The sequence below is a fragment of the Aythya marila genome (assembly GCF_965140915.1).
Source record: "Aythya marila genome assembly, chromosome: 2".
Taxonomy (NCBI): Eukaryota; Metazoa; Chordata; class Aves; order Anseriformes; family Anatidae; genus Aythya; species Aythya marila.
In genome coordinates, this window is record NC_139043.1 from 40,469,099 (window position 1) to 40,757,456 (window position 288,358).

At 41.0% G+C, this 288,358-nt stretch overlaps 2 protein-coding genes across 15 annotated transcripts; one reads left to right on the plus strand and one right to left on the minus strand.

Annotated features, from left to right (window-relative positions):
- The first annotated feature begins 9,604 nt into the window (after positions 1 to 9,604).
- On the plus strand, positions 9,605 to 32,734 carry NR1D2 (nuclear receptor subfamily 1 group D member 2). The gene is made up of 8 exons (XM_082753983.1): positions 9,605 to 9,754; positions 11,938 to 12,198; positions 14,187 to 14,275; positions 15,253 to 15,397; positions 17,039 to 17,655; positions 20,996 to 21,181; positions 25,015 to 25,225; positions 29,688 to 32,734. Exons 1-8 carry the CDS (start codon positions 9,739 to 9,741, stop codon positions 29,882 to 29,884), a joined length of 1,722 nt encoding a protein of 573 aa, XP_082610109.1. The 5' UTR covers positions 9,605 to 9,738; the 3' UTR covers positions 29,885 to 32,734.
- Positions 32,735 to 63,577: 30,843 nt separating this feature from the next.
- THRB (thyroid hormone receptor beta) lies at positions 63,578 to 229,427 on the minus strand. Of its 14 annotated transcripts, XM_082753511.1 has the most exons (12): positions 229,351 to 229,427; positions 225,918 to 226,044; positions 191,285 to 191,418; positions 188,999 to 189,028; positions 173,856 to 173,959; positions 115,911 to 115,975; positions 85,537 to 85,637; positions 81,110 to 81,257; positions 78,451 to 78,656; positions 75,226 to 75,372; positions 70,725 to 70,983; positions 63,578 to 69,246 (listed from the first exon to the last, which is right to left on the minus strand). In XM_082753511.1, the coding sequence occupies exons 6-12, from the start codon at positions 115,915 to 115,917 to the stop codon at positions 69,005 to 69,007; spliced, it is 1,110 nt and encodes a 369-aa protein (XP_082609637.1). In that variant the 5' UTR covers positions 115,918 to 115,975; positions 173,856 to 173,959; positions 188,999 to 189,028; positions 191,285 to 191,418; positions 225,918 to 226,044; positions 229,351 to 229,427; the 3' UTR covers positions 63,578 to 69,004. The 14 variants fall into 14 exon arrangements, with proteins under 14 accessions (XP_082609637.1, XP_082609636.1, XP_082609635.1 ...); XM_082753510.1 differs by lacking the exon at positions 191,285 to 191,418; XM_082753509.1 differs by lacking the exon at positions 173,856 to 173,959.
- Between the last annotated feature and the right edge of the window lie 58,931 nt (positions 229,428 to 288,358).

Genomic DNA, 288,358 nt, shown 5'->3' on the forward strand with positions numbered 1-288,358 from the left:
CAGAGAACACTTCTGCGGTGTTGAAGAGCAGCATTTTGATTTACTCAGCACGCTCAGGTGTTGAAACAATCACATTCGGATGACAGACTGCTATACATGAGTGTTACAGGCTGTGTTTTGGGAACTTAGTATGACCTTTCAGCATGAAGTTAACTTGTACATACACACCGAGAGGAAAATAACTGCAATTTCTGGTAAATTGACCTGTGCGGCTGTTTTAGCTTTCACAAATTTCATACCATTTCCATTGGGTAGTGATAGGAGAAGGGATTGTTAGAAGGCCTAAGAAGTAGCTTGTTTTTTCCCAGACGTTCAACTTGGGTTGTGTGGAAAGGACTTAAAAAAAAAAAAAAAAAAAAAAAAAAAAGTTTTGGGACTGAAGTGTCCAAGATTTCAACTGAGAAATTGAAGAACCTAACTCATTTGCTCTGATGGGTCTGTTTTTCAGGAGTATGATCTGAAGAAGAGGCTTCTTGGCAGTGTGTTCTAGTCAGGAAGAGCTCAAGAGACAAATCCTTTCTTTGATGCCACATTTAGTTTGGCTCAAACAAGAAAAAAAATCAAAGGATTCTTCTGTAGCTATGTTAAAAAGTGCTATCTGCTCCTTGAAAGAAGGGTGGGTTGTTTTTGTTTTTTTGTTTTTTTTTAACCTTTTTTGTGGGGGGAGGACCGAAGAGCAAATTCAGTGAATGAGACCTCCCTTGAGCGTGGAGGGGAGCTGGTGCTTCCCTGCATTTTAAGGCTTAAGGGCTTAAAAAAAAACAAAACACTGGTGTGCGTGGTGCAGGGAGAATCCTCAGTTAACCTCACGTGAGCTTTCCCCTCACATTCCTTCAGCATCTTGAACTCTAAAATAAAGGGCGGAAAAACCCATCCCCTTCAAAGGGTTCGTTCAAGTCCGCTGATGAAGATGCATGTGAGGGCATGGTATGTACCAGGCAGGCGAAGTAACCTGAAGCAGGGGGTATTATTTTCAAGGGAAGCTCAGAGTACGTACAGCTCATCTCGGGTCTCCAGGAGATCAGGTTGCCCTAGCATCTCCTCACCCTGGGTGTTTCTTGTGCTTGGGATTGGAAGGAGGGGGAATTACAGCACAATTTTTGTGTGAAGACAAAAGGCAAATGATCCCCTCTTACTAAAATCTGAGAAATTAAAACCCAGAACACCGAGGACGTTTTTTTGGGGGGTTGTCAGCTAGGGAAACCAGGCGTAGAGGGGTTATGTGATCCCTGCCTTTCATAACTGATGATTTTTGAGCCTGTTGTGCAAGTTCAACAGAGACTGCCAATCTCTGTTCCTTACGAGTTTGGTGAAAATCAGTGAAGTGAGACTTCACAGTTGTCCTGGGGAGAGGAGTTCAGCCCTACTTGTACTCGAGTTATACTCACTGCTGAAATTTATGAGACACCAAGGAATTTGGTAAATCGTTTCCAAGCCATCTGCCTCACTCTGCTTGCAGGACAGGACTGCTTATTTCCCTCTCCGAGCAGACATCTCTTTTACCTACTCGCCCTCCGAATGGCAACACCACCTTTTAGCCCTCGGACAACTCTTTCTCTTTGTAGCACCTACAGGTCTGGTTCGGAGGGTACCGAGCCCAAACACCCGGAGTGCTGGAAGCGCTGCTTCAGCCACGCAGAGGCAACCTGGAGCCCACCTGGTCGCCGTCCCGGGGCTCTGAGCAAATAACCAACGTGTTGATCCAATCCTCCTCAGATAATTGCCTGCAACATGTGGCTGTGCAGAAGGATGGAGAGCCCGTGGGCTGCTCTTATCTTCGTGTGTCAAGCTTCTGAATCAGCCCCAATTTAGCAATTACACACAGGTTGCGAAGTCTCGCTCCCTGAAGTTAGGAAGTGCCGGGCTGTGCTGCTTATGCTACCTTCAATTCGGTGGCTCTCGTGCTCTGAGCTAACGTGCCAGGAGAGGCCTCAGGCGAAGCCAGGACGGGCACCCAGTCTGGCTGGGCCCCTTCTCACTGCCTGAGATTTGGAAGAGCATTTTCCTCACTATCAGGTGATATTCAGCAATAATATGCATAATTAAAGGCTCTCGTGTAACGAAGATGCCATTTAATGCCATTTAATCTCATTCTGTCAACTCTCCACCACTCAGGGAATGGCCGTGGCCGTGCTGGGGGCACGCAGCGTGCTGAAGCAGCAGCAAATCGTGCCGGACCCAGGCTCCCCCAGCACGGAAGCAGCTCGGTGTGTCTGCGGTGCCTGCCTGCAGCCCTTGTGCGTGTCATGAAAATGAGTCGCCATCGCCGAGAGCTCACGCGCCACGTGTAGGAAGTAGCTTATTACTCCGGCGTTCACTCATTCATCTATTCATGCATTTTTCTTCCAGCATTGCTTTCCGGTGACTAACGAGCAATTATCCGAAGCCTTGCCTCGTGTGAGAACCACGGCCGTTCAACTCATCCGCCGTACCAACCCACCTGTCTCCTCCGCGGGGCTCGTTGTGAGTCAGATGGGTTCGGAGAGGGGGGAGGCAACCTCCACCAACCCACCGGAGAGGAGTCCTGAGCTCGGTGTTTCAGCTTCTTCGGAGCTAGACATAAAAGCGGTGCCGTACAAGTTGCTGTGTCGTTCGCAACAATTTGCATAGCAGCTCTGTCAGTGTGTGGTTAAACAAAGTCACCGGAAAGCTTTTAAGTAGAGTAGAAAATCCCATCTTATTTTCACTTTGTTTACAAGTTATTGCTGCAGTTGTCGATGGAGAACATCTGCTTACGATCTCGTGAGAGAAGACACGAGGTTTGCTTGCACTGCAAGAACTAAGGACAGAGATAAACCAGCAGATATTCATAAGCTTAGGAAAAGAGCTGGAAATAAATGCAACTTTCTTCATTTTTTTACATATATACATTCATTATTTATTCAATTTATATGATTCAATTGATTCTATTTATCTAGTTCCCAATCTCAATGTAGATGGTTTTATTTCTGGCAGGTGCCTGCCTGTCCATTCTTAATAGAGACAAAATAAATAAATACATAAATAAAGCACGAACTGATAATGAGATAGCAAGTTCATCATGTTAAGGCCAATGACTTGTACTGGGAAGATGGTATCTGCCCTTTATGAACAATGCATATTTTAGATTACACTTGATGTTTGGGTTTTGTACCCAGTTGTACCCAAACAGCAATTTTAAAGCAGTGGTTACACCTTACCCATAGGAAACAAAAAGTAAATGAATTACTATGATGGGTTACACTGCAAACCCAGTTCTTAGCTTTATGGTACTTCTGTTGCTGAGAAGAAAAAAGGGATGAAATAAAGCAACCCACTGTGAACAACTGAATCACTGTTCAGACTCCTGAAACTAAATGAAAACTTGGCTATGGTTACTATTTTCATTGGCTGGTTTAATAAAAATGCAAGTATCATAAAACTATGTAAAATATAGGGAATAGAGGACTTCTATTTTCTCCGTTGATGGTCCGTTACACTTAGGGCTGAAAACTGTTAAATACCACTCTGTTAAACAGTCTTGCCTTGTAGCGGGTACAATTCAGGAAACACTCTTCATTTATTTTAAGAAAAATAATTAAAAAAATGAGGAAATAAGAGTTTTGAGTCTGAATTAATATTTTAGCCATTTATGATTGAGCCATTAAAATTAATATTTTAGCCAAATTATGATTATTAATTATCATTATGAATGAGATAACTGGAATGTTATCCAAACCATAATGAACACTGAAACTTGATGGTTTTGCAATTTTTGTCCTAAAATTATATCAATTTTATTACAGTTTAAGTGTTGCCTGGTATGATCCTTTTGTAGCAGCTTTGTGATGATGGTAAAGATTGAAGAAACTGCATTGTACGTGGGGGAAGGAGAATCAGGAGAGGGGTTACTTTCCACCTTTCCCCCCCGTTCCCCCTGGAAGTGATAACACCAGCCTAGCTCTCTCAGCACCTACCAGCCAGCCTAACCCAACCAGTCTTGTTTTTCCCAGTTTTATTACAGCCCTGCTTGCTGCTGACTCAGTTTTTTTGTTTTTTTTTTCTTTTTTCTTTTGGTCGTGGTGTTCAGTACGAGTGAGATGGCCATAGTTGAGATCGGTCGGTTTTGTGAAAAATGAGTTCCTCAGCTTTGCTGGTAGTGCAGATAGCTCTACCTGTCCGTCAGGCACAAACTTGGAGGCAGGAGATCTCCTCATCCAAAGGTAGACCCCGTGCACTGCACCCTGCTGAGATCTGCGACCCGTGGCTGGATTACGACTTGGCTTTGCCTTGAGGGAACAAAAGAAGAGTGAGCGAGCTAACCGAGCCCCCATGCTGGTGACGGTAGCGGGGACACGGTGCTTGATGGCATCCGTCGTCACAGCGGAGGGCTGACAGCAGGGTGAGGATCTCCTGGCCCCACGGATGCCCTGGGTTGTGCTGCTCGATGCCCGCAGGCGAGTCACCAGCAGCGAGCTGTGAGCCCCAGCGCTTGCTGGCAACTCCCACGGGGCAGCCGGCACGGGCCGTGTCCGTGTGCGGGATGACACAGAGGGCACCTCCTGTAATCTGAAATGGGAAGTGGAAATCCAACCTGTCGGGACGGGTCTGCTCCTGGAAGCTCACGGAGCCGGAGACTTTCCAGATGACTCAGAGCAAGGCGATTGCTCGCTGGGAAGTGCTGCATCAATGGTTTGGAGGGATTATATAATGAGCAGCTGTCCTCCGCCGCCAATCACGTGCCGGCTCTGCAGGATTTATGCTCACAATTGACTGTTTTTGAGGAGTTGCGATAAAACAAGAGGGCAAGGGTCTGGAGGCACTTCGGGATGTGGCTGAGCTCCTGCCTGGACAGACGTATTGGCTTGTGCTGGCTAGAGTGTTGGTGAAAAACTGCCAGTGCTGCTCACTGGAGGTGAACGAGATTCCTTCTCTCCTCAAAATAATAATAATAATAAAAAGTGTTTACATTCTCCCAGCTCTGAAAACAAAACAAAGCAGAACAGGAATGCTTCCTTGTGTTAACATCTGATATGTTGTTCAACATTGCCTTTGGAGATGATAACTGATTGTGGCGGGGAATTCCAGGAGTGTTCAGTCCCTGGCGTTGTCTTTTAGACCCCAGCTGGGAATTGCAGGCGTTCGCCGATGTTCATGTAACAATAGATGAAGCGACCCTGATGATTTGATTAAAACTGTACATGCCTCACCAGGAGGTTTTTGCTCATCATCGCTGGAATGAAAGAGAGATTTTGCTTTATTCATTCTTTTTTTTGGTAATGGTTTAGGCCATTTCAAATGGCCTCTGACTTTCAGCAGAGAGCCAGTTCTGCCCCACGTGAAGCTGGTGGCTGACTGATGAAACACATCTGACTCTACCCACCAAGCTGATCGTATCCAGCTCTGTTTCCACCCTCGCTACGTCAGAAGCGATCTGGGCAAGCTGCTGAGGCATAGCACGGACAGCCCCAAGATGCAGGGCAGCCGGAGAGCTCAGCATTTCCTCTGTTTGTTCAAGCACCAAAATTACTGGTGTAGGTTAGCCTGGATCCATAGCAACGTTTGTATCCAGACATATCCCACAAGCATATTTCTATGACCATAGGAACACAATTTCGATCTGACTGGTGTTATGGGATTATAACCCTTTTCCTTCCAACAGAGCTTTTCCAGATTTACCCAGAATCTGAGTTATTTTACGAAGGGCTGTGTATTTTCAAAATAGTTTGGATACCTCTGGTTTGTTTCTAGCAAGTTTTCCCTCTAACCACCAATGCCTCGCATAGAATTTTATGAGAAACTACATTTGTTTTAGTGGTTAAATTTTTATAGCTGGAAGCAATTTTCTTTACTGTAACATTTCAGAAGCCCTTTATGGCTAGCGATATCTCATTGTAAGCCTGAAGATTGAGAGCGACTGCATGACTTTATCATGTATAAAGCTTATTATCTGACATAATTTGGTGCATAGCAGGCTTATTTATTTAAAAGGTCACACAATCGTATTTCACCACTGGTAATGGCATTTTTATCCATTTAATAGGTTTATCCTAAAGCATATTTATTCCTAATGCATTTTATTCTGAAGCCAGTTAATAACTTTAACTCTTCGGGCTCTTGGCAGAACAGGGAAGACAGCATTTAGGAACTGAAGTTTCATCAGCTGGGCCTGATCCAGGAGGATACAAGGTCTGATGGGGTATTTCACGCTTCACCTCCTGAGGCAACCCAGCACCACGAAGCATCAGACCTTAACTCATCTAATGACCTCCAAGTTAGCCACACTGAGACAACAACAACAGTCAGGAAAAAACTGCTCTACGCAGAGCTGATAAAAGCATGAAGCTGTCCCGGCTCTTAAATTGCCAGCTATCCTGTGGGTAGTTGCATGTGATCATTCTCTGGGCAGGAATATGCTTTGGTTTGTCCCCCAGAGAAATTTCTCTGATTTCAGTGTAGTAGCTTTTGTTCTGTCAGGATGTAAAAAGGCAACCCTCTTCCTCTGGACCAATGCGTCAGAACCAATGGTCCCTGTAACATAGGGTTGGGATGCTGTGGCACCAAATCTTGGTGTTTCAGTGAAAGTAAGGGGCAGTTTTTGTGCATCCTTAACACAATCTGCTCTGCTCATCTCCCCAGAATTGTGATCAGCCCAATCAAGCAATAAATACTCTCATCTTTGTTTCATTAGCTGATGATTTCCTTGCTGGATAAGCAGCTGATGTAGCAGCAGATGAAGTAATTTATAGCACAGAAAGGAAAAGGTGGGCAGCGATATTACTGCCATTAAAAAAAAAAAAAAAGAACAGGCTTTATTAATGCAAAATAATGTTTTGTCTTTCTGGAATAAAGGTCCAAGTCCTCACTGTCCATGAAAAACTGCAGGGGCAGCTGAGGCTAGGTGTAACGTGCCACTTCTACAAGAGATTATTTCCTGTACTTTTAATTCTATTATCACTTGTATTACCAGTTTCTGTGTATAAAAAGCACATCTGAAGTAACACTTGGTTAAGACAGAAAAGCTTAAGTGTTACATGCTTCAGGCCATAACCCGGCTGCTAAAGAGCTGAATCAGGAAGAAAGTTACCCTATGGGCAAATTAGCATTTAACTGGCTATTATGAGCTTTTATATCTTCCTCCAAGCCTCTGATACTTGGCACGGAGAGACAGGATGTGTGAGCGGGTGAACAATTTGCGAGCCAGTTCCTCTGTTTCGGTTATACTTAGCTCCATGACTACACTGCTCCTGGTACCTAAGCAAGTTGCATTCGTGTCATGTAGGCATGCCCTTAATGGGTAGGCTTTAAACCGGTCTATATTTAGCTTTTGCTTCTTCCTAAAGCGTTCTGCACACATTCAGTCCGCAAAGGGATGCGATGACAAGCTGAAGACCCCTGGGACCTCCTTATCAGGATTTTGCTTCAACATGGAGAAAAACAAAGTGCAGCCAGCTGAACAGTTAGACGTGTATGGGAAACAGAAACAGAGAATAAGTAGGGCAAGGGGTCAGGAAACACTGTGTAGGGCTTGACCCACTACAGTCAATAGAAAAATTTCCACTGGCTTCCAGAGGCTGAGATTAGTTAGGCGAGTTATTGCTATTTATATCATTAATGTAGGTAAGAAGTCATGGCTATAGCTATCATCATAGCGACTTTTAGAGGGCAGTGTTTAAGCTAGTGACAGAAGATAATAGGTAAATCTTTGCTGTAAAGAAGCTGGAAACGTGGGTATAGGGTTTGGTATCAGCTGCCTCACCTAAGAGAAGCGTGCTTGTATGAACTGGTTCCACCTGCAGCTGCGGAGCACAAAATCGATCAGGACAGATTACTGCGTGTTTCAGAAGGACCTCGGGAAGCAAACCGAGCAGACAGAAAAGCATTGACAAAGTATTTCATGTGGGGCAAAAATAACCTTCATTATTTGTAAACCATCGTTAGCTGTGAATTAGCAGGGAAGAGACCTTGGAGTCACTGTAGATCTGTGAAAACGCCAGCGTAGTTGTGAGCATCAGTCAACGAGAGAAAGAATAGGTTATAGGATTTTTTTCCTGGAGTAATAGGAACAAAGAAGCAGAAAACACTGGGAGGTGTTGAGGCTTGAAAAGATGCTGCTCCTTGGCAGGCTTTGCGTAAACATATTTTTCCTCTTTGCAAAGTGGGTGTTTGGGGATCAAATGAATCCCGCCGTACGTGTTCCAGGCACTGGAGAAACCCAACCCTTCCAAAAGCAGGCACATCCCTGCTGACAGAAACTGGTGGGTCCCTGGCTGGAGTGGGGTGGGTTAGGAGGGCCTCTCCGCACGGACCGGCCTCCTGTCCTGACCTCAGCAACCACCAGGCCTGAGGAAAGAGGAGTCATCGGATGCCGCATACCTCTGGTGAGGTGGCCAAGGCGCATCCTGTCCCACCGTCCAGCTATCAGCTGCAGCTGGCAGCCCAGCCGGCCCTCGTTGCGGCAATGCCGCTGTGCGGTCTCCCACCCAGGGGCAGGGGAGTGTTTAGCACAGGCGGGGAGTCGCTCGGCTATCTCAGGAATTTAAGGATGCAGCTCGGGCTGCTCCCTGAGTGTGGGGTGAAGGGGGAAGAGGGGAAATTCTTGTGTTTCTTCCTGGGGCTGAGAAGGGAGGGGAGAAGCTGCAGGTGGAAGCCTCCTGTCTCGCTTTCTCTGCTTTTGCCCATTTTCTGCTCCTTGGCGTGTTGATACCCTGCTTCGGTCTCTTCTCAGCACCGCAAGCCTTCCGCAGGGAACAGCACATAGAGTCACAGAGTCATTAGGGTTGGAAGGGACCTCCAAGGTCATCTTGCCCAACCACCCCCTACCACCAATGTCACCGCTAACCCATGTCCCCAAGCACCACGTCCAACCTCTCCTTGAACACCCCCAGGGACAGTGACTCCACCACTCCCTGGGCAACCCGTCCCAGTGCCTGACTGCTCTCTCTGAGCAGAAATGGCTCCTCATTGCCAGCCTGAACCTCCCCTGGTGCAACTTGAGGCCATTCCCTCTAGTCCTATTGCTGGTTATTTGAGAGAAAGGGCTGACCCCCAGCTCCCCACACCTTCCTTTCAGGTGGTTGTGGAGAGCAACGAGGTCTTCCTCAGCAAATGGAGGCTGAAGCACCAAAGGCGTGGGCTCTAGGCATCTCTCTAGGTGGTCACCAGCAGCCTCCCTGATTTTTGTGTGGGGAGGAGAGGCCACAGGAGCACAAACGCTGTCAGGAGAGGCGCCACACGAGCACAAACGCTGCCTCTCCGTGACAGGATTTGTTCTGCCCTGCGTGGAGGGGCACACACAGAGGGAACCGTGTCCCTCGGGGGGTTGGGGGGTGCTTTTTGAGGGACACACTGGCGCTGTATGAGGGCTGGCCCCGAGGCGCAGCCCAAGCATCGGAGCTGCGGTGCCTCTGGCGGCTCCCCCAGCCCCCGCCGCCATATTGCCACCCCCCCCCCAACCCTCAGCACCGCACGCGCCCGCCGCACGTGAGCGCGCGCGGCGCGGAAAACTGTGTCACTGGGTGAGGGGGCGTGGCCTCGGCGGGGGGGGCGTGGCGTGGCTCGGGGAGGAGGGGGCGTGGCCTCGCCGCGGGGGCGGGGCGGGGCGGGGCGGGGCGGGCGGCGGTGCCGCACTGTGCGCGGCCGCCGCTGGCTTTTGTTGTGGAGGGGCGGGCGGGCGGCAGAGCGGGCGCCGCGCTGACAGCAGCCGGCACCGCTCCGGGCAGCTGGGCGCGGAGACACGGCCGGGAGGGGAAGCAGGGCAGGACAGAGCGGGGCGCCGCCATGGAAGTCAGCGCGGGTAAGCGGCGCAGCGCGGTGTGGTGCGGCGGGTGCGCGGTGGGTGCACGGTGCACGGTGCAGCGCGCGTCCCCCCCCCCCCCCCCCTTTTCGTTTTCGCCTTTCCCCTTCCCCTGTGCGCGCCCCCGCGGCGCCGTGCGGGCGGCTCACATGTCCGGCGCGGCGGGGCCATGTGCGCGCTGTGTTTACGTTCCGCGCGGCGCGCCCGCTGATTGGCCGCGCCGCGCCGTGACGCGCAGCCTTGCATAATCGGCGGCGGCGGCGCGGGGCGGCGGCGCGGGGCGGCGGGCGGCGGGGACACGTGAGGGCGGCCGCGCGGCTCTGCCCTGACCTACATATGGGGGGGGGGGGGGAGGGAGGTGACCGTTGGCGCGGAGGGCGGCGGCCGTTGGGGAACGGGAGGGAGGGGGGGGCGCACGCGCGCGGCCGTGTGCGCGCGCCCCTCACGTGGCCCGGCCCGGTGCCGGTTGGGGAGGGGGGGGCAGGAGGAGGAGGAGGAGGAGGAGGAGGAGGAGGAGGAGGAGGAGGAGGGGGGGGGGGGGGGGGCGTTGTGTAACGGCGTTGTGTAACGGGGCCGGGCAGGGCCAGCACCGGCCCCGCGCCGCGCCGCTGGTTGGGTCGGTGGAAAGCCAGCGTTTTTGATGGAATAAATAAAATCAATGCGTTCTTTATGATTTTTTTTTTTTTAAAAAACGGGGGGTGATGAGCGAGGGGCCCCCTCAGGTGCTGCTGTCAGGCGGCCCCTCAGGGAACGGCCGAGTAACGGCTGGCCGCGCTAAGCCGTTGGGTTTTTTATTTGGGGACACACAAACCAGGGTTCCGAAATCCCCCAAATATTGCAGACCCGCCCGGAGCAGGGTGGCGCCTGCCGGCAGCACGGCACGGCGGACTCTGAGCTTTGCCCCGGCGGCTGGCAGCGGAGCCTTTTCCTTAGGAATGGGGATAAAAAACCCCACGGAGGGGTGAGGGCGGAGGGGCGAGGAGCAGCCGAGCACACGGGCGTGTGCCGGGGCTGACCTCTGCCGTGGGGCTTCCCCGGTGATACAAACCACAAGGCCGGGAGAGCTGGTGCAGAAATGCTGGGAGCACCACTGCGGGTGATTCAAACTCCAAAATTTGTCGCAGAACTCAAAATTTCTGCCCGCAGGAGCAGGTTGTGTGGCACCCCCAGGGCCCATCAGCCTTTGGCTGTGAGGGGGCAATGCCGGAGCTGCCACACGAGGTGGATGCTCGGTGAGGGCTCCGCTGGCACAAACGCCGCTGACCCGTGAAGGAAGCCAGCCCGTGGCTGCCCTCACGGCCCGTAATGCCTGCTGGCCTGGGGAATCCCGGTGTGACGAGGCTGCTGTCGGACCCCTGCCTGCGAAATGTCGAGGGCTTTCCTACTGGCTTTGGAAATAGCGAGTCGCAGGGACGGGCTCGAAATGAAGTGAGAGCAATTCCTCTCGCTTATAAAGCAAGGAAAAGGGGGCTGCGAAAAGCCGCGGCTGCTCCCGTATCTGCCTGAGGACAAAAAGCTGTTTCATCTGAAGGATCCTTGAGTGTGTCAGATTGCAAGCGGTCTCTGCCCTGCCATGTCTTGCAAATAGCAGCCTGGCCATCGGAGCTTGGCTGCTGCTCGAAGTGCTACAAAGGCTTGCCACAGGACAAATGGCATTTAATAGGCTAACCATGCTGCAGCGCTACTTCTTTCCATAGCTTGCTTCCCTTCTGCATCGGGAGCACCTCCCAGCCCTTCCTTTCCGTGCCTGCAGCTTGTAGCCTGCGTGGAGCCTTGTGCTCTGCCCTATTTCTGTCCCTCACCTGTCCTGACCTCGCAGCGCTGAGGTCCTGTCTCTTCCCTGGCCTTTGCCTGTGCTCTGACAAGGTCTGCTCAGGGGGCTGCTGGGGAAGCCCTCCCTGCACTGTGCCTTTCTGCTCTGTTTTCGGGTGCCGTGGCTGCGTGCGGTCGCGGCGCCGACTGAAGGCAGCTGATAAGGGGAGAGAGGCGGCTGGGGCAGGCGGGGAGGTCACCCGCTGCGGGCTGATGGGGAGACACGAGCGCGAGGGAGGGCAGGGAAGGAGAGCATCCAGGAACACGTGAGAGCCGGGTCTGGCGGTGCTGGGTCATGGCGTGGCTCACATGGCCGTGGTGCATGCCTGCTCGTTATGTCACTACATGCCGCCTTTTTTTTCTTGCCTTAGGGGGTGTGATAGCTTACATCAGCTCTTCAAGCTCGGCATCTAGCCCAGCCTCATGTCACAGCGAGAGCTCAGACAGCGGTTTCCAGTCATCCTCCTCGCCTGTACCATCTTCTCCGAACAGCTCCTCCTCAGAAAGCAGCTGCAATGGCCGGAGCAGCGAGGGCTCTGACGGGGCACCAAAGAGCGACCGGCTGGAGGAGACTGTTAAACCAAGCCAGTCGGGTGTTGCTGGCTTGACAAAAGGCCATAACGGAGTCACAAGTATGTTTGGTGCCTCTTGGTGAAACTGCCAGTTTCCCCTTCACATCCCGACAGTCTGGAGCTATGTGTGTGTTACAAGCAGGTCCTCCCTGTGCCTTCCTTTGCTGGCGTGTAGCAAAGCCTAGTTGTTTTTTTATTTTTGTGTTACATTGCTGACAACACATATGGTATGATACTACCATACAGATGCTCGTAGATGGGGGTCTCGTTGCTGCTAGCTTCAAACAGTCCAGAAATACGGTCCTGCTATATCTCAGGTCTTCACTAATGAAAACTGATCTTTAATAAGAATCAAACCCTCAGTTACAAAGATATGATGAATTAATCTTCTATAATCTTGAAGTGCTTTGAATAATGCAGTGATAATAGTGATCAGAAACTGCCTTAAGGAGTATTTATGGAACTGGTTTGCAAATCTAGCTTGTCTGTTTTTTTTTTGTTTTTTTTTTTTTTTTAATACTCCCTCCTTTGCCCACTTACCTTCCTTCCCCCCTACCCCCAGATTTCTTGAGGAACAAAATAAATTACCAAAATGTTAAGTTATACCTACATAGCTGCTGCTTGGACCTGTGTGTGTACGTGTGTGTGTATGTGTGTAGATATATATATATATACACACACACACATATATATATAATATATATATGTGTGTGTGTGTCTGATCCTAGGTCTTAAACTGTGGATGTTAAAGCAAAGTAATCATAAGTTGGGACTAAAGCATAGCCTTTTAAAATGCGTTTAACAATTAGCTCCTGCTATATTTGCTTCGTGCTTTTTCTGATACTCACAGAAGACCACAATAAGGAAATACATTTGAAGAGTTTTAGAAGGGCAGGCATCATGCTAAGTTCTGGAATGAGTATTTCAACAATCAGCTGGTTTTTTGAAGGCTGGATTCTTTTAATTGGCAGAATTGTTTTATCACTTTGAATTGTTACAAAACAAGAATTACTATCTAACAGTTCTACCATAAAAATCTGTCAAAATTATCTTTTTTTTTTTCTCTTCAAAGTGTTACTACTCTAATTCCTTAGTAAGAAACTTTACTTGCTCTTAAATTTGCTAGCAGCTAGGTTTATGGTATTGACAGAGGAGGTTTCTGAAGACAAAACCTGCTGTAGACTGTAGAGGTGTGTGGATAGATAACGTTTTAGCTCAATACAAGTTCTGTAAAATATGGAAATTTTGTGGTTTGGTTCTCTTTCAAAACTTAAAAAAAAAAAAAAAAAAAAAAAAAACTTTACAAATGAAACCCAAATGTCAAAGAAATTTGCTCTTCTGGTAGAACATGGTTCTGCTGGAGTAATTCCAGCTGTGTCTGTTACTCAGTGCTAAGGTAACTTTGTGGTTTCTGAAGTCATTGGTAAAATTCCCATTTGCTTAGTAAAACCAGCGTTAGGCCAGTGCCGAGGATTTGCAGGAGTTCTTTATTGATAAACTGAAATAAAACTGGGCAGGAAGAAACTTCAAAAACCTAAGCTATGAGCGTATTTACAGAGCTGAGGAGGTATTTTCAAGCTGAAGTGTGTAAGAAAAGATGTCTGTTTTCAGTTGAGGAAACTGCAGCCATTATGTGGGCTTCCTTGTCCTGATGCAAAGACAGATTGAGCTGAAACTTTGGTGGCCTAGTTACCTAAATGATCCTTTTAAAAATGCGTAAATGTAAGCAGGCTCGTTTTCTACAAATGAGTACAGTGCTACTGTGATTGAAAGTCCAATGAATACATGTTTTCTCCTTATTCTGTTGAGTGCTTCGTGTTTTTTTTCTTTTTTTTTTTTTCCTCCCCTCCTATTCACTGGTACCTTCTGAACTGTTCAAGGTTTTTGTACACCCTTGTTTTCTGTCCCCTTGCTGTACTTTTTTGTATGTTGGACTGACCTGACATATTTTGTTTTTAGACTAGGTTTTAAAAAGCTGGAACCGTGTTCCCGCAGTTGTTACTGATTTTCTACATCCTCGACTTTTTTTGTTGTTGTTCTGATTCTAGAATTCAATGGAATGGTTCTTCTCTGCAAAGTCTGCGGCGATGTCGCTTCAGGATTTCATTATGGTGTTCACGCCTGCGAGGGCTGCAAGGTGAGGTATATTTCTGCTCACCTTCCTGCTGGCGAAATGCCCTAGTTCTTTCTTTGAGGGAAAAATGGTGATACTGCTGACAAAAATATGTATATACTCGCATATATATATTGGTATGATTCTCTGTTAAAAATCTGAGAATTTTCAGACAGAGTACAAGCTGTAGGAAAAGGCAAACTAGTTAATGATATGCAGCATTTTCCAAAGGGTAGTACTTTCTGTCCTTTCCCTTTTTCCAATCCTGCCTGACCTGGAGTGCATGGCAGGGAGCAGAAACTGGAGACAGAGGTGGTAAGGACCACGGTGCGCAAGATATGCAAATGTTATCTGCATTAGGAGGTGGTGGGTGTGAGTTGTAACCTGGGATGGGACACAGAACAAAACAGCTTTGGAAGAGCAATTCTTCACCATGGCGGGAAAAAAAAAAAAAGGATGCATGTATGTTCATGCATCAGTAGATGTGTATTTTCAGATACTGTAGCACTGCAGATACTATGTTCTGTGAAGGAGTTTGTCAATTCATAGGTTGTGTGGAAGATCCACCTTTGAAAATCATATGGTGCAAGAGGATGGTTTTGTTGCCAAACTACGGAGGCTGAAGTCAAAATATCTGATTTTGGCTTTCACCTTTGCAGCGAATGTCGTTAGGAGGCTGAGGAAGTATCTCACAAACTGTCAGTACAGCGATGAAAATAATACAGGAGATACCGTGCTCTTAGGTGCTGACTATGCAGGGAGGAACTTAGCATCTTCTGTAGTTAGAAGTCGTAACTAGATTGCTTTATATGCAGATCACAGGCTGAGGGGAAGTAAGTCACGAGGAGCAGCAAGTTCTTTAAAATCACTCCAGGCTGTTGGCCTGAAGCAGACAGTGAGATGAGGTGAAATTCTCCGTCCTTTCAGAGGGGTGAATCTTGACAGGAGGATTTGATATGTGCTGTAATAATAGTTGCGGGGGTTTTGTTGTTTGTTTACAGGGTTTCTTCAGAAGAAGCATTCAGCAAAACATCCAGTATAAGAAGTGCTTGAAGAATAACAACTGCTCTATAATGAGAATGAATAGGAACCGGTGCCAGCAGTGTCGTTTCAAAAAATGTCTGTCTGTTGGAATGTCAAGAGATGGTATGTTCCTGCGCAGCGATCCTCTGCGAGTGAATCTGCTGCCCACCACAAAACCCATTGCTGAGGGTCTTAATGACAGAAAACACAGCTGACCCTATTGTCAGGGCCAGATTCCCTGTCAGAATGCGTTTAGATCAGCTTGCCACCTTGCCCTGTGTCTGTCCCGAACTGGTACCATAATGCTGGCCAAGGAACCGTCCTCCCTTGCCTGGAGGTTGATAGGGTGTGGTGCACTGCAGTGGTCTGTTAGGGGCATAGATGGAACAGGAGTCTTGATCTTGTTTTACTCAGTTAATATTTGAAGTGGTTCCTTCCTGAATCCAGACAAGATTCTTTGTTGCTGTTGTTTTTTCAGTAAAAGGGAATTCTGCCAGGGCTGTTTCTTGTTGAATTGAACAGAACAGCTTTTTAATATGAGTTGGATCAGGCTCACTGGATTTTATGCAGTTGGGATAGCCTTAGACTTAACCATTATGGAGCCAAATGGGTTAGTTTTGGGTGCACGGAGCATGTGTATATCATCATGGTTTTGTTTTTTTGTCTTTTTTTTTTTTGTTGTTTTGTTTTCTTGAGGGAGCAGGGAGGAAGGGAATAATGCTGAGCTGAGTGGTCACGTTGCTGACTATCTAATCCTTGTGACTTTTTAAATGTAGCGCTGAAAGTGTAGCTTTTAGTCTGCTACAACTCACTGTCACAAAACACAACTCTTCCTTCTGTTTCACTTTTTAATTTTCTCTGGGTTTTTATTTCACAAGAACTAGGAATCTTGGGCTGCTAATAATTCTGTGGGTGGGGTGTTAAAACTTATTTTAAATAATTGTTCTGAGTTCTTGTCGTGCATAGGAGTTATTTCATCCCCTAGGCGCTTGTTTGCGCACAAGGTTGCACCTGCTTTAATGAAAGAGATTTAGTTACATTAATGATGGACTACTGCATGAACATAATTACATCAGTCGAAACTGGTTGCAAGCCCTTGTAAGGCTGTGGTTGGACGGGGTGGTAGAGGCAGGTGCAGATTCCCCAGGACAGGGTCAAAAGTGCTGCAGCCACAATGATGCCCATCCCTTTGCCAGCAGAAAATGTCTTTGTCAAGGCAAAGTTATCAGGAAAGTTTGCCAAGGTAAGCTTCATTCAGCATTGATTCTCTCCACTGTTTTGGCAAGTTACATAATTGGTCCACGAGGAGCTGTCTTGCAGAACTTGTGTACAAATATGATATGAACTGTGTTTAAATAGAGCTAATTGTCAGCACACAAAGTTGTGCTGATTTAATTGATCCAACCTCAAAGCCTGCCACTTAATTAACTGACTCAACTGTGTGTATAGTCCATAGCTAAATTTGTAGAAGAAGGGGGAAGGACTTCAGTGTTTATGTGCTTTATAGCTGCCTTTTCTTTGTATGTAAACGGCATCATATAGGTCATATCTCATGCCTATCCTGTGCCCAGGAAACTCTTTGACTTAAGTGGTAATACCCCTGCAGCAGCGCTGCTGAAAGCAGTAAAAGCCCTCAAGCAAGGTTGTTGGTCGGGATGTGTATTTTGTGCATGTTCACGCTGTTTTTTTGTTCTGGTTTGATGTCTGTGCCTGCTCTAATGCTTCCAGGATTGACTTTAACTTTTTATTTCTCCTCCTTGGTAGCTGTTCGATTTGGCCGCATTCCTAAACGCGAGAAGCAGAGGATGCTGATTGAGATGCAGAGTGCCATGAAAACCATGATGAACAGTCAGTTCAGCGGCCACTTACCCAATGAAGCATTAGCAGAACATCAAGATCAAACACCTCAAGAAGAGCTTTCCTCTAAACCCAAGCAAGAGCGGGAAACCCTCAAAAGCCCCTCTCCCCCTCCTAGCTCTGACATGGCTAAGGAAGAAGTGATTGGTATGGTCACTAGGGCCCACAAAGATACCTTCATGTACAACCAGGAGCAGTCCCAAAACCCAGCAGAGATGATGCAGTCCCAGGGTGGGGAGAGAGTGTCAAAGAACGCCGAACAATATATGATGAGCAGTGAGCACTGTGTTAGTGGGCTCAGCGGCCCTCAGTACCCTGAAAGTGAGCAGCACCTTGGCGGACAGTACAAAGGGAGAAGCACGATGCATTACCCAAGCGGGCACGCCGTATGTTTCACAAATGGCCACTGTATGAACTTCAGCAACGGTTACACTCAGAGGCTGTGTGATAGGATCCCAGAAGATGTCTTTTCTCCAAACAGGAATACCACTTACTCTTGCAGCACTGGAGGAAGAATGCATCTGGTATATTGATATCAATTGTTTGATGGGGTGAAAGGCTTAGCCAGAGGTGTGGGCTTCTGTTGGGTTGGTTTTTTAAACCGTTAATACTTAATGGATTGAGCTGTGCACCTTCGGATTGCGAAGCTCCATACAATTGGCACAGCTGCTGAAACTTAACATAGCAGTACAAGTTTGACAGCACAAGTTGTGATGAGGGCGAGTAATGGCTTGAGTTGTGTGTAGGATCTGAAATCATACAGGCGATGGAGCTTCTTGGATCAGTTTCTAGACAATTATAAAATAGACTAATCTCAAAGGGCATTGGTTGAAGAAAGCTCCGTTTCTTTTCTTGATTTAGAAATGAAAAGGGATGTTATGAGTTTACAAATTCCTGTCTTCACTGAATCCTTTTGAAGACTTCATTTTAAAATAATCTACACAGTCAGGTGTGCTATATTTTCCTTAAAAGATATTCAAAACAAATTCCTGGAGTGAAAGCTCAGGGCTAGGATTTGAAGTCAATCCAGTTGGATGCCTTGCTAATGTGTTCTCAAATCTCTCTTCTTGTGTAGGCTGTATTTTATTTATTCATAACGGGTGTAGGTTTATTTTGTTACAGGCCGTGTAAAATAGAGGTTCGATGGGGGACCCATTGAACTTGGCTAAGCATCCTTCTCATGTAGAACATCTTCAAATCTGAACAGAGACAGAAGGAAAATGCACTGCTAAACCAGTTGAGAGAAGTTCAAGGTTTTTTCTATAGTGCTTGCACAAGTGAGGGTCTGAAGACACTTCTAGGTATCCTAGACAACTTAGCCAGACCATTTTTTCACTGCATTAACAGAGATGCTTCCTAGTTTCTTGCATATTTTTTCTTCCTCTTTCCTTAACAAAGGTCCCTCCCCTTTGCCTTGCACCTGCTGTTTCCCTGCCATTCAGGCAGGCAGTTCTGTAAGCCCCTTAAAATAGATTGTCCTTCTTTTTATCATTGGGACTGCCTGGGATGAGGGAACATAACATCCTTGTCCTCATCCTGTCTTACTGTCGAGAACTGCAAGCCCCTGACCTTTCTGAAGGGGTTGAGCTCCCCTTGTTTTTCGTCTTCCTAGTTTATAAAGGTTCCTCAGAGGTTCTTGCAGGCCTCTGAAAAATCTCCACGTCCTGAAGGTTGTTTGTTTTGAGGCGGGATTTCAGTGTTTCTCGGACTGTGGCATATGTGGGTCATGCCATCCCTAGCAGGCTCTGACCTCTAATTGCAGACTCAGGGCACTCCAGAGTGGCAAATAGTAATCATTCCCAACCTTTCTTCCTTGCAGGGAAAGTATGTGGAGTCATTGTGACAGCATTCTTGGCACTCCTGAGAAGCAGAGGTTAAACCTGTCAGCATGGGCGGGCAGGGAGTGGCTGTGCCTGCAGAGACCCAACCAGTCAGTTTGACCTGCCTGTAGCAGCTGCAGGGAGCTTTAACGTAGCCGGCAATGAGGAAACAAAACCAAATCAAACAGAGAACTGCAGGCCCCCGCTGCAGCCCTGACATTAAGGAGAGTTTTGCCAGAGAATTCACGGCGAGCAGGATCTGACCAAAAGGAGTCGGGGAGTGTAACTAGACTATGAACCAGTGCAGAGGCAGATGTTCAGGGGGTTGGCGATTTTTATTTTGGTTGGTTGGTTTTTTGCTCAATGACACCCGGACATGCACACCTAGAAACGTACTGCTTGCAGTCGTTCCTGATACAGGTTCCCCGAAGAGAGCCAAAAACTTCCATAGGAACGACTCCTGGGCAGAGATCTCTCAAGAGAATGTGGACATAGCACACGGTGGGGGGAAAAGCGTCAGCTTCCCCTCAGGACCATTTGCCATGAGGGTTAGGATGAACAGCCATAGGAGGAGAAGCTGAGGTGTTTTTTGTGTCAGGTCCACAGTGGGATGCTGAACCAGAGATTCCTTATTTTTAGAGTACTGTGTTTTTAACAATTCCTGCATGAACCTCGGCAGTGGTGCCTAGACCTTTCCTTCTGTCAGAAATATTGCCAAATGAAAAGCATTTTGTTTTGATTTGGAATGATTTTAAGCTTAAGGAAAAGGTCCTCTTCCAGCCCAGAGGTAATGATTTGGTTTTGGGGGTTGTCCTCGGAAACACAAAATGCCGTTCTGATTCACAAGTGAACCAAAAAATCTGCAGTTCTCTTGATTCTTAAAAGATGAGAGCTTTCTGCATGTTGAATGCCCAGTTAATAGCTGATACGTGGTGGGGGGAAAACACAGAAATATCTGATTATCTTGTTTTCCCTCTCTGCTACCAAATACACACACATACCCACATTGAGTATGCTCTTGTAGTGGATCTCAGGACATTACAAGCAAAAAATTGCTAGATCGTTAACAGATTCAAGACGCCCTGCAAAAGCAGTATAGCTCTGTGGAATTATTAATTTATTTAATTGCTTTTTGTTTGCTTTACTGACATTACGTAGGGTTTCGTAGACCATTTAATATACTTTTTGAAGAGCGCTTGAAGGAATTATTGTCCTCGATGACAGGTGAAATAAACATTAAAATGGTTAAATTTCATTAAAAGATGTAAGTTTTATGAAGCAGAACTGAAAGTCTCTCAGAACACGTGGCTGAGTTTTATGCAGGGAATTTCCTGGCAGTCAGCCTTGACAAATGTGTCTTGATCTCATTAAATGGATTCAGACTTCCTTATGAAAAGTTTCTGTAAGTTTGCTTAAAAGAGAGAACATTTTATCTTTCTGTGATTGAGCAAAACTGGAATACGAGTTCCTGGGTCCTACCTTGGTGATAGGAGTAAAAGCAAACATTTAGGATAGGAAGACTCGTCAGTAATAAGGGTGTAAGCCTGTGACTCAGTAAACCAAGGCTCGGTTCCTTGCTCTGGTGTTGACATCTTTGTCACCTTGGCTGAATTACTTAAGGTGCGTGCAAAGCAAGAAGGATCTTTGAGAATACATGTAGTAGTGATTGTGAGATTACAATCGATTTTGAAATCATGATTAATGGTGAGATGACAGTGATAATGCGAGTAAGAGAAATCCAGGTGTCAGGAATGTGAGAGGTCAGGGAAGAATAACATGTATTCTCTCAAGTCTTTCACCATGAACAGTGTTTAGAAACAGACTGCTAATGGACATTTTTTGATTGCTTTCCTTTTTTTTTAAAGGGAGGTGGAGGGAAAAATCTGGTTGTTTAGGGGGCTGACTGAGAAATACTATGTTTTTTTTCTCCTCTGTGCGCTGTTGCAAAACTTTATTGAAGAACAGACCTGCTTCTTTCAACTGTTTGTCAATATTTGGAATTATATCTATGAGTTGTTTTCTGTGTATGTTTTGTAAATATTAGGTCTGCCCGATGAGTAAGACTCCCCACGTGGACCCAAACAAGTCTGGCCATGAAGTCTGGGAAGAGTTTTCCCTGAGTTTTACCCCTGCAGTGAAGGAAGTGGTGGAGTTCGCCAAGCGCATCCCGGGTTTCCGAGATCTCTCCCAACATGACCAGGTTAATCTTCTGAAGGCTGGGACCTTCGAGGTGAGACCACTGTGTGTGTATTGCCGACTTGACAAGCTGTATGTCAGTTTGACCCCCCTGAGAACAAAAATCAATAGAGCTGGGTTGGGTAGCACCAGTTTGTTCACGGATGCCAGCTCTGAGCTTTCCTTAAGCTGGTGGTGTCCAGTGCTGCTTGGTCAGGTATTGGTGAGCTGTCTCTTTTCCAACTAGACAAAAAGTACTCAGCCCTCCTACTGTTCCTGCTTCCCTGGGCATTAATAAATGACTAACGAGGAGCTTCTTGGTTTTATATAGCAGCAGTTATTCTGATAGCTACCTTTGCTTAGCGTGGAGAGAAGCAGACTGCATCTGGAAGGGTGGATAGCTTAGAAAGCTATCCATTGACTTCACAATTTTGCAGAGGAATGCATTTATCACTCTGGATGTCCTCCCTTCTTCCACGATGTTCCATACCCTTGCTGGAGCACCCATCCTGCGGTGGCAGCTGGGGATCACTAAAGCCCCCATCGTTCTCCAAGGCAGCTAACTGCTCCTGCTGCAGCTCTCTAAATCCCCTGTACCAGCTGCAGCCTGGTTTACAGTAGACATTAATCCCACCAGGTCCTCACGGTTGGTTTCACCCACTAGTGGTCATGACATAAATGTGCACTAGTGGTGGTAAATTGGAAATGATGCCAGAGGGCTCGGTGCTGCTTTGTAATTAGTGACCTTTGTGAGGGGACCTTTACTTAAGGTTCTAATTGTTCTTCCAGACTCTTGTGTATATTTATAGGTATCGTGCACATTTTATAGGTATACAAGTGTGAAATGTAAGCATAGAGATGAGATGGAGCCCAAAGTATTCAGTGTTACTGTGCTTTTCTGGGGAGGGCAGGGTTGCTGATGCTTTTGCTCTTGTTTACCTGACTTGCCCTTTCAAAGAGGAATGCTTTTGTATTTTGTATTTACCTGATCTGAAGACGTTTCTCTTGTAATGCGTTGGGTCTTTTAAGCAGCCCAGTTCTAAAATGGATAATAGTTAGGATGGAAGGTACAAGTTATACCGGAAGACTTGGTGTCTGGGGTGTGTCAGTTTCTCTCTGTATTTCCATTTAGTTCTCATGTATTTTTTTCCTGTTATTCTTGACCTTTTAATCTAGAACTCTTCTGTAGTTAGGGGCAATATTTTTACTCCTTGAGTCTCAGCCTCTTACATTGCTGTAAACATTGCACAAAAATGTTGGTTCCTCCTCTGCAAAGCCGAATAGTGTCCTGTGTCCTCAGAGGAGGTGGAGGGTGGAAAATCAGGCTCTAACTGGTCATATAAGTTAAAGCCAAACCCTCATGTTTTGCAAGTAAAATGTTTTGTCTTGGCATTTCTTCACCTCCAGCTTTTCTAAACCTTCATTCATATGCCTGTTTGCCAGTTACAAGCACTGCTGATAAAAAGGTTTCTATGTTCAGGGGAATTACTAATGTCTGGCTGCACGCTTATCCCTACTCACCCATTTAGAAGAAACACTAATACTGATTTCTGTTAGTGGACTGGTACCTGTAGTTAGAGGCCTGTGTGGCATTTTAGCAACAGAGAAAACATCAAAAAGATAATGTTGCAGAGCAATGAATAAAACCTACAGGATTAATGAAACCATTTCAGTAGAAGCAAAAGCATCTTCAAAGCCTGGTGTCTACAAGGTCATTTCTGTCTTCTGGGTAACTAAACTAGGATACCCCAGCATCTGCATGTTAATAGAAAAGCCTGAGAAAACTCCTGCCTCTGACCCTGTTTTGTTTCCCTCGGGCACTGGCGTGTAGCTGTCTTGGCACTGTGCTTAACAGCAGCTTGTACTCAAGGAGTGCTTGTTCATTTGAAGATGAGAAGATGCATGGACTCGGTGTGGGTGCAGAAGCAACATAGCTATATATATATTCACACGTGTGAGCTACAAATCCGCCTTAGAACGGGGAGTACTGTGGAGCTCAGTATATTGTAGTTGCATTTGCATGGCTTTGTGTGGGAGCCAGCTCAGGAGGGCAACAATGAGCCTGAAGTAAGATCCTCAGCTGGCCTTGAGCTGGTCCTCTCCCACCCCAAATGTAATTAACGGTAGAGCTAACAAGCTCCTTAGATCCACGGGGCTAGTGGCTCGATTTACGTACAGACTCACTTGGTAATTTGGCTGCAGGTGGTGGGGAAGTGAGCAAACACTTGACTGTGGGGTTTTATGTTCTTGTGTTGCTATGGTCAGGTGGTAGGGTTAATCAGGTATGTCCTCAGCATGCACAAGTACGAGTCTGGCTTGAGGTGAAACAGGAAAAATTAATCACGTGCTATACCATAGTCTAAACTGTGCTTCCCTGGGTTAGAATTGTGATGCTGAAATCCCTAAGAGAGGTCTTTGCCATATAATAAATCATCACAGCTTCGTGGGCTTCAGTTTTGAAGATCAGCATTTATGCTGGTTGGCCATTATCCGAAGTTAGTGATTTGTGCTTCTAAAGCCCGTTCCAGTAAGGGGAGTAGTGTTTTGAATGGGAAAGTTGAGTATAAAGTGGTGGGTCCCTGCTAATGCACGAGTTCAGCTTTGTCTGCACTTCCAGTCTCCTTTTGTTGCATTTTTGAGGGCTTCTGTAGAGCCTAGGTTTCTAGGATTACCCTGTAGTAAGTGTCATCCAAAGACAAACAGCTTAGGTGACAAAGGTGAATAATATATAGTGTTCATGCGTTCATCAAGATTGCTGCATGTCATGTGGCTGTTTAAATGTAGCATCAGGTCACGTAATGTGCATGAATGGTGTTTGAATTCTCAAACCTTTTCTTTTTTCCCTGAACCCTCCTGTTTTTTAAGCTTGTCAAAGGCACTAGTCTTTTCTGAAAACCCAGTTCTTCGCTCATCTGTAGTAAACATCATTTAAATTAATGCAGTTATGTAGCGTAAGTGAGAAGAGATGACTCATGCCAAGAAGGTACAGCAAGTCTGAAGTTTTAACCAGTGCCAGTTGGTTCACTTTCTCCAAATAAGAAGGCTGTTGTGTGCAACTTAAACCTTGAAAATGTAAATGAGGTTGTTGAACATGAGCAAATGAAACTTTACAAGCCATTCCACAGGGAAACATTTCACAATACGGCTGAGAAACCACAAGAGAAATTTCAGCCCAGAGGGGTAAGTTCAGCACATGTCAACTGCTCCAGCCCAGGTGCTTGTACCAAAGGGGTATTCCCAGCTGCAGCTACAGACCAGGTGCCGTTTCAAGCCCCGCTTCTGTAGCCTTTTGAAGGCTGTATGTGTGGCTCTTTTCTACCAGAGCTCATTAACATTCCTGTGGAAACAGTGATGCAGCATGGTACTTTCCCAAAGAATGCCTAGTGGGCCAGATCACCAGGTGGTGTAAATCAGCATTGTTCCGATGGAGCTGCTTCACTTTACACCAAACGAGAATCTGGTTCAATACCTTGACTTTGCTGCTCCTAAGTGTGGCCAAGAAAACAGTTCTTCTAATGCTCTGTATGCCTTTGGCTGTTCAGTGGCTTAAGCAAGTTGTCCTCCTTGCGTATTTATGAATGGCATTGTGCTCATGGCTCAGGCTGTCTGAGGCTTAAATTTTAATTTTCCTCCCTTTTGTGTTCCATAGCCCCTTTCCTGCATCCACTCCCTAAGTTTTTTGCTCGTTTCTCTAATACTACTGTGGCAGAGCTTGCATTGTTTCCTATAACTCAACAGCATGCTGGGAGTTTCTATACAGAATGCTTGTACGGTAGTCAATAAGAATGAGGCAGTTTTGAATGATGTTAAATAGCTAATTTTTTTTTTTTTTTTTGAGAAATCCACCTTTGTTTCTCTGCTTTTTGTTTTTGTCTCTTCCTCCACCAGGTTTTGATGGTACGGTTTGCATCTTTGTTTGATGCAAAGGAGCGTACCGTCACCTTCCTCAGTGGAAAGAAGTACAGTGTGGACGACTTGCATTCGATGGGAGCCGGTGATCTGCTCAACTCCATGTTTGAATTCAGTGAGAAACTAAATGCCCTGCAACTTAGTGATGAGGAGATGAGTTTATTTACAGCGGTTGTCCTGGTATCTGCTGGTAAGGAGAGAAGAGTAATTTACATCTTGGCTAAATTTTGAATATGGTTTCTTTACTAAAAGATCTCTTTAAACAATGTATCTTGTTATTTCAAGCCTAAGCCCCATTTAGTAGGTTTCACGCTACTAGCAGCCTATAATTTGCTTTTTTCCTTATCCATTATGTCTAATATGGTCTTTTGGAAAAATGTGTCAAGGGGCTTATGTTTTCCTTCTGCTTTCTGTAGAATTCAAAAATACATTGCATAGTTACCCAATGGCTATTCAGGAGCTGTCTGACTCTTCCCTGACTCATCTAAGTTTCACAGGACAGCATCAATGAAATTGCTCCTGACTTGAACAGCCTAAGTCTTGGGATAAGGTGGTATTTTTACTTCTGAGTATGGTCATCGAAGCCTTCTGCCTATCTTACTTAAATCTAAATCCAACGGTTTGATCTCTGCCCATGTCAACAAGAAAGCCCTATTTGTGTGCATCGTGACTTCTTACAGCTGAAGGTCTGCCAATCCACTAACATCTCCACCAGCCTCGTATCTTGTTTCAGTCCCTGGATATACAGAACACCCTGGCCCGGATTCAAAGAAGGATTAAGCACCTACTTCTGTAGTATTATCTAAAGCCTCACATTAGGCACATTAGCTCTGCATATAATGCCTGGAATACAAGATGCAGAATCCCTGCTTGGTGGATAAGGAGCTCTCTAGAGGTAGCTTGGAGGAATGCTGGCAGTGCCCATTATACAACAAGCCAGTGTCTGGGAGCTGTTCACCTCTTGGCCAAGAGGTTTTCAATGTGAGTGGTGTAGGCCCATGTCTGTTATCAGGGAGGGACACTGCAGGCATGGTGCTGTAGGCACATGAAGCCTCTGTAAACAAGGTGGGACAGTTCAGTCTAGCAACATCGTGCATGGCCTGACTGAAATGTGGCAGCAGAGGATGCAGCAGCCGTAGCCCCTTCAGTTTGTAAGCGGTGGTGATGAGCGGTGGGTGGTGGGGAGTTTGCAAGCTTCAAAGCTGGAAGGAAAGGCAGCGTGAAAGAAGTGTGGTACCATAGTCTTTTAGTGAAAATGTTCAGGTAGTGGGCAGAAATCTGCGGGTTTGGTTGCTTTTCCAGATTCTGCTTTACATGTATTGTTCCAAAAATAAATTGACAAGAACTGAAGACAACCTTCAAAGTGAGGACTGAGAACTGGGCCTCCTCCCTCCTTGTGCAATGTCATAACTAGGCCACAGCCGTTCTCATTGCTCAGCTGCAGGGCCCTAGAATATCATGGTGTCTGTACTGCCTGTTTTGAGTGTAAGTGCTCTCTGCTCTTTTAGGTGTCCAAGCACAGAGCCTCTCTCCCTCCCCCCAGCCATTTAAGCACTGCTCCATGCTGTTGCTGGTTCTCAGTACAATTTAGCCAAGGAATGGTATCTAGCTTGAACAGTTCTAGGCAGCAACCACAGTGTCAGAGCCACAGAACAGGACATAAAGATGAAGTGTTCGGCATTTAGGCTTCTTGTTGCAGCTGAGGTTTCTTCACATTACGGTTTTGGACATTTGTGCTGCCTGTCTTAGCTTCCTTGGGACCCAGTCTGGAGTCTGATCACCGCTTCACTGGAGTTCTTCACAAAATGTTTATTGAGTTTTACAAAACACAACTTCATTGGTCTTTAATGTTTGGGCCCAGGCTTGAGTTTGTGCCATGTATTCAGGCTCAGTGGTAACGTTGGCTGTCACTGGGAGTTCAGAACATGCAAGGAATACAACAATGCAAGGAAACAACTTTACGTTGTCGCTTGCAATAGAACCAAAATGCCACAGTCATGACATCCACAAGTAATCAAGCAATCTTCATAATTGAGTGTGTGCCTGAGAAGTGCTCCCTGACAGAGCTTGGGGAAAAAGAAGAACCTTCTGGTATTCCTGAGGAAGATGCTTGCAGTGTGGGGCTTGCCAGAAGTAGAAGGGACCTGTAGGACTGTGCACTTGCTGATGAAGCGGATCTCTAAAGGCAGGTCCTCTGCACCCTACCCCTCAGGGAGAAGCATGACCCAGGGAGTCATTTGTCATGAAGTGGAGGAAGAGCTCAGTTAAAGGAGGAAGAAGAGTTTGAGGGTACGGCATTAGAGAAAACGACACGGAGATGCAAACAAAGGGAGAAGACGCTGTAGCTGGAAGACGAACTGAAGGTAGAAGAGTAAGGCTATTAAGATGTCTATTTCATCTATGCCTACTTCATCTCAGAATGAAAGGTAGAAAGAGAAGATAAAAAAAGGATGATAGTCAAGATTCACATCACTTCCAGAAACAGACAGGAATGTGTGATTGTTGAATGCTCATTAAGTAAACCGGACTAAAATTCTGTGCTGTGCTATTTAAAAATCCTCTAAAAAGACTTTAACTTGCTTAAACTGTGTCTATGAAATTGTCAGTGGAGGGAAAAAAAGGAACATTCATAAGCCTCTAAATAATGCTGGTAGGGAGGACATTTGTCTGAAGCGTCTCTGCATGAGGCTGGTTGAATAACTACTCTTACGCGGGACATTCGGAATAAGCAGGGTGAAGAAGCATGGTAGTAGCAAGGAGTGTAACTGCATATAACCCTTGTTCTGGTGTCAAATGTCAAGGAAAGAACAACCAGGGTCTTGTGAGGCCATGGAAGTGCTTCTGGTGGTGTTGAGGAATTACACTGGTTCCATTCCAAAACGAAATGAATGCTTGACCTCTGGCTTCAGTTAGCTGGGATTGTTGAAGATGGAGAAGTGGCAGGACAGATCACTGGCACTGAAGAAGGAGGAAGTGCGATGGAAGCAAAGCTGAAAGAATGTGGTTTGTGCAGGTCTAGAGACCAGATAATCTCTTTAACTGAGGGTGATGCTTTGTGGTAGAATATAAAATACACACCCTCTATTATTCTCTTATTTGGATAGCACTAAGGAAACCTTCAGCTGGCCATTGGGAGCAACCAGAAATAGACTGAGAGGGCGAAGAAATACTTAGATTTATTGAGCTGAGGAGGTTACAACAACTCAACCAAGGCAACCAGGAAAGTCTGGACTGCCTCTGCTGAGGTGAGGAAGCACTAATGTCATTGTACAGATTTCTTGAGGAAAAGTCAACCTGGCAAACTTGATGCAAATGTCATCATCCCTGCTCAGGGCAGAGCAAAGCTAGAGGGTTTGCAGAGGTGGGGAAAGAGGAATAGTTTGCTTAACAAAGGCAGAGAGGTTTCTTTTTGCTTACATTCTCATACATTCTCTCTTGAAGAGCAGCTATCAAACCTAATAGACAATTTGTACAGAAGAGTGGAATGAATGCTAATTATCGTGTCTTGACATTAATCGAGGTTCCTAACTGTTAGAGTAAAAGGTTCTGGAACCATCTTCCTACAGGAACAAAAAAAAGGATAACTGCTTTAAGATGGATCCTTAAGTGGATTATATAGTACTTCTTCCCATAATGGTAGGGAGCTGCACCGAAAATAGTCCAGGAGGACTCTGTGCACTCTCTTCACCTGAGAACTCTGATCAGATTGGTGCTGACAGCGTAAGGCAGGGGATTCCCACTCTGACTGTGTGATCTGACTCAGTGCTACACCAGGAAGCTGCTGTAATGCTGTGTCCCAGTGGTTAAGTACACGTACGCATCGAAGTGCATTTATGTTCGTGTCTGTCACTCGTGTGTGCCCTGCTGAATTTCCATGGAGTTTAGGAACAGCTGGCTACAGCCTGGAAAAAACAGCTACTGTGCATGATTAGTAGGTGAGGTATCCTGCTTAAAGTTTATCATTTTAAGCTACTGCTTCCACCCAAGGAAAACAGGCATGTACTTAAATACAGCTTTCTTGAAAGAGAAGCTTCAGAAGCAAGGTGAGTGCAGTATGTGAAGATGTATTATTTTTCTTGATGTTGAAATTTTTTCCTTTTGCTGGGGATTTTTGGGTGCATTGTGTTTCATTTAGTCATTGCTTGCAGAACACACTCAGAGATAGTGCCCACTCATGTCAAGGCTTGTACTCCCTTTGCCACTGGGGATCCCATTGTGCAAAAACAAGCAGGACTTGTCCTGAGTGGGATTTCCGTAACCAAAGGTAAATCACAAGTTTAGGGTTCTGTGTCCTGCCTTGAGAATTAATTGAAAAGTCTACTTCAAAGTGCCTTCCTTGTCTCTTCTTTGTGTTGAAAGTTATGATTCAGCAAAACATTTAAGTGCATGCTTCTGTCCTTTTCTGGAAAGGTGGGTAAGTGATTACAGGAAAGGTGACTGAATGCCACCAGTTCAGCATGGTGACCTTAATTCTTTACAGAGCTGTTGCTAAATAGTGTTTGAAAAGGTGTTTGGTATCTGTGTTTTAATTGTTCATTTGCTAATGGATTAATTCTTACAGTGGCTTTATGTTGCAAACTACATCTGTTCAGTTCTCTTTTTTCTTTTTTTTTTCTCCTTCTCTCTTCTCCCCCCTCTTTTCTTTTCTTTAGATCGCTCTGGAATAGAAAATGTCAATTCTGTGGAGGCACTTCAGGAAACACTAATCCGTGCATTAAGGACCTTAATCATGAAAAATCACCCCAATGAAGCCTCTATTTTCACAAAACTTCTTCTGAAGTTACCCGACTTGCGTTCCTTAAACAACATGCACTCTGAAGAACTCTTGGCCTTTAAAGTTCACCCATAGGCCTTTAGGTTTCATTCGTACCCGGACTTGCCTCGTGTTAAACTGTTTTGTGCTAAAATATGTATTTATACAGTTGTACCACTTGTTGGAGAGGGAGTTCACAGACTGTGAGCAATTGATAGCTGTTCCATAACCATGCAATAACGCTTCAGCAGGTGCTTTCAGCTAACAACAGCACGGCATTCGGAGTCCTCCAGGATGGCCAGACCCAGCTGTGCTGCACTTCTGCAGAAGAGGTTGCAACGAGCCTGAGTAAATATGGACTGTTCTTTCACTTGGAAGAAGAACCACCACTGCCCTCTCATGTAAACTGAACGCAGAATAGCTGTGTGTGAGCATATGGAAGGTGGGAATGGGGGGAACAATCCTGTGTTAATAGGAAAAATGGAAGAGCTGATTTAATTGGTCTTTCCCTTATCTAATATATGTGTGTCTGTGTCTCTTGATAACTCACTCATGGTTTCACTGTTGTTGTTCCATTAAACCTGATGGAATGATTTCAGCCTGCACCAACTCTTCACAGAGCGTGTGTTCATGCCATGTGTATATACTATAAATAGCTAAGTAATGGGTGTTTATGACTATATAAAGTACAGAGTTGTGTGTATATACGTGTATGTATATAAATAGTTCTATACATAAAGTATACATATAATTTCTTCACAATATTTTAAACTGTGAAGGAATTTAAACTTACGAAAGAAGGCGATCTATGGAAAGAACCAAATAGATGCACTTTGCATATTGCTGAACTAATAATCTGAGCATTTCTAATTTTTAGAAAAAAAAAATCAAATTTGCATTAATACGCTGTGTTTGTTAATTTAAAAAAAAAAAAAAAAAAAAAGAGTGGCACCAAAGGGGCAGAGTCAGATTCAACTTCTAGAAAGGCTTTGTAGAGAATCTCAAGTGGAGGTGGTTGTTCGTGGCACTAATGAGGTTGATTGTCCATGGCCACTGAGGTTCGTACACTCTGATAATGGTTAAAGAAGCACCAGATGCTCTTCAGAAACTTCAGCACAGCCAGAAAGAAACTATCAGATGAATAACAGCTTTTGAGGAAAAAAATGTTAAAAACCTACCCATGGTTGCATTTGAGTGTATGTGTGTTCTGTGACCATTTATTTCTTACCACGTGTCATTTTGCTGCTTCATTGCTAAATGAGAATTTAATATAGAAATGAGAGATTGCCCATGTCTCTTCACAGTTTGAGCTTTGTGGTTCCCATGCCTGTTCTTCTGGAGCTCTCCATCAGTGTGTGTGTGTGTGTGTGTGCGTGTGTATGTGCAGAGAAGGTGCACTGGATGGTCTGGATTTTTTTCTTAAAAAAAAAACAAACAAAAAACACAAACAAATGGGACTCATTTTGTTTATGCCAGTAGCAAATTACAAAGCAGATCCTTAAGGTTTAAGATTCTGCTGCTTTCCCACCTAGGAAGGCGGTTGTCTGTGGGTTTTCTCCATTTGTAGCAGGACCCAACGCCACAAAAGAGATTAAAAAAAGTCAAAGCAATTGTGTTAGCTGATGACGTTTGTTTTGCTAATGTGAGAAGGTGATGTTCTGCTACCCTTGTGTTTAGCTAGCTTACCCGAGAGGTTAAGCCCTCTGGGTCTTTCATGTTTGGTAACACTACTCCATGGAGAGGCATCTCCTGTTCGTTCGTTCCTGCATTCAGACGTGCGCAGCAGCTGCGGCCACAGCCGGGCAGCCTCCTGGCTGCGGGGCTCCTCAGCAGCAGCAAGTCGAGGGAGCCCTCAGCCCCGCAGCAGGAGCAGACGCAGCCCTTCCCCTGCCCACCAGCACCAGGAGCCAAGGGTCTCGGGTCGCCCCAGGTCTGCAGGATTGCCCTTGGAAGCTGGTAAGCCGTCCTGCCCGAGGGTGGAGAGCAGGCAGGGGCAGGTGCCCCACCAGAAGGGAGCTGGGGACAGCCCAGCTTCAGCCCTGGCTGAAGCAGAGGAGTGTGCCCTTTCCCCTCCTCTGCACCGCGGGGAGGGTTGTCCTGCTTCAAGCTGCTTTAACCACTGGATCCTAGCCCCCGAACACCCATAGTTTTGCTATCCAAATATGCCGTCAGGGCATATTGTCCTAATTTCTGTTAACAGTCTGCATCCTACCAGTATTATTTGTATGAGAGCTTCACTGAATTACGCATTGAACCATTCAGACTTTAGAAAGGACACAGTCACATGTTTCGCATTATCTAGGAGCTGAAATGACTTCTTTGTAGACCCCATTTCAAATGCAGAAAGTAAAAACACTCGGTTGTTTTCAGAGGGAAGGAGGCTTCTTACAGAGGTTGCCACCCTACAACTGTGTTCTGTTTTGTTTTCTTTTCTTTTAAAACTGTATTATTAAGCCTTTAGGAATGTATAACCAGGACTGAGTAATTACCGCTTATTAAATTTTTAGTTAGATTGACCATGTATGCCTATAGATAGATATTCTGACTTGTGCAATTTCATTTGAAATAAATCTTCCTGTACATAATGGAAAAACTCGTGTAACAGAGAAAAGCCCCAAACAGATTGACTGAACCAAAAAAGTGGATTAAAGTACTGTTTCGAAGTGACCCGTGTATCACAAACCCTCGCTGGACTCGTAGAAGAAAATCTAAACTCATCGTATTAGCCATGTCTTGTGAGCTCTTCTTTTACTGTGTCACTGGTTATACACTTGTTAAACGCTGAGATAATAGACTTCATGCCAGGCATTCGAGTACTGTAGATTGGGTCATTGCTGAAAGATTAATGTACTGTATGACTTAAATGAAATTTTTATTCTTGATTTTATTCTTGATTTTGTTCTTGTTTTAAAAGATTAAATATGGGCATTATGTCAGCAAGCTAAACCGTGTCTCTGTGTTCTGTGCATCTCTCTGTACAAAACGGGGAGGGGAGGACAAGGCGCAGAGTTGAACAGAGCAGCTGCTCTAAGGTCACAGGGCCGTGCTGGAGCGTGGTGGCTGGGGGACCGTGCCTTGGTCTCCTCTGGTATGGGTCTGTGCAGGTGACCGAGTGGGGTTTACTGCACTGCATCACACACACTGTGTTTACTACAGTTAATGGGCTTTTTGGGGTTGCTTCGTTAAAATAGACAGCAATTTAAACACCTTCACGGCATTTCAAGAACATGGTAATTGGGAAAAAAAGACACATGGCTTAGTTTTAGGTAAAGGCAGTCTTAAAGATGGGTTGTGAGAGAACTGGGTGGAAAATAGTATACAAAGGTGAAGGTCTGCTTGGTGTTTTTTTTTGGTTTTCTTTTCCCAGTGTGATTTCCTAACTTGATGTGTTTACTGTTTTAGGAGATAAGCTTTTCCAGAAAGCGTTGTATCTATCAGTGTTTTAAAAGAAAACAACAAACCAAAATCAAAACAGAAACAAAACTGCAGCTACCAACACTGGAAAAAAATAACACAAAAAAAAATTTTTTTTTTGTTTCTCCCTTGCATGTTCTCTGTGGAGGCTTTTTTGTGTGGCTCCCCTTGGAGCTGCCATGTCCTCCTATTCCCACCTAGCAGGGCCGTGAGCTGTGTGAGGTCCCAGGGCCTGGGAGGCCCTAGGGCAGGGCTTGTCAGCTTCAGGTGAGACATTGCTGGAAGCTCAAAAGTAATTTTTCTCTTAACACAGCACATGTTGGGGGTTGGAAGAAGATTCACAGTAAAAATCCCGTTCCTGCATCTTCCATCAGATGAGGTTCCCAGTTTGGCAGGATGCTCTGGGAGCTGGGTATTCACTATTTGTTCGTATGGAGCTTGGAGGTGGCAGTGCTGCTGTGAACTTGCCCCTGCCCCACTCCCCGGGCTCTGTGCATGCTCTACAAGGAAATGGTGAATTTTGCAGGGAAACAAAGGTATTAATGCGGTGCTGTGAAAGTATGAAGAGAGCAGGGCGTGGGCAGTTGCCTCATCCTGGAGTTTGTGAGCGACTGCTTGTACATGGGGTGGGAGGGAATAAACGTTAATCAAAGCTCTCTTCAGTTCAGTTACAGAAACAGTTTGTACCAGGAAATAATTGGCACTTCCTTCTCTTTGATGAGTGCAGCAGGCAGCTGCATGATCCCTAATCACTTTTTTTTTTTTTTTTTGGTATTTTTTGTTTTATGGTTGAAGTGGGGAGGAAGGGGGAGAGGAACATGCAGGCAGCTCAAAAGCCTGGAGATGCCCACCCCTGGCAGTGGGCAGCTTGGGAAACCCTGCTGGGGCTGTCTTTGCCAGGCAGGAGGGCTGGTGAAGGACACGGCGGTGTCACCAGCAAGAGAAAGAGGAGCCGAGCAGACATCGGCGGAGCCCGCAAGGCTGTGGATGCTTGGTTATCAGGAGCAAATGGATCAGTCCTCTCTGACAGTCTGTACAAATGCTGCGCTGCCATACCGGGGCCCTTCGCAGAGCAGTTGCTACCTGCTGCAAGCGTACACAAGCCCGAGCACTTCTGCTTTTAATGCAGAGCTTGTGACAGCACAGGGCTGAACCTCCGCTGCTCTGCATTTCGTTTGCCTATAGCTATGGAAATAACTGCGTCTGGCTGCCCTGAATCCCAGAGCAGGCTCTGTGGTTACGGTACAAACTGCACTGCTCTCCCAGAGGGCCTCTGCTTCTGCCTGGAGGAGGAACTTTGGGTGGTTTCTGCCAAAGCAACTGCTGTCTTGTGTTGCATTTACCTGAATGGAGATACTGAAGGCTGTGAGGTGTGGGAAGTGGTGATGGTTTATAAAACGAGGCTGGCACTAATTCCCCCCGTTATGCCTCTGTGTAGTTTCACCTGCTGATGCACAGCTGAAGGTTGCCTCTGACTTAGGCTGGAGGCTGACTCAGTCCCTGTGTAGTCCACAACAGGGAGAATCTGGAGAAGAAACTCGGGTACCCTTCAGTGTCCCCTTCTCCCTCCTCCTGTGGCCCTAATGCTGGTGCAGAAGCCCCAGGAAGCAACCCAGGGCCATGCATGGCTATAGCATCCTGGTAGCCAACTGCACGATGCTCTGGGAAAGAGAAAACACATGGATGAATGGCCATGTAACACATGCACCAGGGCCCCTGGAGACAGATGACACGAGTTATTTAATAACACCGCATCTCCACAAGGTCTGAACTGGGACCTCTTTGCCTGGCTTGGAGCAGGGAGCCCTTAGTCCCCTCGGAGTAGCACACATAAAACATCCAGGTTAACGCAACCAAAACCAAACACTGGTCTTGTGTTTGGCCAGGGGAATTTAGTCATCATCACTTGCAGCCACCCGGTGCGTGCCCAGCTGTGCTAAACCCAAACCAGGGCTTCTTGGGAAGCCCGGTGCTGTCAGTCAGTCAGAATGACTTTTTGTCATTCCCCTTCTTTCAGGGAGCCTTGCGTGGCCACGGTCAGGCAGCATGACAGCAGTGGTGCACATCGCCCTGGGGAGGGCCTACCTGGCACCTGCAGCCAGAAAAGTCCTCGGTATAAGTGAGCAGGCGGCAGGGAGCGGTGCAGGCTCTGTCTGGTTCCTGCACTGCACCCAGCACACGTCCAGCCCCAGAAAGCCTTGAACCGGGACAAGAAATCTTCCCTTCCTGTTTTCCGTGGCTGCCACAGGGCAGCTGGGTGCCTCCAGCAGTGGGACCTGCACACAGGGTTGCTGTCCTCCAGAGACCACCACCAGGTCTGAGAGAGAGCAAGGCTCCCAGGGCTCAGCTCCTCAACACACCAAGACTTCAATACGGTCTAAAATGAGCACCTCAAAGGAAAATGGCGCTTCTCATGTATGAATACAGGTTAATCACGGTAACAACAAAGGGTTGCATAATTTTTCTAACTCACCTTAAGCCTAGTGTTATGCTTACAAAGGAACTGTATGGGGCCATACCTCCCTCAAATGGGCAGCCAGCTTCCTTCACACTTCCCCTGGTACAGGTACAACCACAGCCTCCCCTGAGCTGAGAGCAGCGGCAGCATGAAGGGCTGGCCTGCTGCCCCTGGTCTGCCTTTCAGGGGGCAGAAGTTGCCAAACCAAGCTTTAGAAAGTGCTGCACACACGTGGCTGCTGGGGTGAATTCACACAACCCACAGCTCGAGATCTTGGTCACTTTGGTGGTACAGAAACCAAACTATTCATGAGGACTTTGCTTCAGAGTATGCTGACAGGGCGAACACTGGCAAACCTACAAGCCTGCAGGTTACAAGAGCATCATTCAGGAGAGCTTTGTAGTCCTGTCACCATCCCACATCTCCACCAGCAGCAGGCTGTGCCCTACGGATGCCATAAAGTCCGGAAACATGGCCAGACCCCATCTCCTCAGCCCCTTTAGCCTGAGCTGCCAGCTGCTGTTGGGCAGCGCCTGAAGTTGTAACCCTGCAGCAAAACTTGGTGCTGGGCACAGCCCAGCGTCCCGTCCAGAAGCTCAGCGTGAAATAAGCTATTGCAAAGGGAAAAAAATAAAAAATAAAATAAATATATATATATGTATATAAATACAATAAAATTAAATACAAATGAATACAATTTAAAATAAAAAATAATAAAAAAAGAATAATAATAATAATAAAAAAGAAAATAAATAATAAAATGAAATTTAAAATTAAATTAAATTAAAAATATATATATAAAACCTGAACCTGCGCAGCGCGGCGGCAGGGGGCACTCTGTCCCCAGGCTGGGCGGCCCGAGGCTGGTTTGCAGCCGGCTTTGAGGAAGGAGGCGCTGGAAGAGGCTGAGCTGCAGCTCCAGGGACAAGGATAATGTGGCAGGGAATTTATTGAAATGTCAGGGCAAATGGGAATGACATAACCGAATAATCAGGGAAAGAAAGTAACAGAGATGATAACAAATTAAAATGGCAAACCCAGCACGACGAGGAGCAATTACCCCGGGCTGGGAGGAAGGAAGACGCACGGCACGGGGATGCACCGACGGCAGCAGCAGCAGCAGTGCGAAATGAAAACAATAAAACACAAACATAATTAAGAACGATTCAAGCTGCGCGGATGCGCAGATAGTTCAGCCCCGGTGCCAGGCCTGGTTAATAACCGCTCCCAGCTGCTCAGCCCTGCGTGGCCATTCCTCACCCTGCCAGGCCAGGCCCTGGAGGAGGCTGGGGTCAGAAAGGGGCCCAAGTGGTGCTGAGCACAGCCGTGGGGGCAAGGACACAGCCTCAGCAGCCAAAGCCCTCGTGGGGTGGTGGCCGGGGGCACCGTGGTGTGCCGAGCCCTGCTGCCTGCCCCATGGTGCCCTTGTGTTCAGCTTCTTCCAGACAGAAGAGTCCCTAAGAGCAAGCCTCTGGGCTCCTTCCCAACATGGGGACAGATAGTAATAATACCAGGTACCTGCACCAGCACCAGGGACATGATGGAGACCATCATCCATTGGAGTTCAGGCATGGACCTGCAGCATAAGCCTCTCCTAGGCTTCCCCAGGGGATGATCTTCGATGACAAACAGTTCCAGGAGCATCACACGACTCTCATATCTGCTGGGAGACAGGGCATGAGAGTGAGGACAAAGCAGACAGAGAAGAGGCAGGAGGGGAGGTGAATAACATCTTTTTCCCTCTCCATCCTCTTTCTGAACTAGCAGAAAGTGTATTAGGATGAGATGAATAGTAGTAGCAGACCTGTTCTGCAGAAACCCCATGACTCCAACATTGTCCTTTGGGTCTGATCTGAAGTTAAAAAATGTCATTATACCATGTGCAAGGGTGAGCAAGATCACATCTACAGAAAAAAGTAATGAGTCTGGGAAAGTACTTGCTAAGATTTAAAGAACCTGTCAATGGTGTGTTGTTGGGCTCAGGGATGTAATGATACAGAAGGGAGCCTCCATGGAGAGCTCTGCCCGTCAGACCCGTCTCTGCTGAGGTGGGCTTCCATATGCTGCACTGGTGTCTACTCTGAATTGAAGAAGTCTCATTGTCTCTTGGAGCATGGCACGCTGCTGCTGTGTGGCTGGGAGAGCAGCATCCCATAATGAACAGCAGGAGCTGCTATCCGAGGTTAGAAATAGGGCCATTTAAATTCGTAGTCATCGGATGATTGCAGATGAGTATGAGAAGCCACCAAAGGTTTAGCAGGTACGGGCTCTCCGGCCGTGCTGCGGTGATTCATAGCTTTGTATCCTCATTCCGTGCCTGACAGAGATTTTACGTCAACAGGAAGGGGTTTTTCCTCCATCATCCCAGAGCCATTGTGGACTACCTCAGACATTTCAACGCCCTCAGAGCTATATGGCCAAGTCAAGGAGACGGTGCTCAGCTCTTTAGCAATATGTGGATGTGGCAATGTGGTTGTACAAGGCTAAGGATTTCTGTCATACAGTTTTCATCAGTGTAATACAAAGAAATATCAACTCGATCAAATCTAATAATGATTATGCCTCTAATTTTTTTTTCAGCCGAAACAACGCCAAGGACAAGTTTTTCAAGAGCCCTTGACGATGGCAAAGAAGTGCTAGCTCTGTTTTTTGGCTGCTGCTGTCATTAATTAACATGATTTTTGCTTCTGTTGTGATGAGAAGCACTTCAGAAAGATGCCAAATATAAACATGAAAATTAACAGCAAAGTGAGATGAAGCCAGATGACTGGATGGGGGAGACACAGCTAAACTTTCCCACACCATCACTTTATCATATTCCTTTCCTTATCTGTCCCTTCCCTTCAGAGATCATAAATCCCCCAGCGAAGAGAAACCTTTACGGTTGAGGCTGCTAATGTGAATAAAGATTGCTGAAGGCCCCGGCCTTCTCACCTACCTGCAGAACATCTAGAGCCCTTGGAGAGCAAGGGCAAATGAAGAAAAGGCATACACCTGACAGGTCGGTTTTAAGGCTCTTCAAAGGTAAACTGTTTTCCCTGAACCTTCTGAAACCACAGAACTGCACAGAAATAATATTTAGATAAAGTTCAAAAGCATCCAAATCCCTTTTCAGACTCCAAAGTCTACCACTTGAATGCCACACATCAGTGAAAACCACTACAAAGCCACCAGGGCCCAGCGAGCACGTGCCCCTGAGCATCCCCTCCAGCCAGCAGTGTGAACCTTGGGAGGCGGAGTTCATCCCAAAGCCCTCTTCTTCCAAACCTCCCTGGCAGCCCTTGTAACACCGGGGTGTGGCATCCTGAAGTAGTGCAAACAGCTCACATCATCCTTATCGAGAGAACATAAACAACAAATTCATCACTGGGCCTGAAGTCCTAAAATAACTCGTTAGCCTCCTTTTCCTCTTCTTGTTCTCTTTCCCCTCCAGAAGTTTATACCTCCATCTTCTCATCCAGCAGCCTCAGAACTAAAGTATGGGCATTTAATCTGACTTTATTAATTCCTGTGAAACAGTATACTTCATTTTTGGTAATAAAAATATACCATGGGCTGCAAAAAATGTTGAGGGTGGTGATAGTAGTCAGCTGTGGCTTCATGTAATTTTAACCGGAGCATTTCTGCAACCTGGGTGTTCGTTTGCTCTCTCACTTTTCTCCCCTCCCACTTGGAAGGAAGCCTTTCTGTTGAATAAGCACTGAGTGCCTCTTACACCATTGCAAGGGGAACATGGCCTCTCCTTTGTCTTGAGTCCTCATGACAGGCACTCTTGAGACCTCTGTTCCTCTAGAAAACACCATGAATCAAAAGGTGATGGGAGGGAAGGGTAAAATTGACAGAGGTATGCGAAAGCAGAGAGAGAGAGAGACATGCACACAGGGCATGATTGCGGGCACCTTTAGAAGCTGGAATAAAAAATAATATAGTAAAATAAAATATTATTTTATTTTTAATAATAAAAAATACCTGTATATTTAATTTCCTGTGTGTTTCATTTCCCTTATTAATTTCTTCATGATGCTTATGCTTCCACCACCTTCCTGCTACTTGCAGGACAGAATTCAGTTTGCTGCCCTCTGGCAGAGGTCAGAGAACTGCTGATCACACCTTTGGTGCCCACCAACACCCAACCCACAGTGTGTTGATGTCCTCCAACTCCCCATGTTATGCCTCACATCCAGCACAGAGATACCAGTCTCCTGAGGCGGCTGGTCCTTTCCTGAGCTGAAACCAGTGACAGCAATTTGCCCAAGCTCCCGAATGGCAGAGTAATGAACTCACTCTGAGATTGATCTCAAGACCTTATCTTGCTGGTACTGTCAGCCATCAATTAGCATAATGGGAAGCACATCCGGAACCTCAAACTTGTGTGCTATGAGCACTTCTTCCTCAGCATTTATGCACACCCGCTAATGCCACAGCCCAAGAAATCACAGGGGAAATATTGGTGGAATTTAAGTTACCTGACCTTTGAAAAAAAAGCATCAAATGTAGCAGAGGCAGAAGCAAACTTCCTGCTCCTTGTGGCTCATTCCTGGCAAGAAGACCTGCCATTAACACGGGACCATCCTGAGATGGGAGGTGCTTTTGTCTGCTGAGGACACGGCAAGGTGGCTTGGGCATGTGGACCAAATCACTGTCTGCTGGGGCAGCAGCAGCCTTCTTCACTTCACTGCTTCTGTTTCTGTGTCAGAACAGCACACCTCACGTGCAAAATGCCTGCACTTGCCAGAAGGAAAGGTCTTGTCCTCTCTAAGACTCTTAATTCTTAATTGAACTCTGTTCAATTAATTTTATTAGCACCCTGTAGACTCAGACCTCGAGTCTTCAGGTGACAATGGCTCATCTTGACAATTGTTTCTTAATAGGAGCCATGCAAAACGTAGTAATACTGCCTGTGCTGCTATTAATTGCTGTTTTAAATCCACCATCCAGAGAAATTCATTCAGAGAAGCAAACCTGATTCTAAGGGCTGCAGGGAGTTTTGCTGACAATGTTATACTCAAGGGGTGATATTCAATGTAACATGTATAGGAGAGACCAGTCTGTCCCTCACTGCTCTTACAGGTGTAAATATGTCTCTCGCTGTGCTATTGCTATATCATCGGTGCTCCAGGAAGGCAGGGATATGTTGCTTCCATCTGGCAGGCAGGTAAGTGAAAGACACGTGCCCAAGATCCCACAAAGAAACCTTGGATAAGGCAGGAATTTACTTTGGACCTCCTGAATTCCAGTCCTATCATCATCATCATCATCATCCCTTTCCTATCTCAGCCTCAAATAATGCTGAACAAGCTCTGCACCCAAATTGCAACCATGGTGTGTCACGTAAGCCAGGTCAGAAGTCAGAGGGCAACAAGGGACAACTGGGGAAGCCGTGGTGCAGGCATCACCTCCTGGTGGGCCTCAGATCTGCAGGCAGAGACACTGCCCATAGGTGCCCTGGGAGCAGATACACTTGGGATGGTCATGGCCCAGGGGAGGAAGGAGAAATACATGAAAAAAAAAACAGGAAGGAATCCCTCACTGACCCACACTCCTGGGTTCCCATTTACAGACAATATATCTGAGGCAGGACGGTCCTCTAAAGCTCATTTTGTGGCAAATTGGCAAACATTAGCTCTCCAGACACAGGGCTCTGTGAGGAGAGGGCATGATCCAGGGTGCAGCAATGGACAGGTACCAAGCACAGGAAACACTGTACGACTGGAGTGCTCAGCTGAGGGCACACAGCTTCGTGGTGCAGGACTTGGAATTTCTTTTTAGCTCTCTGGTACATTTTCCTACTGGACTGGGCAAAACTTCTCTCTTTAAAATAGCAGAACTTGTGATGTCAAATGACTTCTGAGAAGTAACAGAAGGGTAACACTGTGCAGGCAATTTCTAAATCCAGTTCATGGTACAGTCTGGCAATCTCCTTGTCCTGGGGTTTGTGGTAGTGTAGATTAGCTGGAGTCACAAATGTTGATCCAAAGAGTGATCCATGTTGATCCATAACAACTATCCAAGCTTCTCAGTGCTCTTCTGTGTCAACACTCCTCACAGGGATACCTGCATCCCACAATTTACAGGTCCTGTCTGGAGGCTGTGATCATTCTCCTCATTATTTCTTGGCTGAAAACCAAAAAACCTTCCAAGGTGAGTCAGTGAAATACGCACAGCGTTTCAAAGCAGGGCAATCAACCTGTTATGAAGTGTGTTAACTAACACTCACATCGTGAATGCTGGTAGGCTGATGCTAGACTGATAGGGAGATGATGCCATCAGGCCTCAAACAGATACTGAGGTGGTGATGCTGGGATGCTCGATTTGTCCATCCCGGGTGTTCTTCTGCTGGCATGGGAATGCACCCCAGGCCTCCTGGCTGTGGAAACAAGTCAGACGTGTGGGATGATCAGAACAACAGGTTTGCCTTATTGGCCTGCTCCAGGCTGTAGGGATAAAGAACAGGTACCACAGACAGCTGGGATTACATCATTTACATCTATTACCTCTTTTCCCATGTCTTGATCCTCCTTTTCTCCACATCGAATAAACAAGTTGTTCATAATTGATTTTCCCCCTCCCCTCAATCCAAATTTGATTACATCCATACTGAAATTCTGTATTTCTGATAATGAAATGTAGAAACTCTTGACTAAATGTGATATGACTGATATGGTTACATAGGCACTATGGACCTTGCATGACCCCACTCCTCAGAAGGTCCCTAACACCCCCTTACAGTTGTCTTTGAAGTTTGGTTATTCTTTTGGTTATTCACTTTTAACCATCTGTGAAATCCAACCATTTCTTATACATCACTTTTATCGGCTTTTCACGTTGGTAGCTGTCGTGTCTGGCAATCGCTTAAATCATGTCTAGTGGCTTCTTATGTAACGTTCAGTTAGCCCAAAGGCAGGTCAGGATATAGTCATCTACTTATGCCATTAAAAATAGTACAGGATCTTCAGGCAGCCCATGATGTCCACCTCAGCTGTGTGCTGCAGGAACGATGGAGTGGTCCACAAAAATCTGTGCAGATTCAGCCTAAAATCCCCCTGGATCTCTGACATGAACCCAGGTGCATCAGCCAGGCTGTATTTCTCAGCAAGGAGAATTTGGATCATAAACAGTTCCCCACACCTGTTTGTTGGTATGTCTGTCACAAAAGCTGCTTTATGTTACATAGGTGTACGGCCAACATTCACACCACAACGAACCAACCACTCCATGTCAGGAGAACGTTTTGAGCAGCTGCAGTGCCAGCTTTGCCCCACAGCTGCCACGGTCTGACCAAACACCCAGCTTCCTAGTCACAAATCAGAAGTTTAGGTCAAGGGCAAAGGCAGGATTCAGTAACATCCATCCCTGTACTTCCTCTGGCTTTTTGCAAAAGCAACAGACACGTTCTGCTTTCTGACAAAGTGATTTTTTTGTGAGTGCAGTACTTTTAGAGTGCAGGTGGCTTTCATTCTCCAGAGAGGACTGGCGTACACCCAGAACAGCCCGCTCTCTTAGAAAACCTTGGCACTTGACCTCTGACCAGGACCATCCCTTCGCTAAGAAGGAAATTGCCCAGCAGTCAGGGCATGCAGGTGTACAAGACACAGGAAAGAAGACTAAATGATCAGTGCAGAAAAGCATCTCCTCTATAGGTAAATCCCTACATAACATTCACATAGAGCAGGAGGAAAGTGTTTCCTCTACAACAGACACCACTAAAAGGGATTCTCAAATCTGGCTGTTACACACCTCAAGAACCTAGAGGGGCTCACCAGTGGAAGTTAAATATCTTCTAAGATTGTTCTGAATCCCAGAAAAGGGGAAAAAATCTTCTTTACTTCCTTAATAATATCAGGGGAATTGCACATATTCCTGGGATTGGCTTGCTGCAACAATTGAGTAGATGTGCAGCACTGCAGCTACTGGCTCATCAAAGCAATTCTGAAACCTGATTTATTTGCCCCAACTCTTGTCCTGTCCTAGACACCTGTCTTGTCTAGATACCTACGGATTGAAGCCTTTATAACCACCCCTTTTTTGCCACAAAAAAAAAAAAAAAAGAAAAAAAAGAAGAGAGAAGAGAAGAGAAGAGAAGAGAAGAGAAGAGAAGAGAAGAGAAGAGAAGAGAAGAGAAGAGAAGAGAAGAGAAGAGAAGAGAAGAGAAGAGAAGAGAAGAGAAGAGAAGAGAAGAGAAGAGAAGAGAAGAGAAGAGAAGAGAAGAGAAGAGAAGAGAAGAGAAGAGAAGAGAAGAGAAGGATTATGTTGCTGGCTTAGTTCAGAAGCTGAAAACACTGTCATCATCTCCAGTTCGGGAAAAAACACATGCGTGGGAATAATGGCATGTGTAGGTGCTCTCAACTGTCTGAAGCCAAGGCTAGAGGCAAATCAGATCAGATCAGATCAGCACGGTGAGAAATGTGACAAGGTGTAATTAACACTGGATGACTACTTAATTTCACTATTGATTCTTTTAATGGATCTTTAAACACAAATGCGATTGAGAGGAATCCCATGCCAGTGGCCCCAGTGGTCTCAGTGTGTCCTTTGTGCTCTTTCTGCTGCAAGCCCAGCTCAGCAGCCAAACTCCTGTGCCCTGCTGCAGGGCACCTCTAAAGGCCCCCGGATCTCCAGCTGCTGCTCAGGGCGCATGTTGACTTCATGTGTTGACTTCACGTGGTGATCTCATGTGGTGACTTCACGTGTATGTTTCCAGCCTGGGGTTCGCTTGCTCTCGCTCCAGGGCAGCCCAGGACTCAGGGAGGTCCTCGGCACCTGAAAAGAGCACCAAGCCCCTGGCATCATACAGTGCAACAGTCATTACTTGCCCACTGCCCTCTCTTTGGTCAAGCCTGGGTCTCACCTCATGCCTTCAGCTATAGCTCGGACTTCAGGGTGCACAAGATCTGCCCGCTGACATCCAGCAATCTTTCCCCACCTTTTGCTCTAAGGAGCCTACCCAGGAACTTGGCACTCTTCACCCTGCACAAGTGAGGGTCCTGGCCTGGAGGATGCTCACCTGTAATGAAGTGGCACAACCCAGGAGGGGAGGTTGGCCCCTTCAGCCTCTCTCCCTCCCTTCCCAGCAGTTTTGGCACCACTGCTCACCACATGTCCCCTGATGCAACACGTGCTTGCAGACGATCACTGACAGAGTGCAGAGCCTGTCACCTGCGCTTGTCACAGCTGCTCTCTTGCACCTTACTGATCCAAGGGACAAGCCTAGCTTACCTTGCCCTTTGTGTTTCCCAAATTCTGCAGAGACAGAGTGATAGCCTACAGCCAGCATGTGTGTTTCCATCTTGAGCAAATGGGTTGCTCAGACCACGTGAAGTCCCTGTGTTGAATTGCTCACCCCTGGGCACACATTTTGTCTGATCTTTGTGTTCTCCTATTAGTGCTGTTTCCTCTTCCTTTCTTTCATCAGTCTCCATTTTTTCAGATCTTTATCTTCTTGCCAGGACTTGTCACAGCCTCCGATATTGCTGTATTGGTGTAGTTTATCCAGATCTTGGGCTCCTTTTTTCATTTTATTTTCCTGTTCTTCTGCTCCTTAGAGTGGAGAGTATGTCTCTGTGATTTCACTTCGGACATGTTTTCAGCTTTAGACATTTTTTTTTTTTTTTTAAATATGTACCTTGAGGTCACTCAAAGCTCCAGTAAGTTTTTTCTCTATGCTCAAAGTAGTTTTTTGTCTTCAAACCTGTACAGCATTTTTAGATAGACATCCAGGTATGCACCAGCTCTCATTTCCATTTTAAATTTTAGATCAGGCAGTGAATATTCCTACCTCTATAAGGCGAGCAGAGAGATGCAAAGACTGATCTCTCTTCTTGGAAACTATGCAGCATCCCTCTGAACTGAAATGCTTTAAGCTATGTGTTTTTCCATATCCACTCATACTGCCTTTTGGAAATTCACATTCTTCTGGCATTTGGGAAATTACTCATTTGTGGTTTTGCTTTTGATTTGCCTAGGTCCTTTCCTATGTTTTTTTAACTGTGCTTTCCAAACACAATCTACTATAAGTTTTCCCATATTAAAGGCCACCCTCATCCTGCAGAGCAGGTAGTGAACTGGTATCACTTTTCCAAGTTTGAGATTTTCCCAAGGTCATGAAGACACTGCAGGGTCAGGTTGGTCCCAGTAACATGCACCATAATGGATGTTGCTTTTTAATTCAAAAAATAATAAAATAAATAAAGTAAAGTAAAATAAAATAAAATAAAATAAAATAAAATAAAATAAAATAAAATAAAATAAAATAAAATAAAATAAAATAAAATAAAAACAGTTTTTAATATACACGCTAGACTGCAGAGCTTGTCTGGTATGATTTTGGCAGCGACCTGTTGCCCTGCGATGCAGCCCAGTGCAAGATGGGGGAGTGGAGAAGGGTGGTGACCACTGGGATTCTTCTGAGCCTTTGGACAGTCAGGTTTACCCACAGAGATGACCAGAGACACGGGTCACCTCTCAAACCATATAGTCCATATATTCTTGGTCACTTTAAACCAGCTTGTTCTCTCCTCTCTGGTGCCATCTGCTGAGCTAAAAGCAACCAGCTAGTCCCTGGTGCTACAAAAGGCAGCTCACAAGGCTGAGAACATGCTTGTTTTGGCAGTACCCAAAGCACAGCCTTCCCCAGCAGTACAAGCAGCAAAGCCTGAGAAGATCACAGCCAGCACACTGAGGTCTATGACAGCAGAGTTATCTCCTCACCTCCAGCAAACAAGTTTGAAAAGGGATTTGATTTAAGGGAGAGCAGCATGGATACGTTGCCTTCCCCCATCTATGTGAGGAAATATTGTCCATCAGGTAGTTGACGATGAAACACAATGTTTAGCAATACAAGATGTTTGTTTGGACTTGAGCTTCCTTGTAGTGCTATTACTCCGTCCTTCTGTAAATGAATGATTGAAAATGTATTTTTCATATTTAAATATTTCCCCCTCCAAGTTGCATTTAAAGATAGTTTTTGGTATTTGATTTATACCTTAATTTCATTAAGATAGCTGCCTTTCAACACTCACCCTTTTAGAGGTAGTAAGGTCACAACTTGCCTACACTTTGGAGCTGATAGCTCTTCACTTTCTGGGACAATTGAGCTCATTCACAGTGATGTGGTGACGAAGCAGCTTTGACAACACCAACACCAGACAACACCAGAGGAGCTCAGAAGGTGCTCCTCTTCAAAACTGCAAGGCATGCTTTATCATACGCTTTGTATGATTCAGGCAAATGTGGGCCTTAAAAGACAGTATCAATGAAAGTGCCAGACATGAACTCCTAGCTATATGTGTTAGAGACAATACTAAAGTAATATTAAATAATGACTTACACTGATACTCTTAAGATATCTCAGGCTCTTCTTTCAATTGTTACACCCTGGATATATTTTGGAAAAGTACTGGAATTATATTTCCTACAGTACACTTCTCTAGACTTTCCAGTTCAATTTTCTTCCACTAAGAAAATTCTCTTGTTTAATTGTGTGTCTCTGGATGGTCCAAATTACATCTATAACCTACATCCTGAGTTCTTATCTCTGAATAGTAGTGCCCAGTGGATGTACTTTTTGGTAAGATATTATCAATTGGCCTCTACTCTTGACTTGAAAAAACATCTTCCAGCTCTGACATGGCATTGTCCAGGTGGAAAATCTGATGCATGCCTCTATAAATGAAAAGAAAAACAGAACAAAACAACAACAACAAAAAAAAAAACAACACACACACACAAAAAAATTAAGCAACCAGAATAGACTTTGTTTAACAAGTCCTTCAGAAAGAAACTTTTAAATGGACTTTTGATCGCGAATTCTTCTAAACAACAGCAGTTTGGGAATTTTAGCTGCAGGCCACATCTGTTTTCTTGAATAGGTCTTCTAAATCTTTTGCTTTGTAACAGCTGTTGACTACATAAGCACTAATTGCACCACTGAACAATAGTTGTCTCTATTGAACTGCTTGGTAGATAATGAAAATAGACTGCAGAGATAAGAAAATGCATCTTCAACTTCTTCTATTCTGCTAGGCATCTCCATTCAAAAGGTTTATCCTTTCCTGACATTAATGTATACTTTTGATGATAATAAGTGAAAATTACTTCACAATTACTTCAAAAGCAGTAATTATGTTTTAGAAACAATGCCTAGCTTCTACTTAGATTTGTTTACCTTTGTCTGGAGTCATTTTCATTAAGGAAATGGCATTGTCAGACTGCTGGCAGACCTCTGAAATACAATGAGAAGGCTCATTTCTATTATTACCAACCTCCATTTCACTTCCAAGTACTTCACCGTCTCCAGCAGCATATTGTGGAAGTCCTTCAAGGAAAAACAAAACAAACAAACAAACAAAAAGAAACACTAGAATTTAATGAACAGCAGTATTTTTTAGGAGAGCAATCAATTGCTACTGCATTGAATTCTTTTACTTTTCCAGTCAGAAAAATAATTGTGCTGTATAGAATTTTCAAATGTAAATACAAGTCTCTGAAATTACTTAGTTGGTTCATAATTATATTAGACTAAGCTTTCTAGTTTTTCTAGCCAAACAGCAGCTGGCCTAAGCAAAATAATAGTTCTTCCCAATAAACTTTGCCTTAGTTATGGCTAACACATTTTGCATTTGGTCAGCTAGCAATTAGTGGTTTCTAGCAATGCTGATAAGGTCGTTTAGCCATTACTCATGCATGTGCTTCACACGAATACACTATGATTAAATGGACTGTGTTTGATTGCTTTCCTCTTTGCCATCCAAAAGCCAGTCCTAGTAACTTGCTCTCTTTTTTCCCCCAAGTATGCTTAACAAGATAAAATAACTTCTCATCACTTTTTTCTTACTACTGTTTTTAGTGGTACTGACAAAGGTAGTTGCAGCTCAGACACACTTCAAGCTTTGTTTCTAAATTTCTAGGTTTTATATTCTGATAATCTCCTCTTTGTTTTAACTGTTACCAAACTGGACTTATTTCTACATTACTCATATCTTAAAACATTTGCATTTCTTTGTTACTATATTAGCTTATCTGCAAGCTACCTCCTTTGTATTATCTGGTACTATTTATAATGTCTCTTGCCTCTTTCTAGCTTGATTGACTCTACTGGAAGCAAAATAAAGTTTCTCTCTATGAAGGCTGATCTTACATTATGTCTGGAATAGTTTATCACAAGTAGGCGTAATCATGTGGCAGAAAGTTGTTACAGTAATGGGAGGATTAAAAGATGCAACCTCAGCTCAGGTTTGATTTCACCTCACCAAGGCACATGGGCAGAGTTGCATCATATAGTTACGTTACATCAGGAGAATCAGAGCTGTGGTGCTGGGAGCATTCAAGGCATTCCTCACTGGAATTCGAGTCTGAGTGTGGTGTTACATACTGTTGTCCAACACATGGTGCTAGAGGGCCAACTAAAGGGCTTTCAAGTCAGAAAAAAAATGTTTTTCCCATCTAAGCAAGCAGTTGGATCTGAAGTATCCTATGTAATACTAATTGGTTGCTTTAGTGAGGCTTTAGTAAGTCTCAAAATAAGTGGATTCATAACATTTTTATTAATGTGTGTAAAAGAAATCAAAAATCCAGCCCTTGGTAGAACATAGTTTAAAAATTCACACTGACTTCGAACAAGGGAGCAACTTAAATCACTTCATGAAGTCAAAGGGTTAAACTCACTGTATTTGGCTGTGTGAACTCACTTTCAGTGATGTCCATTGGTCATGTAGGGAATGACCAGAGCAGAAGGGCAGCCATGCACTGGGGCCCCACTGCAAGTGTTTGTTGAAGGGGTATTTTCATGTTTTCTACCCTTGGATAGAAGGAGAGGCTGGTTAGTGAATGGCACACAAGGTTGCTGTGCTTTCAGATGCCTTTGTAATTATGGAATATTATTTTAGTTCCTACTGTTATATTTTTAATGAATTTCTTTAAACAATTTATGTTTTTTGTTTTTTGTTTTTTTTTTTCTTTCTATCTAAAGCTTCTGAATATTTATAATTGAATCTGCACATACAAAATAAAAGCAAACAAGCATGAGCTAGCTGAAGATGGGCCAACATATGTCTTTTTAAGATAAAATGCATATGCTCTAAATTATCATAGCTGCATTAATTATATCAATGTCTTCCTGATGTACAGATTTGTTCTGAAACATTTTTAGTTATTCACCAGTTTAGAGTAAATAAGTAGATAAATTATGAATAAACATTTTGATCTACTTATGGAAGAAATTCCAGAGAAGAAAATATATACAGGGGTTATCAGATACAGTTGTCTCTTCCACTAGACATAATTTATTATTAATACTTTGACACACACTCATCTAAGTTGCCACAGAAACTGTCATTTTAGATTCAGATAAAATCTAGAATCCCAGGAGGATACCCTAATCCTATGGCACTGTTACAAAAATACATATGCCAATTAATAACACTGGTATTGTTAGTAATAGAATGGTAACACGTATGTTACTATATATAATGAGCAAAGGGGGAAACAGAAGTCAATAAAATGTATAATAGCACTTCTTCTGGATTTTTTCACTGGGGGCATGTCATTAAATCACCCACCAGTTGACTAGACTCCCAGCTATCTCCATCACACGGCAGTAATAAGCATGCAGTCAGAAGCCAGCAAAAACAAATTTCCCAATACCTCCAGCTCAAAGCACACCGCAAACACCATCACACCCACATACACACATACTGCCCTTGATGACTGAAACAAGACTTTTCTCAGTTTCTAGGTGGTTTTAAGTAAATGGCTTAAGGACTTGTTGTCTGATCTTTCTGTGGTCCCTCTGACTTTCTTCCCCCTTCTGCTTGCAGAGTCGTTCTGCCTTCTCTTTCACCTCATGCAGTCTTTTCAAAGGACTGTGAAACAGAGCACAGAAAGCTGCATCATCTGTGTTAGCACCCATATGTGCCCATGTTCTCCACTGTAGCTATGGACCACAACAGACTGTAATACCCAAGACATTAAATGCAACTATAATAGCTTATACATCTCTCCAGCATATTATATGTGAGTTCATGTGTGCACCTGTGAGTATCCGTATGTTTGAGTTTACAACAGTTAATTTCCTGGTTAGCCTGCATACATTTGGTTAGTGCTACCAATTTGTTTCATTTGTCTCTCTGACAGTAATTGACTGAAGGACTACTCTGACCTACAGAGTAGGGACTTGCTTCCTCTCTTCTGTACCTTTTCTCACCCAAAATGACAAAAATGCAAATAATAACAATGGTAAAGGAAATCCTACTGTCTGTGGTAAAATTTAATTGACTAGGAAACAAGTGATGCCAAAACAGCATCAAATGACAACATCTATCAAAACAGTTTCAGATCACAGCATATATACTTTTCCCCACACTTTTATACTTGTAAAAGATTACGTGTGGGATTTGAGTGGGTTCATAAAGTTGGCTTCCAAAGCAATCTGTTTCACTGTCCTGTGCATAATTTATCCCTGCCTTTCAGCCACTTCACTCCTGTCCTTCAGCATACCTTTTCTTTCAAATATGGTTATGCAGAACAGATAAGAGAACATCCTGCCTTATGGCTGCATGACAGTAAGCTTCTCCACTTTGTCTGAGACTTCCAATGCATGCTTTTTCAGACCTTTGTATGATGAAGACTGTATAGGATGGTAAATTCTACACTCCTCTCATGTTCCCATCACTTTCCTAGAGGTATGTATCTTGCCCATCATCTGGAAAGCTCTGAAATTAATTTGTGGGAAACAGTCTGTTTTTCTTCAGCCCCACTGTGATTTGTTCCACGGGTATTACTGTTGCAGTAACAACAAATTTATCACTTCTGTAAAACAGTTTTCAGTGTTATCCAACAGGCATGGTGAAAATAAGTACTTTTCAGCATCCTAGCATCTTCATTTATCACCTAAACCACGGCAAAACAATCTAAGGGGCATGAATTATTGGAGCTAAAAGCTCTCCAGTGAAATACCAATGTTACTGGCTTGTTGCTGTGTATAGTGCCAGACTCATATCATCTTAGCTTCAGGTGTAGACTAGCAGTAACAGCAATTGTCACTTGATGGAGCCAGATTACTCTGCAACTGGAATGTGCCTTACAAATGGCTTGCAAAAATGGTCTCAAAGTCAGGATTTATAAATAATCCATTGGAGAAAGAAAGTCGGGAATCTGTGGTCTTAAATATTTTGAGAAATAAAAATATTTTATGATTTTGCTTATAATTATGCTGGCATTAGAAAAGTTAGGTTTTTGTAAGCTGAGGGAATGGCTATTACCTTTTGGTGGAACAGAATAGAAATGCAGTACAGATGCATTTGGTAATTTATGTGCAAACATGTGAGAAGCAACCAAAAGCTGTCAATTTCTGGTTTTCTACAGTTTAAAGCAGTTCAGATGGTTGATGTTAAACTGTGCAAGCTTTTTACAGATTATATGTTTTTAAAAAACCTCTACCATTTGTTTCTGTCTCTCTCTTAAATTCTCTTAATGAGAGAGAAAGAACCTAATTTATTTACACAGAGCATCCTAAGAGGAAAAAATGAGAGGGTGCCAAACTATAAACACCTTCTCTATACTCTGCTGAGATTAGAAATGCTTTCCTCACGGTATGTTCTTTCCTTTCCTGTCTGTGTGTATATACTTTAATTAAAGGGGTGTTAATAGTAAAAGCTCTTCTGATTCTGATCTGGCTTCTGATTCTGTGTTATATTTACTGTAACTGTTGTAACAGAGCTCTGGCAACTCGCATCCCTTGATGTTCAATGAACAGGAGTTACTACTGAGAGTACATATGATCTCTGGCATTTCTGTATTTTCTCATTACAGTGTTTTTCTTTGCACTGGATTGCTCCAAACCAGAGAGGTAATGCTAGAAGGCAGGTCTGCATCTGAGGACATGTACTGACTGGCACATAGACAAAGTCTTACCACTTCTTTCCTTATACATTTTTAGACCCATCAGATCTCACACATTAGGAACAGACTGCTAGATGACTCCAGACTAATATTTTTCTTCATAGTATGACTAATTATTTTCTTCATATATTGAAAGTGAGGAGAAGAGAGCTCTTTTTTGGTCAGTGACCCCCACAAGCCAGAAAAGGTTGTTTGGCTTTTTCTGATGCCAGCAACAAAATGCCCAGCAACATAACGGCATCCCAGCCCCACTCTTTGGATAAGCTCACAGCTCTCATGCCCAGCTGGAAGTGCATCTCCTTCCATGGCACTTCCGTGATCTGATGGCAGTTGAGATTTTCCTGTTCTCCGTTACTGGCAAGCCTGGCACTCAGGCTAGTTTTAACAGGTCCTGTCCTATTATACAAAGAGGTGAGAAAAAACAGGAAATTCTTGTGTTACAGCGTTGCAGTTTTTAAGCACAAATGCGTATTAAGGACATTATTAAATTCTACCTAAGATTTCCTAGATAGTTAATTTACTCAATTATTTCTACATAAATCCCTCTCTTTCTAGGTGAATGAAAACATCATCATAAAAGCAAACTGTACATGATGAACAATTTAATGTATTACTACAGGCAGCAACAGGACTTCAATGCAGAATTAAAAGCTACTGCATTACAGCTGTCGAGGAAAGTAAATAGAAGAAGTGAAAGTTATACCTGCATGTAAGGCACACATCACATTTTATGGAAAAGTAGAATTAAGTTAATGATAAAAATCAACAAAGATCAAACAGAATAAATGGAACTAAGGGACATAAAGAAGTGACTTTCCCATGACCATAAGGGCAGCAGGAGCTCTGCCAATTCTGTATGATGGAGTAGGAGCAGGATGAAAATGGAGCATTGGTGCTGCATATACACGTGAGCTGGAAAAAACCTCTATGATGGCAAAGACCAGGTGGGAATTAGCGTTCTCAGCTTGAAAGTTTGTGGTTTGTTCCCTCTGATGTGCGGCTTGGGCTGAGGACAGGGCTGGGATCTGGGCCTGGGGTGGGAAGCACAGCCCCACAGTTGGCTCTGGAGACCAGGGGGGGCCCACAGAAGCTGCAGTTAAGGCTGAAATGTCTCTATCTTGTCCCAGGCCAGTTTGGGATCCCACATTTTTGGGGAAGGTGGTTGTGTCTTGGTGTCCTTTTCAGATTTAAGTTTGGTAAAAGAAGAAGTGACAAGATATGTTCCTGTATGATCCCATGCAGTGGCCTTGGCAGGATGTGGTGTAGGAACTCCAGACCTGGTGGTACAGGAGCTCCAGACCACCTCAGTCTCATGGGGCCTGTTTGGTACTTGAAGAAAGTAAATGGACATTTTCTGGCCTTTATGGCACAGCTTTGCAATCCCTTTTCAAATTTTAGAGGTTTCATGAAGCCTAGTATTTAATGGAGCTCCTCAGTCTGTGAAGTTTTAAACTCTTACATATGTCAGGCTTTTTGCATAGTCACAGGATTTCAGGTTTCCCCGAATGAAGGACAAATCATGCTTCTTAGCTGGACTGCCTTACTCTTCATTTAGAAAAAAATAAAATAAAATAAATAAAACATAATTTATTTTCTGAACATTTATTATCTTTATAACCCTCAAGTCAATATTTAGCATTTTCCAATGGGTGAATCCTCTTTAAACTGAGCATTCAGGATTCCTGTGGTGTAAGTTTCCTGTTTTTCACTTTAAGAGGTTTTCAGCTCTCCAGCGCTTTTTGCTACCAGTTTGGGCAAAGCTCCTCTATGTAAATGACAGCGTTCCTTGCAAAATTTGTGAAATCAAATGACTGTGGGCAGGAGGCAGAAGGGTAAGTCTGAGTAGATAATTTCTAAACCTTGTTCATCATGTAGTCTGGCAAGCTCCTTTTCCTAGGGTTTTCTGTAGTGTAGATTAGCTGGATTTTTCCTCTTTCTGTGACTCTTGTAGCTTTGGCAAAGTACTTTGGTGAGGAAGGTAGCTGAAGGAAAAGCTTTAAATTCCCCTTCCTCCTACGGTTCTCTATCAGAAATGTCAGAGAGGCTTTCTGGCAGCAAGTGGGGTGGGTGCTGTGTCCCCATCCTCCTGCACTGGCTGGGCTCATCAGCCTCGAGCTCTTTTTGCAGTCTCTGGCATTGCGCAAAGAGGACAGATGGGAAGGGATGAGAGAGGGAGTCTGGCCAGGGGATGATCATCAATTAACTTCATAAGATCCTATGGCTGTTTTTCCAAATACAGTTTTTGGGTTGTTCCAGCTGAAAGTGTGTTTTCCAGTGTTCATGCCCACGCTCCCATCCCAGGACAAACTGCAATGTTTTATCTGAAGAAGAATCAGAGTCACAGAATGGTTGAGGTTGAAAGGGACCTCTGAAGGTCCAATCCCCTTGCCATGCAGAATGCCTGAGTAGAATTGATAAAGTTACTGGAAAGAATGACCATATTTTTACAAAACATCTATTTTGATTGGGAAGGCACATCTTTTTAATTTATTTTTTTTCCACATCTTTGTACAAATCATCTAATGGTTGGAAGGGCAGCTTTCTACATAACCCAGTTTGAAACACTGTGTCCCACACAGCCCAGTGTGCAGTCACAAATGAAAATCCAAAGGGAAACAATGACCTGAGCTTCTTAGTGCCTACACTGCTCAAAGGGGCGAGGCTCAGCCCACTTTCCAACCGTGTATCTCACATCTGCATTGGATGTGATTTCTGAGCAGCAAAACTTCCTGCCTCCCTCACCCATGCCCACCTCAGCTGTGTGTTGCAGGAAATTTTGAATGGTGAAAAAAATTTAGGCAGGATCAGACTAAAATCACTGTGGACCTTGTGGAAGCTCTGACAGGAACACAGGAGCACCAGGACCCAAGAACAGGCTGCATTTCTCAATAGAGAAATGATGGGTAATAAATGTTCCTCTGTATCTATTTATCTGTATGTCACAAAAGCTACCACTTAAACTACCGAGGTGCAAAACCAATAACCACAGCACAATGCATTTTCCTTTCCATGTGGGAAGAGTCCTGGCGTTTCAAACATCTGAGCTGCAGACCCTCTGTCCTGCTTTACATCCAGCATGGTCTGACCATAGCTGCTGTCATGGGTTGCTCTCACAGCATCAGCACTCAGTGGCATCCACACTTTTGCTTCTTTTGGGCTCTGGCCCAGAGGCCGGAGCAGAGCAGCAAGGTGAAACACAAGCCTGTATGTGCTGCCTGCATGGCACAGACCCGGCCTCACACAGGCACACGCATTCAGCTGGCCCAGCTTTGCAAATCCCTCCTGCTGTGGGTGAGCCCAACTCCTGGGCATAGGCTGTGCGGGGCCAGACTATTGAACCTTTGCCTGTCCTTGCACAACCAGCAAAAAAGGCCAGACTTTGTGCATTGACTAATATGTCAATACTTTTAAGACCACTTCAGGAAAAAGAGATGATGTTTCACTCAGAAAGATGAAATAAGTTGGGGGAATGGCTGACTCTTACAGGCAAGTAAGCTATTTTTCCACAGCCACCTGATTTCTGAACAGCTTTTAGGACAGAGACAACCCCATCAGCAGCAGGTAGGTCATCTCTTGTCATGTCTAGGTCATGTCTTCAAACCGCAAGAACCTTCAGCCATCACTTACCTCTGTGTTTACTTGTTGAAGGCTGTAGTTTTCATCAGATAGTTATCATAATTGTATTTAAAAAATTAAAAATGCAGATTCTCCAATGCAGAAGCAGAAGGATATTGTATGAGGCATTTTGCACATATACATACACAGAGGAGGGAAATGGACATATTTTTTTTTCAACTTCTCCTTTCAAGAAGGGGAATTATGAAAACAGTTTCAAGTCTTGGTTCTTGTTATTAGTCATCAGTTACTTTGCATTATACAAAAATTACTCCTGGCACCCTACCTCCAGTGGGCCTGAAATGACAGGGGAAAAAATGGGAAAATTCAGTAGAAACCACTCAGTACCCATTTCAGGGACATGAAGGAAGCTCAGAGGGAAAGTGACAAGCAGATTGCTCAATACAATAACATGACATCAGCTTCTAAAATTAGGGCCACACAAATTAAAGTGCAGAATATGCTCTTGCATTCAGTGCTAGACTACTTCAAAACTGGTCCAAGAATAATGCAGTCCTGAGCCATCCCACAGCCTGCGACAGCAGAGAAGAGCAAGGTTTTCCTAACTGGTTGTTAACTTTCGCAATAGGAAAAATTTCACCATGCTCTCTCTCACCAAGAATATATGTTTTGTTTTGTTTTGTTTTGTTTTGTTTTGTTTTTCTCTTCAGCGTAGTACTTTTAGAGTGAAGACATCCTGTAGAAAGCTCTAGCATACACCCAGAAGAACCCTTGCTCTTAAATATCTTGGCACCTGACTTTGATCCATGGGCAGGAGTTACTGCTGCTTGCTAAAAAAGAAAATGCCCAGGAGCCAGGGTGTGCATATGTAAAAGATGTCAGGGTGATGGCCAAGTGGTTGGTACAGACAAGCGTTCCCTGTAACTGAGCAACCTCCGTGCTTAAAATGTACACCAAGCAGGAGAGGGCTTCATCTGCAGTAGGCACACCACAACATCCAGCAGAGGAGAGGGGCTCCCCAGTGGAAGTCAAACATCTTCTGAGTCTCTTCTGAAGTCCAGAGAAAGAAAAAATAATAATAATTAAAAAGAAATCATTACTTGATTGATAAAAATGAAAATATTACTGGGGAGGGGTAAAAGTGCAGCCTTGCAGCTTGTGGAAGTGACTCTGAAACTTGGCTGATTTGTCCAGCTGCTTGCCCTGTCCTAGAAACCAGTCCTGTCTTGGTGTTTCTTGAGATCCTCATGACTGCCTTCTTTCCCACCATTAAGGAAAAAAAAAAAAAAAAAAAAAAAAAGAGAGAGAGAGAGAGAAAGAGATTGTTAGCTTTGTTTTGGAGTTGAAACACTGACTGTCATCAGCCCCAGTTCAGGAAAAAACATGTGTGGGAAAAATGGAGTGTGTAGGTGCGTTCAACTGTCTGAAGCCAAGGCTAGAGGCAAATCAGATCAGCAAAGCTAGAAATGTGACAAGGTATAATTAATGTTGGATGATGACTTAATTTCCTTTTTAAAACTTTAAATACAAATGTGATTGAGAGGAATCCCACGCCAGTAGCCCCAGTGGTCTCTGTGTGCCCTTTCTGCTCCAAGCCCAGCTCAGCAGCCAAACTCCTGTGCCCTGCCAAAGGGCACCTCTAAAGGCCCCCGGATCGCCAGCTGTTGCCCAGGGCATGGGGTGACTTCTTGTGGTGACTTCACGTGGACATTCCCAGCCCAGGATTTGCTTGCTTTCATTGCAGGTCAGCCCAGGACCCAGAGAGGTCTTTGGCACCTGAAAAGAGCAGCCAGCCCCAGAACTTATATTCAGAAGCCAATAGAAGAATCCTCAACTAACCTGCAGCATAGGCTTTTGCAGTGATGGATCAGTCCCATTTGAGTTTTAAGCCCTGTGCTCAATGCAAAGCTGTTGCGCACAGAGTCTGCAGGCAGCTCAGAGACCTAAACCTCTGCCAGAACAGCTTCTTCCTTTAGACTTCAACATTCCCTCTGAGGGCCTTGGAAACAATACTGCCACCTTGCAAACTCTGGTGACACGATACTTCTGAGGAGCACAGACAAGTGGATGCAGGCTTTTTTATAACAACCTGACACCCATTTTAGTACTGCAGACTGCTGACAAAAAATACTTTGCACCTCAACTTTAGGCACAGGATTCCAAGGCAGCAGATGTGTCTCTGTCATCACCACCCATCTCCTGCAGGCAGATGTTTATGGTTGTCGCTGCCTCAGATATCTAGCAAGAGGGTGTACATATATTTTCTGTCATCCTTAGATACCCCTTGGAGCTGGTGGCTGTCCCCGTTCCCTCTTTCTGTGCCTCCAGCAAGGACAGCTGGGACACCTCTGTTGAGCTCCTCCTTCCGTAGCCTGGGATTTCAGCCCTCACGCCTGGCTGGGAGTGAGGAGCCAGCACAGCTTCTTGGCAAGGAGCAGCACAACACTCATTAGCTGCCCGCTGTGTCCCTCTGCTCTCTGTTTGGCCAAGCAGCTTGTGGTTGGCATTTCCTTCCCACAGCAGGGCATGCCCTGGCTTTTCTTAGACCCACAGCAAAGCCACGAACAAGCCAGAGCCTTGGGTAGCCTGAGTCAGCACTGCACTGCTGGGGCCGTGCTAGTTCAGAGCCACTCTCCATCTGCCAGGAGAAGGTAAAAGCTTCTGGGCATTGTGGCAGCTTCACTGGCATCCAGAAATCCCCTCCAAGGGGCTCAGCCTCTGCTGTGTGCCTCACATCCCCCGCTCCTCAAGGAATATGTGGAGCAAATGGCCCCTTCCTTACCCATCAGCACAGCACAGCCAAACCGTGCTTGAGGCAGGCCCAGCCTGGCCACTTACGTGCTGCTGGTCCTCCCTTGCTACAGGCAGTGCCTGTGCTGACTTTGGGAGTAACCACAGCTTTCACCAGGGCCCCAGCTGCTGAGCCAGGTACCAGCTGTGCCCTGGGGTCAGGCTGTGTCTGTGTGGGCACCAGCAGGAGAGTGATGGTGCTTTTGGAGCCTTGGAGATCTCAGCAGTGTGTTAGCGATGCATAGCCTCCTGGCCAGAAGGTGTTTGGTGAGGGAGATGTGGTAAACATGGAGGAAGTGCCCAGACGTGCGGAAAAAAATAACACACCAGGCTTCAGCTGGGGCTACCAAAGTCATTCTGAGTGTGGTGAAAGATTTAACACTTTGCAGTGAAGTGATGGCACCAGCCTCCCCATGCCTCTGGATCTGACCATGGCGAGATTGCTCACAAACACCTTCTGGGGACCACGGGCGTCTTCCCACTGGCCTCAAATGCCACTACAGAGCAGTGATTGGCACTTCCACTGCCAACTTTTACATTTAGGAGACAACTTGGGCACAATGGAGACAAGAAAATGACACTTGGCAGTCACAGCAGGAGCCTGCAGCACACCATGAGCCACTGCGGTGCCTGAAACCAGGCTCCTGGAGCTCAGCCAGGGCAGTTCATTCCCTCGTGGTTAGCAGAGGTCTCTCTTGCTGTGTGTGACTAGGACAGGGCTGTTTAACCCCAATATGTACAACTCAAATGCCAGCTGAAGTCATGTTGCTTCACTTCTTGCCCACCAGGAAGTGACAGATGAGACAAATGCCCCTCTGCTCTGCAGGCTGCCTTTTCTGTCATGGTCTTTCTTGTCTGAAGGGGTTGTTGAGGTTCAGGTCCTGCACAGTCCTGCTCAGGTTGAGGTTAGCACCCAGGAGACTTGGTCTGAGAGCCAGCCTCATGGCTGCGCACAGGGCAGGGCTCACCCAAGGGGTAGGCCAGCTGGCCCAGGCCAGCACTAGGCCAGCCAGGACCTCCACCTGGAGCCATCTCTCCAGCAAATGGATATCAAAAGGAAAGTGTGGAGAAAGCAACAGGTTGTGGTTTGTGGTCAGCAGGAACGGGTCAGAGGACAGAGCCCCACTGAGAGACAGGGAGACATAGCAAACCCTCCAGCATTAGTGGCTGCCTCATGAATCCCTCGTCCTAAGCTAGAGGGGACCAAGGGGATGGAGGAGGAGAGTGCCAAGCCAAAGCCTTTCCCTGCTGTTGGCAAGGGGTGAGGAAGGAAGGGGGAGACACTGGCAGAGGGTGTCTGTCAGCCTCCTCAAGGTCTCTGAAAGGGTGGTTATTCCCATTACCAGCCAGGCCAGAAGTAAAGGGAACCCCTGGCAACACAAACATTTTAGGGCTTGGCCAAAACGTGCTGCTTTCCAGCGATGGAACACGTTTCTGCATCACAGCCACAGAAGACTTTCTTCTGCAGTTAGTGCAAGTGGCAGGATTGGTGATCTCTCCTGCATACCACAGGAACAAGGAACAACTTCACCATGACCACAGCCTGGGTCTCACCTCATGCCTTCAGCTATAGCTCGGACTTCAGGGTGCACAAGATCTGCCCGCTGACACCCAGCAATCTTTCCCCACCTTTTGCTCTAAGGAGCCTACCTGGGAACTTGGCACTCTTCACCCTGCACAAGTGAGGGTCCTGGCCTGGAGGATGCTCACCTGTAATGAAGTGGCACAACCCAGGAGGGGAGGTTGGCCCCTTCAGCCTCTCTCCCTCCCTTCCCAGCAGTTTTGGCACCACTGCTCACCACATGTCCCCTGATGCAACACGTGCTTGCAGACGATCACTGACAGAGTGCAGAGCCTGTCACCTGCGCTTGTCACAGCTGCTCTCTTGCACCTTACTGATCCGAGGGACAAGCCTAGCTCACCTTGCCCTTTGTGTTTCCCAAATTCTGCAGAGACAGAGTGATAGCCTACAGCCAGCATGTGTGTTTCCATCTTGAGCAAATGGGTTGCTCAGACCACGTGAGTTCCCTGTGTGTGTTGAATTGTTCACCCCTGGGCACACATTTTGTCTGATCTTTGTGTTCTCCTATTAGTGTCGTTTCCTCTTCCTTTCTTTCATCAGTCTCCATTTTTTTCCAGATCTTTATCTTCTTGCCAGGACTTGTCACAGCCTCAGATATTGCTGTATTGGTGTGGTTTATCCAGATCTTGGGCTCCTTTTTTCATTTTATTTTCCTGTTCTCCTGTGCCTTAGAGTGGAGAGTTTGTCTCTCAGATTTCATTTGGAATGTATTTTCAGCCTTAGACAACTCCTTCTGCAACTTTAGACACACATTTATGTATGCACAATTTCTCATTTCCATGTTAATACTGCATCAGTCAGTGAAGCTTTTTGCCTGCATAGTTATTCCAGCAAAGACAACTTCTCCCCCTTTTTGCTGCTACCTCTGAGCAGGGAGATATCAAAGAACTTGCAGCTACATGGATCATACATACCTTTTTTCCCTTTATACACTGCTTTTCTGTGGATTTTGCAAAACTGATCTTCTTGCAAATAGAAATTTCTGCACAGAATGACACCGCTCTAAGCTATGTGTTCTGCCACATCCACTCACACTGCCTCTTGCAAATTCAAATTCCACTGGCATTTGGGAAATGACTCATTTGTGGCTTTTGCTTAAGTCCCTTTCTGTTTTTTAAACTGCATTTTCCAAGCAAAACACACTATATGCTGTCTCAATTTCCCTGTAAAAGGCCATCCTGGTTCTGTACAGCAGGTGCTGAACTTGTATCACCTTTACAGGTCTGTGATTTTCCAAAGAACCCCAAGATCAGGGTTATCCACGAGCCCCTTGTTTCCCTGTGGGACCTCTGAGTCAGGCATCCCATGAGTCTTTCAGCATTGCTTGACCTCAGAAGTCTCAAAGCTCTCATAGATGATTCAAAGAGGCTCCTTCTTTCGTGGTTTTTTTTTTTTTTCCTTTTCTTTTTTTTTTGAATTCCTGAAATCTGCTCCTTGACACAGGAAATTGGTAATCTGTTTTCTGGCACATCTTTCTTTGTGCCTTTCTCAGTACCTGCAGGGCTACTGCTTCCCCCAGGAATAGACATGAGAGAGGAGACAAAGATGCTCTGTGATCCAGTATGGAAAGGAGTCTTGACCTGGTAAACAGTAAAGAAGTGGTGCAATAGGATAAATACAGTAGAGGGACTTTTGTACCTATCCTTTACTTATTTCAAAGGCGCTGTCTCTTACTATGAACATTCTTATTTCAAAATCATTAATGTTATTAGGAATACCACAGTGCGAGTATTACGAGTGTAATACACGGGTGTTTAATGTTAGACTTGTATGGCCACACTAGGAATATCCTCAAGATGTGGCTCAGTTTTTAGGGGGAGAACACCCTCACCCATTGCTGCCATGAGGAAGAACAAGGTGCAACTGTGCATCGAGCAAGAGGCTCAGGATGCACAGGGCAGCTCACATCAGCCTCCTCCAGCCACACTCATTCTGGTAGTGCCCACTGCTCGGGTGTGAGAAGTGACCATTTTTTGTTGCCTCCTCTGCAGTGATGTATGTACACCAAAGCAAATACACACAGCTGATGGGCTTCTGCTCCTCTCCACGGATCTCACACCACTTTTGGAAAAGCATAGCCTTCCCCAGCAGTACAAACAGCGGAGGCTGAGAAGATCACAGCCAGCACACTGAGGTCTGTGGGAGCACAGTTATCTCTTCACCTCAAGCTGTCACACAGCAAACCAGTCCTTCGCGCCAGAGCTGGGCCCACAGCTGCCACAGGGGCCAATTCCAGCACAGCCCGGCCTGGGCTTTGGCACCACTTCCACGCTCAGCTGCCTGAAGTGAAGTGCTTTGAGGGATGTAATTTAAGGGAGAGCAGCATGGATTCGTTGCCTTCCCCCATGTTCTTCGGATGGAGCCTCTGCCTTTGTAGCCAGGTCCCACTCCCATGGGCAGCAGGGGAAGAAGCCCTCGGGGACATGAAGCCTGGCACAGGGGAAGGGCAGGGAGCTTGGCACCATGCTTGGAAGGACACCATGAGCATGAACAGGCAGCCAGTCCACAAAGTCACGGTGAAGCAGTTGCGTTTGGGACAGGCCAAGAAACCACCTGGGCCTGGGCCTAGGTCTTGCTCCTCTTGCCAAGGGGGGCAAGAAGGGGAGGAGAAATCAACACTGTAAAGGAGTATGAGGGAAGACAGGACATCTGAACGAGGAGGTCTTCTCCACAGGTAGCGGCTGACTGAGGTACGGAAGGCGTGAGGAGTCAGGGAGCCTACCACTCATGTCACAGAAGCCCTGTCTAGACTGGGAACACGGACAGAAAGGACGTTCCCTTAGCATCTGTAATTGGTGAGACATAAATCAAGAGTCAGTTCTCCACAGGGAGTTACGTTTGGCTGATGTAAAGAGCAGGGAAGTGAAAGTCATCGGCTGGGTGCCCAAGGGAGGAGATAAGAGAGCAGATAAGTGATGAAAGGGATGCAGAAGGAGAGAAACGTGAACGGATTAGTGACAACACCACACTTTGCTCTGTGCCCTACTCCTCCCATGCCAGCAGCTTGGAAGTGTGTGACAACTGACTAACAGCCTGGGACAAAGAGAAAGAGAGACCAGGACCACCATTCGGTTATAAGCTTTTTCTTTTTTAGAATTCAAGCTTACACAGTTATCTATGCCCACTATATTCATAATTACATTTTAATATCTGCATACAAAAGCTATGTAAAAATTATTTTCTTCCCCCAAATATACAAATTTTCTCTTTAGATAGTTTAAAACATTTGTGATCACAGATTTTTTTTTTAATATATTTTAGGCTGAAAAAATATTACCAATCTAGCATAACTCTTAACACTGTTTGCAAAAAAATACATCATCCAAGGTATTTTGTTTTTTACTGTACTGTGTAATGTTTGCCTTACCCTCAGGGCACGAAACTGATATAAAAAAAATAAACCAAATAAGCAAAACCCACAAACCTCGTAGACAAAGTAAGAAATCCTCCCAACTAACTTTATAAAAACAAATAAACAACCCAAACCACCCTTCTCTTCAAAAAAAAAAAAAAAAAAAAAAAAAAAAAAAAAGATGAATGACTAATTTGATGTATTTATGAGCAAACTAAAACTGAAGAGTGCTAAGGAAGTAGGAAAAGAGAAAAAGAAATTACAGTATGTCAGCTAGTTCATGCCCTGATACTATCTTTACCAACATTAAATGTGTAATTAAATAAAGTGTCTTTTAATGTTTTACATTGTGCTCAGTAATTTACATAAATTTAATCTACACCTGGGTGCTGATGTAGATTTACATTTGATTGTCTTGTGCATAAACAAGGTTAGCTTTTAAAGAAGGTAAACTGTGCAATGGACAGTCACAAACAACTTATTACCTGCACAATATTGCTTTTCGAAGGCGACATCAGTCAATGTGGATACACACAAATAATGCATACTCTTTGCATTTGCTAACATCTATACGACACACTAAAACTTTGTGATAAGGCCAAACCTTTTTTTTTTTGTTGTTTTTAATTTTAAAGCAAAAATATACCATAGTAAAAAAATGTGCTCACACTGTTTTGAATCTTTAAGTGGAAAATAAATCTCTATCACACTAGAATAAAGTTTCTCTCTATAAAATTTAAATACGGATCACTTCATTGCTATATCAAAAGGAAACGTCTGGCAATCATTTCCAGATGATCACAATAACAAGACACATTAAGAGGTCCTGTTGCCTCTTCCTTTGTGAAAAGATAAATGTTGAACACTTTCAATTGCTCTCACAGTGAGAGGAATATATTCCTTGGTTGTGGATTTCGATTCTGTCAATGAAAAAGGTTTAGCCTTAGGAATGCTGGCTACATCTCAAAACTGTAAGACTGATTTTTATAATTTATGATTCATGCAGCAAAAAGTCAATATGACATATACAGGTTAGAGTTCCATAGCATAAAAATACATCACTAGCGATGACATGCTCTGCTTGTGATCAACAGCCCTGTCTTGGCAGATTTCGGACACAAATGGTCTTTCTGGACAATTTTTTTTTCTCTTTCTGATGCCTGCCTCTGAAGAAGCAAGCACTTTGCTCAAGGATGGTTTTGGGCCTCAGAGGTCTAACTCTAACACCTACATTTTGGCAGAATGTAAACAAAAATCATTATCACGCACTATATGTGTTATTATAAATATCATAACTTAACTGAGATTACACATGAAATGGGCATCTAAATGCACGTGTTACCCAGGGCAAAACCATGAAGGATGGCCATCAGGTTTGAGAGGAAGAATCTTCTATGCAACAACCCCACATAGACCACAAAGCAAAAATGAGGGTTGTGTGGCACCGTCAGAAACAAGATGCTGGACTGCACTGTAAAGTGCCCGTTTGTTGTTTCCCTCAAAAGGCCAGGTCCTACAAACGCTGCTGACTGTATCTGCAGTACTGATGTCTGCCACACAGGTGGTAAATCCAGTGGCTCAATTCTACAGTGGCCTGAGACCACTGCTATATAGAAGCAGGTAAGTCATTGCAGGACTGAGGTCAAATCCACTAGTACGAGTCTGCAAGAGCATCCTCATGGGTTTTATTTTTGCTCTCATGATCATGTAGATCAGGAGTCAGACTAAGGAAGTCACTGAAGACACACAAATAAGACTGGTAGGAGATCAGAGGCCATTAGATGTCAGGACATCAAATCTGTCAGACTAAGAGCTAGGTCTTAGTTTTCAATTGAGGAATATTACTAATCCCCCTGTTAATCAGAGCCAGATTCCAATGTAATCTAAAAAGCTAGAAAAGTATGTCGACATATGTCCTTACTGCTTAAAGCACTGCTGAACTATTCAAAGTTGGTCGCCTAATATTAGGCACTTCGGCCCATCTGCAATCACCTAAGAAAGGAGGTCTGGTTTTCTGAACCCTGATTAAGCACAACCCCAAGCTGCATCTGCATCTTGGAAAGTCAGGCCATTAGCTTGGATGCCTAAATGCAGCTTACATGCTTGAATTCAGACATCCATTTATACAGGCTGTGTTTTAAAACTTTGTAATTTGCTTTGGTCACCTTTGGAGATAAGTTCCTGTATGAGCAATTATTTTTACAGCAGCCTGTGTGCAAAGCATCAATTCTCAGCAGTGCCTCAAACTGCAGCTCCGTCCAGGGTGTTGCAAGTTCCTTCATCTCTCGCTGTTTCCCCATGTCAGTCCAGTAACTCTCACATTTCTTCTAATATGTGACCTTTTTTTATTTTTTGATTAATGCAGTCCTGACACTCCCAAGTGTTCAAAGGCCAGTAGTGGTGGCCTCAGTTGTTACAAAAGTGACGAGAAGTCACTTTTGGGTAGTGACTTCCAATTTAGGCTACTGATTTTCTTTATAACCCAAAGGATGAGAATTGTTGATCTTAATGAGAGACTGAATCTCTCAAGTAGCAATGTGACTCTAGGAACTGAAGCTCAAGGAAAAAAAGGCTAGTAGTGAGGTCACCGTGAATGACCAGGAGAAAATGACATTTTTTCTCTGTGGTCTCATCTGCAGCACAGTCAAAAACTTGTACACCAACTCAAGCTCACATTTAGCTATTAGGTGAGATACTCAGACAGGCTTCAGAAGGAACTCCATGCTCTGGCAGTACAGAACTCCAAAAGACACACTTTTGAGACTCATTTTTGAGAGCCATTTGGGGTATAGATGCCAGTAATGGATTGGCTGGTTTTGTGCTCTTCCAATATACTATCAGTGTCCTATCAAGCCAACCCCAAATCAGGTATCTAATACTCTTTACTGACTGCAAATGCTGCCCATCTGAGATTGCAGAACCAAATACAAGCAAGGTCATCAAGTTGTCTGGTCTCTTGTTCCAAAAAGCAGGAGAGTTTCCAGCTCCTTGTCCCCAAGACATAGCACTCTACCAGGAATTTGGGTAGAGAATGGTGTTAGCACACATTTTGAGATGGAGCAAACAGCTCATGACAGAGGTTCTTCAACTCCAGCAAGCATTTAAAGACTAATTTCCAATGGCCTGCCTACTTGCTACCTGCAAAAAGCCCTGAGCATGCCATTGAGTTTTATATTCTCACGAAATTACGTGCACAACCTGTAAGGAATAACATCAATGCTCACAACTCACTACAGGTGCATATGTTATCAAAGAACAGGGAAAACAAGATTCCACAACCCTGAAAGAAGAGCCAATAGCACTCCAAACACTTTATCAGCGATAAAGGGAAACAGAGGTGAAAATAGTTTAACCTCTGGCACATATATTCTGTGTTCCACCTGTAAGATTAAATTTTCCTGAGTAACATGGTCTCATGAGGGGATAAATGTGTAACGTATTGGTTTAGATATGGGCCATGAGCTTTGAAAGCCAACACAACCACCCTAACAATGCCCATTGACTCGCCAGGCAAATATATCAATAAATAGCAGAGACAGAAACTGGTACAAATGAATGCACAACACAAAAGAATGTGGGATATGAGGAAGTGCGAAATAGATGAACTAAGTCTCTGAGTTCCCAGGAAGAACAGAAGAATGCTTTTGATGTATCATACAAATTCAGAGAATGTTTTAATATCAAGTTTTTAAAATCCAGGGACAAAGCCCCTGAAAAGAGATGGATGACAGAACGGAACCTCTACCTATAATGCCCTCATTACAGGCCTCCAAACATTCCAGTATTGTGAATACTGGCTTGCAGATTTTGGCAGCAGGACATCCTGTCTTTGCTCAGTTCAGTTCCTGCTAGTGCAGTTAGTGGAAATAAATTATTTGAAGGAATCAAGTGAGAAACTAGCTGAACAAAACACATACGCACACCGAGGAGGGAGAACCTAGCTGATCAACACACATAAACATACACACACACAAGAGAGAGTGAAAGAAGGAGAGAGAGAGAGAGAGAAAAAGAACAAAAATATGGAAAAATGTTTAAGACATCTGCTGAAGATTTGTAATTATATATATATAAAATTATATATATATACGTGCATATAAACTTTATATATATATATAAAACAAAAGATTACTGCCAAGCAATGCTATTTGTATTACTGGGATAAAGCTGTACAGTTTCGAGTGTTATTAATAACACAACTGGTTTTTGTTCCATCTGATGGTCATCCCATATGTTTCAGTCTCCTTGTCATCATTCTGTGATCACTTACATCCCTGAATAATTCTGAGGAAATCCTGCTATCCTGACAAGCAGCCTACTCCTTCTGAGCGCTGAATTATCCACACACCTCAGCACAAGCAAATCACCCCACTCTCAGGAAGAAGCATCTCAGAGGACTGAATTTCCCTCCTTACTCAAACAGACCTACCAGTGAAGTTATCTGGAGTTTGAACACAGTAAGAACTGAAGGATCTTACTTTCTTATACACGTGGAAAAAAATAAATCAGTCCCTTTTACCACTCTGCATTTTCTAGATACTTGATTTATGGGGCATGGTTTTACTGCATCCATTGGAACGATCCTCAGATAATGATGGGATCATAATGGTGATGAAGATCCTAGATCATAATGGTAATTGTCACAATAGAAACAATCATGAAGACTGGACATTTCATTGCATTAAATTGTCACTTGCGCCCTGCAAAGTGAGGTAATACTAGACAGAATTGCCAGGATCAAATTAACAATAGCTGTTTTAACTTGGAGGCCAATTTATTTTCTGCCACTTCAATTAATCTCCCATAACTTCCAAGCAATGATGCATGTGAGCTGGTGACCACGCAAGTGCTGGTGAATGAGACTGGTCTGTTTGTATTTTCACTGTTAAGCTGTCAAAGCGTTCACATCAAAGGACCGAAGAACAAATTGCAATAGTCACAAGTACCTGCATTAAAGGGACGTTTTCATCCATGTGTATGCAACTGCCCCCAGCAACCCCAAATAAACAAAAACAAACAAAAACCCAACCCCACCTCAAGAATCAGAAGAGAACAAAAGAAGAACAAACAAGGGTGAGAAGAGCTGGGCAATGGAATGAAATGACAGCCAGTAGTGCGACAGGGGTGCGGAGGACTGCTCCAGTCTCTCTAATCCTCAAACACCTCCAGGAACAACGGAGGGAAGAGTTCTGTGGGGCACTCCACCTTCATGTGCAGGAAGCGGCTGGCATGGCAGGCTCCAATCATTCGCAGATCTGTCACTTTCATCAGCAGTTTTGGCCAAAAGTGTGCAACATGGTGTTTTCTGTAATTAATGTAGTGTTCAAATGCCAGGAGGAAACCCTCTTGACACTTTTCTATCCTCTCGACACAAACAAGGCCTGGGCGATCTGCAGATACAAAGAAACAGAATTATCATTAAAACTCGTTTACTTTAAGGAATTATTGATCACAAATTAGGCAAAATAGGAAGATTCTCTCATAAGAAAAGAAAAGATGGAGGCCAAGGACATCTGCTCTGACACAACAACTTCTTTGACCCTGGGCATCTCATTTACATGTGCCCCAGTACTACCCTTGATAGAACAAGGAGATAATCCTTCCTTTCTTCATCCTTTGTCTATTTAGCCCATCTTCTTGTAAATAGCTGTTTGGGAAGTGTTTCCTTGCAGAGACTGGAGCAGCATATCCTTGATCTCAGACAAGGCTTCTATATATATCTTACTGTAAAACAACTAATAACCAAAATATTTCCTTGTCAGATATCTGAATTACAGTTCTTTCCCATCTGTTTCACTACAGCCTGCAAGGCTTTGATCAATCTTTGATCCACAAGTGAGCTGCAAAGGAAACTGTTATGGAGCACCGCAGAACAATAAATGCCAAAAGTTTGGCAGAGTGTTTGAATCAGCTCCCATGTGAGTGCTGGAAAAGTTCCTTTCACAGGTCACCTTTCAGGAGACAGTTCTAGGCAAGCAGGTCTTCTGAACTGCCTTCTGAAACTCCGTTTGTGTATCACTGTGTAGGGAACTAAAAAGAAATCAAAATGTTTTGATTGGGAATGTCAAGTGCTGTGTTGTGATGAATGTGGAAACCCTTCTGTTTTGAAGACAAAGTTAATTCTCGTTAATCGCTGTCTGTGTACTATTACTCAGTGTCCAGTCTTCAAAGTGGTCTTAAAACAAAGCCTTGCCAAATCTGCCACTGCCCAAGAATGGAATTTCCTCTTTGGGCTGGCACAGTCAGGGGAAGCATATTTAAAAACATATTTGATCTGAGAAGGAAAGAAACTCTTTGGAAATCATACGAAACGGTCTATGCTGCTTGTGTATCACGTCACCAAGAGACCAGCTAAAACAGTCCCAGTGCAGGGAATCAACACAGCTCTCAAATGCCAGTTAGCAAGCGGGGGTGCTGTTAAGTAGGAAAAAACAAAGGTCAAACTAAGCGTGTGAGACTGTTGGAAATGCATATTAACTGTACTTCTCACCTAGTGCATGACAGTACTTAGGGGGACAGAGAACTTACTGTAAGGACAAGTGTTGCTAAATTAGCAGTTTTCTAGTCAAGGCAAACTGGCTCAGAACCAGATCTTTCTGATGATCACTCCTGCTTCCCCGTTAAGTCACTAAACCAAGCTAGATGTGTCACCAAAGCCACTTCCATGCCTGTCTCTCTGAATACCCTTTTTTCCTCGTGCTCACGAAACTGATTTTAAAATGCATCAATATTTTGAGAAAGAATTTTACCTATATTACTCCGATCAGCACTACAAGATCTAACATGCCCCATTTCTTTAAAGAGAGACCTGTGACAAAGACTAAAGAGTTTCAGAATGATTGGGGCCCCCATATATTTCTGTTCTCACCTGACGACATGAGCAGAACAGCCTGAAGAAGGGCAACCTCGGTGTCATCCAGGTTAAATGAAGAAAGAGACATGCCCAGGTCAAAAATGGCATCAGACACTACGCCAAGACCCCCATTTTTCAGCTGGCCCCTCGTCACCGCCATCTCCCCATTTAGCGTTAAAGTCTCACTCTCGGGGTCATAGCGAACTGCTGCTCGGAGGGACATTATCTCCATACAGCAGCCTTTCAGAAGGATGATCTGGTCTTCACATGGCAGCTGCAGAAATCATAAATGGTAAAGAAAAATATGTGTTTTTCAAACCAAACTGATTTACAACTACAGCAAATTCTTGACCATGAATCCACATTTAACATCCCAGGGCACTACCATGCATACAGCAGTCTCCCTACAAACGTGCTGCTGACCAGCTAGTTCAAGAACACCTCTTAAAACTCCAACACTCTCATTCCTGCTTTCAGAAACTCCTGGCAGGTTAACACCCTCACGTACCCTTAGGAAATCTAGTGATAACACAGTGATAGGGAAGTGGACCTTGGCAAGATACTCACAGCAAACCAGATCGGTGCAGATACTCAGGTAAAGTGACCCAACTTTCAGAAGTACTCCTTTCCATGAGACCTCTTAGTTTGTAAGAATGTTATAAAATTAAGTCCAAAAAACCTTAAGAAGGTTTAGTCTGAGAGGTTCCTCTCTGCCACTCCTGAGCTCCCCCAGCTGATAACTTGGCCTAACAGAATGACCTATAATTGGGGCTGGTAAAGGCCCAGTCAAACTCACTGCCAGCCATGCTGATTTCTCACCTGACGAGAGTGGAAGATGTTTGGGAGGGTCCAGAAGAGTGGGCTGCTTTGTAAATAAACAGAATGAAATATATATATTTTTAAATCTAAAAGAGGTATCTCAGTCAGTGAGGCATGTGCTATGAATTCTCTGTCCATTTCAAACAACGCAAGTTATCAAGCTATATTTATCCTAGTAAGGCTGACCTCCCTAGGCTCCCCATATTATTGCTGGACAGACAAAAAAATCTATGGCATGAGTCCAGCTTTTATGCTGGTGCATAAGCTGTGATCTTCAGGGCATGTGGCAAGACTTGTCTCTTCCGTGTCTTAAAAAACAGTAAGGTGTCCAAACTGGCAGAGGTAGGTTCTGTTTTTATAAAGTATTACCAGGTTGTTGACACATTAGGAGAATGCGTTCTGTGAAGCATGTCTTCATGTTTACATAGGTAGTCCAATAATAGCAAAAATAGTAAAAAACAAAACAAAACAAAAACAAGGCTATTTTGAGATTGTCACTAAATGAACAGCAAAGAGTCACACGTGAAAAAGTGACTTGTATCTACTTGGATTGAAAGAAGGCAAACATTCTTTCGTTTCTGATTCATATCAAGTTATATTTACCTGAATTTCAATTCAAGATGAAAAAAAAAAACACTCAACAAAACAAACCACAAAACACTGTAAGTTTATGGGGCAACTGTGCACTCACAAAGCAATTGCATTTATTTGGTGTAAAACCATGGAGAGTGGATGCCAGACAGTTATCTAACACAAGAGGAAAGCAGCTGCTTGTTAGAGAAGAGTTTAAAGCACAAAGCCAGCCACAGTCAGAAAAGTCATTGAATCATGCAGCTATTTTTCCAGCAATGGCAACTTCAGGTGTAAAGTGCTTGATATATAAGAAAAATGACTCATCCTGTTCAGGGCAATCACTTTATCTGAGGATCACACTCAGCTCAGCGGTAGTGTGTGGAAGGCTGCACAGACACAGGGGCAGTCTTGTTACCCAACGACACCACCGCTGCTTGGCTGCTGAGACCAAAGTAGGGAAAAGAAAAAAGAAATGAAAAAAAGAAAAAAAAAAAGAAAACAGAAAAAAGTGAGCAACCATGAGAGATACAAGAAAAGGTACCTGCAGAGAAAAACAGACATGAGAGAAAGGAAGGGAGATGAATCAAAGAGAAATGAAGAAAAAAACCTAAGGAGGAGAATGAAGAATGGGGGAAGAAAACCAGATGGACACTAGTAGGGAAGATATTACTTGACACTTCAGCTGTTTTAGTAGTGAGCCATTAAACCAAAGAGAACTTCTCTTCCTACATGAACCTTCTTAAAAATTATTTGTTGTAGAGGTGATCTGACTTTGCCCATCCATCATTTCTTTCCTAATTCTGAAGGCTACACTAGACACCTGTTTGGCTGACACTCTGCCTCAGGTCTTATTACCAATAGCAGCATTTACCAAAAACAGGAGGCCTGAACTTCAGTTGTGCTCCCAACTATGCTAGTTTTAATACTACCCATCACTGAGCACTGCAACCAGAGCACCCTCCAGGAGCGGGGTAAACAAAAGTGACCGATGTCTGATACACGTTGTCCTTTCCTTTTCTCACTGTAGGGAGAAAATGCAAAAGGCAGGACCCCAGCAGGACACCCTGGCAGCCATCACTCACACGTAATGCAGTGTGTGGAGCTGAGCTGAGCTGAGCTGAGCTACCTAGTAAGGTTGTGTACTCAGACTTAATCAACGTGGAATCACTGATGCCCATGACACCTGAACTCACATCAAACTGATTAAGTTCTGCTTAGTCAGTCTCCTTCACAGAGGTATACAGCACTCTCAGCCTATGCCCGTGTGGAAATTAAGAATGGAGACAATGCTTGAATGCTGTGTATGTCCTATGAGAGAAAGGAGATTTTTTTTTTTTCTCATAAACCAGTCCATAGCCCATACTGCATTCCTCCTAAGAAAAAGATATGGATTAAAAAACATGAATGTATGAAATAAAGTCAACAAGACAGTGCCCCTTCAAAAAGGAGCAAACACTTGTCATTTTCTTTATGCTATAGCAGCAACTATTTGACAGCTCAGGACAGCTGTCCTATCCCCTTGTTTTTCACCATGAGTTGCCCCTCACTCTGCTGTCAAACCTCGCTGTATATGGGTGTATGGGTGTCAGGTTTACAGAGTGGCTCAGCTGTAAGCAAAGCCTGTCCTAGCCGAACTGTGTAACCTACAGAGTTCATGCCCAGCTACTCCTTGACTCCTTCAGCCATGCTTCCTGCTCAGCTCTGACACAAGTGGGCCCACGGTAGCCAGGAGGGGTAGGAGATGTCAGATGGGCACTGCAGTCTGTGTGTGACTGCCAAAGCTTCCTAAATTAAAAAGACTACCTTGTTACGTCAGTGCGACTTCTAACCAACAAACACTAAATCAGAGGAGACAGTTCCCCTCAGACACTGAATGCTGCAGGGGCCTGCTGATCTACGGATACGTTCCTTGTTTTTTCAAATCTTAATGCTGGGCCACTATTTCATGCTCTGTTGGCTGATGGAACTAATGCTAAGATTAGCCAGGGAGAGCTATTTACACTATGCCAACCATTGATATTTAGCTCTTCTTACTCTGTAGGTGCCAGAGGAGGTAAAGACCATTAGCTGACATAAATAGGTCTCCTTGACTGACCTTAAAGACAAGCTGCCAGCCATGGAAGAGTAAAATGCTATGGCTGCCTTAACTGATGTTTCTTTCCTGACTGTTCACTTATTAGAGGGAAAAGCCGTTCCCATGTTAGGGAGCCCAGTGAACTCCTTCAGCATGGTCATTCTCCAGCAGTCAAGTGTTTTTCTGCAGTGTGGGAGAGCAGGCAGGCATCCTTCCGTGGCTGGACTGGGGATATTTCCATGTTAAAACTTTCACGGTTGTGGATCCTAAGGGATTAGCAACACTTAAAATTATTACACCTATTACAACTGAAATATTCTTTTAGTTACACTCAGGCTGCAGTTACGATAACATTTTTTAATCTAGGAAAAAATATCATCAGCCATTACATCTGGTCCTTCATTAAAAATGATACCTCAGTGTAAATGAGATCAGCCTAGGGCCTCTGTATTCCTAATGTGCAGCCAAGTCTATTTGAGTCTATTTAGAGTATATTTTACATGTGACTATCTACCTGGAATGACACCCCATTACTTTAACTGATTCTCATACGCACACTCTCCTCATTTAGGAAAAACATGCCTAGGGAATACAATGAGGCAAGTGCCATTCCTGGATAGGGGTGCGTTCCTGCATTTGAAGAACTTGTTACTGTGTAGATCCAACTCCACAATACTAAACCTGCCAAGGAACTGGAAAGCACAGAGGGAATTGTGTGTGAAAATATCTGATTAAACGTATCAAATATACCTCTGGACAACTTCCTTTGGCTCATTTGCTTTGTACAAGGCTACCTCTAAAGACATTCAGGTCCCTAATGAACCATGACAACTTCCAGATGAACAAAATCAGGATTTCAGTAATCACAGGAGAAAGAAAATTCATAAAAATCCAGATGATTCTAATCCCATCTATTTTGATTTTTTTTTTTTTTTAATTATAAGTGTTATGATTTTTAAGTAAAGTCCTACCTGTTACAGTTCAGTGCCAGTATTCTGAATACAGTATAACCACAGCTATGTAAATGAGGGATGCAAGGATTTTTCTTACCTCACAAAACATAGGCAACTTTTTGGCAAAATCCACCACTCTTGTAATCGCTGGTGTGATAATTTTTGTAAACTGGCTGAAGGCTTCTAAATCCACTTTCCCACCTTCTGGGGCATTAACTATTGGTGCTTGACCAATGTCTTCTGGCTAAGGATATCAAGAAAGATATTTAAAGGAACAATCTATCTTCGAGCAAGCATTTGATACTCTAAAAAGTCCTGCTTGGCAACAAAGATAAGTTAAAATAAAAAATAATACTATTTTTTAACTCCACTTTTTAAGTTATGACCATTATGCCACAAAGTGTGAATTTGTTTGTAAAGCATTTGTGAAAGATAAGACTGCACATGGAAATGGGGGACTGGCAAGCCACTCCCCATGCTGTGTGGGCAGCTGCATTTTTGTGCACATGCAGTTTCTTCCCTGTGCTTCTATCTGAACATTTTGTGGGTGCAGTTTATGCATTTTTTGTTTTAAAATATAGGCATGATCTTGTTTCTTAAGTGATTAGTTTCTCACAAGTTGCTCTAAAAGCAAAGGGAACAGAGGTGACTTGTTACACCCCTGGAAGATGCTCAGAGCTTTGCAGTACTGGGCTATTTCACCTACTCTAAGTTCTGAAATCATTCCCAGAACAGATTGCCCAATATCACAGAGCTCCAGGCTATTGTCAAGGCCTGTTTCCAAAATCAGGCTAAAACAACTGATGACTAAGAACAGGCTAATGTAAAGCTAGTCTGGATAAGCTAACTAGAATTTGAACTCATCTGGGTAAAATTCTGGTTGAAAATCACCTCCTGCATGACTTCAGACCAAGACTTCTCCAAGCAAGAAAAAAAAAAATCTATTATGAAGATTTCAATAGGAACACATAATAAAATAGGTTTGACCAGAATCCACGATGAATGTTTTTCATTCTGACTGCATTTCAACACATTCTTCCGATTCTACGACAGTTTGTCAATGTTACTGTGTATTTTTAAAACAGACAAAGCTGTTCCTCTGTTTGCTAAGTGCAGCTTTGCAGTTGTAAAAGACCTGCCAAACACTATGCAGAGGTCCCATTTTGTTCATGTTAGAGAGTTCAAAATGGGACAAGACCCAGAGAACAACGCCTTTAAGACTGATGGAGTTCATGGTGCTGAAACTGCTGCCTGTAACAAAAACTTGTGCGCGATAGTTTTTTTTTTAAAGTAACACATCATAAAAGATCCTTTCCCATCTCTGTCATCAGTCTGAATCCAAATCTAACTTCTTTCAAGAAAAAACTCAGCAGTGCACTAATAAAACAAGAACCAATTGTAAAAGAACAATGAAGAGGACTGGGCTCAATTATCTATGGGCTTCTCCTGCTAAAAAGCTCAAATAATCCCAGTTTTAGGCTCTCCCCTTCCCTGCATCTTGAGAAACTAAACCACATTGTCTGCGTGCTCATGATAAACAATATTCTTCACTTCCAAGCAAGAAGACCCAAAGCTGAAGCCACGCATAACATTGTTAGTGAGAAGAAAAGAGAATACAGCATTGCCTTGGGAAAGCCAGAAGAATTCAAGTGGCTAGCTAAAACAAACACACTCCAGAAGGGCATGCTGCTGGAGAGCCCTTGCCACCTAACTCACCTCAACAGGAAAGAGGTCCAGACCTCCAGGGAGCTCCTGCTGTTGAAGGACCAGCCTCATCTGCCAAAGGGCTGACCCATAGCTCCTGGAGTGTGCAGTCAGCTCCTCCTGCTCTTCAACAGCTTCTGGCAGGGAGCTTTCAAAGCCCTCTGCCTGGAGTTGTCAGGCCACCTTGGACTTTCCCTTCTGTGCTCACTGTAAGGTGTCAGTGAGCTGCTCTCTACACTCACCTTGAAACTCTAGGGCTTCAGCATGAGTGAAAAAATACACAGAGGGCCTGGAGCGAGGGCTGCACCAAGAGCAGTTTGGTCTGGCCTAGAGCCAGCTGTGGAGGTCATCGCTGGTTTCTGCACTGTCCATTTCAGTTGCCACCTCTGCCTCTGCTCCACCTCGCCCCTCTCCCAACAGCCCTGTCCTTACATCACTTGACGCCCTGCCTCATCCCTGTACCCCAACCTCAGTCTCCCCAGTTTTATCCTAGAGCAGGTGATACCAACAGAGCAGTACTCCTGTCCAAATAACCATGCACCACTGCAGCTGATGTTATAGTTTCAGCTTCTTGGCCTGCTAAAACCCATGCAGCAAACCTTGCTATGCAGGAAAACTGGAAATTTCTCTGTTGCTTCTTGCCGGTGACCACTGGCTGTGTTTTCCTGACAGCACACTACTATGAACGTGTGCCCTTTCATATAGAAATCTGGGCACTGCCACTGGAGTTAACAAAACATTACAAAAAGGATCAGCTGCTTTGGTTATCAAGTTTCTCCTTGCAATTTAACAATGGGTAAAGATTCCCATTGTGGATTAGACAGCAGGAACCTAGGCTTGCAAAAAATGAACATACTCTATCTGATTTGGTATACCCAGGCTGTTAAAGACACCTGTGTATTCCTGACATGCAGTCTATAATCTTTCTTTTGTGCTGCATTCTGTATTCTGCATGGATTTTCTTTAAAAATTGATTTAGAAAAATAAATTCTTTTCTAAGACTGAGCATCACCATTTATTTTCTGTTCCTTAGGTATAGGCTGAAAACTTCAGTCCTCTTGTAGTTTGCAAACCCAATATGATAGTGTAGGTATCATCCTACTTTCATTGAAATTTATTTTTCTTCATCAAATTTACTTTAATTAATGTGTTCACTTTGGAACAAGGAAACCAGAAGTACAATTTATTAATTAAAAATATCAGTTTCTATTTAAAACTTGCCATTTTTTCTTCAACGCTTTAAATATGTTGCATGCTAGTCCCTAATAAAGACAACTGTTCCTAGATGTAATACATAAATCAGATATGTTGTACATTATAGACTGATACCGCTGTTAATCAGGAGTGAAACAATTTTTCTACTTTTTCTTATCATAGCACATTAGAAATATCCAGCTGGGTAAGCCTGAACTGAGTAATAAGCTATTTATCTTTTGAAGTACGTGGTCTGATCAAAGATTGAACCTCAGCCAAGAATAAGTAAGCGCTGACTACAAAAATCAACAATTTTTCATTTAAGCCAATACAGATACACCAGTGGCTGCAACGCTGGGAAGGGACTTTAGAAGAAACAAAGGAACCTGACTCCAAGAGCAATGTAAAAGGCTGAAGTCCCTACCAGAAATTTCCTTTTTTGCTTCCAGTGGCTTCCTTGTGCATTGGTGGCCACGTGTGCTTCAGTGACAATTTTGATCAGCTCCCACTCCTCATCTGTTGGCTCTGGTTTGTGCCCAATTGTTTTCTGCAGCTCTTCCCGACGTCTCTTCTCTCGATTTTCTTCGATCAGCTTCCTCTTTGCCAACCGCTTGCTGTCATCCAACACCACTAGCAGGGATAAAAGCATACAAAAATGGCAGGGAGCTCTTACGGTTGCCTGAACTTTGGTCTTTCCTGTACCTGATATCCTTACTGGTTACAAACATCTTAACTGATCATAGAACCACAGAAAGGTTTGTGCCAAGCAGACCAGGCTGCCCAAAGCCCCATCCAGCCTGGCCTTGAGCACCTCCAGGGATGGGGCATCCACAGCTTCTCTGGGCAGCCTGTGCCAGTGCCTCATCACCGTCACAGTAAAGAATTTCTTCCAGATATCTAACCTAAATTTCTTTCAGTTTAAAGCCATTATCCCTTGTCCTAACACTACATGCCTCTGTAAAAAGTCACTTTCTGTCTTTCTTATAAGCTCCCTTTAAGTACTGAAAGGCTGCTCTAAGGTTTCGCTGGAGCCTTCCCTTCTCCAGGCCGAACAACCGAGCTCTCTCGGCCTTCTCTCAGGATATGGCTGGCCTTCCGGACTGCAAGCATGCACTGCCAGCTCATGTCCAATTTTCCATCCAGCATTACCCCCAAATCCTTCTCTGCAAAGCTGCTCTCAATTCATTCATCCCCCAGTATGTCCTCATGTCTGGGATTGCCCTGACTCAGGTGCAGGACCTTGCATTTGGCCTTGTTGAACCTCATGCAGTTCACGTGGGCCCACTTCTCAAACCTGTCCCGGTCTTATGGATGGCTTCCTTCCCTTCTGTCCTACCAACTATACCTCTCAGCTTGGCATCATCTGCAGATGATAACAAACTGAGTGCTTAATCAGTAAAGAAGTACTTCAGTATGACCCACACATGACATAGTTCTCTTATTTCTCTCTCCAAACTTCATTTTTGCAGAAGCCTGGAAAATGAATGACTTATCCTTCTAATAATATTACATGTATGTATACTGTAATTAATGTCTTTAGTGGCTTATTCCACCAATAACCTGGTATGTAAAAGCTTTCTGAGGACTGAGACAAAACACTCCTGTAACTGACTTTGTGTAATCCACGTTGGGAAAGATGCATTTTTATTTTCTTTAAAGTAGTACTAGCAAAATCAATACTCTATTGTTCATAATGTGTTCTTGTAAGTCAGTATAATGTAATGGATTTAAGAGAGTACATAGATGAGTGGTCTTACTCATAGGAGGATCAACTACCTGTTGCATGATATGATCAAAAACAACCTGCCTTTGATTCTTTCCCAAGCCTTACAAATGGAGTCATTCTGTGGCTCCCTAGATCCCCTCTAGTTCCAGCTATGCCAGTTGCACAAGACACAGGGCTGTACATCTCTGACCATCACAGAAGGCTTCTTCCCAATTCCCATACAAAAACGAACAGGCCATTGAAAAGGCTGCCCTGTTTAAAAGAAGGAGGACCATTCCAATCCACAACTGGTGGCATGCAAGTAGGAGTAACACAAGCCCTGTTTAAACAGTGCTGTTCACACATTTTAATTCTAAGGTGGGAGAAACCTTTCTTGAGTTTGAGATAGCCAGCTTGTCTGCCACTCTCAATGACAGCTCCTTTGACACATCTGTATGTGTTCTCCACAGAGACAGCTTTATGGTATTGACACTTTCTAGTCAGAAACAAACTCAGACAAACTTCTTTTTCTGTACAGCTGCTTGGTTGATGCTTGTCATTGTCTGATGTGTCAGACTGGGCTGGATTTGAACTGATGATCCAGAGTTATTTGGTTATTCAGCTCCCTCTCCTAGAGTTCCACCTGGTTAAAATTGTGACATTTATTCTGTTCCTTTCTATACAGAAAACATTGTTATATATTACTTTACCAATGAAAAATACTATGTTGGAATATTCTTATGTTGTTTACTGGGTCTGTTTTCCTTCTTTCATTTTTTTTTTTCCAGAGGATTATGCTGGCAACAACCATTAACATTAATGCACAGGGGGATTTACGTGAGTTCCTCCCATTTGCACTAATTGAAGTTATTGGTGTAAATCCCTGTGCAATGTCAGGAAAAGAAGACCCCTAAGGGTTAATCTTACAGCCATATGTTCTAGTTCTTTAGAATGAGAGTCGAATTCTTTGCAGATAACTTCTTCAGAGCTAAAAATAAAACAAACAACTGCAGGATGACTCATACAATGACATTCAATTTCACATCCTCCAGAATTTTCTAAACAAGATGTTTTTTTCAAGCAAAGTGTCCATCCAGATGCATTTCTCCCTCCTCTCCTCCTAAGAGTTAACATTCCTACTGCTACTCCGCCTGGTAAGGCCAGGAGAAGGTGCAGTCTGGTAAAGCGTAAACAAAAAACCATAGCCTTTAAAAGTGGTTTGATGCACTAAGCATATTTCCCTAGAACAAATTATTAAAAACAAAAAATGCTGGCAGTTCTACTTTACTTTAACAATCTTCAGCAATCAACATACTTTAAGCAAATAAATACATAAAAAAAAAAGAGAAAAAGAAGAAAAAGAGAAAAATATACTTACAATCTGTTGCCATGCCAACAAAGATACATTTTTTGAAGCGACATTCCTGGCACTGATTTCTTGTTACTTTGTCTATCACACATTTTCCTTCATATTTACAGGAATAGGTTGGATGGAGGTTTTTCTGAATGGTTCTTCTAAAAAATCCCTAAGTGCAATAAATAAATACATTGGAAAGCATTAGTACTGTGTAATTTTTTCAAATTGAGAGTCACCTTGGTTTGGTAGAAATGCACCTAAGGATGCAGGATAAAACACTCCATTAAACTCTCAAAGAGGAGAACAAAACAGATTTATAGTTTGTGGTATTCATTTTCTGAGTTTCATGGGGTACTTCCAGCCTAAAAATTAAAACATATAGCCATCTGAGATAAATAAAGATATAAGGACAACTGTCCTGACAAACAAATAACCATTACACATCTTCTTCCAGTCCTGTGTTTCATACTCTTTTTTTTTTTTTTTTTTTTTTTTTTTTGTATTTGAACATGGGAGTTTATTTTGAGCCACCTTCTAAATTATACAATCAATTCAAAGGATATTAGGAGACATATACATACTTTTAATTACAGGACAGCTTCTGCAAATAGTAAGAAGGCTGGTGTGTAAGTAATGCTACTAAAGGGTTAAGAATCAACAGCTTTGCTTCCATCTTTCCATCAAAGCCAAATAACCAATCAACCAACCAAATCAGGGCAAGACTAAGAATTTTGCAGTCAAGCCCAATTCTCCCAGTCTTTGAGTTTGGTTCTAAATAATGGATCCATAATTTTCAAACTATCTGCATTTCTGAGAAAAGGAATTAATTCGTATTTACCACAAATCTCTGTATTCAAAACAAGCATCACCAATCAAGAGCTCTACCCCTCTCCATATATATTGTATCTACCTATCTATAAAGTCAATTGCAGTACAGATATGAGGTCAGATCTCAGCTCACGCAAACTAATGTACCTCCACTAGGGTCACTGATTCGTACATACCACAGACTCTGGCCTTAGGTAGAGAAATCAGATACAACTTCTCTCTGAACATTATAGACCTAATCCTGATACTAATTTCAACAAGAATTTTCTCAATGGCTTCAGCAAGAGCTAAAGTTCTCATGACCATGGTAATACAGACAAGATAAGTTGCAAAGGCAAAAATTTAAATTCTACATTAATTTCAATTGTCAGCATTGTTTGAAACTGTCTACATTCAGCAATGCAAACTGGGACCACCCTGACATACAGAACATGCTGAGACCCTGGTCCTGTTTGACTGGAGCCGCTCTAAATGGCTTTGGCTTCACTGAAAACAGTGGCAACATCCAAGTGAGCAGGGATTTTATCTAATGAATAGTCTATTCACTTCACTAGGCAAAAGGTCTGTTTTTAATCATGTTAGGTAACACCAGGTAAAATCTTACAGCTGTGTGTAATATCTATCTCTTAATAAAGATGTTGAATTAAGACACACAGAGAAAAAAGTATTTCAGTTTGTGCTTCTATCTCCTGCAAAGACAGTGAAGAACTCCGTCCTTACTAGAATTTTATCTTACAACATCTGGCTTGAGCTAAGGGTGCAACTTTTTCCTCCTTCATAACAAAAAATCTAAAATCGTAATTAAACTGACTTAATAAAGTATGTGTGTAAATCTTTGCAGGACTGGGACCTGCTGGGTTGAACCAAAATCCAGGAAGTCAAAGGCAAGCTGTTCTCACATGGAGTTTGGATGAGGTCTCAAATTCTCATTTACCCAACTGGATTTGGATTTTACTCTCAACCCTGTGACAAATTCCTACAGACGGAACCTGCCCCTCTCCTCCCTGCAGATGTCTCTGGACACACTGAGTAACCTCTAGTTAGAGCAAGAAATAGAAAAATCTCTGATGAATCTCAGGAAGTGGCACTGAACTTCTGTCTTCCAAACCTTGCACGGGACTTAATGTAGCTCTAGCTTTATAATTTTAACTTTTCACCAGCTGTGTGAGGACCAGCACATTTCATTCTCCCATTTCTTTGTATTCCTCAGATATATATATATATATATATATATATATATATTTTTTTTTTTTTTGTAAAAGAAAACTCTTTGATCATCTCTAGAAAATATGTGATAAGGAAGTTGCTCTCAATATTTATCTAAATATTTCCTCACAGATCACCCATTTCTCTGCCTTGGTGTTCAGACTCATTTTCAGGCTCACATGTAATCTTGCTAGTGTTTACACAAACGTATGCCACTTTCATTTCCTGTACTCGGTTCATGTATGCACATGCATAAATAGGTGTACGCTGTTATGATCATGCACACAGCCACATTTGATTCATCTGACAGATGATTCAGACTCCCTTACGTCATTGGAAATTTCACACATACACACAGTGAAGTACAGAAAAGGGAATTTCTAAGCTATAAAGAGAACAAGTAGATTTCAAATCTTTAAAACAAATCTGTGTAACAATAAAATATATATATTTTTTAACAATAAAAGAAAGCACATTTTATTGTAAGGAAACCTCTCTTTTCCTAAATTCTTTTACTATGCACCTATACAGAAATAGGTGCAGTGGGTACAGCTTGGAGAAATAATTCAGGGACATCTGAATTTGTTTTATTTATATTTCAAGCCCTTACAATTTACTCTTCAGAAACCATGTGTGAAGATCCTATGCTCACAAAAGTACTCAACAAAGCAAATTTGTGTCTGTCAGCCCTAATTAAATTTGTTATAAAATGAAAGTAATTTTGAGTAGAAGTGACTAGTAAATGTCAATTTTATTGAGAATTAATTATATATACCTTTCCTGATAAATCATACAACTCGAAATGTATATGCAGACCTTCCAAAGCATGAGTTGAAATTGTTCACACAAAATAGCTGTCAAGCCATCTTGTACAGTGAATACATTTGCAAGAAGAACAACAAAACAAAACAGTCTGGAAGCTAACTATAAGGAGGAGAAACAAATTAATTACTTGTTGCAAATGGTTACCTTGGTTCTTTGTGCACATAAGCATTATTTTAAATTGCACATCAGATAGAAGAATTATTTATGAAAACCTAAGTAGATTTGGTATGCTATATGTTTACAATAGCTGGTAGACATACAAAGAAACACTTCAGTTAGAGTACCAAAAACTTCAGTAGGAAATTTGGTGAGAAATATAGCTGTTCAACTGGGGGCAAAAGCTATTTCATAAAGCCACACTACTACTTACTTGTCATTGTATCTGAATTAAGTCATATTCATATATTTTATGAATTGTTATCATCTGGTATATGGGATGCAAATGGGTGAATATCACTTCTTTGGTTCCACAATTTTTCTCATATATAAATATTTTTTCATACATACATGTATGTATGCGTATAAAACCATTATGAATATTACCACAAACCTGTTACACATAGGATATTTAGGTCCTTGTGCATCTCATAAATGTATTTTAGGACAATGCTGTACAATAGAAGGAACTATTTCAGTACTGTTACTGTGATATGGAGCTCTAAAACCAATCCAAACCCAGAATTTCAAATCTAAATATTCCAGACTTCAGGAATGAACAGAATATTACTTTTGTGGCTTAGTCCCATGACACTAACGCATGACATGTGTGGTCCCATTTGTTTAGAAGAACTTTTTTTTTTTTCCCCACAGGAAAGAATAGTTTTCTTACAGCATCTCAAGCTACTCAGGCAAATTTACGGCAGTGAAATCATGTAAAATGTGCCTGACTGACTGTGTTACTTCTTTTCTTTTTCTTAATTTACTTGCCCAAAGCAATCCTTTTTTTTTTTTTTTCATTTTTCATGTAGCTTTAGAGATGCAATTTAGGACTGAAAGCACATTTCAATATTGTTAAGTTAAAGAAGCAAAAAAAATTTTACGTCTGTTTTAACTGGGTGTCAATGCTTCCTGAAGTGATGGATGTTACTGCTGTATGAGCATGTGGAAGGCACTTTTGTTTTTATTTCTTTTAAGTGATGATGGGAGGCACTGGAACACTGTTAATCACTACAGATTCATCATGGCCATAGGCAGAATCTCAGCTATTGCATAAACAGCTTCACTGAAGTTCCTGGGAGGATGCTGATGTACGTTGGCTGAGAACATGGCCAAAGAAGCATTAAAAAAAAAAAGGAAATGAAAAAGCTAACAGTTAAACAACAACAAAAAAATTTAAATTCATTGTCTTCTTTGCAGAACCAAACACTGCAAAAATCAACTATATTCCTTATGCATATGAAGATCAGCAGCAGAGCCAGATATGGCTTATCATCAGTACTGGATGTTCTTATTCGCTTCTAATCTTTGTTGTTTTTTTTTTTTTTTTTTTTTTTTTTTTTTTTTTTTTGACAGCACAGTTCAGGAAGTCTGTATAAATGGAGGAGCTGGAGAGCTATTTCTGATTCCCACCTTCCCACTGTGCCATTTACCTTGCAACCTTCACAAGTGATGCAGCGATAATGATATCCGGTGGCTTTGTCCCCACATACTACACATAGCTCATCCTTGTCTAAGTAACTGGGTATATACCCTGTAAAGAAAAAGAGGACGTGGCATGTAAACTCTATATAAAATGATATGATACATTCGATATAAAAATATCATAGTACCTTTCACTGCAGATCTTGTCTACTAGCCCCATACTTCTCAACTGCATTTCCTGAATAAAAAACTCATGCTAACAATATCACAGAAGTATTTAAATATATTTTTGCAGTATTTTCCATCTTACACAGTGTTTCAGCATCTACTGGTCAAGAGGGACAAGTCACAGCATGATTGCTCTCTCCTGAATGAAATATTACCTCAGAAAAATAAATATATCTATTTTTACCTCAAAGGCTTTGATGTGAAAAAATAAATAACAGCAAGACATAGATTATATTACTCTCTTCTGTTTCACAAAACTTTGATATGCTTGTGTACTGAAGATGAGGTTCCAGGTTGCAGAGTGACTCAGGGGGCCTGCTAGTAAGAATATTTACTGACAGTACCTTTGTTTCAAAACAGCTCTGCAGGTGTGGCTCCAAAAGTACCAGCAACAGATCACAAAAGCTGTATCGATCATAACTTACCTGGGTGTGTTCCACAGTTGCATTTAATAGAGCTTGAATTTAGGGCAAAATACGTGGGCATCCAAATATGTGTGTGTGTATGTGCATGTGTGAGAATATTTTCTCTTCTGAAGTGGTTCGCCAGACACCCGATGAGTGAAATCAAATACTACTACTATGAAAAACATTGGCAATGCTCAGTTCTTTTCCCACACCATTTGTTTTGACAATACAAACATATTCTCAATTTAAGCAAAACAACAACAAAAAAACTGTTTTGATGGTAACCAAAGTAATTCTAAACCAAAGAGGACTTTGAAATGGAGTAAAATATAAACCTTTCAAAGTAAGTGTTGCCATAATTCATAATTAAAGGAGTTACAGTATACAAGTTTTCTCTCTGAAAAACCTCTCTGTACAGATGTAACACAAAGACTTCAGATTCATTTTGAGGAGAGAGAGTGGTGCAGCTATTCATGTAACCCTGTAAAATTACTGAAGTACAGTGAATAGTTCACAGAATGACCGAGTGGCTGGGGCTGGAAGGCACCTCTGGAGATCACTTGGTCCAACCTCCGTGCTCTAGTATGGACATCATGGCTCAGGGCTGCGTCCTGTTGGGTTTTGAATGTTCCCAAGGATGGAGACTCCACAGCCTCTCTGGGCAACCCGTGCCAGTGTCTGACCACCATCACAGTAAAATAAAAGGTTATTTTATACTCTTAGATGGATTTCTAACAATTTCTAATTGTGAAACAATTTCTAATTGTGCCCTTTGCCTCTTGTCCCATCAGTAGGCATCACTGAGAAGAGTGGCTCTGTCTTCATCACTCACCCCCACCAGGTGTTTTTACAGATGGAGAAGTTCCCTGAGAACCTTCCCTGCCCCAGACTGAGCAGTTTGCCTCTCTCTCAGCCTCTCCTATGTCAGATGTTCCAGTCCCTTCAGTGTCTCTGCAGTCCTTCACTGGACTTGCTCCAGTGTGTCCATGTCTGTCCAGTTCTCCAGCCTGTCCCGGTCCCTCTGAAGGGCAGCACACCCATCTGGTGTATCTGCCATCCTCCCAGTTTTGCGTCATCTGCAAACTTGCTGAGGGCAATTTATGAGTGCAATTTATGAGAGAGTCCTTTGGATGGAGCTGGCTGTAACATCATCCCTTCCCTTGCTAATGCACCTGCAGCACAACACGTTAAACCTGACTCTGAGCTTGCTGCCTTGGTAGAGCTTGGTAGGCCACAGGTGCACGGAGAGCAACCAGCACCAGGACTCATGGCACCAGAGGGCTGTTGGGGGATTTTGTGAGGGGATGGCCATCATCCTCCTGTGACCAATGTGCCAGAGGGTCAGCTCAGTAACAGGCAGCTTGAATGAAAGTGTAATTCTGAGTAATTATGAGAATTGAACATTACAGAGAGACAAATACACCTCTTAGGTAATGCTGGGAAGCAGCACCACTCTGAAGCCATGCCCACCTGTCTGCACCTTAGATTAATGAATAGTCCTACTGTAATCTGAAAGAGGACTGGTGGTGTGAGCAGAGATCTTACTGATGTATCATATCGGTTTTCAGTATGGCAAAGCATCAGATTTGCCTTTAAGTTATATTTCCCCTTTATGGACTTGGGTAAAGGCTGGTGGGCTCGGAACTGGTGCTGTGACCTTGAGGGAAGACAGACAGCAGGGTTTCCATTCTAATTTACATCCCTGGCTCCTAACGGACATTATGCTGGTGGAGGATTAGCAGAGGCTATTATCCCCCGCCTGCCCCCCTTCTGCTCACACAACACATACATTACGTGGAGCTGACACAGGAGGAAGAAGCATCAGTGAAGGGAAACAGCATTTTCTGCTAAATTTCTTGTAACTATTAATGGCTCCTTGATATTGCTATTTATGAGAGGTAGACTTAGTTGAAGCATAGGCTATGCCCTCTAAAATTCAGTATCACTGGCTTGCTTCCTCAAGAAATACTTCTGAATTAAATGCCTTGATATTTCATTAAGTATATAATCTGGTTAGCACTGCTCATGTAATGGCAGCTTTGTTCTACTGGAGCAGCAGGAGACACCGTGTTTGAACTGCTTCCTTAAATACATACAGCAGACTGCACATGTGATCGCTGGTGGCCATCTCCTTGGAGTTTCATGACTTTATCCTACTTGGGAAGCAGTTCTCAATCTGGCAGAAAAGAAATGTACAGGCAGTCCTAGTCAGAAATGAAAAACAGAATCCCTATATGTAAGCACATTCATTTTCTTTTCTTCTCCTTTTTTTTTTTTTTTTTTTTTTTTTTAAATTTGTATTAAAAATCTGAGAGTGATAGCCACACTTTTGTTTATTTTTAATACTCTTCCCAACAGCTCATTGGGTCAGAAGCTGCAGGAAAGCAGGAAAATTGGACCTCTGGCAGTGTTTTAAAAATATACATGATTCAGACAAACAGACCATGCCAAGAGGAAGAAAGGGGTCTACATTCAGTTCCTGCAAATTGTAACATCCACTGTAAATAATTTCTAGTAGCTGCAAATATCCAGTCCAACCTCTGTTTAAATTCAATGCAGTTTCATTTGCCCAGAATTGCAGAGAAGCAACTCCAGTACATTTCTGTTGCTACTCACAGTTAGAAACAGGATCAGCAAGAATGAAATTCAACAGTATTTTTCTAAACCGGGTGCCAGCACAGAGGCTACAAACAGTGCAAGGCTGATACCTTGCGAGGTCATGGACATCAGTAGAGGTTTGTGTTGGTGTTGGATGGTTTGAGGAAGAAGCAGAGCAACAGACTTCTCCCACTCCTTACAGCGCTGAGGGAAAACAGAGGAGGGGTAGACTGATTGTCTCTCATGTCAGCGAGCACTTTAGCTTCTCGTTTGTTCAGTAAGCCTGGACCAAACATAAAAACTATGATGAAGAAGAAAATGCTGTATGCTAACCCAGGTGATCTCCAAGTACAGAAGAGTGTCTGATGACAAATCTTATGGGAGCGGTAGGTAGATTCCTATTTCTGGCGTTTATATTTCATCCTGTATTTCCTGGTCAGAGACTATGAAGTGCATAGCTAAATGGAGTCATTGAAAAGCAACACCCACCTCACTGAACTGTGCAGTAACAGCCAGTTCTGTTCCCTTGTCTTTCAGGCCTGTGTCTAGCATCCTCATGGACTATCATGTACATCCAGTATGACCTTCACAATTACTATTTCTGTATCATGTACGACTTGGCATCGTCATTCCAACACTTACTTTGCTATGAACGGAGAATATCAATTTTGCTATGAATGGAGAACACCAATAAATGACCTCAACCTGCCACGTCTGGTGTTTCCCTGCAGCCTCCGGTAACTCCTTTGCTCCAGACTCCCACCTGCCAGCCTGCCTAATCTTACTGGCTTGGCAAGGCTAAGTACTCGGCAGGACCACTGCCCCTATCCCAGAGGAGTGGGTTGTATAATCCACTATAACCAATCTTGGTGGTGATCTATGGTATCATTTAAATTGCAACACTCCTTGTAGTGGCACAGCAAGAAACAAGTCCCTTCTGTAGGAAAATGAACCCGCAGCTGTAAGGACAGACTGGGATCTGCTAGGCTATGCAGTCATGCAGCCGGTGTCGTTAATGCTGTATGCCCACATTTGTGGGAACGACACCTCAACGCACACCCTGCACGGTAGGGCAGATTGGCAGGACACGAAGAGACAGTCTGTGGCTATTTCTGCCCCCCTGCAACAAGGCAAAGAAAAACTATTGAAATGAAAACAACCCCTGAAAAATGATACCTTTTTTTTTTTTTCCTTTGCACCCTGGCACACTTTATAGAAAGCACATTTTGAGAAAAGCAAAACACAAGTTTTAGTTTTGTTAAAGCATCGTTGCATGGACTTTACAGCTGAAGGTGCCTGTACCATTGGCTCAGGGAGTAAACCACCCCTTCAAAAATTCTAGGGCCCAGACTGTGCTTGACTGCCCAACTGGGTATGTGAGACCAACAAACAAATTGTGTCTATATACCAGATGTTCCTTATCTGATTGTTCCTGATCCACCATAGGCTTATTCCCTGCAAGCAAGGAAAGACATTTTTTCTACTGCACAAGAACACTTGTGGTTTAAGACCATTATTCAGTATTTTGATTTTCATTGCACAATGGCACAGTCGTGTATTGAATTTACTCTCTGAAATCTTTTCCCATCTGGTATGGCTTGCATGACTAGAGACCACTCACTAAAATGAGGAGTTCAGACTTATTCATAGGCTAGTATTCACCTACTAGACACTGCAGTACCAAAATGAAAAAGAAGAAATTAATTACTACCTTGAGAATCCCGAACTGTGTTAGAACTGAAAAGAAAATTCCTACTGCTGTTCTACCGATTTCATAGTCATGCTGTAACTCCTTGCAAAGCATAAGAAAATTACAAGAACCATCCAGATATTGTCCTTGGTACACTTGTGTAGAAGAAGTTTAAAGGATGTTTATTGGACAAAACACAGAGCTGAGACAGAAAAAGCATAAAGCATACTCCATTCTTGTCTGTTTGTACAATTATCGATATTGATCGGAAAGGCGGTGCTGATACACTGATCCCTGTTTCCCACTTTCTTTAATTCACTCCCACTGAGAAAAATTGCTTACTTCTCTTTCAAGCTTGGAAACACAGAGAATGTTGTTAAACAGATTCACACTTCTTGGTAGCTAGCTGGCTCGCTTGTCCACAATTTTGATTTTTGCTGACATTCTTTCAGTTATGGAATTACTAAAATTTGGAAAGAGATTCTGTAAAGCTAGAAATTGGAACATTTTTTATAGTCTCTTTTCTCTTTTCTAAACTTTGGGTTGAGTCAGAAACCTTACCAACAGTAGCGCATTTTGCACAGATGTGCTTGAAAATATTCTAGCCCAAACTGTGCTATCACATAAACTGCTGTGCTCAGTACCATACTTGCATCCATTACCAGTTACAGGTACAGAATGCACTACTGTAGATAATACTCAAGAGTCAGACCTCAATTTTTTTTCTTCCAAAATTTTAAAATATTTTTAGAGACTATACTTTAGTATCCCAAGTAACTTATTTATTTAGAAATCTCAATGAATATTGGTTTTACTGCTGGCATAAAAACAAAGTATGACTTAGTTTACTCTTCCATCCTTCCTTTGGTTGTGCAAGGGTTACACTAAAGGAGCTGAAAACACTTTTTCCGCTGATATTTTTATTAAAAAAAAAAAAGAAAAAAGAAATTGATATAATTCCAAATGCATAATGATTCACTGAAAGAGAAGCCAATTTTCTGATCACAGCTACCACTTTAGATGTGTGGTCAAGAGCAAAACTAACCATTTCTAAACTCTAACTAATTGTTAACGTACTTGGAGCTGCTCTCCTGCAGGAGCCAAAGATAAAAAATACTCAATCTTTTTGCAACTTCATTATATGCACACATAATCCCTGCACTGCTAGGAAGACATTTTGACACAACCCCCAAGTTGTATCTTCTTGGCTATTCAAAAAGTACCCTTCACACTGCTAAAAAAGTACCCTTATGTTTTCACACTGCTAAGAACTCCGTTTGGACTGATTCAGTAGCACACTCCAGCAGTTTTACAGTTTGTGGTCTTAGCTGCATGCAAACTGCTTGAGAAAATATAAAGGGATATACTGATGACAATTACAGTTACAGTAATAACTTTCATAGCCACTATCACTCAGCATACAGAGGCTCTTAAAAAGATGGCATTGACCTCAACCTTACATCTGGGTAAGATGGGAACAAACAGGGATGAGTACCTTGGTAGCTTGCATTGCTACAGCACAACTCAAGAATTTTAGCCTGCAAATCTGTATGTTTTGGGTCAGTTCTAGTTATTTCTGGTCTGCCTCCACAGCACCTGAAGTTAAAGCTTAATTTCATAGACAGCACTGAGCATCTTCCGTTAATGTTGTTAATTTCTGTTAATTTTGTCTGTGAAATCCAGCCCTCAGACCAGCTTTAACTTTGCAGACCTACTTTTGTGTTGTCCAAATGGACAAAATACTGCACACATCCCAAATGTGGGGATACGGAGCTTTATGGAGATAATTCTTTTGTACTTTCCTGACTGCACTACCTCTATCCTGTCACAGGGTACTCCTCCTTACTGTATGGGTGGTGTGAGTTGATGCACGGATGTTTTTGTCTAGACTCTCAGCCTCTGTGCAAAGTTTACATGGCATGGGCTCGCCAAAACAAGTGCCGTTCATCCATCATGCAGGGCTGTGAGTGGCACTGTGAGAGGGATAAAATATTTCAGTGTAAACTCACTGGGACAGAAGCCGGTATGGTACCTCGTTCTCACAAACATCAGCCCAGTTTTGTTTCTTTAAAAACAAAGTACATCTTGTCGGCTGTTTTCTGGGGTAGGATAAGGTCCAAAAGCAGCTCCTGAACAGAAAGGCAAGCTCCTGTACAAATGTTGTGCTGCTATCTTTTAGCAGCGTACAGTACAGCACAGAAGAACTGGGCAACAAAGCTATAACCACACCTCCATCTCCAGATTTTCCAGAGCACAACTTTTTTTCCCTTAAAATTCGAGACTTTCATTTGAATTTGTGACAGATAATCAGGAAATTATAGTTTCTAATGTACTGTAATAGGTGGAGCAGCTTAACTGTTTTCTTTTAATTTAGGCTAACTAGCTCTACTTTCAAAGTACTTACTTTCTCCCTTCAGTGACACATTGTTGGAGTCTTTCGTTCTTGTTTTTTGAATTTACTTCCCGAATTCTTTTAAAGTGACATTAAGACAGAGAAGTAACTAAACTCCCCTATATCCATGTACCCTTTTCAGCATAAAATGCTGATGTTTTTTTCTTCCCAGATGGAAGAGACCTTAACCATTTAAAACCTAGCAAAAGTTTTGATAAAAAAAAAAAGCTTCCATGTGCTGCTGCTTTCAAGTACAACCTGATTTGAACAGACGGAATATTTTTGAGCTTACTAGGAATTTCAGGGGACTAACAGAAACACCAACTGCAACAACGAAGACTCCTCATGGACACCTGCTTAGGGACTTAATTTTGCTTTAATGGGCTATTACCAAGGCTTCTCTAACAAACTCCCTCTTCTCCCCTCAAAATCAATTCTGGATCAATACAGGCACACATGCCCTGTGTGGAGCCTTCTGTTCTTAGGACAGGATTAAAAGATTCGTTAGTTTTACGATAGCTTGGTTAAAAGATGGAAATTAAAAAACAAAAAAGAGATGGAGAAGACGCACATGTCCCACACGGTTAGATCTGGTCTGCTTAACAAACTCAGCATTTGCAAAGGTTCGACAGAAGGGATGCAACTTTGGATTGATTAGCCCAGCAGCACAGCTCTGAGGAGTCCCAAAGAACGCTGCTCTGTCTCCACAAATGATCAATTAAAAGCCTGCCGGAGAGACAGCTTCCATCCAAATTCACTGCCATTGTTTGTGAAACCGAGGTAGTAGCAAACACGGACAGACAAGTGATTAAGTCAGTTCTTTTAACCAAACAAGTAAAAAACTTTAAACAGAGCATAAATTGTATCAGCGTATAAACTGTACTGAAAAAAATCATTTAAAACTCTGACATAGGTATATCAGTTACTATTTAAGATCCTTTAACATTCTGAAAAACATATTCCTTCACTGACTTTGCAATAGCAAATCTCTATTAAGTTGATACCGTGTAATATTTTTTTTTTACCAAAAACAAGACATGAAAAAAGTGTAGACTTATAAATTCTTCAGCTAAAACACAATAGTAAATAGCATTAAAAAGCCTTCAAAATGTTGCACAGCACAAAAACATTCCTTATTTTCAACTACATTTACTCTACAGTTTAATCATGTTCTTACAGCTTGCTAGCACAGTTTTTTTTTTAATATCTCCTTAATTATGAAATGCAATGCTGTTCAAAGAATAAAATTAAGACATTTTTCCATCAAACGTATAGATTTATTGCACCAAGCGCTAACGAATATTGCCTGCACAAAGTAATATATTTTAGATTTCCATGTTGTTAGTAATATTAAACAGTCTACTTTTGACTACAGTGCTACTTTAAAAATAGTAAATGGTGTTTATCTAGCTAGTTCCATCAGATTCATTGGCATTTTGGATAACTGCGTAGAGAAAATCTGGTCTTAATAGAAAAAGGATATTATGTTGATACAACAGACTGTGTATGTTTATTCTTTAATTATGTGATTTTAAAGAAACATGAGAATGTATACTCTGTATGCATCAGTTTGCTCGTCTGACTTCAGAACAAGTAACACTGAAAAGATTTTCAAGCATTTGTAGGCATTTTGGGCTCTTTTTGAGAAGTAATATCTGCTTTGTTTACTTGAGAGAAGAAAGAAGAAATTCTAAAAACAAGCAAGGATTCAATCCAAAGGGAGCTGATATTGCACTCTGATTCTCTCCCACAAACATATTGATTATAGCAACTTTTTGGATTCAGAATAGTCTGTTGCACAGAAAGAAGCTTGAATTTTCAGTCTTTTCTGCTTTGGGTAATCAGTAACTGCATGGTTTTCATTTAAAAGAGAGTTACTCTATTAAATGCAATCATTTTTCCCATACGTATTTACAGATGTATTTTCAAAATATTTTGCCTGAGTTGCTGAGTAAACAGAGTTCACATATACTGGCAACGAGGACTCACACAAATTGTTTGCAGGAAACTAGAAAACACAGCTTTAAGATGAAGAATATGTAACGACGGCATTTCAGAAGAGAAACTTTCTTATCTAGCTCACCGATGAATAGTAAATGAACTTAACAGCCACAAAAAGCAGAAAGCAAGCAACAGATATGAAAATGTCTTTTATAGATTAAGAAAAAGTGCCTGGAAATCCTCATTGCTCACAGAAAACCTTACGATCACCTAGCAACCTATGTTACTGCTGCTTTCAATTTTGAACAGGCAGCCTTCACATTCAAAGATGTATCTGAGCCAACTGATGCAACTGTAAGTTTAAAGCAAAACAAAAACAAAAACAGAGATTTTTTTTTTTTTGTTATTTAAATAAATTGCCCCTACCTTTCTTCTGAGAGTACGATGGCGACTGCACTTGAGAAAAAGTAGGTTTTTCTTCGGTGAAATATTCAGGTTGGTTGTACTGATTCAGGGCCATGTCCATGTCAGAGTACTCGCTTTTAAACACGTTTCCAGGGTAACTACAGGTATAAGGCTGATTCACCGCCCAGGCCTGTTCCATATATATGTTGTTACTGTGCAGGACCTGAGCATCACAACTGCTGTAACCCTGATTATCTTCGATATATGTGCAATAATCAGTGGACTGCATGTAGCAATTGCTACCAGCAGCTGGGTGCACTTCATATATTTCTTGCATACAGTAGTTCATTTTGTTACCCTATCTCAGCTTCTACTTTTCGCACACACACACACACACACAGGCATGCATACACATGGAATGGGAAAGGAGCACTGAATATACAACACCAACAAAGTCGACTGCAAAACAGCCCGTTTTACTTTGGAGCGGCACCTGATGTGCTAAAATCCTATTTATACTGGGATGGCTTGTGAACTCCCCTGCCAGTCAAACATATTGGGAAGCAGATTTATGACAGTCAAAGGTCTTAATCTGTGACTGTAAGTTAATTCCAAGGGAAGATGGCAGACAGGTAGCAATGAGCACCAGACAAAGAAGCGACGTCCCAACAAGCCTCCTGTTGCACTGTTTGTCTGCAATAATCATTTTATAAACCGTTTCCAGCCTTTCCCAATATGATTAGAAAATGATTACTAAGGCAAGGACACAGTTATGTCACTGTAGTTGTCAACTTAAGTGTGAAGCATTATAAAGACTGCTTAAGAACTCCCAGAGGGCATACGCTGAAAATCCTAAAATCAATAATCCTGTTTTTCAGCATTAAACCACAGAAAATCCAATAGCGCTGCATTGATGACCCAAACAGTAGTCTAGTTTTACAAAATTTAGCAACTTAATCTGTCATCAGCCTTATTGATTTTGGTTTATAGAATTACATGCATGAATCTCCCCAGCCTTCCCCACACGTACAATCCTCCCTATTGCCTGCTAATGCAGTTATGGGAAAGCAGCTTTTTTAAACTTCAGTGATTTGGGGAGGTAATTTCTGTTGAGTTCAACAGGTGGGAAACTTCAGAAATAATATCAGTTAATCTGCAAAAAGAACGCTACTTAAATATTATCAATAAGCTAATTGTTTTGCTATTTTCTTTGGTAATCTTTTACGTTTGCGGTAATGAAATAAACTTTCAGAAATGCGTCTTTGTGACAACAGCCTGAGTAGAGTAGGCAGAGCTTTTTGCTTGTTTTGGCTCACACATTACACTTGTGTAACACAGTGTGAAAAAGCACACATTAACAGTTAAGTTTTTTTTTTTTTTTTTTTTTTTTTAGCTCAAGTCCATGATGTAGATTTTATAAACGGGGATTTTGTCTGTGATAAAAGGCATGTATTAGTGGATTAGGCAAGTCCGGATTTTTCTAGAATGGATGTGCAGCACTTCCTAAAAAACATGCCCGTGTTTCCTAAGGAACTTTGCAATAGTTGTTTACACTGAAGCCCCAAAACCGTACCCATGTATATGACTGGTTGGTAATTCCGTGGTGCATACAAATGCAATACATACAACCTGCCAAGCTTACTTCTCCACGCTCTCCAGAAAGAAAACATTCCACAAGTGCAATACGTGGGCTGTTCATTTACCACGAAACAATCTCCTTTAAAACTAGCAGCACTTTATGTCGGAGCTCGCACAGAGGTGAGGCTGCATTTTACAGGTTAGCAGAGCAGAGTACCTAGAAATTTTTGCACCACCCAAAAAAAGCTTTTCAGAACTGAACTTTAAATTCTCAGTGGGAATTCCTTCCCTCGTAGATTTGCTCTGCCAGATGAGGCAAAATTTTCTCTTCTCTTGTTTTTCTCCCTCTTTGATTTGGGTTTGTTATTGAAAAACTAAACAGAATTGAGACCATATGTAGACAGAGCCATCGCAGCCAGGATGAAACCTGAGGATATGGTATCATGATGCAGCACAGGCTGTGAATTTCTTTCTATTCCGAGATCAATTCCTCAAACATTATTTGTTTTCTATTGCTACGTCAATAATACTTTGAAATGTGTCGTATGTGCTACTTTTCACAGATTTACTGTAATATTGCTTGGGAATTAAGTTACAAGAAACTGCAAAGAACGAGGAGAAAAAGCAAAAGGGATGAAAAGAAGAAGCCTTTTCTGACCAAAAAAAAAAAAAAAAAAAAGAAAAAAGAAAAAAAGAAAAAAAAAGAATGATAAACACTGCCACGGAATGAGGTTCCCTTACCTGTAATGTGCTAACAATAAAGAGGTTTATAGCACTGCAGATTGCTGTTCCCTTGGAAACAAATCAGTTCAAAAAGACCGCAAAGATTTAACATCGCTATTAAAACTGAAATATACCGAAAATATTTTCATTTGAATCTCTTAGGGTCCAATCCTGCAGGCCCCTTTTGTGTATCACTTTGAATTAAATCATGTGAAAAAAAGACAGATGGATCTTTATCTAAAGTCTGAAAGTGGAGGAGAAAACAATATTTACAACTCTTCTTCGTCTTGTGTTCTGATTTGAATATTAGTCTTCAAATCATGTCACACTGAGCTTTCACTTCTTTCAGCAACGTAGGATCACATTTGGAATTTTCTTAGTTCACAAGTGTCTGTCTGCTTACGCTAACACATGGAAATTAATCACTAGTGGAATAAAACCTCAGCTGTGGGCAGACAGGCCAATGATAACAGAAATTTTGACATTGTGGCAGAAGATCCAAAGTTTTAACCCTTCACAGTCTGAGGTGTCAGCTCATTACAACAAAAGAAGTAGATTTTTTTTTTTGCTAAATATGAGTCCTGAATGCCCCAAACATATTGAAATACTCACCCTGCAGTAAATCAGAAACAAGAGCAGAGCAGTCAGCGACGTTACTGCAGCCCGACTGAGAATGCCTGAAATGAGGTTTCTGCAGGAAGACTGCCTTCCAGGAGACCATGCAGATCTTCACTGACTGATGTTTTAAATTCTCTGACTAAACCTTTTAATTATGAAGAATCAAATGTCCCACTAAGCTGCACTTCTCTTGTGACTTAACTCGGTTACTAAAATAACAAAATGAACCCACAGAAATTTTAAGTAAAGACAGTATTCCTGTGCACGATCCAACACAACACTCCAAAACAGCCAAGATCCCCAAAACACTAAAAACCAGCATCATTCATTGTAACCCACCCTGGCTGCAACTCCTTTGCTACCTTCACGATTGTGCAGGTGGCACATTACTCACAAGAGTTGCATTTTCCTGACTGCTTCTAAATTGTGCACCCCTGGACTACAGTACTGGCTACCCTGAGGCTGCAGGTAAGGCTGCTACCCTCCACTTCCAAAAGATTCGGGGGATGTGGTAAGTATTGTACAGCCTTCAAATTGTTCAGGGCAGAGTGCAGCTCCTGAAGGCTCAAATGGAAGGATCTTACATTCATTGTGTTTAAACTTTATGCATACAGACTGAAAAAAATACACTATTTAGTCTAAAAACAACTTTGCACATTTGAATATGTGGCACCAAGGATCATCTAGACCCTTCTAAATTCTGCTATCTACACTCATACTATCAGCACCTTGTTTTTAAGACACATTTTTACATGTTACAAAATAACTTGTATTTCCTATTTACAGTTTTTCTCTTTGCCTGCATTCTCTCAGCTACTTCTAATGAAGGTTATGGGAAAATAAAAATTATTAGATTGCTCTTCAAGATGAATGCAAACCTGCACTTTCAGGACTCGTACCACGTAATATGGAACACATCCGTGAAGACAATATAGTGAGAACAACTTTTGAGGAATAGTAATGTCTTTTGCAACACAACATCAATTGTCAACTACAGCTATCTCCATGCTCAAGGGAATTACAACCTCTCTGTAATGCGTACATTTGCACTACCTTATTCATTCACTTCATGCCCTATGATCAGAGGAGACCCACAATGATGTTTCAGAAATAAAACAGCACAAAATTATTGTTTGAGGAATCTAAATATCTAAATCTAAATAGCTTATCGCTTCAGTTCCGACCCTTGTGGATAGTGTTAGAAACTAAGAAAAACTCAAACATCAGAATCCAGTCCTGAGCACTCAGAAGAACAGAATGTAAATACGTCTATAATATTTTATTTTGAAAGCTCTATTTCTGACTAACTCGTAAAGTATGTAGAATTTTATTGCTGTAAACTTACAAAAGCATCTGACAGTTCATAGAGTATGTCTCAATGGAAACAAAGACACTAAAATTGTCATTTTGCCTACACTATATTTGTAATATCACATTGTACAGTTGAGGGGAAAAGACATACAGCTTTCCATCATAAAATATTTGGGTTTGCAACAGATTTCAAACTAGCTGCCTCTTGTTTGAACCCAAAGTAGAGCTTATTTACACAATCATACGTCTCTTTTCTCAGCATGTGTCAGTTAGTTCCTTCTCTAAAACTGCCTTGCTTGCAAAACCTGCAGTACCTTGGTTATGACATGCCACTGAATTTGTATGTGACTCATAAAATGCCAGTGTGATGTGCCTTTTATTGAAATTCTTCAGGCTCATTAGTCTGTTTGGATAACAAAGAATGTCATAGCTTGTATTTAAATGTTCAGTTTCACTACAAATCCAGTTCTCCCTTAAAATATTTGACATCTTGAATATATTTGGTTCACAGAGCTGGATTGTTCACAGAGCTTGATTGTTCGTGACCAAGAATCATCCAGGGTTTGTTCTTGCTTTTTCTTCTGCTATGAATGGAATGGAATGGAATGGGATTTCCTTGCAGTTTTCATGATCAACGAAGGCAGCAGACTGTCATTTCAGACAAAAATTTGCTCCTTGAGACATTTGCCAACAAACTGGCTAACAAAGTTCTTGAATAGTGTTTGACAACTTTTAAGACCGTCTCTGAATAAATATTGCTAAGCGTAATTATAGTTCCTGTGACCCAGACAACCCAATTTGTTAAGTCTGCCCATATCTCATAATTGGAAGGCCCCGTTAGTAGACATCACTTAATTAGGCAGCTTATCTCTTTAGAAAGTAACTGCCAACACTTAAAACGTGTGCCTTTTCCAACTCATTTCCATTCACAACTCCGCATGAACGCTTTAAGGTAAAAAATTGCGTTTATTCAAAAATAGAGCAGAAAGGTAGCTAATGTAGCTCGACTGAACAGAATTAGCAGACTCTGAGGTGGGACTGTCTGGGTTTGGCAGCCTCCTGACAGCCCCGAGTAAGACGTTAAAGCGATCAACACCTGACATCTGTTAGCAAGGAGGCATTCTGAGGTAAAGAGCAACTAAATCTAAAGAAATCAGGTACTTAGACCAGTTTAACTTTTTCATGAGGTGATATCCTTCCTGACACTGTAATCTTTCTTCCTGGAGTGACACAAGATTTAAATAAAAGAAAACAACCTGTAGTCTGTCTGTCCTTCTCTCCCTCATTCTCCCGCATATACAGGAATTATTTCTTAGGTGAAGAACAACAAAAAAACAATGTATCCCAGTTTAAAAAGGAATTAGAATAATTTAAGCACTAAGTTTGTGCTAATAGCTAAACGACTGTGGTTCTTAAAATAAACTCCTTCAATGCTGCTCTGATATGAACAAAAAAAATGCTATCTGAAAGAAAATGGTCAGTTCTTCTGTCTAGTGAGGCCAATAATGTTTATGACAAAGAGTTCTATTTATTTGAGTTCTTAATGTCAACTTACTCAAGCTTTGGGGGACAGTTAATAATAAGAAAGAAGAAAAGGCAAAGAAAATAGTCACAGGTAAGAGATGAAAACCTTGAGGACAGCAAATGAGTGCTTTACTTCGTCTTTGCATTTTTGATGTATCAAGTAAACGCACTATTCAAAAAGTTCAGGTTCAAAAAAAGATTTTTGATCAGCTTATCAAGACCATAAACAGAGAGAAAGAAATAAATATTTAAAGGGCTATAGGAATGGAAATGATTTTACGTTAGATATCACACATAAAACCCCAGTAAGTACTCATCACATTGTCATCAGGGCTCTTCACAAAGCTACTAAATCATATATAGAGAGAAATAATAAAAATCACAATTATCTGCGCTGCAAAATAAAATTAAATTCAATTAAGTGAAAAAAAGTAACAAGAAAACATCCTCCACATAATAATGCTTTTACCAATGGCCAAATCCCTGACCATAAACAAAGACGTAATGGCCTTTTTTTTTTTTTTCCTTTTAATACAGTTTACTGTGATCTGCATAGGAATACCGATTACCTTTACACCTTTTTTCTTCTTTTTGATACTCCTGGGAACTTGACAGGACTTGAAAGTTTGCTTTTGTATGGCCTGGCTGTAAAATTGTGCTAGTCCAAGCTGAAGCGTATCGACATTGTAAAAGCTGCTGTCCATTCCTCTGGATATCATCGTTTTTGGAGTGTCTTTTCCTACAGAAATGATTTTCTGCTATGCCCACAATGTTCCATTTCTGGTTTCTGTCTGGAAGGTGAATCGGTCTGTCCCATGACAAGAGGCCACTTTCTGGATGCTTGGCAAATACTGCAGGGCTACAAACTGTTGGCATTGCCAGAATCCTGCTCAGGTGTGGAGTTTTGGAAATCAAGTGTTTCCCCATCTCTCCTGGTACCGCGGTATTCCCATGCAGCTCCACTTGCCTGCACTGGTACGATGCCGAGCCCTTCAGCCATGCCCATTCAGCCACCATAGTTCCCCTTCGGTACAATTAAATATAAAATGTTCCCATCTGTGAAGCCTAAACAAGTAGGCAGCTCTACGTGGCCAGGCTAATAGTAGATGTAACTTTCACAACTTCGCAACTAGGACACGGGCCCCCGGGCAAGTTACCACCAATTTATTGCCTTGCTCATATGATCATTTGAGGTCTTGTAGGTCGAGGCTGGTCGTGAACAATTTTCAGATACTTAAAACACAAAACATCACGGATTCAGCCTTGTTTGACTTTGCTCTTATCGTAGGCTGACCTGAGGGACACTCTGTTACCTAAGGGTGACACTCTTATGTGGGCATGCTTAGCAGTTCCGCTTTTGCTACCTACTGCCTTTCCCTGGCTGTGGTCACAGCCGAGCATCAGGCGCCGACTTTACCCCAGGACTTCTGGCAAGTGGGTCCAGGGTTGGTAAGAAACAGCACTAAAGCAGCACGATTTGATCTGGTTAGTCCCAATACTTTGGTAAATTGATTTATTCCTCTGTATAAGAGAAACGGAGACAGCACTAGTGGATTTATCTATAAAGCTAAATATAGCCCATTTTCTATTTTTGGTAGTAAAACCAAATGCTATGGAAATGACACCTCAGAGGTTGCATTCTACATTTAAGGAAATAGTTTATTTTATATTATATGCATCAAAATTCAACTACAAAATTAGTTTTCTAACTTGCATATAGAAAATAGCAAATTCCAGTCTTTTGATGACTGCTATCTACTGTGGTTTTAATCATAGTAGGATTGTGTTATTTTAATGGACCAAAGAGTTAATTTCACATACTTTTCACTTTGTAAAGTTATTCAGATTTATATTAGCAAGTAAATGCATGCTAAGTCAGTTATTTCCTGAGAAAAATGTTTAAAAATAACTTTGGATATCAATTACCAGATCTAACATATTATTGGTATTTCTGAACGTTTTATCTTAAGAGCTGTATTAAGGGGAACATTGCTAATATAGGACATAATTCACAAGATTTAATTATGGTTATTATTAAATACTGGTATCCTGTGTTAATCCCTGCTTATATATTTATGAGCTTTCCTCAGTATCTTCGTTAATTTAAATGTAAATTCATCCTTCTTTTTTTTTTTTTTTCTTCCTCCTGCTGGGAGTGTAAGCTCACCTGATATTTTAAGTTTAGTGTCCATTCCTTCCACCCACTGTACCTGGGTTGGACAACCACAGCATGAATGTGTCTGAGATACTATCTGGCATCACAGACTTCGGTGCATAGGACCAGTTCGGATCACTACAGAATTTGACCTTACCTACTTATTCCTGGCTCTGCAGATCTGATCAAACTTCTTTTCAAACTTTTTTCTTAGTAAAATTAAGGACTGACTCTAAATGCAGGCAATATGGGAAGAGAATATCACTTGTAGGAGGATAACCAGATTTAAAATAGAATAGTGAAAGTAACACTGAAAAGTATTAGGCATCTAAAAAAAATTTAAACAGAATATTTTTTTTTCATGGTTGTATCATTTTCATGTCTTCTAGACTTCATAAAAAGCTCAGACTTGGAGGGAAATATTGGATTGTTCCAGTAAGACCCTCTGGGAGCTGCACAGAACTTCCCTTAAGATGTGAACCTAACTCAGCCACCTCACTCTTCTTGGCAAGGACAGAACCATGCACTGTAACCCACCCTGCCACCAGGCGCTGGGTAACCTCAGATGATGTATCCTTCAGCACAAGGCTACTCTCCTCCTTCTTGTTCTCCATCACATTCTAGTTATCTCCCTGCATGAATAAAACATTTTTTTTTTTTTTAAGTCTGGAAGAGTGTGCAATATATATATATTATATACATATATGACAGTACTATCATTCACTCGTAAATAGATATTTCTATGCTTTGTCAGTTTCTTGAAAAGACCACTGATCCCATATAATCCTCTGCCTTGCTAAAAAAAAAAAAAATAAAAATCAGTTATATCCATTACTCATTTCTTGCATTAGTACTGGAAACAAGATCAGCAATTCATAATCAAGGCTGTTCAATCTCGTTAGGGAAAAATTCCCACATCCTTTTCCGCACTTTACCTTTGTTATTAAAGGCCATCTTTGCTGTCTTCTAGCTCGTATTATGAGGCTTTGTGCTACCTTTGATTTTAATTAGAAGACACACACTCACCACAACAGTAAAGCTTTCCTTCCCTAAGGGTTCAAAGAGAATGTCACAAGGCTTACAAATTTTTAACTATACCAAAGAACCCTAAAGCCCTCCTTAACTTAAAAAAAAAACCACACCACAAAATTAAAAGATTTTCTGATTACTGTGTTTGCAAACACCCTTTAGTTGCCTCTGAAATGTGTCTATTTTGTCTCCTATGTTGGCTAGTCTGTTTAATTTTACAAGCCTCTATTTTATTTCCCAAATTCTCTTCAGTCACCAGGAATGTTTTACATAAGCAGTATGGAGCTAGCACTGAGGGATCTCAGATTCTGTCTTTTCCACCACTTCTGTGGTGCAACAGATAAGCATAACCTAAGAATTACCACTCAGCTTATTAAAAAGTTAAACTACAGTTTCACTACAGGACTACCTTATTTACTCTACTACGTTTCTTTCCACGTATCTTGCTTGGTTTTGTCTAAAGTTTTTTTTTTCCCCCCCCCCCCATCAGAATGCAGTTTAAATCTGCTACATCTGCTCTTGATTTTGTCAAACCAAAACCCTTTATAAAGGATGATAATGTAATTTCATATGAGATCCCTAATTGTACGAGAAACATCTCTCTCTCTGCCTCTAGCTACTGTTAGAATGGCAATAATCACGGCAGAAAGCAGTACAGCCTACTGGGATGAATCACAACTAAAACCACAGGCCTTATTTCAGAGCGAAGAGGGACTAATACGAAGGGACGAGCACTCTTCTTGTCAACCTAAGCGAAGGAATTAGCAAGTAACTTCAGAGAGAGAAAAGCAGCATATCAGAGCAATAACTGGCACCTGAGCAGTCAACAGTCCAAAAAGCTTTCTCAGGTTTCCACCAGTGTCTCTAAAAATAAGTTTGTTTTATAGAAGAAGCAGATTTTTAGCACGTGAAGGGCTCGTTGAGCTAAACTAAAAGTACAGGCAAGGAGAATTCCTTGGAAATTATTTATTGTGGGTCAAGCTAAAAACACCTAATTAGTGAATGTAAAGGTTGGCCTGTTCTCAGCTAGGCAGTTTTTATCTTAATGTCAATATATAAAAGATATAAAAACAGTGTAACAATTACTTTGTTTTCATCTCAAATAATTATGTCCGTTTTTTTCTACTTCTTTGTTAGTGTCTGCAGTGGTACAGAAGAGATACAAAACCCCTTTCCCTTCCATAGTACATCTAAGGAGAAGGGAGTCATAGCTTATTTCTTCCAGAAAGACAGGAGCTGGTAGCCAGGCAGCCAGGACGATAGCATTTTTTTTTTTTTTTTTCTGGAATTTGCTGTGTACCTACCCTGAACTTCCACCCTGAGAAAAACTCAGGGCACACAGCACAGGACAGAAAGAATGCTTGTTCCATGGACTCACCAAACCAACCCCATGGGTGTGGGTGCTGCGTTAAATCCTCCCTGAGGAACCCTAAAAGTTACACCCTTTTTTTTAAGCTCGGGATCATCTCTGTTATTCCCAAGGCTGGCATTTGCATTACCACTGTTATTGCTACGGATTTATGCAGCGGGAGCTCCAGCTGACAGCTACATCCGCTGGTGGCGAAAGCTGTTGTGTGTCCACACAGTCCCCGCTCCTCGCAGCCCACACTGCTCACACGTTTTGGGAGAGCACAAACATTTCTTTTTCACCCTCGGCAACAGGACATCAGTTGGTTTCAAGGCAAAAGACAAATCAACAGTTCTGGGATGTTACAGGCTTGCTATTTTATTTTTTTTCACAGTTACAAAGGCATTTCCTCTCACAACAAAAAGTTATTTTACATTCCAAAACTGCTCACACCCTGTAAAAATTTCAACTTGTGGCTCATTAAAATAATAGCAGTAGGTGAAGAAGTCTCTGCATTGTCACTGCCGTACCTGATTGGAAAACAAACAATTGACTGAACTGTTTCTTATATAAACGTTTGCCTCTTCTCATACTTGAAGTTTAATGAGAACTGAGCAGCAAGTGTGACAACATGTTTTTTTTTTTTTTTTTTTTTTTTTTAAACACTGAAGTATACAAGCATCTAAGGACATCTAAGTGGGTTGGCTTCAGAGAGATCAACTAAGGCAAATGTAATCAGGATTAGGACTGAGGGGTGCATAATGGGTCGGTCAAGCTGCCTAGCTTTGCATGGACTCAGTCCAATAGCTCTGAATGATTTTCACCTAATGACTTAATAAAAAGGAAAAAAAAAACACAAAAAACAAACAAACAAACAAAAAAACCTACAATTAAAGGACACCCCTCCTCCAAGCAAAATTAAAACCAGATTTGTGTTTTGTGAAAGCATTTTAAAGCATACAAAATAACTAAAACTGAAGGCGCATGAAGTTTTCATGTGTGTTTGTGCTGGGAATGATAAAAAAACTATCTGTGCCAGACAAGGCTAAGGTTTCATTTCTTCTCATTATGCTTCTGTCAGTTCCCAGCATTTTCTTTTCATTCCTTTGTTTTGCTCCTCTTCTCTCCTCTTTCCCATTCCCCTCCTTTTCCCTTTCTCCCAGATGACACTAATATTTTCTTCCTATTCTTTCTTATCAGACACTGAAACAATTCACAATGGAGTTTCCTGAATTTTAAAGTAGGTTCAAGGAATCCTTTAATAAGGGGAAGGATGGAGCACAACTAATACAGGTCGGCCAGATTCTTATTTATGAATATGCAAAACATGCTTCCATACTATATGCTAAATAAAATATTTGGGAACATGTGATTTTCATCCTTTGTTTTAAAATGTAAGAATAACACTTATTATAAGAAAAATGTGTACAAGGAGAGACAAAGGACTCTAATCAGAAGATGGAACTAGTGATGTCTACTGAAACCAATGGGGGTTTCCAGGGTTTCAGAAATGTTTGTGTGTATGTCTGTCCTGGAGGAAATAAACAGGGTCAGGATTATTTAATCCAGGACTGTTACACTCTTTACTCCCTTTAGCAGTGGCAATATCATAAAATGTTTAAATACTGCATACTAATATGAAATACTAATACTAAAACACTTTACAATATGGTTTTGAATATGAAGTATATTTCAATATTTTCAAAGAATCTTTTGGACAAAGATGAAACTGTTATGAAAGAACAGTGTGCAGGTATTACAGTAAACGTTGTAAAGTGTTCTTAGCGTGTAAAAAAAGAAACATTAAGAAACTTGCAATGTGAAGTGCAATAGCTTTATCCTAGTTCTTGCTGACAGGTATCATAATGAGCCCTTCAGTGTGAAGCAGTGTAGTCGCCTTTTAAAACCACACTGATTTTCTAATAACTATTAAAGTAATACTGGACACAAACTTATCAAGAACCTGGGCGTGATGTTATGCTCAAATGTCTAAACATAAGAAAAAATTAGAGGAAAAAGAATATCCAGAAGAATGTGGTAGCTCATCTGTAAACTAACCACAGGTAGGTTCTGAGCAGAAAGAAGTAAATGGTGCAGGGGTTTGGTATGTAAAGATATTTGAAACCCTCCCTCTAGAAAAATGAACAGGAGATCTGTACTTGAATATGAAACCTTCTGACAGCTACAGATACAATAAAAATACTGAAGGAAACGAGTGGCCAAAGGTATACAGGAAAAAGCAGTAAGATACCTGCTTATTGGAACTGGAAAAAAATGGCATTGGAAAAGTGGCATTAAGCAGGACAGTCACATAGATGTTAAATGCATCAGCCCCTGGTAGCTCTGCACAACACGAGGGAGGCAGCTTTCCTGAGAGTGAGGAGTACCTGAGCGTGCCAGCACTGCTCACACCACAGGGCTCGCCGGGTTTCTGTTCTCCAACAGCAGCCACACGTGAAGAGTAAGAGCAAAGCAGGCGTACATGAGAGCTCCCACCAATAGTCTCCCAAATTCCAGCTACTGTCAGCCCAAGGGATTGCCCCAGTCCCCATAGCCTATCTGCACCGTAGCAATACCCAAAGGATCTCTCCAAAGTCCAGTCCAGCCTCCTCTGGTGTACACTTCTTGCATTCACGTCTTGGCAAGGAGTTCCAGCACCTGCCGTTTTTTTGTACGCAGAACTGCCTCCGTTGGTTTTCGACCAAGATTAATTTGATGTCAAAACAGAGAGTGATCCTCTCCAGGATTCATCCTGCAGACCACTCCTTGTATCCGTATGGGAAAATTAACGGATTATCACTCTCTTCATGTTATGCTTGGTAGTTCTTTTATTGCCTCAGAGTTTACCAAAACAAAAGCGAGAAGGCAAAACACTGCTTACAGATTAAGAATAAAATACCATAAAATACTTTTTTAAAAATGTGTACATCACAGTGGAACCATTTGGGAGACTAAGCTGCCCTTCAAAGCAGCACCACTGTTTTTGAAAATCTTGATTCTTAATACTGCTTTGGCCACAAGCCCTCAAAAATCAATTTGTATGGTCCTTCCTCAATCCCACACTGAACCTTCCACCCCTGCCTACTGATGAACGGATGCTGTTCATTAACAGCAAATCCTGAGGACATGTGCATATAATGGATGCTCTTAGTTTTTTTTTTTTTTTTTCATGATGAAGAACTAATTCATGCCATTTTTACTTTTAGAATTGCTGGAAGAGGCTCTACATCTTGAAATAAGACCTCCTGTTCAAGGACCAGGGTTTGAGCAATTGTCAGGTGAAAACAGAGATACCACAACCAGCAGTCTTGATAAATACATAGCAAAACCAAAAACAAATGAAGAAACAAAACAACAAAAACTAATAAAAACAAAAACAACAAAACCTCCAAAGTTTGTCTAAATAATGCAATCAAAGATGTCTTCTGCAAGAAAGGGGAACTGGAACCTGAGAATTCTTTAAAATGCGAAATAAACTGAAGCTCGGGACAGACCTAAAATAAATAGTTTTCAGACAAGTGATCATATACACAGAGCAAATCTGTAAGTTTGGCCTTTCTGTTTTGAAACATGATTTCTTTAAACATTTCCTTAAATGTTTGTCTTCCATTATGATAAACACCATAGCAAATCCGATGTTTTTAAAGAACAACATCAGAAATGCATTTAGAGACTGTAAAAGGTATTTTGTTTATGTGGAAATAACCAGTGAACATCTGATTGGGTAGTAGCTCCCCCATGGTTCAGCAGCAGCTTTACATTTGGCACAAAAACCAACAAGTCCTCTCTACATATAGAGCTACGTATGGAGGACAAGTAGCGTGAGCTCACTCGTCTGACATGTAAGCAAAAGAACTGAGCAGCAGTCTGGGGTCAGGCTTATGAAGAACATAAAATGCCAGTCTGCTGCTCCGGTAGCAAGCACAGCAAAGGAAAGTGTTCTGGTTTATAGGCTAGTGGAGGAGACTTAGAAAAACAAAACAAAACACGAAGATTTTTTCTTTTTATGATTAACTATTTCAGCTTTTTTTTTTTTTTCTGCAAAGTTAACAAGTATATTTTATACTGACACTATGTACTCCCTCTAACTGCCGGTAGCAGTGTAACACAGACAGTGTTATGCAGTCTAAATTTCAAACACTTCATCTTCTGATCCCATCAGAAATAAATTCAGAAAGATGAGCTAACAAAAAAAAGAAACACCTCTGGTTTAAATAAAATTATTATAAAAATGGACTAAGTATACTGCTGAATTATTGAAAACATGGAAAGGGAGAAAATATCATCGCTACCACAAAAAAAAAAAAAAAAAACATACTTAAGAAAATGGCTAGCAGATGTTGCAAAGCTAAAATAAATACATGTTTGTTTTCTCTGTTCATTGTGAAATTTAACCAGACCTGTATTTTTTGAAAAATAAGTGCATCTAACCTGGGAAATACAGCAGGTATCCATGAGCTGTGAGTATGAAACTTAAACACCTTTAGAAACACACAGAGGTAAGATCTTCACATTTTCCCAAAACAACAACAAAACCAACCAACCCAAACCACACACACAAAACAACAACAACAAAAAACCTCTTTCAAGAGCCTTTTTTCCCCATGATGGGAAAGAAAACCCTAACACATTAGAGAATTGCATGAAACATTGCAAAATGTTATAGACTACTTGCCTTTTGAAACTTTTGTATTTATATAGTACTTTTTAAAAGCACTTAAAACATTAATGATTAAAATGAAAAAGAAAAAAAAAAAAAAAGGTAAAATTAAGCCAGAATGTCTGTAACCTAGAACTTACTAAGTGTGATATTTTTAACTGCATATTCAAAAATATGCTCCTAAGTAATAAGAGCCATCATGGAATGATTCATAGCTTCATGCAAAAACATCCCACAATATAAATCTTGTTAACCTTTTGAAAATCCCCAAAAGCTCATTACAAAGCTGCTGAATCCTGGCATAACAAAACCTTATATTAAAGTATTTACTGTCCTTCTAAAAAGTCCATTACTAAAAGAAATAATACACTTGAGTAAGTCGGATTTTATCACGGTCTGGTGGAAAAAAAGAAGTGTCAGACAGTCACTTCTGTGAAATTAAATTATCCTAGGAAAATGATTATAGAAGTTGAGAAGAAATAATTTCTCAACTAATGTTACACAATAAACTACCGTCCCTCTGAATTAACAGCAAGTTTACAGGCTAATTAGCATTCAGTGAAAAGACTCATGAAGAAAAGGGGGTGTCTTTCCTACCCTATTCTCCCAGTTCTTGGAAACTACATACAACATCAGATACTGGCTTTCAGATGGATTTGTTTGCATAAAAGCTGGTTAATTTTCTTCTCCAAATGAGGGACCTGTTACAAGAAATGCTGCATATTACATTCCACTCATTGAGAACATGCATTTATGACATTTATATGATATTCCCTAATGTAAGCACTTTATTTTATCATAATTCCTATCTTGATCTAACTTTACAGTCATTACCAAATAGAACAATGTGAATGTTTGAGAGCAGAAGATCAATGTCTGGGTCAATTATGAAACCAAACACACTCCAAGTAAAATCAGAGGTAAATCCTGGCCTTACTGAAGTAAGTGAAAGAGCTGCTGCTGACTTCACTGAGACCACTGCTGTGCTCCCTGCATTCCATCTGTATCTACCATGAAGGGGAAATGAAACTGAGTTACTGTATTATACAAATACTCTTTTCTGATTTTTAGACCACGTTCTTGAATTCCCTCTTTAGTTCTCACTCCAGTAAATGAAGTAAGAGAGAGATCTGTCTCGGGGCTTGCCATGCATCTTGGGAGAAAATGCACAAAAAGCTGCCTCCAGAGTTAGATTACTGGAAGTAAATAATGATACCAAAGCCAGAAGCTTCACTGGAGTGTTTAGACAGCAAGAACTTTGTTATGAACTATACCGCATAGTTATCTGAAACTACTGCATCTTCTGAAAGAGAAAATATTACTAACTTTAAAAATTTTCTATTTTATTGTATAAATATATGGCAGAAAGAATTGTAGTTAATGCTGAAACAGGACTGATTTTTAAATACAGCTATTTTCCATGTGTTACTCAGTCGACAGTAATTACTGGTGTCAACTGTAAAGCTGCCGATGAACTATGGGAGTGCTACTATTCAGGCAGGCATTTTCCAGTTACTTCCATTAAAAAACAAAATAAAACAACTTTTCATTCTCCAAATGCATTACTGATGTTCTTTAAAAGCATCAGATTTGCTACAGCATTTCTCACAAAAGACTATGAACATTCAAAGAAATCAGGTTTCAAAACAAGAAAGCTAAACTTTCAGATTTGCTTTCTTACATTTGTATGTGTGACAACTCATTTGAAAAATGTTTTATTTCAGGGATACTCCAAGCTCCAGTTTAACGAATTTGATTTCCTTTTATGATAAGATCACCCATCTAGTTGATCAAGGGAAACCAACTGACGTGATCTTTTTGGACCTGAGCAAAGCTTTTGACACGGTTTCCCGTGGGATCCTACTGGACAAAATGTCCAGCATACAACTTAACAAACACATCATACGGTGGGTGAGCAAGTGGCTGACAGGCAGGGCTCAAGGGCTTGTGGTAAATGGCGCCACATCAGGCTGGCGCATGGTCACTAGTGGGGTCCCTCAAGGCTCCATTTTAGTGCCAGTCCTCTTCAATGTCTTTATAACTGATTTGGATGTAGGACTAGAAGGTGTTCTGAGCAAATTTGTCAATGACACCGAACTTGGAGGAGTTGTGGACTCTGTTGAGGGTGGAAAGGCCTTGCAGAGAGATCTGGGCAGATTGGAGAGCTGGGCATCAAGTTTAACAAGAGCAAGTGAGGGGTCCTGCACCTGGGACGGGGCGACCCTGGCTATACGTACCGACTGGGTGACGAGATGCTGGAGAGCAGCCCCGCAGAGAGGGATCCGGGGCCGGTGGTTGACAGCAAGTTGAACATGAGCCAGCAGTGTGCCCTGGCAGCCAGGAGGGCCAACCATACCCTGGGGTGCATCAAGCACGGCATTGCTGGTCGGTCGAGGGAAGTGATTGTCCCGCTCTACTCTGCGCTGGAGCGGCCTCACTTCGAGTACTGCATGAAGTTCTGGGCACCACAGTACAAGAAGGACATTAAACTGCTCGACAGTGTCGAGAGGAGGGCGACGAAGACGGTGAAGGGCCTAGAGGGGAAGCCGTATGAGGAGCGGCTGAGGTCACTGGGCCTCTTCAGCCTGGGGAAGGGGAGCCTGAGGGGGGACCTCATTGCAGCGTACAACTTCCTCGCGCGGGGGAGTGCAGAGGCAGGTGCTGACCTATTCTCCGTAATCACCAGTGATAGGACCCACGGGAACGGTGTTAAGCTGAGGCAGGGAAGGTTTAGGCTGGACGTCAGCAAGAGGTTCTTCACCGAGAGGAGGGTGGTCGCACACTGGAACAGGCTCCCCAGGGAACTAGTCACTGCACCAAGCCTGTTAAAAAGCGACTGTACTATGCGCTTAGTCACATGGTCTAAAATTTTGGGTAGACCTGTGCGGTGCCAGGAGTTGCACTCGATGATCCTTACGGATCCCTTCCGACTTGGGATATTCCATGATTATGAGAACTGACTGTGTCCATCTTGGACTTAGTGCCCAAACTGCAAGACATGTATTACGTCCAGCTCTTTGCCTACAGAATGATAGTTTTATCTCAGTGTTTGGCCATCATAAGGATTAGGTGTTACGTGTATAAAACTGTTAGGCAACTTTATACTGACAGGCGCAATGTTTACAAAACCTGTAGGTTGCACTTTTCACTTGTCAGCTTGTAATGTGATTGGGTACACAATATTAGGTGCTCATTAACTCCACCTGCACTTCTATGTGAACTCTGTTTTGGTTACATTCTAAGAAAAAGCATGCATAATTTGGACTTCATTAACTCAGTATTTATTTTTCAGGTTATCTCTCTGCATGAAAAAATACACCTTGTGCATTCCTTTTGCTTTTTATTTTTCATTTCATGCACTTGAAAAGTAGGGGCTTCTACACTTCTGAAATCCTTCTATGTTTTCCATAACTTTGAAGTTCCCCAAACAATTGTGGAAAACTTGAACTCTCTCTTTCTTTAAAGCTCTAAGTACACACAAATACAGAGATGTGCCACTGATACATGAGACGTCAAAAGCTGAGATGTCAAAATACACAAAATATTTTTCCTATGGCAACTGCAAAATGTAGTAGAGGCTAGCTTTACTACCAAGGGCCATATTACACAATCTTCAGTCAGAAAAAGTTCTGTAGATTGCACAAGAAAATGGAGGCTTTTGGGCAGTGCCTACCAAGAGAAAAATTCTTACTGCAATAAAAAATGGAGCATGGGCAGAGCAATTATGTGTCAAAAATCAGAATACTACAGCCTATTATTTTAGGCAACTGGTTTGGTTTTGGATGCAATTCTGCTCTCTTATTCCAGTAACTCAGTAACGGAATCTAAGCTTTCATTCTCATTCATTAGGGAAGGAGCCCTGTCTGGCTCTGGATTGTAGTATTTATGCAGTTTTTATAGTTTGAAAGATTTTTTATTTCAACCGTGCTTCTTTTCATATTCACACTCATGTAGGAAATTTCATTCGTATAATGAGAAACAGAAAATATAAACTGCTCGTAATGAAAAGTGCTGGACATCTGCAGCTGTACCAACAGCCATCTTCTCCAATGAACCTTTATTTTTTTCACACTGTGATTATTTTCTTTGCACATATTTGATCTGCCCACTTCTTTCTAATGCAATGCCAAAAATGTAGGCTCTTCCAGTTAGTGTCTGTATTTCAGTGAGCTTAACAGAGCTTCACTGCTCGGGTAAAGTCCAGAGGACAGGTCTGGTTAACATGCTAGCGGGAATTCACCATAAAACCCCACTCCACAGGAAGCTACATCCCAAACAGGTAAGTGAAGATAGAGTAGGTGCACTGCATTTCCATCCCCATCTCCTGCCATCACACAGCACAAGCTACTAATCATTCCCTCCAAAGCCATAGCAAAATTATGCCCTGTACTAAAAGGTCAAAAAACAGTTATAAAATGAGACGAAAGCACATGAGAGATCTGGAGAGACTGTTACATGTCAATGCTGCAAATTCTTCCAGAAATAATTGTTTCCTAAATGAAATTATCACGCCTAGACTGACTGCACAGCGATGTTAAAAACCCTGCAGTGGGCCCTGGCAATGAGGATAGCAATTTCCTCCCAACCCTCACATGGTGTGATACTAATCCAGAGCCTGGCACACCTATCAAGGTTCGGGTAACTTTATTCCACCAAAAGCCTCAATGTCATCTGCCTCCATCTTATATTTATTTGCACCTAACTTCTGCTTCAAACAACAGTAAAGAAGCCATAAAAACAGAAGTCAAATATCACCTCTTTGCATTTTTTTCCCCAAATAATTCATTTTATTATGTATTTACTAATATTTTGTTTTTCCCCATAAATTTTACTCTCCATCTCATATCTAAGGACTCAAAGCTTAAAAGACCAACCCTGTTGTTTAATACAGCTTTTATCATTTGCTGGTCAATAAAAAAAGAATGGGAACGGAAAGGATATTTCATCTGCTCAGCCAGTAAAAATAAACTGTTCCTTAAGCAAAACACCAGGAATTCAGTCTTGTTTGTTACGATTTTCTCTACGTAGAACATGCTGCATTTTACAAGCAGGCTTTTAAAAGGTCCCCTTTATGCATATTTCAAGAGATAAACACCATTGACAAAAACAGTATCAGCAGAACATTTTCTTTTCTTATATGAATACTAAAACATGTTCTGGAAGTCTGAACCTCTCTATACGATTTCCGTGTCATAACTGCTTTTTTGTAGACATCCTGTTCTTGGCTTATAATATATGTATTTTTTGACAAAGCTAATTCATGTATAGCCTTCAAATACTTTACAACTGACAGGGATAAGGTGGTGAAGGAGACCTAAAATGGTTAATGGCCATTTCAGTCTGGATCTTCAGTCCACCTGCAGACCTGGTCAATTATTATCTAAAGAGTACTTTGTAATCTACGTAAAATGAATTTGACTGTCTCACGTTGAACCCCAGAAGATACAGCCACATTACAAAATAACTCAAACCAACCTACTCAGCAGAAACTGCCACTGTACTAGCAGCTTCAGCAGAAAAGCTGAAGTTCAAATGTGTGCATACAACAAAATTTAACTTGCTTTCTGAAGGAAAACCAAATAGGATGAGAGCTTCAGGGAAAAGTTGTTGGAGATTACTGTGTCCCAATCTCTATGCTCTGGGTAGAGGAAAGACTTAAATTTCCAGCAATGTGTTCAGAACTTGTGAAGGCACTATTTTGCAGTCAATATTGAATAATAACCACTCCAGCAAAGCAAAAATTATTGCATAGATGCTCTTATGGAATATGATTACCTGACATACTGCTGGGAGTTATAGATATGTAATCATTCTTGTTCTTCTTCTGTCACCAATGTCACCTGCCAAGAAAAGGAAAAAATCCCACATGTAATACATCCATAAATGCAAATCTGTAGAACACCAGTAACATTTAAACAGGATGGAACATTTTGGATCTTGAGTACCATGGGGTTCATGTTTACTGGCTTATCAGAGCCATATTAAATTCAATGCACCTTGCTAAACTGCATGAAGCAATGAATCCAAGCCCAGGGTCCAAAACCTGGTGGACTGGAGGAGCTGAGGGTAACGGGGCTTTGAGAACAAGGTCAAAAAGCTGACAGCTGCAGAAAAAAAGTGCTTCTGCCCACTCTGTGGAACACTTTTCCCTATTTTTTTTTTTAGAAGTTCCTTTAATATGGAACTTCAGGAACAAATTCTTTTCTCTTACAGTTTTTAATGATACAAGCGGATTATTTTCAGCTTCAGTAACAACAGGGGATTCAAAGGAATTAGAAATTCTCTGCCTACAGTTACACTGATTCTTCTACAATCATTTGAAAGCCTATTAACTTTTACAAAGTTTTGAGACACCCAGTAGTCATTTTACTCATTTGATAGAAAGATAACTTATATGTACTTCACTTTTTGAACTTTTAGCTTAGCTTTTGAACAATGGCATCTTCTATTTTATTAGAGATAACTGTAGCTGTGAGGACCTAGATTTGCTGTCCTAAATTTGTGGATTTAATATTTAGATTGTCCTCTTTCTTGTGTCCATACATGTATTGTGTGCACTGAAAACCACTGATACCAGTTGCAGCAGCTTCATTCAGCAGTAGGTGTTATTTACAGTAGCTGTACCGCTTTTCAGAGAGGTTTCACAGGCAGCTTGCCCTCATTTGGGCATCTCAGCCCAAAATACAGAATCCAGTTTGATGATCCCAGCTCTCTCTGTGGTTTTAGGACAGACAAATCCCACCCCAGCAGACACAACCCTCCAGGTACTGCTCCAGTACAGAGCCAAAAGCTAATTAGAATTTTTAAACAAGAAATTCTGCGCCTACAGCTGACCCTGCTGATGGCATTGTAAAACAAGTCATCCTCTTTTGATCACAAACGTGAGGAAACGTGTATCTTTTCACGTTAGCATGGAACTGACATTTTGTAGGGTAGGAAGAATCTCTTTGATTGCTCTGAACATTTTAACAGACTGTCTTCTTTCAGTTCTTTATTTCTCCCTGTACATTCAGCACCACAGCCCAGTCCATATTTCCTCTCAGCCACTGTCTCTTCACACCAGGAGCGTTTCCCTTCCTCGTCCTTGAAATAAATATCTTCCCCCAACAGCTGGCCGAAAGGACATCGGGCGCATCTGCTCTACTTCGGCACAAACTACGAAAACCAGAATTAGAAAGCAGGTGAGCGCCAGCGACCGCATGCACCATATAATTAATGTATCTGGGACGCAGCCTGGCAGTTTCACCTCAGCTCATCGACCCCCTGCAGCCCGGCGGGAGCACAACAGCGAGCCCCGCCGGGAGCGAGCTCGGCCGCGTCCCGGGCACCTGAGGCAGCGCCGGGAGCAGCCCCACGAAATGGCGGCGGGGCGCCCTCCACGCCTCCAGGGGCTCGAGGGGCGGCCCCTGCCCCTCACACCCCGGGCACTCCTCGCCCCTCTCCTCGCCCCAGGGGACAGCCGGCGGCCGGCTACCCGGCCCTGCGGGGCCAGGAGCCGGGGAGAGCCGTGCCCTGCCCGCCTGCCCTCCCACCGCCGGCCCCCACAGCCACCCCCGGCCCCTCCGGAGCCGGCCCGGCCGCGAGGCGCGGCGCGGCGGCTCCCTCTGGCGGCCCCGCGGGAGCAGGGGACCCCTCCGGGCCGGCGGGGGCTCCGGCTTCGCCCCCTGCTCCGAAACCCTCACTGAGCAGCCCCTCCTCTCTCCGTTTTTTAATTTATTTTTTATTTTTTCCCTTCCCATGCAAATCTCGACCTTCTGAATTAACAGCTCTGTTATCTTCCCCGTGATTTATTCCCCATCTCTTCCATCACTTTATGCCTCGTGACATTAACAGGCAGATCTGGTAAATCTTTAAGCTAAATTAATTGCTACTCCAACATTCAGCATTGCTTCACGCCTTTAAAAAAAAAAAAAAGGAAGTAAAAAAACCCACAACATACAAACCTTATTGTTTACTCTATTTGTAAAGCAAGTGAAAAGTAAAACCTACTGAAAGTTTTACAGCAGAAACTGCTAAAATATCTTCCAGCATACACGCTATAATGTATTTTTATCGCCTTGTCTTTCCTTCCAAGCAAACTACTCAAGTCTCTGTCTGGGCTCGTCTCAGAAAAGACAGCATCTCCTTAAACTCTTAGGGGAAAAGCAAATACTCTGCTTGATATTTGCCATGTACAAACAACACAACCAGAGGCAACAAGATTTTTCTTTTGCTACTGACATCTTGTGGAACTTCATAATCCTTTACAGTCTGTCAATCAAAAGAGTAAAGAGGATACAAATTTAGATCAGGCCCCCAATTATAACCAGAATCTGACCCACCCCACCATGTCATGGGACCCCAAGAACCTCAACAATAAGCCATTTCCCAGAATTTAATTGTGGTTTGGTGACTCAGTGACACACAAGCGCTCTTGAAGTAAACAATTGACTGTTTTAAAGAAAAATTCTGCCCCTCCTGTAAATAATTAGTTACTAATTGTAAAATTATTGTTTTTGTGCCAATCTATTAAAAATGTGAGGGAAAAAAATGAGAAATGTAAAGTTCCTCAATGAATTTTGTATAAAGAGAAAAATTCTAGCCATCCTGGGAGTTTTGCCATTTTTCCTGATGAGACCAGGATTTGGCATGAAGGCAGTTGTCACTTGTGTAAAAAAACTAATTATGAAATAACTGTAGGAAAATATAGTCTTTTGTTTAAAGCATTATACCGACATATCTGGCTTTGGCACAGTCTTCCTGTGTCCCACGGCTCGAAACAGAGAGCGTAGATCCTCTTTTTCTCCTCCCATCTGTGTCTAGAAAACGAATTTAGTGGAACTGGTTATGGTGGTACTGTGTGTATCTAGCAGCACCCTGAGCAAGCAGATCTCCACTAGGTCAATTCAGCAACTGCCAACGTAAACATAGTGAAAGAGCCCACTTGTAATACCTGCTTTGTACCTGACAGTGATTTTAATAAACTTTGCAAATGTATTGGAAATGCTTTCAAAAGTATGCTTTTATCCCGCACTTCGTATGCCAGAAGTAATTTCCTATTTTTCCTTTAAAGGAAGGTGGCAGATCGGTAGAAACATTGACTATTATTTAATGTATTTGCCTATTATTCTGTAAACTATTTATCCATTTTTGTATCCAGAACTTGGACTGTCTTCTGAGTGCCCAGCATGGTGCACTACTTTACCCGAGCAAGAAGAGTAGGCAGTATCTACATTAATTATAGCAGTTTCCCCTTGAAGGCATAGATGTGGGTGGTGGTGGTAGAAATCAAATTCTTTTTCAGAGTCTACAACTAAAAAGTCTGTGACCAGACAGGACTGGGAGGGAGTCAGATGAGTCACCGGCGAGGCCTCTATCACATCAGGCCAATCATTTCTGGGAGTCTTCACAGACTTTGCAGATTAAGTTTCTCTCTTGCCAGAAGTGACAGAGTTTTTGTGTTTAATCTTTGATAAACACCACAATGAGCAGTGTACATTAGATTATCTTTTATGTGTTGAGCACTTGTTTGCCCACAACAAGCTAGCCAAGGTCTCATGGCTCTGAGTCACAAGCCCTGAGCATGCAGGACTAAGTCCTGAGCTTGTCTCAGCATCCCGCGTGATCTCCCTGCCGGACAGCAGCAGCTGGGCAGTGTGCTCCCTCTCCATCACTGGAGTTCAGCCCCAGTTTTCTTCTTATTTATCAAGGCAGTTCTCACATTCACACTGGATACCTCAAATAGTAGTAGCAAAACAATCATTCCATTCTTGACCGAGTTGTGCTTCCGACATACAGCCCTGTACTAAGAAAAGAATGTTCCTATTTTGTCACAGATCATAACCAAAAGACCCATCTTTGAGATCTTAATCTTCCCCTGGCCTGAAAAGGTCATATTTGAAATTCATTCTCAGCCTTTGGCCTTCAATCCAGCAAAGATGTCAAGTCGTATTGCCAATTATTGTGCTTACTTTCTTCTCCCATAATGAAAGGTGATTAACCAATTAACATTAATCACTGTGGTTAAGTGTTCTCCCACTCTCACCAGGTGTCTCCTCCTTCATACAAATGCATTGCATTAACCTAAGAGTACACAAAAGAGTTGTGCTGCTCTGGCTTGAGGATCTTTTCATCCCTGCCCCTTTGCTTCAGCTGTCGATAGAGGCTACCGCTCTCTGCTAGGCCAGTGGCATGGCAATTCTCTGGTTTGAATCCTGACTCCTGTCCACAACATGAACCATGCACTTCTTGGCAAGCCTCAGACTTCCTCTCCACATGTTTTTTTTCCAGACATTACATAGGAGAACACAGGGTGCATTTACATATTATGGCTAGAAGACTATGAGGAAATGGGAGATGGTGAGGGAAGCAGAGACTAAGAATACAGCAAACAGAATAACAAATAGTGACAACTAGAGAGAGAGAGAGAAAAAAAAAGTGCTGAATAAGCAAATTCTAATCCCTTCTCGTTGGACATTCATGTTTTTCTGAAAACATCTTTGATTGACTCTTGAATCTGAAGGTGCACCTGGAGGCCTTAGCTGAAATCAAATTACAGGCAGGTGGATCTCCCCCAGATGTTCAAAAAAAATAGAGAGAAAAACAAATGTAGGTCTTTAATTCTGTTATGTTCATCTCTTGATTTTTTTTTTAGAAGTCAGCTCATGAATGCATGAGGTGACACTAGTACGGCATTTGAGGGCATCAGGCTGATCACACAGTACATGCCTTACTTAAGGGAAAAATCATCTGAAAGCCAGCCAGCAGGGAGAGAACAAAATTCTTGCTAAATCTCAGATATGTAAGTAATAACACGAGTAATAGTCAAAGACAGTAACCAGTCAACATTTTGGGATTTAGGATCCTGACCTTTATGAGTCATATGGTCATAGCCTTCATGGGGATGTGCTCTTGTACCTCTGAGCAGAAAATCCACTTGAATAAGCCCTGAGCCCAGTCACCTCCATGCTGACCCCAGCCTTTGCCTTTTCAGCATTTTCTCTCATACACCTTTTCCAAGAAGCAGTTTTGTAACATGCTCAGGAAGCATGGAGGAAAGCTCCAGCGCCATCAGACTGAGTGCGCTGGGATGCCATCCCCTCCTACTCTGCCCTGGAATGAGTTATGGCTCTCTTGTTTTTCTTGGGGACTATCTTGGCTTTGTGGTGCTGAATTACTGGATGTGTCATCTGTACTTTTTGTTCTGCAAACTCCCTCCATGAAAGCTGCTCTTGCTTCAACTTAATTTTTAGTGAAAAATCTGAACTAACAACCTCAGGAAAAATGACAAGGTAGTCTATAGGCTGTATTGGTGACAAACTGAACTTTTCAATTTGTTTTCAGCATGAAAGCAAAATTCATATTTTTGGAGCAGAATTTTGTACTGATACATATTCAGTGGAGAACACACTAGGCGGTGGCTTATGGTACATAATACCTGTATGAGCAAGCAGTATCTTTTCATTTGTAAAATACACCAAACAACTGTGCATCATATAAAAGAATAAAAATCTATAGTCTTAGAGATGAATTTAATGAAATGTATCCATCAGAACTGGCTTGTAGACACAAGTTCAGAAGCAGACTTTTATTCATGCTTTTTATTGCTAGCCTAGTTCAAGACACAAGGATATTTAAAAAAGTGCAATAAAGTACAAAATCAAAAATTAAGTGCATTATCCGTATAAACATTTGCAGTCTATCCTCAAAGGCTTTATCAAAAAGGCAAGGAGTTACTAAGTTTTCTGATATGATCATTCAGTAGTTCCATGTAATCTTATTTTTCTTTCTCACCCAGAGCTGTTACTGATTTTTTACCTTTCAGCTAAGAATTTTCTATTTTAACTTGCTTCTTAAGCACTCTAAAAATTGCTGAGCACTAGAAAGCCAAGATTATAAAAACTCTGCATCAGTCAGGATCTGACCACAATATGATATGTGCTCAACAGTGTGCAGGCTTCGGCAGCTATTTTACAGCATAAAGGCCAGAAAATTATTATATGCAGACAATGAGTCTGATAAGTTATAATTGTAGCCTCACTGCTTTACAGGTTTTTGAAAGCACTTGGGTTTCAACAAGCAGAACTGCAGGGTGAACAACGTTAATGCAGATAGATGAAATAATTACTCTTGTAGTCCTACACCAGTGAGACTTCAGTTCTGGCATACTGTTTGCAGGACAGGCTGAATAACAAAGCCATTGTGCTGAACATCACCTGCAGCAAATGGAGGTGTCCCAACAGCAGCACAAAATGCTGCACTGCACTGCAGCAAGATAAAAGTCATTTTTATGTTTCCACCAGAAACATAAAATATGTTTTATTATATCCCGGGCAATGTATTCTTTTATAAACTAATGGAAAATATAATAATTGGTTTTATTTTGGCCATTAAAGAAAAGGCTGCGCAACAGGGTTAGTATTTAGCATTTCAGTCAGTTCTCCAGTAGTCTGACCACACCAGAAACGCAGGCACATAAGAATGATGAAAAATATGCAGGGGAAGACTGCAACCTTACCTTTAAACCACCATCAAGCAGAAAACTGAGTTAGTGATCTCTCTTTCAGCTGCCATTTCTAGAAACAAAATGTTATCTCACTCACAAAATATCCCCAAGCACTTATAATTGATCATCATAGGATGGAGCTGTTGACTGGCCCTACGATGCATGCACCCTAAGATACCTGCTTATGTTCAGCTCAATACTGTGTCAGAGCAGTGCAACATTGCTTCCTCTTTGCTTTACTTCGAGCCATTGCAGAAATGTCAGCAAGCACAGAAGTACCTAGCACTTCACTTTGGCCTACTGAATGTGTACACAGGAGGGCATAAGAGGAGCACAGAACCAGAGGCAGCTCTGCTTAGCCACTGCTTTGATAACCACTGTTTTGCTTTCACAAACCACCTCTCAAAATTTAGCTCCTTTCACAGGAGCTGCGTCTCCTATGAGGTTGCCACTGATCAAGGAGTCTTGCAAGCTGCATGAACGTCCTCCTACAGCACAGAGGAATTACAGACAGCACAAACCCCCTCCACTCGCTTTTGCTGTTGTTTGCAGTGGGGGTGATGAAAACTTCATACCTCGGTGCCTATCATATTGAAGTTTAAAAAAAATAAATAGGATATTTGGAGAATTAATGCCAAATATTCTCTCTGTGGGACTTTTTTAACATGACGCGTTGCAGTGAAAGCTATAACAGATTTACAAAAGAGTAGCTGATCTGTAACTGTACACTGGGAGATGTTTATCGTTGGAGATTTAGCCTTAATTCAGAAAGACCTCTACATACTTGCTTAAATATCCAATTGAGCAAGGATCTTGCAGGGCTAATGAGGACAGAAAAGTAAAAGGGATTGCATAAAAAGCCTCATATTTAAGTGATTATTCCTGTATTTTTTGAAGAGCCTTTGAGACACTTCATGCCTTACATTTTCATTGTCCTGTGTATGGGAGTTTCATTCAGACAACAGCTTTGACGTAAAACTTTTCTTGTTTTTCTGTTTTGTTCTGTCAACTCAGGAAACATTAGCTCTCACTGAAATTTCAACAAGGGACAGTTTATCTTTGATGCTAATTTCTCCTATTACTCATTGTGAAGCGTGTATTAGATGGTTGTCTTGAGTTACCCAGTAAATCTCTACAACTGATTAACTGAAGATAAGACCAAAGATACTAAATTTCAAAGACTTCTATTGAAACTGGTGATTTTCCACTCTCAATTTAATATGAATTAAGAAAGATGATTTCTAAATGTCAGGAGAGGAGGTACATGTATGAATCTTGCTAACAAAAACAAAATTTGTCAATGCATCATATATGTGCAGTGCCTAAAACAGAAACAAAACAAAACAAATCAGTGAAGGAGAAACAAATATATTCCAAACTAGAAATGTCACTCTCCTGGATGGAGATAAGCATTACCCTAAAGATTGGTACTGGCATTTGTCTGAGCTATTTTCAGGGGTTCAGATATGAACAGCAGAATTAATGCAGCTTTAGGCTTTCTGCTTTTTCTTAACCAGAGCTTTAGAGGTTCCCCACTTGGTTTCAAAAAGAAATTCTTAATAATGAAAAATCATTGCCTATATTGCAGTCCTTGAGTTACAGGCTGCAAATATAGAGAAGTTTGCAGAAACCCTTGGAAAAGAAAACAAGAGATGCGGTTACAGCTATGGATTTAGGCTCATGAGTTTTGCATGTTGCGTGACTTGATGAGTTTCCAAACCTGAATCTATTCGTCCTAAAAACTGATAGCCAAATTGCAAAACCATCAAATTCTGAAATGTTCAGCAAAGATTCCAGACCTGAAATGCATAGCTTAAATTCAATTATAACTGGGGAAAAAATATAAAGACGCTTATTTTCAACAAAATTAAGGTAACGGTGCAAACAAGAAGTCAGATGTTTTTTGAAATGCATATCCCTAATCAATTGTAGGGAGATACAGATGAGCTAAAAATCTGCTCAGATTGTTTCCCAGTTTCTCAAGTCAAATGGGTGGTCCCGGAGTGTTCATCTACCACTGAAGAAGCAGCTCAAAAGAAAAGTGCGTTAAAAAGAAGTTGGAAGAATGTTATGCACCCAAAGAGGACAGCACCTTTTTGGATGTGAACGTGCAGGCCTTATGTCAAGCAGTAGGGCAGCACAAGGGAAAAGAGGAGATACAAAGAAGCATCAATTACAGAAGAGGAAGGACAGACAAGTACAGTTAAATGATTATGGGACTGGACTGACATATATCAGTTCAGAGTTAACTATGGCTTGGCCAAGTGACAGGAAAGCGAGCACATGATGACCGTGTTCAAAAGACAACATGGGATGATGGAAGAATGTGACTTATGGGAAATTCAGTTAAATTATGCTAATGGTTACTGGTGGACATGTAATTAGGTTAGAGGGCAGCTATATTTAAAAAGTATTCCTGCCTGGTTTTAATTGATATTTTGAAATGGAGAAGCCCATATTGCTATTTCTGAGGTTTACCCAAAAGCTTATTTTTCAAAAGAAAAATTCAATGACTTCAGTAACAATTAGGCTCAAGTTGGAGAAACCTTTCTGCAAACATTCCCTCTGAAATTTCAAAATACAAAACACATGTTTTATACATACATAAATATATTTTATAATTATTATAGATAAATAAAGAGTTTCAAGTTACCTGGCAATAAGCTGGTGGTCATAAAATATGAATGTATTAAAACTATCTAAATGCCCATTTGCTTATGGTTTTGGGCAGATGGGAGTCATGGAGAGAAAGAATGATACTTGCGAAAATGAAGTAAAAGCTCTTATTTTGCTGATTTTAACAGAAAATTGCTTTCACCCTCTCTAGCAGGGTGCAGCATTGCATGAAGTTAACTGGATTTCAGCTGAGGATTTTCACAGGTCAGAAGTTACCCTGTTCAAAGTCCTATCCCTTTTTAGCCTCACTTTCTGAGAACAAACACATTATGGCATATTTCCAACTAAATAATTCACTCATTTAATTTAGGCAGAGTTTTCCTAAGAGGTGTGCTCTAATCTCAACCACTCTTCAAACTGTTTTTCCTGACCTCATTGGGACCCAGTACGCATAGCAGAGAGGACTACTACTACTATTGCTACTTCATCTCTTCATCTCTGAAAAGGCATATATCTTAGCACAACGTAGAAGCGTTATGGATACAAGCCTACTTTTGGGTGCAGACTGGAAACAAACCACACAGCCCCAGTGTTAACAATGGCCTTTCAGTATGTCTGATAAAACAGTGATTTTTTAAACCTATCTTCTTGTTTGCTGCCTCATTTGCAGCTAACAATAGCAGAATCAGTCCCAGAAATTAAAAGAAAAAGTTTAATCGCTGATGATTTCGCTATCTCTCCCAAGCAAAGAACAAAAGTCCACAACCTTTTAACCTTTTCCATCCTATTTGCTAATTACTTATTTTGTAATTAACCCATTATGCATCTGTCATTGTATTTTAAATTAAATCACTTTAATTGCTAGTAAGTAGGATCTATTTAGCTCTTGGTATGGTTGCATGGGGTCATGAATGTAGAGCTGCTGAAACACAGTTACAGGTGGCTCTCTGAAAAACTGCTGAAGTTGCTTAAGATAAAGACGAGTTAAGCTGCTTTCCTTAGTTGATTTAACGTCCAATGGCACATTTGCGATGGAGAAAAGTCTACTGCAAATATCAGGGGGCATTTTTTTTTACTCCTTGTATACGTACATCGCATTGGGCACTATTTTGTTTCTTGAGGGATAAAAAGGAAAACACAATTAATTATAACTTTTTCAGTATTTAGGTCCTCACATAAGAAGAAAGGAACTAAAGAGTGCGTGGTATATGTTTTAGAGAATGGCAATATGAATTGGCAAGGTCAGTCTTCCTTTTAATACCACATAAAATTAAGAATCTAGTACTGATACCTTGGAAGTGAGAACGTGTTCCCAGCAAGAACAAGTCCACACCTTTGCTAAGTTACCTAAACATAACTACGGGTTACCTCCATGGGCAGCACACCTGGGGGTCTCACCTTGTCATGAAACAGGAAGGCAAAGTGGTGACTTTAAAACTCATAATGAGGAGCCTTTGGATAGCCTTCAAGGACATCACAGCCTGTCAGCAAGAAGCCATCAAAAGCTCAATAAATAGTTAAACTTGTGCAGAGCTGAATGATGACATCAGAAAGCTTACATTTGATTAGGAGAGAGGAATAGGGGCAAAGATGCAGCCATGGAATTAAATTATGACTCAGATGTTCCTGATAGCTGTATTCTGAATATGCTTTGCATTATATGACCCATCTTGAAATGATGGGGATCTGAGCAGGCATGCTAGAAGCTCGGACTGATAGAGAAAACCAAATTACCGGAAGATAATGACTTAGGAAGTGGACAGCTCTGAGGGCAGCCTGTGCGTCAGTGCGCTAAGGCAGTCTCACACTGGACACAACCCCAAAACAGGCCCAAGCCTCCAGGAGAGTAGCAGGGAAAGAATGAGGAGGGAGCAATTCAGTTGTAAAGCCTTACTCTTCGCCCCTTACTATGCTTGAGGTTTGAGGTGGACATTTTCAGTTCTTCTGCTCTGCCAGCCATTGGCTTGGTACCCTCAAATCTTTCCAGCTTCACCACTGCCTGCATTCATCCCCTATCAGAGGTAATGTATTGGTACCTCGGGTATATATTTATCAAAGCAGTAATGTATGAGCAGACACTTCCCAGAGGACACACCAAAAACTATATGAGGGAAATCTTATCCACCCCCTTCATTAAGCTTATTAAACTCTCAATGTTACACTGCCCTAGTACTTCGTGATGGCTTCGTGATTGAGGTCTCACTAGGGTGTCAGTCTGAGTTTCTCCGCTTTCCTGAGTTAGCAGGGTAGACTACACTTTTCTTTCAAACCACAGTTCCTTTCTCTCCCCTTCCTTCAAGCCTTTTTCTCCTCCTTTCCACGTTACCCTCATCTCTTCTCTCCTTCTGTTCCAGTTCCTTGCTGTGTTTGTACAGATGTGTAGCAGGAAAGATGCACGGTGTGTCTCTGAAGGAAATCAGACCTTTCTGCCCCGTCCCAATACCAAAGGCCAAAGCCACAGCCCCAGTTACTCAATGTTTGTCTACTGCTTGTATGTACCTGTCACTGGAAGAATAAATCCTCGACGAACATAGCTGCTACCAGGGGTGATCACCATTCAGAGAGAGCTCTCTTTTAAAATACCAAACACAAGTGACTTTCAAAGGTTAGCAGGAAGACACTGAATCTGACCTGGAATGAAGGCCCTGGAGCAAGGAGCAATAAAATGGGGTGTGCACCCAGCAGTGCAGCATATTGGACACATTAAAATATTTTAGAGTTTTCTGTTCTAAAGCTCTATATAAACGTATTGCACAAGACATGATGGAAATTGGTACTTTTTCAGTGGATTTCATTCCTGCATTTAGTGTCATCTCTATTTAACTAACACGCAGTTTGATTTTAGCCAGGCACTCAGGGACAGCTTTTATGCCTCTTGTCTCAGAAGGAGATGCAGAACGGGATGTCATCTCTGCACTGCTGATAACAGGCTTCCCCTGATTTATCTCAGCAGCATCACGTGGATATTGAAAAGGACAGTGGAAATTCTTGATCCCACAAGTGATATGCCTGATGGGAATTACATAGAATATCTGGAACCATGCCAAAAAAGCACCAGGGACATCCTTTTCCTTTCTGCAGTATACTGAGCAATAAAATATTAAAAAAATGACACACCAAGCTGAATTAAGGATGTAGGCAGCCTCCCGTCCAGTGATGGGAAGGAGCTAATCTATCAGAACAATTTTAGAATTAATCAGTTTCATAAGTATTAATATATGGATCTAATCTACATTCAATGCTATCCAAATTACCTTGTGCTGAAAGAACAAGTTCTGTATAATGAAGAGATACAAATGAAGCTCAGAGAAAAATAATTAAAGCTGGGAATTGGAGTGGGAATTGGAGTCAGCACTGCTTTGTGTTCTGTGTTGAAAATTTATTCTTACAGTAACCCAGCTTCCTCATCCAAAGGTGGAGATGATAACACTCACCTAAGTTCCAAAAGTACGCCACTGAGATCTACAGATAAGCCATCAGGATTGCTATTATTAATATTGTGTATACTTGGCATGCTATTCCCCCCTCCTTTGTTAAAAAAACAAAACAAACTTCAAAGCAGTTTCACAGATTGCATTTCTGGTCTACTTTGTTTTGGGGATTGTTTTTAAGAATAACTTTTCTGAAGTCTATAATTTATTTACTACATTTGGGCATATCTTTTGCCACTGACTTTAATTCTATTTTACAGCTTATTAGTTTTATGAGATTTTGTTCTCTTTATGATGTGGAAACATGGTAGCACAGTGTTTGAATGAACACCAGTTTTACTAACCAGCCAGATTTAGCAGGCTATTTCTTGTTGTATCCTATAAACACAATGAGCAGCCAATCTGATATTTAATGATGCAAACCATAAGCAGAGGTACTATTCTGTGCCAAGATACAGTATGTGGCAATTGCAAAAGATCATAGTGAAATTTCTTTGGAGAATAAATAAAAAATAAAAAAGAGCATGTAGTTTCTGAGTTGTTCTTTTGTGGGAATCAAAGCCAGGTATCTTTAGAATGAGAAGCAGATAAATAGATTAATTAGAAAGCCCCCAAAGGTATTAACAGAACGAGAGAAAACTTCTTGTCCCTTTAATCTTTGGAAAGTAACTGCAACCAACTGTGCTTTTTATGGGAAAAATTTATAAGAACAGGATTCACAGATTTATTTTCCTGTTCTGCCATCAACCAGCTGTCATTCAGACTTTGGACTGAATGATAAAGCAGTTCAATTTTAAAGGTAAACAAAAAATGTATTAGCTTCTAAGATTATCTTACTTGTATCTTTATTAAGATTCTTCAGTAACTTCATCAAGTTCTTTATAATGACTTAGAATTAGGATTTTCTTTGATTATGCCCTACTCCATTTCACAAACCTTCTTAGTATCTCTTACAAGTTCTTTCTTTCTTTCTTTCTTTCTTTCTTTCTTTCTCTCCCCTCTCCTTGAAAACATCTTTGTGCATCTGTGCTAAGTGAGATTTTTATACCATTAGGATTTTCTGAACAGGCACAAGAACTACAGCTTTATTGTTCATGGAACATATTGAAGTGCTGTCCTTGCTCACACACAGACAATAAAAAGAAACAAGTCTTAAAAATTCAGAATGAAAAAGCAGAGTTCCCAGTAATGACCCGACATACAGTTCTTGAGTGCTTTAAGTTGACAGCACTGGATCATTGAAAATATTTTAGTAATACAGAAATACATTCTCTCCTGAACAAACTGACATCACTATAATCCATCAATTTGCAGGAATTCACAACCACACAGGGCCTTATTTCTCAGCTATTGTGGTCAACAGCTATAGCCAAAATACGTGTCTCTCTTCCAGTCCTCTTTTTTTCACTCATACATCCGTTGACTACATTTTAGGTCTATTTCTTCATTTCAGTTTTATTCATCCTCCCGCTTGTTGTAGTTATGGGCTACAACTCATGAAAACCCTACAGAGATGTAGAAAGAAATACTCTGTTCAATTCTCCAGGACAGATTTAAGCTGTCACTGTCAGCACCAGGATATCTGTCAGTATTAGTCATCCTGCCAGCATTAAGATAATAGAGAAAAGATAAGGGTCTGTTCTACAGCCTACAGAAGCAGAGGGAGTCTTTCTATTGACGTCAGCTATTTTGTACCACGTTCCTCTAGCATGGATTAGGACACAAAGAGTAGCTCCTCGTGCCAAATTCCATACTTACTTCTTCATGTGCACTCAGTTTTATTGAGCAGACTCAATAAAGTCTACTGGGACTGCCATTCCTGCAACCTTTATACAACTTTTACCTTACTTTATGCAGTCTATCTGGGCGAGTAGCCAGGCCTTCATATTTTACAAAGGAAAGCCTTTTCCTCTGCCAGTCTGAGTTTATTCCTTTGCCTCGCTTTTACTTGCTGTACTTCTTTCACCAGGTTCAAAGAGGTTGGTCCTTTGTTGGGTAATGTACCCTTTGGAAGCAGCAAAACTAGCAGCGACGTGGCTTTTTCAAAGTCAGGCCCAAAATATTTGTCCACAGGACTACCTCATTTAGGGACATTACCTCTAGGGACAAAGCTGCCTGCCTGCTGAGCGCCATGGCCCAGCTCCTTTTTGACACCTTGCCAAATTGGCTCACGCCTCTGGTTTTCAAGCGAGCTGCTGCCCTCAGCCGCAAATCACGTGGCAGCCAACGATGCTCCAGCCACCGCTCTCTCAGTCCCATTGCCATACGTAAGGTTTCTTTTCTTTCTGATGCTGGAAACAGATGTGGATCCCAACCCACCCCTACCTCCAACATCCACCCCAGGGAAGATGCTGGGCAGGCAGAGCAATGCTGCCCCTGCCCCTTGTGAAGACACTAGCCAGCTGGGCAGGCTGGAGCAACTACAGATGTGACATGATGTGTATGGTGTCAAACACAAACTGGGTATGCTGCAGTGGTGGTGCCCATGCCAATGCTGACAGCATCAGCCTCTTCCTGACCTCACCAGCCAAAGGAAACACTCTCCCACCACCCTTGTGTCATCTCCCCAAATGGCTGCGGCTAAACTGATGGAGCTGGTGGCACTTTTACATTGGCATAGCTTCATACATATTAGGGACGTTGCCAAGATAATATCACCAGCTAGAAGGGGATGATTATTTTTCTGTGCCTCTACACAACATATGCATGCTGGCAAAATCATCAGAAGTCACTTCACTGCTCGCCTAGTCACAAAGGAGTTAGCGCCTTCAAATTAAATAAGCAGCAGAATGGGTAATGAAATTGAATTGCGCATATTTCTTCACACACACACAAAAAAAAAGCTATGTGAAATTATTGCATTCTTATATTGTAGCATTATATTTTTGTGGCAATAGAGAGTTGGTGAAAAAAGCTGTTTCCTTTCAGATTCTGTTTTTCCACTAGCACTTTTTAAAAATAACCTTTAGATCACTTTCCAGTTAGTTTCATCCAGACACAATTTTCCTTGCAAGTATTACTGTCTTTACATACTGCACAAATTAAAGGAGTACATAACATATTATCCTCAGAGATACACAAAACCAAAGCTCCCCAGCTCAGAACATAGACCACTGATGCTGATCAGTGAAATAACCAAGGCTTAGATTTACAGCAGACAGATACGCTGCTTGATTGCCAGCTAGACTTCTGAATTTTTGCTTCAAAGATGAAGTGAGATACCAGAGAGGAAAAATAATTTGTCTACAAGTGTCAGTATCCTCCAAAATAAAAGGGGCATCCTACAAGAAGAAAAATGGACTTTTTCAGTAAGGGGAAGCCTTAATAAAATCCAGAGACCAGCTTGCCGAAAGAAATCTGACTGGCTCCGCACCAATTCATCCACAGTGGATGTAAACCCAGAAACTTCGCTAAGCAGATCATCTCTTACTCACTGCAGAGTGTTTATGAAAAACAATTCCCTTTCCTCCGACACCGTGACTGAATAGCACCTCCTGCATTTATCTCACATTTGCATTTACAACAGAGGAAAGCAGTACTGAATGCTACAGATCAAAGAGTCGCACAAAGCAGTGGAGCACTGGAGAATCCAGCCACTCCTAAGAGGAATCTTGGATACTGGATATTCACAATTGCCAGCATTTTTTTTTTTTTTTTATTTTGGTTAGCAGCCTACTAGAATATTTAACAATACAATAGATTCTTTTTTAAACATGCACTCATGATGAATATTTTACACATAGTCCACTTTTCAATAGAAGTGAAATTCTGAACCGCTACAGAAAAAGCTCCATTTGCTGGTATTTGTGCATTATTGAAATAGACAATAGTTTGGAAGTTGGTTGTTGGAAGAACAACCTACATGCAGTGTCAAAAAATCACATTTACAAGCTAAATAAAGTAAAACAACCTGCATGCATTTTTTTTTTTAATTGTTGTATAGGGGAGAAAACTTTCAACATGCAGGTCTAACAACTTTTGTTTCTCATTAGAAACTACTGAATTCCCAAGAGATTTTTAAATCAAAGAAATCAGAAAAAAAAAATTGTTGCACTGATTTCATTTCAAAAAACCCAACACATTGAATATATGGGTGACTGCCCATCAAAAGATGAGATTTGCAACTGAAACACTCCAACTCTGCAAAAAGTAAAAACTGACAAGCAGTCTGATCCTGAATCACAGCCTGATCCTGTTCCCATTTAACTCGAGAGAACTTCTACCCACTGTTTATATTCTTTCACAGAAAAGCAGTGAGAGCTTAAGACAGCAGGCAAGGTAGGCAGCAGCCTGGAGCAGAAAGCTGCCTACACCACCCAGGAGAAGATGGAGTGCGGCGCTCATTTGCAATTCCATAACCCTTACTAGCACACCGTCTCGCAACTCAAATGCACTCAAAGGCCTGGCCTTCATCTGAAATTTTACAAGGATTTGAGCACATATCAATGACAAGTCTCAGCTGTTCTGGAATTGGATAGCTGATTTCTGCAATACACTTAAATTTTTTTTTTAATACCACGTACTGCACCCCTTGAAGAAATCAATGCTTTTATGTATTCACCAAATAATCCCTCACTCAGTGCTAGGGATTATTTGTTTCTCTCTGTGTTCTTTTACAGGTTATGGATATTTTGTTTTGTTCTGTTTTTTAAATCCATGTAAAACAAGTCTAGGTTGATGTCTGTACCATGCTTCACAGACTTCTCCCAGCAGAGACTGACATTTTTCTAGCTGCGGGGTTAGGGAATATTTAAATATTTTGTATAAAAAGAACAATTTCAGCTGGGATCTCAAGGGACCCTGCCATGGACAATGCTACCTGCCTACCAAGGAGGTGCAAAGCCAGAGTTCCCATCAGAAAAAAGACGAGGGACTGGAATAGGAAGAGTCTCAGTGCTGCCCCCCAGCCCGCTGCACAGGGAATATACTTCTGGATTTGGGAGATGGGCACTGATCTGATTTGGCTGGCCCCATAATCAAGGTTGTGGATCAATGAATCACAGAATTGTAGGGATTGGAAGGGCCCTCAAGAGATCATCGGGTCCAACCCCAAAATGTATGTGGATGTGAATCCTGACATGCAGATGGTGTGATGTCCAGCCAAATTCACTAGCCGTAGGGTTCGACTTGGCTCCACTTCTTCCCAGTGAAGAAGTGGATTTCTTACTATGGGCAGTTGGACTGGGTCCACGTGTAAGTGCCGTAAACTAACCTTCAGACTCTGAAAAACAGGCATCAGAAAGCAAAGCCTTCAAGCATTTGCCTACAAAGGACTCCTGCACTGTACTGAGCATTTTGTGCTCCATAGGCACTGGTTTCTCCATTAAAGAAATAAAGCTTATTTCAGTTTGTTAGTCCTCTTTCATTCATCCTTCATACCAACTCCTAAAATTTTATCTTTCTGGTCTTCCGTAAGAGTCAGGAAATATAAAGAAAGCAGTGGGTGTTTTAAAGCACTTTAGTTGCCAAAGTATGACTTGAATAGTTATAATATGTGATTCAGCTCAAATGAGACTCCCTCTGTCCTCAGCATTTAAAGATTATACTTTTTTACAGCTGTTTGTATTGCCAAATCCCAAACTTCAAATGAAGATCTGGCATTAGCACATTCTTAATCAGAAACCATAGCAAATGTCATCAGCTTTCCAAAGAATGGCACATAGAAAACAAATGTCACCAATAAGGAGGAAGATTTAAGAGGAATCCACTGATCAGAAAACATCAGAATTAGCACTAATTCAGGGTTTTTACACAATAATATTTTTTGGTTAAGAGAAATAACAGGATGGCTTAAAGATGTCACAGAAGTACTGTCAAGGACCCTAACTAAGAAAAAGAGTATCCTTGGATGCTGCCAAGAGAACTGGGAACACTTCTGTTGGGAAGCACATTCTAGTCCGCTTTCCCAAATGGGAATACTTTCCCAAGACAGGGTCAAGCTCTGTCCCCCTCTAGGGTTTCTGTCTTCTAGCAATGGTGAATCCACCATGAATTCCGATATGCAAATACAAACCTTAGATTTTTACATATTTCTATAGGTGCTTGCAATGGATTTTAATTTCAGTACAATGCCACACTACTGAGAATGTGCTAACGTAGTCCTTCTCTATATTGCCGTTACAAGTCAGCATGCTGTTAAGGAATACTGGGTTCATTAATCTTGCCAATTCTCTGCACTTTGTCATGTGCTGCTCATTAGGAACCATGGGCAACCAGACTGTCTCAGCTGATCGGCTATAAAAGTTACAGGAGCCTTCCCATCCCTCTGGTAGCCAAGACATAAAGTCTGCCACTATCACAATTCTCTTTAGGAAGGAAAAGCAGCAAGTGCTAATTAAGTAAGGTGCCACAGTAGGCTGTACAGCAAATGCCATTCAGAATGAACATTCAAGTGTGAAGGACAGAAAGCTTGTATTCTCTTTCCAAGAAACATAGCAGAAAGTTAAACACTGAATAGTCTCTCTGAGATTGTACAATTTGCATGTATTTTCCCCCATTAGTGTACAGCAATGAAAAACCTTTAGGCTTTGCTTTAAGAACTTAATCAGGGCTTTCAGTGGAGTCTGGCTGTTTCAACAAGTCTGAAGTTCACCCTCTCAATGCAGACATCATCTCCAACCCAGCAGCAGACTTACATTGTCTGCCCATCCGACACACCAGCAGGATGGGTACCACCATGCATGTAGATTTGAGATTCATGAACAGGATTTGAAAGAAGTGGTTTTGGGGCACAATGATGTCGCAAAGGGCAGAAAAGTTTAAAAAGGTTTTCATCTTATAGGGTTTTATATAAATTTTGATATACTACAGGTTACCTGTTGTGACTACTGTAAATGTATTGCATATGACAAGGGGTACACCTCACCACGTGGGACTAGAAGAGATTTGCTACTTGGAACACGTCTCTCATAAATCCAGTGCCATTTATGCTAGCTTCAAACACCACACCTACCATAAAACAACCTTTTCTATTGCTCATCTCTTTCTTTAGTTAGAGCGTCTTTCCCCAACATAGAGCTCTCCTATTGCAAATTCAGCTCTTGGTGTGTGTCCTGCCACATCCACAAACAGTGCTGGCTTCCCCTCTCCTTCACAGCTATCCTTTAGGCATTTCTATAGAAATGGTATCAAGGCCTTCCCAATCATCCTTTTGCAAAACTAAGCAGCTGTGCTTTACTAACTTGTCGCTCAGAACTCCAGCTTGCTAAGCCTTTAATATTTCTTGTTACTCCCATCTAGACTCTCCTTTTGCTCACCAGGTACTCCAGCTGGGACCTCAGCGGGACAACATCGTGATGTGTAAGTCTTTCAGTCATTACTTAATGCGTTCTACACATCAACTATTCTGGATGCTTTCCTTTGGAGTAAGTCTGCTTTCTTCAGTTCAAATTAAACTATGCTGAGATCACTCTGAAAGAAGAATAAAAGTGCCCAGTTACGTAGTACATCTGGAGTAGCTACTCTGCCTCAAGTTTTTATCTGATATTTTTCCAAATTAATTTCTGGTTGTACTCCTTGAACTTATGCATTCCCGCGTTTTAGACGTGGTGTCTAGACCTATACTGTGTACGATGGTTAAACTTTCAGACAGTTTAGTGTTTAGTGACAAAGAATGTCAGTATTTCAGAAAAATAAGACCTAGCTTTGGACCATTTTTTCAACTACCTGGAAGACAAGTGTCCCATTTTTATTATTGTAACAGATTAGATGTCATTATTTTTCACATAAGAATATATCTAAGTGAAGTCCTAAATGTTACTTTATGGGAATAATCAAGACATCACAGCACCAGTTTTCATTCACAGCATTTTAAAGGTCACTGTGCAAATGTAATATGCTAAAAATGGATCTGCTCCGAGTAACGCCCAATCAAGTTAATGAAACTAGATACTGAAGACAAAGTTTATCTTTTTGTTTTACCTCTGATATTTCAAATTTGTTCTACAGACTAAGGCTTGATTCAAAATGTCAGAGAAAAATGAGAAATTAAGTAATGCAGAAATAACATTTTCTTTCATCACGCACAACCTATTTATACAGTTGCAGTCCTTGCACCACTTTTGCCATGAAAAACATTACATTGATTATCACAGTTCATTCTGCTTTTCTTCAACTACAGTCTTATTCTATTTCAATTTGAGCAAATGCAATTTGTAAAATTACTTACTGCTTCTCTATATATTAAGTGAACATTAAAACAACATTATCATAACCTATCCTCTTTTGTATCAGGCATACAGTAATCTTTTAAGCTATTTAAATGCAACTACAGGATTCTGAAGACCAGTTCAGTCAGTATAATGTGTAGCCTTTTGTGGGTAACACAAAGAATTTTTCAATTTTGTTGTTAGAAATAGGTTATTTTAAACATCATATAAAACATAAAATTGTAAATGAAATGATCCAAAGACCCAGTGACTTCATAAACTCATGATTAGAGTATTTTTCTTCCATTAAACACTTAAAATCTTCAGCTGGATGGGGAGGGAAAAGGGGAAATCATTAAGTGCAGCATGCTTACCACACTTACCATGCAAGTTTGAAGCTAGAACAATGGAGACATATACAGAATATGTACCAGCTGCTGTACCTGCAAGTATCTTTGGCATAGTAGTTAGTTTTACGTGTCTGTGCTTAATACCTACAGTCACAAGTTCTGCTGGGTTATACTGCTCAGTTAAAGGAATAAATACACAATTTGATCGGTATAATGCTTGTGTGCACATACGTCTGAATCCACCCATTCAAGAAGTCCTTTGAGACTACCACATCCTGGCATAAAACATAATGGAAGACACACACGCTACAGCAAAGTACGTATAACTTTCCCCAGCCAAACTATCCATATTTACTAAGCAGGGCTTCTGTTCTGCATAAAGCTATTCACATTTGTAATTCTTTCCAGCATGAGATTTCATACAGATACGGCTACACTGGTTTTATTTTTTTAGATATGTTTTTTCATATTTTTCCCTTGTTAATGTTGTTAACAACAACATTAACTGCTAGATACTCCCATCAAAACATAACAGACTGATAAGCGTTAACATTGGAAAAATAGAAAAGAATAAATTCAGAGTCTACATTAATCCACCCTTCAGTATTACAGGGGTTCTAGATCATACTAGAGCATGATTAATCAATCTATTGATGGAAAATACCATGTTCTGCAAAACCCCTTTCCCAAAGGGCATTCTTTTTAGAGCTGTTATGTGCTCTAACATTACAGGCACAAAAATCCCGTAGGTCAGAAGACAACGATCCCATCCCTTGAATTCAGTCACATATAGAGTGAAACGTGGAGAGCGTGGCATTTTCCTCTAGTTCCTTCCCAAAAATTCCCAATGCTTGTTTTTGACTTCTCATGGACACTCAGTTCTTACTATTTATTAAAAACTAGCACCTTCTGCCTGACTGCTAGCTACTCCACCATGACCATAACTTCTCCATGTAAAAATCTTAACATTTTCTCTCACTGAATTACCTCTGCTGTTTTATTGCTCAGTCACACTGTGAGTTCCCTCTGCAACTCTTCTCATTTGACTCTAGCACTGTCAGCAGGCATTATTAGTTCAGTTTAGCCCCCCTTTTCCATATATCAAACCACCCAGACTCTTGGACAGATGCCTACAGGACTCCATTGGTGACTTCCCTCCATTGTAAAACTTGACCATTTACTCCCCTTTGCTTCCTAACTTTTAACCTGTTATTAATTCAGGGCAGGAGTTTCCCTTTCATCGCACGGCAGCTTTACTTCTTTATGAGCCTTAAAGAAGCCCATTGAAAAGTTCTGGAGATCCAAGTAGATAACTGGATCACATTTTTTCCCCCAAATCACTTATTCCCTTGGAGAACTTGAAAATTGTGACTTCTCCCTGTTAAGCCATGCCGTTTTGCCTGCATGATGGAAAACACAATCCCAGCTTGTAATTGACTCGCTGTTCCCATTCATTGCACTTCACAGCACTGACCTGTAGCTGTGGTTCAGTAACACTCATCATACAGGTCAGTTCTTTATGCACACGTGACAGCGTTTTCTGGCTGCCAGAGAAGAAATGGTTATGATATTTTTTTTTTTTGGATTTTTTTAAGAGTATTATCTCCCGTATCCATTTTTTCTTTACTTCTTTCTCCAGTGCAATAAAAACAAATGTAGGACAGGGAGAGAGGAGAAAGCCCTCAATGTGGTGAAGGAAGCTTTCTTGAAATTCATTGCAAAGGAAGTCAATGAGCTTTGCACTATAAGAGTAGCCCAAAATGAAGGCTTCCAAGCTCATGGATGACTTCAAACCTTCACAGGGCAGAGAAGGAAAATGCAATGCCTTAAGGAAAGGAGGCTTATCAGAGTGGCTGTGAGCCGCCCCACCATCACCTTCCCTCTCTGCCTTGTTCCTACTGCCTGCCGGACAGCTTTAACCCAGATTGACATGGACACCAAAGTCTGAAAACCTGACAGTGGTAGACCCCCGGCTATCCAGGCACAACTGAGGAGTTCAGGGTCCTCGGCTCTTGGGGAGCACACCCTATCTGCTGGCTTCAGCAACCACTATGGAGCTGTTTGCCCAGAACATAAGGGGCATCGGGGAACTGCCCCCTGGGTCTAACACAGGCTTATCTTAACCAAGAGATTTTGAATTGAATTTTTCATTCAGAATTGTAATTTTTCCATTTGGAATTTCATCCTAGTGCTCCTACCCAGTTCTGTTACCAGAGATAATAAAAATAAAGGAATAAAGCAATATTGCCACGCTGCATTCGACACTGGAGCTGTAGGTATAGGCTGATGATTTAACACTGCTTTTTTACTGTAATGTCTAAAGAATTTTGGCTGGCTGGTAAAGAGGATAGCAGACAAAGGCCAAAGTACAGTTACTCACACCCTGTTTTATGGTTTGGTTTTTCTCATGTTATGACATGAGATGCAAGAAACACAGCACAAAGGTTTCTATCAGCTAAAACAGAGAAATGCATGATTCCTTACAGAAGGAAAATCCACAGCGATATTCCAACAACTATTACTGACTTTATCTTTTGAGATGGATATGACTATTCAAATATATTCATAAGATACGATATATGCGTACACAGAGAAAAACAGAAAAAAGCTTGTCAGTCTAGACAATACTTGCAACATGCTGAAAATAGTTCAGTTGTAGCATACTATAAACAACTTGAATTTCCTTTTAAAAGTGACTATATTGTTACAGTTTCATGTTCATCCAAATAAATTATATACAGATCAGCTAGTACTTACTACAAGGGTGATTTTTTTTCCTACCGTTTTCTAGGGTTAGAATTTTACAAAATAATTCCTATAGATCAATCTTGCTAAAAATACTTGAAAGCAAGGCAGTAAGAGCCATAGCTACTCTTTCTAGAGATGTTTTCCAAGCAAAATCCAGGTTCCAGTTCCCTGTATTCTAATGCTGGCAGTCTGTTATTTTTCCTCTAACTGTCTGACCAAGATCCCAAATCTGAAAAAAAAATAATAGTAAGCTCTAAGAATATTCAGGTCTAGAAATGCATGCTACAAAAAAAATACTTTTACCCTAAAATAGACTTCTTTAATTTTAGATGTGTTTTAACAGAAAATAAAGGCAAGGTCAAAACAAATCCAAGCACAAAATTGGATGGGGGAGGAAGGGGGGGCTTTCACAGATTAAACTATTATATACTACACAATTTTGCATAAACCCATAAATAGGTAAGACGGAAAACAAAAACACATGAAAGAGTTGAAAAATGAAACAATGTAGGTTTTAAGAGCTAAGATTAATCAACTCTCGTTTCTTTGAAAAAGAGCATTCCAAAAAAGCATCACCAAAATGTGAGTGAGATGCCACAATAAAAAGATGTATTATGTACCAACAAATACTTAGTGTTTGAAGAGGCATCACAAAAACTGCATCAGTCTTGAAATAGGTATTAAATCCCATAGCAGACAATCCTTAGTTTAACTGGGTACAAAGAAAAGTGGTTTAGATGTCAGTTTATCTATATTTAGCTTACAGAAATAGGCATTTGCTTTATTTGTATTTATTTTTTGCTGGTGGTAACAAAACCAGAAGAAATGGGATTTTTTTGTTTAACACAGCGTATCTTTGCTGCGTTAACCTGAAAGAACTTCTCATTCTAAGTCTCAGCTCCACACATAAATATCAGAGGGGCAAATATCACAGATAAAACCGAACCTAGTTTAGTCTTTCTGCCAGGACATATCACAGGCAGGGAGTTAACTTTTCACTTTCCAAGTCACAAAATATCAAGTTTTGTTACATTCTTTGAAATGTTAATATTTAATTCCCTTTTAGCATCCTTTACAACTCTCACCTAATTTGAGGGCAATAGGTTACAGTAACTTTTATTACTGCCCTGGACACTTTTTTTTTTTTGGTATGCTTTTATGTTGTGCCAAAATTGCCTAAGTGCATATGAATTAGGTGGTTTGGTTTCATTATTTTTTTTTCCTGGTTAAGAATGTGTCTACATTTAAATGAATGATCTTGCCTTCTGCCTGAACGTTCCCCAAGCAGCATTTCTGACCATGTCAGCATCTCGCTGTTGTTCCTGTCCATACCCACTGCATCTGTTCCACAGAAGTTACATCCCCCCGCCAGCCCCATAAATCACACCGTGTTTTACGTGCAAGCCCCTGATGGAACTGAAAGCCTCTGACAGACTGTCCCCGACAGCCCATTGAGAAGGTGGCAGCGACGTGACCCAGGCTGGGCACCGCGTCTGCCCTGCTCTGCCTGGCCGGTTCTTGCTCTGGCAGAGGGGAGTCCAACAGATCTCTGCCGCCTTCTGCCTTTCAAAAAGCTTCCTGAATGCCACATCTTGAAAAGCACAAAGAGGAAGCGCACATTTAGGAACGGATCCATTGGCTGCAGCGCAGCCTGCGGAGCAGCAAGAGAGAAAAAGCAGAGAGAGGACTCACCACGATACATCCGCACGTAGGGAGCACGGGTTTGGTAGCAACCCTCAACAGCCTGGAAGCTGATACTCTTTTTCTCTGGTCTTTTCCTTTCTCAGTCCCCCCCACTCCTAATTTCCCCATTTAAGGCAGAAAATAACAAGGCAGAAGACGCCAAGAGACTTTCATGACATAAACAATAAGGCCTTCCTGTGCCAACATTTCCTTTAAAAACACTTGCCAATAAAGCTCCTGGAGGCCAGTGAGAGAAAGAAATGCCGAAACAGCCGTGACATGAACTTGGCATATTTTCTGACTCACTCACTTCCCTTGAGACAATCCCGCCAAGAGAACGTTGAAGGATAATGGGAAAAGAAAATTTCTTCCACAGCGCAGGGCTCCGGCTACCCGTGCTATACAAGAAAACTGCCAATTAACTTTATTTCTGTTTACCTACAGACGCGCTCACGCAGCCACCTCCGCTGGCATGTTTCCTGACTCACACACTTGTGTTTGCACATTCATCTTGCAATCCTGATGTCTGAAAAAGGCGAGGAGGCTTTTTTTTTTTCCCCTTTAAATATTGAGAATCCCTCACTTGAAATAATTTCTGAAAAGCAGGGAGAATGATCAATAATGTATAGAGGGAAGTCAAACAGCTGGCTGTTTCAACTATTACATCTAGTTTTCCTTTTCCCTTATCCCTGCTATATCTACCTCTTTAGTGCTATTACAATTTTTAAGTGCCGGGCACACTAGCCAAAAAACCATGAAGGATATCTGTATCTGCAAGATGCTCTATCTGGAATGGAAGTTTTTCAAGATCACTTTTTGTTAATCCATCTCAGTTTGAGTAATATCCCGCTTCGAAAATGCAGTGGCAGGTTAAGGATCAGAAATTGGAGTCCCTTGAGAAACCAGCATCCTGCAGGCACAACCGCACGCTCACTCACTCGCTCCCGGGGTCAGGCTGTCCCTCATCCGAAGTTTCTGTCTCTCTGGGGAGGGAGTGTTTGATTACAGGTCTCAGCGCTGCGATGGGGAGATGCCTCCTCTTCCTCTCACACACATCCAGTTGTGGGGACTGCATGAAGCTCCAGCCGTCCCAGCGCACGGACCTCGCATCCCATCACTGCTCACGCTCGCTCTGTGTGTCTGAGAAGGCAGCCGAGGCTGCCAAGTGCTCCGCACTCGGCTGAGGGTTGTTATTGTTGCTGGGGTTTCTTTGGTTTTGCATTTGACTTCTTAGATTAGCATCAGGGTATCGCATATCAAAATAACCACTAGTGAGGGTTTGCTGGCCTGCTCAGAAGTGAGGGTTCACCATACCTACAGCTGCATAATTTCACTGTAATGTAGTCTGAGATCATACCCCCCTTGTTTTATACTCTCTAATAACTTACTTGCTTGCTGCTCTAGCACTTTGCCTTCCATTGTGCTCAGCCAGCCTCCTGATGATCCTCTAAGAGCCTGCCTACTCCTGAAGACACTCAGCAAATCCATCCAAGCCACCATCCCTCCCAGGCCACCAGAGCTACTCTTCTCATGGCACTGCTTGATCTACCCCTGAAAATCTGCTGATACAGCAACAGCACCTAGTGGTCACAATTTACATTTTTTTTTTTTTTTTTTTGGCATTGCCAGCTAGCATGGCTCTGCTTGCAAAACACTGTAGCATGCTATAATGTATATAATCAACGGTATGATTTATCTACCGGCTCACCTTTACTCCTGCTAAGCACCTTGTCAACACGCGCATGTAGTGCAGGCCTCTTTTTTCTTAACCAATTTTTCTGTCCACTGGCTACACTAACACTGGTTTGTTTTTAGGCTTGTTTTCATCAAAACCTGAGAAAAGAGGTGTTTTTTGTAACGACACCAGGGCGAATCGTCTGTGGTTGGTTGGCAAACTCTGAAATTCAGGGCTGGGACAGAAATATTCAGAAAAGCTGACTTGCTCAAGAAATGAAAGCCCTTCTGACAATCTTCCAGAGAACCCCTGAGGAAAAGGGAGGGAACCAGAGAGACTCAAGGAAAATGGATGGGAGCCCAGCGTGGAGATTCAAGCCAGAGCGGTTCCTGGCCAAGAAGGAAGGCTGGCAAGTAGACAAATACAGGCTTTCATAGGCAGCATTGTAAACAAGACATTAAAAATATTAATCCATTTAGATTTCAAGCACCGAGATGAGATTTACTTAAGAAGCAGAATTATGCTGGTAATGGCTCCTCAAACATTTCAGCTGAATGTCAAAACTTTTGCTCAACTGTATCAAGTGAAAACATAGGGAGCTGTTGACACTACAATATTCAGACAGTCAATCCTATGGCAGAGCTGGAAAAACACAGAGGAAGGCAAAGGAACGCTTCAGCCTTGGGCAGAAACTCAAGCCCTTGCAGGGAAACTGCATTCACAAATTATTTTTACCTTCATTTCTGCACCAAAATAATAAACAGAAGGAGTGAGATAGTTTCTCAAAACCAAATTTCCTTGCAGAAATCTTTTCAAATAAAACACAGATTACCTCTAATAAAATTATTTGTTTTCAAGTAGTAACTGTTACCTTGAACAGATTGTCTTTCTGTGTGAAGGTTCAAAAAAAAAAAAAAAAAAAAAGAAAAAAAAGTATTAGGCGTTCAGTTTATTTGAAGTTTCTTCTTTCCTACTGGAGCCATTATGCATTATGTCTTCCCCTTTCCTATTAGAAGAGGCACACTTACTCTAAATGATTATTTTATTTTATTTTATTTTATTTTTTAAGTCATTGGAAATGCCATCTCCACACAAAGTAAACAGGCATTCAGGACATCTCAGAATCCATGCTGGCTAACAAAGCACAGAAAGCTTGAGACACAGAAGACGTATGTGTTTTTGGTGAACATGGTAAGTGTTAAGTCAGCTCAAGTTGGACATTGCCAGAAGACTCACAGGTCATCTTCTATGCACTGGTTCACAAGCTGGTGTACTGAGGGGCAAGCACGTCAGGGGAGGTTACCTGGCACACAGGGTATGAAGTAGTGCCTTAAACCATGAGAAAAACATGGGCTGCAGTCACTGTACAGGATTTGGGAACAGAGTCAGGAATGGGAAGATTCCTTTCACCAGATTAAAGGAAAGACCAGTATTTCTTGAATCAACCAAGCTGTCCCTTCTGTGAGTCCATTTACTGTGCCTCTGCTCAAACAGGTCTTTTTCCCTCTCAGTAGCACCCATGATCATTGTAAAAAGCCAGGCACAGAGTGAGATATCTCAGATCAAAGCACTAGAAGTAGCCTAAAGTAAAGGCTAAAATTCTCCATTATAAGAAGCATTAACTTAGTAACAAGGATAGAACCGCATCCTATCTCTTGTAACCAAGGACATATTATATACCCCTCCAAATTATACTTCTTATCAGGATCCTCAAAAAAAAAAAAAAAGATTAAAAAAATAGTAAGCTCTTTTCCCTACTTATATCTTTAGCCACCCACAAACTTATCTCAAGCCTTCCTCAGCATTTGAAATGGAAGATCTGAGAAAAGGAAAACCTCAAAACGGGGTTAAAGAAGGAATAACTTCATTCTTGTTAGAAAAAAAAAAAAAAAAAAAAAAAAGATTAATGTTTAAGGAATCTGAAATTTTATAACATTTTAAAGATTTAAATGCAAATGCAAGTAGCAACACATGAATTATAGAAATTCTGTAGCACTGCTCATCTTATGAATCATACCATGAGACTTGCTTTCTGCACTCTCAATGTAACCAGAATGAAATACTGGCATCTGAGATATCTTGAAATGATATACAACCAGCACATTTAATAAAATGCTAAGTAATTAAAATTAATGCTATCTCAGATACATCTGTTTCAAAATGTTCTAGTTGATGGTATTTTTATTAAAGCCCATTACATACCACAACCAGTGCAGCTTCACAGTCTGGGAAGTCTTTTTCATCATTCAAAAGGAAAAGCCATGAGCGAAACGCTCCTTGGCAAACAGGAGCTCACACACCGAAGCTGCAGCATTATCCTGGCTTCCTTACGTATTAAGTACAGGACTATGTTCAAAGTAAACATGTGGTCATAATTAAATAATAATTATGACTAACATTTGTGTAACACCATTCATCCACACAGTTTAAAGCACAAGGTAAACCTATAAACAATGGGTCTAATCCTGCACCCTTTACTCATATAATACCATTCAGTCCAAATAGCCTATGTAGATCTTGTCTACAGACTTAATTGTTCTCAATTACCTCTATGTCTTAACAGCCATTCCAGCCTGTCTTGTTTCCATTTAGCTTAATTCGCTTGCTGCTTACCACAGGTGGATGCCATCACTCTGTTCTCACTGATTTAACATCACTTTTACTACATGGATCCTACACTGCTTTTCAAATCTCATGCCTCCTACATGCTTCTAACAAGGCAAATATCCTATTGCAGACGGGGAAATTCACCTGTTCTTATCATGCTTAAAGGACTGATCATCATCCTGAGCGGTTATCTGTAAATTCAGGATGTACAATTTCTATTCTCATACCTACATCACACAAATAACCTTCTTCATGCATCACAGTCCAGAATAAAACCACAGGAAATGGTTAAGAGCAGGGGAAAAATTCTACAGTTCCTAAAAATATAATGTATTTGGAAGCAGACATGTTAAATCCACTTTTATGCATCTGTGGTACAAACAATGTTTGTTACGAAGAACTGATGTTGCTAAACAAGTTAAAAAACAGAAAGAACTTGCAGACCTTCCTGACGTTTTGGTGTCAGTCTGGTGTGACAGTCAAAGAGCTGGAGAACAAGGCTGGAGACCTGGAATACCTCAGTCATATCTCATTTGGGCTCTGCTATGGACAGTTATTTCTTTGCTTCAGCTGCAGTATCTGTAAACTAACCCGTCGTCCATCCCTCTGATGGATCTTTTGGAATTCATAAAAATCTTTATAGCCCTTTGAAGACAAATACTCTTTACTACTACTAGCTATTATTTAGCTTTTATCATGTTTCCCTGTCTGCCTTAAATTTCGCAAAGAAAGCCACTGTCACATCTCACTTGCACCTTGATTTAGTATATTTTCCTTCCAGTTTTCATCTTTCTTTGCAAGAGATATGCTGAATTTTAGCTTTTACTTGTATTCCATGTAACTTTGGCATATGTCTGAAAAGACTGTATTTTTTTAGTATCAGACAAAAGCACTGCAAAATGCTATTCGCTATTGAATTGCCAACAAAGCTCACATTAACACAACAGTGAAATAGAGTTATTTCTTCTCCTTAAAACCTTCTAATAGGTTTAGGTATTTCTGTGATTTGAACATTCAGAAAAAATCACAATAATTGCCTTACCAAGGCACAATTTAGTTGAACCTTAAACAAATCTAATGGCAAAAAAAGGAATCCTTACAGTAGAAGAAATCCTGCAGAAGTCACTGCAACTACATGCACACTGTGTAAGGACCCCTCATGAATCCATGAGAAGCTGTGAGGTTACTTGCTAACCAGGACACAGCTCTCCTTGTTCACCAGTAACACCTCCAGCTCTCCACTCTTCATCCTGTATTGTGTCTGTGATATAAAAGACTGGAGTGAAAATAGGGACATTAGTGGTTTAATCCACGGTGTATTAACAGCTGAGTTTTAATATGTGTTGCAAGGGACGCACTGTATCAAAGCGCATTGCCTCTGTTTGTGTGCTGGCTGGGGATGAAGAGGTTTGCTCGTCCTGTCCCTGGTACCCTCTGCCAGCACGGACTAGCAACGGGCAGGGGAGTGCTCTTGCCCTGTCCAGACAAAAAGCAGCAGAAGTGCTACGCCAGCTCCTGCCAGGATGCCCACAGCAGCGCTCCTGCTCCACAGCACCTCCTCACTTACTGCTGCACTGCTCAGGGCAGGACGGCAGCTGTAAACACTGGGCAGTTTCAGTCCCTTGCCATGATCTCGACAGATGCAGACTTTTTTAGGCTCAACCGTTAGTCAAGGCAGAGAAACCAGTAGCAGCTCTATTCAAAACCATGCTGGAGCCTTCTCTGTTCCCTGTCTGTGCCTTTGCTTTGGTGTCAGGCCAGCAAGAGACTGCACCCCTGCTGGCAGGAGCATCTCTGGCACCCTGACCCACCACAGGGCAGGCAGACAGTGCTGACCCCTCCCAGGGACGGGTGTCACTCTGCTGAGCACTGCAGAGCTGCCTGGGAACAGAGACCCTCAGCACTACCTCTTAGAAAATCTACAATCCTGGAGGATTTGCCTACAGTAAGACACAAGCGACACCATTCTTGATGTAAGTCACCAATGCACCGCTCGGCACTGGAGCAAGTCATGCAGGGCTTTTCTAGGGTCTTCCTGTGGCACTGAATTTTATCCACAAGGGCTGAGAAACCTGAAGTGAAAATGGACAGTATATTAAATGAAAGCATGCAAGGCAAACAGGCTTGGTCATTTAGGTTTCCAGAGTTGCTTCTGAGTAAAAAAAGGTAGTTATCAGATTTGACACAGCAGCAGGCCAGTCCATGACTAGAATTCCCCAGCAGTGGTAATTGGCACTTCCTTTGGAAGTTTCTGTGTTTAATACTAGAAATGCAGAATCAAATCTGCTTAAGTATACAAGGTGAACTCATCAAAAAGACCAAAAATTTTAGCTTACATTATTATGGTATTCATAAATTTCAACAGCTCAGGGGTGTTCCTGATAGGAAAAGCAGCAGTGCCAGAGCGTAAGAGCCATTTCAGGCATCTTAGCTAAATGCCCCTGAGTCAGAGTTGGATATAAATGCATTTAAGGAGGATACAAAAAAATGTTCAGAAGCAGAAAGTAAGTCAAAACTTTTTCCAAATCCAATTAGGACAAACAAAAGTACAAACCTCATTTTTTTCTTTCATTTGAAATCAGTCACTTCTTATTGCTATAACTGCCTCTCACTATCGCCCGTAATTTATTTATCATATGATTCACTTACACACATACCCTGATACTATCTGAGTTTATCATACCACTGATTTTAAAATTTCATATGCTGCTATTCAGGGAAGCAAGAGCCCCAGAAGATGTAGTACTCCAAATCTCTGCTAGCAAAAAGGATTCCGAACATCCCCACGGTTCACATTTCTGACATGGAATTAAATCTAGTGCACAGGAAAAATGCAACTAATATCAAAACATTTATTCAGACCTGACCAAAATGCTGGTTGCATTTAGCACTAGATAATAAACAGGCAGAAGTCACTTTTCTAAGAGACAGGGCATATCTCAGTGTAAAACACAGGCTAGGTTCTGAAAAGATCCTTCTATTAGTCTAATCTCACTGGCTTGCATATATATATATATTTTTTTTTTTCAAACTGAGATTATGCTGAGATAGATACCCAGACTAGGTAAGAGTTCAACTCAGTTGTCCACACATGACCTCAGGTATCCTCCCTGGTCTCTGTTGGCTGCTCTGGACCCAATGGGAGGTCACGTGTAGCATCAGCCAGGCTAGATACCAGCTTTTGGAAATCCCTACTTGAACTAATTTGCTCATTCTAAAACATTTTGAACCTGGACAATGTTTTCCCTCCAGTTTCAGCTGGGCTGGGTGTTAGGACCCTTGTAGATCCAATATATATTTCCAACTTCTGGAGCACCACAGTGATTCTTGCAGATCTCAATTTCTTAGCAGAGCATGTGGGGTTAGCTTCAGCTAAGAATCTGAGGTGAACAAGGATACTTCCATATTCCACAAGCTTTGAGACCCCTCTTCCTGGGGTGCACACATGCAGCAACCACAGAAAAAAATCCACCAGCATCCTCAGGCAATTTCTACTATGCTAGGATCTAATAGAGATCATTGACCATGTAGAAATGGCAATTCCTTGCTATCTGTCCTTGAAATGCTGCCTACCATGACACCTCAAACCTTCAAATTGAAAAAAAAAGGTAACCTGATGAGGTTCTTCCTCTTCGGATGGTGTATTTCAACTCGAAGCCATAAATACACTTCCCTTTCACTCAAATTGCTTTTTAACAAAACACGTTTCCTTTTTCCAAAAAGGACACATAAACATTAGACTAATTTTTCATATAAACTATAAAATGTGATGCTTCTACCTTATAGCTGTATCATCTTCTAATAAACGCTATGCAGCTGTGGGGGGGACACTTTCTGAAGGGAGGAAAGTCCTAGGAAACAAAACACTCTTAGTAGAATGCTGAATGGTTTCATTGAGTATTTTTAGTCTGGCCTCCTGAGATGCTCTGCAAACATTTGCAAAACTCTAAAACAGAGCCAGGGTTATGTCACTATCTTCGGTACAAATAATTTGTTAGGAACTATTTTGTTCTGGCAAAGGGATATATCAAGAGAGGATGAGTGAACTGGCTTGTTTTCTTTCGGATTAAAATTGTTTGTCAACTGAAGGCTGTCTTTATGAGGAAAGAGTAAGGTGCCAAGAAGTACATTTCACCATGCCAAAATTAAAGGGAGGAGTTCAGAAACAGTCTTTTATTACCTAATTAGTTTTATCAAATGACACAGATCGACTAACAGGAGATAACTAATAGGAAAAAGGGGTCTAATGAAAAAGTAAGTTATCAGCTGGATGCTCTCCAAAAAACAATTATCTCTCTAGGTAAACAAGTACTGCTGTTGGGAGGTCAGACACAAAGTGCAAGGAATGGAGGTCTTCTCAGGATACCAGCCCTCAACGGAACTGAAAAGGAGGGAAAAAAAAAGCAGTAGCACAATCTACACTGAGTAAAAGGGATGACCTGTTATGAAAAGGATCTAGTATCTTTAGATACATTTGTTCCTATATGGCCTATAGATATCCTACCAGTCTGTTTCGTCTTTGTTATTTTTTAAAAAAACAAACCAAGTACAGTTTGCCAGATCAGTATCTCTATTCAAAATGAAAATTAGGACTACAGTAAGAACAGCCACATTCACCTGCTCAAAAACAAATTACCAGGATAAAATTTTACAGCTAGAAAATGGAGGCTCACAGATCTTATTTTATGTTGATTGACCCTACAATAATGTAAGAGATGATCAAAAAAAGCAATACTGAGTTTTAGATAATATTACACTTTACCCAGTATCACTGAATATTGTATCTGGAAAGTATTTCAAATATACTTACATTTCCTTTTCATTATTTTTCCCATTGTATGACCTAAACTAGTCAGACAATTCCAGCTCAGGTGGTTCACATTCAGATTACATCAATTTTTAATTCCTAATTTGAACAATATTTTCATGTTTCCTATTATTACTTGCTTATCTAATATATACCTACAAATATGCAAAAGCTGTCTGATTATTTTAGCTAGTAAAATGACACCAGACACAAGTAACAGCATAAAGACATTTAAAAAGTCTTGCTGGAAAAAAAATAATAATCCCCAAATAAGGGTTTAATTGACTAAAGATTTGTGCCCCCCAGCAGCCTGAAGAAAAGCAACATCAATTTTTATGAACATTCTTTGAGAATTATAAGTGATGCAACATAAGAGTTTTATTATACTATTCTTTCCCTGCACCCTCCCTCTTCCTCCATCATCACTTAATCTGAAAACAGATGGGGCAAAGAATTTATGGGAAAGTGCAGACCCCATCTATTGGGGTGTACAGTTTGCTGCAGAACAGTGGGGACCACAGGGAAGTTTTAAATATGTAATATATGTAATAAACTGTAGCAAGGAATGCTAGAAGCAAAACTATTGAAGGAACCTAAGAATCAGCCATTCCAAATGAAAATACCAACCACTGCCACCCAGAACTATGTAAAGAACAGGCTAAGACATTTACGAGGCCCTAACACATCCTGGGCAGGGCTGGATGATACTGCTGGGAAGTCCTGGTCCATTGCCAGCATGCCTTGCCCTACATGGAAGAGCTGAGCTAGGTATGAAGTCCTCGTTAGGCTAACGTGTCTAGATGGCCCCGCATTGGGCTGAGAGCACCTGCCAGGCACAGCCTTCACCCTCCAGTGACAAGTGACATCTCGGACTTAGTCCCTCATGGCCCCTTCCATGGGACTGCCGACACTTCCACCAGCTTTACGTTGAACAGGTATCACCACCCCATGTCTACACGGACTTAGAGGTATGACACTGGGGGGGGGCGGTCCACAATAAGATAATCAAGGGGAAAAGAAGAAAGTAAGAGTGCAGTACTAGAATGCAAATGAATGAGCTCACACAGGCACAAATGAAAAGCAGGTTTAGCTGCAGAACTGAATAACCAAGGGAACTTACTCCATCTGCCATCCATCTTTGAAGCCCGACAAAGGAAAAGACTGCAAAATTCATGGTCTTTGCAAGTCTCCAAGTGGCTCTGCAAGGAGTGGGGATTCTCTGCCAAAAACAGTCAGCCTTCACTTTCTTCCAGAGTCAGTCCTTTGCTGGCAAGCCTTAACCACTTGCAATATGCAGGCCTGCACGTGGGGAGGTCACTGACCATGATCAGCACGTGTGGTGCAGACCTCAGTGCACGAGAGTCAGCTTCTCCCCTGCTGTGTGATCCTTTGTTCCACAAAACACTGCAATATGGCTGTACTCCTCTCCTTGCCCCACCGCTGCCTCCTTCTCATTCCTTCTCACATCACTTCCCATCACGCTAGGACTGACTGCAAGGCATGGTGCCGTTGGGCTTGAGCAAAATGATCCTGGGCTCTGCACACTCTGAAAGGCTGGTGGAGGAGGAAAAGCTGGGCCAAGCCATGATCCTGTGCCAGGACGGTGAGTAAAACCAGAAAAGTCACCACCATTCTCATTGCAACCATCTGAAGATCCAGCAACCCACCTTTCCTCTCCCTACAGAAGTTACACAGACAGCAAATTACCATTTTAACTGTGCATCACTTCTCTTACTAAGGGTTTCCAGCAGGATTTGATCACATGTGCCATGCACAGACAATGAATTTCCACATGCTCTGCTTGTTTTTTTTTTTTTTTTTTTTTTTAATTTTCCCTCTTGTATGCCCTAAATGACAAGCATCTACCAGAGAACTAAGTAGCAGAGATTCCTGAAATCAAGTCCCAAATCCAATTGTTTAATGTTGAACATTGATTTTCTGGGTTCAGTCAGGCAACCCAAAAGTATACAGCTCTGCTGATAACACTATGAAATGACTGTCCCCATAAATGGGTATACGTCCCAGGCTACAGCTGGAGCAGCTTACTCAGGAGGAGAATTATCTGTGCTCAAGTTGCAGTTAACACCCAGGTTCATATGCTGCTTTCCAGAAAGAAAAGTTGGGTCTAAGGTCATAAGGCAATAAATCACATTTTGTTTTGGGTCAGCTTACTGTTTAGGACACGCACTCAAAAAGAAAAAGTATTAAAGGCTTTTTGAAATCAACAGTGAATGATTATGTGAGGGAAACGTAATGAAAACAACAGAATCTTTTAGCTAGGGGTAGGGAATATTCAGCCAAAGCCTTCGTCTGCCTCTTGCTGAGAACAACGCAATATGAAAATAGCCAAAATTATGTATTAGAAGAATGAAGACTGAAGGCTTTCTGCTAAGTTATTGTTTTCCTGAGTTAATTGCAATGCAGCTTTCTATGTCACAACAGCATTTCAATTACTGACCTTTTATAAGATAAATTCACTGTACATTTTTGAGGATTTTAGATTTTGTACTTTTTTTTGAGGATTTACATGTTATAATTATTCTAATATGTCTCATAGTAATGGTTATAAATGACACTAAGCACTTGGTCCTCAGTTTGCTGTTCTAAAACTGAAACTAGGCAAATAGTTGATAACCAATTAACAGGTTTAACAACATGCAATTAGCTGCAGCCATATTAAGACAGAGCGATTCTTGTGCACTAAAGAGGATTATTTAATTAAGTGATATGCAATTCAGAAGAATGCCGCACCTAACAGACTGAGTCAAAGTAGCTGATGAAGAGTCTGAAGCCAGAGAAAGGCTACAAAGCTGGGGAAGGGTCTGGAGCACAAGTCCTGTGAGGAGCGACTGAGGGAGATGGGGTTGTTCAGTCTGGAGAAGAGACTCAGGGGAGACCTTATTGCTCTCTGCAACTACCTGAAAGGAAGGCATGGGGAGCTGGGAGTTGGCCTCTTCTCACAGATAACTATCGACAAGACAAGAGAGAATGGCCTCAAGATGCACGAGGGGATGTTCAAGTTGGAAACGAGGAGACATTTCTTCTCAGAAAGAGTGGTCAGGCACTGGGATGGGTTGCCCAGGGAGCTGGTGGAGTCACCATCCCTGGTTTAAGGAAAGTTTGGACGTGGTGCTTAGGGACATGGTTTAGTGGGTGACATTGTTGGTAGAGGGCTGGTTGGACCAGATGATGTTGGAGGTCTTTTCCAACCTTAATGATTCTATGATTCGGGTGTGTGCTATTTGCACGTATGTTCAAAAGAAGGTTTTCCTGCAAATTCAATACACATAGGTGGCAACTGTAACAGCCTGTTACCAAGGATTATCCAATACTTCCCATAAGATCCAATTTTCACTTGCTTATAATTTTGCCAGACTAATTGTTTGGGCTGAAACTTTCCATGTTGGATGTCTGCCTCAGGCTATTTTGTTTCTGACATCAGCCAAAACCGTTTGCTGATTTCCAAGATAAAAGCCAGGAAAAAAAGACATTGTTTTACAATGAGAAAATAATATCTGGTAGCCTCTCCTTCAAGAATCCCAACATCCTCCTTGTTTTAAACAGGGAAAATGAAGCACCTTTGGCAGGCCAGTTAAAGCCAGCTAAAAACCTGGTGTTACCTCAAACCTTAGCAACTTTGGTGAGAGGTGATGAGTTGAGGGTACCTCTGACCATCCTTGCACACATGAAGGGGACATGAGATGGTTGTGCAACCAGTGGTAGGAAAGCTGTAGGGCATGCAAGCAGCAGGAACTAGAGTCAGTTTGGTTAGCATAGGCAAAATCCCTGTGCCCTGTTAAACCACTGCACACCCATGCAGCTCAAACCCTGCTGGAGCCCACCGCAGTCAGTGCTGGGACACCTCCAGCCACCCCGCAGAGGTCCTCAGCTGCTGTCCTCCTTGGGGGATGAGTGCTCAGCCTCAACACAGGAGGATTCTGAAAGTTTCTGCTGATTCCTGCAGTGATTTTCGAGCAACAGCCAGAACAAAATAGCAAGGGTTGGCCAATCCTTTACCTTTCTTGCGTTGGTTGCTCAATATGGAGTAGGCATGGCTCATGTAACTACACTAATGACATGAGCAGAAGGGCAGAAGACTTCCTGTGACTGTAGGCTCAAGGTACTACCCAGAAATTATACTTAGACATAGAAATGTACTAATTTAAAACATTAACTACTGATTATAATCTTTTCTTTGTTCTTTGTCTTTTTCCTCTCCAATCTTCAGTTCACTTTCTATATCGTTTCTTCTCTTTTAAGCAGTGAAAGACACCTTACACAACTACCTGGTTATACAACAATTCATCCTAAAGACAGAAGAAAGAGAATGATGGATGTGAAGTTTGACCCTCCTATTGTTCCTGCCCTGTCCATTATCATTTATTCCTGCAGATACAAACTTCAATGCCCATTATGACATTATGACTATTTTCATCGATTATGCACTTATTAATTCCAACTTTCCTTCAGCAAAGAAAATCACCTCCTCTCAGGAGAAAGATGATTTGCAATTTCACGATAATTGCGGCATCTCTTAAGTAGTTCTAATTTTAAAAGGACAAAGTACATCTCGTTTCACAAGGACAGCAGAACCATTACACAGCGCGGTGCTGCTACAACCTTTTCAGAACACAAGCATTTCCTTAGAGACGGAAGAAAAACAGATCTAATTCTCTCTGAATTATTTTTCTTAGTGTTTAAGAACAGAAGCATATCGAGACTTCACATACCATGCATCTCAGAAGACAAATGCATAAAAACGAGAGATTTGGAAAAGTTAGGACCCTGAATAATCTTCCTACATCACTTCCCTACATGTAAATGTAGTTTAATGTAAAGTAACAGATGACATTTGGAATATTTTGGTGGTGAAAGGAACATGACAATAACTTAATTTCTGCAGCACCTGAAGAGATGGATTTGTCTAAGACACATCTTCTGCTCCCCAGTCTCCTTTCACCGGTGCGTACAACTATTCCCACTGGTGGTGCCTGCCTAAGCTCCCAGAAACGTGGCACAAGTGTGGCCCAGTTGATACACAGCTTCTCCTCCCCGTCAATTCTGTCTGCATTCAGTCTTAATACTTGTCACTGACATCTGTTTCTTCCCTACAAAAATTAGCTCTAGAAAAAACAGGGGAATCAGAAATATAAAATCACTTGTACCACAACTACTTGGTTCACATTTGATCCAGTTGCTAAATGGTCTACTAAAGACTTGCCAGATCTGGCCCAAAAGTTGCCATCAACAAATTATGACAAAATGTGTGTTGATGCACATAAAGTGAAAAGAATTGCCTCAGAAAAACAACACAAAGCACCAAGTGAATTGGAAACGGCCTGTGAAAGGCAGAGGGCATGCACTGTAGCTCTTTCATGCTCTGGTTGTTTTTGTGAGGTTGATTTATGTATAATTAACAACTTTTATCCTGAAAATAATTTGATTTGAAGCTGGGCTATCGTTTTTTACCCCCACCCTCCTGCCACAGACACATAAAGCAGCACAGCTCAGGGTGGTAACAACCAAAATATACTGCCACAGTACAAGTCCAAACTCTTCATGCTAGCACAAAATCCCACTCTCATGTCTCCCTCCTGCTCCTCCTATCATCACTGGGATGAACGAAATTCATAAACCGTAACTCCTAGTCTAATACTGCCTTGGCTAAAATTCAAGCTCGATAATTAATTACATTCTGCCTCTCTGAATTCCCACACTAGGTTGACTACGAGACATAACTTTCCTTTCCTCTCCTAGACAAGAAGTTTTTATATTGCTAACGGTCATGATATTCCACCTCAGAGAGCTGGCAGGTGAACTGGAGAGAAAGAAGAGGTATGTATAATACTTGGATAAGATGACAGCAGCAGATAAAAAGAGAATAATATGGCAGTAAGTTTGAAGATTATGTCAACCCAAAAGCTAAATCATTGTTCTCTAATTACACTTTCTGTAAGAGAATGAAAGCACAGATGATCACGCAGGACAGGCAGCTGTCAGGACGTGGTGTCTGTGGGACTGTAACACAGACTGAATGATTTGGGATGGCAGAGTATTTCAGACAACTCAGAAATTGTTACGAAAAGCTGATAAATCTGTAAGGTAAAACACATTTAACATAGAACTAAACCCTGATAAAACACAGAAGCCATCCAAACCACTTCAGTCTGGAAAACATGGAGCATTACAACTATAGTATGCCTTTAGACAGCCATAAAAAAAATCAGTATTTCATGCCACTATTCAGTAAATTACCAGTATATCAACAGAAGGTAAACTATCATGCTATCCACGCTACACACATAACAAACCACTCATCATGCTGGGATTATAATTGGAATTTTCTTCTGAGGCTGATAGATGAATACTATAACCTTAAGTAGCACTCATACAAGATTTTATTTATGGCATATTCCACATGTATTTGTAAAGGACTTAATTAGCTTCTTTTTCTCCTGGTACAAAAAAAAAAAATAAAGTTTGCATCATTATTAAAAAAAACAGCAACAAAAAAATCATACGGCAAGGCTGCTGTGAAAAGTTGTGGTAATAGTGCATCTAGTTTGCAGTGACAAGACCTGGTCAACCCAGTGCAATTCTTTCTGAAAATTGGAATTATCTTCAGAAAAACTTGCTTTGTTCCTGCCTGAATCCAGCCTGTCACATTTGCTTTCTGTGCCAGTGTTTCAACGCATGGCCTGCACCTGCAGCCTAGAGGTTGTATGTATGTAACACATTAATATATGGTTACAAACTACTTTTTAACATTGATCAGAGTACTACAGAGAATGCATACACTGTATGTTGCCAAAAGCATAGGATTGTTCTCCATGAACCAGATGGTAACTTTTGACCTTCTGTTTCTGTTTAGTTTTGGTGTCTAAAAATGTCCTTCAATTCTAAATCACAAGCAAGGTGATTTCAATCCAACTTCACTTGAAAGCTGGTGTTGGAACAATTAATTCAATTCTGGTCCAATTGTCCATTCCACTCATTTTCCATCTGTAAGAGTAAAGCCTCCACATTTTTATTCAAATAAAGTCCAAGATGCAACAAGTGTAATATCCATGGCATACTGCATGCATGTTCAGAAAGGTCCTGTGCACACTGTTGAGATTTACCTCAACAAATTCAGGAGTCTGCCTCCAGAATCTGGGTTACCCATCCCAGTCAACAGCCCCGTCATGCTAACTGCAGAAACTCAGGAAAGCAGCTCAGGTAAATTAATTAGTATCGTCAACTTTTGCACAACAAATCAATGCTCTTCAGCAGCGGAAATGCTGGGCACATAATACATGGGCTGAACAGGATGGTTAAAACTCAGAATTTTCGGACCATAGAAATGGTAAACAGAAGGCTTGTGGGATTTTTTTTTATTTATTATTCTACTCATTGACTTGGTAGTGACTATAGGGCTTAACCTTAATTCTGCAAGAAAAATGTTACAAGAGGTTTATATCTTGGTAATTCTAAGTTTTATATTTCACAAGAAACAGGAATATGTAAAAAAACTTGTATGCTGTTTTTCACATTTTATATAAAAGTTTAAATCACTCCATGCAAGAAAACAAGTATAAAAGCTATGACAAGTACCTGCTTGTCTAAATATACATTTGTTACTGGTTATAAAGAATGGACCCATCAAAGACAACCCCTATGCTAGCCTTTATTTCAAACTGGGGTCTGCTCTCAGAACTATCCCACATAAAAAAATGTAAAAACTGGCAACAACAGCTCACAATGCAAGAACCTGATTCACACTGCTCCTCCTGATCAGCTCACTGCTATATATGTTTTCTGTTTGTTTCAGTTTCTTAACTATTTATGCCAGATATGGTGAGACTACAATATGCTGTGCTTCCACAGTATGTAGTGGCATTTTTTGCAGGTCTCCAGTAACCACCTAGCATGAGTTAATTCCTGTCTTTTCTAGAGCTGTGATATAGTTTCGCTGATTTAGGTGCAATTATTTTCAAATTACACATATGGCAATTGAGGGAAATGCAGTATTACTGAGTGGGTAGTGTAGACGTCCCAGTGCTTTTTTTCTTTGCAGTAGGTGTTTGTTTATTGAACATCATCATTTGATTTAGAATGGATTATCACACAACTCTATAAGCATGGTCATCATCATCATGGTTTTATTCCTGCCATCTTTATTACTTTCACCTGGGAGAGATTTGCAATATATAATAAAAGAGCTCCAAATCCAAAACGCATGAAAAAGCAACGGCAATTACAACACTGTAAATCATTTTTCATTCCACCTCTTGGTCACAAAATGTAGTTACAGTTGAATCCAAGTGTAATGCACACATTATTCTCACAGTATTTTGCATGTGCATCAAGTCTCTTACCTATAGATACTACTGCTCTTTAGAAGTTTAAATTTATGCCTGCAGGCTCCCTACGATAGACAGCTATGAGAACTAGATTCTATGACTACTGTTGTTCCAGGACACATAAAAAAGGTGCTATACTTGAAACGGTTTTCCCTGTTTGAAGAGAATTCATACATTTCAGACAATGCACTGAACAACCCCTCACTTCCATCTGGCATCTCTGACAGATTGCGTGGAATTCATGCTCCTAAACTCGGGGTGATCAAAGCAGGCTGAAAGTAAGTGAAAAAAGTGATTAATTTACCTAGGCTACCCTTAGCTCTGGCTGGGTATCCTGATCAGGAGGAAGGCAGGACAATAATTATGCCAATCCTATAGAGCATTAAGCTGATATAAGAATTGAGATCCCAAAAATTTCTAAGAAAATGTATTTAACAAGTCACAATGATAATGATGAAACACGTTGCACTAAAATGGCCAGTCCGTTTCTCAGAGATTTCTAGAATACCCGAGACTCTGATGAATCTTAGTAATTTAATTAGCAACAGTCTGATGTAAGTGACATGGGAAGGATTAAAAAGCTTTCTTGATTTCTAAGAGTAGACTGGAACATCACTTGGAAAAATGACTCTTTGATAATGTAACCCTGCTGATAATTTTAGTTTACTACATATATTTTTAATCTGCATGATTCAGTTCTCTGTTTCCTCATTAATTTTACACCTGTTGTCATGAACTGTAGCTGGCTAACCTGGCTATTTGATACCACTGTGAGCAAGAAGAGAATGAGGTTTTCAGATTTCAACTGAAAGACAGAGAGGGATAAAAGAAAATACACAAACAACTAATCAAAAACATCTTGAACAGAAATGTTGAAGTATCTTACACAGAGGATCCATTATGTTACAGAATTACTGTACGTTACATAGATTGCATAAATGACTCTTATATTTTATTTTTTTGACATGGTAAATTATCAGTCTTGCTCACTGTAATACACACTTTTAAATTATCTGTTCAGATTTATCAGCACAGCTAGATTTATTACACACACGTAGACACCTGTTTTTATAAAACAGACCTACTGTGCCAGAATGACAATGCTGGAATCCTCTGGCTTTCATCCAAGAGGAAAGGCATTGAAAACTGCTCTGAACCTCCCTAAGAAGTCTTCAGTTTTATAACGAAGAGACCATCAACCAAAATAAAGGACATTTTAACATCTGCTAATCCTCACATTAAAAAGGCTAAGGGAAAATATTAAGTTTTGATCATTTGAAAGACAAGAGGAATACCAAGGCAATTTCTTATTGACTGATACATTTTCTGCCTATCTGGTACCCTTTTCAAGGAATATTTAATCTTATAATGTTGGAAAAAGTCAAACACACAAGGTTGAAAAAAAAACACCATTAACAACAACAAAACACCAAGATACTAATATGAGTTTAATTGACAGAATGACTTCACTCTGCTCCCTGCTTACACCTTCACAGCAATCTCCTCAGGGATTACCTCCCACAGGAGATACTCTTATACAGCCACGTCCAGAGCCCAAATGGGACACATTCAGTGACATCTCAAGTATCACTGCACATTGGTGTATCGGCAGCTGACCCAAGACATCAGTTATACTCCAAAACACAAGACAGCAACCAGTCAAAAGTACTCCTTTGTTAGGAGTCTAATGGGAATATTTAAAGAAAGTAACCTCTGGGGTATTCCACACACACTGCACCACTAGATGATATGACATTTCCAAAAGGTTTTCGTAACTCTGCCTACCAAGATACCTGTCTTTACTTGTGCACTCTTTAGTACTGCAGTAAATTGACTGGCCAGTATCAGTTCAAGTACAACAGACTAGTAAAACAAATCAAGACTAAAATTTCAAAAAGATAATCCACTTGATGGATTTCAAGGTCTTCAGTTCTGGAGGTCAGCTACTCCAGCTCTACAGCCAAGCTCTCACACTACATCAAAAACTCCTTATGAAATTTCCAGTTGATTAAGAAGTATTTATACATACAGAAAACTTAGTGATATTGTCTCCTGGCAAAACTAGTTGGAACAGCTTCTCTTCATGTTTATAGTTTTCTTTTAATATTTCATGAGTACGGTACAGAAGTACAGTACCATCACTTGTTCAAAGCCAGTTGTCCAGATAGGGGTATATAGGGAAGTGTAGAGTTGTTATTGTGTGGTGTAAAGGCCTTTACCACAAGCATTGCAAAGTCTTATGGTAATGGAAAGCAATGATGCTAGGCATCCAGAAAGCGTCAACAAAATTGAAGACTAAGCAATTGCACTCCTCTGCAGAAGTTCATGAGGTTCACGAGTGTGGAAATACATTTCCATTCCAACTAAGCAAGAAGATTTATTTTATCTAGTGCTAAGTGGAATAATGGACAAATTCTATCTCAGGGCAAGACTGATTTCCAGAGGTGTTAAGAACAAACATCAATAGATGAGTATTTTGATGTCTCTGTGTACAGAAGATATAACCCCGTATACAGGGGAAAACAGGAAGGAAGAGAAGACGCTCTTGAGGTATAGTTATTGCAGGACTTTAACAAAAAAAGAGAGAAAGGGAAGAATACATGTTTGGGTACTGCTAAAAGCATGCTTATAGTTGTGAACCAAGGAAGTTCTTTTAGAAGTATACAAAAGGGATTTTAGTGGTAGTGGTTTTGTGCCTTTATTTATTTTTTTACATTCCACATTAAGAAAAAAGTCTATCTTTCATGAATATGTTAAGAAACAGATTTTGATACAAATAAACTAACTACCATATAGAATAAGATGATGATTGTTACCTGTCAGTTATTGAATGTTCTACAGATAACAACTTATCTCTAGTAGTGATATGCTTCAGCCTTAGGCAAATTGAGATTTCTTTTTTAAAGTGCTCACAGAGGAAAGAGTTACCACACTTGTCTAGATAAATATTTCAAAGTTCAGTCAAGAGGTTTACTTAAATTTTAGACTTCATTTTGTCCTTTACTTTTAGGGCTAGTTTATCTTATTTTCCTTCTTATTCTTCCCTATTAAAGCTCTGTGTTTAAGTTTTGTATACTTTTCTGTATGGAAATTAAAAAAGAAAAAGCGCTTTATGTCAGTGAAAGAGAAATACAAAATACATAGACTGCTTTGGAGAGCTGCAGTGAAAGAACGAAATAGTAGCGTTACTAATAAAATCAACAACTAATAACCACATGTTTAAGGATTATCATTATCTGGTTGTGCTTGAGCTAACGACCAGAATAACAAACAATTTCATTTTTGAATAGCACTGTCAAACAGTTTTAAGAGTATTTGCATGTGACCATCCTCCTTAAGAGTTTTGTGGAAACTGGAAATGGGAGGATTTTATTTTCAACATTTCTGCTCCTGCTGTGAACATGCAGTAACTGTGTTAGTGGTCCTGCTGAAAAGAGTTAACATCTGGTATTTGCTGTAAAATTGCAATTACAAATACAATAGAATTATCTGGACTTCTCAAAAGACAAGAAGAAATAAGACAACTGAAACTTGATACTTAGCAACTCCAAGGAGATCATTTCCTAGCTCTACACTTACAGCTTACACGTATCAGAGTCACAATGTAATTACTACTCATTTTGCACTTTTACAAACAGAACACAAAGGGTCAAAAATCTGTACTGCCAATTCCCAACACATTTTGTGGCATTGATAATGCTCATCAACAACACTGAATTCTTACAGCTTCTTCAAGCATAGCACAGAAATCGTACCTATTAAACTAGGTAACTAACTTCTGATCACAACATCAAAGGTTTGAAATGTCTTCATAGAAATTATTTCTCCTGAAAAACTGCATTTTTTTTCTTTTTAAGGAGTCCACTCAAGGAGTCCACTAAGAACAGAATCCTGTAGTTTAATATATACATATTTTTCGTTTCATTCATAAATGAATCTTTTGTGCTAAGGAACAAAATAGCACTATATTAACCTGAATTACTCAGTTCATTTACTAAAGCCTGTTCAGCTAGTTGTAGTGCGCTGAATCTACCTCTTCATGGCCATCCAGGAGCCATGCACAACCTTGACAAATCGACACGGTGAATTTGCTCCCCAAGATACTAGGAAATCAGCATGAAGTACCATGTTTCTATCAACATCTGAGAAACTTCACATAGTCATAGCCAGGTCAAAAACACTCATGGTCCAAATCTAGATGAAAGTCTGCAATTTAAGTAGCCCTGACCTAGATGTGAAAAGATAGTAATCCATAACCACTAACCTCATAACTTTTTAGGGCAAACTATATTAAAAAGTCCCATTCCAATTTAATCTCATTTTTAAGTGAATGATTCTCAAAGTTTATTTCTGTTTCAGTATACTCAATTTGATTATCTCTGTGATGACAGTGGAAGCATTTTTGTGAGCTGCAATCTGAATGCTTTTGGAGATCACCAAATCTCACAGTATGCACATTAAAAAAACCAGAACAAAACAAAACACAATTTTTATATTTGATGTCAAGAGTAACAGTGGTCTATCACTTATCACAGGATGCAAAAAATGTAATAACTATAGATGGGAATTTGTGAAGTGTAATACAGAACTAAAATATATATAAGCAAGCAGCTTTCAGATCATTGTATATTTTTACTAAGATTATGAAATTGCTTGTACAAGTGCAGATAGCATAACATAGTATTACTTTACTGATGTATAATTTGGATGCTGCACATTCAAAAGAAATGTCATAATGCCTCACAAAATCCAGAAGTCAAACACTTTATTCTTCCTGTCAAACAATTAGCTGCTTCTTTCTTTTATCACTGAAAGTGAGTGCATGAATATTAAGCTAACTTGGAACAAAATGACCTGGAAATCAGATTTGTATTTGGGCTGAAAATTCATAGTTAAAACCAGATAACCTAAACAATCTTTTCCTTTGGAATATATTAAGTAGTATTTAATTGGAGAAAAAAAAATAATAGTACAGAGCTCCTGCAATGTCTGCAGAGTTTATTTTGAGCCTTGTTCACCTTACACGGAACAGAATGGTTTCAAACAGAAACATATGGAAACCTCCAAGTTCCAAGGGTAAAATCTGGCAACAAAGAACTAAAAACAAAAGAACGGTTTGAGCTGCAGACGTGCTTTTCAGGAATGGAGTTTGCTCTGTGTTTTCCTTACAAGCTGCTGACGCCCTCCACAAGAAACATGATTATTTCAGCCTTCTGCTGCAGCAAGTGGTGCTTACTCCCCAGGGAAAGGGGAGCATTGCATCCAGACATCGTCACCAACCTGATGGACAACCTGGTCTCCTCACTGGGCAGCCAGGAGAGCTGCCACAAAATTGTGTGCCAGGTTGTGCCCAGGAGGAATGGATGCCCCGTCAGGTTCTGCCTGCAAGGCAGAAAGATCAGATGGGGGGCTCCCCTCAAGGGAAGGGTCTGGGGCTCACCTTGCTGTGCTTGCATCTGGACTGACGGTTTGTACAGGGGACAAATCCTAACTGCATGGACGTAGAAAGCATTACCAGAGCTTGAAACAAACCAGTCATGGTTGTGCTGCAAAGAATAACCACATTCCAGCAGGAGATAACCACCTCGAAACATAGGGACTTGAGAGCATTTATTTCATGGAAACAAGCATTAGTTTATTAAAAAAAAAAAAGTTAGAAGTAAATGTCGAAATTGAATCCAAATCATAAAAAAATGCTGCTTTCTTTTCCTTCCATCCTTAAGCAAAATTATGTGCACATAAAGGACCACCACTACCAAGAGAAAACGACTCCTGGATGGTCATGAATAATGAAATGCTCTTAGCAGGATTTACCCAGATTTACCCTGTTCTAATCAGCAGAGAGAGTAAGGAAAAAAACCCTGCACACAAACAAAATGCTAAAAACAAAACAAAAAACAATCTCAGGAACAATAGGAAGCAGTATCATCTCAATGAAAGTCATGATTAAAGCTTTTAATTCAACTATGAACCTTCCCAATTATTTCCAGCACTGAGTAACATCCTGAATTTAGCAGCACTGACCTTCACTTTTTGTTCCCTGCTGCAATGCTGTTTCCTAGCAGAGGAGCAATCTGCAAATCGGAAGTGTAATACATATGCAATGCAGACTTAAAACAAAGGGCCATTGTCACATCGAGGAGCCTACCATGAATAATCTCGTCACCGCAATCATGAACGGCCTGACTCACAAAGCATCTGAAGCAACGTTTTAGGCTACAAGCCCTTGCTTACACACAAAGCACACCTGCTTATTTTACTCAGCAGATTGGTGCTTAATAACGCTACGTGGTTTTATAAAGAGAAACCCTGAACTGAACAGAACTGAAGAGTTAAATGGAATTTAATTCTTCCATATTTATATGCTTAAATATGTAATTCCCAGCTTGATGGCCAGCACATGTGGGTCACCTGCACCCACCGTGGCACACTGACAGCACCCAGCAGATCTCATACCATGGGATTCTCATGAGCATCACGGGCACAAACATCCAGTTAGAGAAACAGTTCATGGAAATGGGGGAAAACGTGGGAAAAAAGGGACTCAGACTGCACTCATCATAAACAACAACACAACTGAGGTAAACTGCAGAACTCAGCAGCACCGTAGCCACCAGCCAGCTACAGCCACACAAACAGGAGCCCAGAAAATCATGAAGTAACTATCTTAAAAAAATTGAAACCTAAAAGAATACAGAAATGCTTCTTAGGGAGGTAAATGAAGATTCGCTATGAACATATTCCCAAGCTGAATGCACATTTTGTCTTGAAACAGAGGGAGGGTTCTGAAAAAACATTCTGCAGATGTGAGACTGCTTTTATGAAACTTAATTTGTAAGAGAAACACTCTGTGTCGTGTTTCTAAATATTACTGAGACAGAAGTATGGTTTGGTGATATATTTGCATGTTTTATAGTAAAAAAAATAAAAATAACATGCTAACTGGCTATTTAGTGTGACATTACCTTCAAACGACTAAATAAGGTTTGATTTGTTTGTAAGTCTCAGGCTGTAGGACTGTTCAGCTTCACTGACTGTACTTAAAATTAAGGTCTAATAAAAGTAGTGGGAAAGTCCTATTAATTTCCTAATTCAGTCCAATAAACGGTAGGACATAAGGTGTTTATTAAAATTATTTATCAATTTACCTTATTCATTATCCTAGTTAAAGGACTTATTGTAAGTTACAAATTTTTATATCTGCACTTAAAAGAAGCATTGAAATGTTCAGGCTTGCATACTGTATCCTTCATAAACAAACTGATTGGACCTGTTTTGACTGCCAAACTCAGCAGCACTTCTGCTTCAGGACCCCCGGTCACCCAGCCTGGTGCCCTGCTATTGCAGCCAGCCACGTCTTGCAGCACTTCTTTCTCTGATTTCTGACCCCACTGTTATCTCTGGGACCCTTTCCGATAACAATTGGAATTATCTCCTAGTTTCCTTCCTTAATAAACTTCAGATCAGTTTGCAGATCCTCCTATGCCAAAGTTGGACTTAGTCAGCAAAAATAAGTGTGTTGTTTTTTTTTTTTTCCCCCCTCCTCCTCCTTCTCTGGTGTCTCACTGCAGCAGGGAAGGTTGGAAAAGACAGGAGGAGGAAGGGGAAAATAAACTTCAGTGCACAAATACATACATACATGCATGTGTATATATATGAACATGTATTTGTGTGTATACAGCGTACCTAAAAATAGGTTTACAAATATGGGGTGTATATATAATTAGAAATGAAAGCTGGAATCTTGAATCCACAGTCCGCTGCTTTGGCTCCAAGTTTTGCTCCTGTTTACATGAGGCCATTTTGGAGCAATGCAGCATATACTGAAGCTCACTGGCAAAAACAAATCCAACAGCTGTGATTTGATTCAGTATTTTGGGCACATCCAAGAAAGTCTCTTTAAAATGCTCTCAGTAACACCTGATGTGCATGAAGTGCTCACCATACTGCAGAATTCAGTGCCACAGAGCAAGGGAAGAGGCATAAAAACCATCCTATATTCATAATTGTACATAGTGGGAGGATCACATTTAGAGTACTAGAAGTATTCAATATGTAACTTTAAAACAGTTTCATTTTTTTTTTCAGAGATGGCAAGTAGATTAAAAGAGTATTAATTTCAAGCTAAGGTACTGCAACTCCATGGGCAGATATCCCCCAGCATAAGATTGCCCTGTTGTAGTTAAAAATCAATCTGTTGCAAAAGAGGATCACATTAAACCAAAATAAGCCACTCTTAATGCAGTACAAGACTGTCAGCATTTTCCTTCAAAATTCCACAGGTATTTTGGAATGGCACAGACCAACCACAGATAAAAAGAAAGAACAATTCCCAACTATATAATTTGTATCTATTTTTTTCATTCCCCTTCAATAATAAAGTATTCTCCTTTTAATACCATGGAGCTCTAGCAATTAGACTTCCATTTTACAAATAACAGGGATGTTTCTGTGTAGTACTAATCCCTGTGGAAGTATTAGCAGATTATCATTCTACTTATGTGTAAGTTTAAAAAAGAAAATTTTGAAGAGCTGTGGCAGTTTTGACTAACGTTTCTTTATGTTATGCTACAAAGAAGATCTACAGTACATGCTTAACACCCAAACAAAATTGCTGACAATGTCTTAAATACCAATAAACTGGAAAAAGTTCCCAAACTAAAAATAATAAAAAAAAGATACATATCAAGTTATGATGAGATTTCTTAACCCAAGTCATTAGCTGTGTTAAGATTTGCAGCATATTACGGGTATTAAGTAGAACAGAGTTTTATTTAAGTGTAAAAGTTTGGGACTTGCCTCATATGACCTTCCTGGCCCGCTGCCAAGGCTCCACTCTTGCTGACATTTAATCTGAACATAATCCCCAAAATCTCTGTGCCATTGCTGGGCTGCATGGGAATGAGTCCCTGACAACATACATGGAGTTGTACTGTAAATTTTGTTTTCAGCTCATGGCCCTTTCCTTCCAGCTACTGCAGAGTATTTTTCTGAATATAATAATCTATGTCCTTAATTTTTTTATACAGTATCAAAAAGGAAAACAAAGCCAATACTTCTTATTTCAGTTGTTTTTCTACTGATGTCTACCATATTTTTTAAGAGAACAAACTCCAGAAAACAAATAAAATTCGGAAGCTGATGAAAACCCTGGGCAATGAGCTGAAGTGGCTCAAGCAAGCCCATCAACTCCAAACAGGAGCAAGACCACACTGCAGCAGAGGAATGAGGGCTCCAGCTGGGGGTACTTGCACTTGACTGCGGTCTTCTGAATGAGAAACTGCCTTTACAAAAAAGCATACACTTAAAGAGCTTTTTCTTATTTAAAGATGCCTCTGATCTCCGAAGCCAACTGCCTTTTTGTCATGAACACTGAAAAATCACTGTGTCCACCATTTCCACATCTGTGATTTTTGGCACTTGTGCAAGGGTAGGGACTGAAAAACTGCTGTTTGAACAACACTAATGAAACTGAGGCATCACAGTAATTTGTCCTGCAGGGAAGTGTAGAAAAGCCCCGAAATCATTGCAAAAATGAGTATGAATCTCTCATTGTTTTCTATGTGCTCAGGGCTTCACCGACCATTTTCAGGAAGGAGCCAGGTAAGCAAAGCAGTGCTGACTTTAATCTTGTTACAGCAGGTACTAAAGGAGGAGGTCATACAGCAACACGAGCTTTGGTATGGCATGGGGAGACCTACCCATTGACCTGGATACTGACTTCAACAGTTTAAGTGTCATTATAGTTCGTGTGAGCTGGCACTGGCCTGTCTGCATGTGCCGTGGTCCAGTTTCTGCCTGCAGGAGAGACTGGCTCTTACTGAGATTTCTTATTCCTGGAGTGCTCCAAAGTACTCATAAAGACTTTAAAGGGTTTTAACCTCTAATACTGATCTCTTTACCTATGTAAACAACACAGCCTGCTTCAAAGGTACTGTTTTGGGTTGAGATGCAGGGGACCTTTCAGTTCTAAAGAAAGCTAAGCTCAAGAAGAAAAATAGGAGCTACTCCCCCAGTGCTCCATTTCCTATGGCTGAGCAGCTTGATCCAACCAACAGCCACTTAAGTCAATGGGAAGCTGTGAGTATTTGGTTTAGGCCACGTAAGAGAGTGAAATTGAGAAACGTGTTTTTACCGGGCCTTCAGCCAGGTACACTGCCACCACTAATGAGTGGCTGCTATAATGAGACCTTCTGAAGAGTCATACGGGAGATACGGATCAACGAAAACAATGTAAAACCCCCGTCCCCATCTCAAAGACAGGGAAAAAAAAAAAAAAAAGAAACTCACTGCATCTCTGTCATGAATATGTTTAGATGTACGGGTGCCAGCCTACTACCAAAGGAATTCACTGATAGGGAAGGGCAAGGTTTGTTTGCAACACTGTCCTCCCCCGGGAGACACATTTCACGGCTGCCAGCCAAAACCTCCCGAAGCCCCGCGGGGCAGCAGTTGCACTGGAGCTGCCCAATCACGCCCTGCCACTGCAGCCAGATTCGCCTATTTTTGCAGCTGGCACCACCAAGGGCTACAGAAACTTGTAGTCAGCACAATCCCTTCCAGATTGACTTTTCATCTCTTCAGCTAATAAATACTGAGAGCAGAACATAAACTGGCAACAACTGCAAATGTGGTTTATATATACCTGGCTCTGCACCTCTCTGAAGCTCTTCCTTTTCATTTCTGCATGACTGTTGCCATTGTGGCTTCAAATGAAGCGCTCACCTGACCATCGTTTCACCTAGCACTGACACAACTAAATCCCTTTTGCTCAGCATCTCTAATCCCCACAATAGCAGCACTGGACAGAAAGCACCATGACAAGGAAGAGCTATACTGGTTCATACAGTGACTCAGCAGGGGTTCTTACAACGCTGCTCCAGAGGCACCAAAAACCAGCTCAGGAGCTTAAATCTTGATACTAAATACATGTTCACTGTGGAGCCAATCCTATAATTTTCCGGACAACAGCCTACAGCAACTAGTGATGTGCATTCTAGTAGCATGCCATGTACTACTAATGAAAACACATTTTCAACACTGACTGAGGGAGACCTTGCTTTTAATAACTTCTGCATTTCCAGCTAACAACTGAGACAGCAGAAAACAAAGAAAGAGAGCAACACAGGACCGTAACAAGTATCGCATGTAAAGGTATAGCCTACACAAGCAATTTTTGGAAGAACATGCTTAGCCAAAGCATCTGCAGCGCTGCGGTCTTCACAGACTGGCAATCCCACAGAGACAAGTAAACACCACCTATTTTCCCATACAGCGTTCCCGTCCAAACCTGAAGAATGAACCTATGGGTGTGAGGTTCAAAAAGATCCATGTGTGCAAACAAACGTATGATCTGTATGTGCAATTAACTGCATCCCTGTGTGATAAGTAAACACATGCATACCACAGCAGTAATTATTTATCTTAGTTGCTGCTGTGGGCCTGTGACAACACTGGCTTTGTGAGCCACTGCTGTATCTCTGCCTGCAAGTTAGCTGCATTATGGAAGACCACACTCCGGAAAACTCACCCAAGCTTGACACAAAGTTTGAGCTGTGCCCCTGTTCTAACTCCTATTCAAAGAGAAAAGATGTTGGTGCTACGTAAGCAGTGCTGTAAGCCTCATCAGATGGCCCACGGGGAGGAGGAGGAGGTGGCGGCTCGACGCTGCTGCTGCTGCTAACAGCGCTAGCAATGCAGTTAGGAAGCAGAAGCTTGCATTGCAGCATCCTCCTCAAACACTAAGCCTGAGAGAGACTGGTCTAGTACATAACAGGCACCAGGATCCAGATGTTCAGGGGATCCAGCCAGCTCAACGCCATATGCCTAAACTCCTTTGCCCTCCAAAGCATAGCAAGCCTTTTCAGTAAGGCCTTCCTTAGCTTCCTTCTCCCCCCCTCACACCATAGGTTTCATCTGGGAATGTCCTAGTTGGCCAAAACCTCATCATGGGGTGTGCTAGAAATTGAACAATATGGGCAATCATAATATAAAACTCAAATACAAGCCCTGGCCCTGCTGATTTTCCAATGCAGACAAAGCCCTCATGAAGCAAAGTGGAAGCGGAGCCTCTCAAGCCCATGGCTGCAGTTAAACACAAACACCAGAAACAGTGCAGTGCAGCAGGGACAAAGGCCGGGACTCCAAATTTTAGTTCCATAGCCACAAGAAGATCATATTAATACCAGAAGAAAGCAGGAAGCACAAATAACTTCTAAACACAAAGTCAAATGTTTCTCTGAAAATAAAGAAGCCAGAAGATGAGTGCTACAATAGATATCAGGGCGCTGGCAAAGGAGAAGTGTGAAGTGGATGCTTTCCAGCATTCAGTTTAGGAAGACAAACATTGTTTCACAAATTCACTGTAGCCCTGCTTACGTTCCAAGCTCCTTAATTCATGCCAAAGGGTTTGGACTTTCTGAACATCCTGTTCTGTTTCCTCCACCACTAGTCTGAGTCCTCTGTGCTTAATGTCTTTATTTCAGAGCCCCATTTTCTATCATTTTATTCCAGACTCCTCACTTCGTAGGCTTTGTATTTTACCTCTGGGTAAGAGTGAAGACAAGCAGATTAATGAGAAGTCTGAGCAGCACATTAAGCTATACCTATTTTAAGAGCCTTCTACAGTAAGCATCCCAAGGCGCTGTATAAAAATATAACTACATAAATCGCATTTTAAACTAACAAAAAGCTTGCAGATGCTGGCATGCCTTGAAGCATAAATATAAAGATCAATGATTAAATGATTCTATGATTCCCCAACATCTAGGAGCCACATGAAACCAGACCATTTTACCTGTCATTACTAGGATGCATTAGCAAGCTGCTCAGATGTTAAGCTGAAGCATCTTTATGACAGCATACTGGCAGGAAAAACACTCCCCCCGTGACAAGGAAAGGAAAAGAGCTTTAGTCCACGAGCAGCAGCTGGCTGTTTCAGGGATTTCCTAATTGACTAAAGGCAATGCATCCTGGACATCTCAAGCACAGCTGCAGAACACACTCCTGCTCCTTCCCTTGCCTCCCTACAGATGCAAGGAATCCAAGGTGCGAGTGGTCTCATGGGGTAACTACAGTAGCACAGACTCAGGCAGAGACAGGAATGTCATCTCTCATCCTAATGACTTTTAGCTCCCAGATCCCTGATCTTGGGGCTCCACAAACACCATGAGAAACCCAAGCAAAGATCTTGGCACCACTGTGCTCCAGGGCCCTCAAATGACCCTCTTTGGGATCACTCCAGGGTGGATCCTCACTCCCAGTTACCAGGCTGAACACACTGTTCTCTGGTGAACATCACTTCGGTGTGAAGCTGCCATGCAATTACTTCATCTTGCCCTGCTAGAGCTAGTTCTTAAACAGGTTGCCCAGTTGTATCTCTGAGGTTCAGCAGCAGATGTGTTGGTCAGCCTGCTGCCTGCAGGTTATGCCAAATCCCAGTACTTCTTAAGGATGGGCAGCTGCTGTTTTCAAGGGCTGTAAACACAATGGAGAGCTACTAGTAGGTTTTCAAACTTTTCTTTCCAGCCTTAAATCCCATTTTCTCTTCACTTTCTCCTCCCTTTCTCTTGCTTGTCATGAGGATGCCATGGTGACCATGTTCCCACCCACTTGGGAAGGTACTGAAGCGTGAGTAGGGATGCACAATTATGGAACAAGGCAACCTCAGTGCAAACTGTGATGCTTAAAGCAGCTGGTCCTCAATGAGACTTACCTTTCTTCAACCTGAACAGACAGCTTAGGAGAAAAGAACCAAGCGATGCATTAGCTGTCCCTTCAGGCAAGCAAACCCTACCTACCAAACAGCAGTGTGGTTAATGCTAGATTGAACCCTGCTTTAAAATTATGTATATATTATTGCACAAAAAGAAGAGGAAAAAGAAGTAACAACACAAGTGGTAAGCAGACAGCAGGTCGCAGTTGTAACAAGATAAAGCCCACAAACCAACAAAAGTTTAACTGTTTCAGATTACTTCGTGTGCAGCTGAGGTGATCTCCAGAATTCATGGAATTCCAACCAAAAAAAAATAAATAAATAATATGGTGGCTGCCAACGCAGTGAAATTTGTGTAGACTATTGACTTTAACAAGTCAACTAAAACCATAGCTATAAACATATGCGAGGGAATAGCATCAACATAAGAAGAAACAGAGATCTTGAACAATGCTGGAATCACATCCTGAAACCAACTCAAGAATATGTATGTGAAATAAATCAAACGGAAAAAGCTGAGATGAAACGTGCTTCGCTTTACACTGATGCTATAGTAAAGAAGGACAGACAAGATTTCAAACTCTCACTGCTCAGGCAAGGAACACTTTCCACACTCACCATCTGGCTTTAAAATTACTTGGATTCCAGAGTGGCCTTCTAATCGCCAACAGGAAAACTGAGAAACTATTTTAAGTAAGCATCACTAAAAATAAAATGGGAGACTCAATGAAAGGAAAAAGAAAGTGGTCAGTGATAAATACAGTATGGAGATTTCACTATTTATATTTTAAAGGCTATTTATATTTGAATGCTTTCCCTTTGAAACACTGACAGGCAGGCTTCCACATTCATCAGTCTGGTATTCATTCAACTATACGGTATTTATAGAAACATGTAAAGGCCAACAGAAACAGAAAAGACATTTAAATTAATTTCCATCACAATTTGGGGTTATTATTATCACCTCACATTCAAGTTCAGCCATATATAAACAAAACTTTTCACAACATTACACTGATGGATGTTTTGAATGCTGTCCATGAAATTCTGCTCCAGTAACACACCACAGCATGAAAAATCTAATGCAACAGTTTGATACAGTCAGACACGACTTACATTGCCCAGAGATAAGCTGTTTCAGATAACCTCTTGCTGTGTGGGCTTGATTTCCCAAAATAGTTGAACACCTGATGTCATTCAGGACACCACCAGCACAGCACCTGTGATGGCAAGACCATGATGAGCTTGTACAAAACCGACTCACTGCAGAGCAAATCTAAATGGCAGAGCTGAAGCAGAAAGGATCTGTGAGAGCAGGATACGTGGTGAGAGGATGATGATATGCTGGAGGAGAACCACCGAAATATCCTGCACAGTCTGTTCCAAAGATGTTGTATTTGGCTCTTCAGAAGCTCCAATATTTGAAGAGAAAAGTGCAACTTCTCTTGTGTATCCCTGAAGTTCCTCAGAAAACACTGCCCATGCTTCTGGTTAAGAACAGATCCCATTTAGAAAATGCCAACAGAGGCGTATGCTTCTCTAGAAACGTGGATGATCTAACTCAGTTTCAGAATCAACTGACTGCTTTCTGCTAGAACAGAAAATTGTTATTCTTAAGTTTGTAAATGTGTCAGCACTGTTCAGGTTAATTAACTAGCTTTCCTCTCTAGCACTTCCTTCCCTGATGTATTTATTAATTCTGGCTTAGCATGTCTCAGTTTTCACTTTGCTTGTCTGTTCTGCTACAATACAGGTCTCAGAAATGCTCTTCTTTCTGCACCTGTTCCAGTGTTAAGTTTTCTTAAGTTATATGAAGTGCAGCACAAGAAATTTCATTTTGTACATTACTCTACAATCACTACAAAACTTCCACACCTCCACTGTCTTCACCTTACCCCTGTTCCATCCTAGATACATATTTATCTTCTTATGGGGCCACATTACTTACCTGCTTCAGTCTGGAGCTTCCCCTTGTTTTGATACGTTTCAAATGTATTTTAAAAGTATTTTCTCCACTTTTAAATGTCAAGGCTATTTAGTCCAGCCAACGTAACTACCTATAAATCTCACCAACTTGTATCCTTAATTTCACGACTTGTTCTTCTGTAGGAAAGAGCCTTTTTTATGGACCTACTTTTGCTTATGATTGTATTAACGTATACGAAAACAAATTCATACTTCATCCAAGCTTATATTCTCTAACTAGCTCTTCTATAATGCCCTCATGCTAAATTAAGAGGAAATCTGAGAGAGCATTTCCATATCTCAGTTCAGTAACCTTTTAAATAAATCCTATTTACTGGCTGTCACAACTTGCACCCACAACAGTCAGTGTCCTAAGTTTCCAAAAATTGCATCTACTGAAGGGAACCATTTACTTCTATATTTCTGCAGAAAAAATAAACATGCCCAAGACTGCTGAGGCCAACTGGCACAGAAAGGTGCCATGCTATTAAATTCTCTCACCCTTCAGAGCAGGGCAGTTGCTTCCAAACTACTGTCCTATCCAGAATAATCCCAAGATTACTTTCAAACTATACTGGGAATAGGTCAGGTGAATTCCTGCAGATATAAGCCAATACTATGCCAGGAACAGATAACAGTAGGTACAATCAATTTTCAGGTCCCGGGAACGCTTCCTAGCACTATTTAATTTACCAGTACAGACATGGCTGTTGTATGATATTAATATGATGTATGATAAATGTAGATATTAAGAGGTTATGACCTTAAGTTCTTCATAACTGTTTGTAGATACTCGTTTGCTTGTCATTCTCTCACTTTTCTTCTTAGGGATCAAAATAATTGTACTGATAACACAACAGCCACAGCTTTTAGGAGAGCTTTTCTTTGGCTTGGCACATTAATCTTTGTTCTGTTCCAACAGGGATGCTGAGATCTTTGTCTCAATATTCTTCTTCAGGACCTTTTTGGCTTTATGTCAATATGGTATTTCTTTGTCCTAGAAAAGAAAACATTGCTCTTTCCTCTAGCTATGTTCTGCTGACAGATCTTTCTCTCCACCTAAAGAAAGGGAGTGTTCAGACACAGATATCTGTCTATTCCTCATACTGTTAGGGATTCCAGATCTTCATGTTGTTTTCTTCTGTTTGTTTTCTGTTTTTTGTTTGTTTGTTTATTTTGTTTTGTTTTCCCAAGCTGCAGCCCAACCATCTTTTAACTACTCTCCCCCTAGCTCCTTAATACTTGCACCTCCTCAGCTTCAAGTCTCTAGTCATCTCCATCTTGACATCCTTTTTTTCTGGTGCCACTCTTCTGCTTTACTGTCATCTCTTTCAGCCTTTTTCTCCCAAGTTCTCCATCATAACAAGTCTGTCTTTCACATGGTTTCCCAACAGCCAACTAGTGTATGTCTTTACACTGTGGTTATAGCCACATGCATCCACAGTCATCTTCCTCAAGGACCCCTTCCCTCCAACTGCTATTTTTAAATACAGTTGTGCATTCAGACTACCTTGACTGCTTCTCCTCTTCTCTCATGCCTTCAGCTCTCTGTTTCTAACTGCGTCTAGACTACATGGATATCCTCTCCCCTGAGTTCTGTCAGGTGACATTTCTATGTAAAAATAGATCCTAACAGGTACCACCAAAGAAAGAAAATCTGCTTCTGTTCCTGCATCCAGTCTCAGTGTCTTCTCTGCTATGCTTCATTCGCTGCTGCATCATTGCACATCCTGCCTTGTCTCTGCCTTCAAGGAAAAAGAAATAGCCCAGACAAAACCCATACAAACTCTAAATTTTCATTAAGCACTGGCTGCTTCCTCTGGCCACTGACTTTCTAAACTTTTGGCCACCTCTGAAAGGCAGTCATCTGCCCAGCCTAAACTAAGCTCACTTAGGTGAAAGGTTTTGGTTGTGACCAAAGGTGGAAAACATCTTCCATTTCCTTTAGCTACAAGAATTTTAATCCACTGACAACTGCAAATAGTTCCCAAAAACTGCAGGAAAAATTATGTATATACAAGTGAAAGGAAGATAATGCAGTGCAATTACCATGTAGGGAAGGAGTTCTTGAATGTGAAGCTTTGCTACAGCTTAAGGAAAAATTGATCCCTCCTCAATGGAAGAAAATGAAAGAAGTAATAGTAGGAATTTCATGCCAGAGGTCAACAAAGTTTGAGTAATTTTCATTTTCTGCTAAGAGGACAGGTAATAAGAGGTATCTTCTCATGCCTGTGCAATAGAACAGAAGTTAACACGAACCTCTGATACAGACCATACTCACTGGGATCTTCTGCAAAATTGTAAATGATTGCAAAAGCATGTGGCTAAAAACAAAATGTACTCTAAGAACTTAACAAGGATATCTTTTGCATATCAAAGTATTGACTACAATCCTTTATCATTCCTGTCAAAGTGTGAAACCACGTTACAGAGTGGATCATATAATCTGAACTGTCCTGTATTGGTCTTTTCCCTTGAAACAATATAGATTTTATAGAACTAGTAAGATTTTCAAAGGACAAGTGGATGTGAAAGAACAAACTACAAAGCAGAGTATCATCTCTTGAGAACCTTATGACTATATAATAAAAATAGACAAAACTCTGGTTTGAAAATTGTGTTTACCAGCTTCACTTTCAGTGCATATCCACATGTGCACAAAAAGACAGAGAATGACATACAGGAAAGCCTCATGCCCATAGCACTTTGGTTCATCTCCAGAACTTAAAATCCAGCAATGCTGCTAAATAAATATGACACACTGAGACACAAACAGAAAGAGTGTGCTGATTGCTTTTATGTAAACAAGCATCTAGGCATCAAATTTAATTGTCAGTAACTGGAAAGATTTTAAAAGACACAAATGGACAAGTTCAAAAGATTTTCGAGGCTGGCCTAAATCATCTAATTGTTCCTGTAAATCTACAGCTCCTGAAAGTTATGAAATCTCCTTCACTGTTGTTACACATTTTGGAACATGTATCCACTATAAACACCATACTAATTATAATTAATTACATTAATTTTCTCTCACAGTTTTTGCAACTACTTTCCTAAAACAAAGCAGGCGAGGAACACATCCACACACCCACCTCTGCAAGGTCAGCACACCACAGTGTTATACTCTGGCCTACTGGCCTCAGCAGACCTCTGCCTGAAGCTGATTTAGGCTATCAATGAAAATGAGGTTGAAGAGCTTTTTTTTTTTTTTTTTTTTTTTTTCTTCCTTTGAATCATCATAAAACCACCAGGAAAGCTGAAGCTGCTAGACACTTCTTGCCAGGAAACATCCCTGAGACTTGAGCAATGTATTAGCAGTCAGGCTGGAGGTACAGCCAGTCTTACACTTCCCCCGACTGCTCTGGCCTTGCCTCAACAGCTGGAGAAAACCTATTAACACCTTTCCAGCACATCAAATTTATCAGTGACCTCTACTACAAAGTACAATGTGGAGACTGATCCATAGATCCTGGAAAAAAAAAAAAAAAAAAGGAATATTTCATATATTTTAGTTGGCTTTAAATTAATCATTCTTTCCCTTAATGATGCAGACCTAGGTACAGTCCCTGCCCCCACCCAATGCTACAATGAATACTTTTTGGACAGAGATATTGCTAATATACTTTTTTTTTTTTTTTTTTTTAGAAATATATCAGAGTGAAAGCCTAAATCATCAATTCCAAGTTGATATTAAATTTGTGGAGACAAATCAAAGTGTAAGCCTTTCCCAATTCCTTCTAAAACTTCAGAAACCTTTCTCTGAATTCCCAGTATGTCTTTGGCTCTCTAGACTAATACTTTGCCAGAGGTGCTATTTAATTGTTTATGTGTCATCTAACCAGAGGTGGAAGTTGAAATTCAATAAATAAATATGCAAATACCTGCAAGTGATTTGTACTTGCAAAATATAATCCAAATGTTTATTGCCGTCCTATTTAAGAAGTTCCCAGCAGACATTTTTCTAGCTACAGACTAAACGCCAATAGGATCTGATTTCCTAAGAACCAACAGTGAACAACAGATAAACTTGTGTAAAGAAGTTCCTGAACAAGATTCCAAAGATAAATCCTTTTGTTATGAAAAAGTATTTGCAGAATTATACTTAACAGGGAAGTCTGAATGGCTATATGAGTACTCAGCTACCTGCCACACATTTACATCAAGGAAAAGTATTTTTCCCACCAGTGGAAGAATTTAACTGTGTGGAATACAGGAAAAGGAAAAAAAAATCCATTGTGAAAGGGCTCTTTCACCATTCCAGTCAAAGTGTATGTTTCAGAATACGTCAGCTGGACAAACAGAAAACACAAAAACAAAAGATGATTAAAGGTAGTGTATCTTCACCTAGCAATTGGTAACTATGTGTTCCAGCAAGAGAAAACACTGGGAAAGCTACTGGAGGAGTTTTCCTTTGGCTCAGGGAACAGATGAGCAAGAGTTCTCCTAAGGCACTGCTTACAAAGCCAAAAGCTGTTAAATTCAGTGGCGGCTGAAGCAAGTTACAACACAGTCTGCTCCAGCCTATGTGGACAGAGCCAAGCTGCAGTATAATAACATTTAGGGGAAAGAGAGAAGGAGGGAGGGAGAAAACATACCTTATGATTTTATCCAAAGTCTGAACTAGACTCACGGAGCTGTCTCAACCAAGTCAGACAACAGAGGTGAAGCAGGCTTTCTGCTCAGACCCGGCTTGCCTCTAACACTGCAGATTTCAGAGTTACATTTTCTATTATTTATTCAATTGAGTTTACAATTCCAAATGAATAGGGACACTTTCTTTGGAAAACTATGCCACTTACCATCCCTGGGGAAGGCTTTTCCAGTCCAATGAAACTCCTCTCTCCTGACATGCATTCTTTCTCAGTTAATCTAATTTTTCCTATATGACAGTTTACCATCCCAAGCAGCTCTAACTGGTGCTTTTTGATTAAACCACTCCTCCAGCACTGCTTTCTCCATGCCATTCTTCTACAGGAAATCTCTCTCACAATCTGTCCTTGCACATTTCTTCATGTCCATGGTTCATTTTCCTCTCTCTCATCAGAATTTCACTTCAAACACATAAAATGACGCATAAAGACTAGGAGAAAGTTTGAAAATCCCTTAAAGTGAAAAACCTGCTGGAATTGAGAACAGCAGCAAAGGACTGTTTTCTGGTCAGCTGTGCAGCTCTATCTCATTACAGAAGCATGAGTGTAAAATAACTCCTATTTGTGTAATTTCCACTTAATTAAAGAATTAGCCTGAGCAAATTCTACCGGCATTCTAAGGAAGACAGAAAGAGTTAAGAGGATCTCAAAGGCTTTGACACAATGAGTAAGATGCCATGTCAGTCAGAGCCAAGTTTTAGGATTCCATAAGAATAACAAATCAGCACAAGTTCTGTTTAAATTTTCTTTCAAGGAAGTGGGGAATAATAACATTCAAACAGAACTATGAATGTTAACACATTTTACATCAGGCTCTTGTTTAACTTTCACATCCTCCTATATGTGAAAGCTCTACTTTTCAACAACTTTCAGAAATGTAGAATATAGAGTGTAAGCATGCATGATGGGAACCACCAGGGTCAGCCTGCCATTTTCCACCTGAGGAGAGGTTGTTGAGAGAAGTTAGCACTCGCTGCCATTTTCATTTACCTTTTTCTGCCAGCTAAGCTGGAGCTCTTCCCATAAATCCCAGTAACTTCCCATCAGTTGATTTTACAAATTTGCCAGAAAAATACAACTTCCCGTATCTCAAGAAATTACGTGGTAAAGAACATCTGCATTGTGGCTACTTATTAGGAAATCTTGATAGGCTAGTAGTGGCACTGTATGTTAAAGTGGCTCTACAATGAATTTTTTATTACCCTGCCTGCATTTTCAATTTACAAACCCACTCTGAACTGTCAGGAATAAGGCACCCTGCATCTGCCCAGGTGAGGGGTGAGACTAACATTGTGTATGGTTACTGTGTTAACATAAAGGAAGCCAGAAGTGTCAGACTTGTCACAACTTAATAGGATTTTCTCTCAGTACTACACATCTACTGTAACTAAAGGACTAAGAAATGTTTTAACCTGACCTCCTCTTAGCAAAAATTCGGTACTTCTTTTCTGTTGTGACAGATGGATGTGGCAGAGAACATCCTCCTTGGTTTCTGGGTGACCTCCACGTACATGTGCTAACTTTCTACGGCATGCACATGCACTTCAAGTGCTAGTTCAGAAAGTACAATTTCCTTCCCTCAAATTTTATTATTTTACCCTTCCTTCTGCTGTTTTTTTCCTGTGCTTATTAAATCAAAGAAGGGATGATTGGTTTCTAAATTAATTTGCTAAAGGGCAGTGAAAGATTCTGATGGCCAGAAGGATGGGAATAAGCTTCTAACAGATCAGAAGGGAGGGAGAGCATTAATGGACAGATGTGTCTGGAAAGTTTCCTTAAATGCAAACATGACAACTGCCTCAAGCCTGATTCATTACAAATACAGGCCTGCCCGTCATGTTACAGGGGAAGAGCTCGTACTGTTTCTTGAGTATACGGCAGCCTACCTTTTCACAGATGAAGGGAAAATTGCAGAAGGAGCCTGTCAGCAGCTCATGTTTATAGGAAAAATACAGTGGACTCTGTTCAGTCCTTGCTCCCTCTGCAAACAAAATAATTCCCAGTAAAAAAAAATACAAAACCAAAAAACATGAGGAAAAAGAAATTTACATCCTTGTCTCCCATTCTCCTGTCTGAAGATTTTGGGAGCTGAAGCGTTCATAGGAAGCTATCTCCAGTGCCTGCACCAGCACCCAGAGCTCTTTGGGGAACAGCTCAGACCAGAAGCACTCCCTATGCACAACATCCTACGAGTGGGGCCTCTGAATAAAGAGCCCAGGAGATTCACTGTGGACCCTCCACTTTCTGGAGTGGGGTTGGCATCGGGAGCCTGCTTTGTAACTGGCAAGAACAGCATTTGAGACTGTATTTATGTTTGGGATTTTTGCAGTGCAATTTTAACTGACCTAATTCATCTCACTACCCAAATCAATCAAGCAGGCATGCTTGCTTGCAATTTGGTTTACATTATCTTTTGGGGTTCTTCCCCTTTCCACCCCCATTTTTATTTTTATTTTTATTTTTTTTTTGGAGGTGGGAGTCCTTTTGAACCTCAAGATAAATTGTTCTTTGTCAGTAACAGAATTAGCCATCCACCTTGGCTGGTTGCACCTCCAGTTCACTTGCCAGAAACCCTAGGATATGTATGCATTTTACTTTGAACTTCCTGATAGACTGCATTTGCACTTACTTCAGTAAAAAGTAAGAACTTACTTCAGTAAAAAGTTAGAACTTTTACATCTCTCACTGCCTTAGGGAACCAAAAATATTAGCTCTGATTAAATATTTATTTTGCAGAAACATTAAATATATCATGCTACAGAAAATTATTTTGAATGATACCTCTTCAGCAAGGCTGTGACTTACGGCTTTTCCTCTTACTGAGTTACACATTCAGTCAAACTACAGCTGGGCCAAGAAAACTCTGTTTTGTTTTGGCAAGGCATCAGACGGTATCTTCTGGTTTGCCAACACAGGCAGAATCTTGTCTAGCTGTGGGATGCTCTTGGATTTACTACCTATTACCGAAACTATTAAGAAGCACCGAGAGGTTCCGGCCCCTTTTACGTATTCTTAGTCAAATCTCATTAGTTTGCAGGCTCTCAATTTGCACCCAAGAATACAGCAGTCTTTTCTCACCTCTCAGGGAAAATTTAATAGCAGACTGTTAAGTCTCATGTTACTAGGGCTTCATTACTTTTACAAGATATGCTAAATAATTAAAATGCACTTGTCAAATAAGTGATTAGAGAACACTTTGTGCTGCAGCGTATGTTTTTACTGTCTGTTTACCTCGACTGACAAAATTAAATAATTCACATTAAGTCTCCCACACAACAGTGTGAACAACTGAGACCCTAAAGTTGCAGAGGGGCAGGGCTGGAGGACTCAAAGGGACATGTATCTATAGGATGTAATTAAAGGAAGAGCACTGGATTAAAGCCGCAGACAAGGAAATTGAAACTACAGAGCCAAAGCTTGCTCCAAAGAATAAAGATGACCTAAAGCAGATTTAGCCAACACCATTTTGATCTGCAGCAGCTTCTAAGCAGGCCTTCTATGGAGTCTCAGACCCTAAAAGTGGGAGAAATGCAGGGAGTGGGTAGGTACATGCTGCTTAGAGAGAACAGGACTAATGATTTTCAGCCCAACATTGATTTTTTCAACCTTTACTTTACATTATAAATCATCTGGCTGTAACTAGCTGCGCATTTGAATTGATATTTCAGAGAACAGGCCACATTCTCACACACCTTTACAGTAATACATATTTTTCATCAGAAGGCTTTGACTAGTACTAGCAGCAGCATACAGTACTCTGAAGTATCCTGTAATAACCAGGATCCCTCTTGAATAAAAGAAGGGGGCTACTACTGTGTAAAATGACAAAGGGAGAAAAATTAGATGAGCAGCCCAGCCTTCCCCCAGGTCCAGGTGAGAAGACTATTTCCACAATGCCAAAAGACAAACCAAATTTCTGACACAGTGCTTGCTCTCCTACCTGCCCCTCTTCTCCACAACACAGGCAGGTTTTAGGAGCCCACTGCAATCAGTGAGATGACCCTCACAGCCAAAAGAAGCAGATGTATCCAAACCAACAGCAGGCTGCCTCCCCTGCTGATGGGAGTTTATCTATTTGGCCAGCCCGTCAGTTTTTCAGAAGCAATCTTCTAAAGGCTGCCACAATAGGACCCATGTCCGTCCTCCCAGGGCTGTACCAAGCTGCAGGACTTGGTGCCCTGGGATTTTAACATCATCATGGTGTTCAGGTTGGACTCAGTCAATGAGCACGCACACGCACAGTCTGCTATTTTTCAAATGCAGTCGTCACCAAAAGCCACGTCTCCATTAAGCAGGAGGGAACGTTCCCGATGCTCTCGTTCCCTCACGGCATCCGAATTTCCCTGAATCAACACTTTTTGTGGCATTACGCAACAGCGAGCAGAGCACGCTTAACTCTGATCTGAGCAGACACTGCCAACACAGTGTAAGCACCAGGGCACTTCTTCACACTGAGCCGTGCTCTAACACAGCATGGGGATTAAAAATAAAAGGGGTACGTTTATTTCCTGGAAGGGAACAGGCAGCTCCCCAGACAAAATCGTAGCTTCTTGTACAGGGGTTGTTAAGTAAACAAAGTACAGGACACTAGATTCAATAGCTTTTAAATGCAGTAAAGCTAAGCTTCTAATGGAAGCACCATTCTTCAAAATAAATACAAAAATCTGGGCTAGCATTACATGGGAAACGAGCCAAAGAAAGTCCCCAGACCTCAGCACAGCTCCTCCTTTTTGTCGTCTGGAATGTTTTCACAGTACTGCCTGAACCAAGAGAAATGCCACGAAAGCTCTCAATGATACCCAAAATTAATTTTGCAGCCTCATGTATCACTGTCTAGTATAGGAATTTCTTCTGTGTTGTGGGAGACTGTTTTCTTTTATATTAAATGACTTAGCCATGAGCTTTCACACAGAAGAAAACAGCAGCGATTTGATGGCTCAAATACATTTATTAACAGAGATAGCAATTTTCTTCCCATGGCACAACCTCCTCCCCTCCTTTTCATAACTGAAGTGGCCAGTAAGAGTGACTCTGTGGTACCAAAAACATGTGAATAAAGGCATCCTGAAATTTGTTTTGAAATGCTCTCCGCAGCCAGTATTATGGCTGGCAGGAATTTGTGAAAACCATAGGTGTGTAATGTATTTTCAAGGCAGATTGTGCATAAAAAACCATCAGACTAAAAAATCACAACTGTTACTTCACAGTAATCAGCCAAATATGTTCAAGTCCTGACTAATCAAAGCTTTCTCTCCTTTCTACCTCACCACAGCTGCAAATCCCTTACCTATCAGCAAGGGTAATTCACCTTTTCATCCTTTTCCAGCCTCTCATCCTCCCTAACCTTTCCCTTTTCCTTGAAAGTCTGTGAAAGCAGGTGTAGCCTCCATGTGCAGCATCACAGACTTACTTATCTCATCCATGTTGCTTTGGATTATCAAGCATAACGGTATTTCTCTTATCTGTTTTTGCTCTTCTTTTGTTTTAGTGTGGTACTTTTTCTAATTGTAGTTTAAACTGCAGGTGCCAAAGTCAACCTCTATCAAACAAGGACACCACAAGTAGCAGGAAGATGATGTTTCAGGTCTTTGTACTCATCACCCCAGCGCAGTCCTAAGTCAAGTGCACCACCACAGGCACCTGTGTGCCAGCACTGCATCAGACTGCCCTGACTGCCATCATAGTTAAGAGGGGATGCCCTTGTCCTGTCCTACAGACACGTGTAAAATATATATGCGTGTTATTGGGTTATTCCTGAAAGGGAGAGCAGCAGGGATGGTCAGAGGACAGGAACAAGCCAGGTACGGGCTGCCCACCACTTGCTACCGTCACGTGCACTAGGACACAAAATCTTCTGCTGTGCCTGGGCTCTCCATCGAATCATCCTGGAGAGCTCTAGCTTTTGAAGGTTTAACAGAACAGCTTTTTTGCAGGTTTTCAAGCAGAGTCAGAATGACACGAAAACGCTCCTGAACTATTTTTTACACACACATATGGCAAACATAACTTTCAGTTATTACTTCTGTCCTATTACTGCAGAGTTACATCTACAATCTGTAATAGACGCTGTGCTATATAGGTGCAGTAGGATGACATCATTTTGATCCCAACTTGATGGATTTTTCCATTTGCAGGATCTTGCACAGTAATTCCCAATTAATTTTGGATGTTGAAATTAATGATTCAACCAAAGTATCAAAAAGGACTCAGGGCTATCCTTGCTCACAGAACATAGTATTTCTTCTAGTATAGAACTACTTTTTGATCAACCGTTTTTAAGTATTTTCTCTAAAAAGGACCTGCTGCCTCCTATCCAGTAAAACAAGGATGCACTTCCCTGTAGCAGATGAAAACTTAAGGACGAGCATCCTCCACACTCTCTCAGTGTCCCATGCAGGTCCCAGAGCAAACGCACAAGATATTTCTTTTTAAGTTTGGGGAGAGAGCAAATTACTTTGTATTAGAAATTCTATATAATCTACTAGAAATTTACCCTACCCTTTCTACTTGTATGGATATTCAGATTTTAGATACAGCACTTCACTATGAAAAGCCCTACATTAAAGATGGCATTATGCTCACAGTATAACTGAAGAAAGTTCTGAATTTATTCAAGATGTTAGTTTATATCACAGAAGGGATTCAATAAACATCATATATAAATTATTACTTTTCAGCGATCTTAATACAAATGCAAACTATTAAGGAAGCCAATGAAATATTAGAAGATTTATAACAAAAAAAAAAAAGTGCCTTTGGACTATGGATCTACTCAAACCATAGCAGAAACTGGTTCATTACTATCACCCATCAGTGCAGCATGCAAAACCTGCCAGCTCAGCAGCACTGTACCCACCACGAAGCTTCTTCATGGATCTGCTTAAAGACTTTTAAACCTTTCAATGGATCACGGTAAGTCACCACTGAAACAAGAGTGAGCTGCTTCAGCGGTGATTTTGGAAGTTCTGTGGCTGCCTGTACCACATAAGAGCCTTTGTTCATGGATATGTGGATTTAGAAGGCCTGAAGGAACTATTATGGTAATCTGGTTTGACTTCCTGCCTGGCACAGGCCATAATACCTCACGCAGCAATTTCTTTACAAAGCACAAGAACTTGTAACTCTACTAGAAGATATTTCAGAAAGAGATCTAATCTTGATTTAATTACTCTAAGTGATCTACCACATTCCTTTCTAAGCATTTCCAATGGTTAATTACACCTACGGTATCGTATTTCCAATGTGAACTTGCTTATCTTGCTGTGTTTTTGTCTGTTGGAGCCCTATCCTATCTCCCTACATAGATATTTTTAGATATTAACCACATCACACCCCGAAATTCTCTGACTTGAGATAAATAGTTTGCCTGCCTGGCACATCAAAACAGAGATTCCTGAATCCAACGCACACAGCTGCTGGGGGTTATTTTTCCTGGTGGTATTACAGATAGCTTTTGACTATATAGACTAAAAGAGAAAACTCAATTCAAGTACGAGAAGAAGTCACTGAAGATCTTTAATAAATTTTCCCAGCTTTCAGAGCAGTAATGCGTTTGTAAGACCTCGAAATTTGGGAGAAATAGCACTGCAATCTGGAGGGTTTCCCTTCTAACTTAATTGATTAATTCAAGCTCCAACCAGATCATTAGTTCCTAAATACTGCAGTTAACTCATAAAGAAATCAATGGCCTATGGCAGGTGGTTTTCTACTACATCAAAATCACTTATAAATCCTGTTAACAGAATGAGCCAGTACTTCTGCAGGCACTGCCAAGGCAGGAATCCCGGAGCGTACAATATGTACCCTAAACTACTTCCAGTTGTGACTCCGGGAAACAAAATGAGTAAATTTCCACTACTGCTGTCATGCTATATTACTTACACATATTACTTAGACATTTATATTACTGTAGCATACAGAAGCTCTGCATAAGGCTCTCTTGTGCTAGGTGATCAACTAACAACAGAGAGAGCTTAATTCGTTTCTGCAACATTTGGCCAGTTCTTGTATGGCTGAATCCTGGTGAGGAGACAGGAGGACTTGTGTCCTTTCTGGATCGTGGACGCTGATGAGATCAGTGTACAAAGACTGCTCAGAACGAGAATTTCCTCTGGCATTTACTAAATCCCTGTACTACCCATGTGATTCTCAACACATTATAAAGTTCCTTAACTGACTGTATGACTGAAGGGCTTTCAGTCCTTTGCACGGACCTGGTGCAGAACAGCAGCATCTTGCTGTCTCTCAGATACATTATGTATGCACACACCTTTGTAACTGCATATACGTGCACATGCACATGCACTCCGTGTACCAATACACAGCAAGAATATCCAAAGCTAGGTTGTCTGCTATTTACAACATCACCTTAAAATCTACTGCAACAAAAAATTTGATATGACACCTCATTGCTTTTTCACAGCACTTCTGTTTTTTTCCACTAATATTTCACATTTCTACTCACTTGTGGCTTCAGACAGTTTACATTTTGCATAGCTTAACTGTTTTTTTCTTAGCCTCCCTCCTCCCTATTCCAAGGATGTCCCTCGGAAATAAGGAACACAGTTCATGCAGATGTATCAAGTTTTATTGCTTTAAGATGTCAGCAGGTTAAAAAACCCTTCCTTTTAATTACGCTTCTCTTTGGAAGATGTCTGACTTGAAAACAGAGTTCACATAACCCTGAAAGCTTTTTCTTTAATTACCAATAAAAAACAATTCAGGCAAATATGGGTAAAAAGGAAAACAATTACTAATAACACTTCCCTTCCTCAGTATCACATGAATGGCTACAAAAACTGAGGAAATTACCTGAAAACCAGCAACTGAAAAGTAACTTCATATTTATGTTACTTTCTGAACAGGTTCCTACAGCAGCTGCCTGACTCAACAGCTTGCTGTTACACACCTGATTATATGTTATTTGACATTGCTGCTTCACAGTATAAGCATACAGTTTTCTAGATAATGCAGCACATGAAAGTCAGCATCCTCGCTAATGATGAAAGAAATAAAAAAATTAAAACCCCATTTTTTAAACACCCCTTCCAGATGGTAACATACAAAAAGAGCACTTTCTGTCTCTTGCTTAGCAGGAGGCAAATACAGTATCAACCTCCAGAATGCAGCTTGAATCATGTCTTGTAGAAGAGGAGAAAATATTTACTCCTACAAGAATTTGCTCCTTCTCTAAAGATCAATTTAATTACCTGTGTAATTCATAAGCTCTCACCACCATACCTCACAAATCAGAAATCTGTTATAAGTTACTCATCAACATATATTCTAATGTTTCATTTTCAAACTGCAAGAAAGTTCTCCTTACAAACAAACATTTTAATTTCCCGAGTAGTGAAATTTATAAATTTTCCATGGGCAAAAAGATGTTTCCAAATCTATGCAAGTATCTATTTGTGACTAAAAGAGTAAATACTGGCTCAGTAACCATAAAAAAAAAATAAAATAAAAATCGACAAATTTCACTTCACTCATTCTGCAATATTACCTTCTTTCTTTTTTAATTTGTGTTTTGTCATACAGACCCACTCTGTATCTAGGATCCACTCTGAAATGCTTAGCATATTTCATAAAAATTAAGTTCAACTGACTCGAATATTTTACTAAAGTGGAATAACAAATTCTTACCTTATTAGAGCTTCATTTTCTGTTCTTTAACTGAAAAAAAAAAAAAAAAAGTAAAGAAATGTGTATTAAAGATCCGTTTGGTAAAAATACTTTTATTTATTTCAGTTTCACTTCAATCAACACAAAGCTATGGGTGTCTTTTTATATAACTGAAATGAATTTCCGTTTTTGTCATAGTTAATCACTCTCGGCAACTTGGGAGGTATTTATTTATTATCTTAGCTAGCCACTGTTTCTGAACAAACATTTCAAATACTCTGGAAATAACAATACAAACAACCAATTTAGTTAATTCACCACCTGAACTGCAGGCTGGTTAGGTATGCTTTGTAGGCTGTTCAGTATTTGTATTGCTATTACTTGTATTTAACACTGGATATTTTTTCTTTTAAGATGGATTTGCATCTCAATATGCCCATTCAAAGCTGGAAGTTTTGTTGTATGTTTGTTTTTAAATAAGCCAGGTTCTGCTCCATCCCAAAACAGGTAAAGTCAGTGCCAGCTGTGGAAGAATGAAAGCATCACGCCATTTTATTAAACATCTGCTTCAGCTAACCCATTCTAAAAGACACGTTCGCTAACAGCTTACCAATGTACATTGGTGCATGTTTTGAAACCTCAAAAATAAGTAAGCTGTAACACTCTTCTGAAAAAGTTCCAGCATGACTCAGAACAACTGATTAATTTTGAGGTCTGCAAAAATAATAATGTAAGCAACCCTTCGTTTCTTTGTGACATGTTCAGTCCCTCACAACCCGAGAGGGCTACTTACAGGTATAAAAGCATTATTACTGGGAACTGCATTCTGGTAACTATGAAGTAAATGGGAATTTTGGCCACTAATATATACACGTAGAGAATCACACTTTATTTGATTTCATTTTCTAAATTAGTACAATACGCAGCATAAAGTCGAAAACACAAAGGCAAGTCTAGTAAAATGACAACCATTATTGTTGAAAAGTGGAGAGAATCACAGTGAGTGATTCACAGTGAGTGAGGCAAAGTGTCTTGGCCTCTAGCACTCTGTGTACACCTCACTGGCCATCAATCAATGCATTTAGGGTTTTACAGAGGGAGGGAAAACAAGAAGGGAACTTGTTCGTCTTTGTCAAGGATGAATTCAAAGCTTGTCCTCAAAGCATGGGATCAGTGCCACAGCTAAAGATACAAATTCTCAGCTCTACAATGAAAATACTATTCTGCACGGGACAGAGGAGTTAATAAAACAGTCCTCTAAGAATGGCTGTGAGTCTGTTGATCTACAGCAAGAAAAGCTTAAGTGAATAGTAGAATCACCTCTTTCCTTAATTTAGAGCATGTTCACTGAGTATTTTATGAGACCTAACATGGGCCTGTATCAGAAAAAGAATGAGTAAACATGAAAAGAGACATTCCTGAAGTGCAGAAATTCATCAGATTGAACATCTATTTTGTGAAACAGCACAAGATCTCATTTTTAAGAATCAGCTCATCAGAGCTGACATTTACAATGTCTGATTTAACACAGCTGAGCATCTGCACACATGTGCCTACAAAGGAAAGAGAATAACTATAAGGTCATTTCATTACTTAGTAAAATATATCAGAACTCATAAGTTTAATTTTCTGCAGCCCTTTGTTATAATCAGCTGGTAAAACATGCATCAGCGCCAGATTACTTCACACTTCCCAATCTGGCTTTGGGTCACCACTAGAGATAACTTAAGATAGGTTTTGCATACATTACAGGAATCAAGGGACAGGACCAGTAGGTATTGTATCACTGGATGCTACGCAGGATTTCAATAGGATTGAACAGGATTTATTACAGCATGAGCCAAATCCTTCTTACCTTTCTCACGCAAAACATCCATTGAAGCTAGCCAGAGTGCAGCTGAGGACATTTTATGTTTCCGATTCTTTGTTATTCACCTGTCCCAGTACTACAGTGGTCCACAGCACGAAGTTTACAAGATCAGCATATGACTTTGTGGGCATGGAAAGGAATATCTTACAGGATGGCCTGTTTGAACCTCAAAGCAGGTACAGAGGGAAGTCTGAAGACGACTTGAAATCATTCTGGACTTGTGACAAGATCCCCAGCTTTTGAAGCGAAGTATGTCTATGCTAGAAACACTCACAGCATGGACTGCTTTGAAGCATATTTAACTCATCCTACGTACTTTTAAAAGAAGAATGAAAGCTGACTTTGGCAGGTTTTATGACTTCAAAAAAAAAAAAATTAAAAAAAATATATCTCCTAACATGCTTAAAGAAACAGTTGGCTGAAGGGCTAAAGTTTACCTTATCTGGTCTAGCAGCTGATAACAGAGCAATCTATAACGAAGCCACAAGCACCTCCTATCGCATGTTCTCACAGGACCCCCTGCCTGCCCAGCTTGATGGTCCCAGTAGAAAGTTGGTGAAGAGGGCCACTTCTAGAGAAAGAAACACAGGTTATTGTTCTCTATCAGGTAGTAGCAAGCTTCTTTCCATCTTCAGATGACCTAGCATCTCACCAGAGTTAACCTGCACCCCACCGTGCCCAAAACCATGCTGGTAAGTGAGGCTCCAGGCACTCAGCAGGTCCTGCAGAAGATTTGTCAGGCCTCCTGCCCTACCTGCCTGACACCTTGGCAAAGAGCTTCATGTGGGCTCCCTGCATCTACGTAAAAAAGATAACATTTCCCGTTAACTGTCTGCACTGCTTTCGTGCTTAATGACCTCCTTGCTTAGGTGGAGAAGATCTCAACAACAAAAAAAGACATTTTTATTGCAGTATTCAAATGTGTCATATTTCAAAGCATATGTCTCTTTACAGTAAAAACTGTACTTGTTGCCTGTCACCAACTGCATTAACTTTGGATGCACTCTCAGTATTTCTGCTAGACTGCCTCAAGAGCACACGGCTACCACTGGGCTGAACTAAGCAGCCTACTGTCTGCGCTCTGCGACAGAAGCCTCTAATTTCAACAAGGTGTTTAACATTATCCTTTCAGTTCAGACACAAAAAATCATAAATCTCTTTGCAAGCTCCATGTTTCTCAGAACAGCTCATTATGAATGGGTTTTATAAATACAAAAACTAACACTAAAAACCTACTGATGGAAACTGTTTTAACAACATGCTTCACTACTGACGCTCTTCATGAGTCTTCTTAGAGAATGCTCACCGCCAACTGCAGACAAACCACAGAAAATTAATACTGCCAAACTGATTGGACAGCAGAATTGATATAGATGAAAATGTCCTCCTTTACCAGACTTCGAAAACTCTTGACTGCATGGAGTTATACACATAAAAGGGTTCTTTCTTGCTTCAGTCATTCTTGTTTCATCTTTTCTGTCACACACTGTTTAGAAGATATTGCAAAGCTGAAGCTATGGCAACATCTTACCATTCACCAAATCATGGTTTTGATCTTTATAATGAATACATCCAAATAGTTGAAACAAGTTCTTTCCAAATGATTAAGCACTTATCCAGTACACAGTAGGACAAAAGGCATCCAGGTGCATTTACAAAATTTAGATATAAATTACATATTCTGCCTGCCTTTGAGCAGGTATCATATGTAGGGATGAGGGCACTCCTCTCCTCTTATACATACATCATTATCCAACAAAATACCATTCATCCTATTTTAAATTACTTCTACACACCTGAAATCCTTCACAGACCGCAACTGGAGAGACACAACTAGGGGAAAAAATCTTTAAAGTTACCAAAAGATCAAAACCTTTTCAGCTTTCTACTCTTCACCATTGCCCCAGACTTTGCTTCAGTTTACTTCTGTAGCCCCTGCAGGATGCTCTGATGCTCAGAGCTCCACAAGGAGACCAACTGAGCAAAGCAGCTACAATTTCCTTTTCCACAGAAGATCACAGAAAGCCAACTGAGCCTGGAAAGGCCACTGAGTTCTCACTCCATATGAGCTGAGGAAGGAAAAAGAAGTGGGTGGGGGACCAAGAATCCCAACCAGAAGATAAATCCATTCCCAAAGCCACCCCATTAATTTCAGCTTTCAGTTCTACTTAGCAGCTCCCACTAAGAATTAAAACACACAACAGTAACAAATAAATAAATAAAAAAACAGGGAAAATCTCACTGACCTCCCTTCTCATGATGCAAAATCTGCTGGCACAGAAAAGCAATTTAATCCTTCCTGCCCACCACTCTTGACTCAAGGCCATTCGATTTCACAGTTCCAGCACTCGCAGCAGTTAGCAAGTTGTGCCATGCACTTTGTAGAGTGAAAAGCCATGGCTGCAGCATGCCAAAGTCTGAACCGTGACAGGCGCTTTCATTTCTGAAACATAAGACGGTCTGAATTGTTTGGTGCTTCCTTACTGTGACTCAGTCTCCGCGGGTATGGGAAGGCTGCAGATATGCCTGTTTGCACAGCCCAAGCTCTCTGCAACATACAGATGCATCCTGAGAATGTTTACTGCTAGTACAATGCTAATCATAACTATCATGCTGGTATATGCTATCTGCAGGATAACAGGCTAGAAGAAAGCCCATGTTTAGATTGGACAGCAAAGACAAGATTGTAGCTGGAAGGCAGACAACACATAAAAAAAAACTTCGTATAAGGCATAGGTACAGATTAAAAATTAACCATCATTGCCAAAAAAAGCAATGATGACTACAACCCCAGCTGCAACTACAGATGCCTACACATAATTGCCAACTGCAAGAGAAACATGCGGTCTGTGCTCTGGTACCCCACCAGCACGAGCAGCACCACTTCAGAGCTACCACTGCAAGCCTGCCCTTCTGCCCATGAAAGAGCTGAATGCAAAGCACAAGCCTCTTTCCTCAGCCATCCTCTATTACTGCTTTTGATGACTGGATGTCAGAGATATCATAGAATTCAGTGATTTACAAGCCAGAATTCTCTGGGGGTCTAAAGAAGACTTAACTTTCAGCCAGGTAGGTTGCCCTTGCTGTTCAGAGGTGGAATAATGAGGAACCAACAATCACCACTGCTATGGTTACCTGTTGCCCAAGACCCTCCTAAACAAGTGAAAATTCACAGCTGCTTTACTGGCAAAGATATGGAAATGCTACAAATAAGCTGTCCAGAAAACATTATCCTTTCCAGCAACTGGTGAATCCACAGATAGCAATGTCTATGGTCCTGTTTTTCCAGCACTTCAGTTACAAAGCTCTGCTTTAACAAAGAATTAACAAGATTAAAAGCTATTTTGGCTAGTAGGCCTTCAAGTTCCATTACAGCAGATTGTATTTACATTATAAATATTAATGTCACAATTTTCCTTGACTTAAAAAAGGACAAAGAGAAATCCATTTACTTTTAAAATAAAAACTGTACTTTAAAAGTAATTGTTTCAAAACCACACTTATTTTTCTACTCTTTTTGCAAATTCTACTATTTGTGCCATTAAAGAGAAAAGCTAACATATTATTCTAATGTAGGGATTGCATAAAATTCAAGAGAGCTAAGCAGGTCTCAGAAAAAGGCAGCTATTCTCTCTGTGCATGACATAATCACATGCCTTAAACCTAATTCTTTTTTCCCTCTGAAAGGTATTTGAGGATGCCATCTCTGCAGGGTCTGACCCAGGGCTACCAAAGCCATTGCCATGACTCACACTGAAGGCAATGAGAAACCTTCCATTCACCTCAGGCTTGAAAATCTGACCTAAGCTCAAGAGCTCAATTAAGAAAGGCACCAAGGTGCTGAAAATCAGCCTTTGTATGTATTTTTGAACTATTAGCATTCGCCATTTTTCTGAGTATTGCCCAAAATATCAGAAAACACTAACAATATTCAAATCTAGGTGCACCTGCAAGCTTTAAATGCAACATATGAAGGTGACAAAACAGAAAGCGAGGGGGACTGGGGTATTTATCCCTCACAAACACTGTAGTTACAGGTGGAAGCTGCCACTTCTGAGAGTGGAGGTGCAAACAGCTGCCTGGAATTTCCTCATCAGCTCACTGAAGAGGAACCCAGAGAGCTGGCAAGCTGAGACAGCCAAAACGAGGGGAGATGAATTTCATCCTTAGGTTCAAACCAGACACCTGATTTTAATCATTGTCTGTGTGTCTTGAGTAAGCACAAACTACATGAGAACTAAGACTTGGACCTTCAAACCTTAGATCAGAAAGCACATATTTTCCTGCTTATACCCTCTCCACTGTATGAGAACAATTATGGTTGTTTTCTTCACCCTTGGTGTGTTTTCTGTGAGATGGCAGAACAAACATGGCCAGTGACTTGGCCAGAATGAATGTACAACAAATGTTGCTGTACAGTATCCCCGGCCAGTGCAGGTTGCTGAGTCCTGGAATGAAACAGGACAGACTTTGCTACATTATCTTTTTCTGAATGCCAATCCCAACCCAAGATGTTACAGAGCTGAAAGCTTGGCAGTCTCCACCTACTCATGATACACCCAGAATGCTTATTCGTTCCCCAGAACTTTTTGTAAAAACTGAGTCAGTGGTGCAAGGTTTTCCGTGGAATGGCAGATGACATCCATGACATCAGTACACTGGTCTCACAGTACCTCCCATCCAAAACTAAAGCAAAAAAGTGCTATGAAAGCAGAGGCTAAATATATGCATCTAATGAAAAAGAGAAAAACAAACAAAAAGCAAATTGTGGTGAACTAGTCCATAGCACATTAATCCTTCAAGATCCCATTGAGGTTTTGGGTTGATATATTTCTTTCTTTTGTTTCTACCTGTGTTGTGCATGCCCTCATTTAAGTCCCTATTTGCCCCAGCAAACAGCCTCAGCGCAGTGCAGAGATGTGGCTACGGACTGCATGAGCAAGCAATACATCCTTCAGCTCTGCACACATGTGGAAAGTTACATAAATACCTTAAGAAGAAATAAAATGGTAATCTGCCATTTGAAAGTCAGAGCGAAGCAAGCCTAAATAGGAGAGTCATTTCTTCTTTTTTTATGGTACAATAATGATTTTAAGGAATATTGCACAACTTGACATAATCATCAGGCCAGCAACTCTGCTGGGAAGTATTTCTCAAATGGCACTTTTGGTTGCCTTTATAAGAAATAGATAACAAAATAGAAACAGGTATTGCTAAGAAGTGCTTTGGAAAATGTTCCCCTATGCACAATATATACGTATACAACTACATCGTCTTCATCACACATCTTCACTGAAAGGCAACTGCACTTAATTAGTCCTCGCAGCTGCCTAACCTCTCTTCATCATTTTTAGAGCAGTAAACATTGCTACTGACAATAAAAACACTTGCTAGTGATAACCAACTATGACTAAACTCAAAATACTGTTGAATCAAGACTTTCTGGCTAAGCTAAAAGAATAAAAGCCTTAATAAATTATATTTGCTTTATTATCTGGAGCTAAGGTCAAACAGGCTGAAGCTCCAGGGTTTTTATGAAGGGTGGAACGGAGCTAAACTCTGATTAAGAGACAAACTGACAGATTTTAACATTTGTTTAGTAAATAGGTAGTGATGTATCAAAACCACTGTTGCAATAGCCTTTTATGTTCATTTCTACCCAAGAAGACTGGGAAAAATTCAATCCAAGTACTGAGATTCAAAAGTACAATCATTCACATTGAAAACATCTGACCGCATGAGTACCAAAAAGAGGGAAAGTGGTGTTTTCCACATTCTGGACACTCCATAGGAAAGTTTAATTTACATTTTTGTATTTTTAGAAAGACAATGGTATTTGCATGTTTTTTTTTTTTTTTTTTTTTTTTTTTCCCCTCCAGCATATCACAGATAATACTCAGCTGTCAGGTTTATGAGGCATTTGCCATTGTAACTCAACAGACAAATCCTTCATTACTAATAGAGAACAAATAATGGAGATTTACAAAGCTGTAATTAAACTGAGAGGGTTTATGCATAAAGATGCATTGAAAGAAATACTATATGCAAAATCATATTTTAAAGAAATCCTCTGAGTATTATCACCATTTATGCTACAGACCTTTCTGCAATGTTTCCATAAAAGGGATTTTAAATGCATGTCCTCCCTAAAGGATGCCTGCAGTCTCTGCCAAGGTCTCCTACGCAGGCTGAATTTGGTAGCATATACCTGTTCCACGGTTAGCACACAGAGATAAATGAGCAGGCCAAACTCTGAACCCAAAGCAGTAAACCACACCAAAGGCAGATGATGTACCTCAGCAAGCTGCCAAAGCGTGCCAGATGCTGCAAGTCTTGGCAGCCAAATGGGAACAGAGACCAAAGGGTCCCCACCAGCAGCCGTCGAGCAGCTGCATGGTTGCATGAGCAGAAGAACAACCAACCGAGGAGCCCACTGCAGCTACCAATCATGTCAAGTGCCACCAGCACAAACATGACAAGGAATAAGAAGAACACAGTGCTGAGGACAAAGACCACGCTCTTGTGTTTGTGCTGGACCACCTGTGTAAGAGGCATCAGTCTCTGAGGATGCTCCAAAGCAAGCCATGGGCCAACTGCCAGCCAGCTTGCCCCACAACTAGAGAAATGCAAAAGCAAAGACACCTTCAAGCACCTAACTGTCTGCTCTAAAGAGGACATTAAGTTTCACTTTGAGTTTCCTATGAGAAGGATCTAACTTACAAGTTGTTCTACAATATGGTGCACACTCTTTAGTTAGCAATGGATAACACTATTTCTGTTCTTGTCAAGTCGATTTCTACATCTTCTCATAATCAAATATTGAGTCAGAGGTCACCAAAAAAAAAGTCAAGTTATTTTGTGTGAAGTTATCCTGAGATCCTTTTGACCCTACTGGCTTACTGTTAAACTTGCTGAAAATGGGAGAATCTGACTGTTCGCTATTCAAGAAACTCCAGTAAACTTAACTGAAATTACTTTCGCAAAACTCTTCTCTAAGATCCGTGATTAATTATCGTAGTTCAAATTTTGCAAATAATTAATTATTGGTAGGCAGTATGTACTGGATTTTCAAGGTTATCCTTCAACACTTAAAACAATTACTAATGCTATATGGGACAAAAAGTACACCAGCTGATTAATTGCTTTGATGGAGAGAGGCACTACCAGCAGTTAGATGGCAAACAGGAATTCAGATCCAATGCAACAGATGTCAATACCCTGAGTAATGTCTCCCATGTAAAAATTAAAAATATATGTATTAATTACAATGTTTTGACTTCTGGCATGGATCCCTGAGCTGGACAGGGATGCAGGATGGCAGTGCGATGGTAATGTGCAGGAAAAAATATGATGGTATGAGGCACGTGCAACAAACCCACAGTACACGGGTTATTGGCAGGGGGAAGAAATGGGTACCATTACCTCCACGCTCCTCCCAGGCCTGCATGGAGCTGATGGGGAAAGGAGATGCTCAAAGCCCACTTGTATAGAAGGGGGGCAGAGAAGGAAATCAGAGAGAAAAGTAGGGAGAGGCAGAGGTCTAATTATCCACAGGCAATATTAGGCACAAAATATGCTACTTTCTTGTTTCTAGAATTCATTCAAAAAAGGCTCTCATAGCATGTTTTGCTTGGTGATTATAAGGAAGGAATTCTCTTCTGCAAATGCATCAGAAGTACAATATGACAAAGCAGCTGAATATTGCAGCTAAGTTACAATGGAACAGAAATTTGCATTTTTTCATGTTACAAACCAGAAGAGCTTTTGTTCCATATAATATTTCAACATTGTTTTTTTTTTTAATTTATTTATTTTTTTATTTCAGGCTCAATCTATGACGTCAGTATTTGGGATCAGTCATATGGGCTATGTAATGGAAAAGCTCTCTAACTTATCTGAATCATTATTTTATTTTGTTCTCCTGTGGTTCCAATTGTTCATTGTTAATTAGATCCAGCCACAACATCTCATTGTGCAAAAGGCATACTCTGTTTTAATCAAAATCTTGGACTGCATTTTGGATGGCATCTTCAGCAACTTGGACAGAATATTCTGTGGTTTCCTCACCGATGAAGAATCAAAACGATTAACTATGAGCATGTCTTCCAGTGAATGCTGACAGCTATTATCAGGTTGTTTTGATGAACTTCTGCATGATACATGGAATTATTCTAGATTTTCTTGTATTTTTTTACATGATTTCTTCACTCAAAACAATACTGAACTGTAAACCTGTCACATAGGATGTATCCATGGTGAATTCCAAAATCATTTTTGAATTATTCATCTTATGCTATCTTGAAAGTCATGTTGTAAACACAAAAGATGGCTGTGCTAGCCTCATCTATTTGAAATCAGACCTTTTTACTTATGATTTTGAAATGACTTTTTACCATTGTTTTAGCATTGCAGAGAAACTGTTTCTGAACAAAACATGCTAACAAGTGAATGCTTACGGACTGCTTTCGTAGCCGCGCTTCAGTGACAAGGTACTGATTCAGGTTATCCTCAAAGGTATTTACTGGTGACAAGATCTGAAAAATGTCTCCTCGGCAGGAATAAACACAGTGCTCCACTTTTTCCTATCAATACATAATTTGTCATCGAATGGCACTCCCGATCACAGTGCTGCTGTTCTGAGAACCCTCCTGAGGTTTTACATTTGCCCCCCGATATGTACCCATCTCTTTTACATCACCCCATCCAGCATCCTCCTCCCAGTGTCCTCCCTCGGCTGAATCACAGACTGACGAACTGACGTCTGCTCTTGCCTGATCACCTGCTCGTAGCATCACAATCTCTAACTGCAAGCAAAAAGGAGAAAGAGCCACTACATCACTGGGTGCTGTAAGGACAGTAAAATTATAGAGAATCTTGTTATCCAGACAGAATTGTCTGGAGTTCAGGAAAACAAGACCATCTTTAATGGAACCTTGTTTCCAGTAAGAACTGAATACCATCTTTCAGATGTTTTAGGTTACGCGCTAAGATGGACTTATGCCAAATCATGAGTCACTTCTGAAAATTCACGATCCTGTATCTAGTATCAAAAGCCAGCAAAAAAATAAATTCCTGTAACTATTATCAAAGTAGCACCATAATTTTGAGAAAATTAAAAGCCCTTTTTTTTTTTTTTTTTTTTTTTTTTCCCTACAACAAAACAAAACACCACAGAAAAGATTTTCAACTGACAAGGCTGGAACAAAGGGAATAAACACATGCAATAACACACAAAAATAAGTGTCTTCCTTACATGGGGAAATACTTTATATTCCTCACAACTGAACACCTTTTGCCTGTATTTTAGATGAAAAAAACAAAATAGTAGCAATGAAAGTTTGTCTACTTTTCGACATGGGGGTACATATGCTAGCTGTATCAGACCAGTTCAAGCACTGCACCTCCAGAAGATTAAACCAAACAGATCATATTTCTACCACTGCATATAAATGCTAAGGGTCAAAATTCCCCCAAATATACCCAGCAATACTCTCATTAACAGCAGTTTGCCTTGAATGGCTTGAAGAACTGACATTCCACAAGTTTCTTGTTCTGCTTTGCCCTGAGTCCACATGCTGTTGCTTCTGCTGCCCAGCACCAAACCCTGCACTCACACTCACAGACAACAAAAAGCAGACACCAGCGGGAAAGCAGCTGCTTCCTTGTCGCACAGTTTCTGCATTAGTAATTCCCAGCCACTTCCATAAGTGACTGACAGCCATAAACTTTCTGAAAAAACAAAAAATGAACATAGCTGAAATTGTGTCGGTTTAACACGACAGCAGCTCTATATGCCAGCACAGCAGGAAAAAACTAAATTGCTTTTAATAGACAAGCATTTAGTACAACTTGTATAATCCGCACTGACATTTCCCCCTTTCTATTATGTAAGCCAAAAGCTAAACTTTCGCTTTTATACAGTATGCTGGCTGTCTCCAACAAAGTGGGTAGGGTGCTTTATCAGCTTTCTCTCCATTTTTGAGATATTTTAGCAGCAAAGGAGGAGAGACTTCTCAGATTCCTCAGGTCCTTTCCACAACTACTGTCTTCTGCTGTGCTGTGTTTATGTTGCTATGCAGACATCAATTCAACGGGCTTCGACAGGCACTGTTATTTGTTTGTTTAGCACAGCTCATATTTTAAGTCTAAGAACCTCTATGAGCAGTTTAACTCTCCGCAGAAAATCATTTAGAAGATTAAAAAAAAAAAATCCAGGAAATTCCACTATGAGATGGGATTTCAAAAATCAAAAAAAGGTCGATACATTTTGCTAGCATAATCCCGTAATACCTTTTTTTTTTTTTTTCTTTTCCTGAATTTAAGAAAAAAGGAAAGAAACAAGGAAACCAGTAGCTAGAGACATCATAGTTTTTGTAACCACCTAGGCATGATACAGAAAGTAAGAATATCTACAGAATACCTATAAATGTATCTAAAGTGCCTACTTTGCCCTAAATTTCAGCCAGGTACAATCCCTAATTTTTTATACGTTCTGATTTTCAACACCATGGCTGCAAAGACAACTCACACCTGTGAACTGACCAAGCCTTGTTGCAGAGCTCCTGACCCAACACCTTCACACAACTCCAAGGATGCCCTGGTCACCCGTGTGCAACCTTCACAGCCACGATTATCCATGAAAAGACTCTCAAAATTGCATACTGCAGTGAATTCAGAGAGATCAGGAGCTGCTCAGAAAGAGCAAACAGGTAATGACAGACCTGTTCTGGTGGAAAGTGAGTTTATAACGTCCAAAAAAATTTAAATTAATAGTCAATTATTTCCCAATCTTTCTGTCCATCTGTCTACCATTATCCTCCTCAGTGCTGCCGCAGGCTACATCTGGTATCTTAATCCTAACCCTTTCAAGATAGCCAGCTCCGATAGACTTACTTGTTTTTAATGTGTTTTGATAGATAAATAAAGCTCTCTGAGTGCCAACAAGTCTGCATATTTAGGATTCAGTACTCAAAGAAGCATTTGATTAAAATCTAGTGATTTTGCAAGACAAGTTCATAAGGGCTACACATATAGCACATAGCATAAAAAGACCTCATCAGTCAGACATTGGAGTGCCAGAGTGAGACATGAAGCATAAAAGAAATCAAACCTTCAAAAACAACGATCTCTAGACAAATTGATTAGGCAATACTGGACGAATGAGTCTTACAGGAGACACTTTATGGTGTCTATATGCCAAACATGTTTACGATTTCTCTTAAAAATATCATCCTGCATTATTCTGCTAGCAGCAGATAGCTCGTGTCATGTCTGCCTTCCCACACTGTGTATCCCATAATAAATGACACTGCCGTTACGAGACAGCATGTTCCTTACAGGTACATCTCACCTCCCAAACGAGCACTAACAGCGCCCTACTGGGATGCTTCCAAAGAGGGCCATCAGCAGTCATCTCCACCTTGCTCCATCAGAGGCATGCCCTCACCCCTCTGACAGCACTTGGGGGTGGCCCTGTAGACTGCCCATCAGCCTGAAAACCCCCTCTCCTGAGGGAGAATCGGGCATTTTCTGAACTGTACAGCCCACAGGAACCGGGCTCCCAGCTATCGTCTTACAAAGAGCAAACCCGCCAGCTTCCCAGTGACTGCATCACAAGGAAATTTGCAGAAAAATGGCATGAGAAGGACAGAAATCCACAAAGCCACTAACAAATGTGTTTACAAATCTTGGGATGCTCAAGCAGAGATCAGTGACTGGAGTTCAGACACAAGATGTAGCATGTACCAGAAAGGGATCCCTGTCTTCCACCAAGAGTTTGTACAGAGGTTAAGGAGACCCACTGTGTCAGTGGCTTGAGAGAACCACGTGTGCAATTCGCACCTGCTGATGTTGTGCCTTGTTGTTTTTTGTTTGTTTGTTTTGTTTTGTTTTTCAGAAAATAGATGCTGAATTAGTCAAACAACAGCCTTAAATTTGTCTTGGTGCAAAAAACATGGGGGGAGGGGAGGGGTGAAGTACTTCTGCTTCGTTTTCTTTCAGATTGCTTTCCAATTTTATTTCAGGCAGGTTCTGAGACAGTACTGCTGAGTGCAATCTCTTATCTCCCAGACAGACCCCTGCTGGGGGCAAGGTGCTCCTATCATGGTAGCACCACCAACATTTTCCCCTGTAACTACTTAAGCCCAGTTTTACATTCTAGAGGTCGAAAAGCAAGGAAGGACTTCATATGCTTAACTGGGATGCCTCCTCCTAAAAAGGATGATACAGAAAAACTGCAATTCAGATTTAATAAAGCCTGCAGTCTTTTCTGCAGAGGCTTTATGAGTCCTATAAGCATAGGAGAGATTTTCATTTATCAGGCAGCATACACGGAAGAGCTTTTCATGAGGTGATTTTGAAATTCTTGGTCAAAGGTTAACTCGGTTAGTAACTTCAAAGTACAGAAAATCTTGGAGGCCAAAAGAATACAGGGGCAAGGGCTGCCCTAAACGTAAAACTTGGTGGACATGTTACAGACCTGAGACCAGCCCCTTACCGCACATGCAGCAGCTCCCTGCACTTGCCTCCCTCTTTGTTTCACTGAGAAGTGAAACGAAAAAGCCCGTTTCTGAAAGTTTAAAATATAATCAGATTTTTCTGGCTCACGGCGCTGAAGAAGGAAAGGCAGTTTCACTAATTAAGATCTGAACTTCTGCTTTGACTTCAGCCTTTCATGATGTTACTAGATATTTAAAAATATGGTACTCACTCATTGCAGGGTGCAGCTCCCGCAGGGCAGTGAGTAATGGTTTTACTCCTGCTCCAGTACTGGCAGCAGCATGTTGGACTGGAAAACGAACCTCTATTTCCTATCTATTTCTACAATCAGTTTATCTATCATCTGCTTAATTCTTACTCCCATATGTATGACAGAAACAAAGCACTTAAGTCTTGGTACTACACTGAAATACATTCGCAAGGCTCCCATTGACTCAGACAACCAACCAGAGACACCGACTTCCGAGGACAGAATTCGTCCCCGAACAGCAAGTCTGTAGTCCACATGAAAAATTCATGAGTTAAATCTTTTCACTCCTTTTATAAATAGGAGACAAAATGAGGGAGTCATCACAGGGAATGATTCAAAATCTAAACCTAGAATATCATTTTAAGGAAAGATCCTGGAAATAGAGACAAAGTATTCCTTTCTCACAACAGGAAAAGCAAAGGATTAAATTATTTTCTTTTTATTTTATGCAGGGTTTTTTGCTTTCTTTAGTTGAAAAAAATGTAAAATACCAGACAAACATAGTAGTGAGGTATCAAGCACAAAATATAAATCTGTACTATTATATGCCTGAGTATGTTTTGCTGCAGACCTGAATTCCTCCATGTTCCCGAGTTTTGCTTTACTCGCAGGCTTTCATGTTTCTCTAAACACAGCCATTATTTTGGTATTTTGTAACTAACTCTGTATTATGAGGTGATATTAGCTGTGGGGGTGACAGCTGGCAGGAGCTTTTGAATCGAAGGGTCTCTTTCTAACTGATACACACGCAGCTCTGTATTAGCTCTCACAAGATGCAGTGTTTACTAAAGATGATTACCCATGAGTAAATAATGAGTCATGATATCCTTAAAAAAAGCAAACACACAGAGTTAAAGAATAATTTCCAACATGGGTAAACAGACAGCACTGCAAATTGGATCAGTTACATGCATTTTTTCATAATAAAGTGTTAAAATTATAAAAGCTATAGAAAATAACCATAATTAGATCAAAATAAGTTGGAAGATCTTGGAAAGACTCTCTCTATTTTCATATGCCTAAAAAGCATCATTTACGGACAAACAGACAAATACAATTGTACATAAATACAAAAACAAATGGAAGAGGGCTTTTCATTTGGATGACACAATGGAAACAGGCCACGGTTATTTCATTATTCTCGATGGGTTACTGTACTTACAAACAATCCAGACCATTGAAACTCCAGATCTTGATAATCAGGATGGAAATGGTACAGTAAATCTAACATTGTAGCATGCAGTCAAACTTCTCTTTTTTACAACATGTAATCAGAATACTTCTAGCATATTTCCTCTTTTATACTTTGAGAATTTATTGCTGGGGAATTCATCTCCAATCACTGACTGTGGTGAAATATCCCCCTTTTCATTATATGTTTTCAAATTCATGGTTAGGCTCCAAGACTTACTGGGGCACAAAGGGAAAATGAAGGTTATGAAAAATATGCTTATATGATGTCCATTCAAAATACCATTAGTCTGTAAAGTCTTAGCCTGCAACAATCTGCTCCCAGCCCTTCTGAGCAACCTCCCAGACATCTGCAAATCTCATATGCCATTTTAAAAGAAAAATTAAATGTAGGCTGATGAGCTCTGTGACATCCTGTGACATCTTAGCATCTGTCCGAGTGGTGGCTCTGACACGAGCAAGAAACAGTCACATCAGATTTGGGAAGTTGTAAAGAGCACTGAATTTTTACCATTGCAACTGTGAATTAAACCTCCGTTCAAGGTGGGGTATGGCCACCACATTTTGGGGAGTGATGGATCAAGCAATAATATGTGGACATCATATATATAATAAAAGTATTATACATATAATATTCATATATATATGTATATATGATTGGAATATATACCAAATCTGACAGTTCTGGCATGGAGACAGTGGTTCTTTTTCCCATTTCTTCCCTCTGTTTTTCTCCTTGCACACTACTGAACTGCAGCCTCCCATGCTTTGACGAATCTACAACCTACATATTGTTATTCACAGTTCAGGTTTTTGAGATGATGTGATTTCACATCATAAGTTTTAAAAAAACATACTTAACATCTTAAGTAGCGTTTTTTAGAAAAGACCCAGACAGCTAGTGAGACAGGCAAGCCCAGGAAGGATCACATAACCTGTCATACAAGTTTCTTAAATTAAAGACACTTATACTTCTGAATCAGGGTCACATGCATATGTAACCTGCAGTTCTAAGTGGTACTGCTCATTTTTTGGCTGATTGATGATTGCTAAGATCACTGAAAAGGCATCGAGTAGCTTTACTTGACAATGATCTTAACAAAAAAGATGACACTTCTTCCTCAATAATCCTCAAAACTGAAAACACTGCCATAAAGAAAAGAAGGAGGAGGAAAACATGAACACAGGCTGAGCACTTCAACCAGAATAAAGATCCCTTTAGGGTACTTTAACTGCCACAGTTTAAAGCTGAAAGGGAAGATTAAATAACATCTAAAAAGTCACATGGCTCTTTCAGTATTATATACACCCACATTAGGCAAACGAAATAAAATCAGACTTTTGCTGTTTGGCTTTATATTATAGCAAATGTTTCATTAAGAAAAATAAAACAACAGGAAATACTTCAATGTACTTTCCTTTTTTCTTTTCATGATGTAAACAGTTAATTTTCTCAATGTTATACTACACTTAAATTAGGTCAAAGGCATTGTTTAGTGTTCAACACACATAAAACCAAAACATGTCACAACTATCAAAATAGTCACACCAGCGGGGACTGCAGTAGCTGTCTATCCTTCATCCTATCGGAGTAGTTTCATTCTATACCATACAGCTGCTAACGCTTTATACAACTTAGATCTAAAGGTTTCCCATCGATCACTTACTTCCAAAGTAGTAACACTGTCCCAGCCCAAAGTCTTACTTGTGTTCCTTCGAATAAAAGATCCTGTTATTAAAAATCAAAAGTACTTTCACTTTTTACAGTTGCTCTTTACAAATATTTGCAGACAATTTAGACACGTCACCAATATACTTACGTAGGCACCTTTCAGTCTTCACTAATGCCATTTTCCTTTCACTCCCTTTACTGTTTTTCCAGCTCCTCCCTGAACTCTCTCCTGTTTAATCTCTTCTGGTCAGAAAAAATAATAAATAGTGAGGAAAACAGAGCTGGAACATGGTGTTCTAGAACCAGTCATATGTGAGCCATAGGGAAATGGTACAAGGTTGAGAAAAGCTGTGATCTCCACAGAACGACGTCATGACCTCTATTTACAGCCATAAATCTTATCAGCAAAGAGACAGCGTTCTGCCTGATAGTGCATTGCTTCATTTTTTTCTTCCTGTATTATTGCCATGCCTGTCTTTGCTTTACCAATTCCAGTTACTTCCTCCAATTTAATAATGGCCTAACCAAACAGGGATCTGTCCTATCTGTCCAAGCAGACAACCAGATTTTGCTGTCTACACAACCGGTTCAAAGCAGGTAACCCGTCAGGGATACATCAAAGCCAAGGCACCCTCATAAAGTCACAATTCCTTATGTTAACCAAAGTGACAATATTATTCCTAACTAGCAACAGGTAATTCAGCAGAAACGTGAACTTCAAGATAAATTTTGACAGAAAATGAAATAAAAAATTATATTTTTAACTCAAAAAATATAATGCATTTACTGACAGAATCCAGATATTGATCTATAAAATATTCATATATAATATATAACACATTTATTATATTATAGAAGTATCTGATATGCTGTACATCCAGAGAAAACAAAAGAATACCATATGCTAATCTGGTAGTTTCTATTATATTTATTGAATTACATAATGTTGATCAGATACAGCTTTGATTAAAAAGGGAAGAGCATTAATTACTTTCAACCACTGGCTAACTGACATATAAAGGTATAAGAAAAAGATTCTTAAGCTGAGTTTTCAAAAAAATTCACCAAGTTGTTCACAAAGATACCAGTAAACAAGAAATGCAACAAAAATCACTAATGAGATTCCATTTTACATTAGAAAAAAAAAAAAAGTGATATAGCAGTCTGAAGAAGAAAAAAAAAACACACACAAAACAAAACAAAACAAACAAACAAAAAAACAAGCAAGAGCTCAGTATAAATTTAATCCCTAAATCAAGATATTAGGCTTGACATATATACAGATGCAGATGGCTGGATATACTGATTCCAAATTTAGTACTGTAGATAAAATGATTTTCATCTTAAAAGCACACTGTAGCAGATCATTTTCCTCACAAAACTGTTGAACTTTGGAAAATATTAAGCTTCAGTTCACTGCTCACCTACCTTTATTTTCATCTTTCCCCTTTCTAAGGCAATAGGAACCACTGAAGCCAATCTCTGCTGTACTTACATACTAAGTTTCATTTTTTGGATCCTGACCCCTGGTTTCAAATATTGCAGGAAAATGTGTAAATACACATTTAAAGATACACAATATTGACTGAATTTCAAATATCATTGCTGGGATCGTAACTTCTTTTGCGTGACATAACACTTCGGGGCACTATTTAAACTGATGATCTGTCTTTGATGCTCACCAAGATTTTGCACTTTGAAATAAGACAGTAATTCCACTCCATTGATATTAACAATTCACTATTAGGAACATTACTGAAGAAACACATCTTAAGTAAATTAATATCAAAGTGTCACAAAGTCTGCTGGCATCTGTTGGCTACATTCTCGTAGCTTAGATTCTCCATTCTGATATTGTATAAAAAGGAGTAACACCTGCCATTGTTTTTTCTGACTTGATTAAACAGCCTCCATCCAAAACTACAAAAAGTGTATAACAAATGTGAATCCCCAAAGATTATCCTCAATACAGATAAGCTCTCTTTTAAAAACTCAAAAGTAAGCATTTAAACTGTAACTTCTGATCTGCCCATCTGCTTTCCCCACTTAGCCCTTCTCTCCAGATGGGAAAACAGGTGAGGTCTTGAATTACTCATATGTCGCTCTGTAGTTTTACCCACACCCTTCTTCCTGTTACACCATCACCCAAGTGTTGTGAAATTTGGATCTCCTAGCAGAGATTGCAGGTCTTAAGCTCCATACAGTAATAGGTAAATCTCAGTCCTATTCTATCTGATGCCTTGCAACATCTGCCAAGTTGAATCTCAAATTCTTCCTGTATACTGCTCTTTCTGGGCTTCAATATTTTACTCTTAAGGAAGACAAAATGATACTGACGTTTTCATAAACCTAATCTGCAAATTGTTTCAAACTCTTTTAGATCATATAACTTTAAAAAGCAAACAGTAATATTATATTGCTCTCACTTCCTAAACATAGCCTGTCTCAGGACTGCATAGAGCTTACAGTGCATTTGCTTCTTCCAGCTACCCATGTTGACAAATGGCTTTCATTGACTTGAAGAGATCTCTGCAAAATTATGGGATGCTCATCCAAAGCTATTTAAAGGAACAAAACCTAGAGAAGTATCAACAAGATTAGGTATGACGTATCAGGAAACCCTTAGCAACAAAACATTTTAAAAAAAATAGACTGTAGATTTGATCTTTTAAGTTTCCACTTACAAATGGTAAAGCTCTTCCTTTAAATACCTTTCCTTCTCCATCATTTCATTAATACAGCTGCAGAGTTATGATCATCAAAATGGACTACGGATGTATCTACACAGAGATGCTTTGAAGAGACTCAGCTCAAGTTGTAACTTGGCATGAAGCTGAACATCCCAAAGGGGAGCCCAAGCCTTACATTTTACTGCATGTTATGCCTGCCCAGACAGCAAGCACCATCCTGTCAACAATCCACTTCCCTTTTGCCCTCCACCTCCAAGGTGAACTGCCGACAAGCCTTCCTGCTGGTCTTTGCAAGTTGAGGAAATAAAATATATAAAAAATACTGAGAAATTGAAAGCTTTTAGAAAAAAAAAATCAGCCTGCAGTATTGCAACAAAATACAGGTTAAACTAATATGAACTTATATTTCGGGCACAAGCTTGCAGCAGCTGCTTGTGGATGATCTCAAGCTACCAGCAAAGGTAAGGAGGTGACTGGCAAATGCCTTGGCTGCCAGCCACTGCCCACAGTGGTCCCCACTGGGCTGTCTCATTAGGTTTGGTAACAGGAGAGGGAAGATTGCTTGATTTCAGGTTTTGTGGCTACAACTCTACCACTTTTTGCTTTAAGAAGTTGGGTTTCTCACTGGAGAGAAACATGTAACCCAAGAAAAAGACCTCTGGAAAAGCTCTGGAAGCCAAGCTGGGCAGCAAAGGTCAAGGGAGAGGGGAGGGCAAGGGTTCACGGAGTAGTTTGCTTATGTAAATTTGGCTTTTTATGCTTACATTCCTGTGAACAAAGCATGATCAGAAAACTACTCCTAAGCTCAGTCAAGTTCTGGCTACTTTTTTATGCCCATATGGCTCTTTATACGGGTTCAAAGGCACTGATCTTGAGCACCGGTCCCACATGTGCAAAGGCAAGAGTATGAATTCTGGTTCTAAGTTTGAAACATGCTGGCAGCTTCAACATGCACATGGAAAATATGTGTAGGACATTTTTATAGTCACAGAACAGCTCAAGTTGTTTGTGTAGACAGAAGTGGTAAGCTTTGCTCTCTGTTATTTTGGTATGAATTCATAATATTTTTACTGACTCCCCTGAATTTATTATAGGCAAGACTGGTAGACCAGCTTATTTTTAAAGTGTGCTCTATGCTTCCCATCACATTGATCTATCTTAAATTATTTATTACTTCAATCATGCTCTAAACATGTGAACTGAATTTCCCCATATCAGACTGTCCATCTCAGGATGAACTTTTTCGGAAAATTTCAGTCAGAGAGCGGCTGTGACTGGAAAGCATCCCTGGAGACTATCTAGTCCAAGCCCCCTGCTCACCCACCTCACGCCCTGGACCACATCCAATAGGGTTTTTACTATCTTCAATGATGGTGACAGTGCAACCTTCTCTGTGCAACATGTGCTAGTGTTCAACCAGTCAAAGCAGTCTTGCCATTTCTGCATAAGTACCCAAATGAACGAGCTGTGGTTTCTTTTTGTTTGTTTGTTTGTTTTGTTTTGGTTTGGTTTTGTTTTTTGGTCTTTATGCAAAACTTTAGACTTTCTTTCATCTACTTGAGTTCTCCTATTCCTTTGAGCAGAGCTTGTAATCTGGCAAGCAAGGCCAATATGTCATGAATTAACCCGTTATTTCTGTGAAAACCTAGTCATAAAGGGAAAAAGATGGAGAGAGAGTGCCAAAGTTTATTTGTGCTCCACAGAAACTTTTCAAGTATTTGGGGTAAAAAAAAAAAAAAAAAAAAAAGAAGTTTCATTCAGCTTCTTGAATTTAACAGCTATCAGGCATTTCAGAAGATCTAAAGACAGAAGAAAGCATGCATATTCCATGTGCATAGCTCCATGCCAGGTAACAGGCACTGTAAGGAAGCCAGTGCAGAGCCTGAAGGCAGAGGTATGGTACTGGCTGCAGAAATGACTGCAGCTGGGGCTGCCCTATCCCCAGGAGAGCCCCGTCACCGGCAGAAGTTCAGCACCTTGCAGCCAGCTGGCCATGTGCCTGCCCCATGATGACCCATGGACTGCAGCCCTCACAGCCAGCTGGCCACGTGCCTGCCCCATGATGATCCGTGGATGGCAGCCCATCAAACCCAAACAGACTGGGGCAAAGAGAGGTCCAGCCTGGCACATTGACCCCCCAGTCTGGGGCTTGCTTGTCCCTTTGATTTCATCAGATCAGAAGCATGGCCTACACAGGGTGGAAAGGCTTCGTCCATGTCACATTGGCTGGTTTGGAGCTACAAAAGCCCCTCAGCAGCAGATAAAAAGTGCTGCCAAAGCCTGGTCACTGGGCACTAACCCTTCCCGTCTCTCATAAGAAAGATAAAAACAAAGGGCTTAATAATGAAGTATTTATTATTAGGCAGTTGGGGGGAAATGCTCCACAACCACAGCTGACAGGTTGGATCCCAGCTGCGTTTGATCAGAAATGGTGAACACTGGCAGCAGGCAGAGCTGAGCCCCAGCCCACGGCCTCCTCACTCACACCTAACTTCCTAGGACAGCGAGTACTTCTGCAAAACAACAGAGTTTTTTTTGATGTGAGGCCTCTTGAAAGCATCACAGCAGCAGATCCTTCTGCCTCACAAAACACAGTGCCACCATCCGCTCCTTGGAAAGGACCCTGTCAGAGACAGCCAGGCAGTGCATGTGCGACCCACTTACAACACTTACAATGGCTTGCAACAGTTGAATGCTAAGCTGGAGAATAAGGTTTGATACCTTCTTGGTGGACATCTTCTAAGTGGTTTTCAACTTAAAATTCACAATAATCGGTGACAAATTATGGTTACATGTGCACCTTGCAGTCACAGACCACATGCTCCCCATAATGTACATAGCCAACTGCACGTCCTGGGATCTGTTGTTCAGAAATTTTATAGATTGAAACAAAGTTTATAGGAGCTGCAGTTTTCAAATACAACTATCACTACATACTCACTACCCTGAATAGTGAAGCTGTGCTGTCCATGGACTCTAAACCTTGATTTATCTGCATATTCTCAAAGATCCTGGAACGAAGGCTACATAATCAACCTTAATTCTAGTATTTCTTTTCCTTAGTGCTTGACATTATAACCTTAATAATCAGTAACTTATGCAGTTAAAGAGATGATCCAAGTCATCTGGCCCAGCTAAGCTGTTACATTCTAGTCACAAACAGCACTTCAATAACCCAAATCACTTCAGCAAGTCACATCAGCCAAACAGTACAACATAAATTGCATACAGTTCAACAGGACATATGAAGTACTCTGTGTTCCAGATATAATTCCCTGTATTTGTACAAATAAAATTATACATTAATATTTAATGAAAGTGCTCGTTTCGCTTCACAAATGCTTTCTAGGCTAACACTCTTTTAATGCACATGTGCATGTATATTCCAGAGTTACACAAATACAACTGTACAAAATCTTTCCCTGTTTATCTAAGCAGATAATGTGCATCACCTTATCTTTTTTTTCATTTTTTTTTTCTTCAGAGAATAAATGCAGTATGGAAACTAAGACACTTGACTTTAAAAAAAAAAAAAAAAAGCCTGAGATAAACCATTCTGTTTTCCGAAGCCATGAACAAAGTCACTCTAAGCCTTACACAGAAATGCTACAGGTCCTAACCTTACTTGAAGCACCTTGCGCACAAATGCACCCTATTTTTTAGAAGTTAGACATATATAAAAGAGAGATGGAGAAAGAGAGCGAGGAGTAAATTAATAAACCATGGAAATATATATGTTTTTTAATCTAAAGCTAGAAAACAGATGGTATGGTGTCATGCAATGCCAATCCCACTTGTCAAGTGGCAAGGAAGTAGGCAGATGGACCAGGAATGACAAGGCCAGAAGAAAAAAAACAATGCTAAGGAAGAAATGCCTCCAATGTATTAGTGCTCATTCTTTTTCTAGGTAGGAAACAAAGCAGCAGTAGCAGCAGCACTCCTGCTGACATACAGCTCAGCCGGAGCATCTGGCAAGTAGTGGGCATAGCTAGGTCAAGGGAAATGATGCCAAGTCATGGGTGGGAGACAGAGTTAAAAACGTACTAAGGGAGGCCAAGGTGCAAGACCAAGAGGGTGGAAGAAAGATGTGAAGATCTGCACAAAAGGGGAAAAGGCCCTGAGTTCAAGAACACTGTACAGCTGTAAGTAATGAGAGCAAACATGTCATGTGTGACACCATGAAGCAGTCTTGCGGTGGTGATGAAAGCTGTTCTAACCCATAGAAATGTATTTTTCTTGTTAGTATTTTTAATATAGATGGTTTATCCATATGTGTGTCAATACGATATCAATTACTGAGCAACTGTCCAATGATCCAACTACTTATATAGTTGGAAAGTACTTCTAACTTTCCTCAAAGAGCTCCTTTCTTTTCTGACACCAAAACAGTTCTTCCAAAGCATGTCCTACAGCCACGTAATGTTGCCATACCTGTGCACTGCAGTTAACTCCTACCAACTTCCATGAAGTAATCCAGAAGGTATCCAAAGATCAGTGCTAAAATAGGCAGAAATAATTAATGATCTTCTCTCCAAGTTAAAAAAAAGTATGCATTGCGTATGCACACGTATAAGTAATCTGGTTCTACATGTGCTAACTTCACTCCTTCCTCATCCAGCAAAAGAAAGACTTGCATTTTGACTTTAAATTCACTTCAGGAAGCACTGATCTCCTTGCCCTGTTTTCTACCTTCCTATTACGCAGCTTGACAATTGGTCCTTTTATTTCTTCCCGTGGAAAACAGAATCCTAATTTATTGGGTTTGGTTCACCAGAGGACACAGAACAGCTCTATAATCTAGAATGATCACACTGCTTTCATGCATATAATCTAATTATAACATAAGAGTATTTGCCATTTTAGTTCATCAGTAAAAATTACACTTCTGTATACTTAAGATATGTGAGGATATATAGTAGTTTTTTAAACTGCAGTTTATTACTTTATGCTCTGACTAATTCATTGGTTTAAATTTCACAGGACCTTTAATTTCTAATAAACTACAGTATGTTAGGATAAAATGAGATTTTTATGATCAAAAGCATTCTGAATTGGATACACAAGTTAATACTCATATTTTAAAAAGGCATTTTATTTGCTTACAATTTCATCCTGCCCAGTAGCAGGCTGTTGCACACATCTTGGCAATGTGACCATAAACTGAAAAGGTTAACAACAGAACCAACTTTTTCAATCAGTCTTTTTACTAGCACTGTCCCCCTACCACAGCATGATTAAAGTAGTTGTGGTGAGTAATGGAAATGATGTCGTTCACATGTTGTGAATTAAATGAGAGAAACAACTTATGCAAGATTCATTTACTTTATTCAAAATGTCATCTCGGACCACAAACAACTGATGAAATAACAGAGAATTGAAATACAATTCTTTAATCTTTACACAGAAATTATGTTTATTTATAGTCTGCCCTTCATTTTCATAACAAAGCTTCTTGTAATACATGCGTTACTTGTTTAGTTATCCCTGTAAAATACAAAAAATCCCAACTCATCCCAGAGAAGACAGGGTATTCCTCCACTGCTCAATGACAAGTTCAAAAAGCATCAAAAGCAGTATGGCCATGCTAACAGCCATGCTGATTATTCTGCTCACTCTTTTGACAGGTTAAATTAGTTCAAGCAAACCTCCAGACTTACATACCTACACTGCACTTGCCAGTACAGACTTCCACAAAGACTCGGGGGCCTTTCTTCAGGTAAGCAGATACAAGGAGTACCTTCACAGCCTAGCAGGATTCTGCTGTTGCAAACCTGGAACTACTGGACAGCATTCATTTATTCAAACGGAGCCATGTAGGACAGAATCTAGTAATGTATATACAACCATTTCCAAAATTCAGAAAGGAGGGGACAAAGATGAACAGTGAAAATACTAGGGATATCTTTCCTGGCTGGCCCCCTCTGACAGAAAATTCTTAAATTTAGATCCTGACCATACACTCCATAAGCCAATGCATCTTCTGCCTCACTCCATGTGGGCGGGAGGACAGCCCTCAGCATACCTCCTCCCTTCCTCCAGATGCCAGATTCTCATCTATTTTGGAAATCCAGCACGCAAAAGGACATGACAGAAGAAATAACACATCTCTGCATTGCTACTCTGCACCCTGCTCTACAGCTCTGCCTTCTGCTATGACAGAGATCTCCAATTAAAGAGCAAATTTGTTTGCCTGGAAGAATTAGCACTTCTCAAGTCCGACAAGGAAATCCAAGACATGAGGACCCATAAAAATTGTGCTGCCTTCCTTCTAATGGCTTCCCTCATCCCAGGCTATTTACCTGAGCTTCTTCATATTCATGCCTCTTTTGCCTTCCTCAACTTTTAGTTATAAGCAAACCCCAAATCAGTAAACCAGAATATGATGGGGAAGAGATAATGAGCTCCAGAGTTTCCTTTTCCAGCAAGCCAAAATTCCTGGTCTCACCCTTCCTGTAGCAAATGAGATTCTTGCTGGAGGATGTCCTGCCTCAAATCAGGTGGCTTTTTTGAGGTTTCATCTCTTGGTTCCCTTCCAAACAGAATCAAATTTCAAGACAGGCTACATTAGACAATAAACTCTGACAATCTTCCATGATTTAAGTTTAGTAATCCTTCTCCTCCCTGCTTTTCTCTTGGCTGGATTTTTACATAAAGCCAAGAGGAAAAACCCTGCTCATCATCAACAGGGAAGCCAGGAGGGTATATGTGTACCACAGGTATGTGTTATTCTGCAAGCTTCTTTAAGAAGCACCAGTATCTGTTACCACTTGCAACTTTCTCCCTTCCACATTAAAAAAAAATAAATAAATACAAGCAGGTAACAACAGCATACTGAACAAGGGAAGTACAATACGCACATCAGAGAAAGCACGTCTCATGACTTCAGATGTTCCATTGCCATTAACTCTTGGAAAAATACCTAAAGAAACCTGTCCTCCAGGGCAACAGCCTTCGATGAAAGCAGATTCACTTTTACTAAGTCTCCTACTTTGGGAGAAATTTGGAAAAAAGCATGCACAGGGTCCTCACATAAATGGAAATGATCGTATAATAAAATTAATGCCACATCCTACAAGAAGGTGAACCAAAGCACTGAGTGCGCTTCCTATTCAGCAAACTGCAAGAACGTTCCCGCACGGAGAAGGAGAAAACACAAATTTGGCTTTATATAATGACTTGGATATGCAACGATTACAAAAGCACTGACCAGTTCAGAGGAGCCACGACGTGCTCGACACCAGTTCATGCAAGACTTGATCCAAACCCCCTAAAATCACACTCGGAGGGTTTCCACTGACTCTAGCAGACCTTGGTTTGAGCCATTTCAGCCCTGAAGCTCACAGCCTGTACAGCTAAAAGCTGACACGAACCGCAGTCACATCCCCCCTCTTGCAGGACAGAACCATGGAACGATTGCATTTTGTCCGGACCATCAGGCGGCGGAGACCTCGGTGTCACCGCAGGTTGCTCCACTGTCAGCGAGTAACAGGGGAGTGCACGGACTCACCCGAAGGTCATAATTAGCTGAAGGAAAGCTGAGGCTATTTCAAGTGGCCCCGGACTGTTACGAAGGGCGATTTAGAGCTGGTTAGTAGGAACATAAATAAATAAATAAAGGGCTGGTGAGGAAGGAAGTAGGCATATCCAGTTTCACAAAACGTTTGTTGTTGTTGTCCCTTCAACAGCTGTTCTGGGAGAAAACGAAGGGCTGTGCTTCCCACTGCCTTAGCCCAGCTTCTCGCCACGGTGAGGTCGGTTTTAAAAATGCTATACGATCAAGGATTTTTGTGGTATAGCGCTCAAAGTAAAGGAGGGAACCCCAGGATCTCATCGTAAGGCAGCGCTGCTCCCTCATGGCATTGCACCGATCGCGATCAAGCCTCCTAAAAATGCCATCCTTACCGCGGAAAATTTCTCATAAATAACAAACCCTCTGCTCCGCTTCTTCTCTAAGGCTTATTCCGAGGCCGGAGCTGGGGAAACAGCAAGCAGGGAAGCCCAGCGCCCTGTGTCGGCGCCGAGCCGCGACAGCAACCCGCAGCGCCCCGCGGGCAGCCCCCGGGGCACGCCGTGCCGCCCGGCCCCGCGGGCCGGCTGCAGCGCCCGCACCCTGCCCTGCCCTGCCCCGCCGGTGCCCTGCCCGTTCCCGGTGCCTTCCCCGGTGCCGTTCCCGATGCCGGGGTCCCGGGCTGGGCAGCGCAGGTGCTGCCGTGCCGCCCCGTCCCGTCCCATCCCATCCCGTCCCCGGCAGCCTCCCTCCGCGCTCCGCCGGTCGGGGAAGTCGGACACAACTTCACCAGGAGAAAAAAAACAACAACAACAACAACAACAACAAAAACCCAAAACTTTTCCGGCCCCCAGCCCCCTTACCGGCAGCCTGCCGCCGCCTCCTCCCCTCCGCCGCCGCCGGGCTGCGGCCGTGACCCGGCTCCCCCCCCCCCGGGGGCCGCCCGCCCGCCGCTCACCTCCGGCCGCAACGCCGCTCAGCGGGGCTGCCGAGGGGAAAATCCTGCCGTGGCGGCCCGGCACACGGCGAGGAGGAGGAGGAGAAGGAGAAGGAGGAGGAGGAGGGCTCCGTGCGACCGGAGGCTGAAGGCAGCGCAGCCTGCCAGCCGCTGTCCTGCAGTGTCTGGGCTCGGGGAGGCAGCCCCACAGGGAGGGTGCAGGGATGAGCACGCAGCTGGGTGCCGGCAGGGAAGCGGTGGGCACTGTCCTACACAACCAGGGGAGTTGGGTCTCAGAAACGTGTCACCGAAAGGTTTCGTCTTGCTGATGGCAAGTACGGGGGAGCCATACGTTCTGGGACCTGTGGTCACGCTCAGAAGGATGTGCAAGGAAGAAGGTGGCAGTGCATCCCCACCACCAACTGGTCCATAAGTCGTGAGGCAGGGAGGGAAGGGGAAATACCAAGGGTCCCACCAGCAGCTATCGACTTGGAAGGAAGATGGCGGCTGAAGGCACAGGCGCGATGGCAACAGCTACTTGAAAGACTAAGATCGGTTTGTTTTTCCTTGAGGAATTACAGGAATATTAAACCCTTCTTGCAGTTATAAATCATTTAATGCAAATCATTTAATCCAAACAGAATTTTTACAGGCTCATGAGGCTCACTCATTTTGCCAAGAGTGAGTCATGTACAAATAAAATGAAACCAACAAAGAAAAGAACTCTCATACCATGTGTATGTGGGTGATCCTTTGAAAAACTTGTAATTATTTTTTTAACTCTACCACAGCCAGGAAGACAGGTTTGTGAAGAAGGAGTGAACGTCGATAACTGAACTGCAGCCCATCGGCATGCAGTTTTTCCTTCACCCAAAGCCATAACACAACAGGTCCCTTGTCAGCCCGACAGCAGTAATGCCATGACTAATGTTTCAGCAGCACCCTGAACACCCCTGATTTCAAACCAAACTGTGTACTGACATACTACGGAAACAAAGGACTTTTAAAAAAATGAAAATAATGCTAAGTGATTAATACTTGGTAGAAGAATGCAGTAGGCAGTTAATCCCTCGCTTAAGGGTTAGTTAAGGACATGAGTTAAACTTCATTCTTCGCTCACCATGTCATAAATACGTGCTGCTAAACACAAAGCACACAACGAGCCAGTGGGGCGGTGATGCACTGCTCTGACATGACTGAAATGTGGGGACACGGTGTCATGTGATGGTGACAACACGAGCCCGAAGTTGTGTCATCGTCCCCGTCACACAAACCGCTCCACACCACCATCCACCGACGGCAACCGCAAGTGCTTGCGGATACCCGGCAGGCACAACGTTTTAATGCCTTCTAGTGCCACTCCCCGCCGAAGACAAAACATGGTTAGGAGGGGATAGGTCAGTGTCGCAAAGCGCCCCGCCACCCACTGGCTTTGCATCTCAACACCAGGACGTCTTTACTCCTGGTTCCTTGCTCGGCCTCACCTGCCTGGCCAGGGGATGTTATTGCACGTGGACTGCAAGTGCCTCGCAGGCAGTAGGGCAGGAGTGGGGGAAGTGATGGAAGGGGACCCGATGGCACTTCAGTGACAAACAAAGAGGTTGGATGTAGGGCAGTGCAGCTGTGTGGTCAGGACACCAGTGAAGCAGAGAGCCCCAGATTTAGGTGATCCAGGACCATAAGCCCCCTGTGATGCTGTGACTAAAAATGGTCATAGCCATTTTTACTCCCAGTGCATCAGTTACCTAAGGGTCATGAGTTTGTTCCCAAAGACAGGAGGCAGAAACTTCCCTCAACATAAAACCAAGTTAACGCTGACCTCTGTAAATGACCAAAAGCTGGAGCAGGAGCATGTATGACAAATACCATGCTCTGAGGTGAGCTGGAAGAGTATCTGCAAATCTTTCAAGGCATGAGGCTCTTCTCAGTGGAACTATATTTTTTCTTTTGCATTTTAACATAAAGAAAGAACTTGTTACTTTGGTGGATTTCAGCTTTTAATTCCTATTAACTTTACCTATTACCCATTTCTATTTACTTTTACCTATTTATTTTCCTCATAAGTACTTTTTGCCTGGCTTCCAAACCAACACATTGGGGGTGGGCAGGCAGAGGAGAACTTCAGTTCAGCTGGACTTTCTAATGGTAATGGATGTCTTAAATCTACCATCAACTTACAGATTTCCTTCTTATAGTTATTTGCTTGTTTTGCCCTATGGATCTTTGAGTTTAGATTGGCTGCCTAGCAAATCTGATCATCTACAAATGGATTTGTCCTTCTTGGAAGTATTAAAAACCTCAACTGTTTTGTTTTGTTGGTTTTTTGGTTTGTTGGTTTGGATTTTGGGGGGCAGCCGCTTATTTACTTATCCACCAGCAGGCAGATAGCACAGACCAATAGAACAAGACAGCAGCTGAAGGACACGGCCACCATTATCTGGTGGACAGAGGAGTCCCTAATCACTTGCTCAAGAAAGGTCTTACAAAACATTTTTTTCTACTATTTTCAATTTTCCAGACCTCTCATTTCCTCAAGTCTCTGCAACATCATGCACCACAGTGCATGAGAAAATGAAGTCTGAAGACAAGATCAGTTATGGTACAGCAGCCCATAGTGTCAGTAATTTAAGATTGCTGTGGAGTTTTCTGATTAAATGAGAACCTTACCTTTTGGCAAAGAAAATCCAAAATGTTTCATTTTAAAAACCTTGCAGTGAATGTGGAAATGAAGGAATCATAATTCACATTTTGGACTAACAGGAGTGACTCAGCACAACAAAAAGCATCCCATGTGGGTCCCTCTTTAAACCGCGAATGACCAGTGTTTATACATACATCAACGCCACCAGGTAGTACTTGAATACAATGACTTCAGAGTAACTTTCATTTATTATTAATGATAACTGAAGCCAGTCTGCTCTAAATGCCATGAAAGGCTGAAACATTTTAGTGGTAACCAAAGGTATTTGGCCAACATCCTATAGTCTTTGTATAGGGCAAATATCCATTTACTGTAAGAATTCAATATTAAACCACTAATGCTATATATTGTTTAACTGTAACTCTTTCCATCTTCAATTTCCAGTTTACCATACAGTGTAATCTATGTCTGTTTCAAAACTTCTGGGGAACCTAAAAATAACCTAATGAAATAATACTTTGTTTTTGCACAGACATCCAATTCCATTCTATCATCAGAATTCAAAGGGAACCACAGCAGATGTGTGAGGAGAGAAGAGACGTATGAAAATCCAGGCAAACAGAAAAGAAAAATAAATAACAAGGAAGAAAGCAAGTGAAAGAAACAAACCTAGAGGCACAATCTAACCTCCAATACACAGTTCACATCACCACACATTTCAACAAACACCCATTTTTGATTTTGCATGAAAAATCCAACAAGGGATTTTTTTCAAGCTATTCAGGGATGCGTGTGCCACGCAGGATATTAATGCTTAGTTCACAAAACCAAATGAACAAGGGCAACAAAATCTGCAGGGAAAGAAAAACAGCAAGATTAAGTTATCATCAAAAATTTTTAAGATGTTTGTTTCTAAACTGCAACAACAAAGTATTTGGGAAGGCAGTCAGAGCCCTCCTACACTGAAGCAGGCTTCCAGACTAAATAGGATTTTGTGCATATTCTCATTTTTTATTGCAAAAACTGTTTTACTAAAAAAGGCTATTTGGACTGTCATCAAAGGATGATGTGGAGGTTCAAAAAAGTTCAAAACAGACCAGACAATTTATGGTCAATAAGTCTATCAATGGCTAGTAAACATGATGATGCAATCCAGTGAAATCTCTGGCTCAGGAAATTCCCATAACCTCTGACTGCCAGGAGTTAGGAAATTCTACACTTATCCTATTTCTTCCAGTCTTACAGTGAACATCTTCTACTTGTCAGCGACAGCCAAAGGTGACTGGGCTAGAAGGGCTACTGAATAAACAAAAATGGCCATTCATCCTTCTTATCTTCTGGAGAAATAATCAAGGTCATTCTTGTGCTGCCACCTGTGATGACAATTTTTATGACTCCAAATCTCACAAAAATGACAGTGGGCCAGTTGGGTTTTCATGAAAATACACAGCAGAAGCTGTACTTTTAATATTTATTTGAAAAAGTAGATGACTAATGACAGGCTCATTAGCTCAGATGTGTAGCTCTCCCTTCATATTGAGTGGAACAGACAAAGGATGAGATTGGGACAGCAGTGAGGACATCCTGTCAGATGAGAAGAAACAGCATTTAACTGACCTGCAGAAAAGTCTCTAGTTTGAAATGGATGTGATACCACCAAAGCTTTCCATACAGTTCCCTTTCAGTGGTGGATAAGGGACATCTCCTTCAGGACAACTCAAAGCAAGCATGAATGCAGCTCTGTAAGAAGGTAAAGATGGCCAGAAGTCCTACTGAAACCAGATCTTTTGTCCCAAACCACTGTGGTTTCAGTTAAAAGATTAGGGCTTGGAAAGACTCCTGCAGTTACAATAATTATAACTGGGTTACTTTGAGGGAAAGCTAAAACCCGCTGGGTAGAGGTTTGATTTTGGAGGTCTGTCAGAAGCAAGAGCTTAGCAAGTTCTCTCATTCCTAATCTAAGACCATACAGACCTCAATTACCAGGTGTGAGGGGGATTAACTGATGGAATAAGCAGCTCGTCATATTCTAAATCAAAATGTTATTTGCAACTGAGCATTACTATGGAACACTTAGCAAGAAACATACAGATGCCAGGAAACATAGAGTAAAGTGATAAAAACTGGAAATCTAGATTCAACCTTTCTGCTAAACTCATAACAGAACTTAGAAGCCTGGTATCTCTTCTCCGGAGAAAATTAGGACATCTACTCATTTCAGTAAGTGAAAATGTAAGACCATCATCTTTCTATTTCATTCTCCATATCTTGCTTTAACGATCTTTTTCTAAGCTTTACTTCAGCAGGCCTAAAACATGGAATGCACGAGCTCAGTTTACTTTTTCATCCTGAATCAAATCACAGTTGGATTTTTTGAATAATTTAGGCATGTAGTTTTTATTGAAGCATTTTGGTTTCCAAGTTCTCTTCAAAGGTGTGGAAAAGAAATATTACCATGATGCTAGCAGAAATGCTGTAATTGTATAGTACTGTAATTCTGTTATTTTAGAATGCCTCTTGCCATTTTTTACTGCAAGCATAGCACGTAGTGCAGTATATATACCTGCTCGGTGTAATATGTAGAACTGGTACAGTTCCAACAGTCCTATTTCAGTAAATGCCAATTTAAGCAAGACTTGCCTGATTTACATGAGGAAAGTGTCTTCTGAGTGTGATTATGGGCTTCGTGTTGTGATACTTATGCTAATAGTGTCTGAAAAAGGAAGCAGTGCCTTCCCCTAGAACACCTGATCTGCCAGGAATCCCCAAAGATGCTTTGGAGGACAGCTTGAAAAATCTCTCTGTAGAACCTGCCAAGGAGGAGTCCTACCTGAGTGAAAGCTCTGGCTTTTCACAGCACAAGCTTGCTGAAGCAGAGTGGCAGTGTTACCAAATGTGCATCAGTCTTTGAAGAGGAAAGTACTTCAGTGAAGGCTTAGGTTTTACTCCTGAAGAGTAAGTACAGCAACTCATCACACAGCACTCTGTGTACACATCTATTGGTAGAAACCACTAGCTGAACAGTGGCACCAAGGAGGCATGAAAAAATGACAGATGTAATCATTTCCACTCCAAATTCACTGTGCAGAAAAGAGCATAAATGTAATTGGAGGACATGCTTCTCATAGTTACCTGGTCAGCCAAAACCCAGTAACATTAAAATTAAAAAGCTAATTATGATCCAAATGACAAGTAATATGTAAACACCTACAGATCCTGCTTGGTGTGCTCAGACCCACGGCTATGAACTCCTGGAACAAATTAGAAATGGGAGCCACCCTAATAGCTGGAAATCTCTTTTCTTTAGGATACATCTGAATGAGCAAAACGTGAACAAACAAGCAATGGATGAGACAGATAAGTAGCTAATTCCAACATGTGGGAACCTCCTGCTTGTTCACTTATCCACTAGTGTCAGCCCTCTCTTCAGAAACAAACAAACAAACAAACAAAAAACTTTCCATCAAACCTATACCCGTGTACTGGGGAAATGAACAAATTAGAGATGTGCCAAAACTGGCTGAACAACTTGCACTTTGCTTTTTAATTATCTTTATAAAAATGAGAGCTCAGGGAGGAGTTGAGGATGATTAGAAACTGATGACTGTATGCACTGCCTGATTTTCCTCCCTCCAAACATATCATTTCTTTAAGTTCACTAGTCCTTCAGAAAGCCAGCGCTTACACTTTTAGCACCATAAAGAGCAAATAAACCTTTGAAGAAATCTTTCCTGCCAAAACTACTTTATAATGGTCTAATGATTTTTTTTAAAAAAACAATAATTTGAATTTTGCCAAAAATGTAATTATGAAGCAAAATGAAACTGTTTCTCAATCCATAGAATTCCTGGTACAATGTAATAATCACCTGAAGGAAGGGGATTCTCTGGAAAGAAATGTACATTTGCAGTTCATTGCAGTGCCGTATTTCATCCTTCAACATTGAGAATGCCCATTAATAAAATAGCACTCATTGGTTTTATAACAATTCCAGTTCAAAATCTTCTTTTTGGAACTCTAATTGATCCTTCAAATGAGCTTTATTAATCATTGATGGAAAACTGGCAAAATCCTAGTCTGTACATTGGCGACCTTCCAAAATGTCCAATTAGGTCAAATCAAGAAAGCTCTAGAAACCAATTACAGAAGCACTTCTAAGCCAAAACAAAACCAAACTTATAGTATTCCGATTCAATGGAATGGAAAGGAAAGGAAAGGAAAGGAAAGGAAAGGAAAGGAAAGGAAAGGAAAGGAAAGGAAAGGAAAGGAAAGGAAAGGAAAGGAAAGGAAAGGAAAGGAAAGGAAAGGAAAGGAAAGGAAAGGAAAGGAAAGGAAAGGAAAGGAAAGGAAAGGAAAGGAAAGGAAAGGAAAGGAAAGGAAAGGAAAGGAAAGGAAACCCTTAATTACGATCTGGGTATGCACCTGAAAATACCACCTCCATAGAAAAGTGCCAAAGAGCCGCTCCTTGAACCACATCAGATAATCATATTTGCTCACAGATTTTCTTTATCAGTGTCATAAATGTCACTGAGTAGTTCACCAGAAGGAACAGTGCCAAGCTGTTCCTTTATATGTCAAGCGAACATTGGCTCCCCTTTAACATTTTCTAAACATCTTGTCTTCAGCACTCTAATTTCTCATGTATACAAAGTCTTTACCTTTTATAAATTTCATGAGTTCTATACCTTACCTGCATGTTTGTACATTAACACATATGTTGACAATACGATAAAAATAATCTTGGCAACAACAACAATAGCCACCTTTACCTAACTTCTCAAGAATTTGATCTCTGCTTCTGCAGGACTACTGCATGTACAGCCATAGGTGCTGGTGGGCTGTTTGAGGTGCGTGTTGTTGCCAATCCTAATCCCACCACCCACAGGTAAGAATTAATTAGGACTTGAAGATGCCAGAGGGAGGCAAACCAAACAAAAATAGCATTTTAATTAACTGTAAACAATAATTAAAATTCTGCATTATGTTTAGCATCTGCCCATTTCTAGACTTACTGCACTAACTCTAAATCTAATGAAATCATACAGCTAAATCCCAGAGGATGTGACAGATTTCAGATCCTAAATATATCTCCTATTGTATCTCAAAACAGCAAATAATTCATGCATCCTTATTGTGAAAACCAATAATTAAAAATTAAAACACTAGCATGGTAGAGGAACCAAAATGCATATACCCTGGCCAGATCAAAGGAGAACAAAATATGCACCCGTATAGTAAAAACTTTTACGTTTTCCATTCTAGATGTGCACTTGTTCTGTAGTTTCATATCACAAAGGCCCCACTTTACTAAGCTTAGTTAGTTAGTTAGTTCATTATCTATTTACTTATTTACATCATTATTTGTTTACTTATTTACAGTTCCTTTTTATTTTTTATTAACTTTTTTAATTAAAAGATTATTAACCTGCCAATGTACTAACAAAATTAAGAAGGTTACTTCAAACTTCTTCCACTCCAAACCCTGTTTAATTACAAAGTTGGCATAGACCTAAGTTTCTTCCTATCAATTTTAGTTACTCAGTTTTCTCTGCCATTTGGTCTTCAGCCGGCTAGATTACAAATTGGATCTCATCATTTCATCTCCACACAAAGTATTATATTCCCTGAACTCATGCTGGAAACAGTCATTCAGAAGTCAAACTTCTCAACAAAGATCTCCTTACCTTTTATCAGGAGGACAGGTAAACTTCCCGAAGTTTTACTTTACCATGAGTTGGATCAAAGGTAAGCACCAGGACCTAGCCATACAGAAGAAAGGCAAGGGTTTCTCTTGTGCCCATCTCTAGAAACCTAAAGGAAAACATCTGTCTGAAATAGCCACATGGCTTCTGTATTCTGTCATTTTCCAAAAATGGCTAGACTGAACCTCTTAACATTTATTAAGTACAGCTAAAATGTTAATTCACTAAAGAAAGATAACAAAATCCATAATTCCCTTTATATAAGGCACTAAATTTTACATTCCTCAATATCTCTTTTAAATTATAGCCACTACACAATTGCAATATTTTAGCTAATATGCTGAAAGCTTTGTGTGGATTCTCTTTCTTCCTCCCATTATTTGCTCACTAATCCATTAATGTAAAAATCACAAAATGTTTGGAAGAGCTGGTGCATTTCCAGCCCTCTTCCAGCTTGAGTTTCGTAGCTTCCTCAGGTTCCATAGGTTTCATGTATTCTCCCTGACATTTTACTAAACTGCTAAGTACAGAAGATTAACTGATTAGAAATGATGTAATTAGTGTTTTCAGTTGCAGAGCACTTTTTTTGAAATGCAAATTGAGGAATTGTAATGGAAGTATTATGAACTTTGTAGCACCAAAACAAGACTGCTATATATTCAGAAAACCAAGGTCAGGCCTAAATGTAAGGTCTACGTAAGGATGTATCCTTATGTAAGAATACCTCTTGTTATGAATGACTGCCATTATTTACAACTGATTGCAAATATTGCTGAATTGCTTTGTTGACTTGGAGGGCTTAGGAAGTTTACTACAGACATCTTGTTTTTCTCATTTTATTTATGTCTTTTCTTTAACTGTCTATGCATAACTGCAATGCTTCACTGCTTTTGTCTTTCTGTTAAAGCTTTCCTCAAATTTTCCTTTTTTTTTTTTTTCTTTTTTTCTTTTTTATGGCAAAAAAACACATAATAAAGTTCCACATCTGCTTTGTGTGCATGAAGAAATCAGAGGCAGTAATTGCCTCCCCCCTTCTTTTAAATGAAAATCTCATTTTTCTGTGGCGTGGAAGGCCCAGGTTGATAAGGGCTCTAGGGTGCCCTGGGCTTTGGGCAATGCTCTGTAACATACAGAATAGTCCATGTTGTTGTACGTGAGCTTCTGAACACCAGCCCCTATCACAGTTGCTCTTTCTCTTCCACAGTTGCTTATACCTTCCAGTAAATTGCCTCTGAATCCCTTTCTCTTTCTTTCAGCTGTACACAAAATCTTTATTTCCTATGAGTACTCCTGGTTTTCAGTGCCTCGTGAGGGAGTTTCAATTTTTCCTCGTTAACTTTTTGGCTTTCCCTCTGCCATCTGTCAACTGGGGCAGCCACATACACCATTCTGTATCAGCTATTTTTTCCTGCTTCATCTTTTTCACTTTCCTGGAAAATCATCCCTAAGAGCATTCAACAATTTCTCAAGTTTCTCCAGTGCATCTTTGCCCCAAAAAATAAAACAGTAAGATCCCAGGGTCTTATCTAGTGTCCACACAGCAAAACTATCCCACGGGTCCCTAGGACAGAAATTCTGCAACCCTCCCTCCCAGACAGAAGTCTCCAGGAAGATCGGACACAGTTGAGCTACCTACAGATGCTCTGCTTCCCACTCCTTTTTGGCCATTCTTTTCCATGACTTTCCTACGAGCTGCCTCTCTTCTGGGGTGGTGCTCTGGTTGATCTCCAGATCTGGATGATTCATGTGATGAAAGTAAATTTCTCCCTTCTCCTCCTAACCTGCCTTTTTTTTTTGTGTTTGACTCTTGTAACTCCAGTCAACTAACTCAAATATAACCTGAAAAATTTTACCTTATCTGGAGCACTTATTTTTACTGAAAGGTTTCCACTATCATCAAAGACATTTCATTGGATTTCACTTTTTTCCCCAACCTTTTTTTCCTTAAAAGTTTTCCATTTCAGCTTTTTCCATAAAAACAAAGCATTGATGCATGAGCAGGTTCCCATTCTTTCCTTCCACTAGGCCTCATTTTTAAAAGATTTCCTTTTTAAATCCGAGACAATATGTCTTTCTTCATTTCCCTCATATATCCTGATACCATTTCCCAAGACTTTATTACTAACAATGCCTTTTCATTTGTCCTGCTCAAGTTTTATGTCAAGTGCTCAGTATGAGTTTATACTAGGAGCTGTATATTTTCATTTTATGTTTATTGATGCAATGAAAAAGACCAAGACCTTAAACTTTTCCAGACCAACAAGCTGTTCTGCTTGGAATTGTTAACCAAGCCTTACTCCTTTTGGAAATCCTGCTTCTCATCATAGACCTTCTGGCTTTTAATGACGTTATCTTTCTGCTTTCTTTCGCTACTTGTTTAGTCTCTCAGACCCCACGCAGTATTTCCTTTACAGTATACTTAGTTTCTGGGGGAAAATTTGTCTCTAACGTGTGAAAGAGCGCTGATGTAGCTATCCTACAGGTTATGTCTGCAGTGCTTTGCTTTAATTGAGGCTCTCTCTGCTCTTGTCTCTTCCGCACCTCCCGACAACCCCGCGCACCAGCCAAGCACGCCGCCCAGCTCAGCAGAGCTTCCTTCCTGACAAGTCGCCCCTGAACGCACAGCGGCATCAGACCCCCAAAAGACCCCATTCTCTCATCAAGCACCGCTCCTCTGGTCACAGGGTTGAGGCACAAGCGCGACACACTTCTTTTTTTTTTTTTTTGCCCAGAGCTGCCTTCTCAGTCTCCTAAAAATAAACGAGCCTCTTGGTTCCTTATCGAAGACATAGCAAGAGCGGATCCTGCCTCATGCAGGCGGTGGCACTTCGCCGCTGTCGGAGCGAGCGGGGAGGCTGTGCCCCGGTGGAGGAGGATGCCAGACGAGCAGCCTCTCCTCCGCTCCGCCACCTGTTGCCCTGGCACTCGGGCTGAGTTACTCCGCATCCCTGCCTCCTGCATCGCTCCCCGAGGGCCGGCACATCGCTTCTGCGGGGCACCGGGTTGCTTTCGGGAGGCTGCGTTTAAACCACGGGGTTTAAACACCCTCCGTATAGCCGCAAGCACCGGGAGCGAACAGCGGCACCCTCACAGCTCCTGCCTGCGACCTGCCACCCGGGGGGAGCACGATAGGGCCGGGGGGAGCAAGATGGGTCCGGGGGGCACCCATCGGGGCGCCGGGAGGGCACCGGCGGCATCCCCCATCCCACCGCGCCCGCAGCACGGCGCTGCCGGCAGTGCCGGGGGCTGCCCGGCGCCGTCGGAGCCCGGCCGAGGGAACCCCCCGAGCCCGTCCCCATCCCCGTGGGGCTCCCCGCCCCCCGCCGCCCCCCGCCGGAGCCCACCCCCCGCCGCCCCGGGGTGCATCCCCCGAGCTCCCCCGCCTCGCCGCGGGGCCCGGCGGGGCCCGGCTCACCTGCCTGCCACCGGCGAGCGCCGAGCGGGAGGCGCCGGGGCGGCTGCGGCGCTTCCTGCGGCGGGAGGCGGGCGCCGTCCCCGGCTGACCCCGCGGGGAGGCGGTGCGGGAGGACGCGGGGAGGGAGGGAGGGAGAAGGGAGGGAGGGAGACGGGGAGGGACGGACAGACGGAGGGAGGGAGGGAGGGAGGCGGCCGGGACGGGCCGAGCCGAGCCGGGCCGGGCCGGGCGCCCGCTGGCTGCTGCCATGGCAGCGGGCCTGGCGCCGCGGGGCCCCGTGTCCCTGCAGACGGGAGGGACGCGGAGGGACCCGGCCGCCCCGCAGTTAATTAATTAATTGCGCTAGGGACGGCCCGGCGCACGCCGGAGGGCTGAGGCTGGGGAAGCAGCGCCCAGGCGGCGCTCCGAGGGACAGCGGTAGCCGGGTGGAGAGGCTCAGCTACTGGGCACCCAAAATCCACGCTCGTTTGGTTTACAGCCTTTAATTACCTCTGGAAATTACTTTTTTTTTTTTTTTTTTTTTCTCTTTGCAACTCCCTCACCGGTATTTTTGACATCCAATAATAAAAAATAAATAAATAAATAAAACGAAAGCAAAAAAAAAAAAAAAAAAAAAGAGAGAGGAGGACAAAGCATAGTTTAGCTATCACAGAGCTGCCTGCACTGGAAATCACTGGAAATATATAAATAAGCTAAGTGCCTACATGACTCCTACGAGGGGATGCAATTAATTTGACTAGACAGGCTAATAATACCACAGCTGAGACTGAAGTGCGGTTCAAAGGTGGTAAAACGATGACAACACCATCCCATTAGCGATTAAACTTCGTGAACGCTGTTCCCTTACAACGCTTCTGCTCTGAAAATGCAGCACGAGGGGGCTGCATGGACTCGCTGCGCCTCAGTGTTTTCAGCATCATGTTTACGTGGTAAAAGCTGCTGCCACTGAATTCCAGTCCTGGAAAAACATCTGTGCCTTTCAGCTATCAGAATAATCATCTGGCTCCAGTGCACTGAAATATATTGAAAGTCTAACTTCTCGCATACGCAGTTTAATTACCGTTACACAAAAAGCACACAGCATCTTGGTAATCCAGCTAAAACATAACACGCATTTTAAACTGCAATTAATGTAATCATGTAACTGAACAAATGGCAACAAAACTCAACAAACATGGATTGACCCGAGCAGGAAATAGTGCAGGCAGGCAGACAAGCTTCTCTAACAAGGTTATCTAATACTCCTGACAGTATGCTGCAGAGGGTCTCCCCCAGTCATGCTCATGGATATACCAGATTTGGGACTCACTGCAGTAAACAATGGTCTAGAAAGGTTTCAGTGTCTTCCACAACCAATAGGAAGGGCTGTTCTTGCTCCAGAGAAAGCAAAAATTACATGCTTTAAAATAGCAAGGGGTAATGAGCTGAATTAAATACACTCATTTTTACGTAAGTGTACAGTTTTTCACCTAGTAGAAATATATAAGGTGTGATCAAACCATCATTATCTCTTATACCATCATTTACATCCAATGTGGCTAGTTGCTCTGTACCGAAGGAGAAGGTCCATAAATCAGGATTGCAATAAGCCAGCAAAAGAGCTGATGAGGCTGCACTGTTACAGGACAAAAGATGGTGCTTAAATAAAAACAATCAATGACAAAAGAGCAAGGTGAAGGGGAGTAAGGACATAAACTTCAGCTTAGTGTAGGAGGGCAAGGGAAGCCAGCTGACTGCTCAAAGAGGGCAATGTAACCGGGAGCAAGGGCAAGGATGGTGACCATCAGGAGACAAGAGAACATGGTGTCTTCAAGACCTTTCTTGAGATACATCTTAAAGGTTTGGGGTTTTGTGGAATCCCCTTGGTTCCATTCAGCAGCAAGTAAATACCTCTAGTCTACGTTTGGTTTTATACCTTCTACTCCAATGAACTATAGAGGAAGACCCAACTGGCTGGAACTGGCAAGTATTTTAGCATAGAAAGGGCCCAGTGTAATGAAAAACAATGTCTGGAGGAGGGTCTGAGGCTTTGCTGCTCATGCTTCCTCATAGACTGTTGCAGTATTTTCTGTTATGTCACAAATGATTTATTTGGAAGTATAGAAATAAAAAAGAGCAGAAGTACCTTTCTGTATTTTCTCAGGAAAAAAAAAAAAAAAGACATTCTCAGATTTTGTCCTTAGAAATGAGTGGGGTAAATCAACTCAAACTTTGAGCTACTCAGTGCAATCACATGAAGTGTGCTGTAGTGCTTACTTTGCCATGTTGCACAGACTCCAAAGAACTCACAAATGCCCTCAGTATTGATGACTTTAATTACACAAAAGTCTATGTAAAATAGGGGTACTTACTTTCCGAAGTCACAGCTGCTGGTTCCAAAGCAGACTTCCGAGCAGGAACAGAGAATCCCAGAGAGAAGTGTCCCATGGCTGAGCGGGAGCTGTCCTTGGTCACGGACCTGCGGCTCAGGCAGGCACGGGGCAGCCCCTCGCCCTCTGATCTCTTGGAGCAGCTATCATCATCCTCTCCACGATACCAAGTCCCATAAGCAGTACCAGTGTTCAGCAGAGGATGCCCTTTTTTTTTTTCACCCTTTTTCTGTGCACTTCTGCTTCTGAATATACTTTTAACACTGGAGTTTCTTCCTTCCAGTTACTTGCATATATCCCAGATACAGCCATCTTCTTTTCTGGTTGATATATGGCACAAAGATATTGTTAAATTCTGGGGGAAAAAAAAAAAAAAAAGATTATATATTCATTTATTTTAAAAAAACTATTATTTTTCTGAGTCTTAAGTTTTTTTCAGAGTGTTTTATCAGACTTCTTAAATGACTGTCTATACTTTTGGTAGATTTCCAGCTCTCACATCCATCTGTTAAGTTGAAAATAGCATGAACTGAATATTCAGTTTGTTCTTTAAGTTGTAGATTTTCAGGGACTGAATCTTATTTAAGCAGATAAATGCAGTTGCTGCTTTGCCAATTTGTGACATTATTTCCTTCCAGATATCCCCACTGGCTTGCATATTACTGCCAAGGTATTCAGCTTGACTCATTTCTTACACTCCTTTGCCTTTTAAAGCAATGCTTGAATTTTAGGTTTCTCGTTGGAATTATTTTTGCATATGGTCATTATGGTCATGCAGAACAGCCTTTCAGTTCACCATTTCAGACACTCAACATCTTATCCGAGTGGCCATTTAAGACCTATGTCACTACCAAAATAAAATTTCAGCATGCTGTTATTGAGCCTAACAGTCTAGGTGTTTAAACCTTTCTGATAATGAATCAATAGAAAACCCAAAACATTTATTGGTTTTCCACTGAGTTTTTTTTTTGATGGGCTTTCATACAGCTTTAGCATCGCCTTGTTCATTGCAACTGTATTCAATGTTAATCATCAAGCAGAGTATTTAGTCTCATTTCACCCATAATTTATCTGTGCATGCACCTGGATATAAAGCTGTGTTGATAGTAATTACTTGCCTTGATATAACACATTGCTTCAAGATACAACAAAACAAATAAAGATAGAGGCTGACAAATGCTTCAGTGATTTTTTTATTTTTATTTTTGCTTCTCTGTTGTTCATATTAGCATGTTTTTGTCATTCAATCTTCCTCTAACGACTGCTTTTAGACTATGCTGATAGACACTACAAGTTACAATAACAGACTAGTAGAAAAATGATGCATGACAGAAACTGAACAAGAGTAATACCCTCTCTATACACTAGCAAAAAAAAAAAAAAAAAAAAAGGGCAAAGCTTACATGGAGAAGGATGCATTTTAGCTTGCTAGGTCATTTGCTGACCAGCCACTGCTGTGGCTGCTGCACAATGTGTACTGGAGCTAGGTCTTAACTTGTTTTAAACCAGCAGTGACTATTGTGTAACAATCCATCAAGATGAGTATCTAGTAAAATTTCATCAGGACCAAAGTTTCTTCCATGTGCTTTGCTTCAGCCAGCTTACCATACAAAAATGTGCATCCACAGAAGAAATAAAGGGACAGTCAAATTTAGTGAAGATCACTTCACGGATTATCCTGGTATTGTTGCTCTAAGAAAATTGTTTTAAGAGCTGAATTTTTTTAGAGAGAAAAGCCCTCAATGTTGCAGTCATTCCCACCTAGTGAAGAAAAAGCAGTCTGCTTGGACAGCTCCTGTCTTCATCCAGCTCCTCTGGTTTCCTCTGGCACAGGGCCCTCACTTTCTTCCAGCTGCATAGCTCTGCTGTGGCCATTCCTTCTGTCTCCAGTCTTGTAGCTCTTCCTCTCACCCTCCTAGTTAATCCTTCATGTGATCCCTGGATGAGATCTGCAAAAAGAGGTATTACATGACTAAGCCCTAAGTGTTCTTCAGTTTGTGCATCTACAGGATTTCATGGCTGCTCAGGTTTTCAGACATGGATTTCAGAGAATAAAGACATTTGATGTTTCTAAAAGGAACATTTAAAGCATGAGCAGCTTCATTGCTTGTTTCCAGTCCAAAATGAACTGAAAAATGCCATTGTTATCATTCTGTCAGGGGGAATTACTGGTTTAATATCAGTATTAGACATACAGTGGTTGAAATGGCAATTTTACTCAAGATTTCTTCCATTGAAATAGGCTGGCATACATGTTCAGAGTGCCCATATGGCACACTTCCAGGCACTGCCTCATTTTAACTAAAGTATATCCATATTTCTCCTTATAATTCTCTGCAGAAACAGTGAGGTGGAAAGTAGAAGGAGTACAAACTCCTTCTAAGCTCCACTGTTTCAGCAATGGTTGAGGATTTCATTTCAGAGAAGACATTACTTGGTCATTCACACAGGGACCAGGTAGGAAACAGATTCCTTAGTAATAGGAATTAAAAAAAAGAAAAAAGAAAAAAGCCAACTTCCTTCCTTTTATTTGGTTCTATTCTCTGCCCATATTAAATGATGAAAGAGATGAGTGAAGAATTGTTTAGATCCAGTAGTACACAACCACATTAGGTCAATAACTGCTCAACTGCTAGCTGACAGTATGAACTAGCCATGAGCAGAATTGGCGCTGTCATTTCACAATGTATTTTTAGACTTAAACAGCTACAGAAATACTTCCTAGAACAGACAGAGTCCTTCGCTACATGGCAATTAACATCAAGAACCTAAAGAGAGGCCTGAAGTGTTTTTTTTTTTTTTTTTTTTTTTTCTTTAAGAGCCCAAATTCCTTCTAGGTTGGCCAATGGAGTATTAATGGCTAATAACAAGATTCTGGCATTAATTTTTAAAAATATCTTAAGAATGAAACAAAATATACAAAAACAAACAAAACAACAACAACAAAGAAACACAACCAGTGGAACCTCTGAGGATGTACTTCTGACTAACCTAGTTTTACCCGAGTGCAATTTTTTGTCCTGCATCTCCTGCTTATTATGCTGATTTGCTGTGAGGCTTTAAGTTACTTCGCAGATTCCACAGGGAAAGAGCTACGACTTGGTTTGCATCACACCTAGCCTAGAGTAGATATACCTAGGAGTGAAAAGCAGCATTTCTACATATAGTCAAAAAGAATTTGAAAGAAAAAAAAAAAAAAAAAAAAAAAAGGAGAAATTTGACTAATGACATCTTTGAACCTAGGATAGGGAATGGATGGGTGTCCTGACTTGATCAAAGTCACAGTCCAACCTCTTCTAACCACTGTGTTTTGAAGGACAGACTGTAAAGAGGCATCAAGGATCACAGTGATACCACACTTCCTCAAGAGGAACAGGGTCTCATCTGGGCAGATACTAAGGTGATTTCAGTTTGCAAAGAGATACTCTGGAAAAGGAAAGTTCTTTGTATACCACATTGTCTCTGTTCAGAATTCTTCTTCTGGGTCAGTTCACCTCTCATGAAGTGTCATTTCTTGACAGATCTACCTTTTCTGTTACTATTTTTATGGGCTACATGGACAATTAGTAAATGTTTCCATGGCAATTCATCGACAGTTTCCCATAAATGAAGATAGATTTTAGCATTCCTATACAAAGACTCTGTTCTTCCTTTCTGTTTTTAAAGTATTTTTAAGGCTAACCAAGTAGGATCATGTAGGAGTATGTTCTATTACAGTAACAATACCCCTGTGAGGATATTCAGGGAGGTCCAAGTTAAAAGTAGGCTATTAAAAAAAAAAATAAAAAAAATCTTGAACATCCATGTTAAAAACACATTCAGATGAGATCAGAGTGTGTGTTAATTACCATTTTTTTTCTGCTGCAGACAGAGAAATACCTTCTGTTCTTCTTTCCTCAGCTGGAGCTGCAATCAGAATAAAGCTAAGGAAGGATGTACAGACCCTGATGTCTGTGATCAACCTCAGTGTCAACCTCTTCATCCTTCCTGGAGGTTTGGCAGCCTGTTCTGAAGGCTGACTGTGGTATGGTGCAGCTGCCTGATCTGGGATCAGGCTGCTCCAGAGCTGCATTTATGCCCCAGCCCTTGGTACCTGCCTGGGCTATGCTGCAGCTGTGCCTGCACCTGATTTCTTCACCCTGATCCTGCCCCTGACCGGCTGACCTGACTTCTTCACTTGGCTTCAGACCCACCTTGTCTGTGCCAAGATCAGAACTCCACCAAGAAAGAGGTCTGGGATCCAAAACAAAAAAACCCAAACCTTCAAACTAGTTACGTTTTGGAGCTTCAAAGAGGATTAACAGTGTGCACCTGGGCACATCTGTGGATGGACCCAACTAGTTTAAGAGTCATGGATCAGTTACTTTGTGTACTTCATCTCAGGCAGCCGTACAGGGAGACGCTGTGCAGACATACTCAGCTTTCACTTTTGAAGTGCACTTGGACCGTCCACGGGAAATGTTTTGGAAATGAGAACTGCAAAAACAAACAAACAAACAAAGGAAAAGCACGCCAAGTTACTTAACAAAGGTCAGAAGGAAAAAGCCTGCTCGTTCCTCTTCCACTGGAAAGGCACTTTATGAGAATGTCTTTTGGTGAAAGGAGAAAAGGGAGAACTGCTGATCCTTATTGCAAAGTGAAACTCTGGCTGCCTAACCTATGGCTGTAGCCCATTAGAAATTTCCCCTCTGAGCAAGTGGAATGAAGGGAAGCAAATAACAGGGAGGACAGGCACAGTATTGCACCCCAAATTCAAAATTTAAACCAGAGCTCCAGTTCTATTCATAAATTATTTGAGTATCAACATCAAAATATATAAAGCTAGTTTACCATATTACCTTCTAACTATCATATTACCTTTCTTTTTTTCATTCCTTATAAATGAGATATAACTTTTTGCAACTACTGTGTGTTATAAATAGTCCTCTTTTACCATCCTGCCAATATGAAGCATGTAATCTGAAAAGAAATATAAATTCCTTCTGTGCTCATAATACGGTGTGTTTTCCAGAACTACGACATTTTTTACAATTCAGCAGGCTCTGCAAACATCCAGGAGAATTATTCTGTCTCCCAGGTCATGGGTGTGTTATACTTTCACAACAGGATATGCTGGCTCCATAGGGCAGCAGGGTTGCTGCTTAGGGAAGCTGAAGCACAGCAGCATAAGGTATCTCACAAGCAGCTAGGGGACAGAGACTGTTGTTCCTAAGAAAAAAATCTTCTCATTTCGTTGATTCTTAAAAGTAGCTAAAACACAGATGAAGCATGTCACATTTTTAAGAAATAGGATCTTTTTTCTCTGTAAAGGAATGATTTTTCGTTAAGGTTGCAAAACTGGTGAAACCACTTCTTGTAGGAAGTGCTGCAGTGTGTAGACTTTTGAGTAACTGTGAGCTCCTACCAAAAGCCTTACAACAAAAATCTGATGTCTTAGACTTGTTTGCACAGGCTGTGTGGCTTCTCAGACCAGTTGGTTTCCTTGTTCAGAGCTGAGCTTTAGAACTAAGCCTTTATACACAGGTATACATATTTATATATATATATATATTTATAAATATTCTAAAAGAAATATAAAAAAAGCTAAGTATATATACACATATATATTTGTATTTTTTATAGAGAGCAAATATGTTATATCTTCTTCTGAAAGCAGTTTTGCGCAGTTTACAGTTGGACCACTATATTGAAAAGATCTTAATAATCTTCTGGAAATTGAAATTAATTGATATTGTACAAAAACTATTATATGACAGAATATTAGACCTCCAAGAGTATATTAAAATAAAACTGCTTATCTACCGTTCAACATCCTCTCACGTGTGTATTGGAAAATTTCCCTTGAAAGTTGGGTCTGCAGAAGTGCATCCCCACTAGCCCAGCTTATTCACGAGGTTCTCTTCTGGCAGCTCAGTCAAGGGCAGTGGCATGAGAGTCAACACCAAGGGACTTAAGCAGAATTACCAGGACTGCCACCATCTTCTGCTGTATTCTTAAACAGGCTTCTAATTTTCTTTGCTTCTTGTTTTCCCTTAGAATAAATGGAGGTGAGGTTGCTTACCCACATCAGCAAAACCATGTAAAAGCAACAGACAAAAGACAGTAAACATAACATATTAAATAAATTTAGATGCAACTTCACTGTACAGATAAAATCTAACAGACAAACAGATTTAGAAAGCAACTTAATGCACTGCATCATCTGCACAGCAAAGACCGCTGAAACAACTTGAATTTTATGAGGTTCAGACCTACTGCAAACAAGCTCAGGGTGGTGAGGAGCAGAGGTAAAGTCAGTTCTGGTATCTGGTATCTCACTGCACAGTAATTAAACAAATCATTACAAACAGCCTTATAAACACCTTGAAACGAAATACACGAGTACTAACAGAACATCTGTCAGGGTGCAAACAAAAGAAATTGCATAACAATTTTAACACACAATTCTCAGATTAGATCTGCATGATTACTGTTAGTTTTTCACAGCAATAAACAAATATTCGTACAGACAGCAGATGCTTTTCCTCAATACTCAAAATAGTATCGCAACACACTGCTGCCGCATTTCCAAATTAGCTGAGGGTATCACCAAGAAGGCTGCTAGAGAGGAAAGAACAAGACTGAAGGAATAATATCACTTTTGTGCTATAATATTACTCCAGCTATACCACTGTGGAGGCAGCTTTCACAGTTGTGACCGAAGACACAAACAATTAGGTAGTTTCCTCCATTCAATTCCTGTAACTAATGTTTATTTAACTCAATAACACTTCGGTGTCTGTGTGTGTTTTCTTCTCAAGTGTGGGCTAAACAGAGGCGTAGTGAAAAAAATAGATTGACTTCACATTGACTTCAGCAGGGTTGAATTTCACCCAAATGTTGTTAACTGTGTGTGTTATCTCTGTTTGTAAAAGCTCTGCTGAAATTCCATTTCTTCCACTTCATATTACAAGAATAAATGTAGAGAGTGGGTTAAATTTCAATCCCACTGGAGTTAGAAGCAAACCTACAGCTCACTTCACTTACATGTACAAAACACAAACATATGGCTGAATTAGGAACAGAGGAAAACAAGGCAATGCTGTCTCTGGCTGAAACCAGGGCGGGTGGGCAGTGCCCAACCTTGCCCATACAGTTTTCTGCTCTAATTTCATTGCAGTGTAGAAGAGCTGCTCCTTCTCCCACCAAAACCATTGTTCCTACCTAACAGAGCTAGCAGTAACTAGATGAGGACATGGCAAGTGAGGAAGGAGCTGAATGGCCCAAGGGTACTGAGGCAGGTACTGAAGGCTTTGGAAGACCATGAGAAGAGGTGGAGAGGAATAGCCTCCTCTTTTTCCTCAGCAGGTTTGTAAGACATGTCTTGCACGTGAAACATGCTGGAAGAAGTCCAGCTGGAGAACTGGATAGATAGTATTTCAGTACTGCTATTTTTAGCATATAAGAGATACATTTTAGCATATAAGAGATATATATTTTATATCTAAGAGAGAGGGCTTCTGGGAGTCTGTAATTTTAAAACAAATGGCAGGTTGCTTTTTTCTCTTACATACATAAAGCTGTGTCACGACTGAAAAATAAACACATGGTTGAGAGATTTCTTGAACTTCTGCATGGTGGTTAATTTTTCAACAGTTCTTTTAATGGATATGAGAGCATAATACAGCAGAATCTACTCAGAGTCAACTCTCACTGTCAGTTCCTCAGTACACTCCTGGAGAAAATCCCATCTGTTTTCCAAGGTTTTATTTTTTAGCTGTGTTCCTCCCCTATCTCTCTCTGGTCAGCTTTTGAATTAATTGCAAATTTTGGATCAGATTGTTGAAACTGTCTGCAAAAGGATTGCTTTTTGACCCACGTTTGCATAACTCTGCGTCTGACTAACCTGTTAAATTCCATGTCCCAGCAGACATACAGAAATGACCCATTTTCAGTGGTGTGCTGAATTAAGGACTTACGTATATAAGTGTACGTAAGGACTGCATAAGTTCACATGACAAGCCCTGAAAAGTCCTTGAACTGCCTCTTGATAACCTCTGATTTTTTTATTGTGCTAGAATGAAGCTTTTTTTTTTTTTTTTTTTTTTTTTTTTTTTTTTTTGACATTTCAACAGAGCAATGGAAAGAAAAAGAACTAGCTGAAGTAGATTGGAATGCTTGATGTCTTAGGATTTAAAATCCAAAGCCAGCTCAGTTACATGTGGCTAATCATTCTTGGTTTATGATGGGCCATGGAAAACAATAAAGTTCTCATACTGTTCCCAGTGGCCAGCTAGTCATATCCCAGGCCTACCAGCATCTGAATTACTAGCATGCTTTTTGGCAATCAGAGAAGACTGCAGGCTGAACGGGTGCCAAGATGGATGTATAATATGGGCCAAAACTCCAGGAAAACTAAGATCTAACCTTGCTGAGCGGACCTGGCATTCGACAGCACAGTTTGAGGAACAGTAAGGGGGAAGAGAGAGAGTGCCTGTGACTCGGGCATAGCCTCCCACTGCTTTCTGAGGCAGGGGAGCCTCCCATCACATCCTGCTAAAGTCTGAACATTATTTGTTGCAGCCTATGTGTCTTCATATTGACTTATTTGCTTGGGAGCTTGAGGGAGTTATTTTTTACGTCTGTTAGCTCTACATAGCTAAGCCAACCAAAGAAAGTGAAACGGATTCTTTTATTTATCTTACACAACATCGGACATATACACGTCGTATGTGTGTACAGCTACTGAAGACAATCAGACCGCCAAGTGTTGCTGATGGCATAGCTGGCCTGCTGATGACAACACACTGGAGGAACAAGAGAAAGGCTCCTAGCTGATATGCAGCTTCTTAAGCAAGTTGATAGAGCCAAGTTTTGTCAAGTTAATACACTAGGACTGAGAAGGGAGATAGCTTTCCCTGCCACTTGTAAATTTGATACATTTTGGCTAGAGCAAATCAGAGCAATATAAAAATATAATTTGGTTGTGTTGTATTTCTAGCATCATTTTTTTTGAAAATAGATTTGTGATATAAAGATGTATGCAGTGCCTGGGACAAGCTCCATCTAAATCAGCAGGAGCTTCTCCTGATTTTTATGGAAAGTAGTTCAGGATGTTGAAGACCTACTTCACTGCCAACTACAAAAGCTCCAGGAGTATAAAGTCTTATTGATCTGGTTATCATTTAAAGCTTTATTTATTAATCTCATTAGACAGATTTGTGGAAACGTGGTGGGAGAAAGAGTTCAATGGGGAGGAAGAGTTTAGCCGTGTAGTGAATACAAATAAGAAGATAACTGTAAGCCTGCTCCCTGAGTGGGAGGGACACTGCACCACTCCTCACGAACACAGCAGTCTGTGGTTGCTCTAGTGAATAGAAGCTTTGTACACAAAGCAAAGCTGGCTTTGAAAAGCAGCTAGTCAGACCCAAACAAATTATTTTAGTAAACTGTGTTGTTTTGTCCCTTGTATTCTGAAAGAAATACATCTGCTGTGACTGTTTTTTTTAAAAACCTGTTTCTCAATTAAAAAAATGCGTGAGCCCATAAATGTTATGATTTCATCATCTTTGCCACTAAAGTACTCTTCCGGACACTGGATTCTTCACTCTGCCAGCAGCTCAATGAGTTGGACAAACTACTGGACAATGACCCAAAGGAGAAATTTAACTGAGTTAATAAAGAAAGTGGCTGAGAAGATCTGGCAATAATTTATCTGGCAAGAATGTATTAATGGAAATACAAGCCAAACCATCAAGGCCTCCTGACACTATTTTTCCAACAAGAAGATACAGAATTATATCAGATGGAAGACAAACAAAATGCAAGATTAAACTTCAAAACTTTAAATTTCTTTGAAAAGAACATTTTGTTTACTGATTATGTCTCTTGGGTTTAATGAATTTAATGATGAAGAATGAGGGTCATCCTTGCTAATGGACTTTAAGACATAACCTTCTCAAAAGCAGATGATATAAAGATAGTTATTAAAATAGCTAGTGTCAGAGAACATTTTGTAGCAGAAGGAAATTTACCTGTCAGAGTAAAGGTCAATAGAAAATCCATAAAGCTGATATCTAAGTCACTTTCTGTTGTGTAATGGGAATATAATTAAAGAGATGAAATCCCATAGCTGTGTTATGTATCTTCCTTTGAAGCTGGTGTGCTTCCAATACCACGTGTCACAGAAAGAATACTTTAGTTGCATGTTAAATGTATTAGGGATGATTTTTATTGTTTTGTTTGTATGTGGAGTGTCTTTCTATTACTTTAAAAGATTTGGCAAGTTTGGGTTGGGTTGGGATTTTTTTCTACAGAAACAGACTAACATCTGTACTTGATAGCCATACCTGCAGTGATTTCAGCAGTGGGCAGCCAAAGCTGGGTGCACCTCCCAGCTCAGATCTACACTGCAACTTGCCACCTGTGGGATGCGGGTAGCCAGGGCTGCTAAATTTTCTCCATGTTTGTAACAGACAACGTAGGAAGAGGTGGAAGATTCCCCAGTCACTTGATGTCATCACTACAGCAGATTAACTGACATGGTGCCATTTGCATCAAGAAATGTGGGTAGTTACAGCTTATACACATAGAACAGGACTATCCACACTGTAGAGCTGCATGGATGTATAGCATCTAGCAGAGATGTGCCTAAGACTTTCATTGACTCCTGTGAGATATTTCTAAAATGACGTAAAAAGAAGTAAGAATATCAAGAGTATAGACATTTGCTGCTTTCATCAATATCCAGACCAAGTTTGGCCTGCCTATTTTATACAGCATATACTATAAGAAATTAGATTTGTCACATGCTTAAATTACAATTTGGCTGTTGAATTAGGCACTAGATATCACTAAAGGGCTGAGCAGTTACAGTACTTCACTATTGTTTTCAGGAGCAGGCCTCTGAATTGGATTAGAGCTAGGCTGTGTTCCTCATTTCCATCTGAAGCTCTGCTGTAAAGGGATTCTTGCGGTGTGCTTTATCTCTTTAGAAAACAGAACAAATAGGATTTGGCTCTGTTTACTTCAGAGCTAGCACTGAATTTGCAATTGAAGAGAAATCCAATGGTAATTATGGTCATTTTTTAAAAATTTGATTACATTGCTTATATTTGCCCAATAATATATTTAAATATATTTTATCCATCAGAGCACATAAAAGGAAAATCCATGAATAATTTCAACAATCAAAGGAACTACAGGAAAAATATTTCAATACATGATTTTTTCCTTTGTAAACTTTGCAAGTAAAATAAATCTGTCTTCAGCTTCACTGCATCAAATGCTTTAATTTTTTTTACATTGTTTTATCCTTCCTGCTTCTGAAGCAAGAAAACTTTGTGACACTCTGCAATGAGTCTGTATCTAAGGATAAAAAGAATGACTTGGAGATCATCCAGAAAAGCACCTCCTTCCTTAAGACCTAGGTTGGTAATAATTATAAATTGCAACTGTCGTATAATGACTTAGTGAGAGCTATAATAGTTATTATCTGTGTCATGCTCCATTTGTGTGATTTCTACATTCTGTGTACAGGATGGGTTAAAGAAATCATGTGCCCAAAGTCATTAAATGGTAAACTTATTCTAATATGTTATTTTTCTTCACTTACAACTGTGTATGTACAAACCTTAACATCTGATTCCCCAGAAGCATGATTCATTTGACAGATCTAATACCTGGTAAATGTAAGATTTCACCATAATTTGTAATTTTATCTGTGGGACTTGGTAGGGAATTTGCATACACTGAATTTAGAATGTATCAGGTATTCTGGCATTGTTAGCTGGTCAGGGGAAGGGGTTGTCCTGCTCTGCTCTGTGCTGGTGCGGCCTCACCTTGAGTACTGTGTGCAGTTTTGGGCACCACAGGATAAGAAAGATAATAAAACTGTTAGAGAGTGATCGAAGGAGGGCAACAAAGATGGTGAAGGGTCTAGAGGGGAAGACGTATGAGGGGCAGCTGAGGTCCCTTGGTTTGTTCAGCCCCGAGCAGAGCAGGCTGAGGGGAGGCCTCATGGCGGCCTGCAGCTCCCTTACGAGGGGAGCAGAGGGGCAGGCGCTGAGCTCTGCTCTCTGGGGACAGCGACAGGATCCGAGGGGACGGCATGGAGCTGGGACAGGGGAGGGTCAGGCTGGGGGTTAGGGAAAGCTTCTGCACCCAGAGCTGAAGACTCACCCATCCAGTGGCTGGGCACTGGAACAGGCTGCCCAGGGCAGTGGTCATGGCACTGGGCCTGCCAGAGTTCAAGAAGCGTTTGGACAAAGCCCTCAGACATATGATCCTTTTTAGGGACATGGGACTTGGACTTGATGATCTTTGTGGGTCCCTTCCAACTCAGATATTATATGATTCAATGATTCCACCTTAATAGTTAATTATGACAGAAGGAAAATAAAAAGTTGTAACGAAAAAGTGCAGGTGAAGACGTTGACCAAGCAAGACCATGCTCAGTTTGTCAGAGAGAGCAAGGGGGTTTCAGCCTTCTTCATATTGCCCACACAGTAATTGGTCTTGGGTTGTTCCCAGAGGGACCTGCCTTCACAGCCTCCCTAACCTCTGCATTGCCCCAGCCTCAACCAGATTCTCACAGGCAGCAACGTGGGACTCTTCACGCTCATCCTACTGCCCTAAGGGAAGTATGCCCTTATGCATTAAAGTATTCACAAGAGGAGCCGAGGAACATAGATTATTGATTTTCTTTAACAGGAAAGCAAAACATGTCAGTGTTTTTTTTTTTTTTTTTTTTTTTTTTTTTTTTTTTTTTCCCCTCTTCCCCTTATGAAGAGCCAGTAGGTCCTATACTGTATAGGACTATACTACCAGCTCTCATGGGAGTTTTGCCTAAATAAGGTTTAAATATTGGCAAATACTTCAGTCTTACAAAAGGATAGCAAAACACATGCTTTTGCAAGGGAAAAAAAAGTAAAACAAGCTTTTCTCAGTATCACGATGAGCTCATCTCTGTCCCAGGGGAATTAAAAGTTATTCTGTTGAGATAAATAGAAACAGGATCAGGTCCTTTGTATCAGGGAATGATTCATAGCCTAGTGAAAACAAACAAAGAAACAACAACAACCCCCCCCCCCCCAACAACTAGAAAATGCTATGAACATTTTAAGATTTCTGCTGATATTTGTACCAGTGTATACAGGGAAATGTCTCAGTGTAGAAGGAACTGCATTAACTAAATTAAAAATAGATGGATCATTTACAAGTGCAAAAGTAAATATGAGGCAATTATAATTATTATTATATAATAGTACATATTACATAAGAAAAATATATATTACATAAGACATATATATATATATATTACATAAGAAAATCTATCAGGGAATACTTAAGCACCACAGAACATATTTCAAACAACTTGACTTGGCAACAGCATAAGAATTTGAAGAAACTGTAGAAAGGGGAGAGATGCATCTCTTAGGTGGCAGCATGCCTAAGCCCCAGAATTTGGGTTCTCCAGTCACCTAAATCAGAGGTGGGACTCAGAAGCACAGCAGCACATTTCCGTTTGATGAACCCCTGTTTGTCTTCACAGAAACCTTGGCACTGGGGCCAAGGACCATGTGGCTGTACCTCAGCCACCTTTTTTCTTTCTGAAAATTGGTCATGGGATATCCATGACCTATACCCAGACTTAGGAGCCTGAGAGCTTTCAAACAGTAAGGGCACAGTCAAAGAGGAGGAGACTTCTGGGGGGCAAAAAGTATCTTTACTGACCTCACTGTGAAGAGTCCTCCATGGATGTCAGTGACTGACTCAGCTAACCACACAATGTAAAAACTAAAATGCCACTCTAGCAAGTGATTTCGTCAACAGTATACTGTGAGTCTGGCCTTCATAAAAGCTAGCACTGCTACTTACTGGTGTAAGTTTTGTGAGATGTTTGATTCAAAATGTTCCTAAAGAGGCAAGCACAAGATTGCTGAACTCTTGAAACATACCAGTTAGATCCAGAGATTTGAAGTAGGTAGACACATTTATTACTAGATGTGTCAATCACATAGACAGTGACTTATCATTTCAATATTTACAAACTCTTCTTCCAAAGCTAAGTAATATGATACTTAAAATATTTATTACATAAGTAGTCAAGGGAGTTATATTTTTATTTAATTATGGGTAGTATCCTGTTCTGAGTTGGTAGAAGTTCTCTATGAAACTACCTTAAATGATGTGTTCAACAGAATATGCAGCTACGTGTTTAATACCAGTGATGAACAGTAGCTGATGAAAAATTCTGAGAGCTGGATCAATGCTTTGTAAAGTCTGAACTCTCCTGCTCAGCAAGGTAGTAAGTTCTCTCTGTCTTACTTCACATAAGATGCAAGAAAGTGCCCTTTCTAAGTCTAGTTCAAACTCATTCCAGCATAACTCCCTGAAGTTTATGAAAGAAAACATTTTTTATATTCCAACTGGCCAAAGGATTCATTTCAACCAACCAGAATTATGAAATTTTGATATGATGAATGAACTTGCAGAAAAGACTAAGCTAGATGTGAGGGTATTAGAATGATCTTCTCAAGAATCAGCACAAAGTGGATATATTTTACAGGCTGTATGAGGACTGTTAGAATCCAGTAGGTTTAGTGTAGGAGGACAGTGTTGTTATAGATTGTTTAAATCAGCAACTTCAGAAGCTGTTGTAGCCTTAGTCATTCTGAAGAGGACAGTTATTTTTCACTGTTGAAAGTTTAATCCTATCAGGTGCCAAGAATTTCCTATATAATATACCCAGAGATATTGTTTCTGGCTCCTGCCTCCATAAATTTTAATTAAAAATTGGGAAAAGGAATAAAAGTAGCTTGTAGTTGTACACTGTTCAAATATATGAAATTTCACTAGAAGAGCCCCAAAGAAAGCAATGCTTTTATACCCCTTCACAGTGCTTCAGAAATACCATATATTTATTCAATTATGGACTATCACATAACACAATCTAGAGTTGTAAGTACTAGGTGGAAAATCTTCATACATCTTTATTGGGCCACATTTGCAGATGGCAAATTAAAGGCTCAATTCAGTGAATTTTACTGATGGAAGTAATTCCAATTTTTGCATGTCTTCTCACAGATTTCAAACCTCTATTTACAAGAATATTTCTATTGTCCTCTGTAATGCTTCCTGTGAGAGTAAAAGTTTCCAGCAACAGTCTTTAAATTCTTTGTTTTGTTTTCATGGACAGATATCATATATTTCACTGTATAAAATAGCAGTTATGGATTGTTTAAAGGATATGTGTTAAAAGATTTTTCATTGCACTGGAATTATTCCTTATTGATCTTTGTGGTAAAGCCTATGGACTACTTCTCCTACCCTGATGAGCTTAGAATTTATACATAGGATTGGAAAAAAAAAAAAATATGCCTAGAGCAAACAGGATTATATAGTTACCACAGACAAAAGAGAATAGACAAAGAAACAATAAAACTATCTTAATCAAGACATTAAATCCAACACAAACACCAATAGAGGGACTTATCTAACTTTAGCTGTATAAAAGACAGGCATTTGGTCTCCATCATTTACACTGTTGCAATAGTTCACAGAGACAGTTTTATGAAATGGTCCATTCATCCGACATATTTTAGGTTGTGACAAATGACTATCTGAATGTGTTTGTATCCATTGACTGCAGAAGGCACCTAGATAACTCATCTACATTTACCACTTCAATACCTTTCAGAAGGCTAAACTGGGAGAAAGAACCCAACCCAGCTGCCTTACGAAAGTCAAGGTATATAAAAGTATGAAGCTGTGTTTTAAGGAAGGATTTGTAGACAATAAATTCAGTTAAACAAGAAACAAGTCATCGTTTGTGAACGTTGTATTATTGTTGAATAGATCAGAACTGAAAAATATTAAGTGTAAGTTCACAAACTATCTCCTTCCCTGTTCATTCTTGCCATTCCAAACATATATTTTGGCCTTTAAAACTTTTACATCCCCTTCTTGCTGTGTGCCGGGGAAGAAAAACTGGGCTATATAATGAGATGGAAAAACTGGTATTGAGGTGATGCCAAATGCTCAGGGCAGAAAGCCAAAAAAATAATTTTCTTTTTAGGTACAGTTATATACGAGACAATGCATAATGAGTAGAAGAGTATTTTTCAAAAATGTTTTAAGTGGAAATAAAAATGGTTAAAGGCAGAAAATAACAGAACTACAGTAGATAAACACTGTCTCCAGTAGACAACAGTTTTCAGAAATGTCTATTGATTGCACAGGTCTCCAACACAGCTAAAAAAATAATCACTGGATGTTTGTGATTTTTTTAATCAAAAATAATTCTTGCATAAGGTCTTTGAGCCCTTGTAATCATAAGTTTTATGAAAAAAATATAGATAAACACAGGAAAGGTATGTGAAATCTGTATTGTATTTAAAGGAAGAGAAAATAATTGCCTGAGTTATATATTGTTTTGTCAGGTGAAATATATTTATATTTCCATTACTATGTTTAGTATTTTTGCAGTTTACTTGGTACAGTTACGAAATCCTTAGAAGAGGTAATTTAAATAAAGACATAAAAGATTTTAAGTATTTAAAAAAAAAAATAGCCATTCATAATTATTATCATTTTATTATAAAAATAATGATTTAATAATATAATCATGTTTTATGAAAGTGCTACATAAATAGTTCTCCTATTTAGAGCAAGTGAAATCCATGATGTTATGATAGTCAGCAAGGAGCCAGCCCTGGAGGCTATGGACTCAGCAAGAGAGCAGATAAATCAAAGTAAAGAGGACTGCCAAACTTGTATGTGACATTGAAATGATCCTGGATACCCTTCAGGTCTTAAATCTATTTTTGTGTTTGCAGAAGCATCTTGATATTAGAATGGTTCCAATAAATCTTTCTCTCAATGTCATGTCTGTTAATATGACTGAACAATAATAAACCTTATGTCAATCCACAAAATGCTACAGACACAAGCCTTGTAATTTTTTCCACTTACATTTGCTGATAAAAGCATCTATCACACAAACACTAAAGCCTGGATCACTGATAACAAATTTTCAGAGAGAAGTTGGTGAGGAAAAAAAATAAATAAATCAGTAGTCTGATACTTTCTTGATCTAGTGACACATTCAGTTTGATTGTAAACATGATTTCACATTAGACATAACTATCTACTATTCACAGTATTTATGTATTCTGTTAAAATGCATGGACTGTTGCTACAGTCAACTTTGCCTGTCTAAATTTACAGTAAAGTACTTTGCCATAATGCCCTGCTGCACTTTCAGAATAGTGCTGGCCCAGCTTAGAAAAATTTGCTATAATTATCCTTGAAAAACAGCCAGTTTTCTTGCAGTTTAACTCCAGCCCATGTACTTGTGACATGGATGGGGAAACTGGACTCCTTCTCCATACCAATGGTGTGGCAAAACCAATGAAGCACAAAACACAAACCAACATTACACAAACCACATCAGATATCAGATATCATCTGATAATGCAGAGCTAGTCAGCAGAGGCTAATTTCTTGTTGCAGTGGGACTGCACCCTTGTCAGCGAGGTCCCTGCCCTGCCTGCCCTGTTGTCCCTCTCAGCACAGCCAGTCCCTGCCATGTCCTGACACCAGCAGCCTTCTCTATTTCCCCATTTGCTCTTCGATTAGTGGACAAAATCTCTTGTTGAGGTAGGTAGGCATCTACATAATGTTCAGAAGGAGAGAAGCCTCAGCTGTGACAGGAAAAGACTGATGTGACCCACTGGTTGGGACTGGGCACATGCAAGCTGCACAGGGAGGTAGGAGAGAGGAGCAGGGCATAGGGAGAAAGAGAAGACAGCCCAGAGAGAGAATTAATTTGACTGTTATGAATTTCTGTGTAAACAGATGAGAATGAAAGAAAACAAGAGAAAATTGGATGCAAAGTTTACATGATCAAAATCTTGTAATTACACAAAAGCAACAGGAAATAAGCTGATACAGATGCTGCAACATCATGCATTATCATTTCCTATTTGTCATGACATCACATCTTTTCAAGATCATCTTCCTGCATGATGGAAAGGCATGGGCATGGAAGACATACCTTTTTTTCTTTTGCTTGTCTGGACTGAGCTTCAGAGCTAAGTGATGTATTTTGTAGGTGATGTGCGGATGTCCAGGCAAGCAGAAATTCCCACCTGTGTCCCACATTTCTCAGTTCAAGTTAGCATTTCAGCAAAACTTCTTTCCCCATTCCCTTTATTCCTAGGTCTTTGATAGGAAGAGAGAAACTTCAGGGGTGGACACTGGTATCTTATGTGCTTGCAGCATCACCAAGTATCAAAGTGACACCACAAATGTAGCAACACCAAAACCTGGGCTCCATTCCCACCGTGCATTTAACATTCCTATTGAAGGTAAAAGAGAAGAAAATAACTTCCCTGTTAGGAGGTTCATGGCTTGCTAACTCATGCATAAGTAATTATGAAGCCATACTTTATTGTAATTCATCAGAATAAATGAAATACAAGTCTTAACATACTCCAAATATATTAGTTCCTCCCTACATATAGATAATTAATGAAACTGGAGTTAGCTTTATTTAATTCCTTTCCAGATGACTCTTGGAGGGTTCCTAAGCTATTTTCTACACACCAAGTCAGACTTGTCCTAAACAGGAATATAGGACTGAGTCATCCAGACTAGTCCTCTGTTATCACAGGCAAGTACATTTTGTAATCCCTCTTACAGACAATCAATTTTTAGTTGTCAAGAATATGAAGTTTTTTTGCTCTCCCCACTCCTCATAAAATAAAAAAATAAAGTTTCACATACATATATGTGAGCAAAGTTCTGATTTCCCTGTCTAAGCAAAGTTCTACTTTTTTTTTTTTTTTTTTTTTTTTTTTTTTTTTTTTTTTTTATGCAGGCTTGTTGCCATAATATCTGATTACTCTGGAATGCTGTGGGTTAGGTACAAGTGTTCAGAGAAAACATGAGGAAAAACCATATGTACTCATTAGTGAAAAAGATCATCATGACAGATTGTACTCCATATGTGGAAATTCTGTATGGTAATCTTGCTATTTACATGACACATGAAAAGTGCATCATTTTCTAATGAAAAGTTTCATTTTATATAATATCTTGTTAATCACAGAGACATGAGAAAATGTTATTTTGTTTACATCTATTCCAGTAGGAATGACCTGCCATAAAGGTAGTGCGTTATATTTATTGCCTTAGTGCTAGTGTATTTATTGATTGCATTGCAAAACATACACATTACAATACTGGTTGGAACCAAAAGAAATTAAACAGACCAGAATAATTAGCCTGTAATTGATGTCATGAAGAGTAGACAATTCACTGTACTTCAGAAGTTTACCTCCAGCAGTTTTCTAATCTACTGTATGTGGGAAAAAGGAAGTATTTATTAGTAAGTCAAAGAAGTCAATTAAATCTTGCAATGCAAATGCCAGAATTTACTTATACTTAATTAAACCTTACTGGATAATTTTAATTAAATTATTTATTTTCAAAATATTGCTAATATTGAAACATTAGTCAAATAATTCCCTCATTTTTCTTACTTGATATTTGAATACATAAGAGGTTAAATACTTACAAAGAAAAGTGTCATTTAGAGGATTAAAATATTAAGAAGATATAGCAGAAAAGTATGCAGTTTGGTAAGCAAATGACTCTATCTTAGCTTTTTTTGTTGTTGTTCCTTTTAAGTACTGGGATGCTGAACAAAAATGTTAAATGGAAATTTCTTAAAATAGGCATTTTCTTAATTTCTTAAAATAGAATCATTTTTTCTGTAATCTTTCCTTAGGCAGAACCTTCACTGAGTTGAAGACGTGTACAGTCTGTTCCAGAACTCATGTAATCAGTGGAAACATTTCTATTTACTTCAGTGAAATTTGGAGAAGGAAATATTAAAAGTAGTCGGCTGCTATGCCATTATTTTTGGATAGTAAGTACATGATATATTTGTAACTGTGTCTGAACTATTCTGAACTCCAACTCAGATTATTGCACATGGTATTCAGAGACTTAAACTTCCTCTTTGGGTAGAAACCATTCATGAGGTAGACTCAGAAATCAACTTTTTTTTTTTTTTTTTTTTTTTCAGATACACTGGCTGAAAAAAAAAAAAGGCAAATAAACAGAATTTTTGTTGTTTTTTGGCACTGCTGTGTAGAACTGTTTATCTTGCAGTAGTGACTTTCCTTCACAGGGATTGAAATATACCATAATCACACTCAGAAATACATCTGGTTTTGCAGAAATACATCTGCACTGAAATTATTGGTAATTATTAATTATTAATTATTTTATGAAAAAATGAAGAATATAATAGACATATTATAGTATTTCTTTGTTACAGAGCAACAAATTCAGAAATGTAACTGCCTTATGTGTTTGATTAGCAATGTGTGTCTTTTAAAGACTAACCTTTTTTTTTTTTTCTAAATGGACAAGAATTTGTTGAAGTTTCAAACTTATTAATTTTCTTTTTATTTAGTGTACAGAGATAAATACATTTTAAAAAATTACTGAGGGGTGATTTCATTTAGCTTTCATTAAAATTCTCAGATAAACACCTAAAGATTATCAAGGATAATTTTACCACACTACTTTATCTACTTTAACAGTGTGCCTCCAATACAAGAATTTATTCTTTTCTAGATGAATGCATTTATCTGCTGTAATAAATCACTTTTTGATATTACAGAATAAGATTTTATGGTGCCATTAATTATGTACTTTAGCTGGAGGCATTTTTACATGAATTGTAGAGATCTGTGACAACAGTGAAAAACTATATTAATCATATACTTTTTGTAAGGAACCTGTTAGTAATTCCAATTTTTTTTAATATATGTAATACTCCAAAAGGACTTGACATCAACTTTTAGCCTCCATTTTTATGGAAAATCCTCTGCCAATAACAATAGTTCCCTGCATGAAACAAAGCAAAACGCACTGTTTGTTTGGCAATGGCTACATCCCACTTGTCACTATGCTACCATAGTATCTTAACTGGTACTTACTGGTTTAGAAACAGGGCTGGTTTTAGGAAAAATAACTTTCCTGAGCAAAGCAATGGCGATAAATGCAGAAGGAGAACACAAAAAGGATGTGACAGTTTATTTTAAAAATTCTCACACTACTTCAATGATTCTTATAAATTGGAAGACGCAGCTCAAGATTTTTTATTATTTTCACCTTTTAAGTCTGAGTTGTTAATACTTTAAGGCTTTGGAAAGTCTCTATGCTTCATGCTAGGATACCTGACTTTGCCAGGCTGCAGTCTGGCCAAAATTGTCCTTGAGGAACTATAGATACCTTACCAGATACTGCTGCTGTCTTCCCATTTACTAGCAACAAATTACCAAGTAAGCATATTCAAAAGACTTTTTGATCTTCTTAGTTATAAGATAATCCCTAAGTTCTTTATGCAGCTTCACTACAATTTATTGGATGTTTATTTGAATAAAAGGACTGATACCACATTGATTTCTCCCATGGAAGATTTCTCCTTTTGTATTGCCCTAAGAACTACAGTTATTTTGGGAGGACAGCACTGAAAGCCTCTACGGCACGGAAATCAGAGAAAACAATTAAAACATAAAAATAAAAACATACTTTTATAGAGGCTTAATTTCTTTTTCCATACAAACCAAAGAAAGAAGAAGAAATAAGGGTCAGAGAGTCCATAAAGCCACCCAGAGTTTCCACTAGTGCTGCTATTTTAAAGGAGGAAATGGACGCTTGGATGAGAGGTGACCAAAGCAGTGGTTCTGCCTGGAAGGGTTACCATTACTAATTACTGTGACTCAGATTGCTCTGCGACGCTGGCAGGCCGTGTGATATTAGCCTGGGAAACCAGGCAGGCAGGAAGGGTAGGAGTGTTTCACACAAGTTGGCTGCTTTTGCATTTCTTTTATCTTGTCCATGATCAGCAACTAAGTGACTGATATGTACGTGTGGTTTCTTAAACATCCTATTTTTTTTGTAGTTAGTACTAATTCAGCTTTAGCAATGTTTTGTTTGGCTGTGATTCACTTTGAACAAACCCTTTCAGGAAACCCCTCCAAGCAGCTGTTCTGTTCTGAGGCCTTCTGGTAGCAGATTCGAAATCCCAGGCAAATTCCTTTTATTAAATTATTGAAAAATAACTGTGAAAACCCCATTTCTGACAAAGGTGGATATAACATGGGTTTGAGATAAGAATGCCACTAGATGTCTCTTATGGCGTTCAGCAGGAAAATTGGTAGTGAGAAGTGAATTCCTTGCATAATTCCAAAGCTATAAAATACACAGATTGCTTTCTGTCTGTCATCTCTTTTACTTGGTAACGCTGAAGTCAAAACTTCCACTGACCTTACTTGGCTCTACATGTTACAACAAAGACCCGTGCAATGCTTGGAGTTTCTCATGTATTTCAATGTATTTGGATGATACAGGGCTCAAGATTTCTATTCTGAATCTGCCTTATTGGGTTTTATCTATTCAGTCCAGATCCCTAAGAGCATTGGGGCTTTCTGACGGAACACATTATTTTAAAGATGTTTGTTATCCACTAATAAACATGTAGATAAATCTAAACAAATGTACATTCTGATTAATACGTGTCAGGACATAACACAGGAAGTATAGTGGGTGTCATTTAGTGATAAGATGCAGTATAGCTAATATTTCTCACACAGACCACCAGACAGAGAAAAAAGTCTGTGTAACTGCATCAAATTTACATGAACTAAAGGAAATACTGGGATTTAGATTTGCGTTAAGAGCATTCACAAAGGATCCATTTAAAAACTACATTGTATGCCTTACAGAAATCAAGACATTGGTGTACGGACTTCAGAAATACCTCTTGAATGCTAGGAAGGGCTCTTTCCTACAGACTGCATCCTGCAGCTTGTACAGTCACCACAGTAATTTCTTAGTTTTGCTCAGAGTCTCAGCAGAGTATCACTATGGGAAAAAATAAAATTAACTTTCCCACATATTGATTTTGTTTTCATGAATAAGTGATTTTTCAAACCCTAGCCAGATTTATCGAAATTTGGTGTTCTTTCTTTCTTTCTTTCTTTCTTTCTTTCTTTCTTTCTTTCTTTCTTTCTTTCTTTCTTTCTTTCTTTCTCTCTTTCTCTCTTTCTCTCTTTCTCTCTTTCTCTCTTTCTCTCTTTCTCTCTTTCTCTCTTTCTTTCTCTCTTTCTTTCTCTTTCTCTCTTTCTTTCTCTCTTTCTTTCTCTCTTTCTTTCTTTCTTTCTTTCTTTCTTTCTTTCTTTCTTTCTTTCTTTCTTTCTTTCTTTCTTTCTTTCTTTCTTTCTTTCTTTCTTTCTTTCTTTCTTTCTTTCTTTCTTTCTTCCTCCCTTCCTCCCTTCCTCCCTTCCTCCCTTCCTCCCTTCCTCCCTTCCTCCCTTCCTCCCTTCCTCCCTTCCTCCCTTCCTCCCTTCCTCCCTTCCTCCCTTCCTCCCTTCCTCCCTTCCTCCTTTTCTCTCTTCCTCCCTTCCCTCCTTCCTTCTATCTTTCCTTTTATCTTTATTTATTTATTTATTTATTTATTTTTTTCCTGAACTCTGCAGGATTTTCTCCATTGCTTTCAGACAAGGGCAAACATCAAACAACAAATTCTATTTTCTTATTAATATTGACTACTATCTATATCTGTAATAACAAAGACTTTACATTCTTATGAAAACATGAGACATTGAACAAAGTCTATGTATAACCTTGACAACAGTCTTACTTTCCCATCAGTTATACTTACAGGAGAATTTACCACCTTAACCTGACCATTATGGAGAAGAAATAGGTGTCCCTCCAGATTAGATTGAAGCAACTTTCCACTATTGGTTTGAATTTGAAATCTGTCCATATCCCTCTCCCTTATTTCTGAAATTTGGCTGCCTTGTTTTATTTAAGAAATAGGGCTAGAATTTGAGGGCAAAAGTAATAGCTGCCTGCCTGGAAAAACTCAGACAAGGACCAGATCTTCATCTGGTGTTAATGAATGTAGAGGTTTCAGTTTCATAGGCATAAAGTGATATTAACCAGATGAGGATTTGGCTCATGCACTTTTGTACATTAACTTGTCATCCATTTTTGGAAACTTCTCCAAATGTTTCTGTTGATCCACAAGATCTCCTGAATTGCTTCTTCTATCATACTTGAATTTGTTTGTTCCCATGGCTTTGCTTAAGAGAAGGATCTGTAATGTGCTAAAGAGAGCAGCCTTAGATCAACTCTGAAGAATCCTGAAAAGCATCACAAGACATCTTTGTCTACAGGAGAGGATTCTCCACTCTTACCAACCTAAACATAATGCCCGTGCAGAGGGAAGGGAGAAAATGGATACATAGCACATTTGTGCCTCACTTTTTAATCTGAAGGCTCCACTGAAGGCTCCCTTACCAAAGTCAAAATTGCTTTAGACATCCAACGTGGTTCAACTGCAGCCATCCCCAGCAAACCTCTCATCAGTCAAGTCTATGCGGAGCACAGTAGCACTCCAGCCTGATCCATTTGCGCCGTGCTCCTAACCAAGGGGGTAGAAAAGATGCAGCCAACCTCTTAGGCTGTTCTGCTACCTCTGTGATCTCACCGAAAGCATGCCAAGTCCCCATTGCCAGTCCTATAGGAATTATGCTTCTGAAGCAATATGAAGGGTGCGGATTACAGAAGATACAGTTCACAAAGATGGCAATGACAACAAATGGTAAATATCAGCAAAGAATCATGCCTCTAACTGTCTAATCACTTGACATTTATGAAATAACTTCTTGCTGACTTTATTTTTTACTTATAAGCTCAAGATCAAAGTTATTGGTTCATGGTACAGGACTGGATGACAGCAATGTATTTAAGAAATTTATCATCATGAGATTAAATGCAGTTTATCACAATGCTTACTCAGATCATTTCAAGAATAGATGAAGTCTTATAATAATTGTAGAAGTCAAAGCCAGTAAGCGTATCATCTTCCTACTGCCAGATTCTATAAAGCAGATGTACTCAGTTTACAAGGTCTTTATTGATTTTATTTATCACATATTCTTTATATCTGTATTAAATATCTTTAGAACAGTATTTAATATGTTTCTGAGGTAATATGCTGCGTCTGCATAGTTTCTACGCAAACCCCAGGATTAGATAAACTTTTTAAATACTGACATTAATAGTGCTATGAACAATTTGCAGCCTATGCCAAGGCAAAATGTCACTTAGAGAAGGGTGAGGAATATTCTAGATTTCTGCATGCCAAGATACAGATAATTAATTGTTTCTCTCCCAAACAATGGTCAGAGATGAGCAATGTGCTGCCATTTTTTTTTTTTTTTTTTTTTTTCTGAGTAAGTACTGAAAAATTAGGAGAAAGAAAGCACAAAGCAAATGTTCGGAGACTGGGGTAAAAAAAGATGTCCATCTTCATATTGAAAAATAGAATAGCCACAGACAGGAACTGTCTGAGAGGAAGTAGGCATTTTCCTTTAAATGGCAAAAGAAAATAAGCCTGTTGAATAAAATAAACTGGAAAGATGTTGCAATCATGCCTTCCACTGGAGGTTTGTGTCAAACACAACAAAGATCCTTCCCAGGGACCATTTGTGTGAGCAAAACCAGACTTCCACAGCACACATTGAAAAATCTGGTGGTCTCCGGCTTTATAGCATGGACAACAGCGGCAGAGTTGGCCCAGTAGCTGCTACATGAGGGTGGCGATCTGGGCTACAGCTGGCTCCTGGGGGGTTTCTCTGCCATCTGCTCCCAGTGTGGGGGGAAACAGCTCTGCGCTCCACCCCAGGAGTCCTGTGGCAGTGAGCATGCAGCCTCACAGGCAGTGAGTGCTTCCTGGCCCCACAGGCTGCTAGATGCATAACAGGTACCTCAGATGCCTCACCATCATCCATATGCTGTCCTCTAGCCTGAGAGGCTTAGTAATAAAGAGGCTTCATAAAGAAAAGAAATACTGGAGCAAAACATTGCAAGCAAAACAAAAGCCCTTCTGTTCTCAACTGCATTATTTTAACCGTGATTTTTGGTGTCTCTCACCTACAGTTCCTTTCAAGTGTCTCACGTATGGAAGTCAAAGGTCCAGATTTCATAGCAAAATCACATGTTCTTGCCTGCCCTGAGTGTGATGTTACTTCACTTTTCATTGACTTCCATCCATATTCCCTTGGATGCAAGTCTTTGAGATACAAACGCAGATTGTTCTCTCAGGACAGCATCTTGAGCACGTTAGTGTTATTCCTCTTTAGTTCACCAAAACCACCATGGGTATGTGAAACATCTATGTGATTCCCTAATTGCTATTGCCTGCTTTTCCTAGAGCTAAGTCCTTTGGCTACGTGAAGGCACCTCCCTCACTTCTCAGACCAACTGCTGGGTGACTCCCCCTTGTTTGTTACTACTCAGAGTCAGTCACTAGCACACTTGGAAGACTGCACAAAACACCTGTTATGTCTATATTCTCTCAAGAATGATTTCTGGTGCAGCTTTCTGTGGAAAACACGAGGCACGGCTTTACGGCAAGTGACAGACTTGGTCACAAGGGCCAGCTCAGGCATGAAGGCTCCTGTCACTCCCCAGTCACTGCTTTCCAGAGACCAAAGGCAGCGACAGCCGTGGTGCATGCATGCTGGTTGAGAGCCTGCAGGCAGATGGGGTGGCTTCAGGCCTTGCTGCTTGGCCTGCACGTGCCTACCACAGGAACTTTTCCTCTCATGTTTTTACCAGTGTTTCTGCTGGGCTATCTCAAAACCTGTTAAAAAAGTATTTTACGGCAGGAATACTATTTAACACAGAAAACTGAAGGGAAAGGTGGACTGTGAAAGCATGCAAGGGGCCTCTTTTCCACTGCCATGTCCTCCAGCAAGGTGCTGTCTCATTGCTTCACCCAAGAGATGAGGCCCTGGAGGAGGCAATCGGCCTCTCTTCCACTGGGGTTACCCAGCGTGGGGAACGTCCACGCTGCAGCCATGTGGGGCTGTCCTCCTCCCTCAGGGGACGTGCACGTTGCCTCTGACCTTTGCTTTGTCTCATACACAGGTGTCCCACAGATGGCATCCCGGCCTATCTGCCTGAAGCCGCCCTCTGTTCCAGGAGGAGGCACGCTGGCTGGTGCCTGTGCAGAGGGTGAGGAGAGGTTTGGCTCCGTTAGGGTGAAGTGCCGGCTCACTTCTGGCAACAGCAAATTCCATGTCTTACTCTAACCACTAAACACCATTGCTTTAGGCCAAGTGCTTAGAGGAGCCAGAATCTTTAACCAAATCTCATATTTCTTCACAAAGTTTCCATTGGACTGGTTCACACATCTTTTGCTCATTTTGAAGGGTGGGGTAAATCCCTCAACGTAGTCAGAGACCGGTGCCATTCGCAGACTATATTGCCAACAGCAAGTACTGAGAGTCATGAATGAGGGCCATCACAAGATTGCCCAAAAAATGTATAATAATAATAAAATTAAAAATAACATTTTAGAATAGCAAAATGATGTTCTTTTCATCACACTTCAGACGCTGGAAATGTAGGCTCTTTTTTTTTTTTTTTTTTCTTTTTTCTTTTTTTTTTCCCCACTCCTTCTCCACTGTCTTGCAGCCTGGAAATAATTGGGAAAATGAAAGCTGAGATGTACACACTTCTGAGTGCTGGTACATTACGGTTTCTATCAAACTTCATGATAAGGCCTTGGGAGCTGGCAATGTCATATGAATTCCACTTTAAATAGTTACTTTGAACCTACAAAGTTAAGGAAATTAATTCAACAGCAACATTTCTTAGTGTTTTAAACTAATTGAAATATTTAACACCCATATGTACATTTTAAGTGATGCAAGACTTGACATGGAAATTTGTATTTCTGCAGATTGCCAGAGCACTGGGAAACAAAACCAGGGATGATTTAATCCTGAATTTCTCACCATTTATGTGTTTACAAAAGACCAGTAGATATCCAAATCCTTGTTTTCATGTGGAAAATAAAATATATTCCCATAAAATACATTGGCAGAGCATAAGACCATTTTAGAAAAGGAGGTTGGTTTCCTTAGTAAACCAACTATTGTCTGTTGTAAATGCAAGAACTGGAATTTTTGCACTTCCTAGCTAACATACTCACATTTGTGAACACTATTGCATCCAGAAAAGTTTTATTTTTCTTCAACTAGCAAATTCTATAACTGAAAACTTCTTCATATTAGAAATGGTACTTTTAGTGTCTCAGTTTGATTACGTGCTTTTTTCTTCTCTCAATACCATACCTTCTAAAAATGCAGATTTCCCTTCCCTACTCTGAATTTGCAATACTACTCCATTCTTTTCAACTCTGTCCTGGTAAGTCCCTGGAAATCTGGTTGCAGCCTTCTTCATTCTGAACAACCTGGTTCAGGTTTGGCACTAAATCAAGCAAACTTCCATTAAGTGTCACTTCTATTAAGTTGTCAATCGATGCACTGAATCTTCACGCCTGTTCTACTGAAAGACTTGTGTAGGTGACAAGAAGTTCCAGTTAATTTCAAGTTTCCAGTTCAAAATGGCTCCATTGTTGTTCTCATTTGGCTCTTTGTCACCCTCTAGTGACATGACAATGGGAGCCAGAAGAAAAAAGGTAATTTACAGTGTGTAGAGTACCTAAAAGCTACTCAAAGACCTAGTATTATGGCTACATAAATAACCAGGATACAGACAATAGCCATATTGAGTGCTGCCCTGTGGTTGCAATATACATAACGAAGAATCAAGAGTCAGCAGCTGGTGTGGATTAGAAGGCTAAAATCATCTGTCCTTACCAAGGCCTTGGGGACCAAGCAGCAAGCCTTGGGCAGCTGTGTCACAACACACATGTGCTTTGCCAAGCACAAACGCCTCTCAGATCTCTCCTTAACTTATCAGTGGCTCACGAGGACATTTTTGAAAAGCAAATGCTTTTGGATATGAAAGCCAGTGGCATCATATCCAGCAGACTCCTGCCAATGGTGACTAACATGAGCTCCCCTAGAGGCCACAGATTACAATCTTCATGCTGTCCAAACACCCCCCTTCTAGCACAGGGTAATGCTGCTCAGTCTAGTTTAGGTAAAAGTAAATAAAACCTGAGTTCTACTTTTCCCTCAGCCCCTGCAATAACAAGAGTGAAACAGCCTTCCCAAGGTGCCTCAGCACATCTGTTTCCTTCTATCTGTTCATCACCTTTGTCCCTCACCTCATCAAAATCACCTGAACTCTCAGTACCCTATACCAACATTAATGGCTTCTTTCAGGTTCTCAGACTCCCCCTTTCTGCTCATTCCATACATGTTCTTTGTGTGTGTGTGTGTTTTTTTTTTTTTTTCCTCATGTCCCTTTTTCATTATTCCTCCTGCCTCCTTTCATATTGTACACTTTTTTTTTTTTTTTTTTCTTTTTTTTTTCTCCCCAGAATACATCTCGTAGTTCTGACCTCAGAGAATGTGCAGGGAAGAGAATGTGCTTGTGAAACCTTACCAGAAAAAGAGGCAAGCCTTGCTTAGTGGGTGAATGAGAAGGGGACATGCACGGCTGGCCCCAGCAGTCAAGAAGAAAGCAAGGGAGTGCAGTGGATAGCAGAGTAATTGGGCTGAGTAGGCACAGGAGGAGAGGCTGCAGGCTGGGGTGGCAGTATGGAGGAAAAGTGAGGGTACAGGGTGAAGGCTGCACAGAGCAGGAAGATCCAAGCTGGGGGTGTTGCAGCTGTTGTAGGATGAGGACTGGGAAGCTGGAAGGAATGAGAGACTCAGCAGTGGGAAAGAGATGTGGGGTTAAAAGGGTTTGGATGAAAGGCAGAAGGATGAAAGCAAAAGGCTTTGTGGTATTTGCTGCTTTTGGCGACTGGAGGGATGGGAAGCTTGGGAATCTTGGTCAGGAAGCAAAGAGGTTAGAAAGGGAATTGCCACCCTGAGCTCACCTACCCAGGCTCAGTTCAGAAGCAGAGACATGCACAAGGACGTCTTCTGCAAAACTGCCAGCTACTATGAGAAATGTGGCAGCCCTGCTGTACTGCCCTCTGCTTGGAGCAGTTCCAGAGTCTTGTCCACAGCATCATTCTTTCCTCCTTGAAAGCCTTTTTCAAAGTGTATGGGCCATGACAGACCGCCCCAGACAGGGGGAAATCTCTGCCTCCTTCACTGCTAGAACCATTTGGTTTTGAGAGTCCACGTGGCAATGAATGTATCTCAGTGTGTATTTGTAAAGCACCATTAGAACTGTAATAATTATTAATTATAAAGAATAATAACGCAGGCTTCTGTAGGGTGATTGTTCACATTGCAAAACTACCAGGAACTGAGTTTGTCTTGCAGCATCTGCCAAAAATAGTGCCAAGACTGAGAGGCAGTGGCAGAGCTCTGCAGGGATATTGCAGTCTGCGCCTTTGCAGGCCTTCACCTGGTTTCCAGAGTGCTGCCCCCTCCTTTTTGTAAGCAAATTATATTTCAGTTAAAATATCAGGACTGCATAAACTGAGCTGAAGGTTTAAATCCAGTAAGTTAATAATCTCCAAAGTTGCAACCTGATCCTGGGCTGTTCTTTTGTTGTTTTGTTTTCTAAAAAAGTAAAATCCTGTCTTTAAATGGCACACAGTTTTCCTGTTTGTCACCGATCATTTTCCACATTTTACTACAGAAGTCTTCTAATGCTCAGTACAGCAGGTTGCCTAACACTTTGTGATCCTCCAGGTGAAAGAAAACGTTGAAATTATTTACGTCATTTAGAATAAGCACCTGGAAAAAATCTGAAAAATATAGATTATCTCCTGCAGAATAATTTACCATGTAAAACTGTGTTTCTGGCAAATGGTTGAATACTAGATCACATTTTAAAATATGGTTTGTTATATTGAATGATTATGCTTAAGTACATTTTTGGATCTTGCTTTCTAGGAACACGAGCACCATTTAGTTAATCCACATCTGGTATGCAGTGTATAATGCTGAATGTTTTACTCAGAGTCATGCCAAGGTTTTAAGTGATCAACAGAAACAGTGTCTGCAATCTGAATATACGAGAACATAAATTATAGTGACAAAAGACTGGAATTTTAAGATAACAAACACGGAATCCAAATAAAATTGATGTATTGAGGCTCTGTGCTCTGGGGGCTGAGTGACTGATTCACAGATCTGACAGATTTGCAGATACGACATAGAAGGCAATTGATACTTTACAGGATCAGGCCCACAGAAAAAAAAAATAAAAAATAAATAAATCCATGTTTTTAAGACCATAGCTGAAACTCATGCATTTAGCAGTCCAACAAAACCTTGATACATGAAGGGGTTAGAATTTTCCACAGTTATAATACTTCCTCTGTTGTTTATACAGTGCTGATTTTAAAATGGTAAATTGATGTTTAAAACACAAGGATCAACAGCATGATTTTTTGGCCATAAGCATTCAAGAAAAATATCACCCTATGATGTGTTTCAAGAATATAAAACCTTACTCTGACAGAAAAAGTATATTTGTTATGTGTAAATTGCAAAAGGAGGTGGTGCTGATAGCATCAGCATCCGTGTCAGGTTGCCTGACACTGCCTGTGACAATACAATTCTGTTGCTGTAATTTAGGAGTACTTTAACTGTTTGCTATTTTATGGTTGAAATTTTACATATTTGAATTTTATACAGTCACACATACCTGCTAGAGACCACCTTTTCACCCTCTCCTTCCCTTTTTCTCTCATTCACTCCCTCTCCAAAGGCATGTCAAAATTACATTGTTTTGTGTCCGTTCGCCGCCTTTTCTCTGCACAGCTGCACTACTTCACACCTCAGAGAAGTGATCTGAGTATGTATGGGAACAGTTTTTTTGTCATGACTATGTCCTTTCTTGTCTTCAGAGAAAAGCTTAGCAAGCTTGTCCAGGGTCCAAGTCTTCAAAAGATCTCTTCATCAGTGCTCAGAAGGTACTTTCTAGCACTTTCTGGCTGAAACTCCAAAGGGTGCAATGACACTCTCTGCCAGGAGAGACAGAGCTTTTCCTACCTCTAGCTGCAGTTTTGGGATGATACAGATTAGGACCAAGAGCTTGTTTTTCCTGGATTTATATTCCTCCTTTTTCTTCCCCCCCCCCCCCCCCCCCCCCCCCTTCTGTTACAGGCAGAGTATGAAGCTGCCTGATAGAAATGATAGAAATGCAGGGTCCAAACGAGTTTGAAGCTGATGAAGAGACTGCTGAGAACACCTGGTAAAAAAAAAAAAAAAAGGGAACTGCAAGCTTGTGGAAAAAAATAAAAACTAGGTCAAGAATTTATGATGGAGGGACAGAAGAAGTGAGGGTCAGAGAGGAAAGAGGGAAGAAAGAATGATTAAACAAGGGATTTAGTGGAGACATTAGGACTGGAGCCGGAATTCTGGGTGGGATGTGCCATAATAATCATGGAACGAATTTGCAAGTGCACAGCAGTGCTTCTTAGTCATTTCCTAACTTTTCAGATAGTCCTAGTGCTCATTATATTCTCCCAAATTCCTCTGCATTTCTTGAGTGACGCATATGTTAGGTAACGTATTCAACACTAGAATTGAAGTAACCATGGACATGGTTAAACTTTTTCCCCCTGTTTTACCCTTGAATTTACCCTTTGGCCCAAGGAAAAGTACACTGGGACAGGGTCCAGGAACTCTAAGTTCTAGCTTCATATGTGACTAATGTATGACTTCTTACACTTCACCATCATTGTTTCTAAATGTTTTTTTTTTTTTTTTTTTTTTTTTTCTGAGCAACCCAGCCACAATAGAGCTAACACTGTTTTGTATTTTTATCACGTACAAAAGCACCCTGCAGAGATGTCAGCAGATTTATATTACTTCAGCATATAATTACCACTCAAAAAAATATATCTTCTTGGTTCCAGGTTCTCAAAAAGTTAATTTTTAAGACTTTGTGTGTGTGTGTACATAATGCTTTGAACTTAGAAAAGATGACCAATGAAAGCTCTAGTCTGCAAACAGCAACATTTTGAACAATATTTCTAGTCCAAATGTCCAGCTGAAGCAGGTGAAGGTGTAAAAACGACTCAGCAAGATCCTGAATAGACAAGAAATTAAGAAAGACGATGTTTAGTACCTGGCAAGCCTAGGTTCTCAGCGTGTAACTCGGACAACACTGGAAATCAAGGCATCCTGGTTCCCATCCCTCTGCTGTACTAACTACTTACATCACACTGCCCTCTCTATCATTTTACAATGCACTCCCTTAAGACCGTTGGCTAAACTAATTTTTGGCTTATGCAAGCAGTGTTCCCAGCTTCAGCTGGCTTTCCACTACCTTCACACCACTGCCAACTATCTCCCCCCAACACCAAGCATCACAATAACGCATAACACACACGGGGCTGTGCTCTCCCAGCTGACTCCCCACTGGGCACACAATTAGCATGTTTAAAACCTTGCATGTTTAAAACCCTGCTAGCTTTGCCTGACTTCTTTTTTAGTAGCAGCCTAAGTTTAGAAAAGGACAAGTAAACTCATTTATACTGGTTACATTAAAAATAGCGGTTATGCTGTGACAATAGCAGCGGGGGAAATCCCAGTTGGTCTTTTGGAACATTTCGGGCTTCCTGCTTCATTGCCTCTGCTGCAGTCTGCGCAGTTACATAACGCAGCAAGCAGCACTGACACACTCCTCTGAGCAGGCACGCTGCCAGCAGTATGTGGTCTGCTGAACACCCCTGGTATACGGGCTGGAGACTTTTGTGACCCTCCTCCACGTGAACTTCAGCTTTAAGTGGCAAAGAAGTGTTTGTGCTGCTCTCCCTTGAGAAACCCCGATTTACTTTTATGAGGCCATCAATATTAATGTTCATGCGGCATTAGGGAAAGCTATCTTCCCCTCCCTCTTACAGCGCCAAACATGAACAATGAAGTAACTCTGTAATCAATGTCTTCTTTAAACTGTTTTTTGTTTCTTCCCCCCTACTTGCCCCCTTCTCTTTCCCTATTTCCTTGTGGGGTATTGCTTTTTGGCTGCTGAACCCTATCTTTACTTTTCTTTCCCTTGTTTATTTATGTAGCCTTCTTAGCTTTGGGCTTACATCAAGTTCCCCTGTAGCATGCAATCATATAGTTACACAAATGTCTCCATAATGCTGAAATTGTCACATAGATTCCAGATGTCAAATCCAAAACACTTTGGGCTTTAAGAAGAAAGACAAGGGAGGAGTAGAACAGACCAAAGCACATGCACTCAAGATTTTGGAAGGTGCACATTCCCAATAAAGCCTTCCAGAACCACAATGACTACTCAGTGCAACACAGCCTCTCACCATAGTAGGGTCCTTGCAGGCCTGCAGGCTCTCTCCTATACAGGATGTTCCTTCTTTTCTGAACTACAGGCACCCCTCAACACATTTTTCAGATAAGAGTTTCTAAACTATATCCAAGTGGAGTTTGCATGTCACTGGAGATGGATTGTTCCATAGGGCTAACAACAGGAATTTCTACATTTTTCTCTCTACAGTTTTAACAACAATCATTTTGCAGACAATCCCTATTCTAGGAAAGTAAGCACACAGAGAAAGCTGTTTACTTTCACTCGACACTTTTTTAAGGAACCTAAAAAATTCAGAAACTGAGTTATCTGTTGAGCTCACCTAAGGACTTTGATGTAAATACTGAATTCAACTTGCTATGGCTGCCTCATGGCGTTTGGGAAGCAAGTGTAGCTGACAGCCAGCTTGTGTCAGCAGGCTGGGGAAGGGCCTTGGTCCAAGCCATACTATGAAGGCATGTCTATGTAGTCAGGTGGAGACGGTTGTGGAATAGCTTAGCTCATTTTCTAAGCTGCAAAATGGAAGACACATCCAATCCCAAGGCTGTTTGGACATGCTAATGTGGAATTGTGCCCAAGCTAATATGTTCTGCTCAGAGGCAGGTTATTCTTTTACATAAGTTGGCTGGTCCCTTATTTGGTGAGGTATATATGCTGCAGCTTGAAATAACACAGTTCAGGTTTTTATATGAATGTTGATTGCTAGACGAAGTCTCGTCAGAAAGCCAGACTTTCTTTTTCTTTTTCTTGTTCATCCCTCTGATGATCCCAGGGAAGTTGTCAACAAGTATGGGATATATTTTGCTTGCACAGAACAGCAGAAGTTAACCTGAAGTTAAGGTGCTAAACCTCTTAATGGTTTATTTCTCTTTCATATTGACAATGTCTTTCATTTAGCAGGACCAAGAAAAAGCAAAAAGAACTCCTAAAACCTTGTTAGTCAAAAATGTCACTTTCTCCCTCACAGCTATCTAATGCGTACATTATAGTGGCAACACATTCTACAATACATTTGGTGTTTGTAATTTTTTTTGAGTTAAAAATTATAGTTAAATATTTTTACATTGAAAATCCTATAACAGTTATCAAATGTATTATTAAAAGTCCTTAAACCTATGTTAAAATGCTTGGTGTCTGTATATCAAGACCTCCTTTCCTTCAAAGGAAATGTAACGATAATGCACTTCTGTTTCCCATTCTACAAAGTTTCCAATTTAACAGATTCACATGGGACAAGGTTTATTGTTTAATGATACTATTACCAAAACCAGACGACCTCTCTGTGTCAGAGGTAAGCCATTTCATATACCATCCTACCCTTACATCTGTTATCATAACTGAGCTCTTAACTACCTAGGGCTCTCAGCAATTACTTTCTAATCCTTTACCTACAATTGCTAAAAATCTATAAAAATATATGTAACCTCCAAGACTTAGCTGTGACACAGCTCTGAACCAATGTGTCTAAAATGGTTTCTGGACTGTGCAGAACTTAACAACCTTCTTCACTGATTGTGCACACAAACATCTTGATTAAAAAATCTTGCAGACTGCATGACACAGTGTCTAGTACTTTGTCTTTCACAAAAAGATGTTTAGTATCTTAAAGAGTAAATGCTGTGCAGTGATATACTTGGGAAAAGATTGATGCTTATACTATTGAAGTTGTTTTCACTGCAAAGTTAAATTGTAATGTACATTGCATTAATGACTCTCACGCTGTCTTGAACAAAACCATCTGCATAAAAAGTGCACAGTGATAGCACTTGAACTCAAGTTAACTCTATAGGAAATACAACAGGACTGTGGTGCTGAAAAGACTTGAATGCTCCCTGCCTCTAGTGGGAGATGCATGCAAAGAGACGGGTACCATTAGAAAGTGGTAAGCTGTAGATCTGGCTTGTAGTTTAGGATGGGAGAAATCCTGTAGAAATGGTTAACATTTTAGTGAAAAATTCCTTTGTATCTTCCTGAGAGACCGGCAACTTTTAACTTAGATTTGGGTATTGTAAAAAGGAGAGGTAAAAGAGAAGAGTGCAACAGATAGGTGCACACAACACAACCCCAGGTCTATGGATTTCATCCCTCTTTCACAACAGAGCTCCCTGAAACCAGTGTCTCTCTGTCACAAACAGTAGACTTTTGCATTTGTTTATAGTTGACTGAGGTACAGTTTAGCCATGTATCTAATGTCCTTTTGCCTCTGTGGGCTTTTCAGATCTCTGTAGAGTGGGAATCACTGCTGAGACAGCGGCTGCTGTGCCATGGCAACCCCTATCAGAATAAATATATTCTTATGTCGTAAACACGTGGATTAGTTTTCACTCCATGGAAGAGAAAGTATCTTTCTTTGTACTTAGTGTCTCATAAAATAGATCACAAGAGTGACTGTATGACCACCACCACTTCTGGGTCATATTCAAGACTCCCTTAGCACAATATCTTGTCTTTGGCAATGTCCAAGAGAGACTGTTTAGGGAAAAAAAAAAAAAGAAAATGGCAAGAAAGCTGTGATATTCCACAGTAAAATCCTCTCTGGTATTAACACAACCTTCCAAGCCCAGGAGTGATTGTCTTTGTAGTTAATAGCTCTTGATTAATTTTTCTTCTAGGATTATTTCAATCAATTTGAACTTTGCAAGACCAGACTATCCTGTGACAATGAATTCCACAGTTCAGTTACCACTGTGTGAAAAACTATTCCCTTCCCTTGGTTTTGATCCTACCACATGCAAATGGCATTTCAGGCAACCCATTTCTTAAACTGTGAGAGTCAGGGAAGAATCACTCTGTATTCATTCTTCCCATGCCACTAATGGTTTTATAACCTCTGTCATATTACAACCCCAACAGTTACCTCTTAGCCAATTTAAAGTGTCCCTAGGTTATTCATGCTCTTCTTTTGTGGAAGCCACTCCTTGTCTTTGGTCACACATGTTGCCATTATTATTATCTTTCCTTCTTACAATTTTTTTAAGAGCATGACCAGTTTTCAAAATGTGGGTCAAATCTGTAAATCTGGATCTAGACATTGCATCAGGGCTATAATTGCATCATGTATTCTGTGTAACTTCCATTTCCTTCTAATGCTTTGCTTGCTTGCTGTTGCTGAGCATTAATCTGGCATTTGCATACAGTATCTCTCTAGTAACTCAGACACCTCCTTCAGTAGTTGTTATAACTTATTTAGAGCTGTATTTGTATGATTATAATGAGGATTTCCCCCCCATGGGCATTACTTTGCATTTAACATTGAATTTCATCTACCATTTATTGCCAAATTGCTCTGTGTTAAGAGAACATACTGCATCCTATTGTAATTGGCTCTTAATGTGCATCGTTTGCTGAGTTTATGACCTCACCACTTACTTCTTTTCATTAATTTACTTCTTTTTACATTCTAAAAGTATAGTAGCATAGGACTGAACATAAAACCTTGAAGAACACCTCAAACTAAACTATCTCCACTGTGAAAATGGAACACAACCCTTTCATTCTCTATCCTGCTTTCTGAAGCTTGTCTTTCAACTACATAGTAATGTGTGAGAAAACACACCGTATCTCATGCTTGCTTTCTTTAGCACACATTGCTGAAGGATTTCACTGAAGGTTTTTGGAAATCCATCTACACAGAATTATTCAAATCATTATCATTCACTTGCATATTGATTCTTTCAAAGAAGTCTGATCATTTGTGCTTTTTACCCTCCCTTTATTAACGGTCTCTTTTCATATCACGGTTAGCTACGTCTGCCCATTTTTCATCACAGTTGGTATCAGTTTACTTCGTGCAGAGCTCAGGCTTATTGGTCTGTAATTCCCAAGATCCCCATGAATTTAAAAACAAAAGCAATGTCACATTTGTCACATTCCATTCCTTTGGAACAGAGGCCAAACTAAGTGTGGAGTTACATCACAGTTAATAATTTGTCACATATATCAGACTTCCCTTAGAAGTGTTTTGAGAATCTGATCTAATCTAGGTGATTTGTTACCATTTGGTTCTATCTAATCTGAAATTTCTTCTCTGACACTTCAATTTGAGATAATTTTTTGACTTGGCCCCATAAAAAAGATTCTGCAGTAAAGACCTGCCTAAGCTTGCTCGTGGTGAACATTAATGTGAAAAATTCATTTAGCATTTCTGCTCTGGGCTTATCTTCTTTAAATGCTCCTTTTATATCCCAAACATTATAGAATGCCTATAAAGTGTCTGGCACAACTCACGCTTCTGATGTGTTTAGAGAAAGTTTTATTATTCATTCTTATGCTTATCACAAGTTATTCCTCAAAATATTTTTGGCCCACTTTATAAAGGGTTTATATTAAATGTGGAAGAGTTTATGTTCTTTTCTGTTTTCCTCATTTCAACATAATTTCCACTTTTTGAAGACTGTCTTTTATTTCTAACAGCCTCTTTCACATTTCTGTTTAATCATGCCAGCTTTCTGTGTGCGTGTGGTCCTTTTAAAGTCTCTTTTGATAAGTAGTAAATGTTTGCTCTCAGTCTTTAGTATAGTATCTTTAAACAATCAGCATGCCATCTGCAAACTTTTTTGCTCTTTTGGCTTCTCCTTTTAATTCCGCCTTAATAGCCACTATTTGCATATTTCAATAATACACTTAATAGCCTAATAGTATACAGGAGATACATATGCTTTGATACAGTCTTTTGATTTCTAGGCAAAGCCTCATAATGAAGGAATTTCTTTTTAATTACAATTTCTAATAACAGCTGCCTGTTAGTTTCCCCCAGACTCCTGCTTTGTTTCTTGGGGGATTTCAACAACTTGTCAATAAAAGAAGAATCAATCAGCTCTCAGATAAGACAGCACTGAGTCAACCGCCCTCCAGCTGCTCTGAACCATAGTGAACAGGTCAGCAGAGCCGGGACAGATGGGGTCCTGCCCCTAGAGTCAGGGCTTACTCTCAGAGCTTGCAGAAGGGCTCTGTGAATGCCACATGGGCCACACACAGACCTTCCACTGGTGCTTGCCACTGTTTTTCACAATGTTTTACAGCAAGGGAGGGCACTGCTCGATGTGAATGCTCATTTAAGGTTACCTACACAATCATTTTGTGAGCAGGTGGAAAACTGAAATTGGTGACAACTCAATAGTGCTGGACCCCAGCATTTTTTCAGTGCAGACAGGTATAATTCAGGGAGGTTCATTTCAAAATGGGCATTGGCTGAAGCAAATAAATAAAAAGAATGTGAGATCAGCACTGACTGGAGAGATTTTATTGCAGAATTGCATAGTGAGTTCTCATGGATTTGCTAAGCAAAATGAAATAATTACAGCCCATGCAGCCTTACAGTGCACTTCTGCTGACCATGACTCACATCCTGATTTCAAGACATTCTTTTCTCTCTCAAATAACTTTCGAGACCAGTAAAATTAATAACTGACGATAGAGAAAGATGAAATTTTAATCTAATAGTGCTGCGTGTATGCAAGTAACACAGGGATGGAAGGAAAAGGCTACTTCAGCCATGCAGAAGTGCCTAATTAAAGACCACAAATGACTGTAATACTTCTCGTGGGCATGTCACACATTTTCTCTCCTACACTGCCACCTGGTGGCATGCTACAGAAAAAGCTGTTCTGATGCAGCTGGTTTGAGCAGCACTCGAGCTGGGAAGGCTTCTCACTTCAAATCCGTCCCTCACAAGTTTACCGTGATTAAGTTTTCTGAACAGCTTGGCTGCTGTTGCTATAGACATAAGCATTTTTAATTTTAGTGAACATTATATCTTATTTTAACTATGTTTATATTCAAAAGCCTTAATTCCTGTGATTCAGGTTTTTTTACACATACAATCACTGCATTAAATAATAAAGTTATTATAGGAAAATATGCAAAAATCTTTTTCCCCACTTAGCTACTAAAAATATTTTTTCCATCCAACAAAAAATCTTATAAAAAGGACAAAGTCACATATTTCAATTTATAGGAGGAAATTGTGGACATGTTGAAACTTTTGGGAAAAATGCAATTGGCTTTTGGGGGTGAGAGCATAGCTCATAAAGTTTTCTCCTCCTTCTGGTGGAAACAGGAAAGGCAGTGTTTGTCTTGCCTGCTGTGGAGAAAAATGTATTACATCTCCAAGAGCAACTTACACCTGCCATCTTGTCTCTGGCTGGCTCTCACTCCAGATGTATGGCAGCAATCAAGAAGAGAGCTTGAAGAAGTCTCAGGAGGCCTATAAAGTCAACAAAATGGCTTATGACCTCTTTTTTGTTCAATATTTCATGATGTATAAAAAAAATAACAAAGTGCTGAGGTTTCCCATTTGATTTTCCATTTAAAAGACAGATCTTGTAAGAGTGTAAGGTTTATCACATCAGGGAAATGGGAGAAGTGTAATTCAGTTGAGATGTTTTTCAGCCCAGGCTGTTTTCAGCTCTTTAGTTTGTTCCTTTATTTTTGAACCACTAATTCCTGTGTGTGGAAGGGAAAATTCAATAGCTCCATTTACCTCAAAGAGGAGAACAGTGAATACTCTCACCTCAGGTCTCTGAGTAATCCAGATGGCCTCCATGAAAACAAAGCAAAACAAGCCTTGAAATTTCCAGGTTTTAATGTAAATAATTAAGTAGCTGAGAGTATTTTTTTTTTAAGGATACTGTTTGAATCAAAACTTTTGTCATTTCAGTACAAATCCAAGCAGTTGGACTAATCATGTTATTTCACCATCCGCACATTTAGGGCCCTTATTTATTATCAGCGAAAATGCTGGAGGGTAACACGGGGTTATTACAGCCTCAGCCTGGATCAGCTTCTGAGATAATTCTGAGTAAGAATTATCTGGGAGGTGAATGGCCTCGGCCTCACTGTGGTTCAATCCCTTTCACTCCCATTTCATCCAACATATGTTCAGATCAGGATGTTCTACCTTTATCTTGTATTCCTCACGCTTTTGAGTTCTTAATCTTTTTGTGGGAGCTGCTCTGTGTGTCTCTTCTGCCTAATTTAACTATAGTTTATATGGCTATAAGATAAAGATATTTTATACCTCACTAGCCAAGTGTAAACTATTACAGTAAATCGTGTTATTTTCACAAGTTTGGTAACAAGTGCTAGCTGGCATTATAAGTGTGGAAATAACACTTTTATTTCCACATTCCTGCTTTCATCATTCACATTTATATCTTCAGGGGAAGAAGGATACTTGATGTCACATTGAGGAGTGTCTCTCCACTACATTTAATTCCTGAGCTGGGAAAAAATATTGCCTAAATACAAAAGGTCACAATTAAACTCTCCAGTATAAATGTACCACTCCCAATCCCTCTGTTTTATTAAACCTTAACAGCATCTGACTGAAACAGAACACTGTCCTGAGGCCACAGGGGTCGTTTTCTCAAGCCCTGCTAAACTCTGATTTTCTTTGTTTTTCTTTGGTTGTTTCCTGAGCTACTACAGCAGCCAGGAGAGGAGCTGTTGTGCTTGTACCTAGTGCTCACATTTAGACTAGCATCTACTTCTGTCATGATTTAAGTGAAAGTTGCATAATTGCAACCCGCATTTAGATCCAGCTGTGTCTCCAGGCCAGAGAGCTATTTTTAAGTAAACAAAAATCAGACTACAGCTTCCAGTAAGGAAGAGAAAGGGAAGAAAGGGAAGAGCTGGACTCCTTTCCATCAGTTTTCTGACATGTTCATGATACAACTTCTCCAGCAAAGAACTGCTGTATTCATTTTAACACAAAAGGGACAAATCATGGTTTGTATCATAAACCTGTTTCCCCTTGATGAGCTCTGTGTATGCTCTGTGTTTGGTATGTGAAGGTCTTTTTTTTTTTTTTTTTTTTTTTTTTTCCCTGCCAAAAACCAAGAGGCAATCATTCTGCAGGTGGGTTATTTTATTCTCTCACTTTTGGGATGTTCCAGTATTGCTCAGTGTTCTGCCTATGACACTTCTGTGAATATCTGAAACCAAATAAACAAACGCCACTGGGATTCACCAGGACAAACAGAATGCAGACAGTTGTCTCACAACAAAATTTTTGTTCCTGAAACAAAATTAAGATTCAGAATTTGCTATATCAGTAGCATTCAGAAAAACATCTTCTAGAAATAAATTTTGAGAAAACCATTCATTAAATTAATATCCTTAATCATCTTTTCAAAGGCTGCACAGCGCTGTTGTTCTCCAAACACAAAGAGGATGCACGGACTAAAAAGCTATCAGGCTGAAGCACAGCCAGCGAACACAGCATATTTGTGGGGCGCTTGGAGACAAATGAGATTTTGGCATAGTGGTGACTCAGTTAATTGCACAGCTATCACAAGATAATGTGCTAGTATTAACATCAGTAACTATGTGTTACAACCCTTCCTCTCGCAGTGTTATATGCAAGCATTTATGATAGTGTTCACTGCTTCCAGCTCATAAAACAAATCCTGAAAGTATTCTCAGAGAGATTACGGTGTAAGTATTCAGAATAGGCTATTATACTTTGTGTGGGTCTGGCGCTGTCAGCTGCCTCTGCCAGCAGCGAGTGACGCTGGATCTGGCAAATACAAGGGCAGGAGCGGGCAGCTCAGAGCTGAGGAGCTCTCCGTGAAGGCAGTGCCAGCCCAGCAAAAGGATGTCTTAAACCAGGCATTCCCAAACCACAGCACACACCAACAGTGACGCATGAATGGCAAAATGTCTCTCCCTATGCACACAGCCCTAAGCAGCCGGGGGATACTACTGGAAACTAAATTTAGGAATGCTCACCTTAGACCAGATAGCTCAAAATAACTGGCCAAGCTGAGCTGAACTTCTTGATGTGGTAAGAGAAAGGGGTGCCTAAAATGAGGTGTGTTGAATTCCGCTCTTGGCTGTTCCAATTTTGATAGCTGGGCTCCCTTAAAGGAAGTGGGTGACATCTGATTACTAAACTCTGCTGCTGCTGGTTTGGGATTCTACTTGTTTTTTTTTTTTTTTTTTTTTTTGTTTTTAGCAAACGAGGCAGAGATACACCTTGAGTACAGAGGAAAGTGTGCCTAGTGGGGAATGCTGGTGATGCCTTAATGCACCTTCTGTGTATCTTGCAATCTCTTTCAAGGAAAGTAACAGAACAGGGGCAGAGAGCAGAACAGCAGCAGCAGAGCTGAGAAAAATTCAAGTAGAGCAACCACAAGTAACAGTAGGTGGCAACAGATCATCTTTCCCATTTTCTTGGTCCCAACAGCAATCAGTGGTTGATTTCCTGGTTTCCTAAGACTGTAAATGAAGATTTCCTTTTGCATCATGTGGTCACCTGGTCTTATTTCCACAGCCTAAACTCCTCTCAGCTCCACATCCCATTTAGGAAAGCAGCAGCACAGTGATAGAAATGAACATGGAGCAACTGCTACAGCAAGGGGCTAGAAGGCGTTTGCTAATAGATGAAGGCTCATCTCCAGAGGCAGGCAGGCCCCCTCTCACCACCAGGCTTCATGTGGTGGCAGTGCCCCATGATAAAGCCCTTGGAGAAGTGAGATGGATGCAGTAGTTGCACGGGGGTTGTGTCTTCTCCCTGATTTCTTAATGCCAAGTTTTCTTGCTTTCCCATCTGAAGTCACACTCTCTCTCTGTCCACTGCCTACAACTTTTATTCATTAGTTTGGACTGCAGCCATATTTGATGGAGACACAGAGTCCATAAAAGATGTTATGTTCCTGCAGGTATTGAGAAAATAGATGCCGAGGAGTATCCCATTGGAGCCCTTCTGAAAGGATAGATGGAGCACAGGGTTATTGTTTATTGGACACCAGAGAAACTGCATGGCTGAGTGCTGTTCCCAATGGTCCAGCTGCATGAAACCTTCACCTTGCATGGACACTGCAGAATCCAGCCAGGGGACACAGCCAGAGACTCTGAGCATTTCTCTGCCACAGAATTGGCTGTGCAAACAGGTTTCCAGCCCAGCAGGTCATACTATTTGACTACTCGCTGGCTACTATTCCACTGAGCAGCACCAGGTAGAAGATTCTCTGTTGATATTCACTGATAGTCACCCTAGAATTGCCAAGGATCCACCAAAATAGGCACAGTGAAGAACAACCAGGCAAACAATTTCTAAGCCAGAAAGGTAGGCAAAGGACCCTGGAAGAGGATTTATTAGAAAAGCACAGTGATCATGGCTAGGGTTGGCCTTATTTTGACAATATGTGCTTTTGGATAATATTTTTTAAACTCTCTTATTTTACTCCTTGAATTATTGTAGGTCCTAACCCAGGTCTTCACCTTTCCCAAATACTATCTGAATGGTGATATTACAAATTTAAACAAGCAGTCGTATGTAAATCAGAGTTAATAGAGCATCCCCTCTGGTAGTTGGGCATGCATTATTCAGCTCTGGGTATCTTCTTTTTCCCCTGCGGGCTGCAGCCATGATTAAAATGTTACTTTAAAATGAATGTCTCCACAGAGACAAAGATGGATCTAATATATAATGGATTCTCTCCCACCAAGCTATTAAGCAAGAAAGTTACCTCAGCATAAAGATTTCATTACATCTCACTAAAGACTTTGGATACCCCATTGCCATCTCAGATATTCCACCAGGCCAAAATGGATTAAAGCACAGGATCTCCTTAAAGAATATTTCATTTTTTTTCAAATCCAAAGACATGACAAGGTGACCTCCTTTTTATTAAGGTTTCCTGTGGGGATGGCTGTCAATACACATGCATACCATTTAAAACAAGCAAACAAATGAAAAAAAATAGCATATTAGTTTTAGAAAAATGGCCTGGCATGGTGTAAAGCCTGCAAGACCACTGTGCACAGTGCAGTTCAACGTGAAGTTTTCAACCGCATATTTTATTAAAGAGGTCATTGTGGTTCACTGGGCACAGAGTCAGGCTCCCTTTTAGCGCACCAGATGACTCAAAGAATTTGGGGTCATCACAGCAAAGAATCTGGAAGAAGAATTGGGGCCAGATGGTTTCAAACCACAACTTGCCTTTCAGTACCTTCTGCACAAGCAATAAACTACGTTCCAGCAGCGCTCCCTATGGACGCTGCCGAGAGAGGTGTTCCAAACAGGATCTGATAAAATCAGCTATTATCCAAGCAGGGAGAGATTCCAAAGTTAAGCAGAAATAAATCTCAATACGTATATTGCCATCAAGGTTTATACATAGCTGTTTTCCTAATCTAAACACAAGAGAAGAAAGTCCACGGCCATGTTCCTTTAAACTTTCATAGAGTTTAGCTGCCCTTACAAATGACAGGCAATAATAGACAAGAGTAGCAGAGCAGCCTGCAAGTCTTAAAAGTGCCCATCCCCAGCTGGAGAAATCTCTTTCCTCTCTGAAAAAACTCATGGCTGCACTGCCACTTGGCAGACACTGATTTTTCCTCAGTAGAAGTAGAAGTCAAGGCCTTTCTCTCCAGATATCAGCACTTCAAACAGTTGTAGATGAGAGCAAGAAAATGCAAGTGTGACTTCTGCTTAAACTTAATTCCTTGAATTTCAGCTTCCCGCCTGACTCTTCCAGTAGTTCTTGCTGCAGTGCAATTACACCACATTCACAACGTCTGCAGCTTTGACAGTAAATTATAACACAGCTGGTTACTAAGAACATATTTTTTGTGTAATGGTGACACAGAAATTTCCTAGGAATTAAATCTTTAAATACTCCAATCTCTGTTAGAAATGTCTGTAGAGATCAGACACAAGCTATAAAAAAAAAAAAGGCAGCAATATTTAAACAAACAAACAAACAAACAAACTATTTGAGTTTGTCTTCGTATCCTGAAGCACAAAAACTTTGAAGAAAAATCCTGAATTATTATGGCGAAGTTCTTACTTTGGGCTTATACCCAAAATGATTTTATTGCATCTTCTTCCAAGCAGAAAACTATGTAAGAAAAATGATGAGCCTCAAAAATAGCAAAGTTAGATAATCAAGGGTTTAGGAGATTTTATGACAACAAATAATTCAGGAAAATAAAGTTTGTGCAATACAGCTGTGTTTGTTTGAAAAATACGAGCCTTTTCCTTATTACCTGTGAAGTTAAAAGGCTGTGAGCGGAGCCAAGCTACTACCTGAGACAATTTGTCTTAGCTACTGAATATGCCTCAGCTGGGTTTGCTTTCCATTGGCTTCTGTCAGTGCTTTAGTAAACAAATGCACTGGCAAATCCCAGGGGAACATTTTGACCTCAGTATAAAGTAGAATTTGAACTTGTGTCTAGGTTCTACGAGTTCTGCTTAGAAGAGACGATACAAAACCACAGGAATGATGCAGCTAATCAAAATAAGCAAATCGTCTCCAACTATGTAAAACTTGATCTGCAGGTGAGGAAATGATGAGCAACAACACATGGCTCTGGTCCACAGCCACGACATATTCAGCAAATGAGTACAGGGATGGAGAGAAGAGCAATGTTGAACATTGAAAGATGAGCCACACAGAAGATCAGAACAAGTGTTCTGGGGGACGCTACGGGGTGGCTGGGGGGCAGTAACCCAGGAGTTGTGGGTCTGGAGCAGATCGTGAGACGTAGCAGGAAAAACTGGATTAAATATAAAGGTAGGTGTGATCTAGGGCCACAGCAGGGTTTGTAGAGCTCTCTGGGAAACTGTGGTGACTACAGATAGAGATATAAATATGAATGCTTCATTTTGTTCAGTTGTAAAACAGAAATAAATGTGTACTGTTAGTGCAACATTCTCTGACTCACACATTCCCTTCCATGGCCAGAGAGAAAACAGATCAATAACCTTAAGGACTAATTTCCTGAGCTCCAACAACATGGTCCTTTTGGGGCAGTAAAGAATGTAACCAGCATTCGTGCACATTACCAAAGAATAGTTTGCACTAGTTCGATGCCTCCTATAAACCATAAGCTCTGTTTCTATCTACAAAGAAGGAAGACTGCATGCTGGAGGTAATGAGATAGTCCAGCAATGCTCTAATCATCATCATACTTTCTTCTTCTGTAAATGTTGCTAAAGAAAGAAATCAAGTAATTTTTATCTGAAAAGACATAATCTTCCATTTGTCAAAATTACTAATACCAATAGCAACCCAGCTGGATTTCCTCCGCTCCCAGAGGAAGACTAAAATTAGGATGAATTAGATCTCTTCCATACCATTGTACCAGTTCTGCCTGTAGGAGAACATGGGAGGAAAACTGTTACTGCTTAGGCCAATTTATTGTTTCTGTCATATATTTGCATGCTTAATTAATGGAAATTACCAGCAGCTACTGAAGTTTATAGACAATCAGAACAGTTACACTCCAGTTTTTGAAACTAAAACCTCCAGGAGAAAAATTGTCTGGTTTATATCTTTCCTATATCTGTGATAGCAATTTCCAGGTTTTATTAATTTATTCTACTTTTGGAATTAGGAACCAGGCAATAATTAAAGAGGGAAAAAGAGATTATAATGAGGCTTTGGCTTGAAGAGATGAGAATTACAAATGGGAAACAGCCCTTGTTCCCACAGAGCAAAACATGGCTATGTCTGTTTGCGGGGCATGTCCTGGAAAACAATATTGCACTGTGCAAAGAAGCTGTTTCTGTGGTGTTGGCTTTTTTTTTTTTTTTTTTTTTTTAATCCTCCTTTTCTAAAAGCAACATGATGTGAAAGTATTTCATACCCTTCAAACTCCCAGACAAAGACCCCACAATGGAAGTGGTGATAGGGCTCTGCAAAACAAGCCCCGTGTGAGCAGCGCTCAAGCGAAGCCCCTGATGCTCAGACTTGTGAATAATCAGGCAAACAGCCCGCATTGTAACAAGCCCTGTTTATGGGGCTGGAGCAAACGCAGACAAGTTTCATTCACATGCCTCAGTAAGCGCAAAAATGCTTGTAACAAGGAGCCTCACAAACCCAGCAATTAGGGCCGTTGAAGCAGGCTGTGCCGGAGGAAGATCACAAGCTCGGCGAGGGGCGGTAAGCGCTCGGCCAAACTGGGATGCCCGAGAGGGACGGACTCACAACTCCCAGACAGGCAACAATGGCAAAACCAGCCCTGCCTATGGCTGTGGTTCTCTCTACGGCTGTCTCAGCAAAACATGCCCCAAAACGTCTGAGCAAATTGCAAAAAAGTCAAGCAAAAGGATAACCCACAAAAAAAAAAAAACAGCGCTAAACATTGGGAATTTCTAAAGCCATTGCAAAAGGTGTAATTTCAGTGAACAGCACTTTGTTGGCTTTCTGACAAAACTGTAATATAAACAATCCCAGCTGCAGCAGCTGAGATGCAGGTTTCTGCTTGTAGCACACGTGAAAGCACGTAGCATTACGTGGATCTAGAAGTATGTGCATCATGCTGATCCCCTCGCAGATATGTTTACTCTATATAAAGACAGTGCTTCTCAGGCTCTCCTGCGCTGTGCCTCTTTCAAGAACAAAATTAACCTAAGGGTTTTGTTTTACAGAGGGCCACTTGCATGATGCCTACAGCCATCACCTAACAAGGCTGTAGCCATGAAGGTGTTATCACAACACAGTTGCTAAAATCCTTCCCATCTCCCTGAAGCCCTGCACGCTGTGCTTTGGGCCAGCTGGGCTCACTCATCTCACTCCAAGGCAGACACTCACCCTGCTCCCAGGACAGACCACCGGGACTTCTTGCTATCCTGAAACAGAGCATGTGTGGCAGGAGCACCTACCCATCAGATCTGACAGCTTTCCTACCGAGAAACATGCCCTGCTCTCAAGTTCAACTAAAGGAAAGCCCTTATCCATTCCTGCTTCAATGCTCAACCACTACTGTCACAGCTGACCACACTAAGAAGCTCCTTTTCTAGGTCATGGACTTCATGGGCTGCCAATGACCTATGATCCTCTTTTAGGCTCGCCAATTTTGGATCACCCACTCTCTTATCACAGGATCATTTTACAGAAGGAACTACACTGATGGGCTACATTAAACACATTGGCAAAGCATCAGACAGTATTAAATTCATTGTCCTGAAATGCACGTGGCTGTTAGTTTACACCTTGCCCACACTATAACAATGTTGATCCTTCTTCTGATGCACACTGTCATCTTTTTTACTACCAATTCCCTCCATTTCTGAAGCCCCACATGTCCTACCATCTTCAGATCGCACTGCAGCTGGTGTCTGACCTCCTTACCCCTACTATTTGGGGGTCATGTGTGAATTTGGCTGTATCAGACATCACACGTATGGGAAGACACAAACAGCTGTGCAGAGGGGTGCCTGCTCTTTTTTCATATTTTATCATCACTGAGACCAAAAGGACTGGGATATCCTGAATGAATGCAGGCTGCAGCTAGCTGGAGCAATCCTCACCGTTGTGCTTCATTCCTCTTTGTGACAGAATCGGCGTCACAGCTCTTGTGAAGGTGCTCTGCTCAGCACAGGGCAATCTCCTGGATGAAAAAGTCTGCTGCATGCCAGAAGCTGGAGACCCCATGCCCACAAACTTGTCATGTGGCCTAGACATACTTGTTTGCCACTTAGAGATGCTACAGGAATGCAATAATTGTTCATGAAAGCCAATTAAATGATCTAAATACATCCAAATCAAATAAAAGTGGTTTATAATTCATCCACCTTCATTCTTTACTATTTTTCCACGTTTGTGCATTCAATTTGGTGCTAGTCAAGACATGTCTTTCTTGAAAACCATTACATTTTGCGAATCCTGCTTCTTCTGTGTGTAATTACACAAGACTTTGAAGATAAGTTCATAACCCTTCCTTTGAGTCCTAAAGCGGGCTCTCTTTTTCCAGCTATACTGGTTACAAGACAAACTTAACCCCTACCTGCAAATTCTGTCATTTTGAGCATTCTAAAATATTGTATATACTGTAATATTTATATGTTTAAACCTTTAACATATAGTTCTTTACTACAAGACTATTAGGAACTGTCAAGCAAAAAGCAAAGTATTTAGCTAGTACTTCTGAACTGTTAATGCTTTCTATTAAACTTCAAGGACATAAAATTTTTATTCCTTGTTAGCAATCACTCAAAAATACTAACCAGTTCATCACACTTTATTGTATGTACACCGTGTAAGATCAGTGCTAATTTCCAAAAACGACATTGCCAGAAGATGGCACCTGCTATACGTATTTGGTGCTCCTGAAACAAAAATGTGCAAGTTGCTATAGCACAGAGGGGATGCATACATGATTTTGCCCACTCTGGGTTTCAGGATTTGGAGACTGGAGGACATATTCCATATTTAATGTCACTCAGTGACTTATAAAAGAAGAATTTAGCCACAATCTTAAATATAATCACAAGAAAAATCCATGTTTGTTGAGCAATAAAAGTGTATTACAGAACTACCATTTCCTCTAAGCCATGGTTATTTGGAATTTCCCTTACAATACAAAAACAAACAAACAAACAAAAAAAATACAAAATTTCCCTTACAATTTGGAATTTCCCTTACAATGTTTCACTTACAATTTTATGTCTCCAGCTTTTTCTCCACAAATTACAGTGGTGTGTTTGCTTTCAACACCAAAATCTTTCACAAGAATATTTTGCCTTCTCAATTTAAATAGCTGTTTTATTCAAAACTGAAACTTCGTATTCTTAAATATAAGAATTTTGCCTCTTCCTCTTTTCTTTCCTCTCCATATAAGACAGAGAAATCTTTAGTGTTAGTTTTTCCCTTGGTTTTTATCTCCTCTATACTGTTTTGAACCATTTTGGCTTCAGAACAGTTAGGGTGACAAAAGAAGAAGGAAACATGAAAAGATTTAAAATGTCAGAAATCTTGACATGATTGTCTTTATTTCACTCAGTTGCACAAAAGGAAGAAGTGAGGGATTTGGGCGGCCTGATCTAGTGAGAGCTGTCCCAGCCCATGGCAGGAGGGTTGGACAAGATGATCTTTAAAGGTCCCTTCAAATCCAAACCATTCTTTGATTCTGTGATTTATGTGATTCTGTGATGCTGTGGTTCTGTGATTCTGTAGAATGGATCTTTCTGTTGGTACTTTACACCCATGGATCACATTCAGTTATTGCTGCAGGCTGGTGGTGATCACTGAAATGTGTAAAAACATTTCTGTTGTGACACCCATTCTTTAACATTTAGGACATATTTAAACTTCAGGAGTGAAGATTTTATTGTGAAGTAGAATGAATTGTCTGTGTCTGGAAAACTCAGAGTTAGCAGTGGGGCAGAGAGGTTCCAGGATGGCAGCACCTGCGAAATTTGAATCGAAGGTACAGGAATTAACAGCATCCCTGTTTCCATCCCTGGAAAGAGCTTTCTGTAAAAGAGAGGGCCATGGGCAAGGCAGAAGGCTTTGGAAAACATGGTTTTTGCTAAGTGCTACCAGGGGGAAAGAAGAGCCATAAGTATTTTGGAGATACCTTGAGATCTGTGAGGTTTTTCTTGCAAAGGTCCAATGCTTGAATGACCAAGTCTGTTATTCACTTTCTGGAGAAACAGACAGCCACTAGTAATATTTTCTAGCCCAATCTTTTCTAAATCTGAGTATTTCATACATTGTTTCATACTGGTGGGGAGCCAGAAAGACTTTCAGGGAGCTGTTTGAACAGAATGGTTTCAATGACATGCCAACAAGCACAAGGTCTGGAAGGACCTGTGTTTCACAGGAGGCTCCAGAACACAGGCAAGTCAAATCCTCTTTGTCAGCTGCAAGTTCTTAAAAATAAGAGGAAGTTACAGGAAATGCTTGTTCACTGGCTGCTGCTGCTGTCCAGAACCAGTAACTCATCCTCCCAACTTCCAAACTGCTGCTCTCCCAGCTCCAGCCATGAGGTTTTTTCCTCTGAACTGCCTCTGGGACTCTGGAATCACCGTATATACCCTTGATCCTTACTTTCTGCCTGTGCTCTAAGATGTGACTTAGATTTGCTGTTTTTTGTTTGTTTGTTTGTTTTTGTTTGTTCGTTTTCCCCCTGCCATTTCAGAAGTTTTCTTATAGTCAGAATTAGTAACTTGTATTACTTTCATTAAAATAGTAATTCATTCCTTTTAAGTCACTACTTCTAGATGCTGGCATTTTCTCACTGCATTAGGACAATTACTTCAATGAAAAAGACCTCAGGCTCTTTTTTAATGCAAGGAAAATCTGTGAACTAACAGTCAAAAGAGTTTTCATTAAAATCCATGTAGATTAAGAGGCTAAAACATTCAAATTAGTAGACAAGGCAATCTTCCTAGAGGGAAAACAACAAGGCAAACATTCATGCTCTGAGGAGCACACAAACATGGGAAAATATTGGAGGCTTAATTTTGACAATATACTGAAAATAAACTAGCTTAAAACGTTACATGGTGAACGTACTTCTGAAAACGTTGAGCCATTTATAAGCACCCCAGTAGCACTACAGGCTTAGATACAGCATCAGAAGTGCATAGGACACAAAGCAGTGGAGTTTAACGCTCTGTTTGGAAGGTCTCATGTGTGATTCCTAACTGACGCTGCCCAAGATAACACAGCCTATTAGCAACAAGGCCAAAAAAATAGTTGAGGTATTTTGATTTCCTGTCCTGTCCCATGCAACTTGTTAAAATCACTGCTACTTCTCAGACTAATGGTATTTTTCTTAAGGATCTTTCATTTACAAACCTTCAAGCATCTTTTTACAGTATCTATGGGTAGTACCTGTCTATTATTTTCACTCCGCCCCTAGAGAAAATGAGATCTGGTTCAAGCAATATAGGTACTTACGAACAGTTTAAGAAGTAACATTGAATGCCAATTTCCAGTCCACTAACTAGTGCAGATTAAGTGATCATTGACAGAGGGAGGAGTCTTAGACACAGATCTGTAATCTTTTATTATAGCGACAAGTACAAATACCAGAACAAATTCCTTTACTTTTATTCATTATGTGTAGATGTGCATCCAGGTACTCTTTCTGTGGGCATAAGACTCAATCTCCTTAAAGAAAGCAGTTCCAGTACCCCCAACATAAAGAAGTATTTAACTAGTCACTTCATTTCAAGTGTTAATCAGAATACTTATGTGTTAATTGATTAATAAAACTATAACTACATCTTTATTGTCATTGTAATTGAGAGTTCCATTCTATACCAAATAGACATACAATTTGCATATTCATAAAACTCAGTGGGAGCTCTTTTAAAAGTCAACCAATTTTAATAAACATAGGCGAAACTGGCTTATTAAATACAAATTAAAGCTGGAGACACATCAACTGAAATGTCACCCTGTTTTATGCTCTTAGGTTACTGCATCAAGGATTGTTTTTCAAAACAAGTCCACAAGAAACACTTTTAAACAACAATCCCAGCATGTGATGGGGAAATGTGAACACCACAGTGATAATCACTGTGTCACTTATTACTAATGCTCTGCAGAGTAGCTCACTAATAATAAGCCGAGCGTTCTTCTTGGAGATAACTAGCTCCATAGTTCAGGAGCTCTATATAGGAATGCCAAATTTTAAATATAAGAAATCTCTTTCTACGTATTGAGTATTACAGTTTATTAATTGACAAGAGGGAAAGTCCTCTCATGGATTAATGTCTAATTGCATATTTCTATCTAACAAAGACCAAGAATAAATTGCAGATCCATAGAGGAAGAAGTCTACATGTGGGAATTTCCTAAGGATCTGTACTTTTCATAAATTGTTTGGAAAACACTGTAAATCTGGAACGAATAAAGTTGCAGTGATACTATGTTATTTTAAATGGCTAAATCTAAACTTGAATGTGAATGTTATAGAAAGGTTTTGCAGTCCTGAGTGACTAAAAAACAAAACTGCAGATGAATCAGTTTCTGACAACATGAGTACTAGCAGGTATGGAATGATATTATCAGGTAAGAAACAGAAAACAAATGATAGTCTTTTTCATGAAGCATTGAAGTAAAATATGGAATGCCATGTTACAGTAAAATACGGATAGCATGGTATCAAAGAGGGATATGTTAAATTCATGGAGGATAAGCACTTTGGTGGATATTAGATGTGATGGCCCAACACACTGCCCAGCTGCATATGCTGGTAGGCAACAGAAGGATTTCTGAGAATTACTAGATTGTGAAATAGACTGAATCAGCCTGAGATCCAGAATCAAGGTGACTGCCTCCACATCGCTGAAAGTGTTTGAGCCACACCTACCTGGCAATTGGACAAAACTCTACACAAAATGCCATGATGGACATCGCTTTTACTTCAAGCGTGAACAGATCAGTAGTGCTCCTAGCCATTGCCATCTTAGACTGTGAAAAGGCAAAGATAATGTGTCTTCTACACCATAAAATGCCCATATTCCTCTCATACCTTGAAGATCAAGTGAATGTGGACACTCCACAATATAACACTGAAATCTAGAGGCTGTATGTAACATCTCTAGGTTAAAGAGCAGGATCCACAGAAACTATGGCAGATTAACTCACATCAGGCTCCTAAATCCTAGGAGCCTAAAAACAACATTCTGTTTTTTACAGCCACAAAAAGTACACTTTGGCTTTCATCTATTCAATAGCACTTGGGTAGAATTTTATGCTAATAGGCTTCCAACTTTCTGAAACAGCTTCTGTCTGGTTTGAATCACAGGGGCCTTTTTCCTTCTCTCAATTCATGCCTTTGGGGTGTCTGCTACTGTTTTTATTCTCAGATGTACTGCAGAAAGGTAGGTTGTGGCATAAAGGTTGTTGTGGAGGGGATTCGATGGAGGAGCATTTACAGCAGAGGTGACCCATGAGCTCAGCCTGAGAGGAGCTTCTTGCCTGTCCTGAGAGGGTGAGCTGGAGCCTCAGCCTGCCACTTGTCTGCTCCTATGCCAGGATGTCCTCCAAGCCATCACACTAGCCTGTGGGGTGGCTTTTAAAGCAAGAACATTGCGCAAGCTTGTGATGTGACACACTAAGAAAGCTATAATTTTCATATTGTATCTCCTTACCAATTGTAAATCAGTCATTTTAAGGATGCTTTCCATTCTTGCTTCCCTTCAGGCATCTCTTATTTCTCTCTGGAAAAAGAAAAGATGTAGTTTATAGCTAACTGCAGGACTGAAATGACATATATAATAGCAACAGCAGGCAACAAATGTGTCCCTAAAGTGGCAATATGGTGCCTTTTGTTTTGTTTTAAGACTTTAGAGTGATAGGCAATTTGTCTTTCTGAGCGTCTATTTGAATAGTTACAGGGAATTTAGAAGACAATGTTATGCATGTTCAGTAATGAGGACTGCACAGTCTGACTTAGGCCCTTTGAAAATTGAATGATACGACAAGACAATCAGGACAAAATGCCGATTATTATGCATAGGGTTATTAGCATTAGAAGTTAATAATAGTTTTTACTTTAATTTTCTTTCAGTCATCTTTTCCTTTCAGTTAAAAAAGACAAAACAAACACATTATGATCAACAGATATTGCTACACAAATCTGAACTCTGCCACACTGAGTGGGAACAAACATTGCCTGAGTGGAACTCTTTTGCCTTTAGGAAAAAAAGATGGCTTATAATTCCCAAACGCAATGGTTGATGTATATAATAAAATTCAGCTCTGCCCCCTAAACCTTTAAAGAGCTGGCGTGTGACTCTATGTCAACCCAGCTCATTTCTTCATATTTCTGAAGGGATGCTGAGGATGTGGTAAGTCCCTGACCATGGCACAGTGTCCATATGGAACAGCAGAAACCCCTCACCACGTGCCTGGCAAACCCCACTCCATGTGCAGGGACACGTCCAGGCAGGAGGTGCAAGAGCCATGATGTATTTGGTGCTCCCCAGATCTCTTTTCCTTTCCCCTTTACTGAACTCGGAGAGCACCTCACAGGGACAGGTGCGTGGAAAAGGGAAGGGATAGGGGCTGGGACAGCTGAGCACCGCTGAGCTGCGCTTGTACGAGCTCACATTTCCAACACCATGGTGCCAGGAAAACTGAAGCCCCGGTGCAGATCCCGGTGGCGGCTGATCTGAAGGAGGGACGTCTGTCTGCATACCTTCTGCCTAGGAATTTAAGGAGGGGCACACCCGATGCCCGGTGGAGATCCCCTGGCATGGGGATGGGGTAAAAGGCGCATGGAGCAGCACCGCTCGCTGCTAGCTGCCGGCCGCCCATCTGCATCCTTGTGGTTTTAGCTCATGGCTCACTTGGGAGTCCCTCTGCCGCTAACTTCACTTCTCCCAGTGACTCCAATTTCACTTTTTTTCATTTGCTTTCTCTCTTCTTTTCTTTTGAACTTCTCCTTACATCTCCCTTTACTTATTGAAAGAAAAACCTGGTGTGATCATGCTGGTTTATACGATATTTTTAAACATGCACCAAAACTTCAGCAGTGTCGTGGGTGACATTCTATCAAAATTATTTAGTAGGCTGATTTGTTTTTATTCGTAAATGTTTTCTTTAGGGGACAAGTCTCATTAACCAAAGTGCAAAAATTAAAATTAAAACAATAAAAATAAATATGAAAACCTCATTAAAATTAATCTCTGACTAGCGTGTTTTGAG

Bases quoted from the DNA above. Each gene is read 5' to 3' on its own strand.
- NR1D2 (XM_082753983.1), top strand. The intron at 17,656-20,995 runs GTATATTGATAT...TGTAAATATTAG, and splicing joins CTGGAGGAAGAATGCATCTG to GTCTGCCCGATGAGTAAGAC. The intron at 25,226-29,687 runs GTAAGGAGAGAA...TCTTTTCTTTAG, and splicing joins GGTTGTCCTGGTATCTGCTG to ATCGCTCTGGAATAGAAAAT.
- THRB (XM_082753502.1), bottom strand. The intron at 75,373-78,450 runs GTAGGGACTTCA...TGATATCCTTAG, and splicing joins AGCAAAAAAGGAAATTTCTG to CCAGAAGACATTGGTCAAGC. The intron at 70,984-75,225 runs GTAAGAAAAATC...TGATTTCTGCAG, and splicing joins AGTTGCCTATGTTTTGTGAG to CTGCCATGTGAAGACCAGAT.